This window comes from Nymphaea colorata, chromosome 13 (assembly GCF_008831285.2).
Source record: "Nymphaea colorata isolate Beijing-Zhang1983 chromosome 13, ASM883128v2, whole genome shotgun sequence".
Taxonomy (NCBI): Eukaryota; Viridiplantae; Streptophyta; class Magnoliopsida; order Nymphaeales; family Nymphaeaceae; genus Nymphaea; species Nymphaea colorata.
The window spans coordinates 8385079-8671438 of NC_045150.1; the positions used below are offsets into that span (position 1 = coordinate 8385079).

General features: G+C 38.9%; 24 protein-coding genes, 1 non-coding gene and 1 pseudogene across 31 annotated transcripts in view; 12 read left to right on the top strand and 14 right to left on the bottom strand.

Moving 5' to 3' along the window:
* Window positions 1-9785: 9785 nt before the first annotated feature.
* LOC116267154 (chaperone protein dnaJ C76, chloroplastic) lies at window positions 9786-17306 on the bottom strand. 2 transcript variants are annotated; one of them, XM_031648748.2, is made up of 10 exons: window positions 17199-17306; window positions 16881-17111; window positions 15612-15740; window positions 15395-15524; window positions 15086-15206; window positions 13554-13635; window positions 12582-12632; window positions 11504-11542; window positions 10769-10868; window positions 9786-10027 (listed from the first exon to the last, which is right to left on the bottom strand). In XM_031648748.2, exons 2-10 carry the CDS (start codon window positions 17091-17093, stop codon window positions 9897-9899), a joined length of 996 nt encoding a protein of 331 aa, XP_031504608.1. In that variant the 5' UTR covers window positions 17094-17111; window positions 17199-17306; the 3' UTR covers window positions 9786-9896. The 2 variants fall into 2 exon arrangements, with proteins under 2 accessions (XP_031504608.1, XP_031504607.1); XM_031648747.2 differs by having other exon boundaries at window positions 16881-17270.
* An 8197-nt stretch (window positions 17307-25503) lies between these two features.
* LOC116266914 (cationic peroxidase 1-like) lies at window positions 25504-27129 on the top strand. Its single transcript, XM_031648395.2, has 3 exons — window positions 25504-25794; window positions 25886-26080; window positions 26405-27129. Exons 1-3 carry the CDS (start codon window positions 25576-25578, stop codon window positions 26954-26956), a joined length of 966 nt encoding a protein of 321 aa, XP_031504255.1. The 5' UTR covers window positions 25504-25575; the 3' UTR covers window positions 26957-27129.
* A 4577-nt stretch (window positions 27130-31706) lies between these two features.
* Window positions 31707-34852, top strand: LOC116266606 (pentatricopeptide repeat-containing protein DOT4, chloroplastic). The gene has a single exon (XM_031647878.2). The coding sequence runs from the start codon at window positions 31885-31887 to the stop codon at window positions 34489-34491; it is 2607 nt and encodes an 868-aa protein (XP_031503738.1). The 5' UTR covers window positions 31707-31884; the 3' UTR covers window positions 34492-34852.
* Window positions 34853-38492: 3640 nt separating this feature from the next.
* Window positions 38493-40553, bottom strand: LOC116266764 (receptor-like protein 51). The gene has a single exon (XM_031648096.2). The coding sequence runs from the start codon at window positions 40444-40446 to the stop codon at window positions 38968-38970; it is 1479 nt and encodes a 492-aa protein (XP_031503956.1). The 5' UTR covers window positions 40447-40553; the 3' UTR covers window positions 38493-38967.
* A 6690-nt stretch (window positions 40554-47243) lies between these two features.
* LOC116266762 (cellulose synthase A catalytic subunit 4 [UDP-forming]) lies at window positions 47244-53215 on the bottom strand. Its single transcript, XM_031648095.2, is given in 14 exon segments — window positions 47244-47972; window positions 48422-48775; window positions 49345-49544; window positions 49614-49872; window positions 49966-50178; window positions 50260-50385; window positions 50739-50876; window positions 50996-51111; window positions 51114-51340; window positions 51671-51937; window positions 52108-52246; window positions 52345-52396; window positions 52547-52635; window positions 52947-53215. Coding segments are annotated over 14 exon segments (2955 nt in total). The 5' UTR covers window positions 53137-53215; the 3' UTR covers window positions 47244-47387.
* Window positions 53216-56628: 3413 nt separating this feature from the next.
* Window positions 56629-60004, top strand: LOC116266618 (SAP-like protein BP-73). The gene is made up of 3 exons (XM_031647901.2): window positions 56629-56788; window positions 58795-59148; window positions 59537-60004. The coding sequence occupies exons 1-3, from the start codon at window positions 56713-56715 to the stop codon at window positions 59884-59886; spliced, it is 780 nt and encodes a 259-aa protein (XP_031503761.1). The 5' UTR covers window positions 56629-56712; the 3' UTR covers window positions 59887-60004.
* A 1385-nt stretch (window positions 60005-61389) lies between these two features.
* Window positions 61390-64145, top strand: LOC116266547 (60S ribosomal protein L11-like). The gene is made up of 5 exons (XM_031647792.2): window positions 61390-61533; window positions 61670-61777; window positions 62233-62275; window positions 62353-62548; window positions 63696-64145. The coding sequence occupies exons 1-5, from the start codon at window positions 61531-61533 to the stop codon at window positions 63895-63897; spliced, it is 552 nt and encodes a 183-aa protein (XP_031503652.1). The 5' UTR covers window positions 61390-61530; the 3' UTR covers window positions 63898-64145.
* A 1909-nt stretch (window positions 64146-66054) lies between these two features.
* Window positions 66055-67122, bottom strand: LOC116267044 (enoyl-CoA delta isomerase 2, peroxisomal-like). Its single transcript, XM_031648592.2, has one exon. The coding sequence runs from the start codon at window positions 66911-66913 to the stop codon at window positions 66197-66199; it is 717 nt and encodes a 238-aa protein (XP_031504452.1). The 5' UTR covers window positions 66914-67122; the 3' UTR covers window positions 66055-66196.
* A 1729-nt stretch (window positions 67123-68851) lies between these two features.
* On the top strand, window positions 68852-76087 carry LOC116267090 (aspartate aminotransferase, mitochondrial). Its single transcript, XM_031648658.2, has 10 exons — window positions 68852-69192; window positions 69467-69552; window positions 71677-71883; window positions 72645-72750; window positions 72920-73024; window positions 73118-73290; window positions 74583-74742; window positions 74820-74915; window positions 75464-75558; window positions 75642-76087. The coding sequence occupies exons 1-10, from the start codon at window positions 69019-69021 to the stop codon at window positions 75712-75714; spliced, it is 1275 nt and encodes a 424-aa protein (XP_031504518.1). The 5' UTR covers window positions 68852-69018; the 3' UTR covers window positions 75715-76087.
* Window positions 76088-76782: 695 nt separating this feature from the next.
* On the bottom strand, window positions 76783-79074 carry LOC116267063 (pentatricopeptide repeat-containing protein At5g16860-like). Its single transcript, XM_031648619.1, has one exon. The coding sequence runs from the start codon at window positions 79072-79074 to the stop codon at window positions 76783-76785; it is 2292 nt and encodes a 763-aa protein (XP_031504479.1).
* A 961-nt stretch (window positions 79075-80035) lies between these two features.
* On the bottom strand, window positions 80036-86650 carry LOC116266995 (probable LRR receptor-like serine/threonine-protein kinase At5g45780). Of its 2 annotated transcripts, XM_031648540.2 has the most exons (11): window positions 86182-86650; window positions 85420-85552; window positions 85104-85175; window positions 84272-84415; window positions 84101-84172; window positions 83959-84018; window positions 83513-83586; window positions 83276-83425; window positions 82610-82948; window positions 81486-81877; window positions 80036-80649 (listed from the first exon to the last, which is right to left on the bottom strand). In XM_031648540.2, exons 1-11 carry the CDS (start codon window positions 86288-86290, stop codon window positions 80335-80337), a joined length of 1860 nt encoding a protein of 619 aa, XP_031504400.1. In that variant the 5' UTR covers window positions 86291-86650; the 3' UTR covers window positions 80036-80334. The 2 variants fall into 2 exon arrangements, with proteins under 2 accessions (XP_031504400.1, XP_031504401.1); XM_031648541.2 differs by lacking the exon at window positions 86182-86650 and having other exon boundaries at window positions 85258-86172.
* A 5849-nt stretch (window positions 86651-92499) lies between these two features.
* LOC116266887 (shaggy-related protein kinase eta-like) lies at window positions 92500-98283 on the bottom strand. The gene is made up of 12 exons (XM_031648339.2): window positions 98124-98283; window positions 96499-96597; window positions 95894-95953; window positions 95527-95799; window positions 95366-95440; window positions 95209-95265; window positions 94208-94348; window positions 94065-94115; window positions 93896-93991; window positions 93726-93809; window positions 93244-93345; window positions 92500-93136 (listed from the first exon to the last, which is right to left on the bottom strand). The coding sequence occupies exons 1-12, from the start codon at window positions 98202-98204 to the stop codon at window positions 93041-93043; spliced, it is 1215 nt and encodes a 404-aa protein (XP_031504199.1). The 5' UTR covers window positions 98205-98283; the 3' UTR covers window positions 92500-93040.
* Window positions 98284-107048: 8765 nt separating this feature from the next.
* LOC116266553 (probable serine/threonine-protein kinase PBL7) lies at window positions 107049-111412 on the bottom strand. Its single transcript, XM_031647798.2, has 6 exons — window positions 110381-111412; window positions 110024-110259; window positions 109797-109932; window positions 108814-109072; window positions 108267-108399; window positions 107049-107543 (listed from the first exon to the last, which is right to left on the bottom strand). Exons 1-6 carry the CDS (start codon window positions 110571-110573, stop codon window positions 107271-107273), a joined length of 1230 nt encoding a protein of 409 aa, XP_031503658.1. The 5' UTR covers window positions 110574-111412; the 3' UTR covers window positions 107049-107270.
* A 3403-nt stretch (window positions 111413-114815) lies between these two features.
* LOC116266841 (O-fucosyltransferase 8) lies at window positions 114816-122193 on the top strand. 4 transcript variants are annotated; one of them, XM_031648271.2, is made up of 10 exons: window positions 114816-114928; window positions 116247-116336; window positions 116411-116504; window positions 116591-116661; window positions 118741-118829; window positions 119073-119193; window positions 119285-119428; window positions 119597-119928; window positions 120556-120796; window positions 121644-122193. In XM_031648271.2, exons 2-10 carry the CDS (start codon window positions 116292-116294, stop codon window positions 121947-121949), a joined length of 1443 nt encoding a protein of 480 aa, XP_031504131.1. In that variant the 5' UTR covers window positions 114816-114928; window positions 116247-116291; the 3' UTR covers window positions 121950-122193. The 4 variants fall into 4 exon arrangements, with proteins under 4 accessions (XP_031504131.1, XP_031504130.1, XP_031504128.1 ...); XM_031648270.2 differs by lacking the exon at window positions 114816-114928 and adding an exon at window positions 115092-115205; XM_031648268.2 differs by lacking the exon at window positions 114816-114928 and adding an exon at window positions 115093-115755.
* Window positions 122194-122454: 261 nt separating this feature from the next.
* LOC116266842 (nucleobase-ascorbate transporter 2-like) lies at window positions 122455-128487 on the bottom strand. Its single transcript, XM_031648274.2, has 14 exons — window positions 128118-128487; window positions 127536-127633; window positions 126400-126576; window positions 126204-126304; window positions 125725-125800; window positions 125521-125580; window positions 125205-125389; window positions 124952-125048; window positions 124359-124445; window positions 123999-124057; window positions 123794-123885; window positions 123590-123667; window positions 122990-123150; window positions 122455-122851 (listed from the first exon to the last, which is right to left on the bottom strand). The coding sequence occupies exons 1-14, from the start codon at window positions 128206-128208 to the stop codon at window positions 122639-122641; spliced, it is 1575 nt and encodes a 524-aa protein (XP_031504134.1). The 5' UTR covers window positions 128209-128487; the 3' UTR covers window positions 122455-122638.
* A 4642-nt stretch (window positions 128488-133129) lies between these two features.
* Window positions 133130-143547, bottom strand: LOC116267334 (uncharacterized). The gene is made up of 8 exons (XM_031649020.2): window positions 142925-143547; window positions 142443-142503; window positions 138749-139014; window positions 135503-135704; window positions 135192-135317; window positions 134895-135013; window positions 134686-134807; window positions 133130-133646 (listed from the first exon to the last, which is right to left on the bottom strand). Exons 1-8 carry the CDS (start codon window positions 143381-143383, stop codon window positions 133577-133579), a joined length of 1425 nt encoding a protein of 474 aa, XP_031504880.1. The 5' UTR covers window positions 143384-143547; the 3' UTR covers window positions 133130-133576.
* Window positions 143548-144434: 887 nt separating this feature from the next.
* LOC116267261 (calmodulin-binding receptor kinase CaMRLK-like) lies at window positions 144435-147443 on the bottom strand. Its single transcript, XM_050075160.1, has 2 exons — window positions 145579-147443; window positions 144435-145193 (listed from the first exon to the last, which is right to left on the bottom strand). Exons 1-2 carry the CDS (start codon window positions 146942-146944, stop codon window positions 144547-144549), a joined length of 2013 nt encoding a protein of 670 aa, XP_049931117.1. The 5' UTR covers window positions 146945-147443; the 3' UTR covers window positions 144435-144546.
* Window positions 147444-162180: 14737 nt separating this feature from the next.
* Window positions 162181-174994, bottom strand: LOC116266855 (uncharacterized protein At5g03900, chloroplastic). Of its 2 annotated transcripts, none has more exons than XM_031648287.2 (13): window positions 174460-174994; window positions 171502-171609; window positions 171312-171412; window positions 171035-171115; window positions 169395-169464; window positions 169238-169303; window positions 167752-167841; window positions 166751-166816; window positions 165162-165304; window positions 164201-164287; window positions 164046-164109; window positions 163012-163155; window positions 162181-162631 (listed from the first exon to the last, which is right to left on the bottom strand). In XM_031648287.2, the coding sequence occupies exons 1-13, from the start codon at window positions 174838-174840 to the stop codon at window positions 162485-162487; spliced, it is 1548 nt and encodes a 515-aa protein (XP_031504147.1). In that variant the 5' UTR covers window positions 174841-174994; the 3' UTR covers window positions 162181-162484. The 2 variants fall into 2 exon arrangements, with proteins under 2 accessions (XP_031504147.1, XP_031504148.1); XM_031648288.2 differs by having other exon boundaries at window positions 171502-171622; window positions 174460-174600.
* Window positions 174995-177052: 2058 nt separating this feature from the next.
* Window positions 177053-177136, top strand: TRNAL-CAA (transfer RNA leucine (anticodon CAA)). Its single transcript has one exon. It is a non-coding gene; the product is annotated as a tRNA-Leu (tRNA).
* Window positions 177137-183461: 6325 nt separating this feature from the next.
* Window positions 183462-249068, top strand: LOC116266834 (DNA-directed RNA polymerase I subunit 1-like; annotated as a pseudogene).
* Window positions 216252-218696, top strand: LOC126410688 (uncharacterized). Its single transcript, XM_050081240.1, has 2 exons — window positions 216252-218299; window positions 218429-218696. The coding sequence occupies exons 1-2, from the start codon at window positions 217860-217862 to the stop codon at window positions 218568-218570; spliced, it is 582 nt and encodes a 193-aa protein (XP_049937197.1). The 5' UTR covers window positions 216252-217859; the 3' UTR covers window positions 218571-218696.
* Window positions 249069-254995: 5927 nt separating the features above from the next.
* LOC116266894 (CBL-interacting serine/threonine-protein kinase 12-like) lies at window positions 254996-257644 on the top strand. Its single transcript, XM_031648351.2, has one exon. The coding sequence runs from the start codon at window positions 255197-255199 to the stop codon at window positions 256658-256660; it is 1464 nt and encodes a 487-aa protein (XP_031504211.1). The 5' UTR covers window positions 254996-255196; the 3' UTR covers window positions 256661-257644.
* Window positions 257645-258879: 1235 nt separating this feature from the next.
* Window positions 258880-259857, top strand: LOC116266892 (uncharacterized). Its single transcript, XM_031648349.2, has 3 exons — window positions 258880-258928; window positions 259051-259323; window positions 259422-259857. The coding sequence occupies exons 1-3, from the start codon at window positions 258895-258897 to the stop codon at window positions 259544-259546; spliced, it is 432 nt and encodes a 143-aa protein (XP_031504209.1). The 5' UTR covers window positions 258880-258894; the 3' UTR covers window positions 259547-259857.
* A 1756-nt stretch (window positions 259858-261613) lies between these two features.
* Window positions 261614-264087, bottom strand: LOC116266891 (CBL-interacting protein kinase 5-like). The gene is made up of 2 exons (XM_050081232.1): window positions 263659-264087; window positions 261614-263568 (listed from the first exon to the last, which is right to left on the bottom strand). Exon 2 carries the CDS (start codon window positions 263343-263345, stop codon window positions 262023-262025), a length of 1323 nt encoding a protein of 440 aa, XP_049937189.1. The 5' UTR covers window positions 263346-263568; window positions 263659-264087; the 3' UTR covers window positions 261614-262022.
* Window positions 264088-275835: 11748 nt separating this feature from the next.
* On the top strand, window positions 275836-276848 carry LOC116267208 (protein DOG1-like 1). The gene has a single exon (XM_031648815.1). The coding sequence runs from the start codon at window positions 275873-275875 to the stop codon at window positions 276605-276607; it is 735 nt and encodes a 244-aa protein (XP_031504675.1). The 5' UTR covers window positions 275836-275872; the 3' UTR covers window positions 276608-276848.
* An 8213-nt stretch (window positions 276849-285061) lies between these two features.
* Window positions 285062-286360, bottom strand: part of LOC116266832 (protein MALE DISCOVERER 2-like) — an 8833-nt gene continuing 7534 nt past the window's right edge. The window contains exons 11-13 of the mRNA XM_031648248.2: window positions 286153-286307; window positions 285833-286021; window positions 285062-285493 (exon numbers count right to left, since the gene is read on the bottom strand). Of these exons, the coding sequence (XP_031504108.1) occupies window positions 285242-285493; window positions 285833-286021; window positions 286153-286307 (596 nt within the window). The 3' untranslated portion in view covers window positions 285062-285241. The remainder of the gene's footprint in view (window positions 285494-285832; window positions 286022-286152; window positions 286308-286360) is intronic.

Consider the following 286360-nt stretch of genomic DNA (forward strand, 5'->3'; position numbering starts at 1 on the left):
TGAGTTCTACAGATGGTTTTGTTTTCTAGCTTAATTTCCCTCATCAAGCATCGATGCTGGCATTGGCACTATGCCCGTGTGTGTGTTAATGTGTTTGATGCTTTCCTTTCGCTGTTGTTTGTGCCCCCTTTCTTTCACTATTGAAAAACGCTTAATTTGGAGAGTGAGCTACGCACACCACCTTGTGCATGTGCATGTATGCACCCACAAAAAAAGTAAGCGAGAGTTGGAGTATTTTAAAAGTATAACAAAAAAATGTTCTTTTTAGACTTTTAAGTTTTTTCGTTACTGTTTTTATCCTTATAAAGAAAGATTTTATTTTTATAATCAAGGGTATTCTGATCATTGTATAAGACGGTGCACATTTTTTTTGTGGACAGGATGGTGCATATAACCAGCTTTGCTTAGTTTGTGAGGGCCCCAATACGCTTTAGGCCCTACCTTTACGCCAGTGGGGTCTTCAGTAGTATGTTATAAGGTGGTCTCATATTGTGTACTCTTCAGAGCCCAGGTTTCTTGTCATGGTATGCATTCACTACTTAATAAGCTTCCTTAATTCCTCTAAATCCATACTTAATAGGCAGAAGTTTTTGTAAGGCATTATTGTAATTTCCTATTTTATGCTATTAGTTTAATCCCCATTTTTAAGAGGGGTGGTTATCTCTTGCATTCTTTATTCTGAATTAGTAAAGAGCCCTGTGTGGCAGTGGATATAGGAGAATTTTGGTTTTCCAACCACATAAAAATCTTTATGTATCATCATCTTCTTCTTCTTCTTCTTTTTCTTCTTCTTCTTCTCTTGAGAGAGAAAGAGAGGGCCTTGTTCCTAACAGTTTTTTGACATGTTTATGCATTGGATCACCTAACAAGGTGGTTCACCTCAATGTCGCAGTAGTTTTTTGGTTTTTTATTTTAGTCTTTACAGAAAAAGGCATTCATTATTAATTTTTTAATTATTATCATTTTTGTTAGGCTTTTTGAAAACACACACTTAGCTTGTATTAATATACTTTCATTTTGCATGTGCATGACTGCACCCCTTGCTTCTTGGTGCATGCTGTAGCATCCACTGTTGTTCTTCTTACCATGCACATTGCAGGTGGAGAGAAATAGAGAGGGGCACCTAACCACACTGTAAAAATGGGGGTTTCTATCAATTTCATACATGTAAATGGGAGTGCCTCTTTTATTAGTCTACGTAATGAGGCCGCTCACAAATTTGATAGATGTAAAGCAACCGCTCAAAAGTTGGACAGCGGTTTAGTTTGTTTCAGTAAAGAAATTAAGCAGGATATATATGAGTTGCCGTTCTCTGAATGGGCCCAACCTGAGTACTCCAGAACCAGATTTGGTAAAAAATAAAATAAAATAAATAGATCTTAACTTGGTGTTCTTACTTTTGAATAAAATAAATAAAAAAATAAATAAATAGTCTCTACCATTTGCATTCTTACTTTTCAATGAGCAATATTCTCTGTGACAGGAGTGCATCCAAGTGCCCATGTTTAGCAGTGATTGCATTCCACGCACCTTATGCGTTTAATTAGATTAATTCAAGGATCGATTATTATGTTTTGAGCCATATAATCGCATAATGACTAAGGTTGGAATTCAGTTGAACTCTTGAACATTAATTGATTAGTGAAATGTAATTACACATGCTATTTCTCACTACAGCAGATTTTAAGATCACTGTTGCTGCTCATAGATTATTTCAGAGACCTCTGTGATCTCTATTTCTGCAACGGCATGGCTGCAGCGCCAATCATGGACGTGGCTGCGCTCCTCTTCGTCAGCCAGCGATGCCAACTCGTCGGTGGTGTTTGACAATCACTGATGCCATAGCGACAGCAGTGTCGGAGTTTTGGGGTTTTGTTGTAGTGTCTTTTCGCAGTGAAGCTGTAACGATCCATGCTCCTAAATTTACCTATAAATATATTAATGTTGTGCAAATGATCATACTGCATACATAATATGCATGGCGTCTTACATTATTGACACGATATCACCAAGCCCTTTTTCGAGTATCAACTACAATTAGTGCCGTGGGATATTAGATTTATCTTATAACTCTTCGTTGGCCTCACTAACAATTTCTCTCTTTTGAGTCAATGTACAACAATGAGCTAATGAGAGAGATGAAAAAGAGTTGTTCCCGTTGCTTTACTTCAAACTAAGCCAGCCACATAGTTTCTTACTCATCAATACAATACAATAGAAACAATTTAGGGAAAGGTTGCATCGGATCCAAATTTGATCCGACTCTTATTTTTAAGAGTTTACAACCTCAACTTTTAAATAGATTCTGCGTATATATATCACCGTCTAATCAAGACACAATTGTTCTCTTGAGTGGCATCCATGTCAAGTGAAGGGAATCAGGTCCAAATAACCTTGGACGTTCTTTTCTTACAAAATGCACCCATTTGGAATAATTCTAATATTCCCTTTAGAAATGTTGAAGTCTATAGAGAGAGAGTGAGAGAGAGAGTTTGTAAAATAGAAAAAAAAAACATAAGAATGTTGCGGTGGATTTGCATCTGCAGTTTGGTAGTGCGAACAACTTCATATGGCTTTACTAATAGTATGGTAGTTCATTTCTTAGTTTTAGTTTGGTGTTCTCTCTCTCTCTCTCTGTATATATATATATATATGCTTTTAAGTGGCAATGGTTTTGGAAGAGCTGCCAGAAAAAAAAAAGCCCAGTACTTTTTTTTATGACCAAGAAAATATGTTCAGACAGTCTGATAAGTTTAGTAAATTAATTGGTTTATCATTGAAAATGGATGTGAAAGAGTCAACATGGGAGGATATGAATTAGTCCTAAAGTGATACTGAGGGTGGCTAAATGTGAACTTAATTATCACATGTTAAGAAATTCTCAGTAATCTAACCCTATATATATGTGTACGGGTGTGTGTGTGTGTGTATATATATATATACATATATATATATATATAAAGAGAGAGAGAGTCTGGTAGGTACTAGACACTTAAACGTTAGATGGATAAGTAACAACATTAGTACTTGATCCTATCCACATCATTGGTTGAGTGGAAAACAATGAAAAAAATATCAAACGATTTTGTCTTCTAGTATTGGTTTACACATTCTTTCTTCTTATTTTTCTCCCAACCGTTGATATGGAAAAAATCAAGGGTGCCTAAGATTGTTCTTTACCTGTTTAGCATTTAAGTGTCAAATACCTATTAATTTCTCTCTTGATCTTTTATATATATATATATATATACACACACACACACACACACACATGTTAGACCTCTAAGGAATCATCAAGACCCTTAAAGTTTTTATGCATGGGCAGTTGGAGAAACAGTTGCAAATTAATGTTAGATGACCAAAATAAGTAACTACCAAGCCCTCAGATTGAGACTGTGATGTGAATCATCAATTTCAGTGAGATCAAACAATGAAGATTAAGTTGAAAATATAAAAGTCAAAACTGGTTTTTTCTAGAACCCAATTACTCCTCGAATGGGAGTTGGAGCTTCGTTTAAGAAAGCTCATCTGTTTCTGTCTTTTACATACTGTCTCTTTTGATCATTCAGAGGGTACTTCAGACTCTTGAAAAAAATAAGTTATCTGTTATATTTGCATTTTAATTTCTGCTGTTTGTTCTCATTGGGTTCCACAGCCTAGTTGGTTCCCACTAAATCTTGTATATGAGGGTCTGAAAGCTATCTGTTTTCGTATATACAAAAGTCCGATATAGTCAGCAGATAGATCTAATAACATTCACTTTAACTTGCTAATAAAGATTACAAAATCTAATCACAACCATAATCGTAGAAGGATATATGGAATCTCAAAGGATGTGTTACTAGAAAGTTGTATGTACTAGCTAGTTTTCAAAAGATTGGGCTGACTAAGTGCGAAAAAGCTAAATGCAACAGTATAGTGGACGTTTACAAAAAATATGTGTGGAATAAAGCTATTACGAGGGTGCCAAACAAGGCTATCCAGATTTTATTCTTAAAAAAAAAAAAATAAAGAAGAAGGAAAAACTAAAAGGAAAAGTTAAGTTGGGCAAGATGGTATAGCATATGAATATGAAGGGATGGTGCCCTCGCATATACTCCGTGGCTAATCTGGCATATTGAACATCTTCTATTAATGGCTAGGGCCTGATCGTCGGCCTTTACTCCGACCTAACCAGAAATCGAGAATTCATGCGTTGTAGGTTTATCACAGTGCAAGCAAGGAATCGCAGGGTAGTTCTTCTTTGACGATCTGCCATCTCTTTATGTATTTCATAAATTTGTTAGGCTGGTTGTCAAAGGAGAATTGCCCGGTGATTCGTGACCAGGCACTTAAGTCTTAAGAAATTGCATCCGTTTTTCCGGTGGCCGGAGATTGGAGAGCTGGCTTCGTTTGTTTTCACAGGTGTCCTGTTTTAGCAACGGCTCTGATGTTTCAGGTGGAATCTGCGACTCACTGCTCTTGACGGAATCTCTCAGTCTCAGGTTAGTCTGACCATCTTGATCTAATCTACATTTATCATGTGCCCTTCTTTGGCTCCAATAATTTCATCATTTTTATGGTTAAACTTTGGCGTCTACAGACGGCGTTGGCTGGCAGTCTCCAAACCTTCGCACTTTCTCCAGCTTACCAAGTGCGAACCAGAGCTGAATCGCATTCAAGGGCCCCTTTCGTCCTCAGTGCCTCTTAATGACCATCAACTGGAGGAGCTTTGTGTTCAACATGTTTCTCCAGCAAATAACCTCAGGCTATGTAATGAAAATTATTGGAAGCAGTGGCTTTTTAAGATTCGTTGGTTGAAGCTGAGAGATGCGAACACTCGCTGTTTTCATCAAATGGCTTCTCAAAACTTCCGCCGTAATAAATTACAAAATTTGGTAGTTGATGGAGATTGCCTTTCAGGGATGAGATATTCTTACGGCAGCCTCTTTCTACTTCAGAAAGCTATGTTCTTCCAATAATGAGTCTTCACAAGCCCTTGATTGGTGGTTTAGATTTTCGTGCTCTCTCTCATTTGGTGGCTACTAACCTGCAAGCTCCTTTCTTGTTGTCTGAGCTCCATACTGTCTCATCTGCCATCTTGTGTTCGCCGTTCGATTATTTCTCTTGTGCCTAAGCATGAGGATGCTTCAGACATATATCTCCAGATTTAGGCCTATCTTTTTGCTTGGTCTTTTGAGGAGATTGATAGCAAAGATTCTAGCCAACAGACTAAAGACCGTCAATTCTGTGTTGATTGCGGAGTCGTAGTATGCGTTCATCTCGAGAAGATCTCTTTCAGATGGCAATTTTTTTGTTGCTTCTGAAATGGTTCATTCCATGTCTGCAACCTTCCTCCATGCTCAAACTAGACTTGCATACACCCTTTCTTGGCCTTTCCTTTTTGAAGTGATGCAACATATGGGTTTCAGATATAGATGGATGTGTTGCACGGAGGAGCTTGTGGTGATGGTGTGGGATTAATGGTGTCTGTGGACATCCATTGCCCACCCAACGGGGTGTTCGTCAAGGGTGCCCATTATCTCCGCTGTTCTTCAATAAGATCAACTGAGGGTCTTGTAGTTCACGGGCTACTGATAGCTCATTTTCTATCCACGCCAACAATAGGCTCTTTTAAATGTCAGATGGTTCAATATGCTGATGATATTATGATTTTTGGTCAGGCAACCACACAGCAAATGGCTCGAACCTTATTTCTGCTACAGACTTTTTCCATGCTATCGGGTCTTCACATCAATGACACAAAGTGTGCGGTTACTCTGTTTAGCACGGGGAATTTTCAAACCCCTTTTTCTTTTCTTTCTTTTATTCGTTTATATATATATATATATATATATATACATATACATATATATTATGTGAACTTCTTTAGACAAGTATTTGGTAAATCTGTTGTTCATCTTAATTTTAAAGGATTCATTAGTGTTAAGCTAGTAGTTCTTCATTCATATGTTTTGTAATTTAGCATGTATGCTCACTTCGTTTTATGTCATTACATGTTGTTGATGTAGTTTTTATTACATATTTTTAGCTCAAATTCATTAGTAGTTTAATTATTTTATCTTATTATGGGTGCCATTTCTAGTTTATATTTCTTACTCTTGACATTGCCAATGCCTTAGTATTAATGGCGGTCGACTTATCTTTGGGATTCAATCTCCTAAGTGGACTAGCCTTATTGCATCCAAAGGTCCATGGTTTGGAAGTACTGGATTAAATTTGCTACTAATCAAAATATCCTTAGGAATATGGCTGATTTATTATAATTATAATTATAATTATTGTTATTTAGATGTCGAGACCCAATTAAGACTTAGAATAAATGAGGAACTAGAAAATTTTAGCTGCGGAACACTGATGCATAAACAAAAAGAATCTTACAATCTCTGCACCGTGAAATGATCTTGGGATATTAATATACAATAAACAAATTGTGCAGGTCCGTGTGGGCAATTGCTTATAGGAGCCAACATTTAGATCCACTGGTGCTGGTTGGTCATAGGTTCAAACTCCACTGTGGCTTTTGGCAAAGCTAGCTTCTTATGAAAGGTTTTCTGGACATTAATGAGACGTCAGCTTTACCCGGTCTCAATGGCAACTACAGATATGGCAGGTTTAACCAGTGAGGTCGAGTCTCTCACCTCAAAAGTGGCTTCTCCATTGTCCAAACAACTACTATAGTGTGCATGGATGCATGAACTTTCCACCTTACTGGTAATTAAAAATAACGAAGATAATGTGTTTGCGTTATGATTCTTAAACTTATGTAGCTTCTTGTCATCTTTCAACAAAATCAGTCTGCCTTATAAAACCAAAAATCATAGAAGTGATGGCCTATATTTTGATGCATTCAAACAATTGCTTTTATTTAACCAAGTGACTTCAGGAAGTAAGTATATGTAGGAGAAATGAGGAGGTGCTTGACAACAGAGTTAAATACTAATATAGGATTTTATGAATCTATTACAAAGATTAAGGCAGATTCATGAAACAATAACAATAGAAACACTAACACAGGGTTCTATATAAAATTGTCCCAAAGATTAAGTAAAGTATAAAGTTGTATCAGCCTTTTGGATAAATACATATAAATACAGTGTTTAGTGTTCATGTTGCCAAATTCCCTTCAAATATACAATGGCAAATTAAAATGATCACAGTAGAAATGTTTTGTTTTCAGCTATATGAATGAAGATATACAACTATTCACATAAAAAAAAGTTGTTGGCAGATCCACTCTCACTTCCATTATAGCTCTTGCTTCCAAGGAGAAGGAAGCTTCATACTTTCATCAATGGGATGCGCAGGTCGGGTTACAGCCCCAAAAGCTTGACCCGGCCTAGAAGCTTGATAGTCGGACTCAAGTTTAATACAAAAACGACATCGTTTTTTTTTTTCTTTTTTTTTACAAAGCATTTGTGCTTTTCATGAAATCATTATTTTTAGATATTTCAATAGGTTTGTGTTATAAACATAATTGATTCTAATAAATATGTAGTTGACAATACATAAATTAACTATACCTTTAAACTAACGATGGAGACAATTCAAATACTTCTGAGTTCTCTCCTTTGGTGAATGTTCAAGAATCAACAATGAGCACTCATAAGAGAAAGTGATTTGAGCTGCCTCAAACAGCAGATATTCTTTTATTCTCTCTCTCTCTGTCTCTGTCTCTCTCTCTCTAGATTGCACGGGGAGAATTTTGCAATAAGGTACTAAAAGAAACCGCTGTTTACATGATTAAGAATTTTGCACAAGGCGACAGTATAGCTGATGATCTGAAGTTGAAAAGAGCACACTCACTCTGCCTAAAAGCTCACGAAAATTATAGCAAAACGAACAGAAAAGTTCTGCAATCGAGGCAAAATTGTGGAGCTTGTGTACTGTGTTAATCAATAAGCTTGAAACTTGTACATTATTATTCAATTCAAGAACTAGACATCCATCCATCCATGAACTGAGGATGCTTTCTTGTGACCGAAATGGCCAGGTTGACACCCTTCCTTCTCCAACCATGTCAACATCGTTGTAATATAGTGCAAGATGACGGCCTCATGTGAATCCTTGCAGGCATGTGACCGTTGGTCAGGCGTCCGATTCAAAATTCGAGTCACGTGACCCGCTGAAGTTGCTGTAAATGCCACCGTTTTCTGTATAAATTACGATAATGCCATTCCTTTGAACTGGATCTGGAATCGTGAATCCAGTCCGATATGATTATCTGATCCGGCCGGAGGTCAATCAATCCAATCCGGATACAAGGCACAATCCAACCATTATTTTCTATCTTATCTGGATCAGGGTCTCAATGGAGTTGGATCTTACGTTATTGGATATAACACGATCATCTGTGTTTGTAAATGGGTCGGATCTTGTTGGAATATTGTCTCATTATTGAAACCCCATTTGAAACTGCCTTGTATCCAGCCGTTTCGGATCCGAATCATTTGCATCTGAAAGCGAGGACGTGGTTCAGAATAGTAAGAAAGAAATGGAGGCAAGAGATAAAACCCGATAGTTTTCAATAGGAGTCTTCTAGAAACAAGGGGGTATTTTTGTCATTGGATTTACAAATGGATGCCAACGGATTTTTGAAAATCTAGTCATGGCTCGCTAGACAACGAAGTCGTAGACTCGTAGCCTTCTCCGGCTTTGTCCGCACTCGGCTTCTCGTCTCCCGGCGGGCCACCCTCCATGGATGCAGAGGAGTTCATGGAGCAGATGGACGGCCTCTGGTTTGTCCACAACATTCTCATGCCTCCTTCTTGCAACTCTGTCTCTGCACCGTTCATGGACGCCGCCACACTCCCAAGAAGCTCAAGTGAGGAAGAGTCCAAGATCTTGCGTCACCAAACCGAACCTCTTCCATCTCCAGTTGACCAGAGCTACCCCCCTGAATTGCCAGAACCAGAGTCGAAGCCGACGCCACATCTGGAACATGTCGAAGCGATCACGGCCAGTAGATTGGAGGGGAGGAAGAAGATAAGGAGGAGGAGAAGGGAAGGGATGGTGGGAAGCGAGAGAGCTGCAGATCTGGAGTTTCAGGAGTTGAAGGGGTTCCTGGACTTGGGCTTCAGCTTTGGTGGAGGGATGGTGGATCAGAGGTTGATATCAATCATTCCTGGCTTACAGAGGGAGAGAGGGGCTGAGAGCTCTGTTGGGCTCTATAGACCTTACCTATCCGATGCTTGGTTGTGCAGGATCCCATTTCGTAATGAAGATGTATCCATGAAGGAGGATCTTAAATCTTGGGCTCATGCTGTTGCATGCAGTGTTAGATAGGAAAAGGGTCTCCCTTCACTCTCTAACCTCTCTAACGATTCCTTGTCTTTCTTTTTCGTTCTTGCTTTGTTGAGATCATTAGGATTGACCGAATGTGTTCTGAACTGATTCTTTACTAAGTGCTAGTTTCACAAAATCTTCTGAATGGACAGCAATTTATAGTCTTAGACACTTGAATAATAAAATTAGGCGTTGTCAACGTTGCAATGTATTTGGGTTCACCGTTTCTCTCCATTATATGCAATTTTAAATGACAGTTCGCTCTTGAATGTGGCCTACAAGTATGCCACAGACATACAGTTTGGGTAATTATTCTCAAGATGATGACATAATCATTTTCTCATTGTTCTTACTTGGTTGTTCTTTAACTACTCCAATCCGGATCCATTAAGCCAAGAGACCGTGGTAGCAGAACATGCCACACAATAGTACGGGTCAAGTCCACAATATTGAACCGCAAATTTGTTGGCCCACTAAACCAATGAAGAGGGAGAGAGAGATAGTAATCAACTTTATACAATGGTTTTTCTTTTTCAACTATACATAAAACAATATGGATTAGTGTACAATATGGACTAGTGTACAATATTTCAACTGCAAATGTTGCCTGCTCAATCCTTTTTGGACAAGGCTTCTGGAAGATTGAAAGTTGGCCGCCTATCTGCACCCTTTCTTGAGTACTCTCTCCAACGCCTGGCCGCAGCTGCTGCTCTTTTGGACCTCTCTTGCATCTCTTCCTCCTCTATTGAAACAAGTCAGCCCGATCAACCACAGAGGATTAGTGACTAACACGGACATTCAATAGCCGGACATCTATTTGCTACCATGATATCAGACCAATGCAATGACTAAGACCGGGCCTCGTTCAACATGGTCGTTCCTACTTGCTGATCGAGGGGTGCACTACCACAGTAACCTCTTCCTTCTTTCCTTTTTTTCTTTCTTTTCGTTTTCTTTTTACAACCATCTTCAATTCCAAGAAATTAATAGGAAGAATTTCGTGAGACCAGTTTCCTCCTTCGACATAAAAGTTTAAACTATATGAATCAGACTATATCAGCATCAAGTTTTTTATGGAGTGGAAACACAACTGAGAAGATGACAGAGAACTGCAGCTAGCTCCTTGATTACCAAATATATGAGCGCTTCCGCCACCTTTACCTAATATTTTTTTTTTTCGCAATCAAGGAGATAAATGGAGGAGTGCTCTCAGAGTGAAGCAGTGAGAAGACGATAGAGAAAATGATTCGCAGGGCAGTCTGCTTTTCTAGGTACAAACAATATGCAGCAACTTTTGTTGAAAATTCCCCAGATTAGTTAACGAAGTTTCATCCATGTGCATAGTTTAAAATGCAACAACTACAAGGTATGATGATAGATATGATGAGACCATGCATAATTTGTAACAAGAAGTATACGAAGAACCACTTCCAAGAACTGAAACTTATTATGTCAGAATGGGGTTAGGACTAGGAAGCAATACCTGTATCCTTGTATTTAACAGAATCTTCCCAAAGATTGCTCCAGTACGATTCAGACTTGTCAGAAGATTTTTTCTTCATCATTCTGATTTTAGCCTTTTCCTGCAAGTCGAAGATGAAGGTTACAAATTTGGCATTGATAAACCATAAACTAACCCATCCTTAGACATATTAGAGTCCCAAAGTCACACTGAAACAGCAGTTCGACTTGCCATAACTTTGTGTTCACTATGTTGATTATCAAATGAAGTCCAGAATACTCTAAGATAAAGACCCGTGATTTATTAATTAGGATTCTGCAGGCAACCAGCAAGGTTGGCTGCCTGCGCAGTATCAAACAAACGTGGAGCCTTAGTTCAGTTATGCTTCCAGAACTTGATTTTCAAATAAGGGATATGATACACATAATATCGCAAGTACATTCCCAGAACCGCCTAATATTTGCTTGCTTTATGTTAACAATGCATAAGCATCAGCAGGACATAAAATGGAGATGGCCTTCCTTCCTGCTTCTGAATAATTTGATCATGGTTGTCAGCTCCCCAGTTTAAGGACCAGCATGACATGAAAATTTTAAGTGATTGTGTTCTTTTGCTGCTTATAAATGAGCAGACCATTTTTGCAAGTTCCTTAATTTTCCTTATTCCTCTGGAACTAGGCAGGCATCAAGACTGATGTGTGTGGCCTGACAGTTTTGCAGTGGCCGAACAAAACTACAAAAAAAGCCAGACACATACCAGGACTTTCATTTGACGCTTTTCCCACCGGGAACGTGCCTGTCACAGAGATAATCATCATATTAGTCTGCAATAGAAAGATTTCAACACTTGTAGTCATGATATAACCTAAAAACATCAAAGCTATACTTGTTATGAAAAGCTCTTGTGCAGGAAAATATCAATTTGACTATCTAACCAAAGCTTCTGAAATTATCTAAAGCTTCATGACAATTCTGCCATCAAGCCCAAGATTCCAGAAAGCCTGATATGCCTCTATGCCAGACAGGTTTCTAATAGGCAGCACATAACAGAATTGGGTTGTCACTGAGCTAATTTTCGATTGCCTAGGTAGTCAAACACACACCTAGTTGTTCTTGCAGATATTGGATCAAATTGAAGAGAATACCATCTGACTGTTAGGAACCATATTCCTTTTATAATGATGTGAAACAAATGCAATAAACTAAGCAACATGAAGATTTAGATTTTGTTAATATGGGTTAAGTATCTGTCATGATCATACCTCATGTCTGGCTAGCTCCAACTAAAATTCAAAGAACTATTGAACGTCAATAGTGTAGTGGATTGAATATTGTAGATTAATGAGAATTTGATACTCTTCTGCAAACCAAAAAGACAATGGCCTAAAATACAATGCAATACTGCAAAAATCCTACCACAAAATGGACAGGCACTCAGCAAGTAATAAAGCTATCATATTACAATGAACCACCAGAAGCAACAGAAAACCTTAGAGAGGATAAGAAAGCAACCGAAATACTGCAGCTGAGGCAACTGTTATCTATAAGACATTTAGTTCTGGAGGCCAGAATAATGATCTTTATTATGGTGTGGATGCCTATTAGGCAGACACATAAGGGTGATAAGAGTGTTAAGCAAAAAGTTACCAAATTCAATGCTTACAACACGGTAATGCAACCTAGTTAGTTTGCTCATGTACTTAACATATACCAACGGAACAAGGGATCCAACAATGGTTTTAACAGATTCTATAGCCAAACATTAGCGGAAGGATGAAGATAGTTGCCAGCAGAGAAAAAGTTGGTCATCCACAAGGATAATCATATGATCTTACCATGCCAAAGACATCAAAGGAAGCCCCCATTCCAGAAAGCATTAATCCAACCTGTAAATATTAATCGATCACTTCTAGCATCTAGAAAAGCTAGCCAAAAGAAACATCTCAGACTACTATAGCAGTTGCGAAGTTTTCTGGACATAATAGGAAACAAAAGTTTCTATGATTATCTGAACTGCCTAATAACAAAAACCAAAAACTTTTGTACAGCATAGCAAAGTAAGCTCAATCACTCCATAATGTCAACCAGCAATACTGTGTCCTATAATTTTTTCAACTTTTCATTTAACTAATGATTTAGATACTGATATAGATCAGTTCTTTGTGATGGATGTTCAAGACATGGATAAACTTCTACCAATTTATAGACAAGCATTAGTATACATCCTTGATATTTCACCAACAAAAGGATAATCATAGATACAAGTTCCTCAAAAATAAAAAGTCAAGGCTCCTATTTCCAATGGCTTTGAAGAATAGTTTGTGTATGTTCATCAAGAACCTCGGATGCTCATAAACATGCACAAACTCAAATACATATGTTTTGTATTTCCAACTGTATGTCCATTAAAAATTTGGTTATGAAACTGAAATTAAAAAAACAAAGAAAACATCAGAGAAAAAATTGATGTTCAACAATGGATAGGCTTGATACTGGCATGGAGATCTGTGGAAAGATAAAGTGACAATGAATGTTCTGGAACCCTTCAGTGCTTCTTCTTAGTTAAGGATGGAACAAAAGTCCAAGTGAAAAAGCATAGTCAACATTCTATTCATGAATTTCAAGCTCCTAGTGATAAATGTCAAACAAATTTTGAATGGATAATTGTCCATGGTTTTACTGTCTGAATTGAATTACGAACATTTCCATTTGAAAATGCCATCCACCACGGACAACGTAAGCACAAAACATGTCAAGGGCTAAATGTGTCAGAAAGAACACTAGTATTAAAGATATTTTTATCTTACATTTACTCTCTCTGCCCGACGCATCTCATCTTCAAGTAGAGATAGCTGTGCTGCAGAAGTCCAATGAATGCAGTCCACTGGGCTGAAAATGCACAAAGAGAAAAAGCTGAATATGGCCCCCACTTCATTTTATCAACTAAATGTTAATTCTTTAATGCACAAGAAGAAATACAAATCTAAACCACCAAAGCAGTTTGGCATGTTTATAAGCCAAAATAACAGCATACAATATTGGTAACTTCATAATCCCAGAAGGTTATTTAAAGCATGGGTTGAAATATAGTGTTGTCAAATGAGTTCATGGACAAACAATAACAACCATCATAGTATCTTTGGACCCATATCATATGGTGTTAAGTCACTGTTAATATCAATTTATGATATTTTTCATGCCCAAACAGGATATCCACTAACATTAAGCTACCACTACTAATTTGAATAAATGATTTTATCAGTTGTAGACTCATCTTACATCCAAATACTGCCAAATCCAATTATTCTGATCATTCTACTAATCCAATCAGGTTAGAATTACTTGACTCTTCCACACTTTGTGGCTTGCAGCTTAACTCAAAATATGCAAAATAATATCACATCAGGAAAGTGCATAAGTTACAAGCTGAAAGTAAACATATGAAAATTTTATGCATGGATACATTGGATAACGAGTAAAAGATTTTCTTGGAGAACCATTACAGATGACATGATGTTCTGATATTTGCATGTCTTCATTGAAGAGGCTTTTCAAAATTTTTCAGTGATGCTGAAATCTTGAAACTCTAAATTATTGAAGCATCCAACAACAACTTTCCACCTCCAACAGACTTCCTTCATCACCATAAAACCATAAACTTATGTCCAGGTACTGCTAAATCCAATTATTCTGATCATTCTACTAATCTGATTAGGTTAGAATTACTTGACTCTTCAGACTTTGGGGGTTTCCATTCATCTCAAAATTATGCAAAACAAGATATCACATCTGAGTAAGTTACAGGCTCAAAGGAAACATAATAAAAACTTTATGCATGGATAGCATGTAAAAGATTTTCCTGGAGGACCATCTGAATCCACTATATATGACATGATGTTCTGAGAGTTGCATGTCTTTGTTCAAGAGGTTCTTCAAATTTTTTACATGATGCTGCTGAGACAATGAAACTCTAACATGTTGGAGCATCCAACATCGGCTGCATCTTTCTAAGGACTTCCTTCATCACCAGGAAATTTAGATGGATAAATATTTTTTTTGTGGAAACAATGTCTAGTAATTTGGTGTTACAATGTCACTGCCACAGGATGTCAAGAGCTTTAATAGAAATTTGTTTTCCTAGATTCTGCATGGCAGGAATCTGCTGGCTCTTTCTATTTTGACTAATTTACTGGATATTTAATGCATAAAGTGTCATTTCATGTTAATCACATGCTGTGATTATTGAAGACATATCAACAGGCAATTTAGGTTGCCTACAATTGATGTTACAATAAAGATGTTTTAACCACATCAACAAGTTGACCACGTGAAGACTTACCAACTTTCAATAGCTTGTTGGACTAATTCAGTATTCCCTGATTGAGAGCGAACTCTTGCCCTTCCAAAATCTTCCTCAATCTTGAAAACGTCAGGGGCCAGATTGGCACAATTTTTACAGCCTGTCCAAATCAAAGAAACGCCCCATGAGAACTTCCTAGCATATTGATCATTCAGAGAATCTACATAAGTGCAAAGCAGGACTAACTAAGATGGCGATTGATCAGGAGAAAGTTTGGAACTTGACAATATAATTTATTTGTTATGTAGGAGTGTAGGACAAAAGAACAAAATTTGGAGTTGCACATACCTATACAACAGAACTCATCGACAAAAGCGTGGTCCTTTGGCTTGGAATCATCCAGGAAAGGATTGATTGCCGTTAACGCATACCCATGAATTTCGTCATAAACCATACGTTGCACAGGGTCACTTAGTATCTGCCAATTTATTAATAACCAACAAATTTTAAAAGAGAATTTGCACTAAGAAAAATGAGAACAATTATTTCACTTATTAGAACTCACCTCATAAACCTCATTAATGAACATACAGAAATCGTTTGTCTCAGGATCATTTCCACTCAAGTCAGGATGGCAAGCTTTCATACAATTATAATATGCTTTCTTTATCTCCCCTGGTGTTGCATCTGGCAACTAATAAGCACAGGCATTGCCATAAAGAGAGGAAATAAAGAATTAGTCTCTCCAGCGCAAGCTAATAATAGATGAAATTCAAGGAAGCATATTCAACAATCACCAACAAGAAGGGTATACGTCCCAAGGTAAAAGATCAGATCTTTCTTACAAGATTTTTTGATTTTAAGGTCATGCCCAAATTTAACACACATGACTCTGTGACCCCGGGTGAGAGTCGGGAGACAGTTTAGATGGACAAGCCTACAGAACTCAATCAACAAAAATAGCTTCCTATATTGGCTGTACAGTATAAATGGTTCTCCATCGCTTGGAGAACGCAATAGTTCCATGTTCCTCGCATTGCTTCTACCTTATTTTAAATTGCGTAAAGTAAAAGCATCCAGAAAGCATCATCCTACAGTGAGATACTCTTTCAATCGTTTCGCCACTACTGCAGTGGCAAGCTACATGTGAACTTTTGTATGCGCAGTAAACTCATCACAAGGCGTCAATGGAAAAAGAAGGAACACAGAGATCTTAAGCCCTTCATTAAAAAAAAAAAAAGGGAAAGATATCTCGATTAGAAACTACCTGTATGTTTTTTCACTATGCAAGCAAAAGGTACCCATGAAAATTGACGACATGTGAAATCGATTCAAGAAACTTTTCTCTAGGTTCACTCAGGCTGCATGTACAAGTTTTCCTATTTCTCAAATAATACTGCTCTCACGCAAAATCAATAGAAAATTGCACATAAAGAAAACAAAATACTGCATCGTTAACATTCCCAAGGCCAATTATCATTTCCAGATACTACTTTTTACTACAGAACGAATTTCTAAAATCATTTCGTTGTGAAGCATCAGCAATGGAGCAATTGGTCGTACGTAAATAAAAGCAAACACTGAGCAGAACCTGATTCTGGAGATGACGATCACCGAGTCGAACTGTTGTTCATGAATAAATTGATCATGCAAATGCGTTCTAAGCATTTCAAGTCAATCAAGTAACTTTTCTATCTATCAATGACCGACTCTACTGTGACTTCACCTAAGCAGCTTAACTCCACTGCGTATTCCACTAGTTCCTCACGGAATCATAGGATATATCCATCAACTTCCACACAGAGAGAGAGAGAGAGAGAGAGAGAGAGCATACAACGCCGAGAACGGAGTAATAGTCATCGGCCTCGGGTTCCTCGGAGACCGAGCTCCCGGTGGCCGCTCTGATGCGCAAGTCCCGGCGACGTCCGTTGGTGATGGGTCGATCTACCGCCGGCCTGAAAAAATTACGGCGAGTTCCGATGGGAGAAGCGGAACAACTTCTGAATTTGAGGGCGTCCGTGCAGATCGGAGAAAGCAATTGAGCCATTGGCGGCGATCCCCTCGGCTTCCCCAACAAAAATTCAATGACAACAAAATCAAAAGCGAGAAAGGTTGCGTTCATGTACAAATATGATCAACGGGGAGGCCTCACCTCCTCCTCCTCCAAAAGCGAGGAGGCTTCTGGGAGGAACACTCTGAAGAGAGAGAGAGAGAGAGAGGGGGGGGCCACGAAAGACGTTGCGTCAAGCGACCGTTTTCACTGGCAGGCAGGGAAGGAGGGAACGCAAACGTGTCAGTTACTCCAGGGTGAGATTGCTGACGTGGCGGTCCATTAGCCAGGAGACTCGCAGGAAGAATCTGAGATGTCACTGCCTGCACCCGGTGGATCCGCCTCCGCAGTGTGTGGAGTCCGTGGACTGGAGAGGACAGCACGTGCGGTGCGCGCCGGGGACGCCCCAGTGTCACGTGCCGCGGGAAACTCGAATAAGCGGGTGTATGGTTTTGGTATCAATATTCAAACCCGGACCCGAGTTTCTTTCCGAATCTCCTCCCAATCCGGATGACTTTTTTAGTCTCTATTTTTTTTCTCTCTTTCTTGTTTTATTAAGGAGTTTTATTCGCAACAGAAAGAAAAAGAGAGGCATGTTGGATCCAACCTATACAATAAACATGAGAGAAATTTTACCGAAAGTTCGAGCTGAATATCAGGATGTGAATATGTCTGATTTGGATGACATGTTCAAAAGAGTCAGGTATGGAAAAATTTTAATATTTAATTAAGAAATTGGGTACAATTCAGATTTAAGAAATAACATTTGATCGAATTGGAATTTGATTTGGATATATATAAATATTTGATCGGACTCTAATTCATATGGAATTTAGTTATGAATAAATGTCCTACATTCAATGCTCTTACGTTTTGAAAATTGACATATTCCGTTCAAGATTCGGATTCACCTTCAACACCTTCAAATATGAATGCAAAAATTAGATTTGAATCGAATTTAAAGTGTGAGCATCGAAAAAATAGATATAGTTAAGGGTATATCTGATTTGAATTATATGTGAATTATAGTTTTTTTCTAAAAGCAGAAAATGTTGTGTCCTGTTCTAGTAAAATCTTTTCCCCCGTGAAAACTTAATAGTTCTAACTCTTTTCCACGTTATCAAACACCTTCCTTTTGGTGCATAATCTTAATTGCAAACGGGTGAAAAGAAATCTGAAGTGCACTGGCAGAGGCACATGTAGGCACAATCCATTTATTTCTACATTAATATCTCATGGCAGACTAATTCATAGAATAGTGTCCCTTAACAAGAACTTTCTTGCTCCTTCACTGGCTGTATATCAATTGCATACTGATCTATATAACCAAAGAGATACCTTTGCAAATGGTAGTTTTTGTTTTTATTTACTAGATATTTTAGAACATTTATTAGCTAATTTATGAATAAAAAAAGAATATATCTTGAAAGCAAAGAAATTAACGAGAAGTTTTGAATTCTTTTGCATCCAATCTATCCGAAATTCGTCCATTCATCCAGAAAAGTTCATTAAGAAACACAAAAGGGTGAGTTAGATTTCAAGGTGCCGGAGGTGAGAAGTTGTCTAGCTAAGCAGGAAAAAGAAGTCACGGAATTGGGTGTGAATCGTTTCATGTTTGATATACGCACTCGTTTTGTGGTTTATCTTCTTTAGTTTGTCCCAGGCAGAAGCTCACAAATAAAATTTCTTAATACTAGTACCTGTACTGCCAGGATTTTGGTATTCCAACATCGTTGGAATCCCATTATTTTTGGAACATAATTTTACGTGGATTTCAATATATATATATATTAAAAATATCATATGGGTTACAACTTTTGTAAGGTTTTCCGAGCATACTGTAGCTGTGGATGCTATGTTTATGTCTTAAGGTGATAGGGCGCAACTTTTAAATTGAAGGGTGATAGGGCGCAACTTTTAAATTGAAGGGTGCACTGTTGCTATTCTTGATACCGACACAATTCAGAACCCTGAAGGCATGAAGAATAGAGAGCCTTCGAACCTTGTTTCGAGTGGTGGGATGAACCTCTCACTCACCCAAAGGTTTTCCATCTAATATTTTTAATATGAACAAATAAAAATGGGCGTAATTGTGTGCTTATTGAAAAAAAAAAGGACTATGAAGTGCAAGATTATAAGTTTCATCTCGATACAATTTTTTTTTTTTCACTAAAAATTGTGTGTGCATGCGTGCACGCTATGAAAAGAGTAAAAGTGAGAATATGAAATTTGTGGCAGATGTGGTGTATCTGTTCAATGAGTGGACCTGCTCTCTTCCAGGAGCCTACAATATCTAAAATAACATGAAGAATATCATTCTTGCATAGATTGTCCGAGCCTGGGGAGTCATCGATTGACAGTTTCCTTTCACGTATATTATGATGGCGATTGCATTTCTTCTACATTTTCACGGCCAAGAAAAATTTCTGCTTCCTTTTCTTTTTTCTCCTACAATATTTGTGTGGCAACAATTTCTTTTGGGAGATTCACCGGCGGGCAAGTGGTGGAAAAATCTTGCTGAATAAAGTGTTCTAATATTTCGTCTCCTCGTCGTTTTCATGCCAAGGATAGTTTTTTCTCTTTTCCCTTTCATTTTCTTTTTCTCTTATAACAAGGATAGTTCTAATTTGTTTTTGCGGCGAGAATTCCTTCCCTGGTTTTATCAATGGATGAATGTCACCATGAAACGCTGCCTCCAAATAAATTGATTTTTTTTTTTTATAAAAATCTGGTTGCATGGTCGGGAGGTCGCCGTCCTATATGGATAATGCCTTATTTTCTTGAATAAACTTGGATGATTTGTTTAGCAAAGCATTATCAGAATTTAATTGTTTGGCAAAATATTATCACAATTTAATTTCATACATTAAAATGTCGAAAATGGTTTGAACCAATTAATTATAAATCATTTTAAACGACCAATGTTTAGCTTTTTTCTATTGGTATCATGCAAACTGTTAGGACCGCTCCCCCTCTGCTCCGTTCCCCCTCTCCCTCTGTGCTCCCGTTCTCCCTCTCCCTCTCTGCTCTCGTTCCCCTTCTCTCTCTCTCTCTCTCCCTCTACCTCTTTGCTGATATGTTCCCGCTCCCCCTCTCCCTCCTCCTCCGTCTCCATCGGAGCGCGATGGGAGAGCGGGGAAAGGGGCCAGGAGGGCGACCCGGCCCAGCCCGATGCCCAGGCCTAAATTTCATGCGTTTTATATAAAAATTTAAAAAAATGATATTTCGGCTTTTGTCAAAATTTTGAAAACATAACCTCCTTCATGAAAAAAATTTTGACTCCACTCCGATAAAGTTAGAGATTTTATACCAAAGGTGGTTTCCCACAAAGTAAACATTAAAAAACAATATGATTGTTGTGTCCATATTACAAATCCATAATGTCATAAAATTTTAAAAGTGTTCTTACGCAAACTTGTAAATAAATCTATATTAAGTTGGTTGATAATCAAAAAGTTCACATCCCGTGCAATCCCCCTACTTAAAAGAAAGACAAAATCATAAAAACTAAACCGTGGGTGTAGTATGGCTGGTCAGGTTAACCATGTGACAAACCCGAGAAGAGTTAATATATCAATCATTATATATACACTCATATAATTTTGCTGTTTATTACCAGTTCAATAATATCGTCTATACTCTACTCGTCTTAAAATTCAGGTTGCTTGATAACTCATGCCATTCTACTTGTTTTAAAAACTAGGCCGCACTAGTCCTAAAAATTAGTTTGCTTGAGTTTTGTTTTGTATATACACTTGTTCAAACCCACATTAAATGGATGCATGAGAACTCATTTCACTTTTGACTAAAGAACGCCCCTATCAGGTGGGGCGGCAGGCCCTCACTCAGATTTTGAAAATTTATATGTAAATCCAAAAAATAGTTTAACATATATATATATATATATAATTTGAAAATTTTTATTTCGGCTCTTGTTAAATTTTAAAACTATAGTTTGATTCCTGCCACAAAAAATTGATGGCTTCGCCCCTGCCCCTATTACCAAGCTTTATGAGGACAACAAAACAAAAAGTTGGCGCGAGGAAATGACAAGGTCGCGACTTCATTCTTGTTCTCCAGTGTAATTAGCTAGACATCATTCACATTGTCTTTTTATAAACTACCCACCGCAGGAAAGAGATTATTCAGTGACTTATATGTACTTTATTCGGAGTTGTCACTCTCAACATATATTTGTCTGGATATTAGGAATTTAGGAGGTTGGACTTACCTGCAGAAACCAGTAGGAGGTTGAGCTCGACTCGATCAACTCATGTTTTACTTGTCTTGAACTCGAGTCGAGCTGTACAAGGTCAGCTCAAACTTGACTCAATAAACCAAGTCACAGCTCAAGCTCATCTCATTTAAGCTCGTTTACCAACTCTTCATTTGTTAGGATCTCTTTCCTTTGTTTTAAGTATGGAATTTTTTTTTTTTTTAAAAAAAAGACCTAAAATAGACTAGCTCTCTCAAGTTTAACTGAGTCAATTTCGTATAACTCTAACTCGACTCATTTATAAGCTCTAGCTTTTAATTAAGCTTGAACTTGATTCACTTATCTCCTTCCTTTGTTAAACGAATCGAGCTTAGCTGGGTGAGTTTGAATCGAGCTGGAGTTGGCTTGGCTCGACTCGCTGTATAGCCCTAGAAACCAGGTGTGATTCCCAATATATTTATTGCTCTGCAAAAGAGAATCTGGCTACAAGATCCGGTTGCTCCAATTCTCTCCCTACAGAATCCAATCCAATCCAATCCAGATCCAAATTATCAAATGCATTAAACTGCATGGTCCACTCCCTATTACATTTCTACGCGTAGCTTGATTGAGATTGTGCAATCAACCAATAATGAAATGTACACACTACCAATCACTTCACTAGTCCAAACAACCACTCACTTTGGACGACAACTTGATTCATAGAAGCAAACAATTTATGGGTCAAAAGGGAGCGCGGCGCGTATAATAGTTAGCATGTTCACATACAAGAGTAAGCAACTAGGCATTAACCAATTAGTTCTTTTGAGAGTGTTCTAACCAGTAGTGAAGAAGAAGAAATTCAGGTCAACAAGAGGTGGGCAGAATAGGTTGGCTTTTTCCAATCTGCACAAATATATTTTATCACACTAGCTAATAGTAATACATTTGTTTGATTAATAAGCAATATAAAAAAACATAAAAAGAGTCAAAAAGGGGTCATCGATATTGAAGCATAGCAGAGGTGTCATCTCGAAACATAAAAAATCTTCACGATTAGGGTTTCTAGGAGACCTCACCAAAAAGTCTACAAGTTTTGTTTTATCTTCCTTTCCATTTCTTGGAAGCCCAGCTGCTTTTCTTGACCCAATAGTGTGTTTGATTCATTGTTTTTTTGGTCCCACATCGAATCCAGGATATATGGAAGTTTATTTTGTTGTCTGGGCTTTGAATGCAGACTAGCTTGACCATAGCTACTAAGTTGCAAAATGACCACTGATCTAAGTCGCATGGGTGTGTACCCATGCAAAATGTTTTTGTTAAAAAAATGCATGTTGTTTTTTGTGAAATTTTTTAAATATACATTAAACATTTTCTTCTTTTCAACAACATGTCCAAATTTTATGAGATATTACATGTATCATGTCACCATACCCACATTTTTTTGTCTGTGCTTATACTAAGTCGTTTGGCAATCAGAACATTTTGTGATTGTTTTATAAATGTACCCCAAAAATTAGAGCACATTCATGCACACATAGCTCCGGTGTTCTATGAATTTGTCTTAATCTTTAAATCAGATTCATAAAATACTTATATAATTGTCAAACAATTCATACATGTAATGTTACATGTGACTTTGGCATGAATTAAAAGCGGAGGGCAGAAAATGCATGAGACTCAAAAACTGATAGGAGGTGATCAGATTCGAGATGTCTATAACACAATTACATGAGTAAATTAAAGAGGACAAAACGGTAACGGTAATTAACTAATTAATTAATTAACAGAACGTGAAAATGAGTGACGATTATGATAAAAAGTTAATAAAAAATGGATTATAATAACAATTTTTTTTATGTACCATTTGTAAGAAACAATATAAATACGGTCGAGAAAAAGCAAAGCGGATAAGGAAACGAAAATAATCATTCTATGAAACCAAAATATAATTAAATAGATTATATATTTTCAAATGTTTTTAATTCTAAATAACAAACATCTCCTAGACATAAAAAGGTGTTTCTCCAAGCCAGTGTTATCTTTGACAAGTACTCGGAAGTTAATTTTAACAATCATACGGATGCATTTGGATGATATCCACGAAAAACTTGGTTTAAAAATCTAAGAAAACCTGGTGAAAGCAAAGCTTTTAAAAAAACCGGATTGGATGTTTCTATGACAAGATCACAAAAAAATTGAGGAAGAGGTAAAAATCAGTTTTACTAGAAAAAAAAAAAACCTGGGAGAAGACAGATTTTCCAAGCACTCTATGACAACCAGGTTTTATCAAAATAAGATTTTAGGAAAAGCCAGTTTTGATGTCATTCAAACATGTCTAAAATGGTGTTTTGGAGCAAAATAGGTTTTTACCTAAAACCTGATTTTGAGATGTCATTCAAATGCCTTCCATAATCTTCTTTAACTTTGTGTTCATTACCTTAGATCTGAGGCTGCATTAAAAAGGAGTATTTCAGGAGATCTTTTGTTTAAACAAACTGAAAATCATAGATGTTAAAAACTATAGATTTAAGGTCGAATAGTGGGTGGGGGTCTGATTTTACATTCATAGATTTGAAATCCTAGGGATCTAAGATCACTGCAGATTTGAGATCCGTGATGAAACAATACAACCTAATGTTGTGAGAATTGGCAACATGTTAAGCAAATCTAAGGAGTTCATTCCACCGCCCCTAAGAGAGGCTGTTGCCTCCACCATGTGCCCGCCTTCTTGAGTTTTCACAGAGCATGTTATGAGACCTTTTATTGTCCAGAGGTAAAAGCAAATTTGAAGGGTTATGGGGAAAATGTAAATACGTTGAAACTAGTTGTATGCACCCAGAGGTGGAGGGAGGGGGGCTGCCTAGGCCGTGGCCCCACCTCAGCTAACTGAAAAAAAAAATTACATTAAAAAAATTGAAAATTTTTAGTTGTTTAATGTATTTTTTGCATTTCGATTTTGTTTCGCCAGCCCCTAAAAAAAATCCTAGCTCCATTCCTGTATGCACCCATCAATACACAAAAACTTATGGTAAAAAATGGACTTTTTATAAGGACAAAGAAAAAAGATAATGAAAAAAGTTAAAACTTCAAAAAAATATTTTCTTTTTAAAAATCTATTTAATACCCCAACTTCACTTTTATTATTGTGTGCACAATGTTGCACAATCCGAGTGCACCTACGTCACTGTAGATGAAATTAGGTCTGCAGCCTAATGCTCGGGCTTGGCCTGATATTCGAAATTTGAGCTGAGCTCATGGTTCAACCTGACTCGAATGTTTTGAATACAAAATATATTTTTAATAATAAAATATATATTATTAATAAAATAAAAATAATATTGAAAACTTATCAATCCAATTAGGCCCCCATCGAGCGGACCTTTTCGGGCTGAAACCGCAGATGAAACCAGGTGAGCAACCCGAATCGTAGCTCCATCGTCAAATCTAATCTGATGCATTCAAGTCTGCTTTTGGTTATTTGCATCGTCCTCTGAACCCGAATTTGGTTCTGATTGTATGCCGGCCGGCCGACACTCGAGTAGAAACTTGATTATATACATGATATTGGTGTATGAAATTTGTTGTGATATAAAAAGATGCCTTGACAGAAAAAAAAAAAAAATACTTTTTTATAAAAATTGAAAACAATTTTAAAAACAAAAAAAAGGATAAAAACTTTTTTGACAATTACAAAAATACCCTCCCTTTTTTATTTTGGCGTATGCTTGTTGGGGTGGGTGGGGGGCGGCGCTACGTCTGTGGACGGACAAGCCGGCGTTGGCGTGGCCCACCCTGCCGAAGTGTAGGCAGAAGGCAATCGTTGACGCCGCTCTGCAGACAAAGCAGTAAAGCCATCCCCGGATAATACAGGATCTAAATCTTGACTTTTGAAGGTGGACGAAGGATTCATTATTCTAAAAGGCCCATCCGAGCTGGCGCAGTCCGTTAATAATGGCAGATTCTTTCGCAGAAGAAGAAGAATATGCACAAAAAGAGATACCGAGATTGGTGCTGGACTCTAAAAACGAAGCAGCTCAGAGACAGTACTTTGATAGTGACAGAGCTCGTTTTTCATGTAGTAAATTTTGCAGTGAACTTATATGTTAAACAGCAAGCAAAATTTTCAAGCTTTGAAGGTGGTGGCGGGGCCGGCGCTGGAATTTATATAAAGGGGAGGATGAGCGTCTTCGTAGCACGGCATCATCTCACTACTCAAGAAATCTAGCTAGCAAGCAGCAGTTTCTTTGAGTAGCTCCCACTTTCTTGCTGGACCCGATCGAGATGGCATCGCCCCTTCCGCGTTGCATGGCCTTGGTGGTGCTCGTCGCCGTTGCAGCGGCGGCAACTTCCGCTTCTGCTCAGCTGAGCACCACCTTCTACGACACCATCTGCCCCACCGCACTCTCCACCATCAAAGCTGCCGTGGTGAGCGCCGTCCAGACGGAGGCCCGCATGGGTGCCTCCCTCCTCCGTCTCCACTTCCATGATTGCTTCGTTCAGGTAATTAATCGGGCCATATCACATCGAGTAAGTGAGACTATATGACTTGGTTCAAAATGGTAAATTGACATGCATGAGCGTATATCCACAGGGCTGTGATGCTTCGGTTCTGCTGGACGACACTGCGACCTTCACCGGCGAGAAGACGGCCGCACCTAACATGGGCTCCCTCCGTGGCTTTGAGGTGATCGATGCCATCAAATCTGCCGTCGACAAGGCGTGCGGTGCGAGTGTGGTATCATGTGCCGACATCCTCTCCGTTGCTGCTCGTGATTCAGTAGTTGCGGTATATACATATGTTCATCTCTTCTCCTCCTTTTTCTATTTTCTTTTGCTTTTGAAATTTTCGGATGAAACTTTGATTGTCGGGCTAAAGAACTCGCAGATGATACATCCTCAATTCAATTTCCATTGATACTATTCATAAGGACTATAAACGGTGTCATGCATGACACACCTAAGCTGAAGAAGTAGATGTACCTTAAAGAACACTGAATCCGTGGAATAAGAAAAAGAAATGGCTTTGCTTCCCGTGGACTAACCCATGGACTCACGTTGAAAGATGAACACAAAGATTCTACCACTTAATTGATTATTTTGCATACTGCAGCTGGGTGGACCATCTTGGAACGTACCACTAGGAAGGAGAGATTCCACAACAGCCAGTCTGAGCAGTGCTAACACCGACCTGCCGTCGCCTTTTTCAAGCCTCGCCACCCTGATTGCTGCGTTCCAAGCAAAGGGGTTCAACCAGCAGGAACTAGTGGCGCTCTCCGGTGCACACAGCATCGGCCAAGCGAGGTGTGTGCTGTTCAGGGACCGCATCTACAACGACACCAATATTGCGCCCCTCTTCGCCACCACGCGCCAATCGCAGTGCCCTCGCTCCGGCGGCGATAACAACCTCGCCCCCTTGGATGCCTCGACCCCATATCGGTTCGACAATGCCTACTACCTCAACCTGTTGGTCAAGAGGGGTCTGCTTCACTCGGACCAGGAGCTCTTCAATGGCGGATCTGCTGATGCACAAGTCAGGACCTACAGCCTCAGCCCTTCGATTTTCTCCACAGATTTCGCTGCTGCCATGGTGAAGATGGCCAGCCTCAGCCCCCTCACCGGCAGCAACGGCCAAGTGCGTACCAACTGCAGGAAAGTTAACTAAGAAGGAACTAGCTAGTCGTCTCCAGTTTGTGTGCGGCTAACGTGCGAATATGCATGAGCCAATGTTTTTCTTCCTTTTTTTCTCTCTCTTTTCTCTACTATGCATGAGCCAATGTCTGTGTTTTTTCCTCTACATGGAAGAAGCCATTTTTGTAATGTCAATCTAAGTTCAACGTTATTACGGAAGGAAGTAAGCATAATTAGTTTATATGGAAAGCAAAGCATAAAAGCCGTTCAGTTCTTTTAATATTATTAGCTCACAGCCTCACAGGTATAGTTTCTTTGTTGCAGCTAGAAGAGTTGGGTGGTCAACTCACTGGCTTAAAGAAGACGATCTACATTAACGTGTTAAGGGTTGGAAATAAGGCATACCATACTTTCTTTAAGGCATAGCATATTTTCTTTTAGAAAAGTTAGATGGCCATATTCTCTTATTAACCACGTAACTGCAAGTATATACCATAAGAAATCAAGATTTAAATCTTGTGGTCGCTGTCAATTTTGGCGTGTTATCATTTTGGATTATAAGCAATGGCAAGCATGACACCCAAGTTTGAATTATGTAATAATAGAAGTCTATCCAGGCCTTGAATCAAGTCAAAATCTTGAAGGTATACACTAGGTATTAGCGTCGGGGTCTTGTCTTGAACGTGATTTCCCCTAAGTATACGTTAATTGTTCACCGATGTGAAAATAACAAGGCGTGGGTGTGATGTTATGCAAATCTAGTCGATATAGGCAAGTTGAATCTCTCCAAAGATCTCACCGTTGTAAAATCCCTCTTTTCTTTGCTTTTTTTATGAGGATGAGATAACGCTTGGACGTTATGCTCACTCTTGTATAAATACTCTAATTTGATTACAATACAATCAATCAATTAAGTTTTCTTCAGTCCATTGTTTATCATGGTATCAGAGCCAGGTTGAAGTCGACCAGGGCGAGCACGGGCAGCATCTGCTCGTGCTTCATCTTCCACAGCGCCAGAGGATTCCGCAACAAAAGTCTTGCTGGTGTTTCCTTGCAATAGAAACCCTTCTTCCTCTGTTCAACAGAAGTCTTGCGCCCAGCCCCTGTTCTTCTGTTTATCACCACCGGCGTCGGCAACCGTTCTGGTTCCAACGAGCCCAAGCTCTGGAACCGACGCCTGAGCCGGCCGGAATCTTCAGATTTCCGGTCGCCTTCCCTGCAGTGTTATTCTCCTTCACAAACCACTGCCTGCCAACTTCAGAAATTTGCCATTATTTCCAATGACCATCTCTCACCCTAAGACTGAAAAGGAACCATCGTCTCTGCGTTGCACTTCCAACCGTCCAGTGCTTGACCGATTTCGACACTGGTGCCGACCAGAATCGCAGTTTTTCCGGCCGCTTGTCCTTTGTTTCCCCTGTTTTTTGGGCGACCCTTGTTTCCCCTGTTTTGGGTGAGCAGTTTTAACGGTTGTTGTTGTGTCCTTGCTTCAGCCGACCTCGTTACAAAACAACAGAATCGCCTCTACTTCCTCCCTCTCCCCCTCGGTTTTTCTCTCCCATTTTGGGAAAACGCCCAATTTCAGGCGACGAGGGGAAGCACGTGAAGTTAAATAAACTTTACGAAATAAACATGAACACATGAAGTCTTTACAAGTCGTGACGTTCATTTTGAAGAACATGAGTTTCCTTTTTCTCGCATCCAAGATAGTGATAGTCGGCTTGTGTTGCCTCTCCCTACACGTGAATCTCTTGAATATGAGTACATGGTTCCTAGTCTTGATTCCATATCTCACGAAACTACCACCATATTGTCATATGAACACTCTCTGTCAACATCACCAAACAAACCTCCACCACCCACTATGCCACAACCTGACTCCAACGATACCACTGTTAGTCACCTACCATTAAGGCGTTCTACTCGGCAGTGCATGGTACCATCTCATTTACAAGACTATCGGTGCTTTTACTCTACCTGGCTCAAATCCTCTAATTTGGGTAATGGTACTAACTCTACAACACCAACACATCACCCAATGCACCATTTTCTTCATCTTGATAATTTCTCCCAATGTCACCAAGCCTTTTTAACTACTATTCTCAACAACCGAGAACCGTCTTCTTTCAATGAGGCAATACAGTATCAGGAATGGAGAGATGCTATGGATGCTGAGCTTCAAGCGTTAGAGGCAAACTGTACTTGGGAAATCACTTCTCTTCCACCAGGCAAAATACCCATTGGTTGTCGCTGGGTTTACAAAATCAAGTATAAAGCCGATGAATCTGTTAACAGACATAAGGCGCGACTTGTTGCTAAAGGATATACACAAACCAAAGGTATCGACTACACCGAGACCTTTTCTCCTGTTGCCAAAATTACGACTATTCGATGCCTTCTATCCATTGCTGCTATTAAAGGGTGGTCTCTTTACCAAGTCGACGTCAATAATCCCTTTCTTCATGAAGATTTGCAAGAAGAAGTCTATATGTCTCTTCCACCTGGTTTTACCCGACAAGGGGAAAACATTGTCTGTCGGCAAAAGAAATCTCTTTATGGGTTGAAACAGTCATCTCGGAATTGGTTTTTTAAACTCACTGAGTTCCTTCAACACCTTGATTTTTCTCAATCTAAGGCAGATTACTCCTTGTTCTCTAAGGTCAACAAGAATGACAGTATTTTTATTGTGGTATATGTTGACGACATTATTATTGTAGGGGATAATCAACAAGTCATTGATCAGTTGAGGTCATCATCAATGATAAATTTTAATTGAAAGATTTAGGAGAACTTAAATATTTTTTGGGGATTGAAGTTGCAAGATCAAAACGTGGAATTTTTCTTTCTCAAAAGAAATATATAATGGACACTCTCCATGAAGCTGGATATATTGGGGCCAAACCAAGTGACACACCAATGGAACAACATCTAAAGACAGATGATGAAAAATGTCAACTGTTAGAAGACCCTACTTTTTTCAAAAAAATTATTGGTCATCTAGTCTATTTGACCATCACACGACCGGATATTCTTCATAGTGTCCATATTTTAAGTCAGTTCATGGCACACCCAAGAACCACTCACTTCGAAATGGCCTTTCGCATCTTTCAATATATTAAATCATCTCTTGGACACAGTATTCTTTTATCATCTAATAGCAACATTGTTGTTAAAGGATTTTGTGACTCGGATTGGGTCTCATGCCCAATGGCAAGGACATCAACTTCTGGATTCTGCATATTTATGAGAGACAACCCAATATCATGGAAGGTCAAGAAGCAATCCACTGTATCAAGGTCTCCAGAAGCAGAGTATAGAGCTATGACTCTAGCCACTTGTGAAATGACTTGGATAAAATATATTCTCAAATATTTTGGAATCATTCATGAGCAGCCTATGGAGTTACATTGTGACAATAATGCAGCAATACATATAGCTGCAAACCCGGTGTTTCATGAAAGAACTAAGCATATAGAGATCGACTGTCATGTTGTTCGCCAGAAAATCGAAAGTAAAGAAATCTACACCAAACACGTAAACTCTGAAAATCAAGTTGCTGATATCTTTACAAAGCCTTTAGGAAAGGAATCGTTTTTCAAATTAAGAGGTATGTTAGCCTTAATTGACTCAGGAGCTCCAACTTAAAGGGAAGTGTTAGACGTTATGTAAATCTAGTCCATATAGGCAAGTTGAATCTCTCGAAAGATCTCACTTACAAATCCCTTTTTTCTTTCCCTTTTTTACGAGGATGAAATAACGGTTGAACGTTATGCTCACTCTTATATAAATACTTGAATTTGATTACAATACAATCAATCAATTAAATTTTCTTCAGCAGTGGGTCCATGAATGAGTGAACTTGACTTCACTAACACGAAGAAAAAGATGTCTCACTGTAAAAATCTTTACTTATGCGTCAGGGCCTGACAAGTGATGGAACCTCGACAGCGATGCAGAAATGTAGTCGCGTTAGTGATAGTTGTTAGATTACTAACGCTGTGGTGCAACAGGAATTACAAAGAAGACGGCTTCAACGGCACACTGCCCTTGTGATAGTGATCTCTTGGCGCTCTCTAAGCAGTCTGTATGTGTTAAAGAAAATTAACCAATTATCTTCTGCACGACCAATGCATTAGTAAGGTAAGAGAGAGAGAGAGAAGGGGGAGAGAGAAAGAGGAGATTGCCACAGAAGAAAGCAGGCATCTCAGAATAACAGAAACAAAAGAGAATAATTAGACTGCAGCAGGCTGTGACAAGGCGAAGAAAGATGTTGAAGACGCCTGCAAAAAACTGATGGGGTGATGGTTGGCGACACAAGGCTGCGGAGGACTGTGAAGGAGGTTGAGACGGAAAGGCAGGCGTCAGGTACTCAATAAATAGAAAAGTGAGGTCTTGAATCTGTCTCAGGGAGAACACAGATAGGAACATATATCTGCCCACTTGAGAGAAAAAATCAGTCCACTTAAACTTTTTTGTTAAAAAAAGAGCATACTAATATGCTTATCAATGCTAATGTAATTTAAAAGCATGCTTTAAGTCAAATTGTTTCTATGAAAATATTGAATTTTCTATTATTAGTATTGGATCTTCTATATAAACCACTAATATTTTGGTGAATAAAAATTTAAAAAACATATTTAATCTAGGTAATTGACTGTAATATATGTTTTCATTGCAAAAAGTTATTTTGATTACCCCCTTACCTCTATACATACAACAGGTAGTATTCACCAAATCACATTTCCAACAGAGATCTAAAATCTCGACCGTCTAATACGATAGATGGATGCCAGCTTGCTACTCAACGTTAACGAAGCACTTCCCAATCCCTGAACCTGCTATCCAGAGAATTGCTGACCAGGATCTTAAAGTGCGGATGGCACAGCCTACTACCCTCTAAAGCCACCTTTCTGAATTCTGCCGCATATCCAGACGATTTCGTTGGTAACGTCGGTTCATGAAATGGAAACGCTCACCTTCCTACATCTGAATTGCCAAATTTCCCCAATAAATGAAGGAAATTGGAAGTACCTAAGCAGGAGCGGTAGAGTCTGCTTCAAACCCAACTCGAAGCTTACATTTTCCTGTTTTTCTGCCAAATTTTGTACGCCCATGTTGGAATCTCCATTGCCTGAAAATTTTGGTGATTGCAGAAGGCAAATTGCTAGATTTTGTGAAGCTGGTAGGATAAAAGATGCCATGAAAGTATTCAGTGATTGTAGTAATGTACAGTTGGACGTGGATACTTACTGTAGCCTTCTTCAACTCTGTGCTGAACGTCAATCTCTTGATGATGGCAAGAGAATTGAAGCTAATGTGTGTCACTGTGGCATTGAACGAGATGGTGTCTTGGGAGCGAAGCTGGTTTTTATGTACTTAAAATGTGGGGACTTAAAAGAAGGAAGAAGGGTGTTTGATGGCATGGTGAAAAGGAGTGTCTTTCTTTGGAATCTGATCATGAATGAGTATGCAAAGGCGGGTGAGTATGAAGAGGCCGTGTTTCTCTTTGTTGAAATGCAAAGAAATGGAGTAAGGCCTGATTCTTACAGCTTTTCTGGTGTTTTGAAATGTTGTTCTGCGCTTGAGAGCATTAGAGGTGGTCAGCAGGTTCATGATTTGCTGATAAAATCGGGGTTTCATTCCTATGTCACAGTGGGTAATGCTCTTATTTCCTTTTATTCGAGATGTGGGAGGATAGAGTGCGCACAGAAAGTGTTTGCCATAATGCCCGAACGGGATGTTATATCATGGAATGCAACAACTGGTGGACTTTTGTTGAATGGTAGGGCCAACGAGGCCATTAAATTCTTTAGAGAGATGAAGAGTTGTGGAGTTAAAGCGGATTTGGCAACTATGGTTACAGTCCTTCCAGCTTCTGCAGAGCTCGGCTATAGTTTATACGGAAAAGAAATTCATGGGCATGCACTAAGAGTTGGTCTCAAGGAGGAGACTACTTTCTGCAACTGCTTGCTTGATATGTATGCGAAGTGTGGAAAACTGGAATATGCAATTCGAGTTTTTGACAGAATGCCACAAAAAACTGTTGTGTCTTGGACATCAATGATCTCTGGATATGCACGAGATGGGCAGTTGGAGAAAGCAATCCAATTGTTCAATGAGATGGAATTGTCAGGCGTTAGACCAGATCTGTTCACTGTTACCAGTGTTCTACATGCTTGTTCTTCTAGTGGCTCTCTTAAATATGGGAAAGATATACACGGATATATCAAAAGGAACGGCTTTGAATCTAATTTATTTGTTGCTAATGCACTCATGGACATGTATGCGAAGTGCAGAAGCATGGAGGATGCGCAATCAATTTTTGATAGGATGAGTGTTCGGGACATAGTGTCGTGGAACACGGTTATAGGTGGCTATGCGAAGAACCATCTTCCAAATGAAGCGCTCATCCTGTTCAGCCAAATGCAGAAAGAAGTAAAGACCAATGGAGTAACCATGGCATGCACTCTTCCTGCTTGTGCAAGTCTGTCGTCTCTGGACCGAGGGAGGGAAATCCATGGCCACATTGTAAGAAATGGGTATCACTCAGATGGTTTCATTAATAATGCTCTTATCGACATGTATGCCAAATGTGGTGACCTTGATGTTGCCAAAGCCCTCTTTGATAGAATGTCAAACCGCGATCTTGTTTCATGGACTGCTATGATCGCTGGCTATGGTATGAATGGCTTTGGCGAGGAAGCCATTTCCCTCTTCAATCAGATGAAAGAAGCAGGCATAAGGCCTGATGAAGTTTCATTCATACCTCTTCTCTATGCTTGCAGCCACACAGGCTTAGTTGAAGAGGGGTGGAGACTCTTTGATTCTATGAGAAATGACCATGGCATTGTGCCAAAGCTTGAGCATTATGCTTGTATGGTCGATCTTCTAGGTCGTGCAGGGCAGTTGAAGAAAGCTTACAAGTTCATCCAAGAAATGCCAGTCAAGCCAGACTCCACAGTGTGGGGTGCACTGCTTTGTGCATGCAGACTTCATCGAGATGTCAAACTGGCAGAAAAAGTCGCAGAGGAAGTTTTTGAGCTAGAACCAGAAAATACAGGGTTTTATGTACTTCTATCAAACATATACGCAGAGGCTGAGAAGTGGGAAGGTGTGAAAAAATTAAGAGCTGAAATCACTAGCCGCAGGCTGAAAAAGAACCCAGGATGCAGTTGGATTGAGATCAAAGGAAAGACCAACTTATTCGTTGCTGGGGATAGGTCAAAATTGAACTCCAAAGACATACAGACGCTGTTAAAGAAGGTGAAGGCCAAGATGAAGGAGGAAGGCTATACTCCTAACAAGAGATATGCTCTAATCGACTTGGATGATCAAGGGAAAGAAGATGCTCTCTGTGATCACAGTGAGAAGTTGGCAATGGCTTTTGGTCTGCTGAACTCACAGCAGGGTAAGCCGATACGGGTGACCAAGAACCTTAGAGTGTGCGGCGACTGCCATGAAGTTGCAAAGTTCATGAGCAAGAGCTATGGGAGAGAAATCGTCTTGAGAGATTCTAGCAGGTTTCACCATTTCAAGGATGGGAGATGTTCTTGCAGAGGCTACTGGTGACAGGAAAAGGACAAACCAACTTGGATGGAAGAACGACTTGTCTGTAATTCCTTGTCCCATGTTCTTTCCCCCTGAAACCAAAATAACCAAAAGAAGATACTCGTCCAAAGACCGATCTTTGCTGAATTTTTTAATGGCCCAGTTCATAATCTTAGTTTAATGGCCCAGTTCATAATCTTAGTGATGCCTCTGTTCTGCAATTGGAGATTAAAAAGAATGTAAATATTCTGCGCCTAACTCCTTTGTTCACTGCAACTATTTGCCACCAATCACTTTCTCTCTGACCAAATTTTCCAATTTGTCAGAAAACAAATGTTCGTTTTGTTTGTTTCTATTTGAAAATTTTCGCCATTCTCAAGAATGCAACTGTGAAAAAATGAGGAAAAACGGATAGATGCTCAAGTTGTAGAGGGTCCTTACGTTGTCGTATCTGACCGCAGCTTTCCTAATATTTTATGGGCGGGTAACGGTCCATTCCAGCACAATTCAGTGTCTTTTTTTAGTTTAAGTAATGGAAATGTATTGACGGCAGGAATAGCGGTATGAGCGCCATATCGGTTTCCTCACCGAACGCATATCCATCTTACTTTTAGACTTTTTAATTAGACTTTTTAATTTCAAAAAAGTAATTTGAAAATAAAAAATGAAAACATGTATGGACTTCGTATTGGGATTGAACAATCCGGTTTAGGATTCATGTTCTCGTGGAGCAGATCTTAACCTGCACTTTGGTTTTAGATAACCAATGAACAGTTTTTTTTTTTTAAGTTTTATAAGTGTCTTCTTAATCTTAAATACAAGACTAAACTTTTTAAAATATAGTATTACAATTTTTTTCATAATCTTAAATACCCGACTAAATTTTCAAAATATGATGTTACAATCTGCCTCTTATAAAGCACACATGTTTGCATGTGTATGACTCTCGGTTCAAATGTTAAACCGACTTTAATACCATTGTAACAACATAGTCTACTCTCATCCCGGGTCCAAGCTTTCAGTCCAGCAGATTCCAACATGACTTCCTAACAATGTCAATTATAGCCCACAAAATATTAAAAACCATGTCAACTAATAATTTAACAACTATCTTTATAAGTCCTCTAAGATTCTACAACTTAACAATCCTTTTTATAATTTCTTTAAGATTCTTCATAATTTTAAATACATGATTAAACTTTCCAAAGTATAACATTACAACTTCATTTACCGACATCATACCTAACCAATAACCAACTTAGAGATAGAAGATATATACTGCCAACAATAACTCATACTTTTTTTATAATAATGATCACGACGATCTTAGAAAATTTCTAAATCTTTTTGTGCTAGAACAATGGACGTGTTCATCATTATTATTTGTTAAGAGATGAGACTCTAACACTGCTTATTCGTCCGAAGATATGACTTTCGGACAGCAAAATGTTTAGGATATTCCTTTTTTATTGGCAAATTGGTTACCAAATCAACCATGTAAACCAACCTTTATGTACCTACTTCTGCAAAAAAGGTAAGTTATGAATTCATAAAATGTCAATTACGAAGAAACTGAAATATGCATGTGTGGACATGCATAGTTGCATACATTTACGAGAAAGAGAGTGTTTGTGTGGCCTTTTGAGAGGGCTAACCTTTCATAGTAAGGTCCAAGTCACCAGACTCTTTTATTTTACTACCGCACCAGAGTCCGCATCAAGTCGAGTGCGCACCGGACATGGCTGCGGCTCCGACTTACACCCGAGCCCAATTAGAATGTCATATTACTAAATTACTTATATAATATATGTTGTTTTGATATTTTCCTACCAATACAATTATTCAAGTATGTTATATACATTAATAACTAAATTTTAATAATATGCTTATTCTGTTATATATATAATAAATTAAAAAAATAATAATAATAATAAAATATCCTCACCACACCATCGCACCTAAAGTTTTTGAGATGTGCCGCACCGGCCCCCGCACCCCGCACTATGGTGACATAGAGTAACGTATGCATGGTGTACATCATTTCAATAACCGCAGTTTGGTGACTTTATTAGTTAGATTTGAGTAGGTACTAATAGTTCATATGTATATATAATACTATGAATTGTTATATTGTAGTTATACTCCTCTTTTATATATATATATATATATATATATATATATATATAAAGAGAGAGAGATCCTCTCCTCTTTTCTCCCTTGCCTTCTTAAAATGATTAAGTTAGTGTATGTTTCTCGTCAGAACGCTGCTAAGCATAGTTGGATTGTACAGAAAAATATTTTGATAGTCAATTTTGAAGAATCTTATTTTTGTCATATATATATGCCGGCAGGTCGGGTACAGACCCATACCGGTCGTATGCGGGCAAAAATTTTTGGCGTACAAAATAATTAAAAATCACCTATACAGTGGGTAGGCACCGACGCATATTGACCAAAGCGGACTCTTAGTGAATTTTTTAAGTGCTACTGAAACCAATTTTAATAACATTGACAACTGGATCAACCAGAGCGAAACAAATCATATAGTTTAGAACGACTAAGTATGTGAATCATATATGGTTTATGGAACATTTGAACTAAATAAATAACTTGAATTGATTATAGACCATTTATAAATTAATTTACGATTTAAAAGGTCTCACGTGTAAAAGTATTTTTGTAAAAGTATAAACAAGTATTACTTTGTCTTTCAAAAGCAATTTGAAACTTAATATTAATTCGTCAATTGAGCTGACTGAACAACTGACGATCAATTCAATTATCAAATTAGCTAGTATAATCATTTTTTAAGTTAATTTTTGAAATTCTTATGGCCCGACAAGAGATGTGACTACAGCAGTGTATATATATATATTAGAAAACTGCCAAATTATATGGAAGAGTAAAGAAACTTCATAAATAAATTTAAATAAGCATTTGGCGAAATTCGGTTTATCTTATTTTGCAAAGTTTATTTTATGGATTTTTACTTTTTACGTCTAATAATACATATATGATAAGTACTCATACAATACTCTAATATTTGTGTTCCATTATGTTCTCTTGAAACATATTAAGTTAGTTATGAATAAAACCTTGTCAAAACGGCAGAGCATAACTGGTCAGGTTAATATTCTAGTTCAGTTCTTAAAACTCTCATTCAAAATTATGGATAATAACATTTTACATCTAAAATTTTCATTATTTCGAATGATTAAAAAATGGTTCTGTTCCTCGTTATTATGATTCCAACATTCTCAAGATCTTCAACATTTAGTACTTAGTAATGCAACAAATTACGGACAATCAAAAGGGAGACCTTTAAGATGGAATAAATGCTAACGACGACAATTAATTTCATTTTTCCGACAAAGACGTGAGTTATAAGTACTTCTCTTTAGTGAAATAACTAACATATCATTGCTCAAATTTTAAATATAAAACTCCATGTGCATCGTTTATTAAAATAACCTAAAGGCACTTTATAAAATGGTAAAAGCCAAGGAGAAATAAAATAGTTCATTGTAGATGTCATTTTTAAAACATTGCAAAGCAACTTTATTAATGCATCTGGCAGTAGTATTTCTAAAAATTTTATAATATATACATATAAATAGACAAACATACCCGCAGTGAGAAATGGGTTCAACTGAAACTGATTTTCTGTTCTCCAAATGAGTTGTTTCTCACATTTTCACTTTCCAAATTTCAATTTCATAAAAAAAAAATTTGCTAACATCCGTCAACGACCCATGTGCAATCCAATCTTCATATGTAAAATATCGAAATCAAAAAGAAGAGATTCTTCGCGACCCATGAGCAATACAATCTTCAGATGTAAAATACCCAAATCAAGAAGAAGATCTTTCTCATGGAGGTCCGAAGTCACCCTTCATTTCTATCTTAAATGACGAACCACATTATACTTCTGGTCTTTCTAGAGCTCTTCCTCGTCCTCGTTTATCCAATAAAAAAAGATTCGGAAGAAGAAGACGAAGAAGAAGAAGAAGAAGCTCTTCCTATGCAATGCAGTAATCGACAGAAAATTTTATATATGAGAATGAAGATACAGAGCAGGGGGGACACTACAACAGAAACATACACAGGGATGGGAAACAGCCAAAATGAGAGTGAGACTCCATCTATAATCTCACCGAATGATCAGGATAACTATAACCCCCTTCATCACCAAATGAACACCACCACCAATTACATGTTTGACAAGACAAGAAATTAGACAAAGTAGAAAAAAGAAACAGAAACCTCAGAAGGTGCCAGAACACCCAGGTCTTCGAAATCTCCACCTGAACATGTTGTCTCTGTTCCTAAAAAGAATTTGTCATTTAGAAAGAATTGGGGAACAAGAATTGCAGCGCGTATGGTCTTTCTAGACCAAATGATGCGCAGTCAATTCCCCCTTAGTTTGCAGAAATGAACCTCAATCCCTTCCTGCGAGGTTTCCACAAGCTGCACTATGTTCAAACTAAAACCATCCAATCAAGAACACCACTTTGACAGAAGGATACAGAAGATGATCAGAAAAACTATTGATGAGAGCCCAATTGCCACTACAAGGACTACGGTGCTGGGTCCGTGGTGATGACTGCGCTGGCCTCCGTTATCGGCTTCCGCGGTGCTGTCATCGGTTGGCGCCGCCGCCGGCGAATTCGAGGAAGAATCCGGCAAAATGGGAAGACCATTCTTGTCGCAAGGCGCTATCCCCAGCTTAACCTTTGAAGAAATAAGAGACTTATTGTAGCACATATTTGAGTTCCCACCAATCTTGAAGACGGCGAACTTCTTAACGAAGGAAGCATTGAAGGGAAAAACACCATTGAAGTTATTGTTCTCAAGATTCACATGTGTCAGCCCTTTCATCCGAGTGAGAAACCCAGGGAGACGACCACTTAGCTGGTTGCCGCTCAGATCAAGATGTACCAATGAAGAGATATCTGCTAGGGATGCCGGCACCGGCCCCTCCAACGAATTCTGCGCTAGGGAGAGGCTCTGCAGCTTAAGGAGGTCTCCGATTGTAGACGGGATGGATCCAGAGAACTTGTTTGAGCTCAGATTCAAGGACCTCAACTCGGTGAGTAGAGTGATGGAAATGGGGATGCTCCCATTCAGACCATTGTCGGAGAGGTCAATCTCTGAGAGTTTTGGCTGCCATTTGTCTGGCAAGACGCCAGTGAGATTAGTTCTGGTAATCTTGACAGATCTCAGATTGGTCATCCTGCTCAGGATGATTGAGGGTCCACTGGCACTGATCTTTACATCCTCGATGGTCAACTCGGTGAGGTTGGCCAGCCTGCTGAGCCACACACCAGTCAATCTATGGAGGCTGTTTATGCAGGAGAAGGATCTGAGGTTGGCGGCGAGCTCACCAGGGAACCTAACCGTATTCACCGGGCAGTTCTGGAAGCCTAGCGACTGGAGCGTGTCAAGAGTTTTCATGGCGGTCTCAGACATCTGGATGTCATGAGAGCAGTTCCTCAGGTAGAGGGAGACAAGATGCCTGAAGGGCTTCCCAGCGTCGCAGACGGTGGCATTCCCGGGTGTGCTCGGCGAACAGGGATCAATTTTGGCCGGAAAACCGAGTGACCTCACCGCCATGAGCTGTTTAGGGTCCAGTGAGGAACTTGGAAATGTGACAGAGGTAGGTGGTGGTTGTGATGGTGTTTCTGGAGGAGATTTGGATGGAGGAGAAGGAGGAAGCTCCGGAGCAGATACCGGGGAGGCAGCAGTCGGAGCATTTTTTGGTGGAGAAGATGGTGGGGTGGCCACACCCTTGTGGGTGGGGGTGGAAACACTGGGGGAAGCAGATGGGGAAGGTGAAGGGGAGACATCAACTGCTGCTATGGGGCTGGGCTTACTGACTGGAGCTGAGAATGCAGGAGAGACAAAGGGTGAGAGGAGGAAGAAGATCAAGAACAGAGCTTGGGGCGCCATGGATGAAGGACCATTTGGTGCATTCATGGCAGATCTCTCTCTCTCTCTCTCTCTCTCTTTCTGCTAGGGTTTCCAGGAAGTGAGTTGTTTTCCCTTCTTTTCTAGGAAGTGAGACTCTCTGGTTCAAGGAAGGAACTGCCCACAGTGGTGGTACAGAATTCTTATATATGAGGAAAATGAGAGTGGCCTTTGGGTAGATATTCGGATTTCGGCGCCCAATTGAACAACATCAAAAATGATAGGGACCTTGATGATTTTCTTTTCATTATTTCCTTATTCTGCCTTTGTATCAGGAAGATAAAAATTGGTGTTGCAGGGGGGCACTTCTGTAATTGCAACCAGGGGGCCCCACGCGGTGAAAACTTTAAAAAGCGTAGCTTAGGCTTGAATTCTCAATGGAAAATGACAGTTTTTTTTTATCTATTTTTATTCCTCCTTCCTTCTGAGAGGAGGAGATGTCCTTCTCATGCATGATTTGAAATGACAAATGTCTGTTAAGAATTAGCAAGCAAAGTCTTTTAAGATCAATTTCCAGATTGTCAACCATATTGAAGCATCATTACATCATGTATAACTTTTGAAGCCATGCATAAAAGAGGGAAAAAGTAAAAGAAAAAGCAAAAGTGGGGTATCCATGTAAAGCCATGGAGTTAAAAATGGCTAGACATGAGAAAATGAGATGAATTTCCCAGTGCAGTTCTGTTCTTTCTGCTTTTAGAAGCAAAACTTAACAAGTCTTGGACTCTAAAACACAAAGAAAAGCAACCAACTTCAATTTGCGTAAGATATAATGTTTCAATGTAGAGGACTTTCGAGTTTCGATGGATTTTCCAGCTTCCGGCCTCACCATTCTGTCCTTTTCAGCAATAACACTTGATGTTGAAGGCAATTAAGAGGAGCAGTTGGGGGTAGGCTTGTACGATGAACCAGCCGAGCTCCAGTTGGAGTTCTGCTTGAGTCTTATATTGTTCCGCTTGAGCTCAAAATGATCTTTATGAGGAGAGCTCCAGCTTTCTGATTCATTCATTTTTTAAAATGAAAAAAATAAAACACAAAAATGGTATTAAAATTCATAAAAAAAAATTACCCATATGCATAAAAGGGAAGATATGAGTGGATTCGAGTTTTAACTCAAGCTTGAGCTTCAATTCGTCCGTCAAACAAATTGAATTTACATGAGTAAATGAGTAAGTTCGAGTCCAGCCCGAGTTAGCTGAAGTGATTTTAGATCCTTAATTGAGGATGGATTCTTTTAATTCATTGTTCTCTGTTGCCAACAAAATAACTAAAATCGCAAGCTTTGGTTGAAGGGCTGCTCGGCATTGTTGAAAAAGTATCTTGTTCATATTGAGTTATCGAAAGGAAACCATCTTGAGAATCGTGTCCACTAAATTTTTGCGTTGGAAATTGGGACAGTAGAACGATCGGCAGGATAATGGATAATCACACCGTTTCTTTCGCTCCTGGACGATGACTGATTTGCTGGAATTCATGTTCTCGGTTCAAGGAAAGACAAAAGAAAGAAGAGTAATGTTCTTGAATTTGACAATTGGCAGTTGAAGATTCCTACTGAAGTGCAACTCATTCGATCAGAATATTCTTGTTAATTCTTTGGACTGTCGATGGATCATGTATTTCTCAACTGCCAAACTCCATTGACGGTGCGTTTGAATGAAGAGAACTTATAAAAAACTTTAGTTTTGTATTGAAAGCTCACAATTAGTGAGTTGGCGAAAGATTAGTTGTCTTGATTCATAGCTTTTTTTTCTTCTTTTTTTTTTTTGGCAGAAACTGAAGTTATTAAAAGACAAATTAAGATCCACCAAACCATGCCAAGCAGGAGCTTGTGAGAGTTGATCTACTGGATTCAACAACATCAGAGATTCCCTCTTAAATGATTTGATGTAGATCAGTTGACAATGTGAAATGCCACTAGAAACATTCATTTTTTTGTGATGTATCACCTCTCAAATTAATTACGGGCGAAGCTGTCAGGAACTTCAGTTAACAATGTGAAAATGCCACTAGAACCACTCATTTTTCTGTTGATGTATCACTTCGTAAATTAAATACAGGCGAAACCGCCGGGGGATTTGACATGTGTCCTAAACAACTACTAAGATGCAAATCTGAACCCGCTTTAATTGTCATATTAATTAGTTAAACGGTGGCGGAGCCAGCGTCGCGTGGGGCAGGTGTGGGAATATTTTTCAAGTCTTAGCCTTCTTCCTCCCTCTCACTCTCTTCACTATTTATTAGAAATTCATAAGAATTGAGATCTTAAATCCATAGTGTTATCATAAAAATGTCATGCATGGCCGGAGAAGTTACCGAAGGTTCTCCTTAGCTTAGTCGATTTCCATGGGGAAAAAGAGGAAATTATCCATGATAAATTTAACGGAGTGGTGGTACACAAAAAACATTTGTTTCATGCCTCATTTAATAAATCATGAGTTTAAATTAAAAAAGAAAAAGGTGAGAGAAGAAGGCCACGTTCGGAGACAGCTAAGAATTTTCTTAAATATTGTAAATTTTTTAAATGGTCTCGCACATCTTCACCCTGTGGAGACGGCTAAGAATTTTCTTAAATATTGTAAAATTTTTAAATGGTCTCGCACATCTTCAACCTGTGGCCTATTAGAAACATGCATGTTGTCTATAATTTATTTGTCTAAACCACATTGGAAAATTATCAAGAAATGTCTTAATATTTTAAAATTTTTAATTGTCTCGCACATCTTTACCATATGGCCTACTTAGAAGAAATGCATGACATCTTTTGTCTTACCCCAATTGGAAAATTACCTTTTCATGTACAAAATTTTTGTGAGATTCGGATTTCTTGTCGTAGATGATGTCTTACACTCTATCAGGGCAGGTACCAAACCAGTCTCCGGGTTTTGCTTGTTCTGGCTAGGCTTGCAGAAGTGAGCCACGAGACTTGCAGGAGATTATTCGTAAAACATTTAACACCGATTTTCTAAATTTGCATTTTCAATTAATTAAAATCACTTTTTTAATATTCAATAGTATTAATGTGAAAATAAATTTGTAAATCAGGTTACACAAGCCAAATAAAAGGCCAACACTTCCAGGTCATGCTTAGCATTTTAGCTACTCGATTTAGGCTTTTTAGGCCCTGTTCGGACCATGCCTTTTTTATTGTTTTTTCTTCCTCCCAATAAGAAATTTTAAGTTAGAAGACAGTCTCTTAAAAATTCTTTATTTTTAACTAACAATCTTAAATATTTATCCTTATATATATATATAAGTCCCCTCACCAGATTTGAGTATTTTAAATAAGTGCCCCGCCAGTCAATTTTTCTGGCTCCGCCACTAGTTTCATGGATGACGCCAAGGTGTATATTGCATCTTGTGACCTTTCATCTTAAAAGATTGTTTGCCTTTAGGGGCGTGGCATGGTTTATTGGTTTGATGGGTCGGTGAAAGTCCAATCATCAGTTTGATTTTTATGGACACTACTCTTAATTATAAATAGTGCATATACCGCATTCGAATTCATGAGTTTATCTTCCACCAAAGTTAAATTTCAAGAGCCAGATTAGCCTTAATTTTATTACGCCAGATTATGTATGCAGCTTTCCCAATCAACATCTTTCATTCAAATGATGATGAGCAAACAAAATAAGATGCTGTTTAATGGATTCGTTGGGTCCGGCCGGCAGGCCCATCAAGTGGTCTTGTCTTCCAAGATTTGTTAGATAAATAAAATAAAAACTTAAACTTTTATATATATATATATATATATATATATAACCAACAACAACAAAATAAAACAAAAGATATCCTGTTTACATTGATGTATCGCCTCCAGTTTCTTTCTCCATGGCATCCACCAACTCGTGGGCCTGACAAAGCCTTTGCTCCTAACCTGTGGAGTCTTGTACTTGAACGCTTCCTAACAGCAGGGCCTTCGAGGAAGAAGACAAAAAAAAAACCACCTAACCAAGCCTCTCAAACGAAATGTGTACTCTCATTTCTCTCCCTAACAATATATTAAACAGAAATATATGCAGACTCCAAGGCGTTTCTAGTCATATATTTACAGGCTGAGTGCACAAAATTCCTACATCCACAATGCATTCTGAACCTAATTTCTTAAACCAACTCTTGTGCTAATCTTTGATCAAGGTTTTCAAATCAGCATGTAAAAGACTCCGATATGATTTTTTGTTCAGGTCCGCTTTGAGAATTGGGTAGGGAACAGAGCATCTATTAATTAGAGTGTCACGCATCTACCATTTACAATCTAAAGGAGCAATGCCTGTAAAAATTGAACTGACAACTGGACTTTTACTGGCCCGCTAATCCAACCAGCTACACTACTCTCTTCGAAACTGATTGTACTTGGGATCGACTTATATAATGTTTTACAATATATTCGGTAGTCAACTAAATGTGAAAGTTTGATCAAAGGAGCTTAGTTCCATGAAAACTTGAAGATCAAAACAAGTTCAAACCATTTAGCTATGTTTGTCAAAGTTACTATGTCACATGCCAAACTCCACTTTTCATATATGAAAAATGAACCGCAAAGCATTCTACCAACTTAGATTAGCTGTACCCATGAGCCAACCACCTGCCTAAGGGCCCATTTCATTCAACAGAAAGCAAGCTAAGCTGGCCAAAGAGAGAGAGAGAGAGATTGTTTTACGGCGCATGTGCTAGAGGCCGCCATTTCTTTCGTGCCAAGACAAGGGATTTCATTCCATTGATTCCAATTCTTCAATCACGGTGGACGACAAAAAAATTGTTTTTAGGTTGATTTCTTGCCTAACTTCTTTCTATTGCATACAGGTGTCTGTAGGGGTATCAACGGTTCCCTATTTTTTTCAGCATCTCGTAGTATCTGATTTATTGGATGTTCACGTATTTGGATCTAACTTCAAACGAAGAAAAGTAGATCACCATATCCAACTCTGAATTTGAATTTAATGTGTATCTAACTTTAAAATTCGTAACCGGATCCAAATGTGACTTCAAATCCACAATTGAATCTAAACGACATGATTGTATATTAACATCCAGTTTTCAAAATGTATGGATATTGGATATAGGACATTTATTTAAAACTAAATCCAAATTCAAGTCTGAATCCAATTTAGACATTTATTTAAAGCCGGGCCTTACCGATGTCATTCTCAAAAGATGCGATTTGCTAAACGAATGCTTTATATATATATATATATATATATATATATATATATATATATATATATATATATATATATATATATATATATATATATATATATATATATATATATATATATATATATATATATTCAATTGTTTAAAAGAGTTTGATTAGATCCCATTTAAATCTGATCCATTGATATCCCTAAACAACGTGCTTAGCTTATGCCACCTGAAGCACTTGACCTTTCCTTTGGAATGGTTCCTCGGTAGGACCATATATGTTTGGCTACTGGCTACACTGCTGTCTGGACTTTGGCTGGCACTTTCAGATCTAAACATTGTGTTAGTCCCCTAGTTTCCGCGTAACTCGTTGGCCCTTCTTGTTGAGTGGATCCCAAGCACTTATAAAAATCTACCACCTTCTTGTCGAAGGCCATGTGTGCCGCAAGAGGTGGCGGGCTCCGCGAATTCTTCGCCTTGTGTGGGGAAACACTTTCACCATGTGGGAATTTGCAAGTGCTTGGGGTGATCAATTAACCCAAATGTAGGGGTGAACAACCAGTCGAGCTGCTCGAACTCGTCTCATTAAAGTTCGGCTCATGAACAAGTTCGAATCATCATTTGCTTAATGAGTCGAGCTCGAGCCTTAATCGAGTCAATATATTCAAACAAGTTGACGAGTTTGTCGAGCCTTGATTAAGTTGAGCTCGAGCTCAACACGTAACAATGAATATCAATTTTATTAAAACGAGTTTGTCAAGCTCGAGCTCAACACATAACGATGAATATCAATTCTATTCAAACTAGTTTGTCGAGCTCAAGCTCAACACATAACTGCCAAGTTGAGCTCGAGCTGCTTCTATCGAGCTATTATTGAGCTCGAACCGAGTCGAGCTCAAGGTTTCATTAGTCAAGCCGACTGAACTCGGGCTCGACTCAAGCTTGTGTTCACTGACTGAACTCGGGCTCGACTCGAGTTCACTGATGCAAGTTCTGTCCTCTCTAATAGGCTATACTTATAGAAGTGTATGATTCACTGCATCAATGAAACCATGGCTCAGAGATGCAGCCTTGGTTTTTGAATTCTTGACCTCCTACAACTTGAATGTCTTAAGTTTCAAGACCTTAACCAGGTGAATGGAGCTCACTCCTGTGATAGAATTGCTACATTACCAAAACAAAGATGCTCAAGCAATTAGGAAGGATCAGGTTTGAGCTAAACGTAGCATAAGTAATGACTGGATCAAACTTATCAATTACAATGACTGGGCTTCTTCATCACAAGGTCTCTACCCGATACTGCTGTGTTGCTGTCAACAGGCGGAGCTGCACCAAAATTGGTTAGGTCATGAATAGAGTTGCAAATGTGGTGGATATGGATCGGTTGGATCATAGGTGGTTGAGCTCAAAACATCTCATGATCTCTGACCACCGTAAGGGTGAGCCAATCCAATAATCCTCTTGGATTACAGGTGGATGCGACTCAGTGTAGTCGACGTTGGAAAACAGCATATACTGCCCTTCACTTTCAAAAGCTGGTTTGTAGTAGGATTGCAACCCAAAAAAGAGAGAGCATAAGTTTCAACATTTTTCTATATTCTTCTTGATTACCTGATCTAGGATGAATGAGGAAGCGTCACCAAGGTCATCATTGGCACACAGTGAAACAACTGAAACTAAATGAATACATTCAACATTCAAAGCCTTTTTTGTTCTCTTCTTGCACATATGCAGCTGCCAGAAAAAATGAAATAGGAAAATTGGCATTTACATATAACATAAACATCACCAGACCGCAAGATGAAATATCAACAATCAATAGAAATACAATTCTTCATAGGCACGGAGTCATCCTTGCTCAAGAATGGATCAATCTTGACCCAAAGAAGTGAGAAGACAGATGCCAATAGAACAGACCAGAGAACAACAATGGTTGGTGTCCTGTTCTGCCTCCCCATCAAGCCTTTCAAGAACGGGTACAGATGAAGGATCACCCATAAGGCAAAGAAGACCTTGCCAAAGAGTGGCCCCCATGCTTCATAGCCACTATTAAGAGCATCTGAAAAGCCAGCCACAATCCCCACCAAATTGACCACAAGAATGGTGGTTGGTGGGATCAGAAGAGTTGTCCATTTGAAAACATATAGTTCACCAAACTCTGCATCATCAGAAGCTTTTGCAGTAACAGTGAAGTTGGTGTCGAAACCAGCTGTGACCTTCAGAATTCCCTGGAAGACTGCAAAGAGGTGGGCAGATACGCCACCAATCACCCAGAACTGTTCATTCCTCCACCACTCTTCAATGCCCACACCACTCCATCGAAGCTCAAGCACACTGGTTAAGATGATGGAGATGAAGAGGCAGAGGAACAGGACGCTTGCTACGTTGGAGAGCTGGAAAGAAAACGAAAGGAAAATTAGATTATACACACCTAAACAATGGCAATCCCAAGCATGAAGGTTATTTTAGAAACGATTTTATCAACTGGATTTAGGAACCATAAGTTGTTCGCCAATCTACACAAGCAACAAACTTCAGTTTAGAAGCTACGAACTTCCACCACATAACTTAATCAAGATTGTTACTGGGGTTTGACAAAAATTAAGTTGAGATTATTAGCCCAGTGCTTCTGCAAAACAAGTTTTCCTTAAGGAGAAAAACTTAGTGTGTGAAAATGAAAACTAAAATTCTTCCACAGCCTTTTTTTCTGAAGATACCAAAAATATTCCAGAAAAGCATCACTGAATTTCCATGGATACAGTTTTCGGTAGATTGGATGGAAAATGATACTCTATATTCAGTAAATCAACCACAACTAGATGGCTGGAAGATGTGCACTTACAGTTGGTATAATGAACTTCCCAGTAAGTAGACAGATAGCTGGAAGTGAGCAATAAGCAATAAGGGGCAACGAAGTGAATGGATATACGATAGTGTTTATATATGCTAATCTTTGGAGCCATTTGAGACGACCACCACCAACTCCATACCAAAGAGGACAATGCCTGCTGAAGAAAATTTCAACAGACCCAAGTGCCCAACGAAGAACCTGATGGAGTCTATCAGAAAGATTGATGGGTGCAGACCCTTTGAATGCAGGCCGCAGAGGCATGCAATAGATGGATCTCCATCCACGACAGTGCATCTTGAAACCAGTCAAAATGTCCTCCGTTACGGAGCCATATATCCACCCAATCTGAAAACAGGGAAAGAAAACATGAAATCATCTGTGTAGGAGAAAAACGAAGCAACAAAAATTAGATAATGATGGGTAGTAAGTCTAAAGGGATTATATAATGTTGACATTGCCTTACTATAATACCATAGTAATGAACTTAAAGTACATAAAAGAATTTTGGTGGGAAGAAGTGACAATAAGTCGTATATGAAACTTTATTCAATTTCATAATCAATGATTGGTGGTTGTTTTGCTTCTGGAGATGACGGATTGAAGCAATTTATTCTAGAGGAATGCCTATTTTTGTATGGTTATTCCGATAAAATGGTGGAACAATAAAAAGATCAAGTCCTTGGCAAAATTAAAGCAACATAAAACCGAGAAAATGCTGAAGTTCATGCCTGCATCATCAACACTAGTCGCAAGGGTAGGAAAGCTTACCACAATCAGTCTATCCCTATTTTTTAGCAAAATGAATAGGAAAAGAAAAGAAAGAATAAAAGCAAGATTATTCAACGAGGCACCTAAGCAAGCCAAAAGATGTCATGAGGCGAGCAAAATGTATGATTTGGATGAAGAAGAATCACCTCCTTCCCCCACTCTGTTTTCTCCTCATAGCCACAGCTAATAACATGGATTGCTTCCATAATAAGCATTGCTGGATTTGCAGACTCGGGAACTCCCCCATACTCCATCATGGTAGATTCAATGAATACAGATGACAGGCCAAACGTCTTCTCAAAACTCATTTGAGATATCAACAGTGATCGTTCATAGTCATCATAATCTGTACAAGGGTAATTCAGTCAGATCCTGAATTAGATAATAATATCCAAATTCAAATGATTAGGCTTACTATCGATCTCTTGAAGGTTGAAGATAGCAGCATCAAGATCCTCCCTCTTTGATTCCCTGTAGAGCTCCTTCTCATCATCAGTTTTCTTTGAGCCAGAGCAGCAGCAGCAACAGCAGCAGCACAAAGAACAAGATGATGAACGTTTACGGACTATAGGCAACGATTGAGGTCCATAACCATAAAGAGCTTGTCTGTTGAAAACACATCCTGTTCCCACATATACTGGTCCTTGAATACCATCTAATCCTTTCATGTTGACCTGCAACATTTGCAAGATATTACCCACGGTGGTCAAATGCGCACTGTAATAGTAGAACAAGCACAAACCATTTTATTTATGTCCGGAACTTACATCAAAGAACACGGTGTTTCGGTTAGCATAACGATCACTTCGATCAATGCCATCAAACCTCTGAGGAAACTGAATATAGCAAATGTCTCTACCCATTTGTGGGTCCATCATAAAACACATAGCCTCCCGAACAGCTTTGCTGTTGTTTACATAGTGGTCGCAGTCAAGGTTCAGAATGTATGGTGCATTTGTGAGAACAGCAGAGACTCGAACCTTTAACAGAATCACATAGAAATTAAATTCAGATCGTTCTCTAATGTTGTTCGACATACTGTTTAGGTTTGAAAAGTTTACCAAAGCATTCATTGCTCCAGCCTTTTTGTGGTGTTGGTAACCAGGCCTCTTCTCTCTAGATACATATACAAGCCGGGGAAGCTCGTTATCTTCTATGTCATGTGCACCATTATGGCCAAGAAAGACCTGCATACATTAATTGCCATACTACTCAAGCACAAGCCAAACTGTCTGCACTATATTAGGCAGTTTTTCCTTTTCCGACTTACTGAGTATGTTCCATATGCAGTTTGCTTAAGAGGGGCATGATGGAAATGATATGTAGTAAGAACTTCATGACCAATTGTGGTCCCGAGCATAAAAAGAAATTTAACAAAAAGCTAAAGACTTCCGGAACTGCATTGTGATAGACAAGCACAGAATTTATGGTTCGGTCTGCTTTTTCCAGGCTCAGATATGTGCCATCTCCATGTAGAGAAAAATATGCATGAAAAAAAATAATGATCTCAAATCCTTGGCACGACAAGTAACTAGTCTACCTGAATCATTCCTGGATGGTCTCTTGGATTATTCCCTGGCCACGGTGTTCCATCCTGCATTATCCAGCCCTCATCAGGGGTTTTCTGAGCTTTAGCTACCAATGCATTTATTCTGACTTTGTATTCTTCGTACTCGCGCTGGAAAAGAAAAAGGAATCAAATTCAATTAGTTATGGCACGACAGTGAGCCTTGGAGAAAGACTTTTCTAGCTCATTTGCAATTTTCCCTGTGTAAGCATAAAAAGGGAAATGCTTACTTTCATTGCCCTGCGCTCCTTGACAAAAGAAGGTTGTACTTTATCCTTTAAATAGTCAATCTTCTGTGAAAAATAAAATTCAGGTGCCCGAGGCTCTATAGAGTACTTTTTACAAAAGGAACCCATTTTCTTGCAAACTCGGATGTTTCTGAGAGTGTTTCAAATGTCAGCATAGCAGCGCCATCATCTGAAACATAACAAGAGACTTTCTGGACAGGATAGTCAACTGCAAGGATTGATAGGACAGTGTTTGCTGTGACCAGTGGTGGTTCTTTTAATGGATCGACAGTACTAACAAAAAAGTCCACAGCTGCAAAATCACAGATTCCACCTTCTCTTTCATACCTAAAATCAATTAACAACAAACGTATCACTAGTTCAGGTAAATATTTGTCTTCACTTGTAGCTTAAAACAATAACAAAAATAGTGTGTAGTAATTAGTGTAGGTGTATAACCTTTCATCACCAGCTAGTTGTTTCCTATTTCGTAATGAGCAGCCTAAAAGAACTGATGCTCTGTGCAGATACTAACAACACCCACCAATTGAATAATTTACACTTAAATCATTGTGTTCCAAAGACTATATGGAAGCAGATTGCACAGCAACCCATCGTTTAAATACGCTTCATATATCATCCTGAAATTCATACGTAGATTCGTTTTTGAAGCCGTACCTTAATGATAACCTGTCAATGTATGTGTCTCTCTCAATTGGAGTCCATTTGGGAAATTGATCCAACACCCAAGAAAAGGCGAACCAGACCTCGCATATAATTGAAGTGAGCCAGAGGCCATAAGCACTATCAACAGGGTTGGTTACTCTATATTGGAAGAAGAACGCAAGAACCAACAATCTCATAATAATGACAAATCTGTAAGGCGTAAGCTTGTTCTTAGAAATTGGAACGGTTATTGAAAGTGGTTCTTGAGCCTCTGAAATCCTGCATATAACATCATAATTTTCTATAAATAATAATCATTTATGCTAATTAATGAAATTAATGGCATTTAAATGGTGAGGATGATCAACCTTTGATACTTTCAAACTAGTAAGTCATGCAATGATGCTTTTTTATGATAAGAGGAAAAGAGACCCAAAAACTTTATTTACCGATCATCGTTCATGCGTTGTTCAGGTGGCAATTGAGCTTCTTTTGGGGCAGTAGGAACCTTTTTCTTCTTGCTTTTGTTGTCCCTCCAGCTCTCAATTCTGTTCTTCCATAACGGGTTTCCAGAATCACCATTTGATTCTATAAGAGATCACGTAAAGAAATCAGGAAATTTCCATGACACAACGAAGGCAATAAAATTGCACACAAAAAGGAGGCATCTAGAAGAAAACAGCTACCAGTTTCAATAGCAGATAAATTGCTCATTTGCCTTCGATGGCCTTCTTTGTCCTGTGCATTTACATTTTTCTTAAAATAAGGTTGTTGAACAACATATTTCTATGGCAAATAGGTCCAAACATAATCAAACGGAATATAAATCTCATTCCTCATTGCTAATACAAGAACCAGAAGAACTAATGGGATTTGCGAGCCGAATACCTGCGGTTCCTGTAGATGAGCTCCTAAATTCAAACCTTTGGCAGAGGCGGCTTTTTCAACCTCTTGCTCAGCATCAGGGCCCGTCCTTTCTGCAATTTTTTACAATATCCTGTCAGAGGCAGTTCATGGAATGTCTAAAATTGGCAGGTACAGTAGCCGGCGAATCAACTCAAATTTTTACAGCATTGCACCAAGTACCCGAATTCCAAAACCTGAGAAGAGACCTCATAAACGGCAGACTAATTATATTTTCGCAAACAATTCCATATAGGTGGTAGCTAACTACATTCATGTCGATAATTCCTTACAATGGTGTTCGTTAAACGCACTGAAAATCTCGAAAAAGTTCACTATGCGGCCATTCCTAACTGCGTTCTTTTCCAAGATTTCGACCAATGACCTTCGAGGAAGGAGTACGGGGCGCCGCACTGCAAGCATGTTCGTCCTCCATCGGCTTTGGATTCATGGTCGACGCAGGAGCGGCAGATGGGAAAATTGCACTGCCTGCAGGCGACGAAGACGTTGCCGTCCGGCGAGAAGCCTACGGCCTCGGCACAGACGTTGCAGGAAGGAACCCTCGACTCCATCATCGTCGTCAGGGATCCCCAGTGGGCTACGCGATGAGGACCTCTTCACCGTTTTCGCCCTTAAAGAAGCGTTAGGTGTGGAAATCGGAAGGTGGGGTTTTGCTTTCATGGCGGATGGTTCTCTCAAAGAGAGAGAGAGAGAGAGAGAGAGAGAGAGAGAGAGAGAGTTTTGAAATGTTAGTTTGGTGGGAAATCTGTTGCCTCCAATCTCCGCATCTTCTTTTGTCGCGTTTTTCTTGTTAAGAATATGACGTCTTCACTTTCTTATTGCTTCTTTCCTCCGCAACGCTGACAAGGATGAAGGAGCAGGAGTCATTCCAAAGCATCGTTTCCAAATGAGATAAAGAGATAGGAAGTGTTTTTTCATGCTATCATTGATGAATTGAAACCATTCGCACTAAAAAGTTATTGGACTTGACACCATGTTTGAAGAGTGGAGCAAATTGAAGTAGTCATATGTTGCCCCCTTGTTATTGTGTATTGTGCAAATGAAAGTGTAGTTTCAAACTCCCTTAAGAAAAATAACCATTCTATTGATGAGTATTTCCAGCAAGCAAAGATGATTTGACATCAACTTGCTGTGATTGCAAAACCAGTCGCATTATGTGCTCACTCCCTGAATCTTATGCATTTAAACATCAACAGGGTGAAACCCTTGCTCCCTTTTCAGGTGAGTGAGAGGGGAACCTATTGTCCGAGTGAGAGGCCGAATCCCCCTTCTTTTCCTTGTCTTGGGGTTCAGAGCTTTGTCAAAACCTAAGTAAGCTTATACTTACTCTTGTTAACCTGATAACAGCATCTACTACATTATGAATCTAAAGAAATATAGCCCATAAAATTCAAACTGATGACCAAGTTTTCATTGGTTCGTTAGTCTGACCAGCTATGTTATTCTCTTAAAAACAAAACCCTTACACGTCAAAAGGCAAAGAAAACCATTGGAGTAGAGTATGACCATATTAATGCATTTGTAGAATTTAATATTGTCCATTCAAGTTTTGAAAACCAATGTTGAGGAGCGAGATCCTAAATTTAGAACGTTCAGGTCAGTCTTACAATACACCGTTCAATGGATTGGATGGAAAATCCACAAATCTTTTATATATATATATATATATATATATATATATATATATATATATATAGTTAAGCTGGACTTGATCTTGATCTGAAATAATAGTTGCTAGGGGTTTGAACCTGTCCCTTTTCCTATCTTTTTTATTCATAGTTTCTTTTGTGAACCATCCATCAAATACTATGGTATGCCAATGTTCTATAAACATGACTCTAATATTGAAGTAAATTTATGAAATACTAAAATAAGTATTTTATGAATCTACATCAACTTTTAAGTCATGATTCATGAAACACTTACAAAATATACTTGTTACCAAATTACCATTGCTGTCATGACATGACATCTTATCCTAATGGACATACCAATTTCCTTTATATAAAAAAATATTCCCAATATCATAAAAACAATAATCGAGGTTAGGAGAAAATATTTTCAGCACCATCCCATATTTGGCTTTCTAATTTTGAATCTTAGTGCGTGTCTGACAATAGTGACGGTTGCTTACGATCTATGAAACAGAGCGCTGCCATTTAAAACTTTGAATTGAATCACTAGTGCCTCTTAATGAGAAATTTTTAACTGGTGCTTATGGTTTGGATATTGGTGTCATGTTGGTTTTCTCACCAGTTCGATCTCATTCTTCCACACGTGTTGGCCGATACGAGTATTTTTTCTTTTGTATTTGAAAAAAAATAACTGAGTGTGATGTGTCGTTTTTTATTAAACTTCCTAATACTTATAAGGCTTTTTATTGTCAATTGTTCAAAAGAGTATAATAATAACAATAATTGCCGATTCACAACAAGTTCAGTCGAATCACTAAAATAATCAGCCGATTCATGGCTTCATTATATTCAAAATCTATTTTTTACAACGTTGGTGTAAATTTGTTTGGCGCTTTAGTTTTATTTTATTCAAATTCTTTGGCAAGAACATTTTACCACCTCTTCAAATTCAAGTAGGTCCATATTATTATAGTCTCGTGACTAAAAAATTAAATCCAATATCCAACTTAAATGTTTACATAAACCAAGGGTAAGCTCTAGGTTAGCTTGTTTTAACTGAATCTTTAGTGAAACCTACTTAATTTGTTAAATATTCTAAGAATTCAAACAAATGTGTATCTCTCTCTCCTAATCAAATAAGATTAAACATTAAGCTAATGGATGATTAAGCAGTAATTTTTGTCCGTAGTTACCAAAAACATTTTAATTATTTTTTTTTACAAGTTAGAGTTATTTTTTATATAATGATCTATATTTTTATTGCAATGATTTTTTTTCAGTCATTTTATTTCTTTTTTCACCCTAAGATCAATATTTTTGTCTATGGTCCATGCCTATTGTTTACATATTATAGATCAAAAGTACTTCAAAATGAAGACGTGTTTCTAGCGGGCTACTATATAATTTTCAATTTTTACGGGGGTTAAATCAAAATTCTTGTAAATTTTATACTATAACTTTTTATTTTTTTCAAATATAACCGCCATGTGCCGTTCCTTTTAAGTTTAAGTTTAATTTTGGAGATGGGCTTCGGCCTCTTTGAGATGTAGCTCCTCTGATTTCACAAAAAATTGCTGCTGGTGCATTTGAGTGCTTTGACTATCCCTTCTAAATTATACCCTTCGTTCAAAATAGTGTTTGGCAGCCTCTGTAAATGGAAGTGGAATCGGAGGCTGACGTATGATTTTGAGAGAAAACCAATGTTTGTTAGACTTCAAATTTAGGGTTAAATAGCAAAATTTAGAAACATGATTTGAAAATTTTTTCCCTTTGAAGAACTTAGAACAAGCTCAAGCTAAAGAACTTAGAACAAGCTCGGGCTTGGCTAGTCAAGATTGAAGCTTTGTTGCTAAGCTCCCGCTCAAGTAGATGTGCCTATGAAAGAAGGCTACGTGTTCTTGAGGTGGTTGATGCAAACAGTTTGAAGTGAAGGTTGGTATGCAGGTAGTTTCAATTTCAAATGCAAGCAATATCAACTTCTTGCGTTGTAAAAGAAGTTAAATGATACATAAAGTTAAAATGAAGCGAGGCCGAACATGTTTCTGAGTCGGTTGATGCAGCAAACAGTTTGAACAATTTTAAATGCAAGTAATATCAATTTCTTGTGCTGTAAAACGAAGCCGAATTATCCACAAGTTAAAATGTAGTGGGACCGAACATGTTTTTGAGGTGGTTGATGCAAATAATTTGAAATGACGGTTGATAGTGGTCAGCCTCAAATTCAATTTCGAATGGAAGCAGTAACATTTTCATTGTGCTACTGCTGTAAAAGAAAGTCCAGTGACACGCATGTTAAAATGTAGGAGGTGAAATGAGAGCTTCAACTCTGTGCACCCGGCCGCGGATCCTCATTTACCGGAAAAAGAAGGCGACACGTTAGTCCATTTTGGGACACACAATACGTGGGACCATTTTGCACCATACATAGGCAGAACCGCTATATCTGGAACCTTCTTGGAAGGCGGTCTGATCTTCCATCTGGGGGCTCTCAAGAAGATGAACGGTCATTCCATTCCCTTCCCCGCCACCACCTCCGTTTCCTTCACCAGAAGATGCGGTGTTTCTGAGAAAGGTAGTTTCCAAGACCATGCTTGTTCGCATTCCGCGTCTTGGGTGTCTTGTTGGAAGTTGTGAACAGTTTTGTGCTGTGATTTCATTATGTGGGTTTTGCTTCAATCTTCACATTGAGGTGAAGAACGAGAAGTATTATGTGTAATCTTTAGAGGGTTTTTCTTGGTTTCTGTCTTCCACAGCTTGATGCTTTCCTTGTTGTCCTGCACTCGTTAAGGAAGAGATATTTCTAGCCGTGAAGTAAGTCAGAAAATGATACGGTTCCTCTGGTGGTTTCCCATCCGGTGCTCCTTTTAGCTGGCTATTATGTGCTAACTGAAGCTCCTTACTGATAGATGGTTTTAAAAAATGAATTTCTAACTTACAGCAACATATTGAAGTTCATATAGAAATGGACCAGAAGGTTCCCTTATTTGCACAATGTACAACATTCACCTCAGAGGGAAACCCCTGATTGGATTTAGAGCACAGAGAAAAACTTTAATCCTTATTGTAACTGATACAGAGGAACGACTAGTATTTGATAGTTGAAACGTGAACGAAAAATGGAACACATACACTCAGCAGTCTCGAGATAATCAATTTTATGGCATCCCTTGACGGTGGAGAACTGACTTGGTCTCAAACCCACGGTTTCTGCCTTCATAGAACAGAGCGGGAGATGAATCCAGCATACGTAAAATCATAAAGGAAAATCACGATCTTAACCAGGGCAAAAACTAAAGGAAGTTTGAAGGGTAACTAACTTGAGGTGAACTGACCCTCTTGGAGACTTTAAAGTTTTAAACCTTTACTCCAATTGAAAGTGATGCAATGAGAATTTCATTGACTAATAGTTCGAGGTGAAAAGGCCTAGAAGGATGAAGCCAGTGAGACAAGGGCTATGACTGTACCTTGGTTTGGTGTGTTGCAACCTGAACGGTGCATAAGGTGTCTAATAAGACTATTTTGGAGTTCATTTTCCTTTTCCTTTTTTAGCTTCTGAAAGCTTATTGCTGGACAGAGTTGCTGTCATCGAAGCCATCTTATCTTCTTTCTAGCATCAGCAATATTAGACAATTGCTAGACTCTTGAAAGCCACCAAATTCCTGGGAGTGAACTTAAAGCCGGTGGTTCCTCCTTGTGTTCTTAAAGTTGGTTTCTTTGAGCTCTACGTATGCCTTCTAATCCAGTAAAACTGGTTAACCTGGGAACGGTACATTAAGAGCCTTACTTCAGGCCGTCTGTGTATAGATTTTCGCTGCCTTTGGCATGCCCTGCTGTCTGTCAAGGCATAACTGATTATGGCGAACCCATCTACTCCATTAACTTCTCACTCTAGGTTTGTTAAAAAAGACATTTTGTTAATAATTGTAGAAAATGTTTTAGTGCCTGTATTTTATCTAAGTAGGGTGTAATTTCTTGGTATGGCCAACTCTCTGATTTTACCAACCCTCTACAGTGCATGTTTATCTTGGAATGTAGCATATGTATCTGAGTAGATTGTGGGGGCAGTAGCTTTGCCTTTAACGTGTACTGGAAATGATTTCGCCTTGAACAACTAAAGCTGAAGCAGTTGACAAACAACATGAAATCTTTTCATTTTACAAATTCAGCTGCGAGATTAATCCCTATATGGTAGCTTAAGTGCAGTGAATGAACATGTTTGCACTTCGTCATGGTTTTATTACATTGTGCTGCTTTTGTATGACAAGATTTTCAATTTTTTTCAGACTTATTTTTGTCTGAAATATCAACAGATTGAATTGGCAATCTTTTGCAATGTTTGTGTGTTGGTTCTTTAAGGCAGATGGTTCTGAATAAATTCTTTATACCATCATAACTGCGTATTTTCCTTATTTGTGAGGATGGATCTTGTGTTGGATTCCTGGGTTGTGGCTTAGGTTTTTCTCCCTATCTTGGTCTCCACAAATGAAACAAATTTTCTGGATGTCTATACTACTTTGTTTTTGGTTGTCAATTGGCAACTAAAAAGACATTTTTGATGCAGCTTATTGAACTTGGCAGAGATTGCAGATGGGAATCTTTCCTTCAGCCCACTGAGGGACCAAATTCAGTTATCTGTCTCGAGTATAAAATCTGAAGGAAGCAGAAGGGGTTATCCTCGTCGCCGAAATCCAGCTTCTGATGCTAATACAGAGGACAATGATCAGAGGATCCAACATGATTCTGATGGTGAGGTAGCAGATTCATCTAATCAGAAGGAGATCATTGCCTTGTTCAGGCGGATTCAGTCATCAATTTCTAAAGGTGCATCTGTCAGTACTCCAAAGAGCAAGTCTAGTGCTTCGAGATCACAAGAGTCAGCTGATGCAGTACTGGAAGTACTTCGCCAATACCCTGCAACAAAGCCTGGAAGAGGTAACTAATAGGATGAAAATATTCCATCTCCACTTCCCATGTACATCTTCTTTCAAAAAAGAAAAAAAAGAAAGAAAAGAAACATCCAAGGGAGGGATCAAATACTATAGTATATCAATCTTCTGTAGTATCGACCCCATGGCTGTTAATTCTCGAATGTGTTACTTTTGCATTTATTGCTGTTTTTACAATCTATGGTTGGATGCCTGCTGCTAATGTTTGACCGGTCTAATTAGCTATTGGCTATTTCACAATTGCGATAACTTTTGGCTCTGGTTGTGCATTTCAATACTTGCATATGTGCATCCGTTGGCTTAGATTTGGAGATAAGGTTTCACAATTGTATTTATGGGTCTTTGATGTTTCTCGCTTGGTGGTTTGGTTCAAGGTGCCAGCCAAGGTAGTGGGAAAGTGCTGAATGACAAAAGATCTCCAAGGAGCCAACGGCAAAACAAAGATAAGGAGGCAGAGGATGATTTTTCTAATCAATGGGATTTCAGGTTAAGTAGGCCAGCTTCTAATTTCATTAAGAAGTCGCCTATTCCTTCGCTGAAACCTAATAAAGAAGTTGAAAATGTTCTGGATGCGACTGAAGCAAAAGGTGATGCTGAAGAGTTGCAGAAAATTGATGAGATGAAACTTGCAGAACTAAAAGAGCTTGCAAAGTCTAAAGGAGTTAAAGGATACTCCAAGTTGAAGAAGTCAGAACTGGTGGAGCTGTTAAAGAACTCAATTTGATCGTAGTTAGTTCCTTTTAATGCTAATTTGCTGTATAATGCGACTTGCAGAACCTGTGGAGAAATTTGTATTACCAGTAGCATTTAAATGGTACGCGAGAAAATTTACTGGCCGTTTACTCTCTTTTGTGTGTGTGTGTGTTACTGTACTCAATGACAGGCGACGAAAATTTACTTGGCCAACTATCTTAGGTAGTATATTGATGGGATCGATTTTATTTCTTTATGCATGCCTTTGCCTACATGGGTTGCAAGTAAAATGCAATAGGCCAGTTCTGGAAGAGTTAAATGTATGAGAGACTAGATCCAAAGGGTTTAGCGTAGTGGGCAGGCCATGGCTGTCATCTACAATTACGTTGTACCCAAGATGTTCTTCTGCTACTCCCAGCACTCTACTGTTTGCTCTGATTCCTCCTGTGAACTTGCTCGGAGAGCCTCTGCGGCGTACCAAAATATGCAGAAAATGCGCAGAACCGACACATTTTTTGTTCCTTTTGCAGCCGTCTGTGCTCAAGTTTTCTGCAGTCTGATTTGTGTACATGAGCAGAGGTGAAAGTAGGCCATGGGGTTCGGCCAGGTTAAGAGATGTGGCCATGCTTGGCCGCAAAACCTGGATCCTGCCATCCATATCTTCTTCACAAGGATACACTGTTTTTCTTTATTCTTCACTTCCTCAGTATGGTGTTTGTTGCTGATTTGAATTTTGAAGCCTCCCAATGATTTAAGAATATTGATAAAACAAAATTTAATGTATGGGTTGCGAATTTAAAACAAAGACCTAGACAGGCAAGTTTGCATGATGCCTCTCAGTTGAGGGAGGCCGATAAGTGCATACCCACCTCCAAGCTGTGCATCCTTTGCTACAGAGACGAAGCGTGAAGCCATTGGAAGACTTTCTTGAAGAACAAGGAGAAGGGATTTGGTGGATCCGTCTTACGATGCAGTTAATCAAGTCATCGGATGGCGAAAACACGCAGATAGATGGGAAATTCCTAGTAAGGAACTCCAAGCTTTACAAGAGAAGACTGTTCACCATCTGTGGTGGTGTTGCAAGAAACAATGACGTGAAAATTCTAGACTCATAATGAATCAAAACATGATACGTTAAAAACTTATGATTTTATACGTGACTCAAAGCATGATTTTGACAAAAGAACAGTGTTGAATCTGTATACATACAATCAAATCACGTCTTATATGTATTTTTTTGCACGATTATTGCTGAATCCAAACCGTTTACTATTAGCCATATATGTCTTTCGGAAATCTATCTGAATTGAAAATCTGCTAGATGTAAATGAAAACTCTGGAATTGAATTTGTTAACCAGACCTGGTTTTCCTTAGGCAGACTCGGGGCTGATTGGAATCATTGGATGGCTAAGAGTTTATTGTTCGTGTTCGATACAACAAAATCAGGTCCGTTATTGATACGGAACGGAAATGGTAGGAAAGTTGTGGTTATGAAATGTAAGGGTATTTAAGTAAATATACTTATTGCGCCAAAACCCTAGAAGTTATTATGCTTCGACGGTCACCTCCCGCCCTCCGACTAGAGAGAGAGAGAGCGCGCGGCCTCATCGTCATCCTTAGTTTCACCGGCAAGGCAGCGTCGTCGTCGTCGGAGAAAGAAAGAGAGGGCCGAAGATGGTACGGTTTCTCTGCTCCTCTCTGTCCCGCTTGTTCTGAATCTTGTCCTTAGTGTTCTTTTCCTCTCCATCTGTTTCATTTTTGCCGCTTTTTTCTTATTCTCTGCTGTTTGTTTTTTTCCTTGTTGTGGGGGTAGGGGTCGGAGAAGAAACTGTCTAATCCGATGAGGGAGATCAAGGTGCAGAAGCTCGTTCTTAACATCTCCGTCGGTGAGAGTGGAGACAGATTGACTCGTGCCGCGAAGGTTAACCTCTATCTCTCTTTCTCTTGCGATTGAATAATCGCGTCATCTTTTTTTTTTTTTGGTGATTTCATACTGCTGTTCGAACTGATTCTATCTATCATTATAGGAGAGAATAGGTTAGTCCTTACGCTGTTATTAGGGGGAAAATGTCGGTTCATTTCTTTTCATCTGCAATTTCATTGTGCTCCTTGCCGTGCCGCATTGGTCTTCTCTGTCTTTTGTTTGTTTTCGTTTTTTTTGTTATATCGTATGGGTCTTCGTTCGCTTAATTTTCACTTTAATCCCATAATCTGAGCGACGATACTTGAATTCAGTATCTAAATAGTTGAAATATGTGCAAGGTATTTCCTTTCAATGAGGGATTTTGAATCTTGAAAGATCTTGTTAATGTGGTGGGCAAGAGGCATATTTTTTCGGATTTGGCTTGTTTTGCTGAGTTCTGCTTTGCTGGATAGGTCTTGGAGCAATTGAGTGGACAAACCCCAGTTTACTCCAAAGGTTAGATCCAGAAACTTTTTGTTGCTTCTGTGCATTTCGAAATACAGTACATTGAATTGCGTTTTTCTATGTTGCAGCTAGATATACTGTTAGGTCTTTCGGGATCAGGCGTAATGAAAAGATCGCTTGCTATGTCACCGTTAGGGGGGAGAAGGCGATGCAGCTATTGGAAAGTGGACTGAAGGTAAAGGAATACGAGTTGTTGAGGAGGAACTTCAGTGATTCTGGATGCTTTGGATTTGGAATCCAAGAGCATATCGATCTTGGTATCAAGTAAGGTTTCTCAAACTTCTCTGTGTGACTTTCTTTGACTGGGTTATTGTTTGTAATTCACAACGTAATAAGTTCTCCAAAAAAAATTTCATGCAATGGTCATTAAATTTAATGTATAGAACTGTAAGCCTCTGGTTTTCAATCTGTTGTTGTAACCAGATATAATGTAAATTGTAAACAATGAATATGTGGAGCTGGCTTTAGCTTGCGCCTCTGCAATTGTTTTGTTTTAGAATTCAAAAATTGTTTAATTTTTTAAAGTGTTTGGTCTTGTGGACTCAGAAGATCTGCCAATCTTATATATAGGTAAATTTCTTGTTTCATGGAATTGGGTTACCCATCATCATTCTCAATGTGCCCATTAGTGGATGTGTTCAGTTGTGTTTGAGGTCCCTGACTCTATCCTGCTTCAGCAGGAGTGTGGGATGCAGTACACTGGTCATTCCTTCATCCTCCATAGCAGTTATGATTTTTGGCAGATCTTCCTTGCCTTGATAGGTTTACATTTGATGTTCTAACTTATGAATGATAGTTATAATTTTGGCCTGTAAGATCTATCTATTGTACGTATCCCCAGCATAGTGACTACATGTCTAATGTGACGAAAAGAAAAGTTCACACAGTAAGTCTTTTTCCTGTCGGGATACAGAATTTCGTGACAATGAAAAAATTGCAACTGATGTCATTTTCATTATTAGTTACTCATCATTGTGGATGAGAGCTAGACACCAAGTCACCCATTCAAAAGACCTGTTATATTTGACATGTCAACCGAGACAAGTGAAGATCATTACATCCCAAGACTCTGCTTGATGGCAGACAGTTATGTTTTCACTGTTCTGGCGTCCATAAAAATTATGCTTACAGTAAACACTGAGGTCAATGGATACTATTGGGTAGGAATTTGCAAATTTTATTGTCAAATGCTTCCTCAGATATAAAGGCATGATAACTGCAGTGGGGCTCAAAATTTAACCTGGACTGTGGTAACGGTTGAACCTTTAATTAGCTTGAAAAATTAAACCTTTCTGGTTACATAAGTCTCTCCTTTTCATCGTTATTAGTTGTTAAGTACCATATTGTGTTTTGTCCTGTAATTTTATGTATGGTCTCTCTCTTATACGTGTAATTGCTTCTGTTTTGTAAGGTATGATCCCTCAACTGGTATTTATGGTATGGACTTCTATGTTGTTTTGGAGCGTGCTGGATACCGAGTGAGTCGCCGGCGCCGATGCAAATCATGTGTAGGCCTTCACCACAGGGTGACAAAGGAGGATGCCATGAAGTGGTTCCAAGTTAAATACGAGGGTGTTATCCTTAACAAGGCTCAAACAACTGCTGCTTCCTAGTTATGCTTTGTTTTTGTTGGTTTTGGATTCAGTTTTGTTTCCATTGAGTTTCTATCTACGGATAGAGAAGGACTTAATGCATTGTGCCAAAGAACAGTTTCATGTTGAATTAGGGCGTACATTTTGTTCTCGGTTGGTATTTTCAGGTGGTGGTGGCACTTTGTTATTGCCAACATGTTTTCTCTTGAGTCGTTTAGGTTCTTCTGTTTTATTTTCTGATTAGCTTATGGATACGTTCATTATCTCTACCTATTCACATTGATGGAATTAGTATTTCCCTAACGATTATGGATGCCCACACGCTTCGCTTCTCCCATGATTGTGCCTGCCATGCTTGTATTCACCGATACGAGAATGACTGCATCTTGGAAGTGTAGGCAGATGTCTTTTTATCATGTTTTGTCTCTATTGTTCTCCGGAGCTCACCAGCTTCGCTATTTCTTGAATCCTGCTTTTCTTGGGACCTTTGCTTCATAAGCAGTTGAAGGTTCTTTTAGACAAAATGAAGGGAAGCAGGCCTTCCCCTTTTTATTATCGCCAAGTTGCTCCCATGAAGTTTGTGGAGAGGTGGGGAGGTCTCAGTCTTATCAGTCCTTGCGTTTCTAGCATCTGCTACAATGTAAATTCGCTCGAACCAGTGAGATCGGCTTGCCTTGATCTATTCATCTCTGCTCCTCGGTAACACGGACATGCAACTTCGGTGTGCCTAGTTTTTGGACATGATTCCGTCAGTCTTGGGCGCTAAATAGTTGGATGTGGTTTTTATTGAATATGATCGATTGGTTTTCAGCAGCTTGTAGGCATAAGTTTTTTTTGGGGGACCGAACTTGTGCAGCGTTTTGGACGAGTCTACATTTCTATTCCTCTTTGGGACTATAACCCGTCGACTTGCTTGTGCATCGTTCTCACATTTGTGGGGAAGCAGAAAAGTAATTGCCACACTATGTTTTCACATCGTTCTCACATCGAAGGAGGGTTCTTAGCTTCTAGATGAATCGAATCGAGTTCTGCTTTGGATCAAGTTTCAGTAGGGGCTCAAACTATGTTTTCAAAAGTTTTAATAGGAGATACAGTTTTTAGAAGTTTTTTTCTATAGGTTAAGTAAACATTTTTTACAATTACATTTTTTTTTTGAAAATTTGAAGGGGGATAAATAATTTTTTTAATTACATTTTTTTTAGAGAATTTGAGGGAACCATGGTCCTTATCTCAGCCCATACATGTAATTATAGTCACAAATATCGTTCTCACTTTTTAACGAACGACGAGGTTTCTTTCGGTACAATATGGGAAGCTTAAAAAAAACAGGAAAAAAAGTGGTAAATTTTTAAAAGATTAAAAAAAATATTAAAAATAAAAGAAATGAATAACTAATATGACTTAACGTCAAAAAATAAGTACATAAGTAACAAATAAAAATTAGAAAATGCCAACAATCAGTTTGACATTAAAAAAGTATGAAAACAAGGGGAAAAAGGGGACAACAGGTTGAAAATGGGAAAAAATGTTCTGACTCCTCTACTGTCATTTAAAATGCATTTTTTTTTCATTTTTTGACGTTTACAAAAAAGGTTTTTTTGCCATTTTAACGGGCGACTTATTTTTCACATTTTAACATTTAATGCGTTATTTTTTTTAAAAAAATACACAATTTCTCTTACTAAAATATATTTATTACCCAAAAGGATAATTGCACAAAATATAAAGTTCGAGTAGTCGTTAGCTGTTTATTTGATGTTCACATATTCAAATTCAATCAGGTACAAATATAAACAATAAAAAAATCTAAACCTTATGTGAATCCAAATGTTTATAATCTGAATCCGATTGTTAAAGTCACAACCAAATCTAAAACTGACTTTGAAACCAAATAAGGACCACATTATTATATGCTAAATCCGGCTTTGAGAAATATTAGATATAGGATATTGATTTAAAATAAAATCTCATCAAATAATCTAAATTTGAATCCAATCCTATTCGATGTCATTTATTAAATTTGAACTGGCATGCTAAGAGCTTTAAATGATTCACGGCAGCTGTTCAATGAGTAATTATTTTATTTATAATGCAGTTGGGTGCCTGAGTATCAATGCACTAGTTCAAAGGTACGCGGGATTAGATTATATGCCGCATTGCTGTCATCCGTCAAGAATATATCGTCTCAACCAATCCAAAATGTATTTGTATTTTGGTAGTCGTCTTGCACAACAAACAAATACAGTGCACATGTTGGACCCAACGAACACACAGCTTCGGTAATGTACCTGAAAACGACTCACGGCTGCGCACCAATCGGTCAAAGCTTGGAGGCTACTTTCGTCCCAGATCCGTTGACCAGACCTAGGGCTGCGGCGATCTCCGGGAATGCGGCCTTCCGGATAGACGAGTAGACGTTGCCGTCCCAATTGCGCCCGGCGAGGTCCTCCGCGAGCCGGACGGCTTCCGCCACCGTCTCCCCAGCATCCGACGCGATCATGTGGACAATCCCAGCGTCCGCGGCCTCTGAGGCCGTGAACTTCCGGGCCCTAAGCACGACGTCCCTCAGCGCCGCCGGCGACGGCACCTTCGCCCTGATGAGCGCCATCATGAAGTCCTCGAAGGGCAGCCCCAGGTCGAGCTCGCTCATGTAGAGGAACCCGCGGTCCCTCCTCATGACAATGTAGTCGTGGGCGAGGACCAGCATGAATCCGGCCGCCGCGGCGTGGCCGGTGACGGCTGCGATGGTCGGGATCGGGAGCGAGACGAGAGAGGAGACAAGTGTGCGGAATTTGTCACTCATGAGGTGCATGCGAGGCATGAAGGGGCCGGACTTGGCCCACTCGAGATCGAAGCCGTAGCTGAAGAACTTGCCCGTGCCGGCGACGACGAGGGCCGCCGTCCCGGAGGACGACTCCGCGCGGATCCGGTCGAGGGCGGAGTTGAGAGAGTCCAGGACGCCCGGGCTCAGTCGGTGATCGGCGTCGCCGCCGAGAGTGAGGAGCCACACTCGCCCGCGCTTCTCCAGCGTACACATCTTCTTCCCTCTCTCGCTCTCTCTCTCTGGGTGGAATTCTGGGGAAAAGAGGCGAAGTAGGGGGCGCCGGCGGCGAACGATGGTGGCGTAAGCAGTTTGTCCCTCCAGGTGGGCCCCACATATTAATGCGGTCAGGTCGGGGTGAGTCCTCTCAGTCTCGAGGAGAATGGCAGACGGAGCTGCAAAACGAACCGCATCGTTCGGACTCGAGTCGCTTCAACTTCGTCTCGTCTCATATCTGAAGCAGCCAGCAGGCCAGGCCGGGTCAATGAAGAGGCTATTTTGGAACATAATACTCGAAGCTAATAGTTTGGACTGATTATCATGATCCATAATTGAATCCAAAGTTTCATAAGCTAAACTTTGTTTTTCTTTTTCTTTTCTCGCGGGTTTGGATCCGACCGTGTCAAACACTACTTTTTGGTGCATGGCTCCTCCCACATCATATATTCGCAGTCCAGCAAAGGACAAGAGCATCATAAAAAACAAGCCCAAAGAACCACCTTTGGACCATCTACTTATGGGCAAATTTGCTTTCAACTTTCCTTTATAAAATTCCATATTCTCAATGTAACTAACGAACACGAAGAACTAGAATCAAAGTCCTGGTATTTGTTATTTAGGTGGATTGATGTACACCCGTCAACTAGAATGTCACACAATTACTATTTGTATTTTAGAGGACTAGTACCATAAAAATGAAAACGATAACCACACTCTCATTAGCCTTATCAGCTACGTTAGGCCCCTCGGGCCATAATTACCACTTTATTTTTTATGTTTTCATGAGTAACTGCTTAAAATTTGAGAAAAAAATGTAAATAACTGCTTAAGTTTACTAAATGATGCATAAACATGGGCTTCGTCAACAAAAGAACAGGCAGACATGGTTAATAACGCCACTTCATTCGTAATCGAAGGTACGTTAAGTAAAAAGGTTCTTTACAGTTTGCATATTTTTGTTGGTGTCTCGATAATTTCTTTCCTTGGATGTGATTCTATAGACAAAATGCAAGGGAGAAAGAAAGAGGGAGATCTAAAATTAAGGAGAAATTGATTTTAAAATGCAGTTTGCGAAATTTCTCTTTTTAAAATACATTATGTTTTAAAATTGAAGGCAAAACGGTTTTTAAAGTGCATTTTAATGTTTTCCATTTATGAAGATTGTGTCTAAAATTGGTATTATAGAATTACCTAGCTATACATAATTCTACAAATATTAAATATTTTTTTTTAGTAATTTTAAAAGGGCATCGCCCATACTCGTGACATTCAGCCAGATCTCATCCACTTCCTCGTGCTATCACCCGTTCAACTCATCACTTCCAATCACAACTCCATTCAAAATTTGAGATTCTATACTCTCTCGACGGCATTATATATATATATATATATATATATATATCTATATATATATATATATATATATATATAGAGAGAGAGAGAGAGAGAGAGACTTTAATTTTTTACGTGTTATTTTGACTGCAGTACCTCTTGCTTTAACAATCAAAAGAAAACCAACCAAACAAGTTAGAAAACGCGTCCCACAGAATACAAAATCAAATTCTCCACTACATTCACTTGCAACAGACTGCAGAACAACTTGGAATTCTATAAAAACTTTGTTCATCTTCTCTCTCTCTCCCTCTCTATATATATATATATATATATATATATATATATTATGTGTTGCAAAATCTGCTTCGCTCTTTGCTTTACGATGACTTGTTGTCTCTTCGAATCTCATACTTTACTTTAACATTGTTAGTTAGGTATGGTCTGCTTTTTCTGCCAAATTCTTTGAGCTCATTTTTATGAAAGTATTGCTCACATTTTTGATATTACACGACATTCACAATGACGTTTTAACGTTGGTCATATTTTTTGAAGAAGTGGGGTACCATACGTTCTGCCGCTGATTTTCTCGGGCTTTTCCTTTCCATTATTTTCCCCTTACATATTAAAGGAGGGAAGCAGGGGGCCGGCGCTTCCCTCCGTAAGGACGCGCTTCTCCTATTGCTCATCGCGGCTTGTTTGTTGGAGCGGACAGCCAAGAGACATCACCATCACCTCCATTTCAGAGATTATAGAGGAGAAGATCCGATATGGCCTCCGGAATGGCGATCTTCAGAGGGAGACTCAGCGGGAGGTCCCCGTTCGGAGTCCGCTGCATGTCCTCTTGGTGGCAGCAGGTCGAGCCAGCGGCCAAGGACCCGATTCTCGGCGTGACTGAGGCTTTCCTTGCCGACTCTGATCCGCGGAAGGTCAATGTTGGAGTCGTGAGTGTTCCCTCCTTACCTCTGCTAATGTCGTGGAAGAATATGTTTTTTGCTTCTTTCTTTTCTTGTTTGTTGGCTTTTGGGTTCACTTGACGGTTCCTTGGGATTTGTGGGTCTCCCTGTGGTTTGGAAACGGTATCACTGATTTTTAGACGTTTATTGGTGTTTGGGATTTGGCTTTCCTTGATTTTTTTTTTGTGGGTTTTCTTCTTCTTTTTTTGTGCTCTGTAGTTCATTTTATTTATGGTGGAATGATTATGGGGCTGTTGATTAGGGAGCTTACCGTGATGACAGTGGGAAACCTGTGGTTCTGGAATGCGTTCGTGAAGCAGAGAGGAGGATCGCAGGGAAGCAGAATATGTATGTAGTTTCTTTCTTTTATTGTTTTTCTTCCACTTGTTTGTTTGATCTACTGTTGGCGTTTGCGACTTTTTGGCTGTGTGGGTGTTAGAAGGTTTTCTTGTTTTTGTTTTTGTTTTTTTGTGCTTTGTCGTTGTTGGTGGCGTCTATACGCATGCTAATAAAATCATGTGGTTGAAGGGGTTTAAGATCAGGGTTTTGTCTTGTTTTTGCTATGACAAGCGTGGTTGCTTTTTGAGGTACGTGATTGTGTTCAGGAAAGAGATTTGTTGGAGGACTGGTGGTGGGGCTTGTATGCATTTGATTGTGGCGATATTTGCGCTGGCCTCATGCATGTGAAGCTGATCTCCTGCATATATGTGGTCGATTTGCTGTTTTTTGCTCGTCTGCCCTAAGTTCATGTCTCTCTGCACGCAATGTCGTTCTTTCCATTAATGCAACTGATGGGGGTTTTGCTTCTCATGATTTTGATCACCATCTAACAAGTCATCATAGGTTTACTGATGATACTTGCATGTTGCGGCCTTCGTAGCATGCATGTAGTTTTTAATCTTGTCCTTGTGAACTTGCGCCTAATAAAAGTGTTAACTTGCAAAGAGAAAATCTCTATAGTTCATTTATTTGCTCATACCGGAATCCAGAGTTTGTCTCATAAATTGGGAGCTGGCTTGATGGATATGCTTTTGTCACGGTAATTTGGATCTGGCTTAACAAGATTGGAAACTTGCCTCTATCTCGTAGAGATAATAATCTAGACTTAATCATTGTTCTTAGGCCATGAGTTACCTAGAAAATATCATTGATGTGATATTCCATACCCTGTATTGGTTGTTCTCGAAAAAAGTGCGAACAGATTTGTTGATAAATAATATAGAAGCAACTGTTACCAAAGTTATTCCTAACTCTTTGGCGTGGTATTTTTATGTTCCCACTCCTGGTGGTAACTACTCTTTATTTAATCTTGTGGGCAAAAACAAGTAAATGGATGTGTAAGCATTTTATATTTTTATAGTTTCAACCTTTGGAACATAAGTCCCAATCAGTGAATAATTTTCTTAAGATTCTGGTGTTATGACATTCATGTTCTCTGAGAAATCTCAATCCCAACCAGTGGATCAAATGTCTTTGAAATTTTGGGGCGGTTTCTGAAGCAGGGTATCTTCATATCTGCTTGTCTTTATTCTTTTCTCTTATGCTAAATGCTTTCATTTTCCATGACTAATGGTATCTTGTGTTGACAACACAGGCATGAGTTGCATGCTGACTAGTTGGCGAACTAGTAGGACTAGTCAGGCAAGTTGGTCATCAACCGACTGTTTTGCCAAACCATCAATTAGTTGGTCAGACTAGTCAACCTATTTTGGCTGGGGTGTGTGTGTGTGTGTGTGTCTATATATATATAATATGAGTAATTGGTAGATCCCAGACCACTAGGTCAGGGACAAAAAATAGACCACTCAACATTGCCTGTTCTTTTTGTATAATCTAACCATGTAGATATGATCTTAAGAATGTTTTGATGAGAATCATTAACTACGTTAGTCACTTTTTAAGTTTAACATGTTTCTGTACTAATAAAAAACGAACGGCTCTAATGACATCAAATTTTTTAATAGTAGAAAAATCAATGTTTTTTCTTAAAATCAACCTGAACTAATACATATTTTATGTTGATTAATTATTTATAAACTTTCTAGAATATTCATATGTTGTTTAAAATACGTTTTAGTAAGAATTGAATCGTTCTGATTTATATGACTGACTTAAGTGGTATGGGATGTACCAGCTTTCATGTATTTACACACACACACATAAAATCAACCATTCATTGGTTTAGCGGCTTTGCCAACAGGTGTGTAGATCAAGTTTTTTAGGAAAGTATTGAACACTGTGTTCTTCAGAAAGGGGGAGTCACAAAATGACATCTAGAGATTAGATGTCAACAATTTTTCAATGTATATGAAGTTAGATTTGCAAAACTAGCCTGCGTCGGATGATCAGTGGAGGCATGGACAAGTGTTTATATTAGGCAGCCTATTCCATGAATTCTCTCTCTCTCTCTCTCTCTCTCTCCCCCCCCCACCTCTTCATTTCTCTTCATTGAACATTCTGGTTTGTCACTAGGGAGTATCTTCCCATGGGAGGGAGTGTGAAGATGGTGGAGGAAACACTGAAACTGGCATATGGTGAGAATTCAGAATTCATCAAGGACAAAAAGATTGCTGCAGTGCAAGCACTCTCTGGGACTGGTGCATGCAGGCTCTTTGCAGATTTTCAAAAACGTTTCAAACCAGATTCTCAGATTTACATACCTGTCCCAACGTGGGCAAAGTAAGCATTTGGAACATTTTGCTTTTGCTATACAGTATTCTCATTTTTCTGCTTTCTTTTGACAATGCAGCATGATGTTTCCTTTTATTGTGAAATGTGAAAATTGCATGTCAGAATTTTATCCAAAATGATAGATGCATCATGCATGTGTTCATACTTTGAAGAAAATAATGATTAGTTTGTGCGACTTGTATTTTCTACTGGTGTATAATGGAGAAGAGAGGGTTGTTTTTTTTTTTTTTTTTTTTTTTAATTATGTCCTTGAGAAGAATAAGTAATAATTTTCTTTCTGCTATATGAATGGGTTCCATAGTATGTCACATTAGTGAGGGTGCAGATGTAGGTTCCATGTTGTCTCTCTCAAAAAAGTGAGGTGTACGTGTCAAGTCTGATGGTTGAATTTGGTGCAGCACTGATACCTGCACAACCATGACAACACTTGGCAGAGGTGCAACATGGTCGTAATAACCTCCTTAAACAGTTCTTGTGACATAGCTTTCACATCATGGTTAATGGAGCTAGTTTATATTAGCACTGTATATGTTTTTTCCTTTTGTTTAGTCTTCATCTGAGTTGTGTATTACTTGGCAGAGGTGCAACATGGTCTTTATAACCTTCTTAAACAGTTCTTGTGACATAGCCTTTACATCATAGTTAAGGGAGCTACTTTATATTAGCACTACATACGTTTTTTCCTTTTGTTTAATCTTCGTCTGAGTTTTCTATTACTTTTTTGTCTGCGAATCGATTTTTTTCATTAGTCATCATAACATCTGGAGAGATGCTCAAGTTCCCCAAAGGACTTTCCATTATTACCTTCCAGAGACAAGAGGCCTGGATTTTGCAGCACTAATGGATGACGTAAAGGTAAATAGAAACGTGACACAAATTGATATTGTCTCCATGTATATCCAGACAAAATTGGTGGTCCTTTTGATTATACTACCCGATCAAGTGGTCCATCAAATAATAAAATATTTGCCATTGTACTGCTTGTCCTAAAAATTGTTTTTGCTTTTTCTGAATTTATGAATAGAATGCTCCAAATGGATCTTTCTTCCTACTTCATGCTTGCGCTCATAATCCAACTGGTGTAGATCCAACTGAGGAGCAGTGGAAAGAGATCTCATATCAATTCAAGGTTAGTTCCTCAATACCGTGATCATGTTTTCAACTATTTAAAGGGACAAATAATATTTGGTTGAACTACATAATCTTTTCCTCCTCCTTTTAGGCAAAGAATCATTTTGCATTCTTTGACATGGCCTACCAAGGGTTTGCAAGTGGCGATCCTGAAAGAGATGCAAGAGCTATTCGAATCTTTCTAGAGGATGGCCATTTAATTGGTTGTGCACAGTCTTATGCTAAGAATATGGGACTCTATGGACAAAGGGTTGGGTGTCTCAGGTATGAATTTTGAAGATCTCCGTATCCAATTTGTTTTGCAAGAGGGTTGTTGATTGCATCATTGGTACTGTTTGCTGCTATGCCTTGTATACTTTGAAAGTGACCAATTTTTCTATTTATGGTAAAATTAAGTTCCGAATTAGTCGATACTGCCAGGGGGAGTGGCGATGCCATATGCAAAAAGGAAGAGACTCATAGAATGGCAGAGGCCAATAGAGCTTTTGCACATTTTCGTTAATCCATGAATAGGATCAAACTCTCTATTCGCCTGCTCTTTTGCTGCATCAGATACGAAATCTGTTGCAAATGGTTATGAGTCTCAATATGGATGGCTAGGGTTCAGTTTGCCATCTGCTTGCTCATTTAATTAGATAAGTTTGTTTTATTAAGTTAAGAAAAAGTTGGACTGTTGACCTTTGCGGAGGTGACATGTAAAGTAACCAGCTAGTTCATGCATGTGTACAGCTTGTCGAAATTTTTGTACCATTTTTTCCTTTATCTTGACATGCTTGTTCAAGTTTTGTAGCGTTCTAGTTGAGTTTCTGAAACCCTTGGTTTTATGGGAAAGTTTTGACAAGGATCAAAACCTTTTCATGACTTGATGCATAGGATCTCTTTAGGGGGAATAAACAATTAATTGAATTGTCTGATATCTAAAATAAGTGGGGAATTAAAAAATTGAAATTTCGCAAATAGAGAGAGTTACACAGGTTTAACATTCTATTATGTTATTGAATTTTTAATGTTCATATTTTGTGAATACCTAGGACTTAGAAAGGAGAAAACAAAATTTTAAGGTCAAAGAATGGGCACTTTTTAGGTTATAAACAATCTTTTGTTTGAAAACTTGAATTGTTGACTTTTCGCACTATTCTTTTTGAAGCGCAGTTGCTTCTCTAACAATGTATCTTGGACAACAATTTGTGTTAAGCATGAATATGCTACATGGTCCATTAAGGTTTAGCCATAACAAGGAAACATGCCTGTCCTGCTTCTCGTCTATGCTTGAGGTGGATTTACTGCCATTGAAGGATTTGGAAGAAACAAGTTGTGTTTATTTTGGCAGGAATAGCAGTTTCTTTGAATCATTCGTTGACCTGACTTTGTACAAGTTCCAAAGATTTCCTTGTATGAATGTTGGTTTCATGCTTGAGAAATTCATACCTTCAGCTGCCCACATGCTTATAATTGTTTGCTTGAATATGCTCTGTCCTTCTGTTTATGAGTAGTGTGAATGGATGACCTTTGAGGAATGTTTCATTCCTAATTGGTTCTTTCTGCGGTTGATACAGTATTCTCTGTGAAGATGAAAAACAAGCAGTTGCTGTAAAGAGTCAATTACAACAAATTGCAAGGCCTATGTACAGTAATCCACCAGTCCATGGTGCACTTATTGTTTCCACCATACTTAGTGATCCAGAATTGAAGAGCCTTTGGTTGAAGGAAGTGAAGGTAGAATATGGAGTTTCTCATGTTGAAACCTTGCCATTGTTTCTGTCAAATGCTGAATGTTTCTTGTCACATTTTAGGGTATGGCTGATCGGATCATCGGAATGCGAACTACATTGCGGGAGAATCTTGAGAAACTTGGTTCTCCCTTGTCATGGGAGCACATCACTAATCAGGTTCTCCATGACTCCTGGTTAATTTGTATCTTCCACATGAAACTGTGTATGAAATTGCATCAGCATGCAAGTAGTCAACTCCCTATCTTATCTTATTTCTTTGTGTAATGCACTCCATCATTCCTATTGGCATATCATGGGGATATCATGCTCAATTTTGATTGACAGGAACCTCTATATGGTTATGGATTCCATTTCGACTCCTAGTTATCCCCCATATTTTTGTCTTTTGAAAAATGGCTGGAGATTAAAAGTGAATCCTTCTCATCCATGCACAAGGATGCTCTTTTTAAATAACAGAATTGTCAAAGTAGTCAGTAAGAGATAAGCTTGAAGCATCGTAAATTTTGTGATCATTCTGTGTATCTAAGTGAATGAACAGTATTATAGAATAACTAATTATGCAATACATGTTGCAGAAGAACTAGTCAAATGTAATGTTTTTGTGTCCTTGCATGGCTTGAAAACGATAAAAATATTTCATTTTAGACAAATAATTTTGAGTATTGGGTTGTTCAGTTGTACTGATTTTACATCTTCCAACACAGATCGGTATGTTCTGCTTCAGCGGATTGACCCCAGAACAGGTTGATCGTTTGACTAATGAGTTTCATATTTACATGACTCGTAATGGTCGTATAAGGTAATTGTTTTTTTGTATCCTTACTACTGTTCTATTTTCTGTTGGTTTTCACCTGAGTCTGAAATTCGAATCGCTTTCTGCAGTATGGCTGGTGTCACCACCGGAAATGTCGGCTACCTAGCAAATGCAATACATGAAGTTACAAAGTCTGCTTAGTGCTCATCTACTTTTCTCTTTCCAGGAAAAATAAAAAACCCCGAGGAGTCGGATTTTTCTTAAGTTTAAGTTGAGTCATGAATAAGCAGATCTGGTGATTGTGCTTTTTCCTGCTTCTCTGCCCCTTTGTTTGTGGGGGTGGGGGGCGATACATGACGTCCTCAGTGAACTCATAATTCCACTTGTATTCTTGAAGAGCAATTTTGGTATGAAGGCCTCCTTTGTTGTACAAGCATTTTTCGTTTCATTTTCATTGATGTCTACACAACTCTTCGAATTGGGGCGTCCCCCTATATTTTGCTGACAGAAGATTGGCCAAACTAAATAGCTCTTCACAATATAAATTTTGGCTGGCAAATGATTTCTTTTATCATATACATGTCTCTGCATAATAGAGAGAGATCCGTCCATATCTTCTATGAAGTGTGCGGGATTGCAGTGCATTTCAAGTTTGGGTTTTTACTGTGACGAGCTCCCCAAAAAATTGGTCATCTGCATGGATGCTAGGAGCAGGCCTACGTGATACGTTTGTTGTTCCACATCTCTGAACATTTAAGCCCCTGGAGGAAGGTCGGACCATTCTTTTTTGGAGGAGAAACGACATTGGTTCGGACATCCTGGGTAAAGCACCTGGTTCAAGTGCCTGCAGATCAAGATTAATTCTTTCTCAAACTGTAAAGGATCCTCACCTCAATTCATAGATTCAGTGTTTCTGCACTGGATGGAGGGCAAAGCAGCTCTTCCAGTGTGCTACATTCTTAACGTACAAGTACCGCTTCAGCCACACATTTCTTGGTGTTGTATATTCTCAACGTCAAGTGCCATTGCTACATATTTCTCCTCTGGTATGCGGTGCTCTGTACGTTGCCGAGCCAGTCACAAGCATACTGTCTCTCCCATAGTGCATGTTACATCATGAGGTCTGAACTGAATTCCAGAGGGTAACAACTCAAGTAAATTGAACTGATAGCAAACCTCTAGCTTGAAGCAGAAGAGGCTAGCAAAAACAGTTAGAAGACCACATCAAATCGCTGCTAGTTGTTGAAATCCCTGTACTAATGGCGTTCTTCAGCTTGAAGCATGTGAAGGCCACGTGAATTCATTGATCTGGTTGTTCAGATCCCTCGATACTTGACACACAATCTCCCATTCAGGGTGTGCCCTATCTCTTGCCACGAAGGAATGCACTTGGTTGTCTACTTCTATCCAACTGCAGCCGACTTTCTTTTTCAATCCTCTATCTTTCATTGACTTCCTTATCGTTTCCACATCTTCCCATTTCCCAAATTCTGCAAAAATGTTTGATAACAGGACATGGAGCCCTGAATCGTTGCATCCTGATTCAAGCATCTGTTTTCCTGAGTAAATTCCAAGCTCCAAATTGTGATAGACTCTGCATGCTCCTAGTAAGGCTCCCCAAATGCTAATATTAGATTCGACCGGCATATCCTTGATCATTGCCAGTGCTTCATCCAACCGTCCTGCTCGCCCAAGTATATCCACAAGACATGCATAGTGGTCTTGTCTGGGTGTTATCTTTAAGATCTTCATTTCATTAAAAATATCAATGCCATCTTCTACAAGCCCTCCATGGCTACAAGCAGACAGAGCAGCCAGAAAAGAAACCTCATCTGGGTGCTCCACCATTTTGAATAGTTTTAGAGCATTGCCGCCTTGCCCATGAACTGCATAACCAGCAATCATCACATTCCACGAAACAAGATTTTTCTCTGGCATCTTGTTGAACACTGTTCTTGAACTGTTGATTCTTCCACACTTTGAGTACATATCAATAAGAGCACTTCCTACAAAGGTATGGACATGAAACCCTTGTTTTAGTAACCATGAATGTATTTCTTTTCCATGTTTGAGGCTAGAGACTCTTGCGCATGCAGATAAGATACTGGTAATTGTGATTGGATTTGGTTTAGTGTTACTCTGGCACATATTTCTGAAAACTTTAATGGCCTCGTTTAGACAGCCATTCTGTGTATATCCCACGATCATGGAACTCCAAGAGACAACATCTTTATTTGATATTCTGGAAAAAACATTTTCTGCATACTTTACTGATCCACATTGGCTGTAAACAGAGACTAGAGCATTCCTAATTCTCTTGTCTGATTCTACACTGTTCCTATATGAATACCCATGAATTTCTTTGCAGCAATCAAGACTTCGCACGTCTGATAAAGCAGGAAGCACGCTCGCAATGGCTACAGCATCAGGTTTGAGACCTGCGTTGAGCATCTGAAGGAAGAGCCTGAGAGCATCTTGAGGATGATTGTTCTGAGAAAAGGCAGAGATAATTCCAGAGTATGTGACTTCATCTACATGCATTCCTACAGCCTTCATATCACGAAGAAGTCTTAGGCTTTCTTCGTATCGGCCATTTCGAGAATAACTAGCAATCAACGCATTCCAGGTAACACGATCAGGTTGAACTAAAGTATCAAAAATTCCTTGTGCTTCTTTAAGTTTTCCGCACTTCCCATACATGGAAATAAGAGAATTTGCTATAACCACAGTTGATCCAAAGCCACTGGTAAGAACGTAACTGTGAAATTCTCTACCAGTCGCATATGAGCAGACAGACAGAATGCTGATAATGGTTACCTGATCCGGCCGGAAACCCTCTTTCATCATTTCCTTCAAAGCTACCACTGCTGCTTCATCTAAATCATTCTGTATATAGCACGCAATTACTGAATTCCATGAAACCATATCTCTCTCGGACATTCTATCAAATATTTGGACTGCTTCCGATGCACAATGAAATTTCGAATACATGGAAATAAGTGCATTGCAGACATATACATCAGCGTCAAGCCCACTTTCTTTAACTAGCTCATGAACATTTCTCCCATGTTCATGGTCCGGTAGCGAAGCGCAGGCCTTGATAATGGATGAATAGGTATAAGTGTCTGGTCTAAATCCTGCTTCTCTCCTTTGGTAAAAGAAATCCAAGGCTTCCTGGTTCAGACCATTATTCACATACCCTCTAATCATTGAATTGCATGCAAATGTTGATGGATTGAGAAGCCCATCAAAAAGTAATCTTGCCAAAGTGGTTTTCCCACAAGCAGAGTAAACAAAGACAAGCTTGGATGAAAGAAATGAATGTTGCTCAAAATTTTGGATTACAATGTGAGCATGGATCAGCCTGGCTCGAACTAAATCCTTGTGCGTGGAACATGAATCAAGCAATTGACCATACTTTTCTAGCATACAAGAACTGGCATCACAGCTGAAACTGAATTGGATTGAACTCTTGAAGAATGCAGAAGGTCTCAAAGTACCAGAAAAGGTTGCGATTTTCAGGCGTGGTGCATTCAGGCGTAGATTAAGAACTGTTGCCATGACGCGAATCATTATCTTTTCCTGATGAATACAAGCCCCGCCAAAGGGCACTGTCCAGTGTCCTCGCCCCGCATGATTGTTTGGGGAAGTCTCCGAGTTTGATAGGTGGTGTGGCTGAACATTTGCAAGATTGGAGTTCAAAACGTAGCCGTTAGAAGACCAACCCCGATCATCATGTCTTCTTGTATAGGCCAAGATATTTCAAACCATATACACGGATACCCATCTAACAATTTCTTTGGGGTTTGATTATTTGATTTGGTCCTTCCAAATATCCGATCCGAAATTCATCCAGATTCACATTTGGAAACAAATCTGGATAAAGTTTGTTCTAACAAATAAAGTACAACTCTAATGGGAAATTGAGTCGTTTCTTTAATGGTTCAGATCAAGAATGAGAGTCAGATTTTGAGTTGGATATCCAAATGGATGCTTGGTCAAATTCCAGTTCCAGCCCCAAGTTAGGAGATTGCTCGGTGGCCCTCAATGGCGCTCAGGATCTCGTGGAACCTATGCAGGCCTGCAGTGCAAAAACTGGGTACGACTTACCCATGCATTGTTCTTCTAAGATTTGACTCGTACATTTTCTCCGAGATATGGTCAAAAGTACCAGAGTGGGTGCAGCAGAGGCAACCATGAAGCTATGGAAAACCGTGCAGACAACTGACGATGTCCAGAGGAAAGCATCACAGAGCACAAGGTCATCCTATCTACGTGTTCAATGGCAGTTCTAATTTTTAAATAACAGATTCTGTTCATGAGACAACTTCCGAAGAATTTTGCATTCATAGGTTTTCGAGGAAATCTCGAAAAATAACAAAATATACAAGGTCAAAGCTAGAAATATGCGAGTTAATGGTTTAATTTCCCCTCGAGTTTCCCCCACTTTGACACTGCCACTTAAGACACTGAAGTTTTTTGTTTTTCAACTTGAAACAATGAAATCATTGCGTTGTGAATATCATAATTCTAAATGCATTTACAGCTTCATTAAAGTATCCTAATCTTTCTTAGTACAATTCTCCGAGTCCTCGGCATTAATGAATACCGTATAACTCTACGCATTTACAGATTGGAACAAATGGATTACAATCATTCCTCTGCACTTCCCCTTGAAAGCACGATACTTGAAGAAGAAAAAACCAAAATTACAAAATGTAGAAAGCTTCAGCCAAGCTTTGCCTGGAAACTTTATACGACACATTCGTAAGCGCGCAGAAGCTTTAAAGCAGTTCTATTTACATGGAACTAGCTCCAATCTTATCGAGGACCAGAAAGCTCGATTGCTTCAATCACAAAGGAAGATTCTTCACCAGCATCTCCATAGTTTGTAGGAACGATGAAAGCCCTCTGACAGGGGATTTGAGACTGTGATTCCTCCAGGCGTTCTACTATCGACAATCCATCTCCCAGCATCTTCACAACCTCGGACATGGTCGGCCTCAGTGCAGGATGAGATTGGGTGCACAATATAGCAACTGTAGTTACTCTCTCCAGTTCTACAGCATCAAATGAGCCATTGAGATCTTTATCCACCAAAAGATCCAGTCTCTTCTCTCCATGGATGGATTTGACCTACCAATATCCAAAGGATTCCTTGTCAATTTTGTTGTATACAACTAAACTCAAGCATAATGTAAGAAAAGAAAGAAAAGGCCAAATACATAGCAAAGGACGGCACATCTCAAATAGTGACAGCAAGACTTCCACAAACTGACTGAGAACTAGGCTGCCGCATTTCAGGCACCAAGCCTATCAAAAGTTTCTGCGACCAAGTCTATCGAGGCAATATGGGACGTGTAGTTCTCTCTTTCTTTGTCTTGGCTTTTTTATTTCCAAGTAGCTAAGCACATTATATCACTTTTCAACATCAACAACTATTTTCCAAAAAAAATAATAAAAGAGCTTGCACAGGTTATATAACTAGTCCCGAGCAAGAGTTCAGAACAGTCAAAGACACCAAAGGACCAGGAGACCCACTTGAAGTTCAGCCTTCCAGGTAGAACAAAAATGTCCAGTTCATACCACGTACCTGGACAAAAGAGAAGGTGCAAAAGGGCCGTAGCAGCCTCAGTTATTTTGCTTTCATGTATTGTCATGACATGCATATAAGAAGACTCGCTGGTTCTTAATCACAGAGTACCATATTCAGGTCTATACCTTCCAATTCAAGGCAAACATTGTGCAGAAACTGAATATCGAAGTGAATCTTAGGCAATCCATGCTAGATAAGCATATAAAGCAACTTCAGTAAAAGTAACAAAAAATTGGGTGCCAAGGAATTCCATGGCAAAAAGAGAGGGACATCTAATTAAGGAAACTAAGATGCCTGAATAACTGGGCATAATATGAATATATTAGATGAGATGAAATTATACAAGCTGCATAATGCAAGAATAATTTTAACTTACCCAATCAAGAAACATTCCTTTCTGATATAGGGCACTACCGGCACCCATTGCTCTCTGTGCCGTTACAAGTTCCAAAAGTAGCATGCCAAAGCCAAAGACATCTGTCTTTTCTGATGACTGCCCTGTGGACAGGTACTCGGGTGCAATATGACCGACTGTACCTCGGACAGCAGTTGTGACATGTGAGTCCCTCCTGTCCAACAATTTTGCTAAGCCAAAATCACCGACCACAGCTTCAAAGCCTTCGTCAAGTAAAATATTTGCAGCTTTCACATCTCTGTGAATAATCTTTGGATTGCATTGTTCATGCAAATACAACAGACCTCTAGCTGTACCAAGAGCAATCCTCATTCTTTTGCTCCAATCGAGGGTGGGTTTCCCTTGACACTTATCTGTACAGTAGAAAGATTAAAAAATGTGCAATGAGGTCTTGTAGACGATGTTTCTTATAACATTTGTACTATGGGAAATGGAAGCAGGGATAAGCAATGAGTCGAGTAATCCCACCTTGAACTTGACCCATATGGGAAAGTCAAAGTCAGTTAAGTTTGAAAAATTGATGGGCTGAGCTGGAGTTGCCATGTGCAAACTCGTACAAGCTCAATTAGGTTGTTAAAGTTAAAACATATGTATAACTTTTTCCAAACACATTTAGCAAAGCAAGGCATCGGTGCAATGACGCCTTTCATCTCTCTTTGTAAAAGAAGTTTCAAATCCAATATCCTTGCTGACACAGACTCTTGGACAACATTCCCTGAAGTTCTAAATTCAGCTTCACTCAGGCTCAGCCTAGCTGAACCGGAGCCTTGGTCAGTAGGTCAAGCTTGAGGTCAACTTGGATTTCAGTCAAGCTCGAGTCAAGGCATTTAAGGCTCAAGCCAACTCGAGCATCCCTACCTTGGGCTTGAGCTTGGCTTGTGTTCAGTGCTAAAGAGAAGTCTCAAACAATTGTAATGTGGGGTTTAAATTCTCTACCAGAATGTTCAACTCTTTGCAACTAGACTTGTTTTCATGAATGACAACTTTGGCAATTCAAACCACCAAGCAGCTCTTTCCAGGACTAATTTCACCTGAGCTTGCTCACTTACACTAGAAAATGAAAAAGTAAAAGCTGATAAGCTAACCTCTTAGACGGTCAGCCACACTCCCATTTGGCATGTATGGGTACACTAGCAGCCTCTCATGTGCAGTCATACAAAAGCCATATAAACGTAAGAGATTCCTGTGTAGAGCTAAACCAATCATCCCCACTTCTGTCTGAAATTGAACTTCTCCTGTAAAATTAGGATCTCTTAATCTTTTGACAGCAACCACAGTCCCATCCTTGAGGAATCCTTTGTATACTATACCAAAACCTCCTTGGCCCAGTATGCTCTTTGCATTAAAGTTATCAGTAGCAAGTTGAAGTTCACGGAAGGAGAACCTCTTTAAATGTCCCATATCAACTTCATAAAGGCGCTGCTCTAAAAAAATTAAAACAAACAAATAAATAAAATTGCAACAGAGTAACGACTAAGCTGTTAAAAAGTTTTTCATGAAGAAGATTTTTTTTTCCCTAAGCAGGAAGGTTTGAAGAATCAAAACTTCAGAAATAATAAGAACACAAGAAAATTTGCATGTGGATTCACTCCAGTCCAGCTAATCCAGTCAGACTGATACTAGTAAAAAAAAGAATCACTTGATGGTAATTTAGGTACTGCACTTGAGGTCCTAATGGGCCTTTCACCTTTTACAAGCACTTAAGCTATAAAATTATAAATCATATCTGTTCAGTATTCAATGTTACATACCTTCACATGAAACAAATGTGCATGAGTAGAATCCCCGCAACCAGCAAAGAGCAACCATAGCTAAAACGACAAGGAAAGAAAGGCAGCCAAGACTTGCAGAAACAGCAGCAACCACTTTATGATTATGGGATGGTAAAGATAAAACTGTCTCTGCAAGCAACCCGAGACTTAAGAATTATCTACTGGATCCATACATGAGAAAAAAATAACAAATTTAGCATGGTATGGTGCAACTACCATTTACTTGGCTATATGTATCATTACAACCCCGTAGTAATGAATAGGTACAGAGAAGCCTGTTGCCTGCAAGACTGGAAGATAAAGATATTTAATTAAATCTAAGAGGAGCACTGTAGCCACAAATGATTCAGCATGAAAGTAAGTAAACATGCAGTGTCAAATGGACTATATGGCATATCCTTTTTATGAAGAAGCTTCACTTCACTCCAAACATGCAGTGAGAAATGGACCATATTGCATTTCCTAACACTCACTGGTTTGGCTCAACCGTACAAAGGGCTCAACATTGATCAGTTGATTCAGTTCAAGTAAGTAAACATGCAGTAGCATATCCTAACACACACTGGTTTTGGTCAACCTTTGGTACAAAGGGCTCAATGTTGACCAGTTCAAGCGTACCAAAATCAAGTGAAGAGATGAAAATTTGCATTTAACAATGTTACCTGAAATCCTTGGCATGTATTTTAGGAATGGGACCACTGAGATTGTTGAAGGATAAATCCCTGTTTCATCACCATTTTAGGTAAAGCAATGGCACAAGAAAGGAAGAAAGGTAACAAAACTGGACTAAGAGGGAACACATACAAGAAAGAAAGACCTGTGAGATTTGCAACAGCTAGAGGGATTTTTCCAGTCAATCTATTTCTGTTAAGCCGCCTACAAAATCAATCATGTGAAAAATTCATTTGAAAAATCAAAAGCATAGAAGGCAACATATAGAGCTTGATCTTTCATTAATCTGCATAGCATACTTACAGATAACTAAGATATCTTAGCAAGCCTAATGAGCCAGGGATTTCCCCAACTAGCTGATTTCCTGAGAGGTCAAGAGTCTGTAATTGTGAAAGCTTTCCAATTTCAACAGGAATAGGACCAGTTATGTCATTATTTTGCAACAACCTAAAATGAATTTTACAAGCAAGTTAGACATCCACAAACCATAGCAACAGTCCAAGAAAATTTACAGTTTAAGAAACTACATTAAAAGTATTGCTGTTTACCAGCAGCAACAGCATAAATGACATTATTAGAATGCACAACAAAATACTTAAAGATGAATGAGAAAATCATAAATGTTTAGGAAGCAGCATAGTGAGAGAAATAATATTGAGAAAGATTAATAATGTTACTTATGGGCAATAGAAGTCCTATTGTTATGAAACAAAGCACATGGAAATATTATACTGCACCAGAGAATAATCTTCGGAATATGTTATGCTTCATTTCATGCACCATAACAATTAAGGTAGCATCATAATCACCATTAGTACTTGCATGAACTCTACTTTTATGCTTTACTGATGCCCACTATCAAACTATTGATGGTTATGATGAAAATAATGGAACTAACTAAAGCACATTGGCAGAAAAACTGGCCATAACATTGTCCATGGCACATTGTCTTTAATCCGGTTCACCAAAACAGTCTATGGCACCCAGCATTGAGTCATTTACATCACCCATAATGGCAGGCTTCACAACTTCACAGCCAACACAAAGAGCATGGAGTAGAAAATGATCTCATAACCCATGTGCAGTAAAAATATAGAAGCTATTATTGCAACAAAAAGATAATTTAGGTACTCACATCGTCTGTAGATGACTCAAGTTCCCAATGCTACGAGAGAGAACTCCAGACAAGCCCTGGCTGGGCATTTCTCTGCCATTAACATCAAAAGCTCAGGTAAACATCTCGACGAGAACATCTATGAAAGCACATACCACAGGTCCAATAAGCACACCTGACTCACGCACATCCAACGAACTGAGAAACCCAGTATTCTAGACAGTGATGGGTCATGCACCCCAAAAATGGAAAAATAAAAACGAGCTGGAACTCTGAACAAGTAAACTCAAGATGCAAAAAGGGTAAAAAATGCTGAAGAAAAAAACATCAAACCTACAATGCAATCACATAACCGGTTGAATCACATCCGACCAAACTCCATGTGCAAGGGTCAACTGAGTTAATATCCCATCCATCCAACACATGTAGCTTATCTACCAGATCCTTCTTCATAGCCATCAATGCAGCCACTGCAAAAACTCAAAACAGCAACATATTCCTTATACAGAGGCTCCATATTCAACAAGAAATAACATGTTCTAAAATTCAAACAAGAAATAGCACTAGTAGCCGGCAGTCTTACTAATACTAGCAGTAGCACTACCTTGTTTTCCTTTCCTATCACCTAAATAACTATTACTAACAGCGGTAATCGTAGTCTGTCATTCTAGTATATAATACCAATAAGAATCGGCAAGAAAGAAACCCAAGAATTCGTCAACCCCGACTTGATCGACTTGATGCATATGCGTAAGCCATTTTTGCCAGACAGGCAGTATAGGATCAAATAAGTATATTTACGCTCACAATGCAACTAACTTCTCGAATGACGCCAATTTCCCGCACAGGTAAGTGGTAACCCTCATTAACAGACCAAACTTAGTGCACTAGACCACCAAACCAAACTATCAAGAAGATAAGAATTATGGTTATTCTCCACATTGATTGTACACAATCAACTATCACAAGAACAGAAATGAATAAGAAATCAGATTTCTCCACAGCCATCGTCGACCAAGAGCCAGCAAAGTGAAAAAGAATATCCAACTGCCTCAATCAGACCCCAACAAACGGCAAATACACATTTCAATTCGTGTACCTTCATAGTTTACCCCCTTAGGCGAGAGCAAGCTATCCGACGCCAAAGCGGTCGACGAAACCAGAACGAACACCAGAAGCCTCGGAATCAAAGCCACCACAGACCCCATTGGTTCGAGGACAGGGCAAAGCAATTCCAGAGCTCCCACTAAGACGATTTAGAAAAGGGTTTGAGGAAAAACGACCGATTGTCGGGCGGTGATTGTGGGAAAGCAGGTTGCCTCCATACCTGTCCGCCATTAAAAAACTTCGAATTTTTTCAAGCAGGCCCTCGATCGGCACCACGAGAACCAAATAAAAAAATAATCGGAACCATCGATTTAAAAAGGAAAAAAAGAAGTCGGGAAATCCGCCGAGGAGTGCAGAGACACTAATTAAGTAGAGCTCTGTGGCTTCGAGATCGGCCAATCGCGGTGATTGTCGAAGCGCCGATCTCGCAAAAGAGGTCGAGGTTGACCTTTAGATGTGAGCCGACTCGGGTTCGGCACCATCTACACTAACAAAAGTAACGGGAAAAATTACATAATCACCGTGCGAACGGGAATTTGTATTTATTCAAGATTTTATCAGTAGCAAAGATTAAAATTTTAGTAAAAAGTATTTTTAAAATTTAAACAAAACTAAGACAACAATTTTTATAATTGAAAAACCAAATTTAAGACGCATGTTTTTTTCTTTGTTACATATGGTTTTAACTCATGGCAACATGAGTACTGTATGGGTACCATAGAGCAGTATCACATTTTTACTTTTACTGATCTATGAAAGTAGCAGTCATAAGAATCTACGTACACATCTATTTGATAAGCTATGCATGGGTTTTATATGTGCCTACCTACTCGACCAACCAATTATGCTAGGCTCTTTGAAGAAACCGCTTTTTATGCTTTTTATGTAGAGTAAAAAAGTTAAAACCCCGGCCATAAAGTGAAATATTGATGGTGAATTGGGTTAGTTTTAGCAATTCGGTATTGGTGATCAATAGTAAAAAATTATTAAAAAATACTAAAAATATAAAAGATAAATAGTTTAGGAAGTCATTGGCTCGGTCTATTCAGCCTTATTTTTGCAGAACCATTAGAATCTTACGTTGCAATAAACTTCATTTTTGTGATGCATTTTTTATAAAATGTGAACATTTTCCCTTTCTTTGGTAGAAAAGGCAACCTAGAGGTAGCTAGTCCAAGACTTCCTTATACCAATGAAGTTGCTTTTTATCTGGTCCAAGTTTCAAGACGAAGCTCATAAAGCCATTGCCCTAGCCAGTGAATTAGCCTTTTTTTTTTTTGCACAATAAGATAAACCGATTTTGACTCATACAACATTACTAGAATTAAAGTTTTCTAATTAATATAGTATAGTATGGGCATGGAGCCAAGGGGAGGCCATGGCCTCAAGAAAGATGTTGGAATATAATATTTTACCACCTAAATATTTCAAAAATTGTAATTTGACGGTACACTTTTTTTTTTAAACTTAAAGGGGTGTTGCCTAGTTGGCTAGACCTACAACCATAGCTGCAAAAAATTTACATCTAAATTTTAGAAAGTGTCAAAATTTAAAAACTTAATTCGGCCCCTTATGAAATTTTTTTGGCTCCGTCCTTGGCTAGACCAGTGATCACTTGGCAAGCAATATAACTGGGCGAGCGGCAATACCTATCGACTTTAATTGTCATGTTTGCATTAAAAAAAAAAAACTTTTCTAACTTTAAGTTATTTTAACTCAAAAAAATAAGTTTGAGAAGCTAAATACTAAAAAATCAAGTGTTTGATTTGCCTAAACCCATGCTAGCTTATTAGTTGCATTGCAATCAACGTTACTGGTGATTCTTTTCATTAATCAATATAAAGTAACTTCTTCCTCAAATAAATAGGTGTAAGGTTCAACTTGTTTGTTGCCTTTGCACTCTTCTTCTAGCAAGAAGTTGAGTTCGAGTTTGGCTCTATAAAGGTTTATGCTCGTTTGGCAACAATGTTACTATGCTAATTATTTTAAACATTGAAACAGATTGATAAAATAAAACACTTGTCCAAACCTGAAGCAATAACTATGTTTACTATTGTTTTCAAAATTTTTACCACTTCATCATTTATGAAGTGACTTTTTTTATAAACATATGCCAGCTCAACTTTGATCATTTAACGCGATTTTTTATGAGCCTGTATCCAACTTGTATTATTAAATAAGATCCAAACCTGAGGGCTCTGTGGACTTGTGTACTACCCACATGTCATATCATACACTTTTAGGTATATTCTCCTATTTTTATTTTCTTATAATAACAATATGGTGCATGCACTTGGAATATAAAAACCGAGAAAAAGGAAAGCTATCGGAAACTAATATCAAATAAATTGGATGTTCTGAACTGGAGGACTTACACGTTGTTACCTCAATCTGTAATCTTCTCTTCTCATAATAACTTGAAAAGACTACTTTGACATAACCAATCAAACTTGAGATTGCCCATGTGTTGCTTAGAACATGTAGATATAAATAATCATTGGCATATGGAACAGGTAAGATAGTTATTTTAATAGTCCAATTGATTCCTCCTAAGGAAGTGCTCATAAAAATATCTTTTTATGTCGATCAAAAAACAAAGATTTTGTGTCTTTTCATTTCCAATTTTTCACAAAAAAAGGGAAAAAAATTAAACTTGTCAGCTGAATGTGTTCACCCCACTTACATTTCTATGAGAAAGGCACACAATCAAAACCATACATATAGGGCCGTTTGACATTAGAAACAATATCCTACATACCTCAAACAATATCCTACATACCTCAAGATAGAGGTACTTTTACGAGACATTTGTTCAAGTGTTTCATGAATCTATTCTAATTTTCAGACAGATTCATGAAACACTCATAGTACCTTTGTTGCTAATGCCAAATGACCCTATAAAGAATGCAACATTTTAAATTTAGATAGAATATAACTGTTAAGCCATCTGACTAATCAGATACTGTTTAATTGGACTTGGAATCAGATTTTGTATCCAGATTACAAAATATGGATCCACGTACATCGAACTCTTTGCATGTGACTGGATTTGGATGCATGTTCATGAGAATTGAGTGTCGGTCGAATGCAGTAAGACGATCTTTGCTAATTGAAAGTCGATTTCTAATCCGTTCTGAGTGTTCTTGTTGAATCTTTTTACTGACTATCAACTGTAGAATTATTTTTGAACCATTTGCTTATCCATATATGTATCTATATATAAGAATCATGATTAGCTATCTAGAGTCACCCCAGCTATCTAACCATAGCCATCCATCTGATGCAGATAGATACTTGAAAGGAAAATATAGTGAAAAATGTGGAAACTAATAGTAAATGACGAAACATGCCCTATCACTTTTTGCTCCTTATTTTTTTAACCAGTGTCGGGTGACTCTAAAAAATTGAGTGTCACCATTAAATTATCACACACACACACACACACACATATATATATATATATATATATAGGTGAATAGGCAAAAAAATACGATAAAAACTTCTGGTAAAATGGTATATATACATAAATATATTTATAATATATAAAATCTTAAGAACAAGCAATTTTAGCACTAAATTACGTTCAATGAAAAGAAAAGACTGAGAAGGTAGATTTGTCAGGATGCCATTTAATGTCCATTTCCTGTATAGTTGAAAGAACTGGCATACCCCAATAAATGGCTGAGTGAAAAACGAAAAATAAATGATGAACACTTGCATTATTTAGCACTAACTCATGTCTGGTTATTTTCTTTCAGTCATCCATCATTATACATTGAACACTCCTCATGAGTGAGCTGCCAAAGTTGTCATTCACACACTCTCTCTCTCTCTCTCTATATATATATATATATGTATATATATATATATATATATATATATGAACCCACCAATCACTCCATTATCTTGTAATGGAAAAATAAAAAACTGGCATGGGGATCTCCACAGCAACCATGACCTCCATTAGCTCTGTATACTAAAAAATATCTGGGGGTCCCCATCTTCTTTGTTTTTGAGGACTTCAATTTTCTTTGTCCAAAGAAAATATTAAAATAGACCGCCATTTTTGAATCCCTCACCATAGATTGGTGAACAAAACTAAATTATTACCCAGCCCTCGAACAGCCCACCAAGCAATTTCCGAAAAAGCTTCGACACTTTTTTCCTAATTTTGAAACTTAAGGCCGTTTCCTGCGAATTCAGTGCGACCAGAATATTTAAATGATCCTACACTTAGCTTTTCTCCTGCGTTAGGAGAAGTAGGGGTAGGGTTCGGCAGGAAACCCGCCATATTTTGCCCCTCTCTTGCAGAAAGCCGACCGCAGATTCCTCTGGCAGAAATTTAAATTCTTCAAAACCCCAAATGATTAATTACGGAGAAAACAGGAAATGTTTCAAATTTGACAGCCACCTTTCTTGACCTGTGAATTGGTATTTGCATTCTCGTGCTCAGCACCGGTTTTAATTGAGAGGACCACCACCTCTGGTTGCTGAATTCTAATGGTTGTTGTGTTGGGGTTCTTCAAGAACTGCCATTCCACCACCACCGCCACCACCATGGCCGCCGCCACCGTCAGTTGTGCAGAGGGAGGCTTCTCTAGAAGGCAAAAATTCTGCAGGGTCGGTTCCAGACACCCAACACCGACATCCACGTTAGGTCGGGTATGATGGGGGCCTCAAGCAGAAGAAATTATATGGTAGCCAGCGTAGCGTTGGCTTGGGGACGTTGCCGGATGCTAATCGGAATAAAGCGAACACAGGGCCTGATTCTGACCAGCCCAGTCTGCCCATTGTCTACACAATGTAGTTTCACCCATTTGCAAATTATATCCGGCAAAAGGGTCGGCTTTAGTATGGAGTTATTCGCTTGATTCTAGGAAGAAAAGTATGATGCCATTAATTTCTCAAGAGTATTAAAGTTACCAATAGAACTCAAGGAGAAATAGTACACAAAAAAAGGATTAGGGTTTGGCATCGAGAGAAAAAAAGAAAAAAAAAAAGCAGATGCTTCTTCCTGTAAAAATGTTTCTGCATTGTAATAATAGAGCAAACCCAAAGAATAAATATGATGCAAACCAGGAAGAGAAATGAAGATGCTGAAAAAGTGGGTCTCCTGTAGCGGCAAAGTAATACCTTTCTTAAAATTTGAAGATTCACCGGAAACGGGGAATCCTTCGTCCTTCTTGCGTATTGTTGAAGAAGTCTACCCATCTAAAGGTGGGCATGTTTAAAAGGCACGGGAAGCAGCCACTCCAGAAAAGAAAATTATTGGAGTAAGCTAAGAAGCCAATCAATTTAAAAGAAAAGAAATGCCGGACCCAGCCAGGCGACCTACCCAAGTGGCATGTGCGTCCTAACCAAGCTCATGAATAACACAACCCCAATAATTGAATGCACCTTCAATGTGATCGTGACTAACTCAGCCCACCTAGCCCACATAAACTAATGACTTTGCTTTTATAGGATGCAATTACCAAGCGTTGTATGGACCGAAAGGCTGGCGTCTTTCCTTCTTGGAACCAGATGGACTAGCGGATTGCTGGTCGGATTTTAGTACCGGGGACATGCAGTTATTTTGCCTCCATAGTTCTCTCGCAGAGACAAAATTGCTTGCATTAACTCATCGACTGAATTGCTCGGCACCAATTATTGGATGCGGTTGCAGCATGATGTGATGTAACGTTTTATAGCAACAGGCGTAAATGTCAAAAGTACACCACACCGCCACCAGTGCCGTGAACAAAAGTGGAGAGGTTGAAAAAGTATGGATACGACAACGATACGCCACTCCCCGCAGCAATCATCATCAGGAGGAATTGACAAAAAAGGGTCAGAGAAAAACCTAAAAAACAAAGCAGCCGCCCGGCTCAGCCTCCGGTGAAACGCCAGCCACAAGAGCAAACCTGAACAAATATCATAAGTGAGTCGGCTCGGAGTCGCCTGCGTTTACGGATTCGAACCAACCGGCCGATAGATGTGGGTTAAATAGTTGGCAATGAAACCAGGTACATCACGACAGGCCTTGGACGGTTTGCGACGAGCAAGTATCGGGGTCGGACATTTCAGACGGCGAATTAAGAGCAGGCTTAGTCAGCAAAGGCAAGCCGGAAGCAATCATGGCGGATGTACATGTCGGCGGGCGGGCCGCGGACAAGCTGGCAGGGAAATGGGTTCGTTTTGGACTTTGCCTCGGTGGGTCCTCATCGCCCGGTAGGTCACAAACACAAGCACGCACCTTCCAACAGGACAGACAAAAGAACATGAAGGCGCACCATGCCATCGACTTTGCTCTGAATGAATCTTTATGGGCTTAAAAGCAAACGATTTCTATATATATATATATATAGAAATGGAAATCAACTAAAACAAGTTGTTTCTCCGTTCTTTGGACATCAAAAATATTGATAAGAGAAAGCATGTACACAAATCGACCAAGAGTCTGAAAGCCACACTACAACTGCTAATCTGTAACTTGAAAAAACGTGACAACAAAGGAAAATGAAGAACACCAACCTTCATTCCCGAGTTCATCATGTAGCATCCCCGCGATCAAGACCAAGATATCCCCTTTTTCTTAACTTCGACGCTAGATCCCTCTCCGTCCGCACCATTACATACACAGCTCGTTACTGGTCAGAAATCTTTTCTGACCAGAGAAATATACAACAGCCAGATATGTTGGCAAACACACGCTTCCAAAGCGTGAACCAGGTCCCAGACCAAAGGGCTGCCAATGGATAAACTTGATCACTTATGGAAGCTGGTACTCCTCTAAAGCAAAAACATGCAGTAGCCATGAGGAATCTTTCCAACCTCGGTTGACGTTAAAGCAGATTATTATCATAGATCATTTACGTCCCAGTTGGGTGCAAGAAATTTAAACCAGATTGCCTCCTCACGTGTTCAGGAATAAGCTTTTCAATGAGCTCTTGAGAAGCACCATTCAACTGTCACGAAAAATGTTTAAACGGTCAGATACTTTTCAGTTACTGAAGTCTAGCAAGAGTTCAACATCCGGGAGAGCAAAACAGCATCAAAACCAAGGACTACGTACTTCCTGCTTGAAGTTAAAGAGCGGCGGTAAAGGCCGTCCATTTGGCAAACGAGCATTAGCCTCTCGAAGCTCGTCAAAGAAGGGATGAGCACAAGCTTCCAGCTGCAGAACCAGCAAGGGATGTTAAGTCCTTTATGCGCTGATATATTTAAATATTTAGCATATCCATAAGAGGACTAAATGATACAGCTTGCTAAAAAAATAATGAGCCTGGAAAGGAACAGGGCAGGTTTTTTGGCGTCAAATAAGAGAAAAAGCATAAGAAAACATTAAATTGGCTCAAGATAGATTTGGCAACACTTCCATAAAAACCAATACTTCCTAATTTAGATAAAAACACTAACTGCAAGAAAGAAGTTCATTTTTGGTATTGACAAAGTGGACCAACAACAGCATAGATGGACCTTTCCATTATCTACTTTCACAGCTCAGTTGATCTCAGAAAGTTCTAGAAGAACTAATAAAGTATTAGTCGAACTCACAGCAGTGCATCGGAGATTGGGAGAATACTGAAGCAGGCGAGAAGTCAGGTCAATTGCCTCCGGTGGCATCCTTTTGTGGAAAACCTAATATAAGAGTAGTATGAAAGAAGAAATTAGTACCCTGAAAATCTTAAGGAATGTATAAAGATCAAAAGTACCGAAGAGCAAACCTTGTGCCAAGGATGTGCTTTTATTTGTGGAAATCTAAAATCTTTATAATTAGGGTTCATGCAGCGGATTTCCTCACGAGTTGGGGTGCCAAGAACCTGAACAAGCAATCAATCACTGAGATACAGTAAACTGAACATTAAATAAAAAAAAATGTACAGATATAGCTACCTTGATGATCTCAACAAGCTGATCAACTGCACCCTCCCCAGGAAACAATGGCTACAATGATCAAAATATCATGTAAAATTGTCAAATTCAGAAAAACAATGATGCCAGTAAATGAAATAGAAGATGCTGAGCCCAAAACCAACCTGACCAAGAAGCAATTCAGCCAAAACACAACCTGCAGACCATATGTCAATGCTAGTGGTATACTCTGTAGCCCCAAAAATGAGTTCTGGAGCTCGGTAGTAACGGGAACAGATGTATGAGATGTTAGCTTCACCTCTGACCTGATATCAAAAATATGAAACAAAGAACAAAAATTTTAGCAGTAAGACAAGCATCATATAAAGAATAATATCCTTTTATGCAAGATGTTTTAAAAGTTTAATCATATCTATGATCTTTAAGCACTAGAAACTTCAATTGACCATTGTCAAGAAAATGAAAACACCTCAAGCAAACTCAATGAGATACTGCAAAAACTGCTATAACTTGAAGACAATCGAGCTAAATCAGAAACTTGGAGCTTCCACCAGTAACAATCCTGGTTTTCCAAGACCATTAGTAGTGATTATGGGGCTCCTTTGCTAGAATACAATGTAATGGTGAATAATATACCAGCTTGACTGTGATTTACACCTTAACCATAGGATAGGATGTACACAAAAAAGAAAAGCAAACTCATGATGAAGTCTGGGTTTCAGTAACAAAGCAAAACAACCATTGGTAACCATCAATAGAATACGCAAGCGTCCACATCAGAGAAATTTTTTGCTTTAAGGAGCTATGGTAACAAAGAGCTGACACTAAAAAAGTGTCAAGCAGAAGATATTTTGATCTGTTGTATACATACAAGTACTGGAGCAGACAGTGTTATGTTAATGCGATTCCAAATAGAACATGCAATGATGCAACACAGTAAGCATCAAACAATTGTATAAATATCATGTATCTATATCAGTCACTGCGAAAAGGAAGTACAATGCAACTATAGCCCTGATAACACTAGCACCGTAGCACGCCTTTTTTCTGACAAACAGCATCTCAGGAATGCTGACTCTTCTGTACATGAAGAGGAACCAACGACATGCTATAGACAAACAAACAGGAAAACAGAAAAGGTGTAAGCAAGGCAGGTAGAAGTTACCAGAACTTTAGCGCTTCCAAAGTCACATAGCTTCAGTTGGTGGGTAAGAGGATCCACCTGAAAATAATTCCAAAATGCGAAGAAAAAGTAAGAGAAAAGTTTATCCACAGATGCAAATGAACTCATAACAGTTTAACATGTAAATAGACATACATACCAATAGATTTTGTGGTTTTACATCCCTGTGGCAAACACCAGCAGCATTGTGTATATAAGCCAGTGCCCTAAATATCTGGAACAAAGACACCAGTCAATAAACACAAGAGAACAAGGGAGCCAGGTACCACAAGCATTGCAAAATTAACATAGTTAGCATACTTGGTATGTGTACAGCTTCACGTGTATAAGTGGCATACTTTGGTTCATGTTAGTGTAATGCTTAAGAACTCGATCTACAGTTTCAGGGATGTATTCCATCACCAAATTGAGAAATAGCTCATTGTTGTTTGTTGTAGAGAAGAAACAGTGCTTCAAAGAAACGACATTTGGATGATCCATTAAGCGCATCAACTGTAACTCACGGTTCTTGTATCGTCTATCCTGTAGAACCTTCTTTATAGCCACTGTTTCTCCGGTCTCCAAGCATTTTGACTGAACAAGAGGGTGCAGTCAAAAAATTGTTCTAGTTTCATATTATAAAAATTTAAAAGAAAACAACTACAACAACAAATAACATCTCTCATACCTGAAAGACAATCCCAAAAGAACCATTCCCAACAATACGCTCTGCCATGTAACTGATAGTCTGAAAGATAACCAAAAGCAACATCCATTTAGTCATGGCAGAATGTAAAAGAATAATGTCATTCACAAAGAAGGAAAAAAAAAGCCATATGAGCCTATAATTAGAGTAAGTATATAACTGCTCAAATAGACCAAGTGTTAACAATTAATTATTGATTTCAAATTTTATAGCAATTTGGATCAACAAAGATTAGCAGCACAAAAGGACCTTTATTAATTGATCCAACAGAGATCATTACCAGGATATACTAAAACAGGGAACGGACATGATTGAAACCAAGTCCAGGATGAGGGACAAAATAAATAAGAAACGATTAATCTAACCAATATCAAGCATATAAAAAATGCAACACCTCTTTAACAACTACATAAGCCATTTAGGATAGAAATAGAACATATGATTTGCAATCAAATAGACATACCAAAAAAATTATGGTAATTATACTGTAGCGTTTACTCACAAATCACAATGGCTATTATGAGCTATGTAAAAGAGGAAACAGACAAAGAAAAACATTCTGAGATTAAAAAGGACCGAATGTTTACCCGTTTCAGTTCACCATTTTTGCCTCCAATAGTCGTTGAAATTATATGACCAGTGACTGCATCAGGTCCCTCCACAACCGATACAGAGGCCGATAAATCCTGTGTTTCAAAAAGTAACATTAACAAAGAAAAAAAAAGAAGAAGGAAAAAACAAGGGTGGAAGCAACCGAGGAATGAATCCAAAGTACTCATATAGCAAGGAGCAACAGGCTTAGAAAATGAAAACATAGAAAAATACACAAAATAAACAACCCTGCACAACAGATGTACGTGTTCAAACCTTACAAAAATGTGACACACACATAATATGGCCATAAAACCCATGGAAGAGATCAAAGTACTAGAGGTCTGGAGTAACAACCACAGGAGATTGTGTTCAATATAACACCTATGAATTATCAAGTTGTACTACATTTCACAAGTAAATAGTTATCAAAAAGAGAAAGAAGAGAGATTGTAGCCACCGAGAACAAAAATATCTGATGATAGATCGTTCCCTGTCTTCAGTCGATGAGCACACCACTTTCCAACCGAAAAGGATAAAAACCAAAGCCAATCGCATTGTATAAGGACATAACGGCGAAAGAAACAAGAAGGACTGAAGACTCTTGGGAATAAAACGGAAAAAATAAGAGCAAAATATTTGAAAAAAAAAAAAGCCACTAAAAGAAATCCTACCATTGAAACTGAGTTGATCCAACTAGAGGGGGAGTGAGTATCCTCCTCCGAAGAGAAAACAAAGAAGACAAATAAATGGTGAAGAACGCCTCGTGCCGGAATACCATAAAACCTCCCTAGATAACGAGAGAGAACTTGAAATGCACGAAAGCAGAAGCATAACTAAAATCTAACGCGGCTTGAGGGAACCAAATCCATCAGATTTGCCCTCGAGGAAAGGAAACCCTCCCGGTGAGGTAATGGATAACCAGATTCCACATTCACCTGCCTCTTAAATGACCGATAAAGCAAAGATCTAGCAAAATGGCAAAAATTCGAGCCTCAAAATAGTAAAGATGGCTACAGAATAAAGCTAATAATCCCCGTTTCATCTGCCATCAGCAAAGATGCAAAAGCCTAAAAGGTAACAAAAGATCGGCCAATTTTTGAGGTACGAAAAAGAGATCTAAGCAGGAACCCGGCATGACTGCTCTATGAACCATGACTACCGCCGGAAAAACGACAAAAACCGGTCCATAAAACAAACTTCAGCGAAAGCATATAGGGTTGACAAGTGCAAAACTGGAAGCACGCCCCAGCAAAACGACCTAGATTGACGGAACACAGAGTCGGAAACTGGCGGCGCTAGCCGAAACCCCTTCAAAGCAGCCACAGTATACCTAAATGACGCCGGCAGAACGGGGCAAACGGTCTCTACAGAAAAAACAAAATAAGAATGACGAAGAAGAAAAAGATAAAGAAGAACCAGAGCCCAACCTCTCCGGAAACCGGCATTCTTTAGCAACAAAAACCCTAGGATCCACGCCGACAGACAAAAATAACCGAAGCAAGGCCGTGTCTAGCGGAAGTCCGCCGGCCGAAATTAGCAACGGTAGCCCCAAATCCGCCGGAAAAGTTGTACACACACACACAGAGCAAGAGAGACCGAGATAGAGGGAGAGTTCAACCTTGTCGTCGGTCATCTCCGAGCGCGCAGTTGCCGCTTTCAAGCCCTCACCGGAATGAGGCCCCAGAGGAAGCGAAGCCATGTGCTGCCGCCGCCGGCGGTGGTGCTGGGCGGAGGAGAATGAGTCTGAGAGAGGTGGTGACCCTTAGCGGCCCCTTCCCCATTTCAACCAACTTACGTACTAAATTATTTGATTATATCTTCACAAACCCCTCCCTTTTCTCGTATTTTCATAAGTGTCTTCTTGTACCGCCTATTTCCGAAAACAAACTCCTTCTTTTTGCTTTCACCGTTGCTGGCATGCTGCACAGTGCACACAGTCACGAAAGAAAAAAAAAATAAAAAACTTTGTTCCAGTTCTCCGTGACAGGGAACAACAAGGACAGCTGATTCCAATAACCGTAAAGTACGGCCGCTCATCTGAAAACCACGGACAATCTGAGCCCCCGTAATTTTCATTTTCTCGCGAATTTTTTGCCGAAAATGACAAATAAAAAATTATCGGGAGCCCCTGGAGCTTTTAGTCAAGGACAGAAAAGGACACGACGCCGAAATTACCAAAAAGTACATGGCCACTCGATCGCAGACAAAAGTGGGGTGTGGTTCGCTCGGTCTCGGATAAGACGGACTCTTCGGGGTCCGCACCCACACCAAATTACCGAAGTACCCCTTTCGGTCAAAACGTCGCTTGGAAGTCTGATCTGGCCATCGGTTTTTGCGCCCCGGCCTTGGTCAAGGCTCGCCGCTCACCGCGACCACGGAAAAAATCGTGCCCTTTTTTTCAACATATCGCCGTTTTTTTAAGAAATCCATGATGACATCGTGCCATTTAAAGGGCGAAGTCCTTTGTCTCTACGCTCTTTATAATCAAAATCAACGTCGTTTCTTATACGCTTATACAGTCTTTAAAATAATAATTATTATGAGCATATGAATCAAGAAAAATACCATGAAAATGACTCCTTTTTAATTGTATTATTTTATCAATATGCCAATTATAAGTCAGCCAAATGGGCTTCAAATTATAATATATTGCCACATAAATAAATGGCTCCGATAAAAAAAAAATGAAAAATATAAAATGAGTAAACGTCGCAGTCAAAGAGAGGGGAGGGTGTGGGGAAACCCTGAATTTCATACCTGACGACGACGTTGGCTTACTGACAGAAGCCACCGGTTCGTACGGTGGCATCCCCGTGATTACTCACCAGAACTAGGGGTTGTACCGTAATCAACCTGCTTCAACCTTTTCCCTTTCTCGTTGACGGCTGAGTTTTGAAAAAAGTGTGGCCCCCCCGCGCGAAAAGGGGGCGAAAACATATTAAAATATCGACGAGCCCCTTCAATATTTTCCCTACAATCAATTATTTAATTTAATTAAATAGCAGATTATATTATAAAATTTACGTATGATCCCTGAATGATGTTTAATATAATATAATTTTGTTAATAAATTAACTCAACCAATTTTTTAAGTGACCACGTTAGGTGCTCGGGTCTAGCATTAGAAATCCGTTCAAAAAGCTGTCTTAAAATTTAAACTTATGACGCGATTTTTTTGGCGTCGTTTTGGAGAAACAGTCTAAGGAAGATCGTATATTCAAACCTACTATGATGAGTGAGGTCACAGACGGCCGCAGCCATCTTCGTTTCTTCAACAAGGAAGGGCAAATTCGGGAATTCGTAATATTTAAATTAGATAGCTTGACGCGACGTTTTTTAAATTATAGATTTATTGCAGTAGAAAGAGATTCAGAGGAACACAAGGGAAAAGACAAGGAGGTCAAAAATTCTAACTCCGCAAAATCTACGGGGAACGCAGATGAGACCAAGTTTAGCGGTCACCGCTAGCGGATAATACTGCCGGAAACAGGGAAGCATTATTAGGGGATTCTTTTTTAAGACCGATGACGAATGTATCGGTTTTGATATCGGATCGGAACAGAGGGCGATACGGCGTAGCGTCCGATACGTGTGCATGAACATGGCATCGAAATGGAAGTGCAGTTTTTTGTTGCTTGGAAACGATTTCCAAGTTTCATAATTTTTTTTTTTGGCACTAAATATGAGATTAGATGGGTCGCTTTTGCACTTCTCGAGATCAACGGTCAAAAAAGCAGGCGTTCCTTTCACGGGGAAATAGTTTTGAACTGAGATTTTCTTTTGTTTAGTTCTTGTTTTCTTTTGAGGATGGAGGATGGTTGAGGACCATGCAATGCTTGGTTCTTCTGTTTAATTCTTGTTTCACTTTTCTTTTGTAGACTCCATTGAATATTACGGCAAATTTATGTCATGTTTTTAAGAGCTTCGTTCGGTCTCTCTAATTCGTACTTCCAAGATAATTCGATCACTTCTTCAACAAACATTCAATGCCTATTGGTATATATGTGGGTAGAAACTTGTCGAGAAGCACAATTTAGATCAAACCAACCAAAAGACTTTTAAATTCAAACTTGCCCATGAAATGAGTATCGAAGTCGGATGAGCAGGAGGATTAATCCCATTGTCCGAGCGAGAGCCAGGTGGTGAGATATTCTTAACATGTTTCAACAACTTGTATTATGTAGAAACTCACGCCTCCTTTTACAATTTGAACTGGAGACGTGCCACATGTCATGTTTCAATCCACCCATTCGAGCTATGCCCCGCGAAGCGAATGAATGTTGTAGTCATTCATAATAATGCCTAGCACTCTCTAGTGCTTGATGAAGGAGTTGGTCTGCTAGACACCTTTTGTAGGTGGTACATTGAAGAAACAATCTACCATCATCAACATTGAATTGAGTCATATACTTTAGAAAAAAATCAATAAAGTCCTTGAATATGCTTTCACACCAATGCTGTTCAAAGGATACAGATTCAAAGATATTGATAGTTTTTTTGGTGCGCCTTCTTATGATATCCACGCGCCTTTCCCCATACATCAAATTTCATTTGTTGTAACCAATAGTAGTTGCAATCAAGGAGAGATGAGGTTGGTTTCTTATCTAGAATTGGCTTGCTCACAAAGTATCATGGCACTCTCTAACTAGTATTTGGGCAGATCGCCTACTTTGGCACAATAAAATTTTCTCCTTTTATCAAAGGAAAGTTGTCTTTTAACAAAAAAATGCCGAGTATTCTTAAGTGAGTGCACCTACCAACTAGTACTTCTACTTCAGCCCTTCCATTCAAGGCCTCACCGACCAGCACTAGCAGAGCCGAAGTTTTTTTTTGGTGGGGGCACTAATTCAATACCTTTAATGACAGTATTGAATTGTGTAGCAAAAAGTTACTGTTTCCGAGAGTTGTCATCTCTCACTTGTGCATTGCATGCTGTTAATTCGAGTTCTTCAACTTTCAACTCTCCAATGTGACAAAAACTGGCCCTTCAGCACAATCACTCTATTATTGATAAATTTAGAAGCGTTCATGTGGCCGATCAATCACAACGCTATCTCCATCACCAAAGCCTTCTTTTAGACAGTTGAAAGCGTCTTCGCAACCGTTGAATCATTGCCAAGAATGTTTTTATTTTATCATATCCAATAAGAGGTGTGACAATATGTGATTAATAATTAAATGATCGAATGGTAGTTGACGAAGCTCAAGAAAAGCCGTCAGCCATATGAATTTCATGAATGTGTTTAAGCTTTCACCTTCTCTTAAGTCATCTGCATTTGGGTGGAGGTAGGTGTGGGCTAAGTGTGGGCAATTATTGCGTACAAGTATATAAAAAAAATCTCCGTTATCGGGTTGGTCCGACACCCAATTTTAGAGCCAGGGCCGGCTATTTGGTACATGGCTCGATGTCTATCCCTATGTATAAGCTAGTTTGGACCATAGTAATAGAAAACACATTTTTTTTCAAAAAAAAAGAAAAAAAGCATGATAAATTTAATGGCCGTTTAAAAACTAAAAAAACATATTTTTTTGAAAAAAAATTAAAACAAAAAACATGTTTTTAATGTGTTTTTTTACTGTTTTCAGTTTTTTTAATGCCAAACAGTTTTTTTTATTTGTTGCAAATCTGCTTTATCTTTTGATGTTTGTGTTATTATTTTTCATTTATTTTATTTTTCCTTATGTTTACATTTTAAATTTTTTTAAAAATTTACCATATTTTTTCTGTTTTTTTTCAAGCTCGTTGTATTATACTCAAGAAAAAACTTGCTGTTTAAAACTCCAAGACATTATTTGTGACTATGGAGTTTAAACCTATGATGATCTGGGGGACCATCCCAATCTATAAAGAAACTAGATGAAAACCTCGTGATCTGTGCACAAAACATACCAAACGAAGATGGTGACTCATCAAACTGAGACCAGAGATGCTCTATATATGATCTGTATATATGATCTGCCAAGAACCTCATAAATTTTTCTTGAGAGTTCAGTCATGGGATGCATGTTTTGGATCCAAATTCCGCCACACAAATCAAGAAACATAATTTCCTCTGGGGACCAGCACTGTGCCTCAAGCATCGTAGCATCAATGAAGATGTTTGTGAATGAAAGCCCGTGGATGCAAGAGGTGAGCAATGTGGAGACAGTGCCATTACTCCTTTGGCAGCAAACTGAAAGAAGCAAGAAGAGTGTAGCAGAAAGGCTTTCGGTTGCTTCAGCCTTCCTTTGGGGCTTCAACCTTGTGATTTGAAAGAGATGAGATGATGTAGGGACCCTACTAGGGGAGGGGACCCTACTGCTACTAGGTGGGGGGATAGGTACTTGACTCATTGCCATCATTTATGTACATCAGGTTTTGGAATTGGAACAGTGTCTGTCCCCATCTATAGTGTCCATTGTGTTGCCTAAATTTATGGGCAACTTTGGATCCCTGGGTGTTGGCCAGATTTGGGTAGCAGTGTCCAGTTTCTTGCAATCTATTAAATCTCTCTCTCTCTCTCTCTCTCTCTCTATATATATATATATATATATATATATATAAAAGTGAATGGTGACTCTCTATCTAAAGTTGCCCAACTATCTAACGGGGGCGTCCATCTTATGCAAATGGATGATTAAGATAAAAACATAGAGAAAAAGTACACATTAATATTAGATGATGAAAATGTCCATCATCTTTTTCTCCTTGTTTTTTTCTTAACCATCTATTATACTGGATCAGACGGTCCTGCTTAGATGGTTGGGTGACTCTAAAAAGGTAGATGAACTACCCGATTTTCACACACACACACACAAGAGGTCAATGACATCATGTGCTAGATGTTGCAGATGTTTAAAATTTAAAAATTTGTTGCTAGAAACATTCACTAAATTGACACTAGTCACAGTCTATGGTTCAACTATGGTTTGTAGTGGTTTTAACAACAATTTATGTTCTTTTTAATCACAAATTTTTAAATTTCAATCATGTGGCAACTATTGGGCACACGGCAGTATTTGCTGTAATACAGAGTGCATTCATTATCTTTTTTTTTTTTTACTTGCTATACGCTATCTTTTGGTTTGAATAAAATTTTACAAAAAAAAGAAGCCTAAGCTTTGACCAAGTTTGTCTGCTAATTAGTATTCGTTTTCTGCATGCATGTGAAACAAATTCAGCATGAGATAACATATTGATGCATTCATATAAATAGAAGAAAAGTGTAAAACTATAAAACCAGGAGATATTTAGCTTTATATAAAGCATATATAGCTGTCTAAGATATTATATACTAGTAAGTATGAGCAACTTTTAAAAGGAAACTGCAAACTCAAAAAGGTGAATATTATGCAACTTTTAAAAGACAAGTTTTCATATTTCAATTTGAAAGCATCTCATCTTACTGAGGATAATGGACACGAGTTTCCCATTTAATGACCTTAGAAATATATATTCCTGAAATATGAGTATTAATTAATATACGCAACCCTTAGCCGTTTTAAAAAAAAGGGCCAATAGGGTGCTTTTGAACCATAATAAGGTGAAATCAAATTGAAAAGTAATTTTCAAAAAGCAATTTCAAATACCATCTTGGCACGTGAGAATATTACATATATGTTATTAAAATTTCATACTACAAAATGTTGGAAATGTAAAATCTTCAACTTTTATTTTTAATTGTCGTTTCTATAGCTTTTGTGTGCAAAAAAGGAGAGGGGGTTAGCATCATTTGCCTCAACTTTTCCAATCTTTTTACCTGCCTGTAAAGGTAATGGTAAAGGCATATCTACCAGAAAAAGGTAGGTCTGTATCAAGAATTTAAAAAATATGAGGACCCATTATGGCCCAAAGTTAGCCTCTAAATGAAGGTTTATTTTATTTTTTCTCTTCAAAGTTGAGTTGTTGAAAAAAAAAAAAAAAAATACATGTTGGAGCACCCATGAAGTGATCATTGAAGTGTTTGAAAAAAGTGTATGACCTTTATAAGAAGTTGTCTGTTTCAGCAGAACACATTGTCCGGTCCCCACAGAAGGATGGGTTCCATGGACGAATCAAACACACTTGGGCTTCACCTTTGGATGCTTTTCTTAGGGCTCAAAACTGTATAAAGCAAGTCAGAACATTGGAAGAACATTGGAAGCATAAGAGCATGACTTAGCGGTTTTATTTATAATTATATTTTAATTATAAAATAACATTTTTTAATATAAAATGTATTTATTAAGAATAAAAAATATTATTAAAACAAAAAAATTTAAATATATATATATATATATATATTTTTAACTTATCGGGCCTAAACGGGCCGGGCCGACCCAGGCCTGGCTGTCGGGCCCGGCCCGACGCCCAGCCTTAATTGACAGATAGGGCCCGATAAGTTTCGGGCTATATCAACGACTTTAAAATGCATTTTATCTTAAAAAATAGAAAATGAGTTTTTAATATCATTTTATCTATGCTTTTGAAACTGTATCAGTGATTTTAAAATATCGTTTTCATACTTATCTAAGGAATTTACAACATCCGCCTTAGAGTTTTTAATATCATTTTTTAAATATGAATCTGATCTGATTCTTAATATGATATTAAATTTTTTTCCATACCCTTAGCCGTTTGAAACTGGATGATTCAATTGTGTGCATATTTCATGTGACCACTCATGTTTTTTTTTCAAAACCTTTTTAATAAACTAGGTTTTGTCAAAAATGGGTTTTCTTCAAAAACCCAACTGATGACACACAAACATTCCAAAAATTTGGGGGCGTTTGCACGTCACTCTTGTCGAACTCAGTTTTCTAAAAAGTTGGTTTTATGAAAACAAGTTTCTTAACGAGTTTCAAAAACATGGTTTTCTGTTTGGGTGGCACAACCAAAACCCGAATTTTATGAATAACCTAAGAGTGATTAGGCTTTTCACTTCCTTGTACAAAACGTGATTTTGTCAAAACTGAGTTTTCCTCAAACTTAGTTTCAATAGCTCCAAATACTCTTGGAAAACCTGGTTTTATTATGTTTCAAAAATCTAGTTTTGGAGTGTCATCCAAACACCCTTGTGGTTTTAGAACAAAACCAAGTTTGGCCTCCAAAACCTGGTTTTAGAGTGCCATCCAAGTGCCCCTTATGACGTAGTCTTGGAAAGCACATTCGGTGAGGCAAAAATTTAGGAAACAGATCTTGCGTTCTAGTTATGTTTAATTATCTGCCAGACTTAAACACAAAACAAAAAGCGAAAATTGTTTTAAGTTCCAGAAAGTTAAAGGTGACAGAAACTGAAACTTTATCTAATATCTACCAGACTCGTTTCCTTCCATTTTGACAGAAATAAAGCCAAAGGAATAAACTTTCACCCTTAGTTCATTTAGGTGGATATGAACAACAAAAGCATGGCAATTTTTTTCTGGAAGACATTTTTCAATAGTTGGCAAGCTCGGACTGCAATCAGCAGATCAGATCACTAGAAGTTGGCCTCTACATGGTATTCCAGTTGGGTGGTTGTAGCTTCCATTCCTTTAAATTGGGTCCCTCGCCTGTCAACAAAAGGTAACAAGCCTACCTGTACATCAAATGCTTAAAACAGATTTGCAATGTCAATATGTGTTTGTTGATTTCCGGCAACCTAGTGAACCAAAATTTCCTTCTTTAAAGATGTTGATTTTTCCCTCCATGCCCTATTGTTGGTTTGGTTTATTTAAGGGACTGAATATAGCTGGTCAGGCTGACAAGCCGATTCCAGTCATCTGTTTGGTTAAAACTCTCGCCTGTCTCAAAGCAGTCTAGAGGCAAGGCAAGGAAAAGAAAGAGAGCTTTGGTTCCTCAAGGTTCACCTCATTGCTGGCTTGCAAAATCACATTTACCTTCCTGGATGGGATAGCAAACAGACACCAGCTGATTGCCAAATCCTCTAAATCTGTCTGTGCAATGTCTTGGTTCTCTGTTACTACTTCGGAGGCACGATAGAAAAGTCACAGTTGCCATGCAACTATGAATTCTGGTGGAAGGTGTTTGAAGGATAAGGGATAGAAAAATAGAAACTGTGAGGTAGGTGAAGGGGAGAAGTCTAGACAGGTATGTATCTCAGAATTTCTCCCTCGCCACTCAAAAATGTCGATGTCAACAGATAAATCACAGAAAAAGCTTCCCCGTTGCGAGATGAAAAGTCTCTTGACAGACAGTCGAAGCTTTTACCATTTCAATGACTCCTAACACCCTGAAAAGCAACAAAAACCTGTGAAAACTTGATCCGAGTCGATGGAGAAGTTCTGACAAAGCAATCACACGTTGTAAGTCCAAGAAATGGGCATGTGCCATATATGGACATAGAGAAAGTTTTCTGCACCACGACCAAGTAAGCCTACTAATGCATCGCAACTGTGGAATGCTTACTGCGGGGTTAGTTAGCTGAGATCTTCGTGGCGCCCGCACAGTTCAAGCATGTCCGAACGCCATTGGACCATGTAAGACCTTATCCATTTTCATTCCACCATCCCACGTTAGGATCTTGTAAATCTATGGATACAAACTTGATGCCAGCAGGCTGAATAAAGCAGCTGGATCTGAAGATAACATAAGAATTATGGGGTTCAAACCTCATCATGACACTATGTCGTGAAGCAGAGTGAACTCCAAAGCTATAATCACTACCATTTAAGAAGTCACGCTACAGCTTCAAAAGGAGAAGAAATGAAGGAAACAGAAAAAGAACCAAGGTGCTAGTTCTAGAACAAAATTTCACGATACAGAGCTTGATTTTGTTCAGAAAGTTAGGCATTAGAATATCTGTGACTAGATGGGAGTACCAGCATCAGAACCAGCGGCAGATCTTGGACTATGAAGACCAGGAGAGTTTCCAACCTTTGATGTGGCTTTGCGATGCTTCACAAGTGGGACCAGTGACTGAACAACATCTGCCATTAAAGGTCTGTAATCTGCTTCAGACTGCACACACATTGCTGCAATGGCTGCCACCTGAACAACTTCCTTCAGTGAGTACTGTCCTACCAATGCTGGATCCATGATCTCTGCAACTTTCTCCCTGTCTGTGAGTCTTGGCAAAGCCTACCCAACGAGAGAGAGAGAGAGATGTTATCATCAACATTTCTAAACAAAAATCTCATCTCCAACAGCCAGTTGGAAGGAGAACAACATCCCATCAAACCAATCGGATGACACACACAGGCAAATCAGTATTGACCACTGCCTGCTCATGCTCTTATTAGCCAAGGCTCTCAAAAGTGCTAGATTGTAATCAAATAACAGAAACTAAATGGCAATGATCATTTCATAGATGGTAATGAAACCAAAAGGCTTTTGTGTCAATACTCAAGGTGCCCATTCACAATTGGGTGGGTGATAAACGGAAATAGTAACAACTAATGCTAATGCATAATATGGAGGAACATACATCATCAGAAACAATAAAAAAACCATAGAAGTCATGAAAGGATTCAAAGGAAAAGACTGAAAATCAACAGCAGGCAGAATACAAACTGCGTAAGGCCATGCAACTAATGCTAAAGGCTTCTCCTATGGTAGCGCCTGATTGACAGAGTAGTCTAATATCAATTCAACTATATAACTTGATCTGCTGCTAGCCAAAGTTATGATCAGGATACATCAAATCACTAAAACTGAGAGAGGTCCACTCAAGAGTGGCATGCTATTTTACCAGTAGCAATTCATGCTGTTTTATAATGGTTCAGCAATCAGAGGAAAGAACTTCCACACTTAGAACTGTCGTTATAAAATTCAGCAACTAGGAGAAAACAGGACGATGCTCACCCATGAAACCAGAACACATTCACCAGCAGCTCTTTTCATGTCAACAGGAACTCTTCCAGTTAATAGCTCCAAAAGAACAACACCATAGCTATATACATCTGATTTGGTTGTCAAATGCCCAGTTAGCGCGTACCTGGAAGTTAATGAACTAATGATGATTATTGCACATCAGGAAGGCAGAAGAGCAAAGAAGTTCTTTTTAACCAGAAAAACACCCTTTAAAGACACTAGGTTTAAAATCTAAGAAAGACATTGATATTACTGACATTGTTATATCAGAGCGTTAAGGAAAACAGTCACTGCCTCTTAAGATATTGACGTCATTTTCTTAATTCTGGTAAACTCAAGATATAGTAGATATCTACCACCTATCATCTGATTGTAAGCATTTTTGTGATGTCGACACTCGACAGTATAAAATTTTCTAAACTCGTCAAGGAGATCATCTAGCAAGACGTTTGAATAAACAGAGATTCAGAATCATTATATAAATCAGGACAAGCAAGGCAAAATTTTAACATAAGAACTAGCTAATGGAATGACTTACTCGGGTGCCACGTATCCTTGGGTTCCTAGGACTCGTGTTGAGACATGGCCTCCAACTTTATCTGAACCAAGCTTAGCTAAACCAAAATCTGACACTCTTGCGTGGAAGTTCTTGTCCAGGAGGATATTGCTGCTCTTAAAATCTCTGTGGATCACAGGTGGATTAACATGTTCATGAAGATATTCAAGACCCTTTGCAGCTTCAAGAGCTATCCTCAACCTAGTTCCCCAATCCAACTTCGAAATGCCACCTCTGGAACCTGCAGATTGAGAAGAGTAGTATACTTAAGTTGATTAAAACAACCGTTAATTATTAAAAGTTCATATTTCCTGGCATACGACAAATTGGAAAACTGTTGCTTAATAATCAAGGTTTTCACATCATCATGCATTCATCACACATGATATTCCTACAAGTTCCTCTCCCAAGTTACTGACTAGAAGGCTACAAGCACAAGTTATTTCTACCAAGTTATATGCATGTTAAATATAGAATGCCTCATAATGTGGACTGGAAAGACATAACATAAACAATACATAGGTTAGATAAAGAACAAATCCTTAGAATCTTAAATTGTTTCCAGTTTAACTAACCAAAAAAACTAATAACAGAAAACTTAATGCATCCTGTAACCTGTTGACGATTATGTTTCCTTTTGTCCAAATAGACCGCCACATTGTTCGCCCGCAACGGAGTTTCTCCGGTCTATGCATGCAATGCAAACGCTGGTTCCCGGTTTTCACATATGAAAGCATTATATCTTCCATCTCGCTTTCAAAGAATACAGATATAGAGATAGGAAAATTTAGGAAGCATCTTCCCGACTAACTAAGCTTATCATGTAGTGAAAAAGTTCCAGTCCGCCTAACTCCACAACTGCGCGAAAACTAAATACCCCAAAAGATAGCTTCATAAAGTTCGCCACGGACGAGATCAAGTTAAAACAATAAAATCAACCGGAAAACAACAAAAGCTGAGTATACCTTCAGTTGGATACAGATGCTCCTCCAAGCTCCCATTTGCCATATAATCATAAACCAACAATTTGTGATTGTTGTCAGAACAATACCCAACCAAAGCCAAAAGATATGGTGAATGCAGGCGGCCTAGCAGCTCAACCTATCATGTTAACAACACAATCCGCATATCAGACACCCAAAATAGTTCTTTACAAAGCATTTTCACTCTGAAACAGTGATACTCCTCCAACCTCCATTCTGAACTCCTCTTCTCCTTGTTTTCCTGATCGATCCATCGATTTAACAGCAACCCTCCTCCCGTCCAGAAGCGCGCCCTTGTACACTGAGCCGAAACCACCATGGCCAACGACATTGCTGGTGCTGAACCCTCCTGTAGCAGCATGAAGCTGCTTGAAAGTAAACCTCTCCAGCCCGTTTTCAGTGGTTATGATTCGTGCATTTGCAGAGCACGCACTCTCGCACTTGCCTTTGGCAATGAACAAGAACAACGACTCAGTAAAAGATGCAGAAGGATTCAATGTGATGAATACACTCTCTAATGAGACACAAAGAAGAGGCGAAAAATTTCCACCCAAGAATGACCTCACCATTTTGGTTCTTACGCCGCTTGGCTACCTTGTTGCGAATGTAGCAGTAGTAGCTGAACGCCACGAACAGCGAAACGACTGCTAAGGCGGCTAATACGACGATGATAACCAGAGCAACGCTCTCCTTTCTGCTCTCTACGTTCTCAACAACGGGCGAAGACGAGCTCGAGGTCTGAAGGAGAGTCCGAGCCATTAGAAGGCCGGAACTCTTCGAAGTTTCAGACCCGGGGAGTGGGGGTGTATACAAATGCTATTCAATAGCGGGTTTCAGAATAAACGAAGAGAAGATCGCCGAAATCTGCAGATTCTAGTCGACTGAATGGGACTACACAAAACCTTTCCCCTCTAGAATCTGAAGCTAGTATCCGCCAAAGCCACGAGAAGCAAGAAGGCTCAGGCACTCGTCTTTTCTAAAAGTTATGCACCAGACGAATGCTTAGTTGGGGAAGCATGGGGTTTAATGTTGGGAAAAGGCCAATATCTTTTTCCGCTCAGTCTTTCCACCAAAAATGATCTCCTACACGGGACTCCCTAAAATACAAAAAAGAAAGAGAGGACCAAGTCTCTGCAACTCCTCCGCCATTGCCGTACAGTCCCCGGAGCTCCGCCCCCGTAGAGAAGAAAGAACGAGAACTGCAGTCACTTCAGAACCAACGCGATGCCACCTGCAGAGATGCTGTCCCTCCCGCCCTTCTCGATCCCCACACCGCAACACCCACTAAAACGCTCCTTCCATAACCGACAGTTGCTCGAAACAAAAGAGAGAGAGAGAGAGAGATGAATGCAACCAGAGGAGGTACAAGTGAGTAAATGGCAGAAGGAGAGAGATAGAGATAGTGGACTGAGTGGTCAGCAAGGGAGGAAGGTAGCAAGACAGAGGTACAAGGAGTGAAGAAAGAGAGAAAGAGAGAGAGAAAGCACCGAAGTAACGCAAAATGAAAGTGTTGGTAGCTCGCCAGGTCCTGGATGTGAAGGCAAGAAGAAGACGGTGAAGAAGAAGCCTGAAGAAATCAAGAAGAGACGGACAGTAGAAGTGGGAGGAGACAGCAGAAAGAGAGAGAGTGTGGCTTTTATAGCCTGGACCAGGACGCGGGCTTCTGGAGCGGGTGGGACCCGCACCTTTCACACTTCGCTCCCCCTGAGAGGAGAGAGAGAGTGCCTGAGTGCGCCGATACAAATCGGAGAACGTGGGCCCCGCAAGATGGTTTTGTTCTTTGAGGGGCGGTGGGACCCATGTCCCTTATCTCGGGGTCGCCTAACACCAAAATTTCATGCATGCTCCGGACCCAACTGGTGGATAAAAAAAATATTGAGACTCATTCTTTTTTCATAGACTAAAAAAAATAAATTAAACACAAGTCAAAAAAAGGTTAAAATCGAAGAAAAACCCGTTCCGTTTGTATTCATACATTTTTTTCTCTCTCTCCGATTGCATGCCATTTTCTCTCTCATGCATTATATTCAAAATTTGATTGCCAAAGTTAGGAACAACCTAGTATATGTCTTCAAAAAATAATATAATATATTTGGAACGTGTATTTTAAGAATATGCCTTTCAAAACCACTTACCAAATGCTCTCTATTAGTCAATTTATCCATAAAAAGGTTTGAGTTCATGTTCATCAAAATAACTTACAAATTAACAACCGTTTCCTACATATTAAAAAAAAAAAAATCTTTCTGGCCATCAGCATATGAGGAAAAGAAAAGAAAAACATGTTTCTGACTTGCACATTTAAAATCGAAGCCTGTGGAAGGGATTTTTTTTTTCCATCGGAATTTTTTGAATGATTATGATGAGGCGTACCCTTAAGCCTATACTTTTAACTTGGATTTACCATTTCTCCAAAGGGCAAACCTTTTTCACCATATGTTTAGTTGCTTACTTTTTACATGAAATAATGATTTAATTTTCAATGACTTGTCTTATGTTTTTTTTTTAATGAACATAAGGTTAACAACCCACATCTTGAAAAAGAGGCAAAAGACCTCTCATTTCCCCTATTTTTAGGATTTTGAGTTGCTTTTGGGTCACAATTGGTAATGGTATATCTTTCAATTTCGATATCGTCAAGGACAGAACCAAGGGGAGCCCGTAGGAACCTTGGCCCTTTAAAAAAATAAAAATTACATGTAAATTAAAAAAAAATTACTTGTCTTATATAAAAATTTTAAAAAATAATATTTCGACTCATATCAAAATTTAGAAACTTTAATTTAGCCCTCCTCACGAAAAACTTACACAAATTCTTAACTCGACCAACTAAGCTATACCCCTTGAGATTGTCTTAATAGACATTTGCTTGGTTTTGTTACAAGAGTTAACATTCCATTAATTTGTCAATGTGGTAATGGGTTTTCCGGACCCATACCCGACCCGTTTACAGGCCTCCTGAATTATTTTGCTTGATGATGGGGCCCACATTTTCATGTGAGACCTGAACCCGTAAAGTATTTAATAACTATCTTTTTAAAGTTTTTAAGCGCATAAATTTTTGTCTAAGCCACAGATTCATAATGGAGAAGCGACAAAAATGGGTTAAAATAATTGAAGTTAAAGAGAAAATGCTGCCGTGTGCAGGATGGTTGTCCGGATAAAATTTAAAAAAATGTCTCAAAAATGTCATATATTCCATCATAAGTTTGCATTAATCGTCATTGCACTATAGAATGATTATTTAGTGACTGTTTTTAATGACAAATTTTTTAATTTTAACAATCCTTCAAGTGACAACATTTAATTTCTCTCTCTCTCTCTCTCTCTCTCTATATATATATATATATATATATATATATATATATATATATATAACCCTATGGCTGCTTATTTTTCACTTTTTTTTTTATTTTGTCGACGGTATATATAAAGAGAGAGAGATAGTGAGTGAGTAAATGGTGACTCGGATTATCTCAAATGTGATGTATATAAAAAAAAAAAGGCAAACAAAGGTAAATGTCTAGCATTTTTTGTCATTGTTTTTATCTCAATCTGTCCATATCAGATTGTTCTCATCAATTCACCATGAAATTTTCTTACATATAATATATAAAATCCTTGTATATCACTGCCTTTATATATATAAACAGCAAATATGCCCATGTCATTTTCGTATGGATATGATTATGAATCTACACTTTAAGAGCTGAATAAAGATTCGTGTACTACATGATACTGGAAATCTTTTTTATCTTCGAAATCCAAATTTGCGAGATATTATGGAACAAGCGCATGGAAACAGAAAACTCTACTTTGATTGCCAATTCAAATTGAAATTTAAGCAAAGATAATATAATTCGTCAACACTATATATGACAAAAAAAAAAAACCAGCATCACTATATTATAGAGGTTTTGAAAATACAATTATTTTAAACATATGTATTTTCTGATAATTCCCAAGATTTTGGAGCTAAACCTCAAAAAAAAACTAGTGAAATTTTAACATTATAAAGAAGTCCAGTTTCTGGTTACCCGGTTCCACAAAGATTTGTGTCTCACCAGTTAAGTAAAATCAAACCAATCGGCACCACAGAAAGAGCGAGGGTTGATAGACGGCCAATTTCTGTTTTGAGATCCTGTAGTAAGCGATGGGATGAAATAGTCCTCCTACTTTACTTGCCTGAAAGTTTAATCCAATCGGTTACTCTATAAATTAAATTTAAATTGTTTGATCATTGCTGGTCGCCTTGTTTTCCATTTAAATGTGTTTGAATCATTTGGAGATCGACCCGAAAGGAATGCCGCAACTTAATTAATTCATTGTTTACTAATCATGTTATGAGATCATGAAAAAGGTACAATTTATGGTAATCTGATTTAATTATTTGAATGTGGTTTAGGGAACCAAGCTCTTGAACTCCCATGAAACTGTGAATAACATGTTAATGTTTCAGTCTTCGTATATTTTGGATCCTCAGCTCTTTTCCATTTCCATCCTTACCTTACATGGAATTGGAATATTCATCTCTACTTTGAAAACTACTGAGAGCTTCTCCTGCATTCATTCTATTTGGGCATAAACATACTTTGAAAAGAAAATCATCACTCGCGCATCGGTCAGAATCTCAGATGTCTTCAAATTATGGTGTGCATTTTTTTTATGGCTATCTTTGGTTTTTCAACTTATTTCGATTTACTTACGTCGCGCTTGTTTTCTAAGCAAAGCAAGGCGAAGCTCATGAACTCCGACGCTCCAAGTGAGGCTGCAAAGTTGCGATGATCAGCTATCCATGCAGATGGGATGCTATTATTTCTTCAAAGGAGACTTGGATTTAAAAACAAGACCACCTAATTCACGCTGCCATTCACATTCTTTCTCTCTCTTCTCTCGCTGTCTCAAACTTGTGACCGAGCCACCGGTAGCTGTCCCTTTCTCCGCCTACATTCTTCAGCTTCCTGATTGCACTACGCAAAAGAATGGGGAGAAAAACATGGGGTCGTTTGGTGGGAGCAGACGAGATGTTTATGTTCCAACCATTGTTTTTCTAGGTGGGAATGATCTTCCTTTCTCTGCACTCATTAGGAGCTTCAGGGTGAATCAATCAGCAGGTGACTTAGAAACTAAGATAGGTAGTAGAATTGTGGTTCTCCGCCTTTTGCTTTCTTCTCATTCAACCATTATCTGATTGGTTGTGTTTGGTACAGTAGTTGGTAGGTGTATTCTGTCTTCAAATTAGAAGAGATACTCTGTTTCTCGGGGTCAAATTCTGCTGTTTTCGATGGTTTTGTGCTTAATCTTATTTTTGGTGTTGCTGTTGTTTCGATTTAGTTGGGGCAACTGAGTGTGTACATGCTTCGCACAATTAGGACTATTCATAGAGAACCGGTAAGGTGATCCTTCGGATGAAGGAATCGCATTTCTGGTCGTTTTCTGCATAATTCTTCATACGGGCATTAGCTGTTTTGGTTGATGAATTGGATTGAAGTTACACGATTGGAAGATATATATCGAGTTCAACTGTTAGGCTGTTTTTTTCCCCACAATGGGGAAGCAGGGACTTTTGAAAAACAACCACCCTTTGAATCTTTCGGATGGTTTAGCAAAATGCAATAATGATCTTGTGACGGCAAGAAATGGAAGTAGAATTCTTGATGCGTCTTCAGGCTATAGTGTTGTCTGGAGGAATGTACCTCGGTGGAGCATTTTTTCTTGGATGAGAACTTTTCTGTCCGAGAAGAATGGAAGCACTCATGTGGTCTTAGCAAAGGGTTCAAGCGGCGGAAAGAGGCAGATGCTACTTCGGAGACATGTGAAAGATGCAATCTATTTAGCAGTTTTGATGATGTTGCTTTTAGTGATCGATTCTGTTCTTTTCTCTGTAATTCATCATGTGATTCTTCGAAGAAATTTTCATGAGAAATCAAAACAGTTGAAGGTATATTCTTTGCCATTTTGATGCACAATTGAATTTCTTTGGAGTAACCTACTGTGGCAAATTATTGTTCCACAGAACAGCCTCCTTGTTAGGTCTCACAAGTTGGTGCATGAATCATAGGAATCACTTTTTATCGTGTCATTGATAATTTATCAGTTAGGCAAGTTCACTAGAATATATATATCGTGGCATCCAATGCGAACCGTCTAGAGGCCTGTGCCTGAAGGGATTATTGATGCTATGGTGTTATCATTAGAAAAATCTGTTGAACTACTCTCGATTGATCAAACTATTTGCTCTTTTCCTCTCTTTAGAAGTTTTATTGGAAGTTCAACTTCAATATTTTAGGTAGTACTATAAAGAATAGATTGGTCCTTATATTTCATCTGTGTAAGTAATTGTCAGATTTTGTGTTCGAAACATTAACAATGTGCACAGCAAATTCTGATTCTGATTCCTGTGCTTCATGTTTGTTTCATATATTCCTGAAGGATGATGAAGTTGGCTCCCGGGATGAACACAATACGTCAACTGTGATGTATGAAAGACTTCTGAATTTTGCATCACATGCTCTTATGGAGGTTTGTATCCTTAGGCCTTGCTTCTCCTGTACTCTTGAATTTCTTTCCAGTCTGTTCATTCCATCCTTTGACAGGATGACCTCAAACATGAAGACTTGTCAATATGGAAGGAGCCCTTTGATAAGGCCAGTGCATGGAAACCTTGTGCTGATCAGAAAAATCCTATAAGTACGATTTTTTTTATGGTTTATTCTAGTGAAGCACTGGCTCATAGCTGGAAATCATTCACATCTCTGTTGTTTACGTTTCAACAGAAGCAAAAACAGAAAGAACTGGATTCATAATGGTTAGTGCGAATGGGGGTCTCAACCAACAACGAGTTGCGGTAAAACATCCATCAAACTTGATTTCTGATACAACTTGTTAGAAATGTGGAGAACCATTTGAAAGGGCTCGACTGTTGAACTGCTATGAATAAGCTTAATAACTTGAGAAGGCCTGTTTGATCCAAAGGCAAAAGTTTTTCGAGGCAAAACTTTTGCAAGTTTGAAGTTTTGCATTGTTTTGATTGGTAGGAAAAAAAAAATGAAAACCTCTCATGCTTGATTGTTCTGTGCAAATAATAAAAATTGTATTTCATAAAAAAATTATGTGCCAATTACTCCACCTACTTCGACACTATTAGTCCTTTTCACCCATGAGGTTTGACTAACTGTTTAAGTTAATTCAAAAGTAGAGTTGTTTAATTTTACTTTGAAACATGAATACAAACATTATTCTCGGGAAAATATCGGCAAGGTTTTTCTCGGACATTTGTTGGTGAAAATTTGGATAAAATAAATAAAATGAAATGAAAAACAAAATAAATCGTCAAAGACTCAAAAGAGCATAAAATCATGAGAAAATCGTGAGATATTCATTTTTACCGAGATTTACAAAATCTTGTGAGATTTTCCCGATATTTTCGTTTTACTTGTTTTTCTCGTAAATATCATGATATCTGTGATTTTTTGAAATACTTACCAGTGGAGAATAATAAATGGCAAAAAGTTAGAGAGCATGCACTATGTTCCAAACTTCCATGCTTACTACGTCTAAGTTTAAAACATAGTCACAAAAAAATATATTAAAAATGTGAAATATAAATCATAAAAAAAAAACCTTTTTTTCAAAAAAAAATGCTAGCTAAGACAAAAAATGCAAAAAAATACATTTTTTCCAATTCTTTAATATTAAGGGTTTTTCCCATATTTTTAATGTCAGACTGCTTGTTTTTATTTTTTTATTGTAATTGTTGCTTATCTACTTTTTTTGATGTCATCTTATTAGTTTATATTTTCCCCTAATTTTTAAGATTTTTTAAAAGTTTAATGTATTTTTCCTGTTTTTTTAAACTCACCGTAGTATGTAAAAAAAAACCTTGTTTCAAACACGAAAATGATATTTGTAACTATCGTTTAAAACTGTAAAGCACTCAATCGATCACAGAATTATATCAGATAATGTGCAGAACTGGTTTATAACTTTATAAACAGGGAGCTCGGGAAAATAGAGCAAAAGACAATCTCTTCTTATATGTTTAAGCATTTTTTTTCATCCTTATCTCATTCCACCTTCCTCTTGGTTTAAAGCAACAAAACAACCTATATTAGTGTTATACTATGAAATCACAAGCAACAATCACCGAGGAGGAGAAACAAAAGGGAAAAAGAGTGGGTGCAGAGGATCGGAAAGCTGCTAGAGGAGGGGAAGAAGCCGGTGCCATTTTTATGCTGCTTTTTACCTCAACCTCCAGCGGAGAGAGGGAAGTAGGTGCTCTTCAACCTCCAGAGGGCACTGCTTCTGCTTTTCAAACTCTGACAGATTCCACTGTCACTCTTCGACCTCCAGAGGATGAAGGACTGCTATTTCTGTCTCAATGCCCCACTATGATGCCATCTGCAGCCTGATACAAACTAATGGACAACTTCTTTGCAAAAATTTATCTTTCGTGAATGAGGGACAAAGCTTTTTCCAGAAAAACAGAAAAAATAGAAGAAACAAGGCAAAACATTTCCCTAGGTAAATCTGGAAGTTTATGTAATTTTCTGTAGCACCCACCACTTTTGAATAAGTTTCTCAAAGGCAAAACTTGTTCCTAGTTGTCGCAAGCACTAAATTCATTTATATCACCTGACAACAATACTTTCTAAGGATATGGATACTTAATTCAATAGTACTTTACCTTATTATGCTAACAAATTAGTCATACTTGATAATCAAAGTGCATTTCAATGGTTTTCAGATCCATCGTGCCATAAATACCTTTGCACATTTAAATAGATGAATGAATCTTATGTGTTGATCCATGCCAAAATACAAGGGCCACGACTAGAGGCATTAACATTTTGCTCGAGGTTATGCTTTCTGGTGATTGTCTCAGGTGATTTCTGAATTGAAGCTTCTTTGATGTGCAAAACTGCAGGTTTGCAACGCTGTTGCAGTAACTTCTTTGCTTAACGCCACTCTCGTATTACCACGATTCCTTTATAGCACAGTCTGGAAAGATGGCAGGTACAGCATTCGACAAATTTTATTCATGGACTGCAATATATGCTTTCAGCTGGTTATGCTTGTGTCAATTGTGAAAAATTGGAGCAATGATAAGCACTCGTTAGAGACTCTTGTCAGTTAGGAAAAAGAAGATAGATGCCACTGCTGTGTTAATTATTTCTAGAGAAGTCCTTGCATCCAACCTTGCATGCTTTTGATCCTTTCACTTATTTCCAATGGACAATCTCATTTAATTGTGTGCAGCCAATTTGAAGATATTTATCAAGAAGAATATTTTATCAACTCTCTGAGGGAAGATGTGACTATTGTGAAGGAGTTGCCTTCCCATCTTCAGCTGATAGATATTGAAGCAGTTGGTAGTCTCGTATGTTCTGTTTCTGAACTATGTAGGTACTTCTTCATGCTGACTCCATGAATGATGCATGAACTTTATCGTTCGTTTTGCTTTTAGTCAGATTACGGATATGGATATTGAAAAGGAGTCAAAACCCTTTCAGTTGGTTGAAAAAATACTTCCTCTCCTACTAAAGAATCAAGTAGTTCATTTTCTTGGATTTGGCAATCGACTTGCATTCGATCCACTTCCTCCTAACATTCAGGTAAGTGTGCTTCATTCTTAAGTTTACTATAATAGACTAATTATAGAGAAGCTTAAAGTAAATAGGCTGCACATGTGCCATGTACTGACATGCACAAATATCACTCTGATGTTTGTATATGGGAAATTATGTTTAAGGAATATATGTTGGTTCAACATTGCTCTGCAGAGATTAAGATGCAAATGTAACTTTCATGCACTGAAGTTTGTTCCAAAGATCCAGATGGCTGGCTCTTTACTAGTTAAAAGAATTCGGCAATATAGTGCACGTTGGAGCTCCTTGGATGAACATTTGCTTGAAGAATTTCTGCCTAATGATTATTCTGAAAGGGATTCTCTGGAAAGGCCATCGAGGTATCTTGCTCTGCATTTAAGGTTCGAAGTGGATATGGTAGCATATTCTCTATGTGAATTTGGTGGAGGAGAGCATGAGAAGACAGAACTACAATCTTATAGAGAGATCCACTTTCCTGCACTTGTCATGCGGACAAAGAATGCCAAGTATGTTTTATGTACTAAACTAAAAATGTTGCTTATATATACCAAGTATCTGAATGGCACCAGTATACAGAGCGTTTACATCATGGGTCTATCTAACTGATATGGTATCTATATGCCGCTTGGCCTGCATTGCATAAGTTTATTTTGGGTCTGAAGGCTCCTGTGCTGTTCAGGCTACTTGAACATTCAGCTGACCATTTTGAGGGTGCATGAAGTTGGGCACAGTTGGTGTTTAACCTAAGTCACAGTGGTGCGTGGGGGAGGCCCACGTACCCATACCGGTGTACCGGCATACTGGCATACCAGTACGGAAAAACTGTACGATTGGGTATGTTTGGATTGGTTTCGGGTCGGAACTGAACCAAACCACAAAAAAAAACATTGTCTTAGTCTATTTATGTTTTTTATGAGATTATATGTGGGAACTATGAAAGAAACATTGTCTTAATACCAAGATTGGTGAAAACGCCATTTCCCCGTACCCGTACCATCACTCATACATGTACCTATGTTACATAGTGTTTAACTCTATGTCACTTAATCCATGACCTTCTAGGATGCAATTTAATTTTTTGTCATGCTCAATTGTACGTCTCACTTCCTTCTTTATGATGATTACATTTGCAGGTCAGTCTCTCCTGCACTTTTAAGGAAACTGGGACGGTGTCCATTGACTCCAGAGGAAGCCGCCCTATTGCTTTCAGCTCTGGGTTTCAAACGCAACACCCATATCTACCTTGCTGGTTCTCATATATATGGTGGCAAGTCTAGAATGTCTGTCTTAACTAGTCTGTACCCGAATATAGTCACCAAAGAAGACCTCCTAACACCAGCTGAAATGGCACCTTTCCGGAATTTCTCCTCTCAGGTAGCTTTCTGCTTTTGCATGTTTGTTCTTGGTATCGTTTTGACATATACTTCTGTAAACTTGGCTCAAGGTATTTCTTGTTAAATAATACTAATACATGAGTTTGTAACCATTATCTAGACATACTGCTGGATTGCCAGTTTCAACTTCAAGTGTCAAAAGGCCAACGTAGTTAAGGTTAAATAAATGTAGCAGATTTTGTTTCACTTATTTCTCTAGAGATGAAGGCACCTTTCAGACTTGTGTTTGTTATTCCTCTAGCAGATTTGCATCATGAAAGAATTCAAGGATTCTTAAACACAGCTTCTAATAGGTCAGAAACAAATATGAGAAAGCAAGGTTTCAAGTTCACATGCTTAAGTTGGAGGACTCATATAACTCAAAGTCTCAAATTGATTGACAATTTTGAAATCCTTGCTGAGAGGGTGATGCACCTAAAACGGTCTACTTAAGGATTTTCTAGAATCTCTCACTGACTGAACCTGAAACCTTGCTTTTCCAAAATCTCCCGTCCATTGGCCTACATGGTCATAAAGAACTAGAAAAAAATATCAAATCCTTTCTCCTAATTGTCCTTTCAGTGTGTTCAAGACAAATGACTAATGTTCTAGTGCAATGGATGCAGTTGGCAGCACTGGACTTCATTGCTTGCGGAGCTGCTGATGTATTTGCCATCACTGACTCTAGAATCTCCCACTGACTGAACCTGCCTTGCTTTTCCAAAATCTCCCGTCTATTGGCCTACATGGTCATAAAGAACTAGAAAAAAAATATCAAATCCTTTCTCCTAATTGTCCTTTCAGTGTGTTCAAGACAAATGACTGATGTTCTAGTGTAATGGATGCAGTTGGCAGCACTGGACTTCATTGCTTGCGGAGCTGCTGATGTATTTGCCATCACTGACTCTGGAAGCCAGCTTTCTTCTCTTGTATCTGGCTACAGGATATACTATGGCAGTGGGCAGATGCCAACATTGCGTCCCAACAAGAAAAGGTATGCAAGAATTTTATCAAAAAATGGCAGTATAGGATGGTCTGAATTTGAGGAAAGAGTGAGGAATATGATTCTGGAAAACCAAAGGGTGACGGCGAGACCATTTGGTAGAAGCATATATCGACAACCAAGATCTCCCGAGTGTATGAGCATGGCCTAGTCTTGCTGGAAGAAGCGATTAAAGAACCAGAGCACCAGAGTCGGTGTTTGTCTGAGTTTCTGGGGCTGTTCAATGCTTGTAACAGCACTATATGCGTGGATACAATCTGTGCATATTGAAGAAGTATGTAAAATGGTCGAATTTTGTATTTAACATACAAAAATGAATATTCTGATAAAACCATAATGGCACTGGAAGCTAATGTGTGACCAAAAAAATAGCAAACAACCTGGAACAAATTCAGATTTACAATGCCCTAAGATAACCCGTCTTCGCCCTACAAGATACAGAACTCATACGCCCACTACACTTTGGTGATTTTCGAATACATACAAGAATGAATATTCTGATAAAACCATAATGGTACTGGAAGCTAATATCCGGTGACAAAAGAATTAGCAAACAACCTGGAACAAATTCAGATTTACAATGCTAAGATTACCCGTCTTCGCCCTACAAGATACAGAACTCATACGCCCACTACACTTGGTGAGTTTCGAATACATACAAGAATGAATATTCTGATAAAACCATAATGGTACTGGAAGCTAATATCCGGTGACAAAAAAATTAGCAAACCTGGAACAAATTCAGATTTACAATGCTAAGATAACCCGTCTTCGCCCTACAAGGTACAGAACTCATACGCCCACCCCCCATTTTCTTTTCCTGTGGTGGAAAAAAGAAAACTAAGATGGAGGGAAAAATCGATTGAGGTTGAACGGCAGTGTGTAAAATTCTTCATTTCTGCTATCCCCTTTGAATGTCCGGAACTTGACCCACCAAGGCATCCCTCTGTCCTTGGCCGTGTCTTTGTAGTCTAATGTGTTGTCTAGAAACACAGCGACGATCAATGCAACTGTTGGTGGTGATGAAAATGTTGTGTTGATGAAGTCATTGAACTGCATCAATAGACCAAATAAAGAAATAAACTTGGCTGACTATTTGTTCAAACTTGGCTAACTATTTGTTCAAACTTGACCAAATAAAGAAATAAACTTGGCTGACCACTTGTGCATTTCAAGTAATTTGACACTTACCCATCCAGCCTTGGTGTGAGCAGGACCATGCTGGGCTGTAGTTGTGTACTGGAAGAAGTACTGAGGAACTGAGAGCCCCAGGAACAAGGAAACACCAGTTATGAAGAGATTCCTCATTGAATTCATATTTGTGAATTGCAGGAACGAGAGTCCTACGGAACCTGAAGATTCCACAACAAACTCAGAAGTAAATAGGATGAGCTCGACATATATGTATCATGAAATCTTCTAAACAACTGAAAGAAAAGTTGGGAAAGGAGGGCCCTCCTCATTATGCATACGAATTGGATAATTCCATGTCTACTAATTTGAACGAGGCAACAGTTTGGACCAGTCTTTCTATGTGGCTATCATGTTGCATGTTGATAAAGTTCGGAGGCTTGTATCAAAGTTAGGCATAATCTATATCAATGTTAAGTCCTTCAATCATAAAATTTTCTCTTATTACCATGGTACACGTAAAATATACATAATTGAAACGATGCGTCTTAATGAAGTCTTTGACCCTCGGATTTGTCCGAGATAATGGAGCGAAAACACATTTTTTGCCGTTTAGAGTGAAAGGGAGAGGGAGAGAGAGAGATGAACAAATTAACATACCGACAAGTCCAAACAGAACACAGTATAGAGCAGCAAAGATCGTAAAAGGTATGGAGGCAAAAAGAGCACCAAATTTTCCTGGTCAGACAAGCAGAAGCAATAAGAAGCTCAATATTAGTGCTTAAACATTGAAATCCAAGTGTTTCTATTTTGCATTTGCAGCAGTAAGAGAGAGAGAGAGAGAGAGAGAGAGAGAAAACTTACCTAAAATAGAGAAAAATATCATAAAACCAGCTGAAATTTGAATAACTCGTCGGCTACCAACCCTTGTCAGTCCAAGGAGACCCACATTTTCTCTGCAGAAAACCAGGCAGATAAGGAAATGGAAAATAATGTCTATGAGTTGTCCAAGGTGCTAGCAAAGCACCTGTCAACGAAAAGAAGGTGCGGAAAAGCTGAAAGATCTTACACAGAGACGGTGGAACCAGTTCCTGCTCCAAAGAGGCCATCCAGCAAAATTCCAATTCCCTGTATTTCGCAATTTTAAAGATGATCAATTCAAGTAAATGCCGTGTAATATAAAATTGCATGCAATCTTAATTACATTACCATCGACAATCTAATATCTTTAGAGTTTCTTTCTGCTAGTAAATAACTGACCACTACTTCTATATCGTTCTCAAAATAGCGGTTTGAAATTTTAATTAGAAGAATAAAACTGAACAAACTAGAGTAATAATAATATGAAATGTATTAAGATAGGCCATGACTTCTTTTGAATTTGATCAAGCTAAAAAAACTCCATTAGTACAAATGGATTGGATTTTACCTGCCAACCAATGCCGCGACTTAGAACATGTGCAGGAGGTGGTGTAGCACTTGCAAGCCTAGATGCTGCTTTGTAGGCTCCAGTTGACTGCAAGCCACAGTAAAACTATTTTACATTGCGGACAGGAATTCAACGAGATCCTGCTGTCATTTCAACTGGTTATCTCATCACTTAATTTTGCATTTGTCTGCTACTGTATATTGGACATGTTCAATTCAGAGGAAATATGATAATGTCTAACCAAATCCAAATCAAAAAATTGCAAAAGCGAAACCATCAACGTAGATACAAAAGCTAGGATAAAGCTGACCAAGCCGTTCCCAAAATGGAAATCAACAGTTCTTACCTTATTTTGACTTTCACTAGGTTGAGCACCACAGAAACAGATGATAAAGCCAAAGCTTTTATCAAAACCCCAAAGAATTTAACATCTAAAACCAGGCCAAATGGGGCCGCAGACTCCGGCATGGTCCGCTAAACAAATGCTTATCAGATTCATTTTGGCAAAACATCAAGGAAAGGAAAAACTAGTATCAAACCCAGACAGTTGGACTCTTAGGAACAGTAAGGATGAAGAAGGCAATCCAAGTTACCTCCACAAGGGATGCCAAGGCGGCAGCCATCATCCCAAAGCAATGGCCGGCATCAAATGTTGGCGGACCCCACTGAAGTGGATATGGGATTTTTATCCTGAAATGAAAATGAAGAGAGCAACTTAGGAATAAAAAACCTTTGAAGGACAACAAATTCCACTGCCAAACATTTGCACTAAATTGTTGTTGCTCATGCCAATTGACAATAGGCGGTACAGGCACAGAAATACAGACTTGTCATGAAGGAATTTACCAGGGGGCAGAGGAAATGAGGTTGGCTCGATCGGTGCGGCAATTTACTTGAGTCTTTTCCGGCCGGTGCCGGTAGGCTCCGCCAGCGGTCAGCACGTGTGCATAAGCCCAAATGATTGTCACTGAAATGAGGACAGCAAATCGCTCGAAAACAGGAAATCTTCTTGCGTGAATGTGCTTCAGGTACTGCAAACGGAAAATGGAAGATCATTCACCCTGTGGGTAATGCAACCCAACATCCAGCTATCAGGTGCTAAGCTTCAATGTACTTCTTTATGAGGGTAGAACTAATTGCTAGACAACATAAACTAATTTACCTGTGACAACGCTACGAATAAAATGAGCATGGGAACGCCAATTTCCACGCATTTTCCCAGCTGCAAGATTACAAAGAAGTGTCAAGAATGAACAAAAATATACAGTGGGAGGACCAAACCACCTTATCATGATTCAAACTAACAGTCAATGTTGAAACTAAGAGGGACAATATAATAAATAGCTCTCACAAAAAATGGACTTACAACAGGGAAGCCTCTATCGAACAGGCCAAAGCCTACAAGGGCGATTACAGGAGCCATGCCAAGAGGGCTAAAAAACCTGCATTGGTATACGACATAGTCTTGGTTAGACCAACTTGTGCACGTCATATGAGACGGTTGTTTCTTCTTCAAGACTACATGAAAACGTTCGTTCAGAAAAAGGTTAAGACATTCTAAAAACAACGTTATACAAACATTGAATTTGGAATCCCCAAGTAACAACAAGTGCCAGGAGGATTCTTTTCCTGATTTCCCCAAGTCCTCCAAAGATGACAAGATATGGCTAAACAAGTTTCACAGTAAGAATCTAATCTACGGGAGGCTAAGCACGACGAGATTGAATACATAATTTGCAATTTTCACAAAACTCAAATGCATTCTATTGGATTTAGGTAAATACTATTCCTTTCAAAATATTCAATAGAATTGCCAAATTACTTTTCGAGAATATGACTTTTCACCTGGAACAGATTCCCCATAGTTGGCTGTAACCTAAAATGATCTGTAAGCTTGATGAGACAATAAGAGCTCCTTGAGTAGCTCTCATGGTCTGCAGAAATCTCTGCAAATAAGAAAAACCAACAATCATACATAGAGTTCATTGCTCGAGATTTCCATCTTCGACTAGTTGGTAGTGATGCCAAGAAGATAACAGACCTCATGATTGTCATAGATTTGCATCAAAGAAGAGTCGTGAATTATGGAGATAATTGGCACTATGAAAGCATGGGAGCCCCCAACCACGGTTGGCAGGCGAGTGCCAAACAATGTCTGAATTAATGTGTTGATACCAGTCACGAACAGCAACGTTTGTACCACTCTCACCTTGTCATCCTGTTTTTCATGTAACAGAGAGGATAAGAACCACATAACGACACAAGTTAATGGAGAAACTTTTGTACAAGTACGAGATGTATCCATGTGATTCAGTTTATTATTTGAAGCAGTACTATCCCCGGTGAATGGAAGAAAACTGACATTTTCTTAAAGCAGTAGCAAAGGGTGCACAGCAACAATTTCTGCAATAAAGAAGGCGACCTATTTGCTATCTGTAGTTTCTATTTTCTTCGCAGGTAATCAAATTAGAAGTTCTTCCAAGAGAGCTCATACTTCTTTAGCATTGCGAACACTAAACAAAAATTATGTTCACAAAGCATTTTCCAATTGGTGAAGGTCTAAAGAATAGGGTGGCCCGGAGATAGTACTACATTTTGGTGGCAAAGATGTAATATTGGCGCACCTCTGCCATGATCCAATTGCGTTAGATGTGGTGGACCAAAGTGAGAATCAGCTTGCGGTATTTTTGTTGCTTTGAGCCAAACCAGCATGGTTAATGGTTCAACGTGACTCACCAAAAGACTTTTTGTTATTGGTTAACAATGCATACATCATTCGAACATGTGTTGGTTTGCGGAGCATTCTTCATGAGATCTTTCTGAGCCGAACACATCAGCTAAGCACGCCGGTTCATCTCGTCTTTCAAATCCTACTGCGAGGCCACCTCTCAGTGGCTGTGAAACCAAACTCTTAAGAAACAAATCCCAAAATGGATTCTTGTTCACTCCCTAGAAGTTCTATGCCAATTTCATAATCTTAGTTATCCAAGTTGCCCAAGAGAAACCTGTCTATGCAGAACATGTAGTTTCCAGGTTCCATGAGACGGGTTTTATGGCACACAGAACTATCTAAGACGACTGCATATTTTTAGCAATTGTATGACGATTTTACTGTCTTGTGGATATAGATACTACAGAAGAGATCGCAGAATCGAAAAGCTAGATCGGGTGATTTACATCAGTTCCGCCCATCAACGGCACCAGAAAAGAAGGGATCATGACGGCTGTCCCCAACGCCAAAATGTAGTGCTGAAATCCCAAGACAATAGCCTCCCCTGTCACAAACGATATGAATCATGTAAGATTTTCTGCTTTAGCTCTGTTTCTCTTCAAGGCGGTGATTATAATGGAGAATCTGTGGAAAAAAAAAAAAACAGGAAAATGCCCAACTTGAGTCGGGCCACTCCAGATATGCATATAACAGCAATGGTGATATATGGTGATGATGAAGATGGTAGTGTCTAAGTTTGTGAAAATTAATGGAAATCAACGCGATTTCCGTCCTTGCAGCTACCCAACTTTATTTGGTAGCTCTGGATTGTAAGATGATTTAAACAGAAACCTGTGAACCAGTTAATGGGAAAAAACAATCTATGATAGACAATGTATCAAGCTGTCATGGTTGATGATTATAGTGGTAAAAGAAGAGTTGAAAAGGTCCAGTTCGGCATACTCAGAAGCTTCTGGAGTTCAAAACATGATTGATAATGGTTGTGGTAGCAGTGATTAAAAATTTAAATTATAAAGAAGGTAGCATACCCCAACTCGGGTTTGAGTCTATACAATACTCAAGGCCTTGCAGTTGCTCCATGGGAGGATGGCTTATATCTTCTGGTTTTGGAGCTGCCATGGGAAATGTTCCTGAAACTCAAAGGGCTCTCTCTTTTTACAGAATCAGCAAACGAGGAATGTACAGAATTTGAGTCAGCTGCATCAGCTAGAAGGAACGGGCACCACAGTCGCAGCAAAACGAAAGCTAACACGGAAGAGAAAGGCAAGAGAGAATTATTGAAGATGGGTGAAAAGATGGCACAGGAAAAGAAAAGAAAGGGGGGAGTGGGGTGGAAAAGGGAGGAAAAAGAGGAGATTGATTCACATGGGATGACTAAGAAAGAAGGAAGTGCATTTGACGCCCACTCACTAACTGCAGATTGCCTATTTAACAATGTTCCCTTTTCCTTTTTTTGAATCGGAACTGCAAATGTTTCAGCTCTTTCGTTTAATGACAAGAATGCCCCTCTAAATTGACCGTTGCTGCTCCGGGAACTATTAAATATATACCACAGCATACTTTTAATTAAGAGAGAAACAGTACAGCATGTCCCTCCATCATCTTTCAAAAGTGACCTACAAGTCCCTCGTTGTCTTACCTGTCAGTTATTATTGCAGACACTCTTTCATTAATTAAACCTGATTGCAGGAGAACTACTGTTAAACAGCTAGTTTCATGCACTCAAAACTCTCAGTAATCTATTGTTTGACTATGCATCATGATGCTTATTATAGTGTCTAAAGATCAAAACACATTCATGGATGAACCGGTATATGACTGCCAAGTTCCGGCTAAAAGAGGTCACCATCTATGCACAAGAAGATTGGTAGATTTATTATGAACAGTATTGACATTGTAGATATGATGTCCTTGCGGCCAACAGATTATATGGCATTTCAAGTCGAGTTGGAAGAAGTTTGGGCCTCACGAGTAAATTAAATTTTACTTTTGCAGCAAAGGAGGGTACGATAAAAGGAATTGAACAATATTATTTTCTCTGTTGTTGATTTTTTTTTTTTCTGTTCGCATGTAACATAAGAGGATAGGAGTGTGTTGCAACGTTCATCCGGAGAGAGTCCCACGTACAACCACTTTCTGCTGCGGCTGCAGCCTTTCTCGCCATTCCAGGAAAGAAAAGCATGAAATTTATTTTTCCTTTCTGCCAGTTTCCCAATTTTGGAAATTGGTAAGTGAAACTCGTCCGTGTGTGATTGAATAGACCTAAATGAAATGAAATGTTGGTAGTTTCTAAGTTTCTAACATAAATTTTAACCCTTTTTTTCAGTTAAAAAAAGGATTTCTGATGAATAAACACAAGCGGCGTGCACGTGAACTGCAAAAAATGGCTTTTTTAGACTGTATTTTGGTTTTCAGTAAAAAAAATGCTTTTGGGTTTTTCTTATTGATCTATAATTCGACTTTTCTTTTATCTAGCTACCCAACATTCAAGTGGAAATGATGACTAGAACAAAGAAAAGAAACGGCCATGATCATGGGAAATTGTAGAATTGTTAATTCCAGATTATGCTTTGGACGGAAGAACAAGGACTGATTTTTTTTTTCCTTATAGAAAATAAAATTGTGAAAAGAAAGAAACAGTATAAAGTAGCAGGCATTTCAGGGGTACTTAGGTAATGTTGTGTGAAAGGCATGGGGCTTGCTGACTCGCCAGTCTCGAATTGTTTAACAGCGCTGACTCAGCTGCCACCTGAGAAGGTAAAAGGCCGGAGAATCTCCAACGTCTCTTTTTCACCAGGGCGCTTCGTAACATGCGATTAACTTCGTCCCTTTCTTCCGCAAAATCACAAAAACGCCCATCAATCGCGGTGAAAAAAGGAGGACAGGAACAGAAACGAAACGGCAATCAGCTTTCGTTTTTTCTTTCTTCTCTTTAACAAATTAATCGTGCTTTTGAGTTCGAAGGCTTGTTTTCTTAAGAAGAAGAAATTCTAAGGTGTCTCTCAACCGCCATTCTGTCTCCTGTTTCAAAGATAATTTATCCCGAGGAATCAGACATGATGAAGTTACAGTCTGCTCTCAAGATATGTCCCTGCTTTTCTGTGGAACAATGCAACTAAGTCCGCCTGGAAATTTTTATATCAACATAGATTAGATAAAAGAAAAGGATGTTACTTCGTTGGTAATATATCTTAACACTGTTTGCTTTTTGAAAAAGATGCCTAACAAATCTTTGACAGAGATAGGCCGGTTAGGTTAACATATATAAATAAAAAGAAGAAACTTATGACTGCATACTAAGAAACAAACATAAATGAAAAGAATGAGAGAAATAAGTTCTACACAGGGAAAAACCAAAACACGCACCGACCTCAAATCCTTTAACCTATAACCCTGTACCACCATTAAACTGCAATACGAGGAACAACTATATCCTAGGAACATGCATACATGGGTGAGACACTGAGAGAGTGGGCGAAGAAAGTAGCTACACATTCATTATCATATGTATAGGTGTTTTACTATGCACAAAGAACAGACTCAGTCGTCTATTAGATCAAGATCAAATTTTCGGATAGATCTTGGTGACTTACAGAAGGTTACACCATTGATACTTATGAACCCAGTTGTCGCCAAAATGGACGATTTTAGAATCTTAGATCTTCTTTAGGAAATATGATTTTGGCAGATCATATGGTGTGCTCTTAACTTACATTCTCAGCATCAAACACAATGTTCTAGCACAAGAATTGCGGTTTACAGTATTAAATGATGTGGGGACCTTAAGAACAGAAATTCTGACATCCTAATGTTTTTACATTAAAAACTTTGCATACAAGGCTTCTTCTTTTTCCAAATAACATGCCAAGTTCGACGCGTTGCAATTTCCCTGGTTTACCTACTGCTTCAAGGCAGCTAAAATTGGTAAACGTGGCCACATGGGACGGGAAAGCTCCTGTTTCTTTGTGGACTAAGACAGCACTACCAACTGCACTTTGAATTTGCTTTATATCAAAAAAAGAAGCCTATGTGATTGATTAATCAAACTCCGCGTCACAAAGCTTATGTTAACTTTAGAATTATGAGGTCTTCTCCGCTTGTGTCGCACTCATATATACAGGAAACACTCAGTTCTCATTTAATCGAAGTGGTGATCTAGTTAGCATGCAATGCTCAGTTAATACCCAAGACTCAAAGCATCCAATGTCTGCTACTACTTTGTTTTTTAGCCAAGAAAAAGGAAAAGAGCACAGTTCCACCTGCCTCACAGTAGTTGGTTTTCAGTAGTTGAAACACTTGAGGCCCCCTCCTGAATATTCTAGAGAGCGACGTGCTTCAACCTTGCCCAAAGCATACTGCACATTGAAGAGATTTAAACTTGTCGAACCCCTTATACTTGGTTATACATAGAGTTTTCTTTCACCAATTGAGCAATACATAACATGCATTAGATTATTAGTTATTAAATGTATATTCAGTGTATTTTAATTATCTTATGTTCACACGCATTCACAGAGAGCACGCTTGAGCCTGAATCTACATGACATGGTTAAAGAACAAATGCAGAGGAAAGAAAGAAGAGGAATTCGATCTTTCATTTGCACTGAGCCCCGAGTTTGTCTAGCTTGCTAGAACTTAGCTTTGAAGACTGGATTGGGCTCAAACTGAACAGTGCGAATGCTTAAGGCTCTGCTCAAGTTAGAGCTTGAACTAGTCTGGGCCTTAGGAGATTGGGTTTTATGTAAAGAAAAAGTGGCTGAACTTACAAGGTTCATAATCAGGATAATAAATGCTCGACACCGGGACAACTCCCTTTCCTTCATGAGATACACTGGACAGAAATTTGCAAAAAACCTTAACATACCGGCCAAACCGAAGCCAACAAGAACTTGCGGTACTTGATTGAGCTCGGTTCTTCATAAAGCCAAGTTTAGGCTAGACGCACAAATTTGACCTCCTTTTTCCGAATGGACATAGCACGCAATTGCGTGAGCCTAGAACACCAAGAGAAGACCTCCAGATCCCGGCATTCCAGAAACGGCTCTCCATGTCACGGACCCAGTTGGGTCTGTGATTCCCGTGTCGAGTCAGATACAAATGTAAACTGTATGTTCTGTGCGGTCACCCGATTCAGTGGTTTCTCCTGCAGGCCTTACAGATTGTGCTGAATACCAAAATTCCGAAACGCGTGTTCAATGCAATCACCTTGCATGCCTGGAAACTATTAATACAAACATATGCTCCCTCCCGCGGCCCTACCATAGGCAAAATAATCTCCAGAATAAAACGTTGGAAGCCTTAAACCTTATCACTTGCTCCAGTTGATAAGATTGGACGACGCAGGGACGCCCTTTTCCTTTAAAAAATAACATCCCAGTTCAGTTCGTGGAAATCTTCGTCATCTCTGCCTTCGGCTATCGGACCTGGAAGCACCAGAATTTTTCCTTTGGTAATAAGACAAAAGCCTTAGTCTGTCAAGTTATCTACGGAAGAACTGGTGAAATTTAACTCATTCTGGCCGATTTGACCCACCTGAATTTTTTTTAAAAAAAAAAACCTCCCTTCTTTAAGTTATACAGCATATCTTGTGACTTTTGTAGGATATCACAAAAATCAGAAACCAGAGTCACCCTGTCTGTCTTTTTCCTGAGGTGTCGGCAAAGGTCGGGAAGCCTTCGGACGACACACAATTGAATGGCAATTTATACAAGACTCTAAATACAGGATCGAAGCAGTTTTTAGCAAATAAAGGACTGAACTGGTGGTTTTTCATAAATAATTTCTTTCTAAAAGGTTCTCTGAAAAGTCTTCTTTTTGAAAGTTATCAATTAAAAGTAACAACTTTCTGCTGGAGAGAAATATTTCAGTTCGTGGACCAGTATATATGCGTGTCTGAGTTTTCTTGTCTACAATCTTTCGAAACGTGAAAGCGAAAGAACAAGTAACCAAGTCAGTGCAGGTCACAGAGAAAAAGGTGGTGGAGTCTGATTTTCAAGAGATTCTCTTTGGCTAAAGGATTCGGCTGGGTGCACCCATCGACTTTCCTAATAAAAAAATTTCTGAAAAGAAATAAATGTTCATATGCCAAAGGATACAACCACTGATGCGAGGGTCAGACTAGATTGGCCATCAGATATGATTCAGGTCCCGCATCACACCTAGAGAGAGAGAGAGAATACCTACATGGAATGAGGCTTCTCGGATCAGGAGTCCCAGTTCTCAAAAAAAACCGGTGCCTGAATGACCATAATGACAGTAAAATTTGTAATTTTACATTCCAGAGCAGGAACTAGGCATGCATTAATCATTCCCTGTTCCAGTTTTCCCTTTCACCTCTCTCCCACAGTGTGCTCGAGTTACAAAATTATACAGGATGTTCCTCCTGCCCACCCGAAGATTCGAGCGGAAAAACATCGACTTGAATACCCGACTTCAGATTATGAACAATGGACATCAGACTGCAAGCCCAATTTTCCAAATATTATAGCTACTTCCCACTATCTTTTCCAACTTTTTCACTTGATCTTTTCTCGGCAGCTTCTTTTCTTTTCTGTTGCCTGCACGAGGTAGAACAGCCATGCATGAAATTACTAATAACAAGAAAGTGATACATCGGTACGTTTCTCCAAGGCAAGCCACTAGTGTCTTCTATGGTTCAGCAAAAAGCCATACTTCAATGAGTTCAAACCGAGTTGTGCCTCGATTAAAACTCGTAGTTCCTTTTTAACTGGAGGAATGGAGGCTGTAACCCAGAAAATCAGATCCTATTTTCATATCAGCAAATGGAAACACAAATAAATGGCTGGGTTTGATGAGGACCACACCTCAGATGATTGGGAAATCGTCCATGAATAACATCAAAACAATCAAGAAGAACAGCAGAAAATAAGCAAAAAAGGAAAGAGAGAAAGTTTATTCATAGAAATTGTTACAATGATGTCTTGCATTAGCCGATGTAACAACTAGCAAATTCTATACAGCACGCTAAAAGGAGCATGTACATCCTTGTTCAGTCATCCTGCGGGTTCTCCTTAATATACTTGTGAAATCGAAACAGCACTATAAGCTTGAAAACTAGAAGTAATTGTCTCTTGATTCATTTGCTAAACTATTCTTTGATCTTCAACAACTTGGAATTCATCCACTTGATAACCAGATAGGTTTTCGCTTTACCCACTCTTGCATAATTCAGATTGTTTATTTTGGTGTTACAGTAGTGATTTATGCACCGTTTTGCATCCTTTACCAGCAAGACGCTTTTGGCTTTCAAGTAAGACAGCGGTAGTTTGTATTATAATTTATGCAGTAGCAAGGAGAGGCAGTTAGGTCCATGTAAAAAATGGTAAGTTCCTGTAAAAGTTGACCAGCTGTAGATTGTCAATGGTGGCCGACTCTATTCTAGTTCCAATTTTCTCAAAATTTTACTAACTCATTTTTTGAAGGACTCCCATATTTCTTCCTAAAAGTTGATGACCCTATGGAGGAATTGCTCCACGGTAGTTATGGTAAATGTGCAAAGCGTTTCCATAAAGTGCTTCGTAGCTCCAGGTTATATATTGTACTAATAATAAGATGCGTACAGAAACCAGAACTTACGCAAAAGCAGTATATCCAGCACCAGCATTTGCAGCAGACAGTAATGCTGCATGTGCACCTACTGCTGATACAGGATCCTGCCCACCACCAGCAGGCAAGGGAAGCTTCCTATCGCCATCTACCTGAAATCAAAAGCGTGCATGGAATGTGAATTATCTGCAAGGTAATACACTTAGAAAGCAAACAAGTCGGAAATTAAACATGAAAACCTTGTCCCATTTTGACTTTTTGTTCTGCCTCAACTCCTTTTGAGGCACATCACCAGTGGTAGGAGCTGGATGTAACGAGGACAAATTTACAGCCACGGATGAAGCACTTAGGATTGAAGCTTTAAGCAACAAAAACGAGCATTAGGAATTTAAAAATGTGTTGATGCACAAGAAAATGAAGCATAAAAAGATACCAGAATGCTTGTAGTAAAAAACTGAAGAACACAATAGGAAATAATAAGCTACTAGTCCTATACAAAGAGCAAAAACTTGATTAAAGTGGCTTCATTAAATTACCTGGAACTTGTGCTTTTGGTGCTGTTACTACTGGTGTTGGCAGAAGGCCCCCTTGTGCAAACTCAATTTTCTGGTTCTTCTTTTTCTCTTGTTCTTTTCTCTCTAGTTCCCGTTTCATTTCAGCCTCTTTTTAACACAGGAGTATGGAGAAACCAATCTCAGATATCATCATTAAATATATCATAAATATCAAGAGATAATAGCCCCTACATCTTATATAATGCCAAAGCCATAACAAGTATGAATTCTACATAACAAATTCCCCAAAAAAAAAAGAACTCCAGTAGGCAGATAAAGGAACTGTTAATGACCTATTTCATCATAATAGTCGCTTTTGTCATACCCATAAGGGTCAAACACATCTTTTCTGAAGCAGGTACCAAGCTGATCTATTTCCTGGTAACTCACTGCATGCTGCAAAAAGTCAGGGTTCCTATAACCCTTCGACTTGCGCAATTCTTCATTAAAGTTTCTTCCCGCATTCATCAGACCAAGAAACTTAACAATTTTAGCCTGCATAAGCCATCACTATGTCATCAGAATGTAATGAACACAGGTTCCTCAACAATAGCATCAAAGCTAAGAAATTAAAAATTCAATTGTAAATATCATTTGAAAAACCACATTGAAAACCCATTTCGTGGGGAAATAAGCATTTGTAGCCCCTAAAGAGAAGTATCACAACCAAACATCAATCACTTTTCCTTTTTCTTAGGAAGTTTGACTGCAATCCAAATTGTCACCCATATCTCACCCACTATAAACTATAAAGTGAACAGAAGGTGAAAATTAAGTTGCTCACATGTTAAAAAAAAGAAATAGGGTAATGAGTTAATGCTGCAAGCGTGTTATGTGCCTTTGACCAACAATATGCTTAAAAATTTCATCGGCAATGAAGAAGTTTTAGGAAAAGAGGGGTTAGAGGGAGCTGCAAATGGAGGCAATAAACTAATGAAAAGCACAAAAATAATTCGTGGCTTAGAGGCTTAGGATCTCAAGAAAACGCTCTTTCCTATTCTGAAACAAATTGGTGGATATATCACACGACCAAGTTTTCTGTTGATTGTTTGGTTAGAAAACTGCAGTTTTAAATTAAATCTTTGAATGAGGTTTCTTGTTCAAGTTTCTCTTGGTGAACTACACCTCTAGTTTTCATTTAACAAGGTTCTGAATGCATATCTAGAATATGATTGTATTTAAAGCTAAATCTGACTCCACATTTGATATTCAATTGACATTTGGAATCAAATTAACAAGAACAATTGAACTTGTCTAACACAATTCGACATCAAATTAGAATGAAATTAGATTTATTTATCCAGATAAACCTATCTGATCCATTTTTATAAACAGATCTATCTTTCAAACCCATATTCACCTTAAAATTCTTTCAAGTAGATTAGATATCTGATAGCATATGAACTCTTCACAAACGCATATCTCAAACTTGGCCTTCAAGAAATGCTTCATGATTTCAGCCAATATAGAACATATTGTTACGAGTCAAATTTTAAGTTGGCGGCACACCGAGCTTCAGCGACTTAACTTATTATTAATATAAGTTTGCACACAAATAGCTTTCAATCTCTTTCCCGAACTTTCTAAAATATCCAAGTTTCCAACCAAAGATTTCTGGATGAAGGTACAAAGTTATGACAAGCAAAATTAATTCTTCATGGTGCAGTACTTTTTCCTTTCTTTCCTTCAATGTTCTTTTCTTTCTTGGCTACTTGTATCTAGATCTTTACTTCCTTCCATTAACAACTGCCTTCCTTATCCTGTGCAGAGATCAAATTTGAAGAAAATTGAATTTGAATATCACAATACTCATACTATTTTCAGTAAATATTTTGAGCCAGTTCATGCAAACTCCTTGCCAGCCTCACATGAATGCTGCTTCTGCTCTTCTTGTTCTACACAATTTGAAATACATCCAGGCAAGGACTTCTTTATGCATCTACAATTCTACATTTCTTGAATTGTAAAGGTTTTAGAATTTTTATCAGATTGCAGTTGATCTCTCAGATCAGAGCAGACACAAATTTCACTTACAAGAAGTAAAAGGTTGAGCTTAAAAGTTCAGACCCAATCTAATCCATCCCATTTGCATCCTTTGGATAAGAGATCAGAATATTGTTAACATAGATACAAAACAATGATTATACTAATATTTTACATTGCACTAACACTACAATATAAAGTCACTCTGGCAACATAAGTGAAGCAACATGGGCTGACTGTTGAAGCACAAATCAGTTACAATACTATTGTATATAGCATTATCATCTTATATACATACATAATGCATATAGTATTTCTTTAACATGTCTATTTTTTTCTTACTTTATATGGATAGTTCAGCTGTCATTAAAATGACTAAACTAGCCAATGAGAGTGGTAGCAGAACCAAAAATTTAAGTTGGTGCAAAGCATGAGTTATGCTAAAAACAAAATTCACTGCCATAACCAAAAAAATAAAATCATTATATGTGTGCATGTATGTATATGCAAATTATTCAATCAATAACATCAGTTACGTTTTTTTTTTTCTTGGTATTGACAGTTCTCATTTCCACCGTATTATGGACAGATTTGATTAAGGAGAGGCCAGATGTGGGAATACATTTGATGAGGAAATTTTGAGTTGCGTTCAGAGGGGGTCCATAATTTGAGTGATGACCCAAAAGGCATGGTTGAGCTTTTGAGTCGGCATTGCTCCACCACTCTTTAAGGCAAACCTATCAGCTTGGCAGAGCCTCTCTTGTCAGTTGTCACAAGAAAGTGCTCCTAGTTCAGTTTGGTAGAATGTGGATCCCCATAACCTGATGTTGTAGGTTCAAAATATCCTATAGAGCACGATTCACTTTAATTCCAAATCAGATTAATTTGAACGTTAAATATCACGAAACATTTCCTTGTGAGGATAAACCATAGGAGGTCAATGACAAGAAAAAGGAAAGCCCAATAAAATGTCAAACTGATCACTGCATCAGTATTGGTTATATGCTGTTAGCCTGTTAGAAACAATCTGCTAGGAGACAACCTCACCACAGTGACTCGGTGGCTAAGGAAACCCTATCTCTTTGGCTTGGTTGACGGGAGTAACCCCATCTTGATCACTCAGTTGCTTGTCTCCATGACTCAGTTTAGTGTCTAAGAGACTCAACAATTTTATTTATGGGGATGCAGCTGAGGGGTTATTTCCATAATGCAATACGATTGCTTATGCATTTAATGATATTTGATAATAAAATTGTTTTGTGTCTGGGACTCTATACGTATAGATTTGTTTTCTGTCTCATCTGCTCCTTAACTGCATCCTTGAGTTTATTTTGCTCTATGTGCATTTCAACATATTTAGTTAATTTGAACCTCACCTACATACACTTCAAGCTCTGTTAGAGCTATTCTTATGGACCATCTATTTACATTGAAAAGTTAGACCAACATAATGAAGCAAAATTATGAATAGGAGGCCAACTTCAATTTTATCACCAGCACACTATACAACTCCTGATCTGAGATAAACCGGTGAGGGCATCGAATCACAAACTCACCTGCAGCTCTGCTGAGCACTTCGCTGAAGGTGGTGGAGGAAGAAATTTTTCCAGTGGATCCATATTCTCCTTTAACACTTCTTCTGTAGGCTTTTCTTCAACATCTATGTTCTGATCTGCTTCAGATTGTCTGATACCATCTGATTCAATACGTGAATCAACCTCATATTTCAGTTCTTCAGACTGTGAGACAGACTGCACAGTTTCATTCTTGCTGGGAGTCATGATCCTAACAGATCCAGGGGGCGTCATGTATTGAGATGCGTCTGCCAAATCACCAAGAAATTCAAAAGATACACCAAAATAGAGAAGGAACCCTACATTTCAAGAATACAGGAACAGGAAAAAGGTATAGCTTAGAGAGAAAGAGTGTGTATGTATATGTGTGATGTCAATATATACACACACACACACACACATATATATAATTATATATAACATGTATATGTGTGTATATGTGTGTAGATGTGTGTGTGGGGTGTGTGTGTGTGTGTGTGTGCGTGCGCATGTATGTATAATTGTCATAAATGGTCTCGAGCTTTTATTGGCATGATCTGAGATATTAATTGGAAAGTTTCTTTCCTAGGGAAAATCTCAGGAACCCAAAAACAGAAATATCCATAAGAATAAAAAAAATATAGAATAATGAGTTTTCTACTATTTTTCTTAGAAATCATTGGCATAAATTAAAAATAGTCATTGAAACACAAAGATAAAAATTTTTAAATGAACTAGATATACACCCACAAGCAAGCTCAAAGAGGGGTGACTTGAGAGAGACAAACAGATTAGATGCGCCCTTACTGGCACTAGAATAAAAATGCACCAGAATCACTCCATCCACAACAAACAACAGACCAAAGGAGCTAGAACCATGAAGACATGTACCTTCCTAGGTTGTTCACGCTTCATAGTTCATAGTGTTAATGGCATTGATCCTTTTACTATCCATCCCAAACTATAGATTTTAAATTTTTAATTCTTAACCCACCAACAAACAAGCACGAAAGACCTTTCTCAAATAGAGAAAAAAAAAAAGATGGCCCAGACATGGTATCCTCAAATCCATGAAGGACATTAGTGCCCGTTAACGACTCCAACTTACATAGCTGAAATGTTGTTAGAACATTCAATTAGTTAGGAGACGCAACTAAATGGACCCATAATATCATATCCATGTTCAATGCTCTGATACATGGGTGTGCCTGTGCACCTGTGGATTCGCCTAGACACGGGTGCGGATTCGGACACGCCTCCGACACGGCACGGTGCCTAGTGGTATCGGGTATGATCAAAGTACCCAAGGTCGTATCCGACCTTTCTGGACACGGTCAGCACTGACCCACTCCTCTTTCGTGCATTTTTTAGTACTTTTTCCACTGATCGACTCCTCTTTGACTCCTTTTTTTAGCCAACTGCTCCTCTCCTTTACATTGTCCTTGCATCATCTTCATTTTCATGTCATTTTTTCCTTGCTTCTTTTCCCACTTTTCACTGGCCAATGATTTAAGTCCTTCCATTCTATAACACATTACAGCTGTCATGTTCTCTTTTCCACTTTCGTGAAAGCAACTGCATTCATGCTGTTATATATTGTTGTATGTAATTATATGTTCAATATACAATATAGAGTTTATATATTCAATACATTACAATATAATTATATGAATTGTATTGGATTGTAATCTTAATGAATGTATTTTTGGTTTGTTTAAAAGTTTTGTGTGTGTGTGTGTGTGTGTGTATTATGTACATCCAGCCATACCCGTGTACCTGTGATTTTGAATTTTGTCTGCACCCCCGCCCATGTGGCATAGGTATGCTAATTCACATAAATAAAATTAGGATGACACTATGTGTATTGAGATTCACTGGACTTGATATGAAACATGTGGAACTTAATGAGTCCATTGACTTAGTTTAGGTCAAATCCTAATAGAAAATTCTTGTCTATTTAAAGAATTATGCAACAAGTATACTCTTATCTCCATTTATTATCAAAATCATAGCTTTTTCAACACCTTGCTTTCTTGGAAAATCCATCTCTTTGTCTCATTGCTTTTTGGTCAAACATCAAAACATTAAATGATGCATTTCATCACATACTTTTTGCAGCATTTGATGCACTAAAGAGTATTTCAGGAAGATATTCTTCTTGTGAATGGTAAATGAAATATTTCAAGAGAAGAAGTCAGAGTTGCAAACTCAACCATTTGTTTCTTGAAATTTTGCCTTCTAAAAGGCTGAACAGTTCTATGCTTGTTTAAGCCTTTAAGGGAATATGGGGGCTGAAACTCACCTATCTAATGTTCAGAAATTATTTTCCTGGCGTACCAAATGTGCCCTTAGGAAGAGTTTTGATAAGGAGATACAGTGGCTTCAAATGTACTCTTGAGTCTTGAGGCACTCTTACATGCCTACAATCAAGTACGTAATTGAGCATAAAAGACACTCTAGACAGATTTTAAGCCACACTTTCCCCACATCCCATGAGGTGTTTGACAGAAAATGGGTGCCATAGGCATAGACAAGTTGTCACACTGACAAGGCATTTTAGATGGTATCTAGGAGTATGCACATCTCAAAAACACTCTTAGAAACTGTGCATAACCCTGAACCATGCACAAAAAATTACACCGTCCGCTTGTCTATGTCTTAATCAAACTCACCAACATTTTTCAGGACATATGAATGGCAGTTACTTAGGTGCATGGAGGCCATCCCTACCTAGTGCAAGGACATGGTTTCTCTATAGTTAAAAGCACTACGTGGGCCTAGACAAAAGACCCCATAAAAAAACCCGGTTGAGGCCTAGCCAGTGCCCAGCTAGGGCTGGGCAGTCCTATTCAACAAAAAAAATGGGGGAAAGATGGATGGGAAATAAAACAAGGAAAAGAGTCACACTGGTGGTTCAGTGAAAAACTGAACCTCAGTCGATATCCTAGAAGTTACAATAAACAAAAAACAAATAAATTTTTAGGATTAAAAACTAAAAAAATAGTTTCTATTTTGACTGCCTAGATGCCTTTGTGTAGGTGCTGGGACTGGGAGTGTATGGGCACCTTTAAAGGATGCTTGTGGCTTTTTTCTTATAAAAGAACCTAGAAGAAACTTTTTTCTTTTTTTCTGTTTCTTTCCTTTGAGTCGCATACACAATGTGTGTGCATGTCTACACTTCTAGCCGATTTTCTAAAATATGATTGAGGTGCGTACATCAACAAAAGTTAGGTTGTGTGTGAGTCTGTGAGAGGCTAAGAGTGAGGATTCTCCTACACATATAGATGCTACTGAATAAAAATCCTCACTTTAATAAACATCTTATCTACAGATGATTATTATGTATAATGTTCAAGCAATTTAAATACATTTTCTTCAGAGGTTCCCAAATGTCTAATGTTGTATTCATGTCTCAAGTATTACAGGAAACAGCATAACATATTATCATGAAAAGCATGTGTTTAACCATTTATGTGAAAGGCAGGACACTGTTCTATCCCCGAAAAGATGTTCCCTTTACAGCGAATGAGAAAAAAGAACCCATGACAACAATGTGCAAGCACATTCTTGCCCAACAATGCAACCATGTACATATTCAAAATAAGAATTAGCAAAGCTGCAAAAGATATAGCATGCAATAAGAACCTAGAAAGAGAACTCAGAGTTGTGCGACAGAATAAGAAGCAGGAAATAATACCATTGGAAGCCTGAAGTTCTGCACCAAACGTAACACGACCAGCAGCTGGTATCTCACCCTCCTGTGATTCAGTTAGGTGCAACACTGACTATCAGAAGATCACACAAAACATAACTTGACAAAGGAACATCAACTTCAAACAATTGTGATTTTTAGTAGAAAATTAATGCAACCAGCTAATGCAAGCACATATTCAACGGCTTGGATACACCTGAACCCTATTTGTTCAACTCCCGTTCCAAGAAACCAAATTCCAGTGAATTTTCACTAACCCACAAGAAGATACAAATCGAGTTTCATGAAAAGAACAAAACGTGCATAGATTTCTTAACACTGCGACATCAAAAGAGCTGTCTAGTCAAAACCAACAGAACCCTAATTCTCATCCATCCCACATCACCTAGCAAAATTATCGGAAGAAAAGCAGGAACGGCCTCAATAACTCGGCGCAAAAATACGAAAAAAAGACAACAGGAAATTACCTCGGGATCAGGCGACATCGCCCCTTCGTCGTGAGCATAATCCACAATCGTCAAGCCACCGCCGTTCGTCGATCTCCTCATATCCGATTCCACAAAGACCGCTGTAGGAGGGGTCGACGTCGTCACCAACGGGAAGGGCGACGGGCTTCTGCGGAACAAATTCTCATTAGGAAATGATGGTCGAACGGACTCCGCATCTTCCTGCATCGGCACGGCCGGGGACTTCTCCGGTAACCCAACGCCCTCATCCACGCTCCGAACGGCATCAGCTTCATCCATGTCCTCGTCAATCTTGTCAACCTTACCACGGCCATCATCCACTTCACCAGCATCACCATTTACGGCAACGCCGGCATCGTTGCCACCGTCGTCATCACTGCCGTCGTCTTCATCATCAGGATCCATGTCCTCGTCGTTGTACATAGAAAGGAGCGCGATGGCCTCCTTCTTCTTCTCCATCGTGGCCGGAGCAGAAGGGCAGATTCGAGGAGTTCCCCTCCTCTGCAGGGAGATCGGCAACCAGCTAAAAGTGCGTTTCGGAGGAAGATTTTGGAGGGACGCGATTTGGCAGACGATTTGAACGAAGGGACTGGCCGAGCGCAGCCAGAACAACAGCCCGCCTTATAAAGTGGGCTCCCGACGCTGAGGGGCGTAGATCGGACATGGAGCAAATCTTATACCAGAAATCGTCTTTATTGGTTCGTTCACCAGTACAGTATACAATACAATACGGTGTACCATACCGGTAGATGTGTTCAACAAGTATAAGATTGTATTTGAATGTATGATAAAATGAATCTAGTTGTTGCATTATCACAATCTGTTTGGTTAGACTACATATCACCACTTAGTAAACGTTTTTCTATCATAAAATGAATATCTATAGTGTCATTGTCGCATTTAATTTTTTTTTAATGCTTAATCCGTCATTGTAAACATGATTTTATCTTAGTGTATTGTAAAACCAATTCTGCAATTGCGTTATCACAAACTGTTCTATCTAACTAATTATCGCGTTTAATTTTTTTGAGTGTTTTATCGCATTCTTGTACACGATTGTACTTAAGTGTATTGTTAAACAAATCATGTTATTGCATTATTGTACAATATTTTGTGTTTATTGTAAACACGATTTTATTTGAGTGTGTCATAAAACGAATCTCGCAATTGTGTTATCGCATGATTTTTTGTTCGCCTTATATGTCTAACCCTTCCTGTCAAGACAAGCTAACTTGAAATCTAAGCCAGCATCCCATGGTAAGCTGCTCAATGGAGGAATTTCGATGCCACTATATAACTCTCACAAATAGTAGAGAAGAGCTGGAAGGTTCCTGTCTTGAACTATCCTTCGGTAGCACAGTGTACAGCAAAATCCCACTTGCCAATTGGAAAGAAAAAGGAGAAGGAATTTAGTTAAACAGATTTAAGCTCATCGGTAGAGCCATCTCTACAAGGTGAAAATGATAACATGGATATGTTTACACAATCCACGCCAGAAAAGACTGAGATATAAACAAACTCCCAATTAGTCAACTTAGTGTGGAGTAAAGAATCATTTTATGAGAGACATCAAACAGAACTCAAGAACTTCGTTAAGCAGGAGATCATGATGAATGGCTTGATTAGCATGGGTTCATGTCCTTAAGGAGCCCAACAACTTGCTGCATTGTGGGTCTCTTCTTCGCGGACTCAGCGGTGCACAGGTACCCGACCCGCAAGCTCTCGATCATGCTGCTTATGGACCCACTCTTTAGGTTTGGGTCGAGCGCCTTGATGCCGAGCTGCTCTCGAACCAAGCTCCTCACCCATGCCACCATCTCCATGGAGCCGGCCTTGCCAGTTATCAGCTCTAGCAGAACTACTCCAAAGCTATATACATCGGATTCGGGGCACAGAGGATCAGATCCAGGTGCAGAGTAGCGGGTTTGATAATACGATCCAATCCCGACGATCTCTCCAAGTCCGAAATCAGAGATCCGGGGCTCGAACGAACCGTCTAGGAAGATGTTGAATGGGCTGAGCCGGCCGTGTACAATGGGCTTGGCCCCGGCATGGTGCAGGTAAGCGAGCCCTCTGGCGAGCCCCACGGCGATCCGGTGCCGGGTGATCCAACCCATTTTCGCGGCGGATGCTTGGTCTCCACCAGTCTGCTGCTCCCATGTGTCCATGCTCCAGTCCTCGACATTGGTCGAGCCGGTCGGAAGCTCGTGAAGCCATTGGTGGAGGTTTCCATTTGCCATGAATTCATAAAGCAGTAGTTTCTCCTGCCCTGCAATAGAACAGTGCCACTCATGTCAGAGCTTAGGTGTTTGAGATAAACAAAAATCTTTGGATCATGGAAGTAATGTGGTATGCTTTTGGTGATATGGCAAAAGGTTTATGGTAAAATCAATGGTTTATCAAACTAAGAATTTTAAGCCAGACTTAAGATCAACACTAAGATCATTAATTTTCTTCTTTGATAAAAAGCCGCCAAGATACAATCTTAAATCTATGGTTCTCAAATAAGAAAGCTGTCAAAACGTAAATATATCTTATATACAGTTTTAATACAATCTTAAATCTATAGTTCTCAAATAAGGAAGCTCTCAAAACTTAAATATATTTCACATATAGTTTTAATATGAAAAGACCAAAATACCCTTAGAAAATACCTGCTATGCAGTACCCAAGCAGGGGCAACAAATTGGGGTGCTTCATCTTGCCCAGAGCTCCCAACTTGGCCGCCGCCGCCTCTGTTTCAGCACCCTCAGCCTGTTTCAGCACCTTGATTGCAACGTGAATCTCCCCAGGCAGAACCGCCCGGTAAACCGGTCCACTCCGGGACCCGGCCAGCAGAGACTCCCTCCCGAACCGAGACGTCGCGGTGAGGAGATCGGCGAACGTAAGCCTCAGCAGCGGCTTCTCGAACATCACGACCGCGGCCGACGACGGCTCGACGATATCGGCGATCCAAGTGCCGGAGTCGGTCTGAAAGGAGAACGGACCGGACTCGTTAATCTTGCAGGCGAAAGGCGGTTTCGAGACGACCCATGTCCTTCTACTCCTCCTCTTCTTCCTCAGCAAACAGAACGCCAGGACTCCCAGCACCAGGAGGAGTGCAGCAGACGCTGCAGCAGCACTGATGACGGCGATTCTCTTCCGATGGTGAGCCCGCTCGTTGGTCGGACAGAGACCGGACTTGGTAAAAGAATCAGCCCCATATTTTTTGCTCATGTCGAGCTCGAAGTAGCCGCTGAATCGGTTGAACGAGACGTCCAAGAATGTCAGGCGGTCCGTCGGAGGAAAGTCTCCCGGAAATGAGCCGGTGAGACTGTTGTTGGAGACGTCCAAGTAGGTGAGGGAAGGGAGGAATGATATCGGTTTCAGGCTGCCCGTCAGACCACAGTCGGAGAGATCGAGGTGCACGATACGACTCGACTGCTTCAAACGAGTCGGTAGAGATCCGATTTTGTTTCCCGACACCGATAGGGTGGAGAGCTCCGCCAGGTCGAAAGCCTCGGCGACGATTGAATTGTTCGATATTCTGTTACCCGAGACGTCCAAGATCTTCACGCTCTTGAAGGAGGAGAGCGAGACGAAGGCGGTGAATCGGTTGTTGGAGAGGTTGAGGGTCTCCAGAACCGGCAAAGGGAGACTCCGGTCAGACGGCTCGCCGCCGATGCTGCCGCCGAGTTGGTTGCCGGCGAGGTTGAGGTGCACCAGCCGGGTCTTCGACCAGAACCCACCTGGAATGCTCCCTTGGATCGAGTTGTTGGAGAGATCCACGGACCGGAGATTGGCGATGCCGGCGAGTATCATCCAAGAGACGGTACCACTGAGACCTTTAGAAGGGAGAATGATCTCTGTAATGGAGGAGCAATTGCAGTTTATGGAATTCGAGCGATCGAACCCCTTCACGGATTTAAACGCGGAATCCATAATTTGGCACTCTGAGGATTCGCAGGGTTCGGCATGTGGAAGAACCACGACGAAGCAGGAGATCAGAAGGAAAAAACTAAGGAACTCTGCAACTCCCATCCTATCGCCGTCTCTTCTCGTGTAAAGATTTTGGGGAGATGAAAGCAAGAAAGAATCGTTATAAAAGACTCTGCAAAAGAAAGGAGCTCAAGAAATTACGCCTTCAGGAGAATTCTAAGGTTACCATCTTCGTATCTCTTCTTTTGGGGATTGTTCAGAAAGAGATTGACATCAGAAGGAAGAGAGTTCGAGGTGTTCGAAATGGAAGATACACTGAGATTGGATTCTCACGGTGTCGATCATTTTTTCTTGGTGGAAGCATTTCAGAACCTTCATTTTGGGAACAGATGAAACAAGGAGGCTTAATATGGTAGAGAAAACGTGTGGGGGCATTAATTTAATGAATTCTTAGAGAAAGAGAGGGGGAGAGGGCTCCTTGAATCTTTACAACTAAGAGGGAGAGGCTTCCTTCCAACTAATTTCTAAGCAAGCACCGACTTTGACTGCTCATCATGTGTTTACACTAGAAAGGGACGATCAGAGAGAGTGAGGGGGAAGAGACGAAAATGGGCACACAGCCACACAGGGTCGTCTAGGGTTTTGACTCTCGCCTTCAGTCAGAAGAAACAAGAAGGTGAGTGCAGTTTTAATGGTGGAAGGCGAAAGATCAGTCGCTTCTGAAGAAGCAAAAAAGTGTTTCACGCCTATGCTCACATGTCAGAACTAATATTGGCCGTAGATCCTCATAATCCGACGTCCTAGATTTCTCGTTTTCTTCTTACAGACACGTAATGAAGCGCGACCTCCAACCTCATTAATGGCGGTGGTTATGATTCCCAAGGTTGATCGCCAAGGGCACAGCCAGAGCAAGCTACTGTTCTTTCCTTACATTAAAGTTCTATGGTACAAGGCAGATCTTTTACCGATCGATAAAAATATTTTACTGAATTGAAGTTTGTTTCCACTTAATGATCTATTGAAAACAATAAATATAGCCTGAATTCTTGGCAATCCCTCGAAAAAATTTACTAGTGCAGTGAACTTTTTTCTCGCGTGAAGCCACGAATGAAATTAACCGACTTTTCACATGTTTAGCCGATTAACAATGACTTTTTGGGCACGGTAATCGAGATGTAAATCAACTCGTGAGTTTCAAAATTTAACAAGGCACGAGGATACGTGCATGTTCTAAATTTAATCAAAAGTGGGTACATGTTTTCTTGGTACTCCAATATTTAACAAATTATTACTGTTGAAACACTAAAATGTACGTAAATTGTTTCCATTATCAATCGCATATTGTTACCAAGGTCAGGTTCATATACAACGTTTAATTTTGAAGATAGTAGTTGATTTCTCATGGTTCTTAGATTCGAGTTGATCTAAAATCAACGATAGCTAAAATCTAGAGTATGCCAACATGAATACGAAATTCACGCTATATGGTAAAAAAACATGGAAGGGAGGTCGGACCTCAAAACCGTGGTAATTAAACACAACTTAAAAGATTAATGGTGCTAATCATTTTTTGAAGGTATATTGACACTGTAAAAATGAATTGAAAGTGATCGATTTGAACAATAAAAGAAGGTGGATCAAATAAATACATCCACATGTTTGATTTGTATTTTAATTCCACTCTCAAATCTACCGAAATAAATTGAGAGGTCGACAGCCCATATGCCGGTGAGTTATGAGTCGCCTGAGCTCTGCCTTGAAAAAAGGAAGAAAATGTAAGATACGTTGATCCTCTACCAGAGGGTCATACGGCAAATTACGGACGGCATTTCCGCTTCTTCACAATTGCTGCTAGCGTTGATTGTATGACCATCGCAATGCAAATAAAAAAGAACCATAATATTGATCTCCAGGTTAAAATTTTATATTTTTCAGGACCATTTTCTTTTAGAAAAATTTGTTGATGGCATACAGAAAATGTGAGAAGATACAAGAACATAACCAACGTAATGTATACTCACGCAATATTTTAATTGTATTTTTCTCAAGATCATACCCAGCCTCTGAAAACTTGAGAAAACTAGCAAGGTCTAGATACGTTGCAAGAAAATTATAATAATATTGGTGATCAAGCAGATCCTGCAAGTGAAAAAAAAATGGGAAAAGGGAAACAGTTGAGGAGGGTGAGCTTAAGCATGTGCGTAGACAATAAGCAACACGTATCTCCCCAACTGGCTGGCTATTTTTCAAATCTTCTCCAAAATCTCAAAGTAAGTGCATACTTAATTCTGACATATGGTATATATATATAATATATATCTTTCTTTCTTTCTTTTTTTGGATATATATATATTTCTTTATTTCTTCTTCTTACTTTCTCTCTGAAACTTTCAAAGAAAGGACCATGTTGACATATATATATATATATATAGACAACAAGTCCAATTGAGATTCCAGAAAATACAATCATCCTGTTAATTAAGGCCATGCTTTACTTCACCAAGAAAATATGCTTTTTTCCTTTATCAAGAAAATAGTGATCTTCCTTGTGTAAGTGAAACAAACTTCATGTTCAGTAATTTCTTCGCATCTCTTTTTTCACGGCAAATAGCATACTACTTTCTTCTCTTCAATGGTGGAGCTACATATGAGCTGCCTACACCAGCCTCTCAATCTTCTTCAAATATTTGTTCGGTTACATACAATCTTCTTCAAATATTTGTTCGGTTACATGTATGAGTGCCCTTTTAGATATGAAAATTTGTGGATGCGTATCTCTCTACAAAATTTTTCTAACTCAGCAACTGTTCCCCTCCCACGTTACCTGCAAAGCTTCCATCTATATATCTTCCCAGATCTAGTAGACTATCTGTACTCTCCTGTCATTCTCCTCTTTGACGACGGTGCAACCTAATTGAATCTACGAAAGAAAAGGAAATCTGGTCGTTGAGACTCCGATTCAAAGTCTGATTTTGCATTCGATGAAGATCTAACCTTCTTTTTGTTTTAGCAGATATTCTACTGAAGTGCAGAATATGCAATGCTTCCGCTGAAGAAAGAAGTCTGAACAGAGAAAAACTTAAGCGAAGTAAAGTCCGTCGGATGCTACAGGAAAACTGATCACGGAGAGAGAGAGAGGGGAAATAATTGAGGGTCAAAGGGACGGAGACTTAAACTCCCCATTTTCAGCAGCAAGCCCGTGGATTTTTACATACGTTTTCCGAAGCTGAGGCTTAGCGGACGTCAGCTGGTATGTTTGGGCTAGAGAGAGAGATTTCTGTATCAGTCAACGGTTATGTTATGTGATATCAGGCAACGGTTACGTTGAAGACTGCTCCTTTCTTCTTGTATCTTGGGGTTTGGAGGTGCTTTAAGAATTAAAAGGGTGAATGTTTATTGTTTACAATGCAAAAGAGTCATACTCATAAGAATTGAATTGATGACCAAACTTTCACCTACTATAGTTTTAAGATACTTCCCTCGAAACCAATACGTGATTCACGTGATATTTTTCATTTTTATTTTGCCAAAATATCCTTATATTGGGCCCGTCATGGGTTGACGAAGGGCCCAAGGAAATTTCAAATCCGATCATGTAGTTACAATGAAACCCTCTTTTTTTCTTGCAAATTTTATCAGTATTTCTCCATTTATTCTCATATAATATCATGTTTGAGTTCGTTCTATGAAGATTCAACATCCTTGCTTTTACCAAGAACCTTTGTCACGAAAGATACATAATTACAACACTTTAGTTCATGTCTTCAAGTTAATACATTTGAGTACCTTTTAGATCGAAACTGATCCAAACTATTTAATTTTACTTGATTTGATTTTTTTGTAACTCAATTTTCATTCTATTTTTTACTGTTATTGTCCATTAACATGTAGTGTTTTCTTTATATCACTTGTTTATTTAAATGTTGTTTTCATTTCAATGTTTTGTGATAATTTGCGTGCGTGTATATATATATATATATATAATGTCTTATCGTTTTCTCGTACCCACTGTTTTTTAAAGTTGTGGTGCATATACCCATTCTTGGTACTCGTACTCATATATAAACCATACCTCATACCTCTACCCATGTGACGACACAAACCCCAAGTGTACACCAAAATAGATGTGAATCCTGGATCAAATGCTGACCCACGAGTTAGTGCAGTGGATATCCCACCGTTTGCATTCCTAGTCAAGTCAACACACGGCACGATTAGGTGTAAATTGATCAGTTTAAATCATGCACGTATGTCTCTTTTTCTATGGATAAGACTTCAAACCTAACGCTACATGAACCAAATCAACATCCCTTTTGGACGATGGCGAAATAATCACCCAACTAATCCTTCTGGTATTAATATATATACTATAAGGGCTTGCTTCTGCATGGTATGATAGACTAGAGTACTTTACGGAACTTAGTTGTTTAATACTGCTTTGAATCAGTAGCAAGCCAGAGAAAAGGGGCACTAATCGATCTTCCACTTAAAAAAATGAACAATTGCAAGAAACTGACTCAGGTATGGTGAGCACCACATGGAGCTGTACCTACTTGAACATAGGTCCAACTTAATTACAATGCAATGCAAGATATCAAGAGCTGGTGTGGGCAGTGGCCCACACCAGTCACAAGTAACTCCGCTGCTGCCCTGGATCAGAAACTTAGGATAGCATCTCGATTAAGCATCTGTTTGATTTATCAAATATTTGAAGCATTTGGTAATCATTCTGATAAAGAATGAGAAATAGATTGATATGGGTCAATCGAGGAGACATCAGCTAGCAAACCAAATCCATTGCATCCTAAAAGATGGAGAAGTTGATGAATGCTATGTTTAGTAACGTTGACCAGCCAACTGCCACAACTGGAGCCACACATTAGGTGGCGTTGTGTCTAAATCACTCGGAATTAGTAAGGGGTTTAGGTGAGCACGAGGAAACCCCAATGTTCCGGTGAGAGGTCAAGTCGTCCTTCCTTTTCCTTTTTCTTGTGGTCGGGTTTAGAGCTGTTTCGAGATCTCAGTGAATTTAATTTATCCTCTTCAATTTGAGAGTAGCGTCACCACCTTTTGTAGTCCCGACCACGGGTGGAGACAATTTTTTTTAAGGGGAGAGTGAATAGTATTTATAAAGTTTGAATAGAGACCGAACAATATTTTTAGAAATCTACGCATATGTCAAGTTAAAAACTTTAAAAAATATAAGCATTTTTATTTTCAAAAATGTGATGAGGGCCACGAGAATCAAACCGACGACTCATTCCATTGTCTACCCTATTCAAGTTCCATATGCCAACAAACTATTTCAAAAATACTTTAGGGGGCGTTTGATGCGCCGGAAAAGAACTGTTCATCGAGAAAAATAATTCAAAAATTTGAAATTTTTCCATCATATCAAACATAGAAAAAAAATTCGACCGTTGAAGTCGAATTTCGAAAATTTTTTTCCGGAATTTTATTTTTGCCCGTTAGGACACGCAAGCGCGTCTTCGCGTCTTCTTCTTTTCCTTCATGTGCCGCAGCCGCTCCCTCTTCTTTCTCGTCGACGCACCCGCAGAAGACTCCCTCGTGTGCCTCCTCTCCCTCTCCGCATCAGAGCTCGACGCCTCCACGTCTCCTCTCAATGCAGCTGCTAGCCTCCCGTCTCTCTCTTTCTCGCAAGGTATTGTCTCTCTCTCTCTCTCATTCTCTCTCTTGTTCCCCTCTCCAAGTAGGCGTTTTGAATCCCTGCGGGTGCGTCGACTGAAAACGAAGCTCTGATGTCTACACGCATGTTTATTGTGTTGATTATGTTCTACTGAGAAAAGCTCGTACTGTTCCAGTGAGCGTTTGGTTTCATAAACTTTTTGTTTCCCTGTCTGTGAGCATCAATCCCCTTTTTTTTCAAGTTCTCATGATTCTGTCCTATATGTTCCGAATCCCCTTTTGCTTGATAGCTTCTACAGTTACATGTACTGATCGTGTTATGGCCAATGGTGTGATCTTGTAGTTTCTACGCCGATCTCATTTGACTTAGTTGGATGTCGTTTGACTTAGTTCTTCCACTATATATCAGTTTGTGGGTTGTTCGAAAGCTTCTACATTGTGATGTACTGTAGGTGTTAAAAATGAAAAAGTGCATAATGCACATATTATGCGTCTATATGAATGTGTATGCCATAGTTACATCTCAAATATAGGGAATAAAACTGAAAGATGGGCATCATGCACATATTCCATGTCTATATTCCATGTCTATATGAATGTTTTCTTTGTTTCAATTGCTTCAGTTGTAAAGGAGGCACCCTTATTTTGATTAAGGTGACTTCACATTTGCTATGGTAGACATTTTCTTATCCAAGTTCTTCATTTGTCTTGGTGTCGTTATTTTCTTATGCATGTTCTTTATTTGTTTTGGTGCTTCAAGCTCTTCGAGTTGTTGTAAACCCCATCCAAACATCTTCTTGAAACAAATCAGCTTTCATATATGTTATATGTTTCTTTTAATTGAGTTGTTGCATCTATGTAATGGAGCCTGAGATGCAATTGGCCAACAATTCACTACTTAGTAATGAATTTCTCAATTTAAAATGTAAAAATTGTGATTTTGTTTTCATGCAATCCGTACGGTTGAGGACGATGGATCCTCTCAACCACTATCCTCATAATATTTTAAGTTTCTCACCGGTTTGCGTTGAGATTAAAATTTTTAAACCGTTTCTGTCAAATTTTAAGCCGTGTGAATGAGTTCATCATTAGACCGGTTGGTTAATTTGAACCGAAAAGTTCAAATCGGTGTCAATTAAAAAAGGGGCAAAAAGTCGGCAAATCAGAATTGTTCTAAAATCAATTGTGTGGGCGAGTATATCCGGTCTATACATCCATACATTCATAACCATGTTGTCATATTTTTGTAAATCTGGATAAATGTTTTCTTATTATTAAACTAAGAATTAAATTTCTGAAAATAAATTTGTGTACTATCAAACTCAGAAATATAGAATTGAAAATATATTTCTAAGTCATCACACACACACCAAAATTGGAATCGAAAAAATTTTTTCCATTTCATTTTTCTATTTCCTATATTTCTAAAAATATATTTCCAGAAATATATTTTCAGGCCATCAAACGGCTTTTTTCTGCGTAAAGGCTCGTCCCTATGGGCACATTTTTTGAAGCTCTTTCTTCCTGTGGTAAGTGGGCATCATATGGTTGAAAACTTGAAATGAGACTATAATATGTAGACTACACATTTAATATAAATTACTTTAAAAAGTTAGGAGGGTAAGTGCCCCCACATAGCTTATACATTTAATATAAATATCCAGATCTGGTTTGGTTGGAAGCTAGGTATATTACCAAATCTGGCTACAAATAAACCTAATTCAACTACATCTAATGGGTTTGGAGAGAAAAGCAGGACCAGTTTTTGAATCAAGCGGTCCGATCATATGCATTTTGCATGTAATCAAATGGGAAACCACGTTATAATTGAATTATGTGTTGTGATTTGATTAGAATATGAAGATTTTACATACTTTACAAGACACCACTTTGCTTTTGCATTCACCAAAATTTAAAGCATACAATCAATGGCCAGGTCGGCCATTAACCTCATGAATCTCCCTTAGAGCCCGTTTGATAGCGTGGAAATCTAGAATTGGAAATATATTTTTAGAAATATATTTCTTGGAATAAAGGAATGAGAAAAATCTTTCTGATTCCCATTTTGATGGAGGATTTTCAGAGAGAAATGAAGACCTTCGTCAGATAGATGAGAACACCGCTTCAATCTCTTCCTCCTGTGAGGCAGCAGCGGAGGATGAAGCATCGAAGAGGAAGAGGAGCGGAACCCAGCGGGTGATGAGTTTATGCCCTAACGGGCAAAAAAAAAAATTCGGAAACATTTCTCCACCTCTCGTGGTGGAAAGATGTTTTCGAAAAAATTTTTCCTAAAACACCTTCAACGGTTAAAAATATATTTCTGTGTTTGATAAACTAAAAACATTTTAAAAATTTGAAATATATTTCCTGAGCTATAGGAAATTTTCAGCCCATCAAACAGGCCCTTAGGCATTCTGGATTTTGCAAGATATTTTTCACGATCATGATATGCAATTAACTAATCAGGAGTAGAGAGTCTGACACTTTCGGCAGTTGAAAAGTTACGTATCATTTATTCGGTTTTCGTAGGCACTACTTCTATAAACTACTCCCTCTATCTTCGAAGTAGCCCTGAACCACACAAGCATAAAGAAAGAAAGAAAGAGAGAGACTTCTGCGCCTTAAGGGTATTTTCCCCCTCAACATTTCCAAATTAATTAAAACCTGATTTTCTTTTCTCTTGGCTTGGAGCAAAATTATTCCGAAATATGTTCACTGAGCTGCATTTCCAGCCTATTTAGTTCGATCCCGACTCGCATAAATCGGTCACGGACACTGGAAAACAAGTTTATTTGTTAAAATGGGAAATAGAAAATAAGATGGTCTACCACATGCATCCTCTGATTTCTGGAATGCCCTATATAAACACACAATATCCTTATATATCAGCATTTTTTTCGATAAAAAATTATATATTAATAAACATCTATTAGAGTCAATGTCACTGAATTTTGCTCCGGTTTATGCTGAAACTGCACTGGTCGATTCCACTTAGCATAAGCCCATGTGAGAATAAAATAACCATAAAAATTACTTATTAACATTTTTTAAAAAAATAAATGATGTGACTCGATATGGACCATTGGTTAAAACAGAATTTAATTAAGGCCTTGTTAATCGACAATGATGGTTTTATCAACCACAAAAAATTTGGCTTTAAGATTGGTAAACTTCTACATGGATTGTCAAAATAAATTTCTCACAATAAGAAGAATTATAAATATTTAACAACCGCTGCTAAAATAATCATTTCCGACGGTTTATAGCATAGTGACAATTTATCCTATTTTTAATGATGATTTATAGTACTTTTGGTAATTGATTTTAAATATCTAAATATCTGGCAACATTCGACCACAATTTTGGGATTCAAGCATGAATCCAAGCGACGAAGAGTTGCATGTATTTTTTTTTTTTAATTTTTATTTTGGGGTGGAGCCGCCCCTGGGCTTGACAGTGTAGAAAAATTCATGTTATGTGTACGGCACGACTTCTTGTCCAAGCAACGGAACACGCTTTCGCGGACGTAAGCGGTCGCGTCTTGCTTCGTCGTGAGGTTACGATCGTTGAAGTGATCGTGACTATTCTTTTGCCGTCAGAGGGGTGCAACTGATGACTGCGAAACTTAGCTGCCTTTTGCCTTTCAATTTTTTCAATGCCGAATTGCTTGAAGGGCAAGCTAATCCTTTTCTTAAGAAAAAAAGCCAAGTTAATTGTTATTAATTGGTGGTCCTGTAACGGCGTGATGGAAAAGTTATATATATATATATATATGCAAAACCATCCATTGCATACATGAGGGAGTTTGAGTTGGATGGATAAGAGAAGGAATGCAGGAATTTTGTATAAGGACCTACTTTAGCATGTGGGGCTGCATAAACTAGTAAAGCCAACTCGAGCTTGTCTCAAACTTGATCGTCAAAACTTGACTCGAACTCCACTTGTTTATTGCTTATAAACAAGTCAAACTCAAGTTCAAATGTGTATTCGAAATGTTAAACGAGTTGAGTGTGAGTTATAAGAACTTGATTCATTTAAACTCGACTCGGCTCAACTATAAAATAAATGCTGAATTATAACGAGAGAATGGTTGAACAAATAACGAATTAATCGAGTTAAATGAGTCAAGAAAAAAAGATGTGCTTAACATGATGAAGTAAAATGAGTTGAGTTTGAGCTCAAAGTTGTATTGACGAGGCGAGTTTATTCTATCGAGCTTAGGTCTGGGCATCGGGCTGGCCCGGCTTGGCCTGTCCGATAAGGAGTCGGGCTACGGTTAGGCCGCAGCTCGTAACTACAACCAGACCTAGCTCTGCCCGACAGCCAAAACCGGAGTTTGGGCAATTGTCTACACGGTGCCCACACCTGCCTTGGAACAACATGCTCACTTGAATCCTAACCCACACCTGCCTTGGAAGCACATGCTCACTTGAATCCTAACAAACTTTAAAAAGTGAGCGACGTTTCTGAAAAACTTTTATATGTATTTCTCTTCAATTTTGTTAAAAATACCATTATGCTTTTCCTAAAATTGTCAAAAAGTGGAAACGTACTTTTTTTTATTTTTATTAAACTTCCCCTTTGTCTTTGGCTTGATCCCCAACAAGCACGGTCATTCAACTTGAAGGTTTGAAAATGCAGTGGGTTGAATATATACGTCGATTCAAAGATTGCATGGACACGAATTTCCATGAAACAGAAGAAGAAACCAAAGGAGTAATTTGGAATAAATAGGGGACAAGCAGGCAGGTAGACCCATGCAAGAGCAAGTCTAGCTCGAGCTTGGTCGACTCAACTCACATATTGCTTGGCTCGAGCTCAAATCAAACTGTACAATGTAGAAAAAGCTCGACTCGATGAATCAAGTTTTGGTTTGATTGGTCGACTCGTCTAAATTTGTTTACCAACTCCCTATTTGATCTCTTTTCTTGATTTTAAGTTGGGAAATTAAAAAGAAAAAGGAAAACCTAAATTAAACAAATTTACTCGAGTTTAACTAAGTCAAATTATGTAGCTCTAACTCAACTCATTTATAAGCTCCAGTTTTCAGTTGTGCAACTCAAGCTGAAGCAAGCGCTCATTATTTATATATAGATGTTGTGAAATAGATGGAACATTATTTGACTTATCTTTGGTTTCCAATAATGTCAGAAAGAAAAACTTTTATAGTGCATGTGATTTGAAAGGCCTTTTTATAAGAAAACTCAGGAATCAGGCTGCATGGGCTTCTGCTTTTAGATTTAAAAGTTGAAGGGCCGATATGACGTTTATCATATGGGCATGGCCGAGCTACGTATGGGTTGCTGTAAGCAGCTGGGCATACCAGCCTCACAATGTTTCTTTATGTTCACATTAACAACATCAATAATACAAGTGTCTCTTTCGATTTGAAAATCTATGAACGAGTGTTCTTTAAAAAATATTTCAATATTTGCTCTTTTAAATCTATGAATGAGTATTCTCCAAAAAATATTTTGCAGCTCCACCACTGCGTACGTACGCGTTTTCGAGCTAGAAAGGCCCGGCAGAAGACATTAACTGCTGCTGCACCTACCTTCATAAACATGGGCGTCGTCTTCACGATAAGGGATGGCTCTGTTAGCTTTTCAACTTGTGTGAACTTGTTGACATTCAGAAAAGCTCTTTCTCATGTCGAGTTGGCGTCCTTTCTTGTTCATTTTTTTACTTTTTTAAAATTATGTGAACATATGGAATTTATGCCCGTATGTTTCGTGTAATAATATTGAATTTGTTTTCCTTCATTTATCAATGTCATGGAGCGTTAGATTCAAACGTCTACCCATTTTCGGTCGTTCACAGGTTATTTTCATAAGCAGCATACATGTACGTAGATGGATCTTAAGTGTCCAAAATTTACGATCGAAGAAAACGTGAAAATGAAATGTATAAATTGGATTTAATTTTCGTTCTTAAGTTTTTCAGGCTCGGTACACCTACTTTAAATATCAAAATTTCGTGCTCTCCTTTTATTCACATGTTTCTAAATGTTTTTGCATATGTGTGTGGTTGAAAATGTAAGGTCATCAAATCCTCCATTATAGAGGAGCAATAGGCATACATGTCCAATTTTGGGCTGACAATTGGTAAGGGATCTCAATCCAGGGCAAAGCTAGAAATTTTCATGAGGTGGGCTGAATTAAAGTTTTTAAATTTTGACTAGGGTCGAAATATCATTTTTCAAAATTTTTATATACAACAAGTGAAATTTTATAAAATTTACATATAAATTTTTGTTTAAGGTGGGGTCAGGGCCCATGCGAGCCCTACCTTGACTTCGCCCCTCTATCAATCAAATATGTTGTCTGCAGCTCCGAGGCATTTTTTTATTTCTTCTGGTTTGGAGGCGAAATTTCATAAAAGAAAAGTTTTTATGGGTGGAAGAGTTGAAATTTCAACTTCACCATACAATGGGGTAAGTATGATAAACCTGAGAAAGTTCACTTGAAAAAATTTATTGTTGTTTGATGGTTAGAAGTGAGGGAACGACAGAAAAGCAGTTAAATAACTGTTTACAACAGTTGATCATAACGTAATAAAATTATCAACCAACCATTAATAATCAGACTGCCTTCCCATTGCCACAAGATCCAACACCCAGTCAAATTGCCAATGTTTATCAGGAGTATTCAAATGCCCTGAAGTAATCCAATAGAAATCTGAAGGCCTTTTCATTGCCACAAGATATAACACAGATGCTTCAGATCCACCGGTTAATAATGGTACTCAAAGGACTAGAAGTATGACCAGAAAGCAAGAACTCTAGTGGAACTTCGCCGATATTTCAGTTTGATGGCATGCACTTGCTAGATATCATTTTCCTTCGGATGGGAACATTAGATTTTGTGCACTCGAGTTAAACAAAGAGGTTTCCCTAACTCAACGATGCTTTAGTAAGGAGAAAGCTAATATGAGCCTCAAGAGTGGAGATATCTGGAGTAAACTCAGGACTAGAGGGACAGTGCCAGCTTGGAGAAAGAAAATCTAGTGGCATCATCTCCAAGGGAGTTTATGCAATGGCCGGAGAAGGGCTTGGTAGGCCGTCAGTTTCCGTTTCAAACTCTCATGGCTTCAACCCTTTATACTACCACGGGAAGTCACCGATATGATAGTCTCCCCTCACCTCAAATCTGGAAAGAAAATCTAGTGGCATCATCTCCAAGGGAGTTTGTGCAATGGTCGGAGAAGGGCTTGGTAGGCCGTCAGTTTCCGTTTCAAACTCTCATGGCTTCAACCCTCTATACTACAACGGGAAGTCGCCGATATGATAGTCTCCCCTCACCTGAAATCTGGTCGCATCAAGCCCCTTCTACGGCTTACTGAGTGTATGAGGGTCATATGCACTCAAGACAGGTTATATAAGTAGGGCATGACTTTGGGTAATATATGTTACCTCTTTTGTAGTAAAGGAGAATTGATTGAACATCTATTTATCCCATGTAAGTGGCTCGCTCTGTCTAGGCATGGCATGCTTCAAAGTTTTGGGCACCAGCAAGTGCCATGGAATGATGTAGATAAAGAATTTGAGCTCTGGCCTAAGCAACAGTGGCCTTCGAAGTGGTTGTGGAAAATGAAGGAAAAAACTCTTCTTCCGGGTAATTATTTGGAGGCTATGGTGGCTTAGAACTCGTGTGGCGCATGACAAGATTGAAGTGGATGTCTTGCCTCCTTTCAAGACACATATATGGAGATCCTGTACTGAACTTTCTCGTCACTTTCTTGATGATGGTCTTCGCCTATGACTTAAAAAAGAAAAAAATGCTGAGCATCCCTAAATTTTTATGTACATAATATTTCTTGCAATAAAGGCAGGAGCCTACTACCTCCTAAACACGCTTCCATTGGAGACCCATTACAAACCCTTGAAATTGTATAGGCTGGTCCCCGTCCAGCTTTAAAAATGTTTTAAATGGATAGATTTTAATTTGATCAAGAGGAGAAATGATGTATTTTCTTAAATTAATATTTGTCACTTAATTGTCTAATACTATATATTTGTGTCTTGCATAGTTTAGTTCTTTTGTCTTGTCTATTAACCAAATTATCTCGAGGGGTATGGTATAGGTGGTGGGGCTAGCAGACACGCAGAGAGCATGTGGTCAGTTGATTTTGGTGATCGCTATTCTCTTGTACCTTATAAGATATGGCGTGACACCTACACTATGTCAGGTTGGATCTATGTTTCATTTCGGAAGGATGAAAAGCATATTCGTTTGCTTGACTTGCAGCAGTAGTGGCTTTTCCTTGACTGACATAACAAGCTAATACGTAGGTTTGAATGGAAAAGGCACGTCTTGACCCCTCAACCTCGCAGGTGGTGAGTAAGGGAGAGAAGGCCAATATTGAAACGAAGGATGCTCATGAGTCGGCGTCATGAGTTGTCTGTGGTTTTTCGACACTTTCTTGATGATGGATTAGTAAAGCAGGGTGAAGGGGCATCTGTTGCCTCTCTCTCTCTCTCTGTCGCCCACCTTGAGTCTAGTAACCCAAACCCCAAGGCATAGGACTCCTTCCGTGGCTGATAGATCCACTTTGGGTGGCAGAAGGAGCCCACGGCCATAATGATCGAAATGTGACTACTCATCTAACATTGGCGTTAATGGCCAAAGGCTACTGACTAGACTCACATCTGGACTAGTTAGACATAAATAGCATATGTAGGTGGAGTTTGATCCCAAGGACCAACCCGCCAGATCAAAATCAGGAGGCATCTGACTCTGGTTTGGTTCAACTCAGTGCAATGAGCGTCGAATTAGTGCAGCAACCCGTTGCACTACGTTAGCTCTTTTACTTTTCAAAAAAGAAATATAGAATATGTCACATATCCACAAGTAATTCCTCTTCAGATGCGTTTCAGTCCATTTACTGAATCTTGCTGCCACCTGATTCAAATCATTACCGCTTCGGTCACGGCTAAGAAAATTATGTTCTTGCAAATGGCGAGTCTACATGTTTGCTACAAGCACTCACAGAGCACATGGAAATTAAGAACGAAAAAATATGCTCCCAGTGTATAGCGCTCAGTCCTAAATCTAACAAATTACAAATTGATATTTTATGTTTATTATAGAAAACGACCATAGTAACACTTTCGAGTTGGAAACAAGGTGTTCTGTTTGAAACACTTGGTCTTCTGTTCCTTCCACCTAAAAAGAAATCGTCCTGGACGACAAGAACACGTCTAGTCCTACAAGACGCTAACAAGCATCAGACAACTTTTACGGGTTTTAAATTGCAACCCGTCTATGACCTTTTAGGGTTTTTCAGTCTGACCCGTAGGAATGTGATTGAAAAACCGGAAAACGCTTCTTTATGGACAGTCCACTTTGAAAAAGCTTTTCAAGCCATCATCAACCATGTTAGTGTCGTTGGTTTCGAAGTCCAAGGTCAATATTTTACGAAAGTATACAACGAATTGACCTACTCGGAGGTGAGGTACTTTCCAAAAAGTAAATTAATTCGGAAAAGAATGTGAAAATTGCATCATTTGTTGGATCCACGTGCCAGCCTATCTTGAAAGGCAATCTATTTTTTAAAATAAAAAACTGTCCTTTTCTGTGCAGACTGCCTAGGCACCATAGCCAGAGCTTAGGCTGGCCTTAACTATAAAATTTTCTACGATGTATTTTGACTTGATCAAAGAAGAGTTTATCGACAATCACATCGAGTTGCTCTTGCGCAAAGACGGAAAGGAAATAACTAAATACATAAACAATTACATGCATCTTCTGATGACCAAGCGCTCCTTCCACAATACCTTAGCAATCGAGGTGGTGTAAGTCTAAATTATGTGGAACTTAGCATTCCTCAGATTATGGTGGTCACGATTTACATTTTCAATGGATTAACCCAAACTGAGCTGAGTCCTCTCCAACCATGAGTGGTGATTCTGCTCGTGCTGGATCTCTCCTGTAAGAAACATTACATCGGGCTGTACAGTTTCTTAGTTGGCTATAAAAATCACCTGATTTGATTGTTCTATTGGTCATACGTCTCCAATTCTCTAAACCTGCGGTCCCAATCTCTGGCTTCATAGTCCTGATCGGAGAAATCCTTCTCAGTACTATAGACGATACGATCCCGTCCAATGACAGTTCGCTTTGCCATGTCCCGTGCACTGGACAGCTGTTTAATGCACAAAAACGTAAATCAAGATCACAAGCCAGACATCACAGGCGAGGCAAAAACAAAACTGGGAAAAACCAAAGACCAGTTGAATAACACGAACTTTTGCAACTTAGATGAATGAGAGCAGGACCATCTTATCTAAATCTACAAAGGAAAACTAGAATTAAACTGACCATCACGAACTCATATTGAAAATTTTGTAGCCGCAATATCCTTTTTTTTATATCAAGGGTCATATTTGTTAGCTTGCTTACACCGTCTGTTCATTCTAGCTCACTTTTTGCCATTGTGCTTTATCAGACACAGAAGTTCCTTGAATGAGGAAGAGTTGAACCGCAGAAAAATAAGCCAGAATAACAGTCATTCAATGAAGTTACCTTTTGTCTGAGGGGTGGGTCAGGCATTTCAAGTACCCGAGCCCACTGTTCTCTTGCTTTGTTTCTTTTTTCTATTTCCCCATTTGTTTTTCTAACCAAAAACCACCGGAAAAGCGGAATTGCAAAGAAAGAGGCTGCATAAACCTGCATAAATAAAAAACAAATTTACTCATTAATTTTCCTATTCATATTAAACAAACATCAAGTCAAGGACGAACAGAAATAATAGCATACTATCATACTCCCAGAGAAGGCAGGAGAGGAATGAATAGCCAAAGATAGATGAGAGCCTCAGCAGTATGGAATCAACCATCATTGGAGCGTGGTGGTAGGATTCTCTTTTACCGAGGAGGCACTAAAATTGAATTGCTTGACATAATAGTATGTAGTTTACATAACCGTAGGGGGAAGGGCCTGGATGCAACCTTAGGACATTACAAGCATGGTGTACAGCTGGAGTTTTATACGTAAATCTAGAATATACACGGTTGGCAGTAGGAACATTTTAAGCAGACCTTCACATATTCATGTGTTCTCATGCAACCAACCGCTTTGACACATGCCAGAATGCATGCATAGAATCACTACCTGTGCCTGTTTGTGGCCTGGAATTCCCTTTCATGAGCTGGGGGTAGACTGGCCGAACCCCATTGACAGACTAGCAAGCCCATGCACTTTTACAGGTAAGTTCGAGATTAACTTCTCTTAAGAAGCACATGCTCTATCAATATGCATGGTTGGATACAATAATCAGCAGTTTGGTATTTGACTCTAGATGCTTTCGTGATGGCTAAGACAACCCTTCTGTGATGCTGCAAACTGCTATAGTCCCCAAACAAGGAAATGCGCCAACTCTAACAGCAGAATGAAAATACATAGACCCCTCATGGACACCATTATGCATACCAACCAAGGGCATCATGCTCTGTGCAAGTAGAGCGAAGAGATGCTAATAATAGACTAGATGCTAATAGACTACTAGGTACGAATTTTTAGAAGGAGCCAAGACAAACAAAAGAAAGGTAGAAGTTCACCTGAAGAAGTGGAAATATGTCCATGACGAATGAAATAAATCCCCCTCTCGTGATTCCCACATTCCTTCAATTGAAAAAGGAAAAAAGTCCAGACTGTCAATAAAACCATACTGTATTGACTCATAGAAATAATTCTTGAGAGTGAGAAGACATACTTCAACATGCTGCTTAAAATGATGACTCCAACTAGGTTAAGGGCACCCAATCCAATAACCATAGCCCTCTCTGACTTTCCTGTTTTACTGCAATATCACACCATAGACAGAAAAATGAATAAAACCTTGTTCCTTGAAATATATGGTAGCCAATACAAAATTAATTTCATCAAACATCTAGATGAAAAATATTAGTCATATATAAGATAAACAGAAAAAGAAAACATAATAATGAACCACTGAAGAACAATTTTTGTCTCCCCAAAACATGGATAACCTGAAAACATGGATAAACGTTATGATTATATTCTTTCCCACAATGTAGTCCATTGGTTGGTTTATATTCTTAGACAACCAAGTACAATTGGCGAATTACTAAATGCATCTATTTGAATATTTCTCTCATATATAATCCACCGACTGTTTCAGTTTCAATAAGCAATTGAACAAAAATTCCAGTAAAGGTCATGTCTCTTCCGAGCCTCACTCTTCCTTTCCAGTTGTTGGAACTTCGGTGTACCAAAGACTGAAGAATGAGCAATGCCCTTTTGGAGTGTTATATGTTCTATTTCAGTAAGGATAATAACAGTAGATCGTTATTGAACAGTATTAGTACATATCATACATTAAATAAACTTGAAATGATGGACAAGAAACATGTCTACTGATGACAGCTTCCATTCTGCTACTATGCATAGAGGTAGTCACGTATCAATCAAAAATATGAAATTAAAAGAAAGAAAGAAAAATATACACAGTAATACAACAAGCATTTCACATGTCATGCCCAACACATAACGGCAACTAGAGCACCCAAAAGTACTAAAGGTGGCACGAGTACACCATGTATGGACAAATGCACAAGCATGGCAATCAGTAAGAAAAGACTCATTCTCATATTATTTTGTAATTCAGTTTGCTATACTGTTTAAACAAAATAAAAAAAATATAAAAAACCAACCTGAATGGCCATTTCTTCTCCTTAAAAAATTTCTCAACTCCTCCTACCCATTCATTCCACCTTCTCCCAACATACTCCTTTCTTCCCACCCCTTGGGACAAGGCAGTTCTTTGTAATGACGGAAATTTATAGACAATATTACCCTGCCAACAAAGGGAATTTGTGTCAAGGAGTATGTAAGCAAATCGAGTGATATATGGAACTTCCTTCTGGACACAGCAGCTATACATAAACTAAAAATACTTAACTGTCGTAATCGACAAATGTAAATAGTGAAAAGAGGACCACTTCATCAAGAGAGAAGTATACCAAGATAGGTCTCTCCCAAAGAGGCCTATCAAAATGTGACTCTTACTCACCTTGAGATTGCTCACTGCACTATGTACTATGAAAATAACAATCATCCGGGAAGGCAAAAAGAAAATATACCCAGCTTAAAATTCAAGCTTGTGATGTTCACACTCATCGCACATGACTTTGATAAGTCAGAGAGAACAACATGACCAAGAATTAGAGTGTAACAATAGACATGAATGAAGATGAAAATAAGCATGAAAATGAAAATAAGTATATATATATGTATATATATATATATATATAGCATTCTTAACCTTCTAAAATAATTTCTAACACAATTAGAGCAATAACATGCCCAACAGCAGCAACACGCGGTATTCTTTATACTTCTCAAGTAGAGTTGTTTAGTGATCACAGGGGGCTTGAAATGCCATGATAAATCAATTCCCTATAACCTCACCAATAAACCAATTCCCAAAGGCATGTTTCTTACGGCACTTGATGTGAAAGATGATACAAAGCAGAAACAACACATAACGAAGATATCAGTAAACAAACAAAAAAAACCATTCACGTGAAGTACTATTTCTGGCTTAGTTGATGCTTAAAATTCATCTATTTGATAACAGGCTACTGAATGATGTGTGGTGGATCCGGAAGTCCTAGTAGGGGATATCTATACAAATAGATCAGAGAGGAGAGGATGTAAACAATGGCAGGGTTAAAGCTTTTGTACAAAATTGCTCCTTCAAGGCTTAATCTAACATTTGCATAATATATTTACTTATCTTGTGGGAACAGAAACAAGTAAAGGGTAGAAGGTAAATTCAAAAATCAGAGATCGGTACTTAGATCACTGTTTTATGTATGTTCCATCATTAACAGAATCTTTCCCAGCTTTTCTATCAATAGATAAAACATTCACCTGTCTACAGAGGCCAATGCCCCTAACAAATGCCAATATTTTCACCAAATAGTATCTATGTTGTCCAAATTGATTTTCCTCGTATCAACTTGTGCCCAATATCACAGAGAATCCAACTCATCTAACTAAGACCTACCATAGCTAAAAAAGCCTTCAATTAGTTCAAAGACAAAACAAGCAAACTACAACAGCTCATAAAATCATCAGTGAGGTCCAAACTGTTTATTGTGTCTACCAAAAGACTTCTGAAAATCAAATCAACAAAAGAATGTCTGAAACAAAAGGTTTAAATTTTAAAGAGTATAAAGGAAAAGTTTCCATTTAACGCTTCAAGGTCAAAGACCAAATGCTTGATTCTCCAAAATACCTTGTCATCAACTTCAGGATATCCATCAAACCGTAACAGGACAGGCAATATAAACGATTCATCTTCCTGCATACGTGACAAACAAGAATATAAACAATCTGGGAATTGAATGACATAAAAAGACCTAGGATCAGCAACCAATAAAGCAGATCAACTTCTCTGAAATTGTTATTTTCATGAAGTATGTGGCAGAAATGAACATGTGAAAGCATAAATCATGAGTTCTTGTCGATGACAAGAAAAACACCCAAAAAATTGACTGCAACATTCTTCATTTAACCTAAAGTCACATGGATTAACCAAGACAAGGGCCGCACCTGAGTTGCAGGTGCAGGTGCAGTTCCCCGCTCGGACAGTTCAAATTCAGTAAGGGCAGTCATACCAAGACTTGTGAGCACCCACAACTCAACTTGAGATAGCAAATCAGATGCAGTCAAATACCATGCAGTCCAAATCTGACCTAATTTAACATTTAAAAAGTGCCTATTGACTTAAGCTAGAGGACTTTATCCCCATTTCTTCTCCGTCTCCTCCCCTATTGCTTCCTCTCCCTCTTTCTCAGAACTCTCCAGTTATGGCAACAGAAACCAGTTCACAGAAACCTTTATCCTCTCTCTCTCTCTCTCTCTCTCACACACACACACACACAACTCCCTCTTCCACCGGCAGTGACCAGAAATTAGAAACCTCACCGGCACAGGTGGTGATTGGTGCTCTCAAGCATCCCTGTCCACTGTCCAGTGTTCTCTCTCTCTCTGTGGGTGCTCCTACCACAACTATCTCCTCTCCCTCCAATGTTGACCTCCCTCCCATCATCACCTCATGCTTACAACCATCAGACATCACTCCGGCATCAAATGAATTTCAAATGAAAAACATAGGACTCATAATACAATCTGTCTGCCAGTATCTCAGTGTGAAGCAATCTAATTTTGATGCACACTTTGAACAAACAAATCAAACAACATTGTTTTCATGCATTATCCTACCAACTTATATACCTTTGTTTCCTCCACAGGTAGCACATCAAGATATGGAGCAAGTTCTTCAGCTGTTACAGTACCACCATTAGAAGATACGTACTGACCAATCTGTCATCATAAATCCCAACGCAAACAGTCAATTCCTTGAGTCAATCTAAATCAAACAAGGAAAGAAAAACTTCAAACTGGGGATATCCTAGAGAAGGAGAAATTATCACAAGCCATATCAAGTTAAACCCCCCCCCCCCCCACCCCCCCAAAAAAAACAAAAAAACAAACGAAAACTACACGTGGAATTGAGTTTACTAGGAACAAGATAGAATCATCTGGCAGCATTTACCAATATCCATGGATCATCAGAACCTTATCCTTCAAGCCAGACAACAAACAACAGGCAAATCATAGACATGAAGAAGAGAAAAACCAAAACCATTGAAGTTGTAATAGCAGAACAAATGCTCACATATACATTAGGGCTGAAACCCAAAAAAAAAAAACAAAGATCAGCATTTGCGAATAAATGCAAATATTTGTATGAAAATAAGGTAGGCTAAAAACTTTAATAGTAGACAAAAAATAAAGTGCCACTCTAGAACAAAGAATTGCCTTTATGAATTGGTCCCAATCTTGTGTGTCCAAGGTTACCAGAAAAACTGAAAGGAATTAAAAAATTTAAGAGATTCATTTTGGAGATGATGGGCAAAGGACAAAATAAAAGGAAAGAGGGGGACCCAAAGAATTTGGTGTAGTAACCAGCATAAAAGTTTCTCTAACTACATTGTGACCACTCTCTTTCTACCATTTACACTGTGTGCACACTCTTTTCACCACTTATGTATGGAGGATAATGACAAGAATGTTGGCTGGTTTTTCTACAAGTGCAGTGCAATAAATTACAAATAATCTCTGAGCCAGATATGATACAGTTCTATAAATAATGATGAAGTAAACCAAAAATAGTTCACCCATGAAAACTTTCTGTGAAGCAGCAAATATTTAACGTAGCAAGCTCAGAAGCATTTTTTGAAAAAAAATGCACAAAATTCAAGAAAATATGTTCAAGAGACTACAACCTGCACAAACCAAAATGTTAGAAGATCACGACAATATTGTGCGACTAAAAAGTTTTTACATGAATAATCCAAAAGAGCAGGTGCTGAGTTCGTCTCCTTGTCATCTGTGATCTCAAACACATATAGCAACTGGACTAAATATATCCCTCAAAGCGAACTAACTATATGTAACTGAATTTCAACAGTAAGTGTGCTTGCCAAGGCCTTACAATGGCATGATTAAGTATCTTTACCCGATGATGGCAGCCCAGAATTTTCAGTAGATTAATAAAACACAAATCTACAATGACTTATAGTTGAACAATTATTTCTAGTTCCAGAGATTATTGTGGAACTTAATAACACAAGAAGGAAATAAGTTAATAGACAGCACCAAGACAATTAGTTCAGCTGTATCTGTCCAACAAAACCTGCTGGAGTTGTGAACTTACCAATTTCCATCTCTCTTCTTCAATCCCTTGATTAGGATCTCCATCACCAAAAACAAAAGAAAATACCTACACCAATAGCAATTTAAAGTTCATTGAAGTTTCGTAACAGCAAAATTTTTAGAACAAACAGAAAAACAACTCAACCATTCAGTATTACAGATTCAACAAAATTCATCCCATCATCTGTTCTCATCTGTCGCCTCCGATAGAAATATGGATCCCAGTACCTGAAATATGTTTACAAGAGGCAATAAGATCTCCATCACAATGTAGGTTGCAAAGGATCATCATCAACAAATAGTTATTCAAAGATGTAGAATAATTGATTTTATAGCATGTTGCACATATATGAACACACACATCCCTTCATGGAGAATATGCGCATTCACAAGCATAATTATATAGATCTGGAAACTTTTGGCTTCCATGTAATCAGGTTGGAGTTTAGATACTACTGTTTAAAACTTTGAGGCAGTACACAAGATTAAAAAGCCATATCCTTTTCTAAGCAAATCAGCTTAAACGCCACTCACTGATTCAGGCTTGCCAGAAACCCAACTTATGGAGTCAGTCTAACATTTCCAGAGTCACCCTGAGTCCCTGATGGAGCAGGGTGAATGTAAGAAAGAAGAATTAAGTCAGGCACACAAATTGAAAAGACAGTTGAAGTTTGTTTAACTAAAGCCTTGGTAATCTCTTACACAGACCAAGGAAATAATGCTGAAAGACATTGCACACCATCATTAGGAATCACATAGAAGAACCTTAGCATTCACACTTCTCCAGGATTGGACCATCCAAATGCGGTTTCCTCCTTCACAGAAACTCACCAGGCTAGATCACAAATGAAATTGTTTACTAACAAGACGAAGAGGTCCACCTAATGTCACATGCCCAAGAAGTGACATTGCCTACTTCATAACGCTTCATTAGCCTAAAACACCACGAAAATTATAGTTTTAAGAACCAAATGTATACTGCATCTAAGACTAGGAGCTATTCAAAGTCTCAATTTGTTGAAGAAGCTCTGGGGTGAAAATGTGAAGTAGACAATTCAGGAAAGAGTAGTGGTCTAGTATCTTGTGAATTTATTCCTCACACAACAACCAGAATAAGAAGCATGAATACAGATAGGGCCTGGGTTTCTAAAGCTAAAATGGAGCAAGTGTAGCATCTACATCCAACTATAGTAAAATAGAAAATCTTCCAAATTCCCTAGTGTCAATCCTTGCTTTCAAATTAAAAAAGGATCTATTCTGGAGATAATTGGAGAGTTTATCAAATCTAGAGCTGGCCGTCTTGCGTGTTAGCCACCTTACGTGTTACAATCAGATAACAAACTCCCAATGCAATAAAACAATCTGTCTTTTTCTGACATGAAGTAACATATGAATCCTTGATTTTAATGCAAAGGCTTCACCAGAAGGGTAATATGACAATTTGGTTTTTTTTTTAAATGGACTAATACATGAATCCTCAACTTCAAATACAAAGGTTTCACCTGAAGGTCTGGCATTAAATCATTAATCTCATTAAAGCAAGTGCCAAATGATTGATGCATCAAAAAACAGCTCCTTGAATTTCAATCACAACCACAAGCTTACTTTCTCAGACATCCCAAGTGTAGTTGGGACCATAAAAAAACATCTTCACTACACACACAAAACTTACAAAATGATAAAACTAATAACCAAGCTATTAAACCAATTTATTATGCCTTATTTTCAGGAAATTCATTTCTCAGACAGCACAACAAATGACAATCTAACAAGCCACAAGGAACTGTCATGTTATTACCAAAATAAATCCGATGGCCGAAAATAAAAAGCAAAACCAGGACTGTAGCCTCTTTCTCGTCTCCCACGGCCATCGTCATCACTGCAACAACGAAAAAGAAAGCAATAAACATTAAAAAGGATACCAAACTAGTGAATTGGAAATAGAACACTGATTTCTACATATACTAAATGGAAGATGCACCTTGTCCATAAGATAAGATTTTGGGTTTTTCAAGCATACTAAGATCACCAAACTTTAGATACTAAAGAGGTAGTGCATTAGACATAGTATATACCTTCTACTGGAAACAAGGGCAATAATTGTGGTGTAAACAAGAACAATCGAGACAATTAATGCTGTTCCAAATGATACCCGAACCAAATATTCAGCAACAGCCTGAAAAGGCATGGATAAGATCTTATTAAGGTACAACAGACACAGTATGCTTAAAAGATACAGACTGGATGTATGAAGAATAAAAAGACCTTTGATTTCTCCAGCAGAGGTTCCACTCTCATCCTAACAGACTTTGCAGCAAGTTTTGATCGATAATCCCTTGGGAAGACATAAAGAACATCACCTTCATCAGAGACCTGTCAACACAATCTTGAAAGAGATTGCTTTCACAAAACCGAAACTTTCAAAATTATAAAGAATAATAAGTTAGTACTTTAACATGAACTAAGTAAAACAAGACCTATGTCAACCAAAGCCCCTTAACCATGAAAACCACCAGGGTTATTGAAAGCTTGGTTATGAAAACAAAATAATTGATATAAAAATGAAGAAAACATGCACAATGAATCAAGGTCATTGAAAAAGCATTTCTGAGCTTAGAACATGAGGACCAAAATGCTTCCCGTTGTACTTGCATGAATTTATGATAAATAACATTTACGATAACCAAAAGGGCAAGGACAGTTTATGAACAAGTAATTGTAAATAGCCACCAAAAACTAAAAGTTACAATCCCAATATTATCAAAGAAAACCTAGACCATCCCTCTAAGTGTACGAACTATAGCATGATGATGCCCCTTACCGCCACTTATCAACTATAATATCGACAACTAGGTTTTGCACTTCAATATGGAAGGAACAATTGAAAAGGCAAGATTTTCTACTATCATGCTATTACTTATTAGCACCCTTCTTACAGCACAATAACAGTTTGTTAATTCTTAATAACGAACTGTTAATGTTGCCAACCAGCCACTACAGGAGCATCATGCACATGACAAATGTGATCATGCTGGTAACAGGAACATATATAGACAATAAGATGTTACAATGACTGATGACATGGCGACTTTTAACACTATAAAGTTAGAAATAAGGTTGACCATCATCATTCATGTGATGATAGAGAAGGAAAAACAAAAACAAAGCTTCCAGTTATAACTTACGAGGGGGCCAGAAATTTCTTACAAAGGGGATGTATATCAATTGAAACGGCAAGATTTTCTGAAAAGGCAAGATTTTCTACAACCAAGCCCCATCTAACCATCATGTTATTACTTATTAGCACTCTTATTACAAGATAATGTGTTAAGCTACAGGAACGTCATTCACATGACACGTGACCAGCCTGGTAACAGGATTGACAGAAATGGTTACTTTCTTGACATTACAGAGTTAGGAAGAAGGTTGGTCGCCAACATGCACATGAATTATGAAGAAAAAGAAGAACAAGAATAAAGCTTCGGTTATAACTTATGAAGAGGCTGGAAAGTTCTTACGAAGGGGACATATATCAATTGAAAAGGAAAGATTTTTTACCACCTTGACCATCTCAACCAACATGTTATTACTTGTTATCACTCTTCCAACAAGATAATGCACTATACTACAGGAACATCATGCACATGACACATGTGAACATGCTGGTAAGGGGCACATTAAGATGTTATAATTTTATAAACTCATAATGACTGATGAAAAGGTGACTGTTTTGACATTGGTCGACATGTATGTGAATGATGGAAAAAAGGAAAAACAAAATTAAAGCTTCCAGATACAACTTATGAGAGTACTGGGAAGTTCTTAGGGGACCAAAATAGCATGCAGGTTAGTGTTGTTCTCATGTGTAGACAGCAAATCGCTTACAAGCACTGGCACTTCAAATACCAGGAAAAAAAACGTTTTCATAAGTCATTAACCTTGAATTTTCAACAGTGATCCAGAAAAGAAGACATTGATCACTGAAGGATGAAGGCAATTGAATTGATGATTTCTTGTTTCCGTTGTGCACGGTCATCTCAAGAAAACAATAATTTTTATGTCCACAGAGATCCCAAATAATATTCTATGACATACCATATATTATTTGAGCATTAGTTCACCAAGAAAATAAGTTCAGAATCGAAACGAAACCCTTAGTTATCAAGATACCTCCCCTAAAAAAGGCGTCCAATATATCTAACTGACTTTTATTCTGTTACTAATACTTCAGTTCTTTGAGAGCCCTGCTGAATTAAGTCATCTCTAATTAAAATTAGTTGCCATAATCAAGAATTGCATTTAGTCTGTAAATGAAGATGAAAAAAATTTAGGAATATTTAACAAAATTTTATTCTGTTACTTGTGTACTGAATATTTGATAATCATGAATTGATATGATATGTATGCATAAAAGAGGATTCTTACGACAGTTATTTAGGAAATATTTTACGCTTCACGTGTGGACTATCATCTACATAATTCATATCGTTTCTTTGCAGCTCTAGCATCAGACTATGTTGAAGTGAGGTCTGTATGTATTTCTCTAATTACTAAACATGCACTAAACAAGAGAAACTGGTGGTTTTTTTACCATAAACCTAGGTTTTAACATGGGTGAGAAGCCTGGCATAGGTTCCACAAAATATGATTTGGAGCACATAAGATATATACAAAAATTCATGGTTTTATTGAATATGTACTTAACATATTGCTGAAACTTCCACTTGATGAGTTGATATATAATATGTTAACGTATCGCAGACTGTACTTGAAGAACAGAAGTTATAGAATTTGCACCAATGATGTCATTAAAATGTTCTATTTCTTCCAAGGTCGGAATTAAGTATCATTCTCTCTTAGGAGCCATAAATGATTTTCACATCCTCGCTATGTGATCTCCGTATAAGTCCAACGTCATTTAATCAACATGGAAGGGGTCAATGATTTGTGAAGTACGCCGCTTCTTTCTGGATTTGCAGATGCACAAACTCCCTTCCTGCGCCCAAGAGAGGGGAGCCAGCAAAGAACCAAACGCATGGACGCGATATCAACTCCGTCACAGTCACACAACATAAAGAGAAACATATAGGCAACGGAGTATCAGTAACAAGTACGTCCTCCAATGCAATATGGTCACGCGCTCATAATTCTTCCACTGCTTAAGAAATCCTACACATACATAAACCCTAAAGCGCATTCGGAAGACATCTTGAGATAATTTACCTCTAAGAACCCTCCAGTATCAGACGCTATCGCTTGAAGTGCTCTCTCTGCTTCGTCGAGTTTGAGACCGGCCCTGCTGGCAACGTCTCCGATGGTCACTCTTCCGCCGGACGACTCAATGGCCTCCATGGCCCGCTTGCGGACGACCGAAGGCAGCCTATCGCTCTCGACGCGAGCGCCGGGCTTGAAATCGGCCGAGGCTTGGAGGCCGGCTCTGACAGGAAGGCAAATGTCCTTTCGATTCCGGAACCGTAAAGCATGTCCGAGGCGGCCATCCGGCCATCTCCGGCAAAGTGAAAGGGCATGCCCACGGAAGAAGGAGGGCCGCAAGACGCGGCGATCACTGGCCGTGATGGCGAGGCAGGCCGAGATGGACGCCATGGAGTTCACGAAGAGATAAGGGTCAAGATTTGGAGGGAGATGCCATCGGAGCTCCCCCTTCGTCTTCCACTTCGCGCGCGCGCGAGCGAGAGAGAGAGAGAGTCAGATGTTTTAGAGGTGGGTGTTGAGTTCTCAGCCTCTCTCTAGATTCGCTCCTTCGTCTCATCAACATCTTTTTGCGAAAGGACTTAAATACTATATTTTTGTCTGATATTACAAAACCGCCACCCCTGCCCCGCCCACTCGACGCCTAAAGTTCGGATTCAGTTCGGTTTCGGACTTGTCTTCAGCTTTGATTTAGATAGATATAAATATCCGACCGAACTAGATTTGTCGAGCTCAGATTTGGTTTAAAATAAATATTCTTTATTCAATGCACTTACATTTTGAAAGTCGGCCTGATTTGGCTTAAAATAAGGATTCTAAATTCGGATTTGAATTTAAAATTGGATTCATATATGTTTCGGATTGTGAATTCAACTTTCAAGTTCAGATTCAGATACAACTTTCCTTCATTAATATTTGAATCCAAACATGTGAACACCAAAGTACATCCAATTCCAATCCGATGTGGCGTGGTTTATTTACGATTCATGTCTAGATATCCAAATAAGACTTGAAGTGCTTGCAAGTCCACGTGAAAAGATGTCAATTATTTGCTGAGCTCAACCGAATGTGAGTTGAATTCTGAACAATAAATTGGATCCAACAGATCAATCGGGTAGTTTCTCTATCCAACTGGTAACTTAGAATAGATGCATGTAGCGGGCTTAGGAGTTACCGATCTTCAATTTTCCATGAACCCAACTTGAACATCATTTCAAATTGAGTATATATACATTTCATTAACGAGTGCTGAATCTGGACTACTTATAAGCATGGATCTATGTCGTGAAAAATGTAATTCACAATTTATATACATAAAGAACTAACTCCAAGTAAATACATGTCCAACCCAACTAAAATCTCGTCCATATTCGGAGGTCCATGTCCAGATCCAGTGTAGAAATAAGGTTTTTTGGTTTACGATCGACTTAATCTACTTCCTTTGCATTGCTATGGGCTATTATCATCAGAGCAGGATCTATAGAACCATTTAATCTATAGGAATGCATTCCCCTAAATCTTGTTCTTAAAAAATATATGTTATTTGTTTCAAGTTGTACATTTATTGATCGTAGTCGCCAATAAAACTTTAGACAAAACGCTACAAGGTTACTTGAACATTGTCTTTATCCTAGTCACAAAACATGTTTTTTTATTGAAAAATTTTGTTAAAAACACAAAAACAAATGTGCCAAAAACCCTAAAAATGCCAAAATGAAAAAAAAAAACATGAAAAAACTTCTTTTTTCCCTTTTTAATTTTACGTTTTAGCATGATTTTAAATGCTAAAGTACTTGCTTTAGTTTTGTAATTTTTAGTTGTTGCTCATCTACTTATCTTTTCATTTTGCTGTAGTACTTTCTTAATTATTTCATTTTTTCTTAACTTTCAAGATTTTTAAAAAAATTTAACAATTTACCATTTTTTTTCCAATTTTACTTTATTATACCCAAGAAAAACATGGTTGTTTAAAACGACAAATCGATGTTTGTGATTAGGGACATGTATGATGAGCACAACTAAAACCCATGGTGCTTTGGTTCTCTTATTTTGTGTACCTGCTTAATTGGCTTAAACTTACTATTTAAAACACGAAAACGATATTTGTGACGATGGTTATTATTAAACAAATAGGAAGATCATCATGCCCGGGTTCTTTTGATCAGAAGATTTTGCAAGAAAAACATGACCGCAGATTTTAGTTGTAAACCAAAACTGAACCGGTGGATCAACAAAAACTCTTTTCCTTTCATTGAGATGAATCGTGCACAAAATGCCACAAAACTAAGAGCTTCCTCTCTTTGTCCGCACCTAATGCACTTTTGTCTTCCCTTTCCGCAAAAGGAGTTCCAAACAATATGCACCAAGACGAGTATCTCGTGCTTTGAAACTCGTAACTGTCCATCGTAAGTATGGAGAGCCACCCAAGCTCAGATTCACTGCCTTTTGAGGACCCCGGTCCCTTCGAATGGTGTCAGCTTCAAGATATAGTGTGAACCATTAGATCTCCCGATTGACCATAAAGCACGTAAAAAACACGGTTAATCAGGTACGCAAGCACTAAGTGCCTTAATTTAAAAATGTAGGGGTCACTTTGCCGTACGCGGTCAGGATGGCCGAGTGGTCTAAGGCGCCAGACTCAAGTTCTGGTCCTCTGTTGAGGGCGTGGGTTCAAATCCCACTTCTGACAATCTCTTTTGCAAGGTTTTTTAAATCGCTTTGAGAGTAAACCCTACCGGGCGTCTGGTCAGCAAAAAAAATAATATTTTGTTGCGACGGACATCATTAAAGTAGCCATCTCAATGGATACTGTGATCATTTTATGGGATGTGGCTACGCTTGTTAAATGTTGGTGGCGTCCATTACTTGCAGGCAATACACATCATATTCCTACTTTATTCAGTGATCGTGTACACTTTTTCTTGTTCCTTTTGACTTAGCTTACTCCTTGTTAAAGAGACACAATATCTTCTAAAGCAAAAAAAGAGATTATTATCGAGCAGAAAGGCTTAAAGAAGTTATTTGCAAACAATAATATGTTATCTTTTCATACATCTGCCAGGGTTTGGACTTAAGAGTTAAGACCGCTCCAGGCTGAAGAAGGTCAAGATCAGTTTGGTAAATAGTAGGTTTTCGTATAGCCAGAAATTGCAATACCTTCAAAAGCATGCTAAGTCCTTACCTTGTGCATTGCAGTAATGGGCAAGGTCCGGTTCAAACTCGATGGTGTTGGCAACCCAATTTCCACATGATTCATGCCTAGCATACCATGTGCCTAACTAAGACAAAATGGTGATAATATTCCAATACTAAACCATCAATGATTTGGATTTCCACCTTCATATGATATTTATTTAAAGCTGTATCTATTCCACATGGAAACCCAGATCTGGTCAATATCTGCTTATATGTGAATCCAAATCCGATCAAATGTCATTTTTTATCTCTGAATTCGATCCAAACTCTTTATGTGGAATCTAAATGAGATTCGTTAACATCTCTACCACGTGTATAAAAGATATGGATCCAATACATAACCCAGTCAAGCGCTGAAAGAGAGAAGAAATGGTAGCCAAAATGTTAACCACATATGGAGACGTCATCATCTGTCATTCTTTAGAATATGAAGTGCCCACACTAAAGTTGTGTCACATACACAAGTACTCCATGGATGAAAAATCTTGGCTCGGCCACTGGAAAAGCCCCACGACACCCGAGTCATTGTCTAATGGTTAGTTGAAAATGTGTTACATTAATGCTTCATGAAAAAAAAATTCTAGCTTCTCCGCTGACCCAAGTTGTGGTCAATTATGTGAGTACCCTAAATTTGTGGTCGAACTGTCCCTAGTGAGGAGGACCAAATGGTCCTCCTGCCACCTTCGTCCCCAGTGCGTGTCCCTTGTGGTCCTAAGATTACCGTCGGCGCCCCTAGAACAAAAGTGAGACTACCAGGCAATAATGCTGGCAATAATGCTTTCTTCTATTATAGCTTATCCTTAGTGCTTAAATATGTGATGCTTGTATGGCCAGTTCATGGAGTACAGTTTGCCAGAACAAGCAGCAGAAGTTCATGAACAGTTACGAATTTGGAAGGGAGGACAATTCAACTCTTCTTCCAGGTTTGTCCTTTGCCTAGAAGACGGACGCCCTTCATTGCGTTCGCACTAATTGGCACTTAGTGTGCTTGCCTTTTGACCTTCTTCCCCTTGTTCTTTTTGTCTACACCGTAATGGTGAACTATGTTGTATGGTTCCATACATCTATGAACCTAACCTTATTTTTATTGGACAATAACAATTTGTTACCGACGAGCAATCACTTCAGTTTCATAATCGGATTGGTCAGTCAAGCTGCCGATTCCATGAATTTGCTGGTTGAGCAAATTTAACAGAATCGATTGTGAATTGGCGAAGAAAGTGTCATTAATTGTTTTTAAAAAAATAAATGGTAAATATATGAAAATATAATGAAAAGTTAAAAAAGTTTTAAAAAATAATTAAAAATCATATATGTCGTGGGTTGGATTTTCATTGGTGTTATACATCTGGTCCCGGATTCAGGGTCCGCCCTTTTCCAAATTGTCGTGTTCTTGTGACATCTGGTCCCAGCTCGGGGTTCAAATCCTGGATCTAGTACCCGGCCTGCCAGACCGAACACATGACGTATGTTGGCCACGAGTAACACGACGGTGAGGGTTTGCTCCCGAACCGTGAGGGTCACGTGCTAGCCTTCTTCCCCGAACGCCACGGCTCACGTGATATACTTTATCTTCCGATTTTGCCCAGCCCATCGGCAGAAATTTCCATCACTCCACGACTTAGACCGATCCGTGCCCGTGAGATGTCATGTCCTTGATCCACGCGTTCGCCTGTTTATATTTGACAATATATGAAATTGCAAAAAGAATAATTTAATACTAAGCACATGATTTTAAAGGATTTTGCTCAATAAACTAGAATGAACAATATAAAAAATTTCCTCTAAAAATAAAATGTGTATGCATGTAGGTTTCATGTGGTTTTCATTTTTAATTAGAGGATGAACAACATGATAATTGCTCCTAAAAAAACAACGTAGAAACTTATTCTATTAAAATAATCAGTAGCACATTGAGCTAGGAATTTTTATTCCATGCACTGGATTCACAAGTCATTTTCTGCAGGACATTTTTTTCCTTTTCTAATGTTGCTTTTATTGAAAAGAGTTGATTATTCGAAGAAAAATATTGACCCTTATTTTCTTGACTATGTTTTTTTGTATTCGTATTATCAAAAGCGTTTTCTGAATTAAATTAAAAAGGCCAAATCAATGAGAGAAGCGACTAAATGGAATTCGAAATTGCATGTCAATCGTGTGAAAATTATAAAATTTTTTTGGTGTAAAATTTTAGAAATAAAAAAATATAATATATAAAAATAATATTAAGATCATAAAAACACATTAGATGTCATCCTTTAATGTGATTTTATATCGAATAGAAAACGGGCCGAACTCCAATCAAACCGGCATTGGTTTTAGATTAAATTTTTGCAGCAATTTATATATATTTTTAATCAAACGAATTTAGTTACTAATACTATTGGTTGGACCAAATTCTTGAAGGACACTTACTTATATATATATATCCAAGCAAATATTTAAATTTACTAATAAAAAAATAAATATTGACTTGTTAGTGTGGGCAACTGCCCACACGAGCTCATGTGGCTCCTCCGCTTGTTGGAACCACGTTCTAATTATAGTCTTCAACTTTCCTACTTTCTTTAATGTTCGTAGCTATTTTCTTTTGGTGGACAATTTATTTTGAAACGTGAGGGAAGATGCTGCTAAGCGTCGTCGTAATATCTTGACAAGATGCTAGACCTCTGCATGGGCCTGGGCCACCGATGGGTACCCGGTACTAGACCTGACAACCAAGGTTAAACAAATACTTAAGGGGTAAACTGAAAAGTTGAGTGAAAGTTTCAGCCCTCCATTGGACAGTGGGTCTCCCCTACTCACCCGAAATACTCTAACTGAAAGGTTCAATCCAAGTATATTAACTTGTTCCACTGCCGATTAGACTGTGCTTGAGAGCATCCATCTTAAATCCAAAGTGATTTCAGATTTGCATTGCAGTGAAATCTACAGCTTAAATGAACAGTGGATTTTGGATCTATATTTTTAAGATTATGATAAATGCTGAAAACGGCGAGTCTACAGTCCCCTTGAGAGAAAGGAGTTGGACCACATATGCTCAGCCCTTATCATCTCATGTCACTCTAGATATTTATCAAACACAGCCTTAAAATACAGCATCGTCTCTCTGTGTCTCCTCTTATCAATGAAAGCAAGAGAAGAACTGACCCAGATTATCGATCCCAACACAAACACGTGAACTATTGATAATCTTGTGCCTTTCACAAGACAAAATGATATTTTTCACTGAGTGAGTCCGTTGATTTCACATGAATGAACTTTATAATCTTGTTTAGGTAAGCATACAAGAAAATAAGTACGCTTTTTATATAAAGTTATGCATGGGATTTACTTGTCACGTTTGAAGTAATTGACTTTTCTTTTTCTTGGTCGTATAATAAGTCGTTATATGCACTCTTTCGTGCACATTTTTTTTGTGCACCAGTATGTTTAATGACCAAAATGCTCCTGGTTAATAGAAAAAGATTTTTTTTAGTGGGGACAAAAAAATAAAACCAAAAAAAGAAAATATTAAAAAGAACATTTTTTAAAATAATTTTCAAAATACCTCAACTCCTACATGTTTCTTTTTTTGGTGTAGATGTCTTTTGTGCACTCAGTGGTGCATGCGATTCACTCGCGGTTTGAGTCGGAGCCATTCCGCTCCGAATTACTTTTATTCTTTGGGAAACGAACTTTTGATTTTTTTGATTCTGCAAAGAGCAAGTCTGCTTTTTACGTAATAGTGAGGGCAACTTATATGTTATCGCGACTTATATATTAAGGTATAACACCTGCGATGGTAAAATGATTCAATAATTAGCTTATTATAAATAGTACATAACTCAGGTTCATTTTGTTTGCTTGGGCCTTACAAAGGGAAGCCGATCGATCATTCAGTTCTCACAGTCTTTATATTTAGTTTGCTCAGTTTATAAGTTTCGGTTGAAACAACTACTGATTGTAATACAGTTCATTTTTGAATTGATTATTTTTTATATTTAGTACAGAGTTTATAAATTTTGATTGAAACACCTATTAAATATAATATAGTTCGTTTCCAAATTCTTTTTGACCTAATACTAGGCAATTGAGTTCATACATGGTTTCTAGTAATTGAGAAACACCACCAATATACCGGCATTTTTTTCATTTTGAGCCTTCAACATGCCATAACCGGTCACTTTTTCCGGCCGCCGATCGACTGCAAATGCACATAGAGAGCCGCCATCTCCCATCAACACAGGTCTATGGTGAAACGTAAAGCAAAAGTTAAATCCTACTCTTAAAAGATGGGAACTTCAAAACAATAATTTCCCAAGTATTGCAAATTAAGGTATTGAATAACTTTTCGAGTGCTGTATATTAAGGGCTTCAATCAATCTCAAAAGAAATGGTTTCAACAAACAAGAGACAGACAATGAACGAGGAAAAAAAAAAAACAGAAGAAAAGATCGTTCAACATATGCATGTGTCTCATACATCAAACAGTAGTATCAATAAAAATCAAACAAAAATTGCGCCATTTTCGGTCATTGTGGCGCTTTGGCTGCTATGGGTAGGAGTGAACAAGAAGCCGAGCAACTCAAACTTGGCTTGTTAAATGTGGGCTACGACTCCAGTTCGAGCAAACTTTTCTACTCAACGAGCTGAGCTTGAGTTGATTGTTCAGCTCGTTTATTTTATCGAGCCGAGTTAGAGTTCATTTAACAAAACTTACTTAACCAACTGGGCTTCTTGGCTCGAGTAATGGATATCTATTGTTTTCCTCGTTGTTTCATCTTCATTTTTCGCCTTTTATGTCTCTCTATTCACTCTCTTTTTCATCCTCTGATGCCAATGAACTCCTTCGATTAGCAATGACATCCGGCGGTTGGTAGAATTGCTATCGGCACGACGGCATCCAACCTGCAACAATGGTACTCTTCTCTCTCTCTCTTTAAATAAGAGAAAACAAGGTTTCTGAAAACCCTCTCTCCCTCAAATGAGAGAGGGTGTTAAAAACCCAATGTTCTCTGCTCGAGCAAGGATTTCACTCAAGTGAGGGTTTCGCTTGTGCGCAGACCTTGCTACAGCAAAACGGGCAAGGGTTTCTGAAACCCACAAACCCTTGCTCCGGCAAATTTTTGTTTTCTCTCTGATCTCGTTAGAGTGAGCTCTATTTCCCCTCAAACCCTTGCTTGAGCAAAGCTATGTTCTCTCTGAGACCCTTGCTCGAGCGAAGGTCTGTCCTTTCTCAAACCTCGCTCGAGCAAGTGTTATGGAAACTGAAACCCATTAGATCATTTTTTTTTCTTTTAGATTTTTTGTAAATGTGATTGTTTATTTTCCTTTGCAGAAATAACTTGCTACTGCTGTCCTATTCCATATTCCATACATGAAGCAGTGTCACCTTCCACAGCAGAAGCATCTCTAAGAAGCAATTAATTAAACGAGTTGGTCGAGTCAATCTCGAACTCAAACACAATTGATCGAGTCCAGCTTGAGCTACCATTGTAAAGCTCGACTCGAGTTCGAGCTGACCAAAACAAGAATCAAGCCAAGCTCGAGCTGGCCGAACCCTCAGGCTTCACTCGACTCGTGTTCTGTCCTAACCGTGAGCAATTGTCCATGTGAGCTCATGGAATTTGATCTATTTGTACATAGAAACTTCATTATGAGGAAGAAGAAGCAGGCATTTGAAAAAAGAGGGGGGGAGGAGCATTAGGCGGGAAAAGGGTGGATTCCGTAAAGGGGCGTTTGATGCGCCGAAAATCTACTGTTCACTGAGAAAAAAAATCCACCCTAACAAACACAGAAGTTTTTTTTTCGATCGTTGGGGTCGATTCTTTCCGAAAATTTATTTTTACCGGAGTGCCTCTTCCTTCTCTTCCTTCCTGCCGCGAGCGCCTCTTCCTTCTTCGTCGTCTCACAGGCAGAACAGGCGCGTCTCCATTCTCCTCTCCCTCTCGGCATCAGAGTTCCACGCCGGTGGCTTCCACCGCCAGAGAGACCTCCCCTTCTCCAGCGACGTCCGACGAAGGGTTTCCACGACGCCGCACCTGACCGACGCCTTCAGCCGCCGCCGCTTCCTCTGCCTTTTTTTTTTCCGGTTTCTCTCCACTCTACCACCGCGAGGAAGACGACCTCCCAAACCAGGTGCGTCTCTCTCGATTCCTATATTAAGTGCCCAAAACGGGCAGGTGCTAGAAATCAATTTCCCCTCTGGTTTCAACGCCCTCGCTTTCCTTTCTCATTTTCAACGTCAATTTCCCTCTATCCCTCGATCTTTCGAGGTGTCTTCTCCCGTATCTCGATTCTGCGAGAGGTGCAGCTGTCTGGGGGCCACTGGCAACCAGCGATGCACCGGAACCATGGTAAGAGCTCTCTCTCTCTCTCTCTCTCTCTCTCTCAACGCTAGAAATCCTCTTCCTCCACCCTATGCTTCGAGGCGGAGGGTTTCTGAAACCAGAGGAAGCCCTCTGCCTCTGAAACACTCTCAAGCGGAGGGTTTCAGAGTTCAAGGGTTTCCTCTGCAAATCCTCCGTACCCACTCAAGATATGCTTATGGGGCTCTATGTAGTAACGGTGGGCATATAATAGACGGCGTCCTCAAGGCATAGCCTCAGCTCGAGGGCTTATCACTGCATTACATAGTTTATCACTTGCTTCTTCTTGCCTGCTATCTGCATCTAATTTCCATCTTGTGTCAGTTGGGGTTCATAAAAGAGTTAAACAAGATAATTTTGTTGCTAACTGTAAATACGAATTCATATCTTTGAGGCTTGTTTAGATTAATTTTTTTATTTCCAAGTGTATGTAGAATACAAGTGGTGATTTATAGTTCTTTATTGCTTCATGGTTCTCTTTTGAGTGATTGGTATAAAAAAGTATCATATGATGCTATGAGCATGGCTCAAGCCTTTTGGTGTGTAGATAATCATTTTTTATAGCCAATTAATTGACGTCTTTGGAACTTTCTTTGTTGCTGTTTTCTTATGTTCGTTTACTCTTCCAACCTAGTGTTCATCTTATATGGATTTATCTCCTTTATTCCCGCAAAGTCACCTTATTTTTTATCCGTTTGTGACTTCATCCTTCATGCCATTCTTTACATCTTGATTTCAGGATTGCGATACAATCTCTGTGACAGCTGCTGGGAGACTCAGGTTTTCCAAACCAAATAAATACTGGGTGGAGAGGTCCCAAAAGAGGGTAAGTGTTGTTGAAAATTGGCTGATTTCAGCTTATTTTATATGTCTTATGAGCTGTATGATCATTCAGGAAATAAGATGTGCCTCTGATGTTTCTAATGTGTTGCTCTGGTCCATCTGAGCCCTAAGCGTTTGGCATACATGATTACTTGTAAATATTATACAACCCGCTATCTGAGACTTGTCCATTGTCTGGAACCTCTTTGACCTTCCTTCGTTTCATGGTTTTCTGCCTATCTAATAACTTATCATGTTATAAGTTGCTTCTGTGGGAAGCATCACTTATGTTTTTTTCTCTCTGTTATGTTGATAATAATGCCTTTAGTGTTGTTGTTAATGTCGTGATAGAACTTGAGAGGATAATTTTTCTAGAATCGTTTCTACTTTCCTTTACGTCATGGTTTCCTGTTCACCCAACAACTTAACAATTAACATGTTATAAGTTGCTTCTGTGAGAGTTGCCTCACCATTGCAAGCTATTTGTGTAGTTGTCTCCTTGTTATGTTGATAGTAATACCTTTATTCTTGTAACTATTGTCACTGCAGAACCTGACCCTGTATCTGTCTTTGCAGTATTTACCATCTGTCAGTTCTTGGCATTGTTGTTGATTGTAAATCAGATGTAAGCATCGTGGATGTTGGTTTTATCTGCTTTGATAGTAACATGGTATCTGCTCAACATTTGCAAGGGCTTGCAATGATCTGTTATTGTATCTAATTTGCTGAGCTCATTATTACTTGGTATCGTGTCTAGACTGTATCTATAATGTGAATTTCATATTTCATGCATGACCTTGCCATACTTACAAAATGTAAAGGAATTCCTCCTCATTTATCAACTCATACTTTGTTTACTTCTCTGTATTTGGTGTGGTTATTTATCTAATTTTTGTAAATCTGAAAAAATGTTTCCTTATTATCAAACTAAGAATTAATTTTCTGGAAATATATTTTTGTACCATCAAACTCAGAAATATAGAATTGGAAATACATTTCTGAGTCATCACACACACACCAAAATTGGAATCGGAAAGAAGCGGGAAGCGCGAGGGTTTTAGCGAACATAAGCCAGCCCCTGTCGGAGACAGAGAAGAGAAGAAAGAAGCGGCCCCTCTTACACACGCAAAGAGAGAGGAGAGGAGGGCAGACAATACAGTTCCGCTTACCCTTGAGAGAGATAGAGAGAGAGAGCTGATTCTTCTATAGCGGGTCCCTGACTCTGGGCTACTGCTTCCAATTTCCCTCAGGATGGCTCGCCGTCGAACTCCGCAGGTTTTCCCCCTTTCGTTTTATTGTTCCATGTGTGGTGAAAATTCAATCTTTGCCGCTGTAGGTTCCTTTTTGGGTACTAATCCAAGGGCTTTGATATGGTGCAGATGGTGACGAGCAGCGTGGAGTCGGTCCACATGGCGTTCTATACCGACGAGGAAGTGAGGGGCATGAGCGCGAAGGAAATTACGACGCCGATACTATTCGATAATTTGGGACGGCCGGTTCCAGGAGGGCTGTTTGATCCAGCCATGGGCCCGTGGAAGGACGATCCTGGGAAGTAAGTTATTGTCTTATTCTTGTACTTGACATGTCACCTTGCTTAGTTAATAGAAATTTATAACCAATTAATTTAATTGAAAAAAGAAGAAAAATGGATCGTTAACTTAATCACAACTTCCTTGTTAAGGTTGCTTTACTGTAATTTCTGACAAACAAGTAAGTTACTAGGAATATCAACATACACGCCCACACACACACATATATACATGCATGCACACTTACAAACATACATACATGCAAAGTTGTTTAAACCCTAAAACAAATACAAATATTGAAAGTAAAAACTTCGAGAATTTCAACAAAAGTAACATATAATAGTGTTTGAACTGTATGTATACATATCATATCGTAATTGCAAATATGGTTCTCAGGTTTTTCTGGTGATGTCTCTCTTGGATGATACTGGAAAGGAAAACCTTGGGAGTTCAAAAATTTTAAAATAGACATGAAGTCTTAGTTGTTTTATATTTTATATGATCACAAATATAGTTCTCAGGTTTTTCTGGTGACGTCTCTCAATGCGTATTTAAGAAGTAGTGAAATAAAATAGGAAATAGCCTACCCTAAAGTGTCTCATGGATGAAACATTAACTAGTAATGTTAAGAACAAGTGTCATGACACTCAAAATCACCTCTTAAACATAGGATCATAAGTAAATATCCAACCACAGCATATGTATTTCTCAAAAATGGCCCACTAATGGAGTCAGGATTTTCATCTGTGATCCCATCTTGGGTCTTATACCTTTGGTAAAAAATGCAACCCAAACATGGATAAGTATATATATGTAATACCCATCAGGTATGCCTTTGGTAAAAAATGCAACCCAAACATGGATAAATATATATATGTAATGCCCATCAGGTATTACTGCACTTAAAAAAACAGGATGTTAATCAGTTACCGAGTGCACAATTATTTCTGCAACTATATGCTAATAAATACAGAAATTTCAGGATCTATGAATTTAGATATACATATTTATATCTCAGCTTAGACACTTGACAAGCACCTGTCCGTCTAACCTTATATTGAGGAACAACTGAAAATGTAAGATATACATAAAATACATAAATGTTACTTAAATATAGGTGTAAATTAATTTCAACATACACTGCACATATGAGTAGTTAAATATATTTAGTTATTGAACAATTGAGTATAATGGTGTGAGTGAATATATATATATATATATATATATATATATATATATATATGCACACGAATTTTCTGCACAGGTAAATATACAAAAGTGTATTCCAATTGAACAGAGAAAAACAGAAAAAGGACAATGAAATAGGGAAAAAATGACCCAAGAAAAAAAGAAGAATGGTAAAGTAAGTGGGATAGAAAAAGTGAGATAAGAGATGTGTTGTAGCCTAGTGGGAGGAAAAAGAAAAAAGAAAGAAACAAGAAAAGTGACAAAATACAAGGTAAAGGAAAAGAAAAAAGTGGATGATGAAGAAAAAGGGGAATGTGGAAATCAAAAGATGAAGAAAAAGCAGAAGGAAAACAGGAAATTGAATACAATGAAGAAGGAAAAAACGAAATAAGGGAAGAGGAAAAGAGGAAAATAAACTTAGAAGCATAGTCACAAATAACGTTTTGGAGTTTTAAACGGTGAGGTTTTTCTCGGGTATAGTATGGCGAGCTTGAAAAAAGTGAGAAAAAACGGAAACAATACGGTAAATTTTTAAAAATTTAAAAAAATCAAAATAAAGGGCAAATAAAATAAGTGAGAAACTAATAACACAAAAAAAACAGATTGCAACAAATGAAAAATAGAAATGAAAAAAAAAACAGTATGACATTAAAAAAAACATGAAAAGGTTAAAAAACTCGAAAAAAACACTTTTTTTAAAGTTTTAAACAGCACTTTTATTTATTTTTGTAAAAAAAAAATGCGTTTTTTGTGACATTGCTTAGAAGACAATCATGACAAACAAAATAGGAAAGGGATGTCATGGCTGGTTCTGGAGCCCCTCAGAAATCCGTAAAAGTATCCATCATAGACGAACACAAGTTGGATGTAGTGAGGAGTGCCCCAGTGGGTTGGCTCCTCCTCCTTTAACTGTATTTATTTTTCAGAGAAATTTAAATTAGTCAAATAGGGACTTTCACCTTATCCAAAAAGTCCTTAATTGGCCATCACAGGAGCTGAATGCCTCAGAGTGCATTTTGAGGCATTACACGCCTTGAGGTGCTTGTGGCATGTGCCTCCTGTCGTTAGTGCATCAGACCTGTGATTCAAGGTATTTCTTATTGTGCCTTGACTTGATGCATGTTTTTTTGTTCCTCCAAGTGCAGAATTAACAATTATGGAGAAAAAAAAAATCCTGCCTCAGCTCCTGCCCCCACCAAAAAAAAAAAAAAGAAGGGAAAGGGAAAAATAAGAATGAAGAAGATTAAAAAAGGATTAGCTTGTCCAAGAAAAAACCACCTTGGCTTTTGGGGTCCTAGGTGAGAGTAGACACCCTAGGCAATAGTTTGGTGCTTTTAGATGGTAGGTCTCCTAGAAGCCTTTGGCCTAAAAACTCAACCAAGCTTTGGGTGTGTGCCTTTGACAACATTAACTTGTGCTGAAAATAATTGAACTTCTAGTTATTTGATGGTCATCAGTACCTACCCCATACCTGGTCATTACAATTAGGTGGACTTGCACAGAATGTGTTGTAATTATCAAAATCTTAGCTATTTAAAAATCATCACCAATCATCCCTCAAATGGTCTATGCTGTTAGAGAAATGCACTGAGTATATGTTAAATGCATCTGAATTGGTGTTGAAATTCTCAACATTCTAGTTATTTGATTGTCACCACTGCCCATCCCGTGCCTGATCATTATAGTGGGTGAATTTTCAGAATTTCTTTTGAAATTATCAAAATCTTAGTTATTTCACGATCCCTCAAATAGTCTATGCAGTTAAAGAAATAAATTGAGTATAGGTTGAACTTGTCGAAATTTTAGTCATTTGAAGGGCATTGTCCTGGTGTGTTCAGTAATTGGCATGTACATATTTAGCGTGGTGCATTCCTGGGATGTTCTTAAGGAATTTTCTTGTACAGAAATGTATGAATTCACAAAAACATAACGCCTGAACATAACAATGGTGAAAAGACTTTGTGAAATCTGTATGGGGAAGTGCCAAATGAGGGGAAAAGAAAGAAAAAAGAAATCTGTACCAAGTGCTTTTGGCAATATAAATTTCATTGGGCAAAGACTTTGCCTTGTTGATTTGTCTTTTGTCTATTTATGACAAGAAGATTATTTCTTAGTGGGTGTACAAATTGAACATCTCTGTCTCTTGTTTGTGGTGTAAAATATATATGCATGGGCAACTCAGCATCGTGCTGACTCATGCATATGAAAATCAGTTTGTAGGACCACATGCACTGCTTCAATCAATTTATTTAATCTCAGATCACAAGCAATTCTTCTTCTTCTTTTTCTTCTACACGTTAGTATTAGTGCTGTTCTCATGACAGCTTTTGTGCTAATGAAACCAAAAATAATGTTCATACTTCATGTATTCAAATTGCAAAATATAATAGTATGAATTATAATTGTGACTTTAAGTGCACGAATGACTCACATGTATGAAACCACACAAATATAAACATCTATACTTCACTACCAAATTGCATGCCCCCAAAAATAAAAAAAATGAGAAAGGCTGCACAAAAACCAGAAAGAAAAGAAAAAAAATTGTTTTAGTGGAGGAACAAAAAAGAAAAAAGAAGAAGCAAAATTTAAGATAAAAAAAGCCTCTATATTGAGCACCTAAGCATCCTAGGCGAAAGCTTAGGTGTTTTCAAGCAGTAGGTTGCCTAGTAAAAGCTAGATATTTGACCAGCCAAGTTTAGGGGCTTAGGCAAGCCTTGGCAAGCTTTTGACAGCATAATACATGCTACCCACTCTTCATGCCTAGATAGTTATTTGAAGTCTGTTTAGGCTTACATGCTTAGATATTACTGTATCAGAAAATTCATGCTGACACACATATTCTTTAGTGCAGTTGTAAAACATGTGGCGAGCCTCCTCTTCATTGTCCGGGTCATTGTGGCCATATCAACCTTGTTTTGCCAGTTTACAACCCTCTGCTGTTTAAGACTCTTCAAAAGCTTTTGAAGCTGACTTGCTTCTATTGCAATCATTTGATGATCAGCAAAGAAAGGGTAATTTTTAGTGTCTGTTACAAATCACAAATTATTAATTGCATGAATAGTTAACTAGTTGAACTGGTTTACCTTGCCAATATCTCTTCTGAGCGTGGAACTGTAGGTTTATTTTTAGTCAATATTATTTATGTTTTGTCAAAGTTCTTTTCTGTTTTTTAATACAAAAAATTTTGATTTTATGGTAAATTATGTCATTGTTACAACCGGGCGTTCTTTTGACCCGACTGCTATGTCACACCGGTACGCCACACAGACCCGTGTACCCATACCGGTACGGCAAAACGGGTGTGCGGGTACGTTGTGGTACATTTGGATATGGTTGTGGGTCGGAACCAGATCCAACCCACGATAAAATTTAAAAAAGAAACCCGCGACGCCGACGCTCGTCTTTTCCCTCTCCATTTCTTTGCTCTTCCGGTGGGTTCTGATTCCTTTATTTTCTTTTGATTTTTAGGGTTCTGATATGCTTCATTGAGGCGGGATTGTTCTTCTTTCTTGTTAACCAAAATTGATGGCATATTCCGGCGGAATTTCCTGCTCCCTATTTATCTATTTTGAGTTTTGCCATCTCTTTCAAAAACCTGTTCACAACTGGTTTGCCACCTGCTCCCTGTTCATGCCGTGTTCTGTTGGTTTTTTCTCTTCTGTGAAAACTGTAACTTGCAATGCTTGAAATGGACTAAATGAGATTGTTCATGCCGTGTTCTGTGAAAATTGTAAGTCTGTAATTTGCAATGCCGTGTTCTGAGATTTCCTGCTCCCTGTTCATGCCATCTCAAATTTCCCCTGTGCTTTTGTTTAGGCTTCATTTCCCTATGCTTCAGACATGTTTCCTTATCTGTCTCTTCCATTTGCATCATATGCAAAACGCAAGTGGTTTTGCATATCTGTCCTTGTCGAGTTTTCAGACATGTTCGTTAATTTGATTATAACTTATAAGTTATGCACTATGCCGCTTACGATTGTTGTTAACTTATGAGATTATCTATGAGACTATATAAAAGGAACATTGTGATGGTATCATTTGTTTTTTCAATTTTTTCATTTTTTTTGAATTAATTATTAGCACCCATACCCCCGTACCCTTACCAGCACCCGTACCTATGTGACATAGCCCGACGGGTACACGGTGTTCTCAAAGTTTCTAAGCGGGGCTTGGCTGACAGGCTGTGCCTAGCCCCAAGGTGTGCCTGGCTGCAACTAGGCACACTTAGGCGACCATTTAATTAATTATGACTGTATGTGTTACTGTCAAATATTATATACTTTATAGTATATAATATATCAGATTGTCATAAGTAACTTAATATATATGTAGAAAAGTGTGGAAAACAACTATTGTATATATGGTTCTTAATGATTAAGTTATATAAATATGACTAATAGTGATAGTGTTCATCATATAACAACAATCCATTGCAGACAATATTATATGATTTATTTTATACTTGTATATTGAAAACAAAATGTAAATTTTATAATAGCGAGGATTCAAGAAAATGAAAATCAATACAGTAAGTTTTGGGATTCAAATGTTCACACTTGAGTAGCTATTTCCACGTTGAAGGAGGAGTGGACAACTATCACTTCGGCTTCCACAACTTAAAAATGTGCACCACACCAGTCTCCAGTACTATTTAGTCCTTATGAAAGAGTCTTTAAGAGCCCTGCTGAGTCACTGAGTGTCTTTTGTCTTCTATGGACTAGGGGCACGCGTGTCTGGTCGCTCCTAAGCATGACTATTCGTGAGCTGAGGCACACCAACACCTTGCATTGTCTAACTGCTGGGCTTAGGCGATCCAAGTGGAGTAACACCTAGGCGCCTCAACAATATAGCTGATATCACTAGGTCAATTTACTAGTTTATGGATGTGCTGCTGTATTTCCCATCCATATATATGATAATTGTTAGAATATATTGTAATGGGGAACCGAGTCCATATCTGGACCCGGTCCTATGGGGCACGGGTACCGAGGCTGGCTCGGTACCCTAGGCAGCACTCTTTCTCTTCCTCCTATATATTCTTCACTTACGTGTAATTGTTGAGTTAAGTGAATATTACTTTCTCTCTCCTAGGGTTGCGGTTTGCCCCTAGGTCAGAGCTTTCCCGTGGTTTTTCACCTCTTTCTGAGGTTTTCCACGTATATTGTGTGTTCTTTCTCTGCTCTCTCCTTGTGGTTCGTGTTTCTACATGGTATCAGAATGGCGTGGCTGAAAGAAAAAACCGTCATTTGTTAACTGTTACCCGAGCCATTATGTTTCAACGTCATGTCCCTAAGAGGTACTGGGGGGACGCACTCCTCGCTAGTGCTCACCTTATTAACTGTATGCCTACTCGTGTGTTGAATGGTCATTCCCCTTATTCTGTGTTGTGGCCTACTTAGAATCCTTGGCCTTTGAACCCTCGGGTGTTTGGGTGTGTTTGTTTTGTCCATGATCATAGTCCCACTCTAAAGAAACTTGATCCTCGGTCCATCAAAGCAGTCTTTTTGGGGTATTCCTCCACCCAGAAGGGATACAAGTGTGTTGACCCTAGCACTTCCAGAGTATATGTCTCCAGGGATGTTACCTTTCATGAACATGAGGCATACTTTCCTGCGAATCCTCTTCAGGGGGAGTGCCTAGGTGACAGAAGGGAAGAGTATTCTTCGCATCAGTTGATTCAGTTCATGGATTTCTTGGATTATACGGTTAGTTCTCCAAGTGTGGAAGACGCTGTCAGTGAGGACAGAGACAGTCAGATGGAGGGGGGCCCTGTGGAAGAACAGTCCCGTGATCACTTATTTGGTCAGGTTTACAACAGGAAGAAGAAGGATGTGATGGAGGACGTTGATGTTACCAATCCCAATCTTCCCAATCTTGTGAGCTCCCCGGATGATCCAAGTCCAATGAATGAAGAACTTCCCATAGCCCTGCGCAAGGGCACCAGGTCATGTACTTCTCATCCTATTCAGAGATTTATTTCGTATGCAAAACTCAGTAAAGACTACAAGCGCTTTGTTACTTCTTTATCTATAGCTGTTATTCCCAGGTCAGTGGAAGATGCCAGGGAGGATCCTAAATGGCTACAGGCCATGACAGAGGAGATGGACGCCCTGGAAAAGAACAATACGTGGGAGGTTGTTGATATCCCCAAGGGAATTCACTTAGTTCGTTCCAAGTGGGTGTTTAATGTGAAGTACAAACCTGATGGCACTGTAGAACGCTATAAAGCTCGTCTCGTTGCAAAGGGGTTTAGCCAGAAATATGAGATTGACTATCTTGAGACGTTCGCTCCCGTTGCTAAACTGAAGACAGTAAGGGTCATCTTGGCTCTGGCAGTGCAAAAGAAGTGGAGCATGGACCAACTTGATGTCAAGAACGCCTTCTTGAATGGTCACCTTGAGGAAGAAGTCTATATGAGCATGCCGCCTGGATATGCTCAGAACGGGAAGTGTTGCTATCTCAAGAAAGCTTTGTATGGTCTCAAGCAGTCCCCTAGAGCTTGGTTTGAAAGACTAAGGGTTGTAATGAAGACTAATGGATATAAACAGGGAAATGGTGATCACACCCTCTTCATCAAGTAGAGAAATGGTCTGGTGAGCCTTCTACTTGTATATGTTGATGATATGATTGTCACAGGTGATGACGAAGAAGAAAAAAAGAAGATGAACGAAACGTTAGCTGCGGAATTCGATCTCAAAGATCTGGGTAAACTAAGGTATTTTTTGGGGATTGAAATCGCGCGATCTGAGACTGGACTTGTTATGAGCCAAAGAAAATACACTTTGGATCTTCTAAAAGAGACAGGTAAACTGGGATGCAGGCCCTTTCTTACTCCAATGGAGTCTGGCACAAGGATAAGTATCAAGTCTGGGACTATCTTGGATGAGGAAGGAAAAGGGAGGTATCAGCGGCTTGTTGGTAAACTTATTTATCTCACTCTTACTCGCCCTGATATTACGTATGCTGTGGGTGTGTTAAGTCAGTTTATACATGCCCCTACTGATTGTCATTGGAAAAGTGCTGAAAGAGTATTGGGATACTTAAAGAATGACCCAGGGAAAGGATTGCTCTACACTCGACAAGATCAACTCAGCATTGAAGGATACTTTGACGCCGACTGGGCGGGATGCACAGATACTAGAAGGTCTACCACAGGATACTGCATCTTTCTTGGAGGTAACCTTGTGGTATGGAGAAGTAAAAGACAAGAAGCTTATTCTAGGTCCAGTGCTGAGGCTGAATACAGTGCAGTTGCTATGGGGGTTACAGAGATGTTATGGCTCAAAATTCTTTTAGCAGATATTGGGGTTAAAATGGAAGAGAAGATGATGATGTATTGTGACAACAAGTCTGCTATTAACTTGGCAAACAATCCGGTCATGCACGACATAACCAAACATGTGGAGATCGATCGCCACTTCATACGGGAACGCATAGATTCAAAGGAGTTGATTCTGCCCTATATGAAGTCTGAAGATCAAGTTGCTGATGTCTTAACTAAGTTTTTATGTACATCTCAATTTGAGAAAAATGTTAGCAAGCTTGGCATGTTTGACATGTATGCCAAGCTTGAGGGGGAGTGTTAGAATATATTGTAATGGGGAACCGGGTCCATATTTGGACCCTGTCCTATGGGGCACGGGTACCGAGGCTGGCTCGGTACCCTAGGCGGCACTCTTTTTCTCCCTCTTATATATTCTTCACTTACGTGTAATTGTTTAGTTAAGTGAATATTACTTTCTCTCTCCTAGGGTTGCGGTTTGCCCCTAGGTCAGAGCTTCCCCGTGGTTTTTCACCTCTTTCTGAGGTTTTCCACGTATATTGTGTGTTCTTTCTCTGCTCTCTCCTTGTGGTTCGTATTTCTACAATAATAAATATGATGTAATGGCTACCATTTCAACCCCCGGACCTTTTGTACGTCTTGTTGGGCTCTAAATGGCCATTTTAACCCTGATTGTTGACGAAATTCAAACTGGAGCCTCCTAAGACTTAAATGAACTGACATAGGCCTTTAAGTATTCAAATCTGGATAAATGCAGGCAAATCACGATAAAAAAAATTATTTCATGCATTATCATTCTTCATGGTGCTTATTTTCTTGATTTCAGATGTGACTTTGTTGTGCCCTATCATTTCAATTGCAACCTCCCATGAGATGGGCAGACAGTCTTGGTAAGTGGCTTCTTATTTCTTTTGATGTTGTCTTATAATCTTTGTTTGTCCACTTTTATAGGTTAGGGTACTCGTCACTAAATTGCAGCTCATAATGAAAGGAGATGTCGTTGATGCAAGGAATCTAGATTCTATGCTGCTTGGAGTTTCAAATCCAAGTGAAAAAGATGAAGACCTTGTTAGTGACTGCTCAAAGGGGAGGCCCGGGGAATCTCTCTTCATGGAGCAGCATATTTGGACCTCTCTGCAACATTCTGAAGCAAAATCAATTTTTAAGGCTATAATGTCAGAGTCAAGTGCAAAAAAATGTGGTAACTGTGGTGCAAAGAATCCAAAGGTTGTCAGTCCAGGCTTTGGCTTGTTGTACAAGGTACTTGGCAGGCATTTGGACACATGCTGGGCTGTTTCCTCATGTTTAGTGCTTTATTCATTGCTATTGTCTGATTATATTTTCAGTTGATAGTGCATGAGTTTGTGGTTGCTGCTGTCTGCATGCTTGCTTGTTCATTCTGGGGGCATTTGTGTGCTTTGTTTGGATTATTTGTTCTGTTTTTGTTCAAGATCCTACTGAACACGATAGGTTTTGAGGATGTTGTCTCAACGGCCGAACACAACCTTATAAAAAGAGAACCATTTGATGCAAATATTGTTGTGGAGGCTACTTAATGATTTTGATTTGTTTCAATAGGTTGTGGATTGGTAGCTCATGCATTTATGCCCAAAAAATAAACATTACTCCAATGGTTCTTGGAATCAGCAAAGATTTTGGTGAAATTGGCTTCTCCAATGCCTAGAATGTCATAAGGCATACTCTAGATTGTTGTTAGATGGGCTTCTTTTGCAAATGTGTTCGATGCCCTTCATCCAGCAAGTTCATGAGAATTGAGGCCTTCACTTGCTAGAAAGCACCATTATGGGACTCTGAGCATCATTGTCCCTTACCCTTGTTGTGAGGATGTATTCTATGTACCATTAGCTCAGATAAGGATGGATGCTGCAATGAGAAATTCTTCTATGCAAATTCTTCATTGAAATAGTGGCATGTTGGTCTAGGTTCACTGCAGTTTTTGAACAGATGTCCATAAACGGCTAACATAAGTTTGGGGGAGGGCTAGGAGATCTTAAACTTTTCTGCATTTTGTCATCATCTTTTCCTCTTTTTTGTCTTCAGGTTCTCCTGTCAGTGTATAACCAATTTTTGAGTAAAAAGTTACTCTTTATTCTTCTCACTTGTGATGTGAATAGTAAACAAATTTCAGAGTATTCTGAATTGTTGCTTCCACATAATCTAACGGGACACAGTTTTTAGGATTTGGGTTTTAGTCTGTTTTGAATAGTTTTTAAGATTTGGGTCTTATTCTGTTTCAAATCCTTAAAGGTTTCTCTTAGTGTTCTTGCTTGAACTTGTCCTTACTGCTACAATGGTGCCTCATTCACTCAGAGATTACATCATATGGCTATTTCTTCAGAATAGTAGCATTTATACATATATGGTTATTCTTTTGGTTCAGGAAGTTCAAGTCTTTCTTTATAGCTTTATAAAATTTATTTGAGTAAAAAGAAAATGGAAAGTAAATCGACAAGCCAACCTCATTTCTTTTTGTCTTCTATTGTCTTCATATGCACACAACTTAATGTTGGCAGGAATGGTCTGTGGATCAAAAATTCTTTATGTTGGGGTTGAAAGATCAGCATGCTGATTTTGGCACGTGCTTAGTTTTCGAGAATTATCTTTGATCATTGTTATTCAGTTACAGTTCATTGTTACTTTTCTTTGGACAAGTTCTGATGTTTTGCTTCACTATATTTATAATATAGATATTTTGATTTTTCGAAGCACATGGTGTCGTAGTTTTAAGCAATGGAAGAGCATTTTCTTTATAATTATATGCTTGATTTTTTGCCACTTGCAGGAAGGATTGACTGAGAAAGATATTCAGAGCAACTTTATTCGTGGTTCTAAGGCAGACATATCCTTTGCACGTGGAGAAGAAAATAAATATGTCACTGATGAAAACCAAGCCGGTGAATTTTCTAGTGAACCGTCTGGTGGGGAAGTATCTGACAGTGTCACCCATGGAGAGCAGCAACCTAAATCAAAGTCTAAGAAGAGTCGAACGAATAAGATACCTCATGAGTTCTTGAGCCAAGAAAACTACTTTAATAAGAGGACTTATTTGACACCATTGCAGGTAGTTTCCTGAATGCTGGTTAAATAGATTACAAAGGGTCTTTCAGCTTCTTACTTGATTGAAATTTTTGAATTCCTATGAGCTTGTCCTCTATAATCTAGCTAATTCATGACTATATTTGAACTTGTTCAACAAGAGCTTGTCAAGCTTTTTTCCAGTTTTTCTTGCTTTCTTTATTTTTCTCTTTCATTTTCTCTGCTGGTTACTAATTCCATTTTCTTTTCGCTTTTTGTGTTATTTAGAATTTTAGATTATCTTTTTATGGAATGGTGAACCAGGTGGGTCAGATATGCTTTACTGGGACTAGGGATGATCATTCATTTTGAAGGACTATCCAATATCAGATCCTTGGAAGGAAATTAGTCAAAGGTTTTTAGGAAATCCAATCCAATTGGCACTTCATAGTTCAGGTTTTTTAACTAAATCTAGCGAATGCCTGAATACCGTACATGTAATGATAGTTGGATTTGGTATGACACCTATGTCATCAGATATTCACAAACCTCTTTAAAGAGGAATGACACAAGATATGCACAATACAATGAAATATGTGATGAATTGCGCTTTTGCATTGCTGAGGATAAACAGTCAATTATGAGCCTTTGCACATTTTCTTTTTGTGCTATAAGAATGGTTTTGACTTTTGAGGATAATAGGTCACCAGTTTCTGGAGAATTTTTGTGACTTCTTGTTCTTAGTGCACTTTTGGTCATCAATGATCATGAAACAAGGTCTCTAACCTGTCCTCCAAAGAGCCTTCTATGTGCACTCTTAAGTCACATGGGTACTTTAGTAAGGTCCACGTACCCGTGTCGCCATACCCGTGCCCAAAATGACTACTTGGACACACTTGGGTACCTTTAGATCCAAAGTGTTTAATTTTTCTTTGATTTAATTTTTTCCACCTTTTCATTCTATTCTTATTGTTCAATAACATATAATGTTTTTGTTTATATCTCTTTTTTATTAAAATGTTGCTTTCATTTTGATTTTTTTTTGTCTTATTTTGCATACCTACATATTGCATACATATATCCTACCGTACCCCTTTACCCACATTTTTTAAAGTTGTCGTTTTGGTACCTGTACCCATGTGACTTAGGTGCACTCTCCACCAGGGAAAAGATGGGTTGTAAATGCTTATATGTTAACTCGTTGAAATGATCTGTTTTAGTTTTGACTTTTTTGGTTTTCATTCTCTCCCTCTCTCTCTCTCACAGGTCCAGGACATGCTAAGACTTTTGTGGAAGAATGAGCATAATATTTTTTCTCTTATTTGGGCATTGCAACCAAATTTGTCTGCAACTATGAAGAATAGGAGTTTCTCAATGTTCTTCTTACAAGCTTTGCTTGTTCCACCAAGTAGGTTCCGACCTCCAAATGAAATAAATACTTCGGTAAGCTTTTCATTTCTTTAATCTCTCTCTCTTTCTATATATATATATATATATATATATATATATATATATATATATATATATATATATGCTTCTGGGACAATTGAGCGAGACTTGTTTTTCTTCTTGTTTTGGGATGGTGGATAATATCTTAGTTGTCATGGCGCTCAGACCCTGCTAGGCGATGCCGCCTGGGCGCCAGGCAGCGCCTAGCGCCTGGGCGGGACTAGGTGTGCCTAGGCAAGAAAGGCGACTTTTTTTTTTGGTTTTTTTAGTTATGTTGACCATTACATAATAAAATTATGTACTTAACTGACTGAACTGTAAGTTTCTATTCCAAGTAAAACTTAGAAAACTGTTCTGTTCTGTTCTAATAGACTATTTCATTTGAATCATTTCAAACAAAAAATCCTATCAAATCAGTACATTTAATATACATTACAAGTTTACAACAGATTGTACATATAACATATATTATATATATAACACACAAAACACCCTCACAAAGAAACTAAATCTGTATTCAGGTTGAAAAGTGAGGTCTGCACGTATTTCTCTGATTACTAAACGTGCACTAAACAAGAGAAACTGGTGGTCTTTTTACCATATACGATAAACCTAGGTTTTAACATGGGTAAGAAGGCTGGCATAGGTTCCACAAAATATGTTTTAGAGCACGTAAGATATATACAGAAATTCATTGGTTTTATAGAATATGTACTTAACGTATGGCTGAAACTTCCACTTGATGATTTGATATAGAATATGTAATTAACGTACAACAAACTATACTTAAAGGACAGAAATTATATAATATAACTGCATATAGTATAAGTATATACGGTATAACAGTGTATAATAAAATTACAGGACTTAATTTGAAGGGAAGGTGACTTTTCACCTTCCCATGAACTAGGCGTGCTAGCGCCTGGTGCAGCCTAGGTGCACCTAGGCGCCAGTCTAACACCTGTTGCTTAAGTGATGGACTTAGGCGGCAGGTGTGGACTCATGCCTAGGCCACCCTAGGTGTGGATTTGTAGTCGCCTTAACAACTAAGGATAAGATGCTTTTCTTGTGTTCTTGTCTAGGTACTTGGTTAACCTAAGTTTCCCTGAAGTCATAATATTAATACTTACAAGTGGTTTCCCGTGTTGTTGCTTTCATAGTTTCTGGTTAATCTAAAGTGTTTCGGTGCAGCAGTAAAACTTAATGCTGGTTACTCTAGCTATGTTCTTTATGTCACACAATGTCTGTTTATCTTGTCATCAATATGTGGCACTTAAAGTCCTTTCTGCTTGGGAGTGGATATCCTTTGTCTCTTGGTAATTTGTTACCATTACATTCTTTTTCTTTTCCCCTTCCTTTGGACATGACAGTGAGGGAGCCCTTGACCGATAATGACCTAATGAAGTGCACACAAAATTCACAAATTGATCTTAATCCTATTTGGAGATAACAAATACTTGTATTGTTAGGTTGCTACCTAAAATACGTAGCCATATGCTTTTCTACCATTAATATTAGTGCACTCTCTTGTGTATGAAAGAGGGACGTCATCTCATTCAATGTGGAATATGTATATTGTGGAGCTTTCAAGATGCTCTCTTTTCTTCATCACTAGTTGATGTTGGTTGAAATTGGAGACAGTGAAAATGAATGGGGAGAAGGAGTTGTAGGCTTTAGTGGATACAATTTGAGTCATTTGGCAAACCCGCATCAATGGGCTAAACATGGGCTTGGATATGTCTGCTATTTGGACACAAGAAACTGTATAGCCATCTCATCGCAGTCAAGTTCTGTTTAGAATGCTTCGCACCTGTCTACACCCATATCTGCACCCATTTGTAGTAGTATATGGGGGGCATACTTGTAATTAGGTCAAGTCTAGAATAAGAATGGGCCTGGACACTTACTTACGAGACCCAGTTATTGTAATCACCTTATCTTACGTAGGGCTGGTGAACCCCAACTTGATTGATTAGTGAAATGTTTGAGGACTAACCCTAGACTGAGGGATTAGTAGTGTGCGTGCATTTTGGTTACTATTCTTGGTAAACATAGACTTCCAAACTAGTATCAAAGCTCATGGCGGCGACCCTGGCAGCACTCGAAGGAATGTGCAAGCAAGCCGAGGACGACCGCAGGATGATGTCTGGCTGGCTGGAACCCATGGAGAAAAACATAGGGGAATTGGGCCAGCAGTTGTCCGATGTCACCCAAAGGATGCTGATGTTGGTGATGGAGAATCAAATGGTAACATCGCCATTACGAGAGCTAATTCAGCAGACGTTGGCAAGGAACGCACCAGAGTATGCTCACGGCAGCCATGATGCGTCTTTGAAAGACGATCGAGACTTGCACACACCAATTAAACGCCAGACAGAGGACATACAGGTACGCTCCCTGAAAACCATAGACGAACGGGAGAGGGAACTTACTTTAATAAACCATTGAAGGTCGACTTTCCAAAGCTTTCCGACGACGACCCGATGAGTTGGGTATTCAAGGCTGAACAATTTTTCGACTGTCAGAATGTTTCAGCCGAGCAGAGAGTGGGAATAGCACGATCCATTTAGTGGGGGCAGCCATCTGATGGTATGGGTGGCTGGTAACCCAGCAGGGCAGGCTCGATTGGGGATTCTTTGTACAGGTGTTGAATACATGATTTGGTCCTTTGGCTTACTCGACCAAAACATCGAACTCTCTAAAATACGCCAGAAGGGAGACGTGGTCACGTACCAGGCCAAATTTGAAGAAATCAGCAATATGGTTCATGGTTGGCCGATTGGAGCACCGATAGGGGTCTTCGTGGGAGGGCTGAAGGAGGAAATCAAGATTGAGGTCCAGGCAGCTCGTCCCCAAACCATACTAGAAAGCTTTGAAGTAGCTAGAGTAGAAGAAGAAAAATCCAAACGATGGGGAAGAACAAGTCAAGAATGGGGGATTAGTAGAACTCAGTATGCGAAGCGACCACTGCTTCTAAAGAGGCGGGTGAACCACCTCCGGTGATCAGAAACACAAAGGACAATCGAGGGGTACCGGTGAAATGTCTCAGTCCAGATCAGATGCAGGACAGAAGAAAAAGGGGACTGTGTTTCCAATGTGAGGAAAAGTGGACACCAGGCCATGTTTGCAAGAAATTATACACGTACTTAGTAGAGGAAGAGGAAGTTGCAGCCACAGAAGAATTGGAAGAAGTAGACGTGAGGGAAGAGGAAGAACCAGAACAAGAGGCGACACCAGAAATATCATTTCATGCCTTAACAGGGAGTTGTTCATTCCAATTAATACGCTTGGAAGGGAGGCTGAAAGGGCGGAAAGTCAGTATACTTGTAGACACATGGTCTACACATAACTTTGTATGTGAGAAAACAGCCAAGGCCTGCGGCTGTCGCATTTTTGAGCAACCAGAATTTCGTGTAGCAGTGGGTGATGGCAGCTTGTTGTCCTGCCAAGGAAGATGTCCTAAAGAGGAGGTAGAAATACAAGGCTGTCGATTCCAGGTAGAGCTGTATCCCTTAGCAATGGGAGGGGCAGACCTGGTGTTGGGAATCCAGTGGTTAAGACGATAGGGGATTGTGGAATGGCACTTTGAGAATATGACAATGATGTTTCAAGGAGAAGGAGGTCCCCAAGAACTGTTGGCCAGCAAAAAGGTTGCGTGGGATGCTTGCTGTATAGAAAAGAAACCTGCGTTAGGAGCAAGTGCTGAAGGGGTATACCTTCTATTAATGTCAGTAACAGTGTCAGAAAGAGAGACCACCAGGGAATATCAGGATAAATGCTCCGAAAGGCTCAGACCTGTGTTGCTGGAATTTGCCAATGTATTTCAGAAACCAAAGGGGTTACCGCCCATCAGAGTCCTTGATAATAAAATTGAAACAGAGCCAAATTCTGCCCCAGTCAAGCTGAGACCTTATCGCTACAGCTATTCTCAAAAGGAAGAGATTGAAAAATTAGTTGGAGACATGCTGCAGGAAGGAGTTATAACACCCAACAAGAGTCCTTATTCTTCCCCAGCCCTCTTTGTAAACAAGAAGGATGGCTGTTGGCGTTTCTGTGTGGATTACAAAGCGTTGAACACAACAACTGTAAAAAATAGGTATCCTATTCCCATTGTTGAAGAACTCCTAGATGAATTGTTTGGCTCAGCAATCTTCATTAAACTGCACCTGCGGGCAGGGTATCATCAAATTAGGATGGACTCCAAGACGCTCCTAAGACAGCATTTCAGACCCATGAGGGTCATTATGAGTTTAGGGTAATGCCCTTTGGCCTTACCAACGCTCCTGCTGCCTTTCAGGCCTTATTGAACCAAATATTCCGGCCGTTTCTGTGCAAGCGTGTCTTGGTGTTTTTTGAAGACATACTAGTATACAGCAAGGATGAAAAATCGCACCAAGACCATGTGAGAAGTGTGCTACAGACGTTGAGACTTCACCGACTGCACGTGAAGGCTTCTAAATGCTCCTTTGGCATGCATCGAATCACGTACTTGGGGCATACCATTACACGAGGAGTGCTTATGAAAGATGACAAGGTAGCTGCCATCAAAGAGTGGCAACCTCCAGAGCACGTGAAGGGGATGGGAGCTTTTCTTAGGCTGACTGGGTACTACAGAAGATTCGTCATGAAAAATAGCAGCTCCATTGACTGAAATGATAAAGAAAAACAAATGGGAGTGGAGGGAGTGGAATGAATTCAGATTGGAAGCTTTTAGCCAGTTGAAAGAGGCGATAACCAGCGCACCTGTATTAGCTCTGCCAAATTTCAGCAAGCCCTTCGCCGTGGAGACTAATGCATCAGACATTGGGGTTGGGGCAGTGCTGACTCAAGACAGTCACCTGATAGCTTATTTCTGCAAATCATGGGTATTAATTTTAAAGGGAAATCAGCTTATGAAAGGGAGCTCATTGCATTGGTATCAGCGGTTCAAAAACGGCGACATCTTTTAGGGCATAAGTAAGTATACATGACTAAATGAGGGAAGGAGAGGAAAACTGTTGGAAATAACCAACCATTATAATGTTTTCTTTTTTAAATTTGTTTTTCAATAATCACATGATTTACTACCATACCTGAGTCCCAACTACTGCTCTAGCCTTCTCCACTTCCATTCTATATTGCCAGTCGTAATTGCATATTAATGCACACTCTAGTTTCAGTCTTCGGCTCCAATACTAGTATTTTCAGTACTATGAATTGGCATTCAAGTCATTATATATGTACTGTTGTTTTAAATTGTGACGTTACATTCTCTCTCATACTCTTTCCATGTTGTTGGAACAGCCTCAAAATGTTTTACTAAGTAGGGTACTGCAATCAAATATCAGTTTAGCAGATGCCTTAAAAGATACCAAGCCTGGACATTCAATCAGCCTTCAGAATTTGAACCAGTGGATCCAGCTCCAAGAAGTAGTGAATGTGCTCTTCGATAGCAGCAAGGCAACTAGTAAGTACTTGAACTCCTTTTTGGGTTGCAGTTGGGCCATAACTCATAAGTTTTTTGTCATTTTTTATTGTGCTGAGTCCAGTTGCATCTTGAGCTCTCATGAATCTGGCTATCCCTTAGGTTAACTAGTTTCTGATCCTAATTCCTCTAAATAAATACACCCTGGAAAAATGTGGTGTTACCTTTTGTTTGTTAAACTTGCTCTAGTGGGTTGCCAACTGATGAGACCATGGCCATGTAGTCTGTAAGATTGTAAGGCTATGGACCATGGACTGGGTCGACTAGTCCCTGCTAGTCATTTGAATAACTATTAGATTCTTGGTTGGGCCTACATTTGTTTTGCTTTTTTCCGTTAATATGATAATACTTCCGTGTTCTTTTAGAAGGTTTGGTAAGTTCTATATTTTATGTGTGTATTTATCTGTCCCAGATCCAGCCAGTTTGTAGCTTTTATTCGTCTTCCCATATACATACTGGTTAGAATGTGGTAGTACCTTATATTGCCAACCTAGCTCTAGTCAGTAGCCAGTCAACTAGTCGATGGCAATGTAATTAGTATGGATATGTACCATGGGGCATGGACTGAGTCGACATATCGGACATGTCCATGGTACGTTCCTTATCGCATGGCAGTAGAGTGGTGAGTGATTGTTGTTGAACATTGGAAATCTATGTAAAGAAAGGGCTATTGAAATGGAGTCTTTAGGTAGAAACGAAATTCCCAACTTAGAGGGGCTCGTCATAATTGCTTTACATAGGCAAGGGTGGAAACCTTCACTAATATCCCTAACAACTGAGAAATTTCTGGAGGCATAAAATGATATTTATTTTCTGATATTCAATTCGTATCTGCAGTATCTCTCTCTCTCTCGCTCGCTTGCTTGCATGCGCATATGTACACAGACCCATATAAAAAGTACCTGCTTTTCTCAAATAAAAGTGTTTGCATGTTTCTACTCCATAAAACAGAGAGCTTCTTGTCTGGTTTTCATTTGCCGAAGACATACTATATGTCTCCACGTGTTACACCATAGTAGCATGTGGACTCTCATGATGAGTGGTCTTGAAGCATCAGTATACTATGACCATTATCCTATTTCTTGGTGTTGAATATGGGATGCAGACTGAAACTGTTATGGCTTCACCAGATTCATTTAGCTGCGAGTCAATGAAGAGTTGCAGTTCATCAAATCAAAAACGTGGAAAGGAAAGGATAATAGGAATCTTCTTATCATGAATGAAGCATGTGTTTCGGTGGGTCAGTAGGCTAAAACCAAGTTAAACTAGGATCTTTTAGTCTTTTGTGTGGCATAGCTTTGACTTAGAAAATACAGTCATACAGAAGGTGGTTGTATTTTTAAATTCCAGCATGTTTTATGGATCCTTAATTGTATGGAGCCATTTGGGATTTAGCTTCAGGGCAAAAGATCTCCAAGTGAAAACCTGGATCAGCATATAGTGACGCACCTGCAAAAGTAAATTCACTTGGCTTCATGCATGGTGTCGACAAATAAGCATATCTTATAAGGCAAATTTTCAGTGAGACACATAAAGATAGGACTAGGGGACAATAAAACACCTAAGTTTTCTATTATTGAAAACACATCTAAGAATTTTCCTGGTTAATGTAGAACATCCATAAGTTTATCTTTGTAAAATGAACTGTTAAGTTAGTGAAAAATACTATTTTTCCTTTTCAAAGGAAACATGAAAAACATACATACTTTTGAAGAAATACTTAATTTTTGTAACCTCCATCTATTTTTTGCTGCTTGTTCTGTATTCAAGATTGATTTCATCATGATATTTCAGATTTGAACATGCATATGTACATGTATGTTACTATTGTTTATATATTTGATGCGCGTGTTTGTGGTTTTATTCACATGTTGTTTCAATAGTTTCTTTTATTTGTTGCTAATGTTTTTAACCTTTTTTAAGACACTGCCTGGTTTTTGCATGAACCTGCATGAATTCTGTTGCGTGCTAAGGGAATATGACTTTGTAGATACCCTTAGCACTTCGACTACATGGCTTTGGTTATGATTGATTGCTTAGATAGTTGAAGAATCAATCCGTAGCTCAGTTTATGAACCATCTTAGTTAAACTTTTCACTTTTCCATCTTCCTCCATAGTGTTTTGTGGGGATTGCTTGATTCTTGGTGCCCTTGATGGTGTTTGTTGCTTCTTAGCAGCCCTACTCTTCATTTCTGTTTTTTCTGTTAGTTTTGCTGCGGGAAAATGTTAAAATTTGGTGTTATGACTCATGTACAGAACATCTTTTGTAATATTTGTTGCCAGTATGTTTTCTTGATTAACAGGTTGGTCTTACTGTCATTTTCTCCTTATTGTAGGTAGAAGTGAAAGAACTATTAAAGGAATATGTCAAATACTAGACAAAAAAGATGGTCTTTTCCGCCAAAATATGATGGGAAAGAGGGTTAATTTTGCCTGTCGATCTGTGATATCTCCAGATCCTTATCTAGCTGTTAATGAGATTGGCATTCCTCCATATTTTGCTATGAGATTAACATACCCTGAGGTGAGATTAGCTTACGTGATTTTATTTTTGATAGGATGTATCTGCTGAAGTTCACCTGATATTATACGGTTCTTTGTGGTTCTCTTGTTAATGGGATTTCAATTGGCCTAAACTCCATGGCTTGAGAAGCTGGTTCAAGCTGGAGTTTAGCTATGTGACACGGTGATAGCTATTAAGAAATGCGATTGAAATGTAATTATCAGAAGAGGAATTATAGAGTAAATAATGTTGGGTCAGATCTTTCAAAATGGATCTTCCATCCTATCTTTCAACCACACTATATAAGGTTATAAAGGCGTAAGATTCATTACTGATTAATGAAGAACATGGTTTAGGGTTGGCTAACCCTAGAAGGCAGTGTGCGTGAGTGTGTTAAACCATGTTAGCATTTCTTACTTTATGTTTTAGTCGAGGTAGCTGCCGCCAGCTACCAATTGGTATAAGAGCCTCAACATGACCAATAAGATGCTCGCTGCACTAGAGGCCTTCAAGAAGCAAACTGAGGAAGCATGGGTGACCATGGGCGATAGGATGGACAACGTCGAGCGTAGCTGCAATGAAATCCTTTGAGTTCGACTTGCGTGCGCAGACAGTCTTGAATGAACAACAAAATTTGTCTGCTCTGCTGGGTGATATGCTTTCCAAGCAGGACAGACCTTCACCCAGCATCAAACAGGTGAGCGCTCCATGAAACAATGAGCAGTGAGAGGCGCATGATCCACTCCACGAAACTGTGAGCAGTGAGAGGCGCATGATCCCCTACAATCGTCAATAAGAAACAATGGCTTAGGTATGCCCCTGACTCTCAATACATCGGTGACATGAGTTTCAGGGGAGGAGAGTTTCATTCAAACCTCCGAACTCCAAACTTGGAGTTCCCCAAATTTTCAAGAGAGGACCCGTTGAGCTGGGTCTTTTGTGCAGAGCAGTATTTCGACTGCCTGAGCATTCCCCTTGAAAATAGAGTCTCCCATGTGGCTATGCATCTGGAAGGGGCAGCCATCCGGTGGTATAGATGGCTACTAGCACAACAAGGTAAATCAACTTGGTGTGAGTTTGTCGCAGCCCTAACTGTGTGTTTCAGCCCCTCCACTTACCTGGATTTGCCTGTTGAATTGCCTAAGATACAACAAAAGGGTACTGTCACTAAGTACCAGGCAAAGTTTGAGGACAAGAACAACATGAAGCGTTGGTAGCCCAACTAGTTCCTCATAGGAGCGTTCATTGGTGGTTTGCATGATAGATCTGAGGATCGGTGTCCAAGCTACCAGACATCAATCACTGCTGGAAAGTTTTGAATTAGCTAGGATAGCTGAAGAAAAGCATGCCAGATTTGGATTTGGGTTGTGTGTAGCAGAGTGCCGAAGGGACCATCGTGGTCACCATAGAAAACGATGACTCATGCTAGCGAGGGTGGCGATTGTGGCACCACAGAAGCCGGCAGGTGCTGGTGAAGCGTCTGAACCTATGTCACATAGGTACGGGTACAGGTGTGGGTACAAACCATTTTTAAAAAACTTGGGTGCGGGGGTACAACCGTACACACACACACACACACACACAAATATATATATATATATATATATATATATATATATATATATCAAAAAAATTACAAACAAAATAACATATTCATAAATTGTTACGTGAAGTGAGATGGGAGAAGTGAAGAGGTCGAGAAAGGGAGAGAGAAAAACTGAAAAACACATTCCATTAGTCTGCCCTATTCTCACGTTAAATGAGAATTAGGGTAAGATAACAAATTACAAGAATAGTCCACTACTAGAACATTTATTTGTAAAGAGTTGTTCCTAAAACTCTTAAATATTCAAAACACCACCTAACACAAATATTATTCAACACTCCACCTCAAGCTGGAGCATAGATGTTAATAATGCTCAGCTTGTCACAACATCTAGAAAACTCTGCAATAGGCAAGGCTTTAGTGAAGATATCAGCGGCTTGATCTTCAGAGGCTACATGTATAGTGGAGATGATTCCTTCTACTTCAATGTGCTTTGTCCTCTCATGAAATACATGATTATTGGCAATGTAGGTGGCAGTCCTGTTATGCTTCTTGGTTCTCCAAGATATGAGGTTTCCTCCCACAAACACACAAAACCCTGTGGTAGACTTCCTGTCATTAACTGAGCCTGCATAATCTGCATCCTTGTAAGCTTCAACATTAAGAGATGTACCTCTTCTAAAGAAAAGGCCTTTGCCAGGTGAGGACTTTAAATACTTGACAATTAGCATAGCTGTATCCCAATGTGATTTTTTTGGTTTTTCCATGAATTGGCTTAATTTTTTCACAGCAAAGCTAATATCTGGTCGAGTTACTGTCACATAAAGAAGCTTACCAATTAACGATCTGTAGGCTTGTGAAGCTATATCTTCTGAGTCATAATCATAAAGATGTACCTTGGGTTTATAGGAAGAGTTGCAGGTTTAGCTCCTAGCATCCCTGTGTCCTTTAAAAGATCAAGAACATACTTCCTTTGTGATAATAGCACTCCTTCCTTACTACGAGCAAATTCAATACCAAGGAAGTACCACAACTGACCAAGATCTTTGGTAACAAAGTGTTTTTGTAGAAATTTCTTTGTTTGAGCTACCTCCTGCTCACATTCACCCGTCAAAACAATATCATCAACATACACCACTAGCACAACTGTACATCTCAATCATTTTTTAATAAACAACGAATGGTCTAGCTGAGACCTCTTAAACCCACATTCTAACACAACATCTGAGAATTTGTGAAACCAAGCACAAGGACTTTGTTTCAAGCCATATATAGCTTTCTTCAACTTACACACCTTACCACACTCCCCCTCACGTTAAAACCAGGAGGCTGCTGCATATAAACTGTCTCATCAAGGTTCCTATACAAGAAAGCATTTTTGACATCCAATTGATACAAGGGCCAATTATAATGTACAACAACAGACACAATAAGACGTATGGTACACATCCTGGCCATAGGAGAAAAAGTCTCAAAGAAATCGACACCATATGTTTGAGTATACCCTTTTGCGACAAGACGAGCTTTATAACGTTCCACTGAGCCATTGGATAAGTACTTTATGGTAAAAACCTATTTGGAGCCCACAACATCACAACCAGAAGGGGGATCGACTAATTCCGATGTCCCTCATTGCAGTAGTGTCTCCATCTCATCCTGCATAGCTTGTCACCATTTTGGGTCAAGTAATGCCTGTTGGTGATTAGAAGGAATCGAATGTATTGACAAGGTTGACACAAACTGCTGTAAGCTACCACCAATATTGTCAGTAGAAACAAATTGAGATATGGGGTGCAAACTACACTATCGTTTGCCTTTGAGTAAGGCAATCGGTTAAGTCCAAAGATATTTTATAAGCATCTTGCGGAGGAGGAACAGTGAGGTCAGGTATGCTTACATCCTGGTAAGCAACTAGTGGGCTGTCATGATCATAAGCACGTCAGTGGGTGTATACTAGTGGGGGATCATGGATTCTGTTGACACTGGGAGGTGAACCAGTAACACACAGACTGGACTGCAGGGGAATTGGTGGTATAGGTAAAGGAATAAACATCGACTTGATTGATAGTAATGGAGTAGACTTGAAATAAGGACATGACTCAAAGAATGTAACATCCGCACTGTTGTACTGCTTATGAGTATGGGGGTCAAAACAAATATAACCCTTTTGGTGTTTTGGATAACCAATGAAAATACATTTAATTGATTGTGCACCAAGTTTATCCCTATTATGACCAAAGATGTGAACGAAGCAAGTACACCCAAAGACTTTGGGGGGAAGGGAAAATAAAGGTCTATCTGGATAGAGAACTTGAATGAGAATTTGATTGCGAATGGACGATGGTGGAAGATGGTTAATTAGGTAACATGCAGTGAGTATGACATCACCCCAAAATTGGGCCGGAACACAACTATGTATCATGAGGGTAGGAGCTATGTATAGTAGCTGACGATGTTTACGTTCAACAATACCATTTTGTTGAGAAGTGTGGGGACAAGTAAATTGAGGGCAAATTCCATATTTGGTGTAAAATTGCAGCAATGTATTGGATTTGAACTCACAAGCATTATCAGTGCGAATGTTTTTGACAATGGAACCAAATTGAGTCTTTATTTCAATAATGAAATTTTGAAGAATACAAATAACTTCAGACCCCTCTTTTAACAAAAACACCCAACTAAGACGAGAAAAATCGTCAACAATAACAGGGTAATACCTAAACTTGGCTCGGCTTACAACCCGGTTAGGCCCCCAAATTCAACATGACTGAGATAAAAAACTGCATGACTCGACAGACTAATACTGGAAGGAAAACTACTTCTAGTGTGTTTGCCCAATCGACAGGCCTTACACTGGAATGACTCAGACACAGAAATATTAGGGAGGACACCACGAAGCTTGGATAATGAAGGATGACCTAGTCGGAGATGCCACTGATATGGGATAGGCTGAGATACAGCCATAGATGCCACACCGTCCACTGGTCCAAATAGAAGGTAAACTCCCTTGTGCTCATGGCCGCCACCAATCATCTTCTCATTTTGCAAGTCTTGAAAAATACATGAACCAGGATCAAAAATGGCTCTACATTGCAAATCTTTTGTCAACTGAGTAATAGACAGAAGGTTAGCAGGAAATTCTGGAGCATATAAAACATTGGAAAGAGATAAAGAACTAGAGAGTTTCACATCTCCAACTCCCATAATAGGAGAAAGTTTCCCATTGGCAAGTCTAACATGTTGAGGTTGTGCAAAACGATGCAATAAGGTAAATGAGTGAGGTTGACTGCAGAAATGTTTCCAAGCCCCAGAGTCAATAATCCACACAATACCTGGTTCACGGGAAGTACTATCAACAGATAAAGAAGAATCCACCACAACCGAGGATGCATTAGCAGACGTCGAGGCATAGAGAGATCGCTGAGCCATAAGCTGATCATACTCTACCTTGCTCATAGTCACCATGGAGCTATCAGGAGTCGTCAAGGAAGAAGTCTCTTCAAGTGGTGTAGCAGCTCAGGCAGACCCTTCAGGAATCTGAGAAGTGCATCTCCCTTTGCCACCTGAGGTACTGAATCCTCTTCCATGGGAACTAGGAGCTGGACGACCATGTTTGTCGACGATGTTTGTCCCAACATCTATCTTCTAAATGTTTCAATTTGCCATGGTATCTACACTGAAATCTCCCTCTACCCCCTACACCACGACCTGAGCCTCTACCCGTCGTAGCATGTTCACGTCCTCCATACACTGCTAAGGCAGCAACAGGAGACTCACTCTGGGGCTGAGAGAGATGCAACCAATCTACTGAGTCTATTGTATGCATCGGCAAGATATGAAATTTCTGCACCAGTAAACATCTGAACTTTAGCTACCTCATATTTAAGGGACAAACCAGCCAAAAACTTTGCCACCATCGTCTACTCAAAATGAGTTTTGTAACACGCCTGACATGGAGGTCGAAGAGCTTTCAATCGTTCATACGCTGCTTTAACTGAAGCAAAATATTGTGATAATTCTAACTCACCTTGCTGCAGTTTGAGTAACTCCTCAACTTGTAAAATTTTTGACACATTCTTGTCATGAGAATAAGTCTGTATCAAGAATGTCCACATGTGTTTCGCAGTCGTGTAATAAGCAAGTGTCGGAGCAATATCAGATCGGACACTGTTCATAATCCAGGACATAACAATACTGTTATTTTCTTTCCATGTGGTATATTTTCCTGTTTTAACACTCGGTTCATCTTCTTCAATGATATGTCTTGTAAATTAATACAAGAAAAAAAAAGGAAAACTAAAACTAATCTCTAGATGAATGAATGTAAATCTGCAAGAAGGCTTTAATTCATCTGTACTTAAGAAAGACATAATATAATACAAAACTAGCAATACATATAAGTACACAATAGTAATATACTAATATGTATAAGTACATAACCCTACTAACATATACATATGACAGGTATCACAATACTACATATTATATAACAGGCTAACAGTATATACATATAGTAGGTTGATGCAATACTATATTACAGCTATAACAGACTGTACATAACAGTATATAGATATAACATGTATTGCAATATATAGAACATTAATAACAAATTGTATTACAATACACTTTAACATAATAGTATATAGAAAGTTTATAACAGGTATGACAAATTAACAATATATATAACTACTTGATATAAGTATGTAATTATACTAATGTATAACAGGTATGAGGTATCAGACTAACAGTATATAAATATAAAAATATGCATAGAATAGCATAATCAACACAACAATACCTAAAAATGCATAATCAATACAAAATAAACTACATAACAATATATACTCAATTAAGAAACTTTAATTGAAAGAGAATGTGAATTTTCACTTTTCCATGGACTAGGCGTGTTGGTGGCTAGGCCAGCCTAGGTGGGCCTAGCCGCCACCCTAGGTGCCAACACATATCTCATCGCCGAAGTGGTGGACTTAGGTGATGGATGTGGACTCACGCTTAGTTTACACCTGAGCGAGGCCTTAACAACATAGGATGTGCTGCAGCTGCACCGGCATCGGCGCACACACCCTACATCCATGTGACATAGGAATTTAGGCCAATCATTTGTGGATTAAATACACAAAAGCACATAGGTGCAATATCTGTATGCTGTTAAAATATTGGGTGTAGTCTAGGCATCGAGATTAGCCTAAAGCTTAGTTAGGATTAGGCATATTAAGCGGGTGACTCCCCAAAAAGGAAGCTGAAAAATATAATTCTAATTGTTAAAATTAATAACATATAAGAACCTATGACTATTAAGTATCAACTTATAATGATGAAAGAACTAAATTACATGATTAACACATTAAACGTTTCATTACCTGATAATAAACATAAATAAAATTTTGAAAAATCAAATTTAATGAAGTTGCACTATTATAGTTTACAAGGTATGTAGTGCAAAAAAGGTTTATAAGTAAATATAAATGCTTTTCAATGCTCACAATTATAGTAGTCATGTTTGTGAATGGTTCTATACTTTCAAATGAATCGTTGTGCAGAATATGTGCTCTGCTCTATATGATACTTCTGTTATTTTCCAAGTAATCATTGTGGATCTTTCTATACCTTCAGATGTATTGTCATGTAAATGTTTTCATTCTTGGCTCAATCCAGTACTTGTGTTGTTTGTCAAATGCAGAAAGTTACTCCATGGAATGCAGATCGTTTGAGAAAGGCTATTCTGAATGGACCTTATGTATATCCCGGTGCTGTACGTGTTGAAGATGTGCAGGGTGTCACCCATTTGGATCGGCCTATTACACGTCGAGCAGTTGCCAAAAAGTTATGCTCATCTTCTGCAGTCTCCAGGCAGCATCGCCTTGAAGGAAAGGTTGTCCATCGACATCTACAAGATGGAGATATTTTGCTTGTAAATAGGCAGGTAAAGTGCCTGTTGTTCCTATTTTCATGCTTGATTTGTCTTTCTCTACCACATTAATGCTATCTTCTTCTAATTCGTTGGTTATTATTTTCTTAGTATAATACATTTTTTTTATGGTTTGTTCAAGTATATTTTTTTTTCGTTTTTTTGGATCTAATAAAGTCTGTTCAGTTCCTTTCTGCATTTGCTTAATATATAATTTGGCGAGGAAGAGCATGAATTTATTTTATACTTTTATATTTTGTATTTCTTTCATGAATATTAAATACCGCTTCTCTAACCAATGTTGTAAAAAGCGTATTGTAAGCCGTATCAGTATGGCTCTAAGATACACCGTATCGTAAAATATCGTAACGTATCGTAACTGTATCATTTTTCTTAAATAAATCAGAAAAAATAGGAAAAAAATTCGAAAAATTCATAAAAAAATCAGTAAAAAATAAAGAAGAATATCTTCTTCACAAAAACATGTTTTACAGAATAATAGACTTATTATTGCTATAAAGTTATTTTTCATCATTCGTAAACATCAAAATTCATAATAATATCAACTATGTCACACGGGTAGGAGGAGTACCGGTACGTGGTTGGGTACGGCAGAAAGGCGCGTCGACCGTACCGGGTACGGTCAACGCACCGGAGGTCATTTTTGACCTTTTTTGGACACGGTCAACTTTGACCGAGTCCAAATGTGTCTTTTTTTTTTAATTTTAACGATTTTTAGATTTTATCGTTTAAAACCATTTTCACACTAAGAAAATGAAAGCTCGAAACCCTTGAAACATGTTTTCGTTAAGGGTTTCGTTCTCCTCTCAACTTGCGACAGCCGGCGACAGGCAGGGGAGGCGACCGGCGACGAAAGGCGACGGCAGACGATCGGCGACGGCAGGAGGCAAACAGCGATTGGCGACGACAGGAGGCGAACAACGACGGTATTTTTTTGTTTTTATCATTTTTTAGTTCATTTTCTTTGGCTCCGCCCTTGCCGATCTTACTTCTGTCACCGGCGACAACAGGGGAGATGATCTTACTTCTGTCGCCAGCGACGACAAACAGCAAGGAGATAATTTTACTTCTGTCGCCGTTGTCAGACGTCGCTGGGGCCGATTTTGTATACGTATACCTTATTCTGCCGATTCTGTATACCTAATTCGTGTTTTGTTATACGTATACCTTATTCTGCATATTCTGTATTGCATGTTCTATACTGATTGAGAAGAAGTCCTATTTCAGAACATTCTTTGCTGCATGTTGTCTTGTATTGATTGAGAACAAGTCCAACTATATTGCATGCTGAACAAGTCAGACAAGGAGAATTCTGCTGCTCAGCCTGCTCTGCATCATGTTTTTTCTTAAAACTAATTGAGAACGAGTCCAATTACAATGCTATCTGCATCAGATATTGTGTACTAATTCATTTGATATTGGTGTGATATATCATTTCATGAGAGGTTTCGTCTATTTGGAATGATCCTTGTTTCTATTCGTTTTGTGTTGCAGCTCTTTTGCTAGGTGCTTTTCATATAAGTTGTAAATTGTCATGGCTGATAAAGGAAAAGAAACGATGCCTGCAAGTGGAAGTGGAAGTGAGCAGCAGTAGTAGTGTTAGTACCACTGCAATAGAGAAGGATAATCCATCTCAGCCTCTTTGGCACCATGTGAACAAACTAAGAAGAGGACCAGGTGGTGGTGGGAATGTAATTTTTTCTTGCAAATTATGTACTGTGACTTACACTGGCTCTTATACACGTTGCAAAGCACATTTATTGCATATCTCAGGCGTTGGAATTAGACCATGCCCAAAAGTCACCAAAGAGATGATTCAGATATTCAAAAAAGAACAGGATGCAGCTGAGACGAAGAAATCTTCATCCAAGTCAGGTGTATCTGTTCCTCTTTTTGCTTTTGAACAAGGTGAAGATTGTTCAAAGAAAAGAACATTATCACAAGCATTCAATAATATGGGAAGGGCAGAGATGGATAGAAGGATCAGATTGTTTTTTTTTGCAAGTTCACTTCCTTTTAATGTAACTAGAAGTCCTTATTGGAAAGATGTTGTTACATGTTTGGCTAATTGCAGTTTGAGTGGTTATATACCCCCAAGTTCAGAGAAGTTGGGAACAGTAATTCTTGCAGAAGAGAAGGCAAACATTGAAAAATTATTTGAGAAGAAGAAATTTTCATAGACATAATATGGAGTATCCATTGTTTCTGACGGGTGGACTGATATACAAAGGCGGCCACTGATAAATTTTATTGCTTATTCGCTTGATGGACCAATCTTCTTGAAATCTGTTGATGCATCTGGGGAGTATAAAGATGCTCAGTATTTAAAAGGGCTATTTATAGAAGTCATCAAAGAAGTGGGTGAGGATAATGTTGTGGAAATTGTTACTGATAATGCTTCAGTTTGCCAACGAGCAGGGATGAATTTGGCAAGTAATCCCAAATATAGTCACATATTTTGAACTCCTTGTGTGGCACGCAATATAAATTTAGCACTTAAAAGTATTTGCAACCCATCAAAAGATGATCCAAATGCAGGTTTGTTGTGTTCATGGATTGAGGAGCTTGAGCATGATGTCAGAAACATCAAAAATTTTGTTGTAAACCACGACAATGCCCTTGCTATATTTAGTAGGCATTCTGATTTAACATTGTTGAAGGTAGCAGACTCGTTTTGCATCCATTATTGTAATGATAAAAAGAATAAAGGAGGTGAAACATGCATTGACGCTTATGGTGACTGACAATTATTGGGACTTTTATCGGAGTGATGACATTGTGAAGGCATCCGAAATTAAAAAAAATATTTTAGATGATGAATGGTGGGATAAAGTTACATATTTTCTGTAGTTTACAAAGCCTATTTGGCAGATGCTGAGAGAAGTTGATAAAGAAGGGACCATGCTTCATAAAGTTTATGATATGTGGGATAACATGATTGAAAAAATTCAAAACATCATTTTTAGACATGAGAAGAAGAATGTTGCACTTGATGATTCTGAGTTTTTCGATCATGTGCATAAAATTTTAGTAAAAAGATGGAACAAAAGCAATAACCCTTTGCATTGTATGGCACACTCCTTAAATCCCAAATATTATGGAAAAATATTATGGACAAACATGGTTGGCAGGAGGTACTGGTCGTGTTCCTCCTAATCGAGATCCAGAAATATCAAAAAATAGGGAGATGTGTTTGGGAAGACTATTTTTTGATCCTTATCGGTTGAAGATAATAAATAATGAGTTTGCAACCTTCTCTGGTGGAAGAGGAGATTCAATACAAGTTAAAATGGCAAGAGATGAAGAAGATCATGTTAATTGGTGGTTATGTTTTGGAACAACGACACCAAATCTCCAACAACTTGCATTGAAGTTATTATCTCAACCTGCCACCTCTTCATGTTGTGAAAGAAATTGGAGCACTTATTCTCAAATTCACAACATCAAGAGAAATAAGCTAACTAGTAAGCAAGCTGTAGATTTAGTTTATGTCCACTCCAACCTACGCTTACTTTCACGTACTTCAGATGATTACAGGTATTTCTTTCTTTTCGTATTTTTGATATGTATACATAATACATATGTAATTATGTTTATTATTATTATGTTGGTTGTTTGAAGTTAATATTAACTTAAATCATATTTTGATTTTGTTGCAACTTGCAGTTCAGGATCATCCAAGTATTGGGATGTTAATCCAGAGGACATTGACGTGGACCTTGAAGGAGAACATGATTTGCATGCTCTTAATATGGATCTTACAGAACCTGTTGTTCCTTTTAATCTTGATGATGCAACTGAGGAGTGAGGAGAATGAAAATCAACAAAACTGATGTATTTTGAATGTATTTTGAATGTTAATTATGAGACTGAGGAGAGTGAGACTGAGGAGAATGAGAATGTATTTATGAATATGAGAATATGTTATTCTGTTTGAAAATTTTGAATTAGATATGTGCAAATATGTTATTTTTCTGCATTTTTTGACATATATATGTGTGTGTGTACGGCCGTACTCCCGTACTCAAGTTTTTTGAAAATGGTCCGTACCCGTACCCATACCAGCACCCGTACCGGCACCCGTACCCGTACCCGTACCCATGTGACATAGAATATCAATCTAGAAAACACAAATCAACAATTACATAATTTATGTCATAATTTCATAACCATAGATTTATAATTTTCATCATATTCATTTTCATCCTCATCTCCATCTTCATCTTCATGATTTAAAAAAAAAAACTTTCCTCCCAATGGGAATCAGCCACCCACGCACAAATCCATGGTTTAATAGATGATTTCATGGTGAAAATCGATGATTTCACGATGGAAATCGATGATTTCCCTCCAAGGCGATACAATGTCTAGGTTAAAAATGAAGAAGAGGTGGGTTTTTATAAAGGGAGTTTGAAGCCCTTTTTTCAAAATCAGCCCGTATCGTACGATGCGGGGGCATGTATCGTACGTATCGTACGATACAGGCACGATACACCCCCATTTACGATACAGGGGGTGTATCGTTTCATGTCGTATTTTGCAAACGTACGTACAACACAACCTCTAACACAAAATCTCGGTTGAAGTACTTTTAGCGCATCTTCCTTGCAAGATGTGAACTTTGCCTAATTATTAAATAGACTCTCTCTCTCTCTTTCTCTCTCTCTCTCTCTCTCTATATATATATATATATATATATATATATATACTTCCAGAATTGAATGTATTGGAATATCCCATTCTTGTAGCAGTCATTGCTTTGGATCCTGCTGTTCTACAATTTTTTTGGCCTATATTCTATGTGTGCCATGGGGGAAGCATTAATACTCTATGATGATCTTAGTAAACAATTAACGACATATCGATCGAACACAGATGTAACGTGGAAAACCCTCAACTAGAGGGAAAAAACCACGGGTGAGGAGATCTGGTGCCCACTAGCTGCCAGACTCTCTCTCTCTTAAAACTTCATTAACACTAAAGATTAGGGTTTACAATGGTATGAGTATGCCCAAACAGGGGCTCACTGGATCGGGTCCAGACCTGGATCCATACAACAAGGTCCGTCAACACTCCCCCTCAAGTTGGTTATACATATCAAACATGCCCAACTTGGATACATTTCTTTGAAACGGAGTTACATGTAAGGCTTTAGTCAGAATATCAGCAGTTTGATCCTCAGACTTCATGTAAGGTAATATTAACTCTCTGACATCAATTCTTTCTTTGATGAAGTGACGGTCCATCTCAATGTGCTTTGTTCGGTCATGGAGGACTGGATTGTTAGCCAAGTTAATCGCAGACTTGTTATCACAATACATCTTCATAGGTCTTTCAGTCTCTATCCCAATGTTAGTCAGCAAGATCCTTAGCCACAATAACTCTAACACTCCAATAGCAGCAGCCCTATACTCAACCTCTGCACTTGAGCGGGAACAAACATTTTGTCTCTTGCTTCTCCAAACAACTAGATTTCCCCCCAAGTAGACGCAATACTCTGAAGTAGATCTTCTAATGTCAACACAGCCTGCCCAATCTGCATCAGAATACCCTTCGATTTCAGAGTGAGGTATATCAATCTACTAACTAGACGTTGATATTTCCCTTTAGCTTCTTCACACAGAAGTTCGCCATCCTTACTACTTAGTTTGTGCCCAACATCTAGAGGAGTAGAAGCTGGTCTGCATCCCAGTTTTCTTGTCTCCTTCAGTAGATCTAAGGTATACTTCCTTTGATTAAGCACAATAGTTGTACTTGATCTGGCAATTTCAATACCAAGAAAATACTTTAGCTTGCCAAGGTCCTTGAGATCAAATTCATCGGATAGTAAACCCTTTAATCTTGCTATCTCCTTTTCGTCATCACCTGTAACAATCATATCATCAACATAAACCAACAGTTGAGTAACCTTACCCTCCATCCTCTTTACAAACAAGGTATGATCTCCATTTCCTTGTTTGTAGCAATGCTTCTTCATAACAAGTTTGAGATGTTCAAACTAAGTTCGGGGAGACTGTTTGAGCCCATACAAGGCCTTCTTCAGCTTACAGCATTTTTCAGTCTCTCAAAGCCTGGGGGCATTTTTAACATCGAGTTGGCACATCTTCCAATCCTTCAGCACCGCTAAAGAAATAATAACTCTGACGGTCTTCATCTTCGCGACAGGAGCAAAAGTCTCTAAGTAGTCGATCCCATATTTCTGACTGAATCCCTTGGCCACCAGACGTGCTTTGTATCTCTCAACATTTCCATATGGTTTGTACTTAACAGTGTATACCCACTTTGACCCAACCAAATGAGTTGCTTCAAGAATCTCTACCACTTCCCATGTCTGATTTCTATCCAAGGCTTCTATCTCTTCTTGCATAGCATGAGTCCACTTGGGGTCACTTTGCGCCTCTGTAACATTCCTGGGAATAAGACATTTGTAATCAACGCTCCTTCTAGAATAAGACACATAGTTACCAATAGGGTGTTGAGTACATGACCTGACACCCTTTCTCAGGGCAATGGGAAGATCCTCCTTTTTCTTTTCTGTCTGATTTTCTCCCTCAATAGGTTGCTTCTGAGCACAACTTGGGTCATCCAGGAAAGGGGTAGGATTGGGATTCAGAGTAGACTTCTCACCATCAATCACTTTATCTGCACACACTCTTCTCCTAGAATACACCTGCCCAAACAGACAATTACATTCTTCTTCTGTCTTCGTAGAGCACTCTCCCTCCTTTTCTTGTTCAAGTACCTCAGTAGACGTCCCATCTTCTTCCTTTCCAAGCACCTCAACAGAAGGATTTTCTTCACGCCTGTAGTCCAAGAAATCTGTAAACTGAATTTCTTGACTAGGAGAATACTCTTCCTTAGACATAGACTTCTCCCCTGAAGAGGATTCTCACCAAAATAAGACACATGTTCTAAGAATGTTACATCCTTGGTAATGTGAACTCGACCAATGGTGGGATCTAGACACTTATACCGCTTTTGAGTAGGAGAATACCCAAGAAATATGCCCTTAATAGATTTGGGATCAAGTTTTTTCACATTCGGGCTATGGTTATGGATGAAACACACACATCCAAAGACACGAGGAGGAAGGTGAAAAGGTTGACTACTCCCTGGAATCATGAAGTGTGGTGTACGCCCATTTAGCACTCGACTAGCCATACGATTAATCAAATAGGCACTAGTAATAACAGCATCTCCCCAATAATATTTTGGAAGATTCCTTTGAAACAATAAGGCTCTTGTGACATTAAGTAACTGACGGTTTTTTTTCTCCGTAACCCCATTTTGAGGGGGGTATAGCTGCAAGAAGTCTCATGAACAATGCCCCTCTTTCTAAGGAAATCTTCGACAGTTAGGCACATATACTCACGAGCATTATCAAACCGGAATGTCTTGACAGACCCACTGGTTTTCCACTAGGAGAATAAAGGTTTCTGTAATATTAGGCACTTGGCTACGGTCTTTCAAAAGATAAACAAAGGTACACCTTGAATAGTCATCTATGAAAGTCATAAAATACTGAAAACCACCCCAAGAAAGAATGCCTGAGGGCCCCACACATTAGAATGAATCAATGAGAAAGCTTTATTAGAACGACTATTTGAAATTGGATATGAAGCCCTGGCATGCTTAGCAAATTGACACACATCACAAGATAACAAAGAAATGTTCAAACTCGAACATAATTCAGGAAACAACTGTTTCAAAATCCCAAAAAGGGAGATGACTAAGGTGTTCATGCCAATACAGAAATAACTGATGACACTCTTCCCTCTTCTTCTCGGTCGTGCCGACTGCTGACATAAGAGCTGTGGTCACGCGGATAAGAAGCCTATATAAACCATCAGACACCAAACCAATGCCAATCTTCTTTCTTGTTACCAAGTCCTGCAAAACACAACGTTTTTCAGAAAATATAAGTTCACAGTTCAACTCCTTAGTAATCTTGCTAACAGATAAAAGATTCAAGGGAAGATGGGGAACATGCAAGGCTCCATGCACCAAAAAATTGTCCAACAAAGAGCGACTCCCTTTTCCTGCCACAGAGGTAAAGGAACCATCGGCAAGGGAAACACGTTTCTTTCCCGAGGATAGCTTGTAATCATGAAAGAGTTTAGGGTTGCCGGTCATGTGATGAGTGGCACCACTATCGACAATCCATTCTCCCATGCAAGAACTACCTTTTTCACCTGAAACGGCCAGTGCCTGATTGACCTTCACTTCATCTGATGTGTTTGCCTGACCAACATCAATCTTGCTTAAATATGCCCACAACTCACGAATCTCATTCGCAGAAATAGAAACTTTACTGTCACTAGGATTCATGGCACTCGAAACAGGCTTCTTCCCACCAGAAGACCTCCCCCTACTATTCTTCTTTTCTGGATGCAGGTCCCAACAAAACTCCATAGTGTGATAGTTTCTTGCAATATGTACATTTACGGGGAGAACAGGCAGTTCCCATAGAGGCATGGCTAACAAAGGCTGACCGTTCGTTGTGAGACATGTGATCCCCCTTTTTTCCACTTATGACCAGACGCCTTTGCTCTTCGGCTTCAACACGAGAATAAACATCTTCAATACTGAATGATTCTTCAGAGTTAAGAATCTGACTCCTTATATTTTCGAATTCATCGTTCAGTCCAGCTAAGAAAAGGAATATCCTATTCTCCCACTCCTTAGTCATATAATGCATCTGGTCTTGAGGACAACTCCTATTCTCCCACTCCTTAGTCATATAATGCATCTGGTCTTGAGGACAACTCCAGGTATCATCAGAATGGTAGTCAAGATCCTCCCACTTTGATTTTAACGCAACGTAGAAATCTGCAACCGAGAGATCCCCTTGACGAAGAGCATACAAGTCCTTCATTAGTTGATATACACACACCTTCCTTTTCTTTTGACCATACATCTGTTCCAAAATCATCCACGTCTCTCTCGCAGTCTTCTTACGAAGAATGAGAGGTTGAATATCTGAGGATACCGAATTAACAATCCAAGTTTTTACCTGGTTGTCCGCAAGAAACCACGTATCCCAAGCCACACTATCCACAGCAGGTTTGACCTTTCTCCCATTTACATAGGCAATACGTCCTCGACCGACAATCCCCATAGTGATCGCAGCAGACCATCGTAGATAATTTTCCTTGGTAAGCCGAATGGTGGTAACCTGAACGGGAACATTTTCAGTTCGCACGTTCCCAACATCAGGCTGATTGGTATTGACAGTGGAAGAGGAAGATGAGTCGGCCATGATCACAAACTAGCCCTGCAAAGATAGCAAGACCAGCAGCCGCCAACGGCAGCAGAGGGCACCAGAGGCAGGGAGGAGAGGAGCACCAGCGACAGGAAGATCACCGGTGGCAGGCTGTAGAAGGGCGACGCTCGGTATAGTGGATCCCGACAGAGCAGAATCGGGTAAATGGACAAGGAGTCGTCTCAGGGGGGCAACAGCTTGGACCACGTTAGATGGCTGGACAGCGTCAGGTGAGAGGACGACGTCAGCGTCAAGCTGGAGGTGTCGAGCAGAAACGAAGAGACGCTAGAACTTCACGGCACGGTGCTGGTTGGGCGACGCTGGAGATATCAGCAACGCTGAGAAAGAAAAACGGCGACGGTGCTGGAGCAGGACGACAACACAACAAACGGCAGTAGGGACCTCAGGCGGCATTAGGCGATGAAGATTTCGAGCAGCGGAGGTGTCGGCCGGAACTCCACGGCAACAAGTGGGGCAGAAACAGAAACTAGCCTGAACAAAGAGACACCAGAACTTCAAAGGCGTCGGGGCGTCAGGTGATGATCAAAGATGTGCAATGAATAGTGTTGGCCGGCCAGACACGTGGTTGGAACCGTCGGGCGATGGGCAATGAACAGTAACAGCACGAATCTTCCTCCAACTTGAAGAGACGCCGGAACTCCAAAGGCGTCGGGTGATGATCAAAGATGTGCAATGAATAGTGTTGGCCGGCCAGACACGTGGTTGGAACCGTCGGGCGAGGGGCAATGAACAGTAACGGCACGAATCTTCCTCCAACTCGAACACGACACAAACAAAGATGAACCAGCCACGCCGGTACTTCACGGCTCTGATACCATGTTGAAACAATAGAAAAAACAAATAACGATCGAACACGGATGTAACGTGGAAAACCCTCAACTAGAGGGAATAAACCACGGGTGAGGAGATCTGGTGCCCACTAGTCGCCAGACTCTCTCTCGCTTAAAACTTCATTAACACTAAAGATTAGGGTTTACAATGGTATAAGTATGCCCAAACCGGGGCTCACTGGATCGGGTCCAGACCTGGATCCATACAACAAGATCCGTGAACACCATTCTTGTAGTAGCCATTGCTTTGGATCCTGTTGTTCTACAATTTTTTTGGCCTATATTTTGTGTGTGCCATGGGGGAAGCATTAATACTCTATGATGATCTTAGTAAACAAGTAACGACATATCGATAAATGTCATTATTATTAAAGTGACCATCGGGCCATGAGTCTTTCAGAAGGAAGGTTTTCTATTTATGTTCGTATGTCTTAGAAATAGCTGCTAAACAATTGGACCAGATAGGTGCAGGTAGCTTGACCGCATTCCCACACACACACACACACATATATATGTGTGTGTGTGTGTTGTGATAGCTTTGGGAACATAACTAATCACTTTAGATTAACCCTGACTCTCTTAAACAGAGATTAGAGGACAATAAAAGAAGTTACATCCAAATCCTCATAGAAGACAAAAAAATATTAAACAATACCCTTAAAGAATTCCTAAATTTCTAATATCTACTCATGTAACATATTGTTTCTCTTCCCCTCAAGCTGGAGCATTTATGTATATCATGCTCAGCTTGTTACAACATTTTTGGATCCTAGATATAGATAATCGTTTAGTGAAAACAAGGGTAGCATCAGGATCTGGTCGAAACAGTGTCGGACGATGAAGGACCAGCTCCAGATGATGAAGGGCGTCGAGTGATGGAAAGGTCAGGGCCGGAACTTCACAGCCGGCAAAAAATTTCACAAACTAGTCACGAGCTCTGATTCCATGTAGAAATAGTAAAAAGTGAGTATAATAGAGAACGAACACGGATGTAACGTGGAAAACGCCTCAACTAGAGGGAAAAACCACAGGTGAGGAGGACTGGTGCCCACTAGGAACCAGACACACTCTCTCTTAAAGATTTCATTAACTCCAAAATTAGGGTTTACACAGCTTAAGTAAGGCCATAAACTGAATCGGATCCATATCCAGACCCAGATCCAGACCCAATAGGTGACCCAAATACAACATATGTCAACAAAATGCAAAAAGAAAAAAAGGGTAATGTTTCTCCTTTGCATAAAAGAATTTGTATGGCTTTCGAGGTTTTTCAATCGGAGCTCTATGGTTCATTTACTTTTCCCTAAAATATCCAATCCTCCATACATCCCGAAACCTTTCACCCTTTTGAAACATTTCCTGTCAAAAGCCCCCTTTACGGACAGTTTCTAAAATGCATTGTCATTGACAGAACTCTTGCTCTTTCGTTTCTTCTGTTTTCAATTCTTAAATATTGATTATATTTTTTGCTTGGCAGCCAACTCTTCACAAACCAAGCATGATGGCACATGTTGCTCGTGTCCTCAAAGGGGAGAAGACACTGCGCATGCACTATGCAAACTGCAGGTTTCAGCTTCTGCTCTCCAATGGTTCTTGCGAATGTCTTTTCTTTTATTTAATTTTTTGTACGTTGTCTCCAAGCTCTCTGTGTGTGTCTTGTGCAGCACATACAATGCTGATTTTGATGGTGATGAAATGAATGTGCACTTTCCACAAGATGAAATCGCTCGGGCTGAAGCATATAACATTGTGAATGCAAATGAGCAGTACATTGTGCCAACAAAGGGTGAACCCATCCGGGGTTTAATTCAGGTTCTAGTTTCTCCTTTTTGTTGTTGTTTTGTTGGCATTTTACACATTGGGCCATTTAGTTTCTTAATATTCATTTGCTTCATTCCAGGATCATATCGCAAGTTCTGTCCTCCTCACAAAGAAAGACACATTCTTAACTAGGGAGGAGTACCACCACCTCCTGTATAGTGCTTGTGCAATGGCTAATCAAGGGGAAATTAGTCGAAAGTGTTGTATGATTAAATCTGAAAGGGATATCCATCCTATTTTTCCTGCTATATGGAAGCCGTATCCTTTGTGGACCGGAAAGCAGGTAAACATATTTTACCATATTACAAGGAGTGCTGGATGTATTATTACAGTAGTTCTTCTACGTTGCTGTAATTCCATTTTGCTTTGGATATAGCATTGGGCACACGTGTTTTTAGTTGTTGCGTTTCTTATCTTCTGCCTTCTAAGAGAACCATTTTACGTTGTTGATCTCATTTGGTAAGCGTTAACCTATTTTTGTGTGCTGTTAATTTAGATTATAACGACAATCCTGAATCATGTTACCCATGGTATGCCACCACTTACTGTGGAAAATGTGGCGAAGATTCATGACTACAATATCATCCCCAAAGGTTGTCAGGGAGATGCAAATACTTTGCACTGTCAGTGCCTGATGAGCAAGAATGAATTCCTTTATGGGGTTATAGACAAGGCTCAGTATGGCAAGTATGGCCTTGTTCATATGGTCCAGGAGCTTTACGGTGAAAATACTGCAGGACTCTTGCTGTCCATTCTGAGTCGTCTATTTACGGCATTTTTGCAGGTCTTGGAAGCTCCTTATCACCATACCTAATCTTTTTCTGTGGTTTTTATATTAGTCTTTTCTGGCTTGCAAATGATTATGATACTGGTATTAATTGTTGGTTAGATGCATGGATTCACCTGCGGAGTTGATGATCTTCTTTTGGTACCAGAGTCAGAGGTTTTAAGGACTGAAAGTACCAATAGATGTGAGAGCATTGGTGAATCTGTTCATTCAAAGTTCCTTGGCGTGGAGTATGATCAATTGGGTAAGCTAACTTATTTTCCCCTGCAGTTGACATTTATTTCATGATAGTTTGTCTTTGACTTGCTGTGCTCATAAATAATCAACAGTTTGAATGTTATGCCAACAAATCTTGTTCTGCACAGAAGGGATTTACTCACCATTGGGTGCTTGTCAACTATCTGCTCAAGCCAGATTCATTTTCTCAATTTTGGAGTGACCAAACAGAAACGGAATGGACATAAACAGTTTTGTTTTGTTGATAGGAACCACCGGGTAGTTGTAGTCCTTATAGGGCATGGATTAGGCTTGATTCACCCAATGAAATTTTAACCAGGTGTAGTATCCAATGTAGATAAGATATTCTTATCTTTGAATTAATAAAATTTGTTAATACTCGTTGAGATATTGGTCCTTGTCCTTTTACTAGCTCCTATAATTCAGGCCCTAGACATTGCTGGCTATTAGTGGACCCTGGTGGAAACTGTAAGAGTAGATATAATGACAGTTTTATTTTATAAATAACTACTGCAAGAAGTAAAAAGTTTGGAGCTATTTGGCTGCAATAGTCTAAATTTCCATATTAATATTATGGTTATCCAACTACTGTTCTGCATTACCTCGCGTCAGTTTCAAACTGAATCTTCATATGCATTGGTAATGTAAAAGGTCAGACCACTTTTCAGTAAAATTTTAGAAAAAAAGGACTTGTATTTGATAGAATATCAAACTGAAACCAAGATTGAACATAAAATGCAACTTTTAAGATGAAATCTTCATTGGTCTTCAAGGTGCTCCATGGTAGCAGCAGCAGCCAACATAACACAGTCAGAAATAAGAACCGTACAGTTCCTAAGGGCCGAAACCCTAACATAGCATACATAAAAAGAGATAAAGTACCTAATTTCCCTTACTTACAAGGGGTAAAATAGTAAAACAAGTTACAACACATTATAATAAGGTAGACAAGAATAGACTTTGACTAAGAGAAACAGTTTGTCTCTAGAATTTTAACACTCCCCCTCAAACTTGGCATGATTGAATGACATAATCCCAAGTTTGCTAACAAATTTTCTAAACTTCAATGGTGGCAAACTCTTTGTAAACATGTCAGCAACCTGGACTTCAGTTCTTGTGTGATCAAGAGAAATCAATCCTTCTTCATATGCTCTTCTTGTAAATTGGCAATCAATCTTAATCTGCTTAGTTCTTTCACAAAATTCTGGAATTTTTGGCAATATGAATTGCATTCTTGTTGTCACAAATCAGTTTAGTCTTATTGACCATAAGAATTTAAATTTCATTTAGCATCCATCTTCTCCATATTATTTCAACTATAGTTTGGGCCATGGCCTTATATTCAGCCTCAGTCGTAGATAAAGCTACTCTTTGTTGGTTCTTTCTGTTCCTAGAGATTATAGACTTGCCAAGGAAGATGCAAAATCCTGTTGTAGATAACTGATCACTTATTGATCTACCAAAATCACCATCATAGAAGGCTACAAGTTCTTCAGAATTTGAAGAAGATGGATTGATGTAGGAGCACTCATGAATTGACTTACTACATGGACTGCATCTGTTATATCAGGTCTAGAAATGGTTAGATGAATCAATCTTGCAACAAGTTGTCCGAAAATTGTAGGATCTTCTAATTTCTTTCCTTCAAGAAGTCTTAGCTTGACATTTGTTTCCATAAGAGTTTCCACTCTTTTATTATCATCATGTAGTCTAGCTTTGGCCACAAGATTTGCTGTATATTTGTGTTGGAATAGAAACAGTCCTCTTCTTGAGTAAACAACTTCTAAACCCAATAAATACTTTAAGAAACCAGGATCTTTCATTTCAAATGTTTGTGCAAGTCTTTTCTTTGTTTCATCAATAATTTTATGTTCATCTCCAGTGATAATCATATCATCAACATAAAAAGCAATAAACATTCACCTTTTTGTGCAAAGGATACAAACAATGAAGGGTCATGAAATTTTGCTTAAATCCAATTTCTTTGACAGTTGTACTAAACTTTTCAAAACATGCTTGTTGGGCCTATTTTAGCCCATAAAGGGCCCTCTTTAATTTGCATACTTTGCCTTCTGAATCTTAAACACCAGTTAGAATTCATGCAAGATATACCTGTAAAGGAATCACCTGAAGGAGACATAGAGGAAGTGGAGGCAGTTAACCCACTATGAGCAAGGAGTTCTTGGATACTCTCAAGAATGTTGGCATGTGACATGTGATTCTTATCTCCAGTAGAAGAATTAGCAACATAGGCTTCTTTCTTCTTCTTCAAAAGTGGGCAATTGAATTTCATGTGCCCCAAATTCTTTACAATAGTTACATCATATGTTACTTGTATCTTTTCTTCTATTAAGAAACCTCCTCTATCTCCTTTTCCACCATAGGTTTTAGTCACAGCAAGAATTGATTCCTCTATGCTTTTTCCTCCTAGAGACTTATTCTTTTTTTCTTCAGCCATAAGTTTGGAGACTGCTTTTACCAAAGAGGGATGACTCTGGTGATGTAAGATCCACTTCTTATACCCTCAAATTCTGCCCTCAACGTAATAAAAAAATCTATGACATATTGCTGGTCTTTTGCATCTGATTCCAGTTTCTTGCATTGCGAACATTCTTTATATTTAGCACATCTTACATTAGGTAGCATCATAGCAAGATTATCTGAAATTTGCTTAAATTTGACAAAAAAATGCTGAATGGACTCTTCTCTTTGCCTTAAACTTCTCAAATCCTGTGCCAACTGATACCTTTTTGCCTCAATTTGATTGGGCATACATCAGTTTGAGATATTCCCAAATATCTTTGCATTTTCAAAGTTGATTATGCTTAGAGCTATATTAGATTCCGTAGCTCCAAGTAGCCATGACTTTACTTTAGAGTTACTTTTTTCCCATTCGCCAAATGCTGTCGCAAAATCTTCAGCGTCATCTTCAGGTTTTCTCTTAGAACGATCAAGATATTCCCCCAATACCCAAGTCCCTTTAGAACTGCCTTCATGTATTCAGCTCAGCCCAATATACATGGTTTGACCTATCAAATTTTACAGCAGTCACTTGTTCGAGCTCCTTTCTATCCATATTTATAAGATTCAACAATCTATAGATTATGAACCAAGTTTATATGAAGAATCAGTACATAGCCAATGCAATGACTGATATGGACAATGTAAAGATAAATAAACTGACTATAATATCAGTAAATGGACAACTGAGGGTATGAGATTTTCCACAATAATACTGTCTTTCAACCTCACAACATCAAAACAGTACTTCCCAACTTCACTTTTCCTCATAGCAAACCCCAGCAACAGAACCAGTAATGCTGATAAACCCTTAAACAGGTTGACAACTCATATCCGACCCAAGATTAACCCATAACAGCTCTGAGTTCAACGCAGCTTCAGATTGTGCAATTTCAAGCTGGAATACGAACAACTACTTCCAAAAACGAAGGAAAAATCAAACATGCCTTGGTCAGATCGTATGCTCAAGCTCTGATACCATATTAAAATATCAGACCCAAACCATGATTGAACAGAAAATGGAACTCTTCAGATGAAATCCTTATTAGTCTTCAAGTTGCTCCATGGCAGCAACAGCAGCCAACATAACACAGTCAAAAAATAAGAACCGTACAGTTCCTATGGGCTGAACCCTAACTTAAGTTACAGAAAAAAAAGTACCTAATTGCCTTCACTTGCAAGGGGTAAAATAGTAAAACAGGTTAAAACAGATTATAATGAAGTAGACAGGCATAGACTTTGATTAAGAAGAAATAGTTTGACTCTAGAATTTTAACATATATCACCTCCAAACTAAACTTGCTATCAACATTCACACCCTGTTGGAGAGGACCATGAACTGACCAATCAAACGCATGAATATTAATGATTACCAGACGCGAAGTACATGATATTTTCAAACGAAAAAGTTTTTTAATATATTTTTTGTTGTCGTGTTTTTTAATGTACAGGTCTGGGTCTGGACCCGGTCCAGTGTGTGCTCCTGTTTAGGCTTGTTGAGGCTCTACTTATATCTTTGTAACCCTAATTTGTGGGTATGAATGAAAGTTTATGAGAGTATCTGGTTGCTAGTAGGCACCAGTCCTCCTCACCCGTGGTTTTTTCCCTCTAGTTGAGGGGTTTTCCACGTTACATTTGCGTTCGTTACTCGTTCCCTCGCTTTTACTGTTTCTACATGGTATCAGAGCCAGTGACTAGTTTGTGAAATTTTTGCTGGCCATGAAGTTCCGGCCCTGACCTTTCCATCGCTTGCTGCCCTTGTTCCCCCGCCGCGCCGCTTCCATTGTTGCCGCCGATTTCGGCTGCTCTGGCTGCTGGTTTCTGGCTGCAGCCCGACATCGTTGCCCAGCTCACGCCCAACGTGTTCCGTCGCCAGTGCAGTCCAACTCTGCCTTCTCTGCCGTCGCCCTAAGTCCCCGTCGCTCAGCATCTATCAGCGCCTAGCGTCGTCCATCGCTCAGAGCTCACCGTCGCCTGCCATTTGGTGCTTCGTTGCTGTTGCCTGAGGCCTCCCTTGCTATTTGCCATCGTCTGGTGTGTGCCGGTTGCCGTTGTTCTCTTCCTGCCCGTGAAGCCCGTGGAGATCTGTCGCCTGATTTCGCTGCTCCATTCTGTGTCACCGCCTAGCATTGCCTCCATCGTCCGACGCTTTGTTGTCGGCATCGCCTAGAACTGATCTGTCTGCTGCCTGCGTCCCTACCTAGCATCGTCCCGTCTGCTTTATCGGTTGCCGTTTGTTGTTCATTCTTTGTGCCTGTTTCTTGGTTAGGCCTTTTGCTTTGGTGAACCCAACGTGTTTGTGGTTTCTCATATGGGGGAGTGGATTATTGACAGTTGTGCTACCCACCACATGACTGGCGATCCTAAGGTCTTTCATGGGTATAAGCTTTCGTCAAGAAAGGAACGAGTGTCTCTTGCCGATGGTTCCTATTTCTGTGGCTAGAAAAGGGAGTCTCTCACTTTTGAACAAGTTCTTAGTCCACAATGCTCTACATGTTCCTCATCTTCCCTTGAACCTTTTGTTGATTAGCAAGATTACAAAATAGTTGAATTGTGAACTTATTTTTTCTGCTGATCGTTGTGTTCTGTAGGACCTGGTGACAGGGAAGATGATTGAGATTGGTTTGTTTTCTGAAAGGCTATACCGTTTAACTATGTGTGCCTCTACTGCCATCATGACAGCCGCCAACAAAACAACGAAGGGTAGAGAGGACTCCCTTTAGTCGATTCGGCATTGGCATGAACGCCTTGGACACCTTTCTTTTGGAATTTTGAGACAGTTATTTCTTGATCTATGTATCAGGTTAGATATGACTATTGGCCAAACATGTTAGGGCTTCATACCTTGTGTCTATCCATCGTTCTAACAAGGTGTTTGCCATGATTCATTCTGATGTGTGGGGGCCTTCAGAAATTCCTTCTTGTCATGGTTTTCAGTATTTTATCACCTTTATAGATGATTGTTCTCAGAACACCATTGTTTACTTGCCGAAAGACCGTAGTGAAGTTCTTACTGTCATAGAAACTTTCATTACTTATGTGGAAACTCAATATGGAGCATCTGTTAAAGACCTTTCGATCTGACAATGCTTGTGAATATACTTGCCAGTTTGTTGATAGCTTCTTTCGAAAAAAAGGAATTGTTCATGAGACTTCATGTAGTTATACTCCTCCTCAAAATAGAGTTGCTGAACGAAAGAATCGCCAATTATTGAATATGACTCAGGCTCTTCTTTTTCAACGTCATGTTCCAAAAAAGTATTGGGGGGATGCTGTGTTGACCAGTGCGTATCTTATTAACCGTATGCCTAGTCGTGTGTTGAATGGGCAGACGCCTCATTCTATGTTACCAGGGAGTCGTTAACCTTTCTCTCTTCCACCTAGAGTTTTTCGTTGTCTCTGCTTTATTCAGAATCATAGTCCTCATATTAAAAAGCTTGATCCAAGGTCTATGAAGGGCATATTTCTGGGTTATTCTCCCACTCAGAAAGGGTGCACGTGTTGTGACCCTTCCACTAGTTGTGCATGTGTTTCTAAAGATGTCGCTTTTCTTGAACATGCTTCCTATTTTGGTGAAAATTCTCTTCAGGGGGAGAAATCTATGTCAAGAGAAGAGTATTCTCCGAGTCAAGATATTCAGTTCATAGATTTCTTGGACTATAGGCGGGAGGAGAGTCAAGCAGTTGATGAAAGGGGTTCTACTGAGATTGGAAAAGAATGTAGTGATGAAAGGGGTTCTACTGGGATTGAGGAGGAACATAGTCACCTTTTTGGGCAAGTTTACTCTAGGCGAAGAGTCTGTACAGATGAGGTGACAGGTGGTGGGAATTTTACTCCCAATCCAGTTAGTCCTTCCATGGATGATCCAAGTCATGCTTGGGAGAAACAAGTTGAAGAAGACATTCAGACTGTTGCTGCAAGTGAAGAGCTTCCTATCGCCTTGCGAAAGGGTGTCAGGTCATGTACTCAACATCCTACTAGTAACTTTGTTTCATATTCTAGACTGAGCAAGGACTACAAATGTTTTGTATCTTCTCTTTCTTTGGCTGTGATTCCTAGTAATGTTGCTGAGGGTCAGAGTGATCCCAAGTGGACTTATGCAATGCAAGAAGAGATGGAAGCCTTGAACAGAAACAAGACATGGGAGGTGGTAAAGATTCCTGAAGCCGCTCATTTGGTAGGATCCAAGTGGGTTTACACCATTAAGTATAAGCCAAATGGGAATATAGACAGATATAAAGCTCGACTTCTTGCTTGCCAAGGGGTTCAGTCAAAAATTTGGAATCGATTACTTGGAGACCTTTGCTCCCGTTGCGAAGATGAAGACTGTCAGAGTCATTATATCCTTTGCTGTGATAAAGGAGTGGAAGTTGTACCAACTTGATGTCCAGAACACATTTCTCAATGGAAACCTTGAAGAGGAAGTATATATGTGTATGCCTCCAGGATATGAGGAACCTGGAAAATGTTGCAAGGTAAGAAAAGCTCTATATAGGCTCAAACAATCTCCTCGAGCATGGTTTGAACGACTTAGACTTGTAATGAGACAATATGGATATTACCAAGGAAATGGCGATCATACACTCTTTGTGAAGAGGAATGAACAAAATGTTACTATTTTGTTGGTACATGTTGATGATATGATTATCATAGGTGATGATGATGAAGATCTCAAGGACCTTAGTAAGTTGAAATATTTCCTTGACATTGAAATTGCTAGGTCTGGTACTAGCCTTGTGCTAAATCAATAGAAGTACACTCTAGATTTGTTAGAGGAGATCGAGAAACTGGGGTGTAGACCGACTTCTACTCCTCTAAATGTTGACCATAAGCTGAGTCTTAGAGATGGGGAGCCTCTCTGTGAAGAGGCCAAGAGAAAATATCAACGCCTTGTGGGGAAATTGATTTATCTTACTCTCACTAGACTTGATATTACCTTAGCTGTGAATGTGATGAGTCAGTTCATGCATGCTCCCATGGATGCTCACTTGAAGGCTGTCGACATGATCTTATGCTACTTGAAGAGGAATTCTGGCAAAGGTCTCCTGTATGTTAAGCAAGACACTCTTGGGATTGAAGGTTATTCAGATGCAGACTGAGTAGGTTGTATTGACACTAGGAGGTCCACCTCTGGCTATTGTATCTATTTGGAAGGGAATCTCAGAATGTGGAGGAGTAAGAGGCAAGACGTTTGTTCTCGTTCCAGTGCTGAAGTAGAATACAACGCAATTGCTATGGGAGTTTCTGAGCTTTTGTGGTTGAAAGTATTGTTGACTGATATTGGTATAAAGGTTGAAGAACCAATGAAGATGTATTGTGATAACAAGTCAACAATCAACTTGGCCAACAACTCTGTGCTTCATGACAGAACAAAGCATGTTGAGATTGATCGACATTTCATTCGAGAGAGAATTGATGCTAAAGAACTTGTACTTCCTTACATAAGATCTTAAGACCAAACCGCTGATGTCCTGACCAAAGCCTTGTCTTCAATTTCATTTGAGAGAAATGTATCCAGGTTGGGCATATTTGATCTGTATGCCCAACTTGAGGGGGAGTGTTGACGTGTTTTTAATGTACGGGTCTGGGTCTGGACCCGGTCCAGTGTGTGCTCCTTTTTAGGCCTATTGAGGCTCTACTTATATCTTTGTAACCCCATTTTTTGGGTATGAATGTAAGTTTATGAGAGAGAGTGTCTGGTTGCTAGTAAGCACCAGTCCTCCTCACCCATGGTTTTTTCCCTCTAGTTGAGGGGTTTTCCACGTTACATCTATGTTCGTTACTCGTTCCCTCGCTTTTACTGTTTCTACATTTTAAAATTTTAAATTTTCTTGTAATATTTTAATAGCTATTCTGTATTTTGATCAATATTTTTGTAAGAAAATTACTGGAAAATTCGAACTCTCTAAGTTTCATAATTGTTCTATTATTTTAAATTCTCAATATTTCCTAGAGAAAAAAAAATAAACTTCTTTATTAATATCCAAGAAAAACCTAGTTGGTAGGGAAGTAGAAAAGATATTTGTAACAATGGAATGAAAAAGGCATTTGGTTGAATGATACCTGCTCTACACTTTAATATAGAAGAAAGAACAAGTATTAGAGAGCCCAAAGCTAAAATTGAATAACATAAAATAAGGCAACAAGTCTTATGTATTATGCCTATGACAAGATGCATCAACCTTTACTGCTATAGAAAGGTTATCCTCATCCTACAGCGCACGGCTTCTATCAGCACCATATGAGTTTTAAACTTTGATAACAAGTGATGGAAGTCAGAGGGATTGCTATCAAACTTTCCTATCTTGATAGTCTCAAAATTTTAAGTAGACACTCGTGGCTGTACATCCAAGGAGCACTACTGTACAATCTGACATGCCTTAGTGAAATGCACAAACATAAAAGCTTATCAAACTATTTCAATGTGATATGTTGGCTCTTAAAAGGAAAATTTCTGTCAGGGGTGATTAATGAGAAGATTGTAAGTGAAGCTACTTTTCCTTGTCCACGAGCTAAAATCATTTACCAGCCAATAGAACCAAGTAAATGGCATATGCATTTGTCATTTTTAATTAAAATAAGCATATCTGTCAACCACTAGAACACCATGCTTTTGGCCATGGAAGTGGGATCTAGATTTCAATTGGTGGCTATTTTGCTGAAAGCACTAGTCCCTAGCAATGAATAGAGCCTATCTCCTGGCATGCTAGGAACAGAAAAAATATAGAACTAATGAAAAGGGACAATAAATCCTATAATAATCACATATATGGACACACGTGAAATTACACACATTGTGCTTGAACCTATCGCATAAAAACCGAGACTTTGTTCTCATGTTTACCCTTGCAACAAGCCATATTTTGGTCCTCTTACCCCTTCTCCCCTGCCAAAGCAATAGGAAACAATCTTTAGTCAGGCTGGGAACCCGGATATATGCTTGCATATTTAACAGATAGATAATTATTTTGTGCTTCCTTTAATTTCTGATCTATAGATGCTTGTATAAAGGTGTTGAAGAATGAAAACTATGATGGACGCCGGTTGGATGCTTTTGACTGTGATCTTTATTTCATTATGGAAACATTCTAGTTTTCCAAAATAAAATTGTAATTAACTATCGATTGGAAAAGTTATGGCTATGTGCCTTTCTGAAAGTAATTTGCTTGAGCTGTTAGTCCTGGGATTGACCAATATCCATCCTATGTTATGTAGATCCTCTATCGTTGCAAAGGGAGATTGAGAATGTTCTGCGCACTAATGGGGAATCTGCAACAGAGCGTTTGGATGCTTTAATGTCCAGTGAGCTCAATGAGTTGACCAATGAATTAAATAAAAAAGTTTTTCCCGATGGGCTGCTGAAACCATTCCCAAACAATTGTGTCTTCTTGATGACAGCAAGTGGTGCGAAAGGTTCCAATGTGAGTAATCCTCATGTGCATTGATAATTATTTTTTCTTACTGTCTGCATATTACTTTTCATTATGAAGATTTTTGTTGTGATTGTTTAGGCTGTCCTATTTCAGAGTTCAGACCGACAAATTATTGTTGGTGGAAAATTAATTGTTGTCTTTATTTTTTGACCACTTATGCTAGTATCTTGGTGGACTTAGAAATTTGTTATTTATTCCTCAACCTAGCTAAAGTAGAATGTACGCTGTTTGTGCATGCTGATGACCTGAACACAGTCGAAATGCTTTTGGCTGACAGCAGTTTGAGTGTATAATTGGATAAACATGATTGGAATAAGTTATTGTCATCACCCCAGCTAGAAGGCTGATCAAAGCAGAGGACCTGTATAATTCTTTTGTAGTTAATGTTTGTTGTCATTGGTACTTTAACTTAAAATATGTTCTGATTTTAAATGCTTCAGCTTAGTCCAAATTCTGAAACCTAAGCACTAGATTTGGTTTGTGTGTTATTGGAAAATTCATCATCATCTTCAATGTTTTCATCTTTTTCCCCAAGTTCCTAAGGGTCATCGTAGCGCATTTGTGCCTTTTTAATTTGTTTTTGCATCTTCTTTTGCAGTAAAGCATTAATCATATTCATACATTGCTAGCGCACAAATGGTGGAAAAGAGGTTCTCTGGTTTTCCAAAGCATGGAGACACATCACTATGTGTCCCTGCAAAATGGTGCTTCTTTCTAATAATCTCTCCTAAAAATATATTGTTCCAATAGTTGCATTGAATTCTTAATCGATTGCACCCCCCCCCCCCCCCCCCCCCCCCCCCCCCACCCACCAAACAAAAAAAAAGGGAAGAAGAAATGAAATGAAATGAAAAAGCCTACAATAAATAGTTGAAATCTATGATTTTATGGTAAAAATAAGAGATTTGATACCTTACATAGAAGGAATGAAAAAACCCCCTTAGTCACCCACACACAGATCTATGCTTAAATTGGTGAGTTTATAGTGAACTTGATGATTTCCCTCCAAAATCGGTAGTCTCCCCTTCCTCGAAATCTAGGATAGGTTTGCAAATGAGGAGGGACAGCTTTTCAGATCCCTTTTTTTTTTTAAACGAATTAGACCTATATCGTACGATATGAGACATGTATCGCATGGTATATGTGATTCATGATATACCACCTGTTTACAATATAGGTGGTGTATCATATTGTGTATTCAAAACACGAGCCCTGTATCATACAATATGTACAACACTACTTTATGGTGCATTGTTCAATTTGTTGACTATTTGTTCACCATGTATATGTATGTAGTTCTTTCTCTAAAAAAATCAATGTTTGAAATTGCTTCAGTCCCTACATCCACACATTATCTATGTGGCAAAGATAAGGGTGAATTTTCATATTTGTGGATTTATATCTAATACACCTGTGATATATACCCTTTAAAAACTGAGAGTGAAACTGCATCTTGGGGCCTTAATATGGTAAATTCGCACTAGCTTGGTGCAGTGTGGCTAGATTTTCTGGATCTTAGATGTGATTGCTGTACCATTTGTTTGTTGGCAGTGGGCAGGAAAGGGGGAACATAGACAGCCATGCATTCTACATTCTAGTTGGTTGAGGATCCTTTTATAGCATTGATGTTAGAAAAATATTAAGTTTTGAGGACTATGCTCCATTGCTGTTAGAGTGTTGGCCTAGTGGTAACTAGGGACTGGCTTGTTTTGGATCATAAGATAAAACTTTGTGGGATCTGCCAAAGAAAAAGGAAAGAGAGAGAAAGAGAGAGAGGAACCCAAAAGATGTTACCATAGCTGTTTTATTATCCTCTTTCTGATAAAATTCTTGTACTGGAGTATATTTTTTCAGTTAAAATGAGCTAAACCAACTACAAACAATTAGGTGACCCGTTAAAAATACAATCTGCTGCTTGATCTCAACCTGAGCAAGTCTCATCCATGCAAGCATGCAACAATGCCAGAAAGCTAGTCATGGTCTTTTTTCCATGCATCTACACTGGATGATAGTTCAACATTCAGGTATCCATGATTTTGTTGCCCTGTTTTCGTAGATAATGAAGCTTATATTCAACAAGGCAAATATATTCTGGTGTTTATGTTTCAAAATGAAGCTTTTAATTTCAGAATCGTCCATGTTCTGTGCACAGGTCAACTTCATGCAAATATCTTCTTTATTAGGCCAGCAAGAGTTGGAAGGAAAACGAGTTCCACGTATGATCTCAGGAAAAACATTGCCATGTTTTCCGCCATGGGATACTGCACCACGTGCTGGAGGTTTCATTAGTGATCGTTTTTTAACTGGTCTGCACCCTCAAGAGTATTATTTCCATTGCATGGCTGGTCGTGATGGGTAAGACTAATCTTTGTGAACCCTTTGTTCAGTTCTGGAGTTCATGAAGTACCTCTCTTTTTGTTGATGGTCTATTTTTCTATGTTCTAATGCTACTTTTTTCTTTTTCTTCTCCACATGTCTTTCAATTTGTGTGTTTCATCTGTTCAACACTTTTTTGAAAAGTTTTCCTCCGACATACTTGGCATTTGCAGCAATTTCATGTGTTGGACCATATTATTTGATACATTTTGTTGCGTAACATAACCATATGTGGAAAAGATAAAGCAAAAGATAAAATCAGTCAAAATTGAGGGGATTTCTTTTTTCCTCCAGAACTCCCCTTGCATTTTCCTTTTTAAATTTTATAGTAGTTTCATTGACATTTGATAGACTTTTTAAGGCTTAAATTTCTTACTAAAGGCTAGTTTTTTTAAGTAAAATAAAAGGTACTTGATACTATGTCTTGGTCATGTTAAAATTAAGTGTTATCAAATCTCAATTTAAGGCTCATAAATACATGTGCACTATTTTCTTTCCATGGTTTGAAGGAATTGCCCCTTGACTCTCAAAAATTATACAATATTCCTTAAAGAGTCTAAGTTCAATATCTTACCTTTTTAAGTGCAAGTTTCACAAAGTTTTCATTGTTGTTTTTTTTGAGCTTTAACGATATTGTTCTAATTTTTAAAAATCATTCAAGACCTATGTTATAAGGTGCCTAGTACGGTTGTGGGTGGGGCATTTTTTGTCACAGCCCAACCTTTTTACCCTCTAAGGTGAGCAATTATTATGCATTTTTTTTTTTTTTGGGGTCATAAGTTGATGATGTAGGCTTTTTATTGAGAAATGTTATTACTAATCTTTAAAAATTGTTAATTCATTTCACTGATTTATTGAGACTTATAATGCGCGTAGGCCTGCCTAGGCTCCACTCACCGCTAGGATGTGCCTAGTGCTTTAAACAAGATGGACTAGAATCACCCATCGGAATGCTGTCTGTAAAATGTTTCTGAACTAGAACCTTGAACTTAGTTATCATTGCTTTGCTTTTGGTTGAAATTTAGGTTATGGAGTCCACAGGCAGGAACTTCATAAGATGGCTTTCCATGTTTCGTGACAAGGAATTTGTTTTTTTTTTCTAACAAAAAAAAACTTTGGTTTCAAAGTAATGTAATTGATTAAGTCTATGTGTTTTACCTTCAGACGAACATGTAACAAATTATATTGTAGTAGGATATCAAAACATTTTTTTTGCACATTTTTATGCAATTACCAATATTTCCATGGAGTTGAATTAGAGATTGTGAAGCCTATCAGTTGAAGTTCCTTTTAATATGCTAGGTGTGCTCATCTTATGTCCTATTAATGCACTGTTGTGCAGTTTAGTTGATACTGCAATTAAAACATCCAGAAGTGGATACCTGCAGAGATGCCTGGTGAAAAATCTTGAGTGCTTAAAAGTATGCTATGACTACACAGTACGTGATGCAGATGGGTCCATTGTGCAATTTTATTATGGGGAAGATGGTGTGGATGTTCTGAAGTCAAGCTGCCTTACTGAATTCAAGATTCTTGCTGCTGTAAGTTTGGAAGTGTCACTCATTGTTACAACTAACAATAATTTTGTATTATTCATCTTTTGATCTAGCTGTTATTCACAGAACCAAGAAATTCTTCTGGAAAGGCTCCGAAATGGTCACTCTCTGGATAGTGATTTACTTGAATCCAATGGTTATATCTGTTGTTTGCCCGAACTTCTTCAGTTGAAGGCAGAAAATTTTATCTGTGGAGTGTCAGAAGATCAGAAAAGAAAACTCAAGCTCAGAAAACCAAAAGAGTTTATGAATTTAGTGAAGCTCAAATATGCCACCAGCCTTGCCCATGCAGGAGAAGCTGTAGGTGTCATTGCTGCCCAGTCCATAGGAGAACCATCTACTCAGATGACGTGAGTTTTCTGTTCTCTTTTTCTTATTCAAGAAATGTGGACTCAAATTTTTTTATGGCAGTGCATTAGATGTGGTTTGTTGTGGTATAAGCTCCTTTGTAACAAACCATCATTGGATTTAGATATATTTAGAATGGGAAAACCATTTTTTCTAGCTGTTTTTCTTCTGTTTCTATTATTAGTCTGAATATAGGTTCTGTGACTTACTGTTAATTTTGGACATGTTTTGTTTGTTCACGATCTACGTATTCTTTGGAAGTAACGGGTTTTCAACACAATAACTTGAAGGCACCTGTAACCGAGACAGGAACTTTGTTTATTATCTTCTTGTTGAAGGTATCTGTAACCAAGACAGGAACTTGTCTTATTCTAGCAAAAAAAATACCAAAGCAATGCACAAGTACTGTTTGGACCACACTAATTCCTGTTGTAGTCTATCCTTGATGTTTCATGGAATGTATGAACGTCAAACAATGAGTGGAGTTTGAAAGTTGTGCTGTACATGATTACAGAAATTTTGCTACTTAGAGCACCTAAATCATTGAATTATATTTCCAGGCATGTGAATGCTTGCAGGACTGGGGTACTATCAGAAGTTTAGATGAGGTTTTGGACATGTGATGCATATTTTTATCACAAGGTGTTGCTAAAGTGAGAACATATGGTACTTCCAGTTTCAAAGTTGTCATGTTTGTGTATGTTTGTATTCTGTATATGTATATTTGAATATGTCTACATTGTATACATCTGTAAATGTCTGCATGCATGTGTAGATACATGGATGCATGTGAATTATTGGCAGTTTTTTATTTCTCAAGAAAATATATGTAATTCATGAAATAAAAAGGTATATAACCAGTAGAGAAGATTATATAGTCATTGTTTTCTACTAATTCCTTACTGAAACATTGATAAAAAATTCAGAAAAGTTTTATGATTTTGAAAAAGAATCAGAAAAGGAAAACATATGCTTCAATAGAATACCCTTTGGAACAAAGTAAACATAAGAATGTGATTGCCATTTTTTATTTTCTGATAATATTTCTATGTCTTCCCTATGATTTCCTTTTGGGGTAATAATATCATGATATTTCCAAAATATTGTGGATATATGTCAATGATGTGAGCACACCCCATGCATAGAGATGTATGCGCAGATACATGTACTTTACACATGTCAATACATACTAAAGCAGATATATTATGTCATCCTGTTTCTGTATGTATGCATGCCTGGATGTGTTTGTTGTGTTTGTTGTTTTAGCATAATATTAACATTAGCCAGACCTAGTGCAAGTATCACCATGTCCAAATAATTTTCTGCTGCACTCCCTGAGAAAATAGAATTATGGATCTAGATTCCTATTAAATTGAACATGTTCTCTCATCTAGCCCTATATTTAAGTTTGCTTGAAGATCCTTTAGCAGTAAATTACGTTTTCTTGAATCATGTCAAACTTTGAAATTGATGACATTTATGGCCAGTCACTTTCGTGTTTTTTCAACAGTCTACACATGGGTTTCGGTGCAGACATGGCTTCAGGTGCGGACATGGGTTCAGTTTGAATACTGATAAGGGGCATTTTCAGAAATTTTGAGCATGTTCATTTCTGTACACAGGCACGCACAGACACACATATGGTCACAAGAAATTTTTAAGCAAATTTATGTTATGAAATGACAAGTATCTAATGAACCTAAAAACATCATTTTGCTATGCCTAAGATGTGTCCTGCACCTGGACCGTGTGATGTGTAAAATATCCCTGTCAAAAATGTTAGAACTTACAAAACAATGTGTGCTGTAACAAACTGGCAATGACAGAAATATATGAAGGCTATTTGGCAACCAAATATTCCATCACTTGTGAATAGGTGAAGTTTAAGTCCTATTAAAAGGCACCTTAGGTGGAACTTGGTTGACACTCCTAAACAGGTTTTTGGATAACCTGGTCCCCTAATGGTTATTCACAAAAAAATGAGTTTTTATGTGTGTCATCCAACACACAGACCAATTTTTAGAAAATGATTAAAAAAACCATTTTCTCACAAAACCAAGTTTTTCAACGCACCTTTTTATGAGGGTGTCATCCAAACATGCCCTGGGGGTTCATGTTCTTATCTGGGAGAATTTTTTTTATCAATCACGAAGTTTCTTTTTCTTATGAAAATCTTTTGGAATTAAAAGAAAATTTTGAAGCATAATAGAAAAGATTAAAAATTTGAGTTCTCTGCTAATTTGCTTACAGATGCAATGATGAAATATTAAATAGCTTCTAAAATGTCAAAAGAAAACCCACAAAACTTAAAATATAATTTTTTTCCTGAAAAATTGCAAGAAAATATGTTTATTTCATTCAGATTTTTTTTTTCAACATATCATGATTTTTCAGATTTTTTGGTTTTCTTTTGGATTTTTTTGGAAAAAATGCTGATAAATGATGACAACAAAAAAAAAGAAAACTATAAATGCTAAATACAATACCATGTTCTATTTCGTGAATGACTATATTGAACAAGGACAAAGGTAGAAGAGAAAATCCTTTAAATATTCATCCTCATGCGGAATTCTAAACATGCAAGGACTTATAGAACTATAAGAAATACTAAAAACATAAAGATGATAATATAGTATGTTATTAGATTTTACAAATGTGACTTCCTGATATTTTCAAGATGTGATGGAGTTTATCATTTACCAAATTACCATTTATAACATCAATTTTCAGTAAAGTTCCTATCTTCTCCTTATATATCCTATGGAAGTAGACTTCTTAATATTGGGAAAATGGCACTTCTTGCTCCGGTGATGTTTATCAGATTTTTCACTTGTGATTAATACCCTACATCATACAGTTATCTAGTAATCATTATTAATTTGTAATGTCTTGTCTCCCAAGCTGACATAGAATTTCTCTTTCTTCAGGCTCAACACTTTCCATTTGGCTGGTAGAGGTGAAGGTAATGTAACATTAGGAATGCCACGGCTTCGTGAGATCCTGATGACTGCATCAAAGAACATTCTGACTCCGCTTATGATCTGCCCATTGTTGCAAGGGAAAACACGGCAAGTTGCTTCTCCTTTTACTCGTTCAAAAAATTCTGACAATGGTTATATCCAGTTGATTTTGGAAAAATTTGTTTGTTACTTAGACTCTACGCAGTTGCCATGTTTCTTCAAGTTTTGTTTTCTGTTTTTTTTTTTTTTTTTGGGGGGGGGGGCATGTTTATCCTTTGTCCTCTTGGTTGCTTTCTCTGAATTGTTATGGGTCTATTGATACTTCTACAATCCCAATTTAGCTTTATTTTCAATTGCTGCTTTTGTTGTGAGATGTCTTTTGGCTGTATACACTTGTACTGCTTTTGTTGTAGGGATGTTTCTGGTTGGACATGCATCACTTGCATGTGGGTCTTGATCCTATCTGAACCCAAGGTACTGATGCCACCAGAACATGGTAGGAGGATGGATCAAATTGGTCACATGCTGTCCATAGTGGCAAAATTAATAGATTTTGTTTTCACATGAAAAATATGGTATTTTGGCTAGAAGTCTCTTAGACTTGGATCTGGTAGATTTCATAAGATAAATTGGTTATCAACCTTTACAGTTCCTGGCATCTATTATTTGTACTTCCTTATTTGTAACCTAACCAGAATTTGTTTGTTTCAGCTCGTGTAAGGTTTATGTTAACTTCTTCTCTGTATCAACTATGAAGCACTGTACATATCTTTGTGCACTCCTAATGTGCTTCTTTTGGTGGTTAACTTCTCTAGTTTTCTTGATTTTCTATGACATGTTTATTTAATATATAGAACTAGTTGTTCCTGACAAAGTTGCTGCTTTTTCTAACAGGAGTGATGCAGAATGTGTTGCTGCAAAGTTGAAAAGAATAAGATTTTCAGATATAATAGAGAGTATGGATGTCTCTGTTGTGCCGTGCTTCATAGGAAAGAGAGTAGTCTCAACTGTCTATAAATTAAAGCTAAATTTGTGTGGGCCTGACATGCACTCACCACATGCAAAAATTACTAATGATGAATGTGAAGATGCCTTTGAAAACAAGTTTGTGCCTTTGCTGAAGAAAGCAGTAGATAAGTATTTGGATAAGATGTCCAAATCAGGTGAAGCCATAGAAATAGTGTCCGAGCATCCTGAAGGCAATGTTATGGAGAAAGCACCTGATGAGAATGAACCTGAAAATGAATCTATTAAGGGGGAAGGAACAGAAGTTGATGAAGATGAGGGTGAGGATGAAGGTGCTGACGCTCAGAAGAGAAAAAACAGAGTGAAGATGATATTGAATATGATGATGAAATAGAAAATGAGTTGTCTGCTATTGAAGATGTTAATAGTGAGGACGATGAAATGGTTGATAGTGGAAAAGAAGGTGATGAAGTGGAGGATGGTTTGGGTACCTGTGTTGATGGTGATGGCAGTGAAATGCTGGAAGAAGCTTTGAATGATGTCTCAAAAAATCTGCCTGTAGCCAAATACTTCTCAGGGTCAAAAGTACCTGAAAGCTCCTCCATGAGACCTAGAATGGACAAGTTAAAATCAAAAACTGCAAAATCTCTAAAGCATCTAGAATCCAAGGGAAAAACAAAAACGAAGACAGATGCTCGCATAATTGCTTCTGCAGGGTCGTGTTTAGAGGTGCACTTCTTTATTATGAAAGGCACTTACCTCCTACTATCTCAGGTTCTCTCTCCCCTCCCCCCCCCTGGATATATGCATATGTCTCTGTGTGTATTAAGTTTCTTTATTAAATCCCATGATCAACTTCTCTGAACTTTTACTAATTAACTTTACAGCTGTAGCTTCACTTTGCTCATGTTTGGTTTTGCTGCCGATTTTTTGCATCTCTTCAATTTACTTTATTTCATATGTGGTGTGCTTTCAATGTCTTAAACTGTCGTCCTTGTTTGGGTTAAAGTTTATTACATCCTCTGAGAGGTTGAATTAGACTTGCCTAAGATCAAGTTCTGATTCATAGAGGGACATAGTCAGTCTTAGGATTGCATGCAGGAAAAAATAATCATTTCATGAAGGATTAAACTTCAAGCCTCATATGGTGAATGTAAATCATTAGACAAACCCTATACAGATGGTTCACTGGTGGAAATGCTGGTTGAGTAACTAATGTGTACAACAGTTGTGTATCTTGTAGAAACTTGGTTATTTATTTAGGTACTTGATCAACCATAGTTGTGTTGTTGCTTTATTTGAGTCTGCATTGTCTTGTCCATCAGTATAACGTCTGTCCTTTGGGGCTTTCCAGAAACCCTAGCCCTGATTTGTGATTATCTAGCTGCTGTTTTCATTTATTTTCCACTCGGATAGTATGATTTCCTTTGGTAGTGGAGTTAGTGTCTTGATGCTAGGGGTTGCTGAATACCAATCGCTCCGTGAATTTTAGATGGTGCTACAGAATTTGGATCATTGAAACACTACTCAAGCTAATGGCCATAATTGCCAGAGAGTATGTTTAGATATACATAATTATTGCATCTTTGAAGTAATTCTGTTTCCATTGAGTAATTTTCTGTCCATATTCTGCATCCCTATTTTTCAGAGAAGACTCAAAATTTTATTGTGTAATCTATCAGAATCCATTTGCTTTTGTATGCTTCGATTCATTTGCTAATGTTAATGTGTCTTTATGCAAATAATGCAGTTTGCGGAAAAGGTTGCTATGAATGTGTTCATTCGAACTGTTGAAGGTATAGATGACTGTTCCTTAATCATACCCAAAGGCTTTGGTAACAAAACCAATTCTCAGTTGAATCCTGGTAGAAAACTAAAAAAGCAGTTGAAAAACATGCCTGAAGATCTTCACGAAAAGACTGAGCCAATCAAATTACAAACTCGTGGAGTTAATTTCTCGTCACTGTGGAGAATGCAAGATGAGCTGGACATCAGAAAATTGTGTAGTAATGACATAAATGCGATGCTTGAAAAGTATGGAGTTGAAGCAGCTAGGGCAACAATTGTGGCAGAGATAAGGGCAGTGTTTGAACGCTACGGAATAAGACCAGACATTCGCCATCTGAGCTTGATTGCTGATTTCATGACCTTTGATGGACAATATAGACCTATGAATAGATTTGGCATCAGCTCAAGTGTATCCCCATTTCTGAAGATTACATTTGAGACTGCAACCAACTTCATTGTTCAGATGGCTTCACATGGAGAGGTAGAGCCATTAGAATCCCCATCAGCACGAATAGCCATGGGGCAACCCGTGAAATTGGGCACTGGGTGTTTTGACTTACTACAGAAACTTGAACTTGATTAACCTTCTGTATGAAAAGTCCTTATCTGCAGCAAAGCAGTGGCATCCAAAGCTCTGAGCGTCAAAATTTGGTACAAGTATTTATGGAGATGGCGGGAAGAAGGGAAGCAGGACATCCAGTATCAAGAGGAACAGTGTGATCTCAACAACTTCATAGGACAAATTCTTAGAACAGTGGAAGAATGGACGCAAGCGACATGTCTGGTCTAAGAATGTTCAGGTGTGAATTGTCTTGCCGTGCAATTGGTTAATTTTCTCTTTTTTCTCGTCATGCCACCCAATTGTCACATTTCCTTCCTTAACACTTGGTTACCTTTGATTGTGGCTTTTTTAGATGTATTTTGATGAAGCGACTAAGTCTCTTTCCAACAAGTCTGGGGCTTGAAATTCCACTGTGTTCAAGAGATGTCTCATTTGATGGAGGATGAAAGCAAGTGTTGCAGCTCAAGTACGGCGCTTGATGAGTTGGTGTTCCGAACTGGGAGTTTTGCTTTTTATGGCCAGGCTTGTGTTGATAACTCTAAAAAATGGAATGGTTTAATGACAGTTATTTTCTGTGTTTGGGTGCTGACCTTCTCAGTTTTATTTCGTTTTCATAACGAATGCCATGACAACAATTCTTGCTTGTCTCCGAGATTAGTATTGTGATTATGCTGCAGTCTTGAATAGTTTTCATTGCTAACTAAAAAATGGTTCTTGATTCTTGAGGATGAGATGGTTTGACTTTGCTTTGATACTTGTAAAGTTTTTTTCTTCTCCTTGTGTATGATAAGGAAATATTTGATTAATGGTTATATAAGATTGTCATTTTCATTCAGCAAGTATGTGTATATATATATATATATATAAAGAGAGAGAGAGAGAGAGAGAGATCTTGATTCTGGTCAGCACGCCGTCTCCGGAATGGAGAAGTCCCGTCGATGACTCTAGCGGAGGATGGGGTAGCACTTTTGCCTGGACAAGGAGCCCCATTTGTCCGTATTGATTGTTTTTGGCCTTTGATAACGATAAGCATTTTTAGTATTTTCCTCATGTTGCAGGTCAGGACAAGACCGGACTGACATCCAACCCACATTCAAATGTCTCTCGCTTGGTAAGATTTTGAGACGGCTGTATCAAACTGAATAATTATATTATATTATATTATACTATATACCGCATAAAAAAGTTCGACAATTCGAATATTTCAAAAACTCCAGAGAGATGTGAATCCAAATTCGATCAAATGTCATTTTTATCTCGATCCAAACTCTTTATGTGGAATCTAAATCAGATTTATTAACATCTCTACCACGTGTATAAAAGATATGGATCCGATACGTAACCCAGTCAAGCGCTGAAAGAGAGAAGAAAATGTTCACCACATATGGAGACGTCATCATCTGCCAAATCTCACCGTCCCATCAAAGAATTCTTTAGAATGTGTTAACTTTACATTGTTATGAATCTAAATTTATAAGAAGTGCCCACACTAAAGTTGTGTCACATACACAAGTAATCCATGGATGAAAAATCTTGGCTCGGTCACTGGAAAAGCCCCACGACACCCGAGTCATTGTCTAATGGTTAGTTGAAAATGTGTTACATTAATGCTTCATCAAAAAAAAATTTTAGCTTCGCCGCTGACCCAAGTTGTGGTCAATTATGTCAGTACCATAAATTTGTGGTCGAACTGTCCTAGTGAGTTGGACGAAATGGTCCTCCTGCCACCTTCGTCCCCAGTGCGTGTCCCTTGTGGTCCTAAGATTACCAGCGGCGCCCCTGGAACAAAAGTGAGACTACCAGGCAATAATGCTTTATTCTATTATAGCTTATTCTTAGTGCTTAAATATGTGATGCTTGTATGGCCAGTTCATGGAGTACAGTTTGCCAGAACAAGCAGCAGAAGTTCATGAACAGTTACGAATTTGGAAGGGAGGACAGTTCAACTCTTCTTCCAGGTTTGTCCTTTGCCTAGAAGACGGACGCCCTTCATTGGGTTCGCGTTAATTGGCATTTAGTGTGCTTGCCTTTTTCCCCTTGTTCTTTTTGTCTACACCGTAGTAATGGTGAACTATGTTATATGGTTCCATAAATCTATGAACCTAACCTTATTTTTATTGGACAATAACAATTTGTTACCCAATCACTTCAGTTTCAGAATCGGATCGGTCAGTCAAGCTGCCGATTCGATGAATTTGCTGGTTGAGCAAATTTAACAGAATCGATTGTGAATTGGCGAAGAAAGTGTCATTAATTGTTTTTAAAAAAATAAATGGTAAATATATGAAAATATAATGAAAAGTTAAAAAAGTTTTAAAAAATAATTAAAAATCATATATGTCGTGGGTTGGATTTTCATTGGTGTTATACATCTGGTCCCGGATTCAGGGTCCGCCCTTTTCCAAATTGTCGTGTTCTTGTGACATCTGGTCCCAGCTCGGGGTTCAAATCCTGGATCTAGTACCCGGCCTGCCAGACCGAACACATGACGTATGTTGGCCACGAGTAACACGACGGTGAGGGTTTGCTCCCGAACCGTGAGGGTCACGTGCTAGCCTTCTTCCCCGAACGCCACGGCTCACGTGATATACTTTATCTTCCGATTTTGCCCAGCCCATCGGCAGAAATTTCCATCACTCCACGACTTGTAACTTGACCGATCCGTGCCCGTGAGATGTCATGTCCTTCATCCACGCGTTCGCCTGTTTATATTTGAAATTGCAAAAAGAATAATTTAATACTACGCACATGGATTTTGCTCAATAAACTATAATGAACAATATAAAAAAATTCCTCTAAAAATAAAATGTGTATGCACGTAGGTTTCATGTGGTTTTCATTTTTAATTAGAGGATGAACAACATGATAATTGCTCCTAAAAAAACAACGTAGAAACTTATTCTATTAAAATAATCAGTAGCACATTTTTCCCTTTTTATTCCATGTACTGGGATTCACAAGTCATTTTGTGCGGGACATTTTTTTTTCCTTCTCTAATGTTGCTTTTATTGAAAAGAGTTTATTATTCGAAGAAAAATATTGACACTTATTTTCTTGACTAAGTTTTTTTTACTAACATTCAGAGAAGCGACTAAGAAAAATGGAATTTGAAATTGCATGCCAATCGTGTGAAAATTAGAAAATATTTTTTGTGTAAAAATTTAGAAATAAAAAATATAATATATAAAAATAATACTAAGATCATAAAAACACATTAGATGTCATCCTTGAATGTGATTTTATATCGAATAGAAAACGGGCCGAACTCCAATCAAACCGGCATTAGTTTTAGATTAAATTTTTGCCAAACGTTTTTGCAATTTATATATATTTTTAATCAAACTAAGTTAGTTACTAAATGCTATTGGTTGGACATAGTTGGACCAAATTCTTGAAGGACACTTACTTATATATATATCCAAGCAAATATTTAAAATTACTAATAAAAAATAAATATTGACTTGTTAGTGTGGGAAACTGCCCACACAAGCTCATGTGGCTCCACCACTTGTTGGAACCAAGTTCTAATTATAGTCTTCAACTTTCCTACTTTCTTTAATCTTCGTAGCTATTTTCTTTTCGCCGACAATTTATTTTGAAACGTGAAGGAAGATTCTGGTAAATGTCGCGTAATATCTTGATAACAATTGATGCAAGACCTTTACATGGGCCTGGGCCACCGGTGCATACCCAGTACTAGACCTAGACCTTTGCATGGACTTGTGCCACTGGTGGGTACCCAGTACTAGACTTAGACCTGACATGGACAACCAAGGGATCTGAGGATATTCTTACTAAACAAATACTTAAGGGGCAAACTGTTTCGCCGACAATTTATTTTGAAACGTGAGGAAAGATTTTGGTAAGCGTCGCGTAATATCTTGATAACAATTGATGCAAGACGTTTGCATGGCCCTGGGCCACCAGTGAGTACTCGGTACTAGACTTAGACCTTTGAATGGGCTTGACTGAGGGCAACCAAGGAAAGTGAGGATATTCTTACTAAACAAAATACTTAAGCGGGCAAACTGTTTCGCCTAAATCAATATTAAATGAGTGATTAGGTAAATAAGGTGCAAGAGATATTAAATGAGTGATTAGGTAAATAAGGTGCAAGAGATTGATATGATATTTTATTTACTTGAATTTGTGAGGTGTATCGGCAAATGGGGAGAGCTCAAGTGGAGCCGTTTAAGGGCTCGAGTGGACAGAGTAGCCGATTCGGTTCTTTGAGGGCGTTTCGGTAAATTGACTAACCGGTAGCGGTTTGGTCGTCGGACTTCCAGCTACCGCCCCTTTTCGGCCAGCACGTTCAGCTGTCCACTTGTCCGCGGAAGCCGGCCTGGCCCGGCCATTGATGATGAGGGCGACGACACGTCATCACCCAGGTGGTCCCGCTCGGCGACTAATAGTTGGCGGTTGGCCGTCCCGCTCAACGTCAATGCCCCTAAGCTTCAAAAGATTATCAAAATTGCCACTTCATTAAAAAAAAAAAAAAGTATGGGAACAATGTCCAGCATTTCTGGAGCGTGTCCCTTGCTTGACCCGTGGATCTTATGAACTTTACCCGATCCATATCTCACAAGAACGGAGAGAGAGAGAGAGAGATCCCAATGGATTTTTACAAATTAACGTTGAATTCTCGACCCAAGTAAAGCAAAGCCGCTCATACGGGTAACTGGATATTTTGCTTCTAATTGGACCACGATTAAAATGACTTTTTATGAAATTAAAAAGTCATATATTTCTCATATCACGTGAAGAACGAGAAATGTAATATCTTTTACAACTCTTATTGATGGTGACATTTTTTTGGCATTTCATCTCTATTTTAAATGTTAGGGTTTCTTAGGTTGAGGGTTACAATTCAAAGTACAACTAAGGAGGGCAATATTTCGATACACCAAAAATAGTTTTTGATAGTTCAAGAGGGTAAGAAGTTGAGTGAAAGTTTCGGCCCTCCATTTGGTGGTGAGTCTCCCCTACTCACCCAAAAATACTCCAACTGGAAGGTTTAATGCCGCAAGTATATTAACTTGTTCCACTGTCGATCAGACTGTGCTTGAGAGCATCCATCTTAAGATCCAAAGTGATTTCAGATTTGCATTGCCTACAGTCCCTTTGAGAGAAAGGAGTTGGACCACATATGCTCAGCCCTTATCATCCCATGTCATTCTAAATATTTATCAAACACAGCCTTAAAATACAGCATCGTCTCTCTGTGTCTCCTCTTATCAATGAAAGCAAGAGAAGAACTGACCCAGATTATCGATCCCAACACAAACACGTGAACTATTGATAATCTTGTGCCTTTCACAGGACAAAATGATATTTTTCACTGAGTGAGTCCGTTGATTTCACATGAATGAACTTTATAATCTTGTTTAGGTAAGCATACAAGAAAATAAGTACGCTTTTTATATAAAGTTATGCATGGGATTTACTTGTCACGTTTGAAGTAATTGACTTTTTTTTTTCCTGGTCGTATAATAAGTCCGAGCTGGCTATATGCACGCTTTCGTGCACATTTTTTTTGTGCACCAGTATGCTTAATGACCAAAATGCTCGCGGTTAATAGAAAAAGATTTTTTTTTGTGGGGACAAAACAAATAAAACCAACAGAAGTTAGAAGATTAAAAAAAACTTTTTTTATAATAATTTTCAAAATACCTCAACTCCTACATGTTTCTTTTTTGGTGTATATGTCTTTTGTGCACTCAGTGGTGCATGCAACTCACTCTCCGTTTGAGTTGGAGCCATTCGTTCTATTCTTTTGGAAACGAACTTTAGATTTTTTTGATTCTGCAAAGAGCAAGTCAGCCTTTTTACGTAAAGCACGTTGCTTGCAGTTAGTTAAAGGTTTTTAAATGTTATATAAAGCTTATCAGCCATTTGCCTTGGGGGCATCTCGTGAGGGCGACTTATATGTTATGGCGACTTATGTTATGGTATAACACTTGCCATGGAAAAATGATTCAATAATTAGTCTATTCTAGATACTATACAACTGGTTGACAACACCTTTTTGTTTGCTCGAGCCATATAGTGTGCATTGTTGCCGCTTTTAATGCCCCTTAATGCATTGTTGCCGCTTTTAATGCCCCTTATAGTGTGCATCTTTACTATTTTAACACCTCCATTGTTGAAAGTTTAGATATTATTTGGACGGCACCATTTGAAAACGGTGTTTTGGAAGAACAATATTTTGAAAAAGACAACTTTCCTAAGTAGTTTTTAAAGTGGGTTTATACACCATGTGAACTGAAAAAATATCAAAATTATGTGACGTTATTTATTACATCATCCAATCAACTTGATTAATAATTTTTCAGGCACACACACATATATATATATATATATATATATATATTTGATCGATTTGTTCATTGATTATTAGTAAGAAAAGAAGAAGCAGGCATTTGAACAAAAAGGGCGGAACATGAGGCGGGAAAAGGGAAAGAAGAGGAGGAGGTGCTTTTAGAGAAACTATTTATTGGACCGATCTGAATTGGAAAACGGGATCCACTTCCACCGTGGTTCCGGTTGTCCTCCAGTGGCATTTCTGAAATTTAACGAAAACCGAGCTCCCATTTCCTATCCTCGTCAACGCGCATAGGTCCGGTAGACGTCGGAGTGGTAAAAGATCACCTGGCAAGAACCGTTGGAAAAAGAAGCACAGGGAAGAAAAAAAAAAAAAAAAAAGATCCGTGACCGTCATTTGTTGACGCCGTTAACTCTTCGCTCTTAAATACGCCTTCCAACCCAGGCCACCCGTCTTTCGCCCTGAAATTAGGGCGACAGAGCGAGAGAGAGCAAGAGGCTGTTGAAAGCACCGTTCATGGCGGATTGCCTCGACGGAAGGAGGATCGGGATCGGGGGTTAATCAGAAGAAAGAATACAGGAAAGTGGAAAGAAGAAGAAGAAGAAGAAGAAAGGAAAGGGGAGGGGAGGACGACTGGTAAGGGAGATGGCGGAGGAGAAGAAGTCGTGGGCGAAGAAGGAAGGCGGGGGAGGGCTTCTTCTGGGGCGCTACGAAGTGGGGAAGCTCCTCGGCCACGGCACGTTCGCCAAGGTGTATTATGCGCGCAACGTGAAGACGGGGGAGAGCGTGGCGATCAAGGTGCTGGACAAGGAGAAGATCCTCAAGAGCGGCCTCATCTCCCACATCAAGCGCGAGATCTCTGTCCTCCGCCGCGTTCGCCACCCCAACATCGTGCAGCTGTTCGAGGTCATGGCCACCAAGACCAAGATCTACTTCGTCATGGAGTTCGTGAGGGGCGGCGAACTGTTCGGCCGCGTCGCCAAGGGCCGACTCAAGGAGGAGACGGCCAGACGGTATTTCCAACAGCTTGTCTCAGCCGTCGAGTTCTGCCACAGCAGAGGTGTTTACCACCGCGATCTTAAGCCCGAGAACCTCCTGCTGGACGAGAACGGCGATCTGAAGGTCTCGGACTTTGGCCTCAGCGCGGTCTCCGATCAGATCCGCCAGGACGGTCTCTTCCATACCTTCTGCGGCACGCCCGCGTACGTCGCCCCGGAGGTGCTCGCGAGAAAGGGCTACGACGGTGCCAAGGTCGATATCTGGTCATGCGGCGTTATACTGTTTGTTCTCATGGCTGGGTACCTCCCTTTCCATGATCAGAACGTTATGGCCATGTACCGCAAGATCTACAAGGGCGAATTCCGTTGCCCCCGATGGTTCTCGCCGGAGCTCTCCCGGCTGCTCTGCCGGCTTCTAGACACGAACCCAGAGACGAGGATCACCATTCCGGAGCTCATGGAGAATAGGTGGTTCAAGAAAGGGTTCAAGCAGGTGAAGTTCTATATCGAGAACGATCGCTTACACAACGTCGATGACGACGATGGTTTCGATTCCCAAACATCAGCCTCATCATCGCCCGAGAGACAGAGCAGGCCCTCCGGAGGAGGCGGTGGCCGTGGATTGCCGCGGCCGGCGAGCTTGAACGCCTTCGACATAATCTCGTTCTCTCCGGGATTCGACCTGTCCGGGCTGTTCGAGGAGAGAGGGGAGGAAGCGAGGTTCGTCTCCGGCGAGCCAGTGTCGAAGATCATCTCGAAGCTGGAGGAGATCGCGAAGCTTGTGAGCTTCACGGTGAGGAAGAAGGATTGCCAGGTGAGCCTGGAGGGTTCCGGCCGGAGAGGCGAGCGGGGCTCAATGGCGGGCCACCTCGCCATTGCCGCCGAGATCTTTGAGCTCACTCCCTCGCTTGTCGTCGTCGAGGTCAAGAAGACCGCCGGCGATCGAGGGGAATACGAAGAATTCTGCCGAACCGAGCTCGGTCCAGGCCTCCGCGACCTTGCGGCCGGGCCAGCGCCGACCACTACTGAGGAGGCGGTCGCGACGGTGGAGACGGGTGAGGAAGAGGAACGAGGTGAGCCACCGACACTCATCGCTTCGGACACCGAGTGAGAGGAGAGGGGTAGGACAAGCCATCGGAATATTCACCGGTATATTCCCGCTGTCGACTCCGACCATCCTTTTTTCCCTTGGTTTGCAATTTTTTTTGTATTATATCAAAAACGTGGGGATGTGATACGGTAGGAAATTGGGGCATGGAGAAAAGCAAAATTTGATTCCGGTTGTGTGCTAATTTACGGAAGATCGATTTCGTTCGAGCGGCTACTTCAAGCCCTCTAATGAGTCCCTACGTTTGCACTAAAGATAAGGTCCCACAGTGTATTAAACGAAAAAACCAGGAGAAATTTGTGGAGAAGTCAAATCGCTCTCGTCGTCTCTGGACGGAAAATTTTCCCCGCCTGTTTCTTAGGTTGGCTTCCCGGCGGCTGTCTAATCTTTCGTTCTCTTCTGCGTTGGTGCTGCTTCTGAACGGAAATACGCCACGTCGACATGTTTCCAGAGTTTGATTGATGGCTTGGCTTGACCTTTGGAGGCTTCATATGTGAGCTTAGCTGTCGCCTGTTTTTCTGGAAGCTTTTATGGTTTGGTGGGGGATTTCGCCGGTGCCGGTTGAGATGTGTCTCTGGGTGTGAGGTCGATGGTGGTGCCGCTTTTTTCCATCCGGGGACTTCGGTAATCGGGGGAGAAAAAGGAGAGTCACATAAATGGAAAAATTGTCCAAGGCTGAAGCCAAGGAGATTGCTGGCCTTCCTTTTCCCTCTTTCATGGAGAGAGAGAGAGAGATTAGTGTTCTGCTGGGAGTGGTGCGGTTGCTTATTGCAGTGACAAAAAGTTTTGCTTTTGCTCTATTAGCATGTAAAGAATTGGGAACAATTGATTATTTGACCTTGTCCTTCGTTGCATGTGAATAAATAATTGCTTGCCGTCCATTCTTGAGTTGCTATTGTTTAATGTTGTTGTCATTGTATATGTATTTATGAGCGATTGCACTTATAAATGTTAGAAGCGTAAGTGGCGCTTCTGTAATCATTTTGAGATTCTCCTGACCAATTGATGGCCATTTATTTATTTAATAAAGGAGCTTGGTGGCCTAACTTTTCGTTTCTCTTTTGGGTGTTGTGCGGCACTTGATAATTTTTCTTTCTAATAAACTTGGGCGCCTTTGAATCCGAATTTGGAGTTGGTGTTCGGATATTTGATTCAACCACCAAGGTGAAGCAGTTTCAGGCTTTCTTCAACCTGATCTTCGGTGTCTAGATCAAGCAGCCAACTGTAAATTGTCCAAAGATGAACATATGCTTTTCTTATTTGTTACAAGAATTGCTTGGTTTTTTTATTGATATATTCAATAAAGTATGCAGCAAATAGTTGCGTATCAACACCCGAAATTAACACCATGCGTAGAATATGTGAACAGCAAGCAAGAGCTTCATTCTCCAGAGCAGAGATCATTTAACTAACAATTAAAAAATAATTTGAAAATAGTTTAAACAATAGTAACATCTTTTGTGCAGCAAGCTTATATAAAGCGCATCAGTCACCCTAAAGAAACCGGCCTCGGCTAGAAATTGCACAACCATTCTAGCAGCAGTGGTGAAGATAAGATTTTTTGGTGTGAGCAACTTCATCGCAAAAAAAGTTTTTGACTGGTTGGTGTAGACGGTGACTCACACCTAGATCTCCACTGCTGCATTCCACTGTCTCGATCAATCAACGCTATCAGACGGCCAAGGGCCGCATCTCTTTAAAGTCCAAATTAATATGAGGCTCATTAAAAATCTTCTAATCCTGTTCTTATTGTCTTACACTTGGAGCCCAGAAATTGGTAGCTAAAATGAAAGTTTGTAAACTTGAGTCGAGTAAAGGGAGCATTTCCTCTGCAACCTTGCTGGGGATCCCTCAAAAGGAATTTTACTACCGAAAATGAGTTTACAAAATGCACAAAAACTCTAAGAAGAGAAGGCTCAAACCATTAATTGTTCTAACAAAAATTTCTCGAAATTTATGATCGAAACTAATAATAGTTCTCATCACTATAGAATTGGAAAACTATGAATTATAAGCTGGAGTTGGCATGTTGGCCAACACCCTTGAATGCCATTTTGTAGGCAAAACAATGTGTTTAAGTTATGGTTGAGTGACAATTGATCTTGTGAATGCCCAGTTTTTATAAAATACGTTTTTGAAAGAGATTAACTTGGACTCCTTCTGCCTCAGGATGTTCACAACAAATGTCGTTTTTGTCTTGTTACTGAAACATACAAACCAGATATTGTTTTCAAGAAATGCCATGTTTTGAAGGAGCTATCGGAACCCAACGTAAGTCTTGCTGAGTTTTAATAGGTAAACTTGAATTCTTGTCGAAAACTCACTATATTATATTAATCTTTATATGCTTTCTTTTCTATATGTATTTGCTAATGTCAAATTTTGAAAAGAAGTACGCATAAGAATAGAAGGATCTTACAAAAGGAGTGAGTTATTGTCCGGAACAAGCTCCCTCAGGCTTGATTCGGGAACAGAACGCTGGCGGAAAGTTTTTGCCCTCCAAAGCAAACGTGCCCCATTAAGCCCAATCTGTCCGTTCGGTTCCATCGTGTGTCTTCCCAAGGGAACGAGGATAGGAGGAACCCTTTTTAAGCTCCGTTCAACTATGGCACCGGAAGAAACGGTCTCTAAGCTCGGTCGACTGCTGTTCTTCGTCGGTGCCGGAGGTATTTTGAATTTTTTATACGACCTTCTTCTTCTTTTTCTTTGTTGTACCTGATTTTACTGTGGAACCCCGAAATCATGGTGCTTGTTTTTTGGGTAGTTGTTAGCACGGCAGGGATAAACTTGTGGAGAAGCATCGAGAGAGATCGCCTAAAGAGATCTCAAGAAGCGACGCAATTACAGGAGAAGACAAAGCGTTTGGTGGATGGAGTGACAGAAGCCTAGCGCTGCTTCAGTTTAGGGAAAGCTCTCTTTTTGTTATTTTCTTTTCGGCGATAATTGGGGGTTACATAGTAAATTGGTTCTGGATGCTATTACAGTTTTAGGGGTTCTTACAGATTTTTGATGTGGGTATATTGATGAGAGGGAGTTGTGTGAGTATTGGCCATAAACTACAACAGTTTGGGTTTTCCCATATTCATAAGGTTTAAACTTGTGGGTGCTTTTTCATCTAAGGCACAGAAAATGTTATTGGACAGTCCTGATGAATTTGACTCTTCAAAGATCCTTTTACTTGTTCTTGGTTTTGTTGTTCCCCTTGATTCTTTTTCTTCGTTCGTGGAATTGGCAACAAATGAATGTGAATTCATGAAGTTTAGCAATGAATGTGAGCAGTAATGAATTGGCAGCTTATTCTTTGCATGATGAAGTGTTCTCCAGCATCATTTCTCTGCAAATGGTTAATGAAAAGGGAGAAACTTCTTTACTTATAAATTATGCTAATGTGATCAAAGGTTCCGATTTGGTGTGATCACTGGCGGTTTAAGCTATACCAGCGTATATCGACTTTGGTTCAAGTTAGGAAGGGAAAAATACAGGAATAAATTAAAATAGCGGGGCAGGGATACCCCTTAAGAGGAACTGGAAAAATCTGTCACTCAAAGCCTCTCCTCAAGTTTGGGGTTCTTCTCTGTATGTGTTTAGCCATAAAGAGGAGAAGACAACCCTTGGGCACTGTAGGCACTTGAAACCCCGTTTAAGCAACCATATGGTTTTACATTTTATTATTCCATAGTAAGTGAGCAAAACTACCTTTTCCTTCTGGCTTTCTGTTGTATCTGAGAATTTGTATTTCCAGAACATGTCAATCGAACAACGAGTGATGGTGCTGAGTCCGTCTGTTGATACTAAAAATTGGCCACGTCTTTTTTGCTGAGCCAGTTAACACTGCTGTAAAGTGTCTGTGGAATGGTTTAATTGGCATTCACCTTATCATCAAAGCACATACACATGTTGCTATCTTGGAGTGTGAAAGTTATGTATACCAAAGTTGCTTCTTGTCTGATTCTTCTGCAAGTATGTGTTCTTTATTTCAGAATTGCACGTGTCATCTGTTCTTTTTCTTCATACGGCACTGAAGAAACTCAGGCTTCTAGTTTCTCTTCTTTGTGTGACGCAACATCACTACATGAACTATGGTCAATTCCCTAGGCCTTGCTTGTAATGATCCTTCTATTTGAGGCAAGTAGTTCCCCTACGTGTACCCCTCAGGCTTTCATTACAATCGCCGTATTTCTTGGTTGCCAAAGGGGTAGAGATGTAGCTAAGTAGTTCCCTTCACGGCATTAGGGTGGTAGCCAGATAGCACTAACCATTTTATCAGCTGCAAAATGTATGTCCAGGATGATCCAAAATGACATCTAGTTTCACTTTATATATATTTATTTGAAAAAGCAAGAGTGCGCAGCATCATAGCAAATGATTGTCCGTATTATTCGTTCTGGTGTTTACTCTTGACAGAGTATATCTGAAACATGGACTGGAGCACGTAACCATTTAAGAATAATAACTTGGGAATGGTCTTCTACTTTATTACTGCTCATAAAAAACCTAGTTACTGCTTCCTGTCCTGCTTCACAGCTCTTTTCGACTGAAATCTGCTTCCTGCTAGAAATTCAAAAAATCTGTTTGGCCTTCTATATGGATTTATCTGATTGAGCTATTTAGAATCTCTTGATAGCCTTCATCCCACAAAAGTTGTTTGTATTGCTTGTGATTTTGGGAAACCTAATCCAAAGATTGGTTCCACATGTCATGACATCTGGTTCAGGCAAAGTCATTGAATTTTAACCACAATGAAATGAACCTCTCTCCTTTTTCCATCCGTCTCAGTTGTGGGGTCTTTCCTGGCTATTTTTTGAGGACAAGTTTAGTAAGGAATAGAGTCTAACAAGATACCATGGGACTGATTTTCTGTCTATGGACTTTCACACGTTTCTGCAGAAATTTCTGTACTCTTCTTTGAAGAACTACCTTCGTGGAAAGTCACACAAATTCTCAAGCCACACGAAGGGAAAAAAAAGGAACCAGGACCTTACATTTTTATTTGAGCAAGCTGTGGTTAAGCAGACCAATACTTATATTTCGTGAACACCAATAGCACCGCTGAGCTCTTAAACTTTCTGGATTTTGAAGGTTTTAAGTTCAACTTACTAAACATGTGGCAAGCAGAATCGAACCCAAAAAAAAGGAAAAAAGCAGTACAGAAAAGCAGCTAGTGCAGATCGTGAACCAATATCCGGCTACAAGTATTTACATCCCTAATTTACACAATCTAGAAGGAAATGCTAATACTGATGGTCTTCCTGCTATAGATAATCGTCTTCAACAGCTTTGGTAAGAGTTCTATCCTGATTTGGGTTGAGATTCGAGTCCGAGTCTGAACATTTGCTGCAATAGAGAACATCCAAACATGTCATGGTTATAGCTGTGGCTGCTGTTCACCCTGCCACACCCAAACTATGTCCTTCAGAGAAGGCTTGAGGTCCTGATTGCAGAATTTCTGGTATTCCAACGTATCTCCTGATGATTTCTTTACCTCTACGACATAAAATGAAGGCGTTACTTCAAAGATCTCTGCATCAATTCCTAACTGACCTTTCCTTCCTTCTTTGCTGCCCCGCAGTTTGACAGTTCCATCCTTCTTCTTTACCATGAACTTCTCTGCCTGCGCAATCTCCTCAAGCTTTGAGATGATGGTAGAAGCTGGCTTGGTGGTTGTGAACCTAGATTCTTGCTTCATATTGTTTCCTTTCTCAAACAGGCCCGAGAGATCGAATCCTGGAGACAAAGAAATGATGTCAAACGCATTCAAACAAGTTGGTTTCACTTGAATCTTCTCAACTGCACTACTGCAATCAGCAGCTGTGGAATCAAAGGCAGCATCAATGTCATCACAAGGAGCTTGTTTCTGCTTCTTTGCAATTTCAACAGGCTTGAACCCCTTCTTAAACCAGGAATTCTCCATAATCCTAGCCATGGTTATTCTCGAGTTGGGATTTGGATCAAGAACCTTAGAAAGAAGCTTGCGAACCTCAGGAGGAAACCATTGTGGGCATTTGAAGTCTCCTTTGGTTATCTTTCTGTACATCTCCATGAGATTAGGATCATGAAATGGAGGATAACCAGCCAGCAGAACAAAGAGAATAACACCACACGACCAGATATCAGCCTTTGCACCATCATACCCTTTCTTATGAATAACCTCCGGCGCGACGTATGCGGGTGTTCCACATAAAGTATGCAACAGACCGTCGTTGCGCCGGCATTCGGCGAGAGCGCTTAGGCCAAAATCAGTAATCTTGAGGTCACCATTCTCGTCCAGAAGTAGGTTCTCTAGTTTCAAGTCTCTGTGATAGACTCCCCTGCTGTGGCAGAAATCTACTGCACTGATTAACTGTTGAAAGTACCTCCTTGCCAGATCCTCCTTGAGCTTTCCCTTGGCCACCTTGTTGAAGAGCTCCCCACCCCTGACGAATTCCATCACAAAGTAAATCTTGGCCTTGGTCGCCATGACTTCATGGAGCTCGACTATATTCGGCCGTCGCACCAGCCTCATGACTGCGATCTCGCGCTTTATTTGCTCGATCATTCCTACTTTGAGGATCTTTTCCTTGTCGATGACTTTGATGGCAACACTGTTCCCATCAGCGAGGTTCCTAGCATGGTATACCTTTGCAAACGTGCCTTGTCCGAGCAGCTTCCCGAGCTCATACTTTTGCATCAATACGTTGCCCTTCTCCATCTTTCTGATTTTCGAGAGGTCGCTCGGAAGGATCTTCTTTGAGGATTCCCCGTTCTTCAGATTCCTGCTATACCCAATTCATTTTGTTGAATTTGGCTCCAGTTTCTTTCGTCAGAACAGGAAGAAGTCATCTGCACAACATGGTTTTCCATGGTAGGGATAAAATGAGACTCCTTCTACGCTCGGTAGGTAAGAGAATAATCATGTGAAAGTCCACATCTTTCTGCATCCCAGATACAGAGAAACAATGTAAGCCCGTAGCAAATTACTGTTGAGGAGACAAGGAATGGGGAGAGAACAGAGAGGTGTCTACGTCTTTCTGCTTTCTTGGAAAATAAAACATAAGTTGGATCGATCTAAAGGCAAGCCGCGAGAATCAATCGCTGAATGACACCAGGCAGAGGAAAGAACAGCACGCCACGCATGCGAAGTCTGAAATACGAGAGGGAAGGACAGAGGCCAAACAGGAACGGAAAACTTTGGCTTGTGCAGAGAAGCAAGAGACAGAAATTAGCAAATTTTTGACAAAATTGAAGTCGCCAACACTACCATCCCCGCCAGATTGTCGGGTAATGAATCGGTCCTTTTCTTCCGGAAAGGCGTAAAAAACAGTGTTTTGCAACACCAGGGGAGGGGAGGCATTTCCATAATTCAACAGAAAATTAGAACAGTAACTAACTAGTTGGTCGGAGATTAAAAGAGAAAAAGAAAGCTGAACCCAAGAAAGGTGTCGGCACGGTGATAGATTGGAACAGCAATATCTGTCGTCTCCCAATTTCTTCTCAAGTTTTATTCAAAGGTTCATGTCTTTTCCAATTCCTATCTGCCAATCTGACCGCTTTTACATTATTCAATGTAAACGAGCCCCAAATTTTAATCGCAAAAGAAGCATTTCTTTTTTGACGTTGATGGTTTTTCTTGAATTTCTCGTTGTGGTCACAAAGAAAAGTTTGTGATATTATGATATCCTCAAACCAGGAAAGAGAACATCTATAGTAATTTTCTATAGTAATTTCTTCAAACGGCATACACCTGTTCTCAAAATCGGTGTGAACCGGTCGAGTTACATGGTAGAATCAAGGGGAAATTAAAAGCTGGTGGATGGGACCGATATTCTATCCGTTTTCATGCAATTTTTTACCATTTTTTTATATAATTATATTTGAGAAGTAAAATATTTTAAACATTCAAAGTTGTCCAAACGGATGAACACCTAACGAGACATCCATAGATGAATTTATTAGTAAACGACTTTTAATACTTTACGAAATTTCAGAAAAAAACATATTATTTAGAATCTTCAATTCTTTTAAAAGATTTTGTACTTCAAACATACTTCCAATGAAGTACTTGAGATATACTCATTTGTCGGTCTTATTATTTCCTTCAACGTTTATCCTTAAAAAACAAAGGAGTCCTTTGGAGTTCGAATTCTGTCAATGTTTTATGAATTTAATTGAGATTCATGAAATATTAGAACTAATGTTCCATAAAGTTGATCCAATTTTTAAGGCAGATTCATAAAAACTCTAAGGCTATCATATTTTCTGTTCTAAGAGAAGTCATAAGGTGGAGACCGGCAGCTTAAGCGGCATAGCATGTGCATTCACAGGTGCCTTTCTAGTTCGATTTCTTATGGATGCTGAACCTTAGTCTCTATAATCCATAATGATAAGATGCAGTACTTAGTTGTAGTGCTGCACAACGAGCTGAGCCAACTCGAGCTTGACTCGAACTCACTTGAAAAACTCAGCTTGTGCTCAATTCGTTTACAAATGAGCCGAGTTCGAGCTTACAAAGATGATTGAAACGATAAACTAGTCCACTTCGAGTTTCAGGAACTCAACTCTACTCGCAACCCGGTACTCTATATAATATTACCAAAATCGGTGCCACAAGTTACACGAGTTATCGACGCTAACAAGAGTTGAAGGAGTTAATGCTTACAACAGTTAATGCCTCAATGACTTAGATGGGTTAAAAGAGTCGAGTTCAAGCTCGATTTTGTGTAGTCGAGTCGAGCTCGAGCTTGCTATAAGGAACTCGAGTTGAGTTCGAGCTGAGTTCGAGCCGAGCTCGAGCTCGAGCTAGCGAAACTCGGGCTCGACTCGGCTTGTGTGCAGCCCTACCTAGTTGACAAGTGTACCGTACCACTACCGACTTCCCAGCGGTAAGGATCTTGAAAGAAGGGGAATAGAGAGGCTCTTTGAGATCTTTACCAAGCGGGGGGACACCCGAACTATGGTAAGTTAACTTACCCGTTCAACTTGTCGCACTTGTGATTATTAATTATTTTTCTTGCAGTATAAAACTCTAAACCGAAAGTCTTTTGAACATCAAGATCACCAGGATGACATTTGTTCTCCGCTTTTATTATGGAAAAAAGATTCCTCCTCCTATTTCAAGTTTCAAGGGCACTGATTATGGCTTTTTAATTGAAATAAAAATGGTTCCAATTGACAAAGATGATCTCAACAATTAATCTGAAATCACTAAACGTTGTGTGCGTTTCGAGGAGATGCAAAATCTTAGGCCCTTAAATTTTTTAGATCCTTCGTTTCTAAACAAGGATACGAAATCTTCTGCTTAAAAGATATAAAGATCACCCTATGAACGTATAAATCTCAAGGCCAACCTTGAGATCCATAAATTGGAGGCAGAATAATAATGATCTTAAATTCACGGGTCTGAAATTCATTAGAACGTGACGGCCCCTTGTTAAATCAGAGCATCGGATTCGTGGGTAATCAAATGCAGCGAAAATACGGATACATTGTCAGGTGAAAATAAAGATGGACTAGTTCTTCGTCCTTCACAATAAGAACAAAAGAACAGGACGCTTAAGAAAATGCCAAACAGAAACCTCCCAGCAGCAAGCTTCTTGGTGCACCTATCATATCAAATTTGCTTTTTGAATTCAATGACGTCTTTTGTTTCCTAACACAAGGAACCATAAAGAAGAAAGGGGGACGCCCCACCCATTGAAACTTATTAAAGAAACAATCAACACTCCACCCGCGACTTGGGAAGATCAAATAGTGGAAAGATATTCTACATGTACGTTGGATGGCAGCGTAGAGAACCCAAAGAATATGCTGATTTTGATCCGTTATTTAATTAAAACTTTCTTTTTTCTCTTTTTATCTAGTATATTTCATTCTTTTGTTTTACTTCTGGAGCTTGTTTTGGTATCCACGGAACTTATTGTTCCTAAATTTTATTATGCATTCTCATTTTATCGGCTCTTTTTCTCTCTCCTATATACATACAGAGAGTTCTTATTTCTTTTGGTATTAGAGAAAGATCTGCCACCATCTAAATCTATATTTTTTTGCTTTGTATTTCGAACTTTTAACGAGACTGTCGACACCATGGCCTAATTATCGTGGCCTAATTATCGGGACTACGCCCTTGATTAGGTGGCAATTGGCGAGCTCATTTGAGATTCATCCCTAAAACCTGCGTTTGATAGCTTCAGATTTGAGATTCCTATGATTTGAAAAACATGGATATAAAATCAGTAATCTTTTTCAAAGAAGTAAAATAAGGATCTTTAAGTGTAGATTTTTGGGTCTGAACCTAAGATCTTTAGTTTGACAAATCATTGATCTCTTGTCACATTAGCAAAAACATGCCACATAAGGTCCATAGATTTTAAATATGGAGTATTCAAGTAATTGTTAAAAGTCTTAAATTTTATAGGCACACAAATAAATAAAAATCAGGGAAAATAAAGTAATTTTTTATAGGCTGATGTAGACAATACACCAAGTCCGCCTACTGATTTATCCCGTATCATGAATTGGGAATTCGCATCCAAGTTGCTCGAATCTGTGGTTAATGTTGGCAGGATATCAAATACAAGAAATAAAAATGAACTTTATTTTTTTTTTTTCCGTTGTCAGCAAATCATACAAACCCTGTTTTAAAAACCCCGGTATAAAAACTGGCTAAAAAATCATGCTGTCACAAAACTTGGTGTTTACAAAACGTCATTGAATGCCGGTGTGATATTCAAACACAACCTTAGTATTATGCAAAGTTTGAAAATTCTTAAAGAATGTCAAAGAATAGTTATGGCCCATATAAGGCTGCATGAGAAATTGGTTTCTACTTTTTACCTTAAAAGTTTAATAGAAAGTAACTTAGAAAAATTTTAAAATAAAATACTTTTGAGAAAACCCAAGTGGGAAGAATCATTTGAACGAGGGCCGAAATAATACAATAATAACGACCTTACAAGAGAGGCATAAGGCATGTGAAACTTGAGAAAAATGGATTTGCTATACCTTGCTCTAATTGTTCTTGGGTTGGTACCAGTGGAAGAGTTGTCTACAATTTTGACATATTAAATGTGATAAGGACGCATATCTTGCGAATTAGATCATATATTGGCCACTCAATTTGAGGCTTTTTAAGGCAAATCCACCTACCTAGGCACATGAAGCTAGCCCTTATCAGCTGCTTTTCTTAAGGAAGCATTATTTAGTAAATATTGGGAAACTTATTCGACGGAATATCTTAAATCAAAGAGAAAACATGATAAGCTTCGTAAGAAACAGGTATTCTATTCATTATTGAAGAAGTTATGATATCATGAAAATGTACATTCGCCGATATGCGTGACAATGGACCAATCTGCATCACATGGATAATGACATTGCAACTTTAAGACTCGCACATATGAACCAAACCATTGGTCATTGGCGGATCCGCACATGATGATGGTGATGGAAATTTGGCATTCTTGGGTTTCTTCCACTATCAAGGAAAGCTGCCCCCGTAATGTCACATTCAAAGGCACTTTTTTATGCAATATTTTTCGAACATACATACATACATACACACATATATTATATACATGTACAAAAATTCTTGTGCATGACACTAACGTTATACCTACCAGTCGGGGACACAGGGGTGACGCCCACGTGGTTGAGATTTTCTGGTTTCTGCTAGGCAACAAGCGGCATGGATACGTGGGTGAAAATGATCTAACCCATGTATTGTCTTATAAGGCCAAGTGGGTCCTAACGGATGGCTTGTGGCTTGAGGAGTCAGAAGCAGCACTGGAGTAAGGCCATGGTGGAAACCCAAGAACCTCACAATGGGTTATCAATGGCATCCATCAGTTTTCTCTCATTTTTCTGGTTTGTTTTCTCCCATTATTGAGACAAAGATATGTGCTATCACATATCTTAATATGCTTTCAAAGAAAAGATAGGAAGCAAGGTAAAAAAAGTCTAAGTTTGAGGGCCCATTTGCAGGGAGCAAGTTGCATTTTAGTGGTTTGGGTGCGGTTGGTGTTAGGTCACTGTTGTGTGCATGGCGATTAGTGGGACAGCAGTTGTGTAATGACAAAATAAAGTCGTTTTCGTTACCACAGTGAGGAGAAAAGCATGTATATGAATTCTTATTATTTTGTGGAGTACTTGTGCCAAACCTGACCCAAGGATGGTGAGTTGTTAACTGCCGTTTCATCTAACGAAGTTTAAATGCATCACTTAACAAGTGGAAAAGTTGCCTCAAGGGGCATAGCGAAACAAGTCGGGCTAGGGGTCTGTACAAAGACAGGTCTCTAGTTTGATTCTTGTGGGCATCATGTTCCTGTGTTTTAAGGTGGTAGGGCGCGGCATCCAAGTGGAGAAGAGGAAAATACGTGAGGGAGGATGAGGAAAACCCGGCCAAACAACGGGACTGGTTGAACCCATTAATCCTCGTATATGTATAAGGTCAAGCAAATATGCTTGCTGGTGTTCTTTTGTCAATTTTGTTTTACTTTTCTTTGTGAAAGTCATATTCGTTTGATAAGAACCCATAACAAGATTGCTTTACTTAATGCAGATATAAGTTTTGAGTAACGAACAAGAAATCAAGAAGAACTGCTTAGCTTTTAATCTTGACGTGGAAAATCACAAATAAACAAGTCAATGTTCATCAACAATGTCCAGACAATTACATTAACTAATTGGCTTGGAGAGGATCAGGATAGGGAAGGAGACGGGTTGAAGACAAAGTCCACTAGTGACAAGGATGTGATTAAGTTTTGAACGGACAAGTGGCAGAAGCAAATCCGATCGACCAAAGAATAAATTGCTGCTGCTAATTATTCGAAAAAAAGTAAGCCAGGCGAGTCTTAAAAATAATGGGGAAGTTTAACCTCTCTATGCAGACCTTAGTGATCTTGAAAATGCTGTATCAGACTTGTTAGGTTCCTAGAATCAACCTAAAACAAGAGACTTTAGAGTTGTTTAGTTCTGCGAGTGTGCTTTAAAGATTGGGTAGATTCATGGAAAACTTATTCTAGTGTTTTATAAATTTGCTGATATACTTAGGACAAAGTCACGTTGAGTGTTCCATTTGTCAAAGACCCGAAAATAACTGACATTTGGAAGAACTATAGACCTCAAGATCAAAGGGAAGGATGGGAGGCCAAAAATTTGGGTTTCATGGGTCCCTCCAAGAGCTTGCTGATGGTACATATGCCTATGTGTGTGTGTGTGACGAGGGCAAACCAGTTTGTTTACTTTTTATGGTTCTCCAATTTTCCTTCGAGAAATTCGCTCATGTACACTTACATCTAAAAGAGCATGATTCTACCCGGTTACACTAACACGCACATATATAAAAAGACATGATTGATATAGCCAGGTTTTCGCCACAAAAACCATACAAATGCGGCAACACACACAAGCCAATGCATAGCGGTGTGCGTGTGTTATATATATATATATATATATATATATATATATATATATATAACAAAAAAGCTCTCCAACATTGGACTTTATGACAATCATATAGGCTTTCAGTTCTATTAACATCAAATAATGAAGATTAAGTTGTAAGTATGAAAGTCAAGTTGTTTTTCAAGAGTTCAAAATATTCTTCAAAAGAGAAAAAGTTTCGAAAACTCACCTGTTTTTTTTTTTTGAAGGGTATGTCTGATTTTCAATGAACTGTTTAACTTGTATATTAAAGTTTTAAACTCAATCATTGGAAACGACCAACCAGATGATTCTCTTCAAAGTCATATATGAGGGTATGGTAGCTGCTGGTCTTCCCAATTGAGAAGCTCTGCTTTAGACCCATGTTAATAATTACAAAGAAAAAAAAAAAAGAAAAGAAAAAGCATCACTGGTATAATGGCGGAGGCTCACTGTGTAAGCAAAGGGGCTGCATAAGGAAAGACTGTTCCCATGAGAAACGAGTCAAAATCAGTTTCATTTTCCTTTTTTAAGACTTATCTTAGATCTTTCTCCTCTTAGAGCACTGAATTTGATCTAAGTGTATGTTTATGGAGAAGATAAAATTTATTTGATAAGAACCCACAAGAAGTTTGCTTTACTTAATGCACATACATTTTTCCGGTAATGATTGAGTCCACTCCCACCGGGCTCGGGCTCTTACTGTGATGATCCCAACCCATCAGCAGATAGAGTTCAAGCTTTAAAAAAACTAAGAACAAGGATACTGAATCACTTCACTGATACTCTTAAAATTATTCGAAAATTTCTGACAATTTTCAATGTATAAGAAACTAAATTTTTTCATAGGATATTGCAATCCACTCCCTTAATTATATGCACACATGTTTGCCCATGTAGCATCCTAAGTCCGGGCAATGAACCGTATTTTGATACTAATAGTAACAACACATGCCCACTCCCACATGCATCCTGCTCAAGCTCCAAGGTAAATCCCAACTCTGCCCTTAACAGCTTTAGTTCAAGCAAAAAAAAAAAAAAAAAAAAAGCAGAAGCAAATGCTAAGACGACCAATAAATTAACTTCCTTGTAAGTTCTTTAAGATTTCAAACAATCTTTAACACGACACTGAACTTTTATAGGGAGTTACACAAAGTACAATGGGAAATTGGTGACAAAAATGTGATTCAAGTTTTGGATGGACATTTATTGGATCACATCACAACCAAAGAAGTTGCTGCTGATAAAGATGCTGAGATTTGTACAACTTATATGTTTCGTTAACACTTTCTGGAAAATTGTTAGGTATGAATATGTCAAATACCTATGACTCAGATGGGTGAAATAGTTCCTCTTTAAAAAAACATGGTTTTTTTTTTCCAACACACAAAGAAAATATCTTTTTTGGATAAATGAAATATGGATGAATTGTCCATATGTAGGATCATAATCATAATTATCGATACCGGTGCAAACAACAGAATTTTTTTGCAAAAGATATTGACTCTGCAATTGTCCATTCCCAACAAACACCATCAATTTCCTATAGAGGTACGTGTTTTGCCGAACAATGATTAGGCCATTTTGCTAATACTATTTTAAAAGCAACTGCTGCTGTACAGGCATTGGGTTGGTCGATGGCATCCTTCAATTGCCTGAAATTGCCTGATGGCTCATGCAAGTGCCCTTCTTCTAAATAGATGAAGAGGGGTGTAGCATAGCTGATGTGGATGTGTACCATTCTCCATCCAAATCCAAAAACAGCACTGAATCCCAATCCCAAAGGGTAAGGAGAAAGAGGAGGGAGGAGCTTCGAACTCTTTGGGGTATCTCTCCTGTCCTTCTTCTTGATAGCAAGGTGTAACATAATTGATAGGACCTGTTTCATCAGGTCACGTCCCAAACATTGAGACTTTAATAGCCGTACCTATTGTTTGGTGACTTGCATAAAGACGTTAACCTTACATATAGCTGTCTCATCTTCCAATATTGAAAAGGAAGACTACCTACCCCAAAAGTAGTAAGATGGTAACAAATTCCTTATGAGTACAATTTAGTAGGAGTTTGCTTGATCCCTGCTTGCTTGTTCATGGAAAAAAAAAACCTCACAGGTTCTGCTTCGTGCCTTAAAAATTATAATCATTTCAACTTTTGCTTCTATCTTTTTGGGTGGCACAACATTTACAAGATGAAAGAGATCGACTTATATTGCACCTCTCACGTTTGTTTAGGCATGGTTAATTAAACAGTTTCCCACGTGACAGAAGGCCGAAGCTTCCACCCAACCTTTATATCCATAGAATATAGGGCCTATTTTCAATGCCTCAAAGTACCATCCCAGTAATGCTTGTCTTAGCCACATTCTAGTCGACCTATAGTTGGAAATCCAGAGAAAGCATTTATTTCCAAAAGCATTGGCGGTTAGGTCTGCTATGAATCTAAGCAAACATTTACTGCCCACATAGAAAAAGTAATTGGATTATTAGGTAAGAACCAGATGAAGGTGTAAGAAGTTGGTCGATTGATCGGTGCTCACCGGATTTCCCTATATGCCTAAGCCTTCAAATACATCATATCTCTGAGTACGAGATGGTTTAAGGGTCAGGCAAGCTTGTGAGTCTACTACCATGGTCATACACTTCATTGTCGCTATTCTATTAACAGTACATTCACAAGACAAGGGGGTATTAAAAAATAAAAATAGACAATAAGAAGGCATTTGATTGCTTTTAAAATTTATGGATTTGATGTGAATCTGAGATGCTTTTACTGATCTGAGAAGATTTATGGTAAAATTCACGGTTTAAGCAATTAAGGATTTTAGATATGACCAAATATCCATACTTGAAATCCTTAGTTTACCTTTTTGGCATTGAGAAACTGTTTGATTTAAGATAGGAGAGGGAAGGTCTGGTCTTAAATCCTTAGGATTTAAAATAAACGGCATTAATCAGACACCTCCTAAGAAAATGATTTTTAACGAATTCATTGAGACGAGTCTCGAGCCTATTTCTTTCAAGAATTTAAATGGAGATCCAGTTTAAATGGAAGCATGATACCAATTTAAATGGAGTTCCAAATTTTTTAAATTTTAATCCGGCCGAGCCGGGCCCGGGTATCGGGCGTTGGGCCGACCCAGGCCCGACTCTTTTCGGGCTGGGCCAGTCCGATGCCCAGGTCTAATTATGTAGATTTCATTGGTACCTACTTTCACTATGTTTGGCTTTGGATGAGTAGGAGGTTGTTATCCCACGGCTCAAACGAGAGCTGAATCTCTTCTTCTTCTCATTGCTCCCAGGATTCAGGGTTATGTCGGAATTAAACCAGCCCGTGGAACAGCTTCATGCTTCAACTGACATGTACATCTCAGCCCCTTTTTTAATACAGGAGCATAGCTCGTCATAGGTCAAACTGGTGATGCACCACCGCACATTGCGCCTCCAGCCCACCCCTTTGAGCTATGCCCCGGTGGAGCTTATGGTTGGATTTATTTTCTCAAGTTCAAATATGATGTCTTCCAAGCATCTAAGGATTTCGAAGGACATGTTGAAAATGTGGTTTGCTCAAGTGCTCAATCTCGACACCATGCGTTTGCGAGTATTGTTGCTAATTACTTGGTTGAATTTTCTTCTAAAGGAGTTGAAGGTTACTTATGATGGAATTTCTCTTATTTGGTCTCCATTTACTGCCACAAGCACGACCACGTTTGTGTCAGTTTGAGTTAGTATTCGGTACAAGAGATGATCACATGCGTCTACGTTCTCAAGATCTTTTTACCTTCTGCTGGTCCAACGAACATGTAAATGTCATCGGCATGCGTGCATTTAGTGATCATAATTGAGGCCAAGATTTCTAAAATTGAAAGTGTTAATTAATTAAAGGATCTATGTGTTCAGTAAGTAAACTATTAGGAATCTGCAGAATCCAAATTTGCCTGTTTATTAGAAGACGAATATTGATCGTACATATAGTTGATACCTAACAGTTAAGAATAAGGTTTGAGAAGTCACATTTTGTATAAAAATATGTTTGATTGATCTGCTCACTCCAAAATCATATAAGAAATTTGTCTTTAGAGTCAAAACAAGTGTTTTATAGCTAAAATAGTTTTGGTGATAAAGTCAGGTATCTACCATCGTTTCAGCTCACCCAAATAATAGTTTCGTCGAAACTAATGCATGTAGCTAGCTACATGATCTGCTCTATTTGATGCTAGCAAGCGTAGATAAAAAAATTTAAACCCCTTCCAACTTGCAAACTTTTTAGGTCTTTACAATTCAAACAAGGAATCGGTATTTGGGGCGGCAGGTGCTTATGGTCAAATGTTTTTTATGGCAATGCCAGATGTGCCCGTAAAAGAGCTCAAGTACTAGTTTTTGAGGGAGTTGCCACAATGGTTCCTATGGCGGATGGTAGACAGTACCGTCTCGAATTTTGGGGTCAACTTTATGTACTGCAAGACCAAGTTACCTGACATATAAGTTGAAGCATGGTGGAGGCAGTATCTCGAAGCACCAAAACAGACCATATGCTTTAAAGGGTCTTTGGTGATAGTAACATACTACTTTTGTCTTATGAATCTGTTAAAAATTGGAACTGATTCATGAAACATGATTTTCAGTGATATATGAATTTGTTTCATTTTTTTAGGTTAGATGAGATAATAACAATATGATATTATTCAGAGGTTGGATTGGAGCTTTGCTTCCGTCAAAAAATAAGTGTGAAAGAGTTCAACTAAGAGGCAGTTTTTTGCTGACACAAGCAGAAAGTGTTTCGACTCTCAAATTAACTCAGAATAAGGACAAGCGGCTCTGAATAAACGGCCACTGCATGTGAAGCAGTTTTTGCAGCTACCTTTTCTGTGTTGGATTTTTGGATGAGACATAGAGCCTTTACGCTCATGCAGTCCCTCTATGAGTTTCCTGGCATGCAGTGCTGCTTATTAAACCACCGGATGTCAAAGGCGGTTAGTAAAAGATTTGATCATAAATGCTTTTACAAATAACAAAGATATAATTGCACATATACTAAAAAATAAGCATTATAAAATTAAGCATGAAAAAGCGTTTTTCGTGTTATTTTAGGCATTTTTTTCATGTTTTTAAATGTTAGACTATGTGATTCCATTTCCTAATTTTCATTTATTGTTTTTGTTGTCTTATTGTTTTCTCATTTATTTTATCTATTTTATTTTAAAGATTTTTTTAAAATTTTCAATAACAAGTAAACGTCAATTGCCCATGTGGCAATAATGTTACAAATGAACTTAAAAAATGGAAAATGGTAATGTATATATATATGTCGAACTTTCTAACATATATAGAGGAAAGCCGTCACAATCTTACACCTAGTAATATCCAACAAATAATAAAAAAAATGTATTTTAATTTGTTCTTTAGTTTGGCTTGATAATTGATTCCCAGAATGGGTGGTGTTTTTTGAACAAGGACTTAGTGTTAGTGTTGGTCCTAAATCTTGAAGGCAGTCTGTGATCAGCCGATCACCTGATCAAGGCAGTCCCGGCTCTTCCTATTGTTAGTCATGCCGTTGTTCGTAATAGATAAACTCTGACTAAAGTCACCAGCAGCCACTGAGCGGCTATGCAAGAAGACAAGTGTTCACTAGTTACAAAGAAAACTCCAAAAGCACAAAAGAGTCTGCAGTTGTTCCTATAGAGAAGAAGTCGTCGACACTCGCCGCCCAAGGAACCTTTTCTCGCTCTATAAATGCATATCACTGGTTTTACCTGATCCTCCATTCCACCTGGCTGTTTCTATCATCTTCATCTTCATCTCCTTCATCCTCATCCTCTTCATCATGTCAATAGACGATCGGACCTTATGTGTTGATTACCATGCTTGGATTTCTCAGCAACAAGCAGACCTCCATGAGCTCCGTTCCGCCATAAACCCATCGTTCCCAGACGACCAAACCCTGGTCGGCCTCATCACCAAGTCCCTCTCGCACTACCACGACTACATAGTCAAAAGGGCGGAGGGGGCCAAGGCGGACGCCCCAGCTCTTTTTGCTCCCAAATGGAACAGCACCTTCGAGAATGCGCACCTCTGGCTCGGCGGATGCCGGCCCACGCAGTATTTCCGGTTGCTTTATGCCATCTGCGGCCACGAAGTCGAGTCACGTCTGCAGGAACACCTGGAGGGGCTGAGAATCGGTGCGCTCGGGGAGCTCAGCTGCGAACAGTTGACCCGGGTGAGTGAGTTCCAGTGCAGGACTGTGGCCGAGGAAGACAGGCTGACCAAGAAGATGGTCAGGTTGCAGGAAGAAGTTTCCGACCAGCCCATGGCTTTGGTGGCGAGCGAGAAGGTGGATATCTCTGAGAGCGATCTTGATTCCCTGATCGATAGGCATGCGAGGTCTCTGGGCCACGTAATGGTGGAGGCAGACATGCTGAGGTTCAACGCATTGAAGGAGCTGGTGGAGCAGATCTTGACCCCTCGTCAGGCTGTCGACTTCCTCATTGCTGCCAAGCAACTTCACTCTCGTATTCACGAGTGGGGCATGAGGAGAGATCATCAGCGCGGAAGAGAGTGAGTGAAAGAAGAAGAATCGATGCTCATATGTTGTCCGTCTACTTTTCCTAATTAGAAATCGTGTGCGTTAGGGGTTGCCTCCTCCTTCCCTCTTTCCTTGCTTTGCTTAGTCCAGCATACTTCATTTACGTCCAATTGTTCGTGGGCTTTAGCTGGTTTCGCCTGTGGTTTATGTCTACTATTGCTGTGATCATTGGTTTAAGTGGATGATATATATATACATATATACACACACAAGAGTTTCTCCGCGTAATTGTATAAAAAATCTGTCTGTAAGTACCATGAAGTTGGACGTTAGTGCAGATTCTGGGAAAAGAGCCTGTGGATTAAGCATTAATGTTACCCATTGAGGGGATTTCTTTTGTATAATAAAAAACTTATTTGGTAAATTTGTTCCTGTTTCCTTCTATACGAAGGTGGCCGCAGAAAAGCGAACTGGCCCTCTGCATTGTAATGCAGGTTGTGTTGAAATTTTTTATGAAGGGCTGAACATTTTAGACATTTTTACTTTTTAAATCCTCATTTACCTTTTCAAAAGCTTCTTTTTATTATTTTAATATGGGTATTTTAGGTATTTCCTTTTGCACCAATTTTTCATGCACTCATGCACACTGTGCGATGTTCATGACATTTTCCAACTTTTTAAAAGGAATCAGACAGGATCAGCGAGGGACCTCAATCTCCCCTCTCATAAGGCAGGTGCCCCCAGCGCACCGAAGGATGACGTGGAAGAACCATGGTCCATTCCAAAGGGGAGAGAGGTGGCTAGGTTGCACCGTGCTCAGCCCAGCCCCTGGTGTATGATATGTGTCTCCCTATCTCGCTCACACACATGAGCATGTGCACGGTGCAGGGACATGTGCATGTAACCAGCTTTGCCCTAGCTCACTCTTAGGGGTCTACTCATATGAGGTACGTGTCACACACATGAACCTGTGCAAGGTGTACGAACATGTGCATGTAACCAGCTTTGCCCTAGCTCACTCCTAGGAGTCTACTCTTATGAAGTATGTATCACACTGTGCATGTAACCAGCTTTGTCCATCGATGAACTAAAGGACCCATGTATGATGCTGTGAGGGGGTTCGACGACATCGAATTGTGTGCACCAGTGGATAATTTTAGAATTTTTTATTAAAAAATATACTTTTTGGACTTGTAGTTTTTTTTCGTAATATCTCTTGTCTTGATAAAAAGACTCTCTTTTTTATTTACTCAGGAGTATTTTGGTCTGTATATAACTCCGTATATAATTTTTCATGCATAAGGGTAGCAAGTAACCAGTTGGCTTGGCGCTTCGAGATCCCACTCCGGCCTAGGCCAGTGTGTCAGTTGCTATCATTGTGCAATCTTGAAACAAGCCTGCATCTAGAACTAAAATCCACGGGATACTGACTCGCCCGAGTCACATGCTGGCAACTGGCCGATCCGATACTGGGACAAGATTCCAACCGTATGGGGGAAACATGTATGGCAGCATAAGACGCACAGAATCCAATTTATTTTTTTATTGGTTCCCATTTATCACGTATTGGTACCTCTCAAACATAAGTTTTTTTTGAATGATCTAAAATTAGGTGACCATTAATGCTCTTCAACCAAAAATTATTCTCTCCTAATTTTACTGCTTCAGGCCTTCAGGTATATTGAAAGCAAAGGATTTGGAAACTTGAAATGACTAAAGTAGTTTAAAGTAGAAAGAAAGTTGCCAGGTTCAACGTATTGAGTTTCCCATGATAAATTTGAAAACAACCAAATGTTTATTGCCTTTTAGAAATGCATACGCTCGGACGTGCTTACTTGCACCATAGACTTTGAGCACACCGTTCTCTTTTGTCCAGCAGAAAAATGCGCAATACAGAGATTTTGGAACAAGTAGAACAAAATTTATGAGTTTCCAGTAGACATCTAATAGATTGATGGGTGGCACCATTTTCACTAACTCTTAAACAGCTAGGAAAGTCTCATAATCCATGAACACAAGCAAGACAACAAGCATTGCAGCAACATAAAGGATTTTAACAACTGATACTCCCCAACAGTGCAACGATTACAGTTTAGCAGGTTTAAAACCTTTCATATATATTAAGTAAGAAAAAGTGTCACCGATGGATCTTTGTGCTAACTTTTATTGAACGCATCGACGAACTAACTTTTGCTTAGTAAACGGTGTTTGGATCTCCTTGTTCTTCTAGACTTTTTCATTCATGTGATGACAATTGATTTCAATATGTTTTGCATGCAGATTGTCAACAACAGCAATTGAGGCCCAAGATTGCTTTAATTGCTTCTAACTCAATGAAGGAACTCGATCATCAAACTTAAGTCACTTGAAATCAAGGCCCTTCTATGGGTATTGCCTCCAAGGCTACAACCGATCTACTGGAATGAAGAGTTTTTCAAATTGTAGACAGATAGCCTGCATGGGGATCTCCTTAAGCTTGATGTTCCTACGGGAGGAATCTTTCGCACCAGTTTTGCCTGCATTTGCATTGAAAGCGATTTTGAAGAAGAAAGTGGAGTTAAGTCTCCGAAATTATTGATGATCCATCAATTAATATATGAAAATCGAGTTCACTTTTGCAGAGTTTGTGGGGTCAATTGACCACCTTTCGGAATTGCACCCTATGAAAGGTCTCCTTATAACGAATAACCCTTGATTTTTTTCCGTCTTGATATAAACTATGGAGTCACTAACATTCGTCAATTTCGTCCTATCGCATCATGCAATTGATTTACAAAATTATTTCTAAACCACTAGCTGAGCGTATGAAATGGTGCCTTGCTAGAATTGTGGGATTGGAATAGACTATGTTCCAATAATGTGATACCTACCCACGAACTTGTTCATTCTATGGACAATTCAAACAGGGATTCATTATGTATCAAATTGGATGTTACCAAGGCTTACAATAGAGTAAAATGGAGTTTTCTCCAAGCTTCTCTGGTTGCCCTTGGGTTTTTCTCGAGATTGGATCTGGTGGATAATGATCTGCATTAAGTCAACATCATTTGCACTTCAGGTAAATGGTGTGGTTGGTCAATTTCATGAGATGAAACGCGGTCTCTGTCAAGCTGACCCTCTCTCTCCTGATTATTTGATGTTATTGCGGAAATAATAACTACATTTCTGCAGAAGAGAGCAGCAAATAACTTTGATCAAAATCCCAGGGGTTTAGTCGTGGACACAGATTCTCCAATCTGTTATCCTTTTGCTCATTGAGTATTATGCAGCGGCTTGGGTCAATGGCTGGTAGATGGGTGCCAGCCACTGATTTGAGTGGCATAGGCATCTAACCCGGGCCTTTTTTGCCATTGATGGATAGGAATAGTGTCTTAGATGATATACATTAGGGGTTCTCACCAGGCACCAATACATGCAGCCGTAGACCCTGAAATTTTGATTTATTTGTTTGAGTGGCATGCATTGAACTTGGTTTTTCATCAATATCGCTTTTACAAAGCCAGATTTTGTCAAAATTGGATGTTTCCTGAACCTAATTTTAATGAAAGATTTTACCTCCAAGAGACTGATTTTGTAACAATGATGTTGGGACCGACTATGTTGAATCTGTAATAATAACAAACTATTATTGTTACCAAATAGCTCTTTAGAAGCCGTTTGGCAGTTGAGACACACTATGACCCACTATGAGTACTATGACACACTATGAATGTTTGATGAATTTGTCCATTGGTTGTCCCAAATATTAGTGCATGTTCATTAGTTAAATTTGTAAGCCTTCCAACTACCAAACGATAAAAAAAAAAATACAGACAAACTTTTTAAGATGTCAACCAAAATAAAGTAAAAATAGAAGGAAGGTCTCTCTTTTCATGCACCTTTCGGAATTAGGAAGAGAGTGTCGGGCATGCAAATGACCTGACATGACAAGTGGTCGAGAATGGTGGCTGCATTTCCCGATGGAGAAATGGGAAACAGACAAGCAAAAGGCCTTTCTTGAGCGCTCTCGCATGACATACACGCAAACACACGGCCGCATTTTAATGCGTCACTCAATTCTTCTGTTATGGATGAGAATATTGGCATGTATGAGCTGCTTGTGCCTATCTAGATCATCTCTCGAGTTGAGTTGTGGAAGCCAGAATAGGCATTCTTTGCAGGACTTTGAATTAGCACCATAACTGTTTGAAGTTGGCGTTACATATAGATGTGATTAATATGGTTGATCATTTTTATCAAAATCTGTTTTATACACATGGTCTTAATCATGATATTTCATTTGATGAAATATCATAAAAGCGTGGGTTAACTATACATAAGTCTCATATGCATGACACGTACAATTAATTGGCCAACGGACAGATTTTTTGCCAAAGCTATGCACTGAGCACAACGGTGCATGTAACTGCGTCTCATATCAGGTAAAAAAAAAATCTCCACAAAAAGTTGATATTAAGTAAAATTAGCTAAAAAATATATTTTTTATTTTTTAAATTTGCAAAATACTTCATATTGTAATTTTTCTTTCATGTGCATAGTTATTACGTACGCCACCCTGATGTCAGGCAACCCATTCTCATTCTCATGTAAGGCCGTCAGTGAAACGGTGACTGAAAGTTTCTTAAAGGTGGGGAGTCGGCAGCGTCCTAGCTAGAAAGGCAGGAAAAGATGGTCCTCGGTGTTGGAGTATTCCTGTATGTGGTGGCCTTGGCAGGCATCATAACATGTACGCTTGTACTCCCTGTAATTCTTCCACCATTGCCACCGCCACCGGCGGTGATTTTGTTCTTTCCGATAGGAATACTGGGAGCCTTAGTCTATCTTGGCTTGGCTTGTGAAAACACGCCTCTTCAAGCTTATTAAAGAAAGGTGATTACCCATTTGTTCTTCCTTTTATTTCTTTAATTTTCTTCAAGTGGAACGATAACAAGGTGAGATTGATACCCATTGTATGTGTTCTCTTTTTCGGTTTGTTGTCTGCAACTGTTGCTGTCGTTGAGCAAGTTGGAAAGAAGGAAGGCCGGAGGACTACGGCGCGCGAGGAAAGGGAATTTTGCGATGAATTTGTATTCTTGAATATGATTGTTTAGTGATATATGTAGGATCACTTGCTTAATCAGAGCAATTTATATGGAATTTTCAGATGAATTTGTAGTTGGGAAGATAATTGTTTACTACCCTTGACATGGAGCACTGTATTGTTAAAATTAAGTTACAGAAGGTGCATGTTTTATGGTGCTGCAACTACAACAAAAGGGCTTCTGCGTCAGTTTTTGTCGTGCTTTCATAGAGTTCATAATTTTGTGACTTGGTTCATATTTGCTCACTGCCAATGTTTGATCGAAGTCTGTTACTAGATTTAGTCATGAAAGCAGCATGTACATCACAGAAACATCCACACCCACATAAAAACTTTTAGTCAGAGCCAGGCTAGAAAAATATGTTTGCATATGTTGAAACTAGAACTCCTATCTACAAGCCTCATTACTATAATAGCAATCATAACAATAATGATCATATTAACAATAAAAATAAGGAAAAGAAAGAAAAAGGAGAAGAGCTTGAGATGCATCCTTTCTGAAAATGCATAAGAAAGCCTATCTGAGAATTTGTCTTTAACCTTTCAAATTTTTCTTTTATGTTGACCAGGCCAAGGACTCATTACTTGAGCAAAAGATCGATACTTAAAACACTAAAATCTGATTCTAATTAACCGCCCTATCTTAATTTGCAAAAGGAATAAGGATACCTCAAATATTAGAGCCAAATAGATATGAGCGCCATTACTACTAATTTCAGAGTTAGAAGAATATTATTGTAGGGGGGTCAAACACTTGATGGGTTTGGGCATGTGTTCGCCAACTTCTAATATAGACTCAGGTCCATGTAAAAAAGGAGACATTAGCTTCAAATCTTGAGCAGGAAAACATCACTTGATACCAAATTCATACATATGTGGCAGGGGCCCTAGAAATCCAAGGAAATCACATCTGGAATCCTAAAAGCAGTTGAAGACAGAAAGCATACAACTGGGATCTGAACCTTAGGCTAACCTTAGTATGCAAGATACTGATTTACAATATTGTTGCAGAAAAGCTGCAGATTCCAAGATTTGTAAGCATATTTTTTACAGCACTGTTACATTCCGGAGTCTTTTATAAAATATAACCTTAAGCTAGTGACTACGTCTCTTGACCGCAGGAGAGAAAAAAAAAACAAACACTTGATGAGCCACTAAGATTCTTTAAGGACGGTGCATTTCAATCATAATCATGGAAAAGTTATGGAGGGTCCCTATTCCGACATAAATTTACCAGGCTAAAAGCGTGAGGCTTAATCTGACTTGTTTTCTTTTCTGCATTAAGAATTGTCAATTCAAGAAATCTGACTGTGTTTCAAGGGGGATGTAAACCAAAGGCATTCTATGGCCAACGCAAAGAATGCCAGGTGAACCAAAGTCGCCCTAAAGCAAAATGTTTAGTGGCTTCTTTTTAAATATGCATATTTCTATTATGAGGGCTATCCTCATCTTGACCCAGAACATATCTTCGAGAGGTCCTGGTTTTGCTTGTATCAGCTGCCAATGTTCTCATTGCCGTCTGAGGATCTCAATGCTTCAACCTATACAGTTCCAAACGGTATCAGCCAATACCTTTGTTTCAGACAATTGAAGGGAAAAATCAAGCCATGGATTTTTTGTAGGATCAGCAGTAGTTATGCAAGTTTTCAAGAACTAAACGACAATTCCTCGTCGCACAAACAACTAATATATAAAATTCTCATCCACAGAAGTCGAATCTGAGCTTAATGTCAAGACATTGCAACGAATTCTGCGTATAGACGTTGATCTACCATGGTGAACGATGAGTGTTGAAAACCAATCTGTTGGAGTGATTCTTATTCGCCTGATCCTGCCTTCAAGTCTAGCCGTACGTCACTTTCTTTTCCTTCTTCTTTGGTGTAGTTGGTGATGGCAGCAGTCATGGTGATGTTAGTCTTCTCAATTTAGGTCGGTGTTCTCCTTATCTTGATCCCTTATGCCGTTTTCGCCCTGCCTGTCTCTCTTCTCCTCACAATGATGCACGCGCAGATGCAGTGCGGCCGCACCGGTCAAGAACTCCACACACTGCAGGGTCGGTAGGACCTCGACAACCCCACTCAGAGTCCTGAGCCGCAGCCCGTCCGCCATCTCCAGCCCCTGCTCCAGCCCTTCCCCCATCGTCTCCACCGCAGCGTTCTCGGCCTCAACTTCCTCCTCCTCTTTGCAGGCCAATTCAACAAACGGGTGGTCGGCGATCCTCTCTTGCAGCTTCTCGCATCTTTTCCGTGATCTCCTCTTCCATGATCGTTTTCCTTTGCAGCTCGTCCACCTGCTCCAGCTGCGCAGGCGAGAGAGAGGCCAGGCTGCTGGTGTTCACGCCCGGCAGTAGGTCGTTGCGTTGAGTCACATGCCGACCGTAGAGCAGGTAGAACGCCGTGGATGGCCACCAGCCGGCGAGCCACATAAGTGAGTTCTTGGAAGGGTGCTGGTCCATGATGGCGACGAGACTCGTCCCTATATAGCGACCGACGACGCGGTGGATGACAAGGAGAATTTGGGGTTGAGAGTATGGATTTCATAGGGTCAGGGTTGCATAGGTTCTTAAGAATCTATAATTGGGCCACATCCCTTGCTTTTGCTTGATATATTTCTAACATCCTTCGTGGTACCAATGATGCCCGGCTCTGATTACTATATCAGAGAAAGAAGAGAACAACAAAAGAGCTCAGAACAATTGATGTATAAAGGTTCGGTGTATAAAAACCTCTCTCTCGATCACGATGATGATCATCATGAATGAACTTTCCACTAATACCCAAAGAAGTTCCATGCCTGTTGAGGGTTTACAGGGATCTGTTGAGGATTTGAATAATTGCATTTGATGGCAAGGCTTTCTACGAACAGATTTAGCACTATCATCGTCAATAATATGTGGCCTGTTTTAATTTGGAGCTTTATTACCGTCGACCTATGTTTGGTATTTTGGTCCTTGCTTGTTTCATTACGATCCGCACATGCCTTCCGTTTTTTATCATGGTCATCGCCTATCGTCATTGACTGATGACGGTTTAACAGTACCAATTCTTCATATGCAAAGAAATCAAAATCAACAACATTCTTAATGCTCCAGGATATGGATCAGCACCCAGATATTGTGGGTGTGTGTGTGTTGGGAGAGAGAGAGAGAGAGAGAGAGAGGTGAAGAACATACAGTAGCCTTGCACTTAGCCAGGAACTTGCATGGTACAATTTACAAAGGAAAAAGAAAGAAAGATCACACATACATAGAGTTCACTTCTTGTCTAAGTCTCTTATGAACAACCTTCAGTATAAGGCGGCCACTTAACCCCATTTCAGATCATCCGTACTCAATTCATTTCGGTAAAAAAGAAAAAGAGAGAAAGAGAGAGAAGAAGAAAAAGAAGAAGAAGAAGAAGAAGAAGAAGAAGAAGAAATCATGGTCAAGTTTGCTGTGATAGTGAATGAAGGACTGATGTAAACATTTTCTCCAAAAAAGAAAAAAAAAACGGTAAGATGCTAATGAATAAGAGAAACATGTACAAAAGGCAGAATAAAATCTCAGAAGACGTGATTCATGAACAAGCCTAAGCAACCCAACATTAACTTGCTTATGCTGAAAGTATCTGGAGCTCTGCCCACCAAAGGGGAGAAAGCTTTGGTGTCGCAGCATCAGGTGAGATATCCATGACTGACTTCAATTTCGTAGTTATCTCCTTGATTGTTGGTCTTTGTTTAGCATCAGGATGAATGCATAGTTGAATGACTTCACAGATGATGTCTAGCTCGTTGTTTTTGAAGGACTTCAATGTTGGGTCAATCATGTATCCAATACTATCCTTATCAGTCAAGTAATCAACGGCCTGAAACATGTACATCAAACAATAAAAGGGCTTGAAAAATACAAAAAATAGAGCAAGAAAATGGAAAAGCAAATAAAGATAAAAGTTCCAGCCACCGACAGATATGATCGCACTAGAACAAATGCAAGGTTTGGCAACATAGCAGACAAAACACAAAAAGACCAACCCTTGAAAGAGAAAAATTGCTTCATTTTATAAATTGTAAAACCTACTAGCTCTTTGTCGAGTTGAAAATGCTTAGTTTTTGAAAATGGTAAAACATAACTAGTTCCTTGTCAACTCCATTGCAAGTCTAGAGAGAAATATAGAGAAACAAAAATGCACTTTCAGACACATTACCCAATTAACAATAAATCCTTGTTCTGGTGAATAAGGAAGCTTTCCAGAAATGATTTCCAACAAAAGAACTCCAAAGTTGTAAATGTTGCTCTCCAGATTATCATAAGGCCAGTCCATTTGATGCAAATCATTATCACCACAGTCCTTCATCTTCTCCGTTGTTTCCTCTCCATAACCAAAATCTGCCAGCTGAAGAATACCAAAAATATATGATATGCTTTCAGTTCCAATAAAAATATAAACAAGAGTAGTACAACAACTGAATTTGAGTTCCAATAAAATTACAAACAAGCATAACAGAAAAATAACTCTTCACATACCTTAGCAGCGAAATCATCTGTTAGATAAATAAATTTTGAATATAGACTAGGATGAGCTATTGGCGGACTTAGGTCATGCATAAACTGTAAGCAATAAGCCACTCCCATGACAATCCTCATTCTTGTACTCCAATCCAAGGCCTCAGCTTCCTTAACTGAAAAGAGGGCACTCAGATGAATAAGAAGAACATCAACAATTTTTGCTTTT

Excerpts from the sequence above, each read along its gene's own strand:
- LOC116266553 (XM_031647798.2), bottom strand. The coding sequence starts at position 110,573 with ATGGCTCGGACTCTCCTTCAGACCTCGAGCTCGTCTTCGCCCGTTGTT. Across the intron at positions 110,260-110,380 it reads GCGGCGTAAGAACCAAAATG|GCAAGTGCGAGAGTGCGTGC; the intron begins GTGAGGTCATTC and ends TCATTGCCAAAG. Across the intron at positions 109,933-110,023 it reads AAGAGGAGTTCAGAATGGAG|GTTGAGCTGCTAGGCCGCCT; the intron begins GTTGGAGGAGTA and ends TTAACATGATAG.
- LOC116266618 (XM_031647901.2), top strand. The coding sequence starts at position 56,713 with ATGAACGGTCATTCCATTCCCTTCCCCGCCACCACCTCCGTTTCCTTC. Across the intron at positions 56,789-58,794 it reads ATGCGGTGTTTCTGAGAAAG|AGATTGCAGATGGGAATCTT; the intron begins GTAGTTTCCAAG and ends TGAACTTGGCAG. Across the intron at positions 59,149-59,536 it reads TGCAACAAAGCCTGGAAGAG|GTGCCAGCCAAGGTAGTGGG; the intron begins GTAACTAATAGG and ends GTTTGGTTCAAG.
- LOC116267044 (XM_031648592.2), bottom strand. The coding sequence starts at position 66,913 with ATGTGTACGCTGGAGAAGCGCGGGCGAGTGTGGCTCCTCACTCTCGGC.
- LOC116267208 (XM_031648815.1), top strand. The coding sequence starts at position 275,873 with ATGTCAATAGACGATCGGACCTTATGTGTTGATTACCATGCTTGGATT.
- LOC116266887 (XM_031648339.2), bottom strand. The coding sequence starts at position 98,204 with ATGGCTTCGCTTCCTCTGGGGCCTCATTCCGGTGAGGGCTTGAAAGCG. Across the intron at positions 95,954-96,498 it reads AAAATGGTGAACTGAAACGG|ACTATCAGTTACATGGCAGA; the intron begins GTAAACATTCGG and ends GTTATCTTTCAG. Across the intron at positions 93,346-93,725 it reads CCAATCTCCGATGCACTGCT|CTGGAAGCTTGTGCTCATCC; the intron begins GTGAGTTCGACT and ends CTGGTTCTGCAG.
- LOC116267154 (XM_031648747.2), bottom strand. The coding sequence starts at position 17,168 with ATGAACGCAACCTTTCTCGCTTTTGATTTTGTTGTCATTGAATTTTTG. Across the intron at positions 11,543-12,581 it reads CCTTTGATGTCTTTGGCATG|GCACGTTCCCGGTGGGAAAA; the intron begins GTAAGATCATAT and ends TCTCTGTGACAG. Across the intron at positions 10,028-10,768 it reads TGTTAAATACAAGGATACAG|AGGAGGAAGAGATGCAAGAG; the intron begins GTATTGCTTCCT and ends TTGTTTCAATAG.
- LOC116267090 (XM_031648658.2), top strand. The coding sequence starts at position 69,019 with ATGGCCTCCGGAATGGCGATCTTCAGAGGGAGACTCAGCGGGAGGTCC. Across the intron at positions 69,193-69,466 it reads GGAAGGTCAATGTTGGAGTC|GGAGCTTACCGTGATGACAG; the intron begins GTGAGTGTTCCC and ends GCTGTTGATTAG. Across the intron at positions 69,553-71,676 it reads ATCGCAGGGAAGCAGAATAT|GGAGTATCTTCCCATGGGAG; the intron begins GTATGTAGTTTC and ends GTTTGTCACTAG.
- LOC116266547 (XM_031647792.2), top strand. Across the intron at positions 62,276-62,352 it reads AACCCCAGTTTACTCCAAAG|CTAGATATACTGTTAGGTCT; the intron begins GTTAGATCCAGA and ends TCTATGTTGCAG. Across the intron at positions 62,549-63,695 it reads CATATCGATCTTGGTATCAA|GTATGATCCCTCAACTGGTA; the intron begins GTAAGGTTTCTC and ends CTGTTTTGTAAG.
- LOC116266842 (XM_031648274.2), bottom strand. The coding sequence starts at position 128,208 with ATGGCAGCTCCAAAACCAGAAGATATAAGCCATCCTCCCATGGAGCAA. Across the intron at positions 127,634-128,117 it reads AGACTCAAACCCGAGTTGGG|GGGAGGCTATTGTCTTGGGA; the intron begins GTATGCTACCTT and ends CGTTTGTGACAG. Across the intron at positions 123,151-123,589 it reads TGTTCTGTTTGGACTTGTCG|GTTCCGTAGGACTCTCGTTC; the intron begins GTATGTTAATTT and ends TGGAATCTTCAG.
- LOC116266892 (XM_031648349.2), top strand. The coding sequence starts at position 258,895 with ATGCCATGTTTTGAAGGAGCTATCGGAACCCAAC. Across the intron at positions 258,929-259,050 it reads AGGAGCTATCGGAACCCAAC|TACGCATAAGAATAGAAGGA; the intron begins GTAAGTCTTGCT and ends TTTGAAAAGAAG. Across the intron at positions 259,324-259,421 it reads GTTCTTCGTCGGTGCCGGAG|TTGTTAGCACGGCAGGGATA; the intron begins GTATTTTGAATT and ends TTTTTTGGGTAG.
- LOC116266606 (XM_031647878.2), top strand. The coding sequence starts at position 31,885 with ATGGAAACGCTCACCTTCCTACATCTGAATTGCCAAATTTCCCCAATA.
- LOC116266894 (XM_031648351.2), top strand. The coding sequence starts at position 255,197 with ATGGCGGAGGAGAAGAAGTCGTGGGCGAAGAAGGAAGGCGGGGGAGGG.
- LOC116266891 (XM_050081232.1), bottom strand. The coding sequence starts at position 263,345 with ATGGAGAAGGGCAACGTATTGATGCAAAAGTATGAGCTCGGGAAGCTG.
- LOC116266764 (XM_031648096.2), bottom strand. The coding sequence starts at position 40,446 with ATGAATGCACCAAATGGTCCTTCATCCATGGCGCCCCAAGCTCTGTTC.
- LOC116266995 (XM_031648540.2), bottom strand. The coding sequence starts at position 86,290 with ATGGGGTCTGTGGTGGCTTTGATTCCGAGGCTTCTGGTGTTCGTTCTG. Across the intron at positions 85,176-85,419 it reads ACCGGTTATGTGATTGCATT|AGAAATGCCCAGCCAGGGCT; the intron begins GTAGGTTTGATG and ends TGTTAATGGCAG. Across the intron at positions 84,416-85,103 it reads TTGAGTCATCTACAGACGAT|GTTGTTGCAAAATAATGACA; the intron begins GTGAGTACCTAA and ends AATTCATTTTAG.
- LOC116266914 (XM_031648395.2), top strand. The coding sequence starts at position 25,576 with ATGGCATCGCCCCTTCCGCGTTGCATGGCCTTGGTGGTGCTCGTCGCC. Across the intron at positions 25,795-25,885 it reads TCCATGATTGCTTCGTTCAG|GGCTGTGATGCTTCGGTTCT; the intron begins GTAATTAATCGG and ends GTATATCCACAG. Across the intron at positions 26,081-26,404 it reads CTCGTGATTCAGTAGTTGCG|CTGGGTGGACCATCTTGGAA; the intron begins GTATATACATAT and ends TGCATACTGCAG.
- LOC126410688 (XM_050081240.1), top strand. The coding sequence starts at position 217,860 with ATGGAAAAATATTATGGACAAACATGGTTGGCAGGAGGTACTGGTCGT. Across the intron at positions 218,300-218,428 it reads CGTACTTCAGATGATTACAG|TTCAGGATCATCCAAGTATT; the intron begins GTATTTCTTTCT and ends TGCAACTTGCAG.
- LOC116267334 (XM_031649020.2), bottom strand. The coding sequence starts at position 143,383 with ATGGAGAAGAAGAAGGAGGCCATCGCGCTCCTTTCTATGTACAACGAC. Across the intron at positions 135,014-135,191 it reads ACCAAAAGCACAAGTTCCAG|CTTCAATCCTAAGTGCTTCA; the intron begins GTAATTTAATGA and ends TGTTGCTTAAAG. Across the intron at positions 134,808-134,894 it reads AAAAGTCAAAATGGGACAAG|GTAGATGGCGATAGGAAGCT; the intron begins GTTTTCATGTTT and ends TTTTGATTTCAG.
- LOC116266855 (XM_031648287.2), bottom strand. The coding sequence starts at position 174,840 with ATGGCGTCCATCTCGGCCTGCCTCGCCATCACGGCCAGTGATCGCCGC. Across the intron at positions 171,413-171,501 it reads CTCTGCTGGAGAAATCAAAG|GCTGTTGCTGAATATTTGGT; the intron begins GTCTTTTTATTC and ends ATGCCTTTTCAG. Across the intron at positions 164,288-165,161 it reads GAGAAGAAATGGCCATTCAG|TAAAACAGGAAAGTCAGAGA; the intron begins GTTGGTTTTTTA and ends GTGATATTGCAG.
- LOC116267063 (XM_031648619.1), bottom strand. The coding sequence starts at position 79,074 with ATGGCAACAGTTCTTAATCTACGCCTGAATGCACCACGCCTGAAAATC.
- LOC116267261 (XM_050075160.1), bottom strand. The coding sequence starts at position 146,944 with ATGGGAGTTGCAGAGTTCCTTAGTTTTTTCCTTCTGATCTCCTGCTTC. Across the intron at positions 145,194-145,578 it reads GCTTGGGTACTGCATAGCAG|GGCAGGAGAAACTACTGCTT; the intron begins GTATTTTCTAAG and ends GTTCTATTGCAG.
- LOC116266841 (XM_031648268.2), top strand. The coding sequence starts at position 115,363 with ATGGGGAAGCAGGGACTTTTGAAAAACAACCACCCTTTGAATCTTTCG. Across the intron at positions 116,337-116,410 it reads CATCACATGCTCTTATGGAG|GATGACCTCAAACATGAAGA; the intron begins GTTTGTATCCTT and ends ATCCTTTGACAG. Across the intron at positions 116,505-116,590 it reads TGATCAGAAAAATCCTATAA|AAGCAAAAACAGAAAGAACT; the intron begins GTACGATTTTTT and ends ACGTTTCAACAG.